The sequence below is a fragment of the Lissotriton helveticus genome, chromosome 1_1 (genome assembly GCF_964261635.1).
Source record: "Lissotriton helveticus chromosome 1_1, aLisHel1.1, whole genome shotgun sequence".
NCBI classification, from domain to species: domain Eukaryota; kingdom Metazoa; phylum Chordata; class Amphibia; order Caudata; family Salamandridae; genus Lissotriton; species Lissotriton helveticus.
Window position 1 is genome coordinate 288,219,373 of NC_136057.1, and position 288,358 is coordinate 288,507,730.

The 288,358-nt window shown below is 46.7% G+C and overlaps 1 protein-coding gene across 1 annotated transcript; it reads right to left on the reverse strand.

Annotated features, from left to right (window-relative positions):
• Positions 1-19,690: 19,690 nt before the first annotated feature.
• On the reverse strand, positions 19,691-225,129 carry LOC144769404 (estradiol 17 beta-dehydrogenase 5-like). Its single transcript, XM_078653488.1, has 9 exons — positions 225,001-225,129; positions 106,676-106,843; positions 91,928-92,044; positions 64,716-64,793; positions 63,017-63,139; positions 56,784-56,893; positions 31,125-31,290; positions 20,961-21,043; positions 19,691-20,471 (listed from the first exon to the last, which is right to left on the reverse strand). The coding sequence occupies exons 1-9, from the start codon at positions 225,085-225,087 to the stop codon at positions 20,429-20,431; spliced, it is 975 nt and encodes a 324-aa protein (XP_078509614.1). The 5' UTR covers positions 225,088-225,129; the 3' UTR covers positions 19,691-20,428.
• Between the last annotated feature and the right edge of the window lie 63,229 nt (positions 225,130-288,358).

Consider the following 288,358-nt stretch of genomic DNA (forward strand, 5'->3'; position numbering starts at 1 on the left):
TGTCTCTGACGTATAAAACGATAATGAATAATAGACCAGATAAACTTGGGAGCCTTAGGGCCACGTGGGAGTGAGAGGTGGGGGAAATGGATGAAGTAGACTGGGGAGTGGTCCTGATGCATCCTAGGGAGGTAGCAATTAAATCACGTCTCAGATTGGTCCAATTTAAGATACTTCATAGGTCCTATTTTGATAGAGTGCGCCGGCATAAGATGGGGAGGGGGCTTGATCCCTGCTGTCTACGCTGTGGGCACGACAGGGGGGACTACCTTCACACGCTCTGGTCCTGTCCGAACATTCAAATATACTGGGGGGAGGTCCTTTCAGAACTGGGAGAGGTGTTGGAAACGGCCATTCCGTTAGACCCAAAGTTGGTGCTCCTGGGCATGACCAGTGATGTAGACTTGGCCCGCCCGCTGCTGATTTTCCTGATGCTTGCCCTAGTGGTGGTCAAGAGAGACGTGGCCCGGAAGTGGGGGGCGCCTGTCATACCCCAGCTGGAGGAGTGGAGGAGGGGAATGGACTTATATATGGTAGCCGAAAGGGTCACGTACAAAGCAAGGGGGGGCCCAAAGAAGTTTGGTAGGGTATGGGGCAAATGGCGTCGTTACCATGGATTGGATGGAGGGCTTTAAAAGGACATGGAGGCCTGAGCTTATGATGGGTATGGATGGAGTGGAGCTACAGGTCCTACGGCTGCTACTGTTGAGAGCTTGGAAGATAACTCTAGACGTACTAATGGACATAAGAAACCGTGTCCTAGAACAAGGGATGGGAGGGAATGTGGGAGTGTGGCTTGATACTGACATGCTTATTGTTTGTTTTTTATGCTGAAAAATCAATAAAAATGTTTTTTTTTAAAAGACAGTACTAGTAGGACAACTCAATCAGTGAGGGGTGCTGCATCTATCTGTTTGTGTCTTACACAGTCAGCCAATTATTTAAATCAAACACTGGCTATGGGCGGACCTGCATCAGCAAGGAAACAGTGTGATGTAAAACAGTAATCTCACCTACAAAACATTAACAACATTGTATGTAAAGTAGAAATATAGATATAATATAACCCTAACAGAAATAAACTATGTAAAAAAAACACAAAACCTGACCCATCCCTCTCCCTAACCCCAACCAATGTCCGTAACGAGAAAGTCCAAACAAATGTCCAAAACCCAAAAGCCCAATTCCCACCCACCAAAACAAGAATTAAAAAAGGGGCAATAGACAGAGTCTCCTATGTCTGATGGGATTGTCTTTGGAGGACACGCACTGCCTCCTGTAGTAGGGTGACGCGGCGCTTTAGAGTGCGGCAGTTGCAGCCACAGTGGGGGGGGCACCAGAGATAGAAAGGCGGCGGCGGGCGGCCACCAGTCGGTGGTGCCGTACTGCTGGAGGGTGGTGGCTGGGGCCCGGGGCACTAGAGGAGGCTTCAGCTGCTGCCGTCTCCTCCTCCTCCTCTTCCAGGACCACCAGCCGCCAATATTCTAGTTGAATTGCCTCCAGCTTGCAGCGCCGTGCCTTGGCGGCCAACTCCTTTCAATCTGGTTTGGAAGGAGTAGCTGTATATCAAAAAGAAAAAACAAGACAATTGTAAAATATACTCTTAGAAAAACAGTAAGACAAGTTAATTATACACATAGTGACATGGTAGCACTATAAAGCACAGTACATAACATTTGTGGTATGTATCTATCCTCCCACTTGCTTGGGCTTTAACATTTGCAGGATTTTTTCAGGCATTCAACCAACCATGCATCAGAGTCTTTCCTATCAGCCACCTTTGCAATTTGCATGTTTGCATCACACCTATCCTTCTCTCTGTCAGTCATAAATATTAAATCTTGCCTGTCCTTCTTCCTTCCACCCGTCTTTCACTTTTTCGTTCAACACCAGGTGATCTGATCTGACTTTTAGTCTTCTCCATAAAACTTTCAAAGGGGAGTTGAGATCACAGATAGATGAGGCCATTGGTTACTCAATACTCCCGCCCCTAATGCATTTACTAATGCCAATTAAAGGGTGTCTTCACAGGGGCCAAAATGCACATTAGAGCCCGCCACCATATTGAACCCTTTTCCGCCCGGTCGACATGTTGACCATGCGGAAAATCGGCGGACGGTCTTTCTATCCGCCGCGGACCCCCCAGCCATTGTAATATGGCGGGTGGTCTCTTCTAAAGGGATGGCGGGTGGTTTGCCCCTGCCGGGCCGGCGGTGCCTACGCCGGCTCAGAGGGGGCAATCCGCCCGCCATCCTAATGGGGCCCTAAGTCTCAACAGTACAGTATACATACAGTACACCCTTGCAGTGAATGTAATGTCAATAGTTAAGGATTATCAGCCTGATTCATGTACGGGCCGTTTTGCGTGTCCCTAATAGCGATCAATAGCGACTCGCTATTGAGGAAACGCAAAACGGCATTCATGTACCTATCTGAGAAAAAATAGCGACTCGCATGCGGGCGCTAAAGCCGTTAGCGACCCACCAAAAACGCAGAATAATCGCTATTTCCGGCTACCTGCGAACGGGAATTGCGACTCGCAATCCCGATCGCACGAGATTGCGCTCGCAATCCCGATTGCACGGGATTGCGAGTCGCATTCTCGCGGGATCAGGAAAACGGGAAGACGCATTCCGAGCACCGTGATGACATCACAACCAGGAAGCAGCCAAATCCCACCCCCAAACACCACAGTGACGCCAACTGTCGACTGTCCACGACGGAAAGCTGCCACCAACTCGCCGTTTGCGCATCCCGACCCCGCCGAAATAGCGACCGCTATGGCAGAGGACCAGCAGGCAGGACCCAGCAACAGCGCTGGCCGAAAGCGCAAATTGAAATTTTCGGAACAGGAGCTGGAGAACCTCATAGAGGGTGTGGTGGCCAACCACGACCAGCTGTTTGGTGCAAACTCCCGGAGGGTCCCGGAGCAGGAGAAGAGGAGGATCTGGGTGGGGATTGCGGCAAGTGTGAACTCTGTGGGAGTTGCGGACAGGTCCCTTGAGGAATTAAAGAAGCGGTGGTACGACCTCCGAGGGCGTGCCAAGGAGAGGGTTGCGGAGCGCCTTGGTGAGGCATCAGGCACCGGAGGAGGTGGCCCGACTGTCCCACCCAACACCCCCCTGGAGGACCGGGTAGAGGACACGTTGGAGAGGGAGGCGTGTGTTGGCGTCACCCCTCTGGACTCCTCCCGCCCCACCCAAGACACCCAAGGTAAGTGGCATGCGACTGCGACCCTGTCCCTATGACCGCCCATGACCAAATAGGCTCACTCATTGGCCCTTAGTCATGCCGTGCATCAGGAAATGCCCTGAAGCATTGTGGGAGACGTAGTATGTCCACAATGTAGTACTACCACAATGCGGCCCGAAAGGTTCCAAAGTGCGCAAATACACAGCCACCCAGGGAATGACACCCAGCATGCATGTAACATCTGCACGTCTGTCAGTCACATGCACCTAATGAGTATCCACTTACCCTCACAGGTGCAGGAGATAGCAGCGACAGTGAGAGGCTGCTGATCGACGAGGAGGCCCAGGAGGAGGAATCCCTACCTGCCACCCAGCCACCAGCCCCTGCGCCAGCGCCATCACCAGCAGCCAGGCCACCCACCACACCTGCCGCATCCGCCTCAGGCCCACCGGCTGCCAAGTCTAGGCCACCCACCTTGCCTGCAGCATCCGCCTCAGGCCCACCGGCTGCCAAGTCTAGGCCACCCACCTTGCCTGCAGCATCCGCCTCAGGCCCACCGGCTGCCAAGTCTAGGCCACCCACCTTGCCTGCAGCATCCGCCTCAGGCCCACCGGCTGCCAAGGCCAGGCCACCCACCACACCTGCCGCATCCGCCTCAGGCCCACCGGCTGCCAAGGCCAGGCCACCCACCACACCTGCCGCATCCGCCTCAGGCCCACCAGCTGCCAAGGCCAGGCCACCCACCACACCTGCCGCACCTGCAACACCAGCTGCTGCAAGACCTGCAGCTCGTCCACCACCATCTGGGCCAGCCACATCGGCTACACAGCGGCCGACCACCAGGAGGGGCAATGGCCACTTCCACGCATGCATGAGTGTGGAGCGGCGCATGCTGCGTTTACACCAGCGCCAGTCGCAGCAGCAGGGAGCCATCCAGCTCCAGCTGCAGAAGATCGGCCGCAATGTTGCGGGAGTGGGCGACAGGGTGGACCACATGACGGCGGCCATTGACCGCATGACGACGGCAATGGAAGACAACACCGCTGCGCTGGTGAAGCACCGAAGTGTTGCTGGCAGGCGCCACCACCAGTTGCTGAGCCGGCTGACCACCAACAGCCGCTCCAATTATTCCTCGGCAAATGCCACCGCCCTGCTTGCGCGCCGCTCCTTAACCCAGCAGCACCAACTCGTCCAGTGCTGCGAAGATATCACCCGGGTGCTGGAGCACTTGACAACCGCGGTCACCGCACTGCACGCACCTGTGATTCCGGCAATTGTGGGGGGTGATGATGCTAGTGAGGGTACCTCTAGTGTCAGCAGCCACTCTGCCGCGCAGGCCCCCCCACCTAGGCGCAGCGCAAGGGCTGCCCCACCTCCAGCTGCCCAGGAAGAGGAAGAGGCTCCCAGGCGCCAGCAACTTGTGCGCCGGAGACGGCAATGACATTGTGACAGGGACACAGACGCAGGCTGAACTTAAGCCTGCAATGGAGCGTCCCATGCAGTATGCATGAATACTGCTTTTTGTATATAGTTATTACGAACACCCATTTATATTTTTTGTGATTCAAACAAATACATTTATTTTGGTGCACACATACGCCTTGTGTAATCATTACAGTTTGCATGCAATTGTGATATGTGGGGTGGGGGAAGGGGGTGGGCTAGAAATTGTTAGCTGTGATATGGTTGCGACGTCTGTGGCCTTCAGCTGGGTTCTCCCCGCGTGCATGGTGCGCATGTGCTGGTGGCCGGTCGTCCCCCTCAGATTCACTGCCTGAGATGTCAACAGGTATCCGGCGCTTGGTTGCAATGTTATGAAGCATTGCACAGACAGCCACAATGCGGCAGCACGCTGCAGGACTGTAATACATGGCCCCACCTGTCTTGTGCAGTATACGGAACCTGCTCTTGAGCAGGCCAAATGTCCTTTCAATACAGTTCCTTGTCCGGATGTGCGCAACATTGTAGCGGCGTTGCTGAGGTGTGGCAGGGTTGAGGTAAGGGGTCAGGAGGTATTCCCGTAGGGCGTAGCCACTGTCACCTGAATGAGAGGAGCAGATGTTGATTGCCTGTGCAGCGCAGTTACTTCATAGCAATGTGACATTGTCGACAAAGTGTACTTACCAAGTAGGTGTCCTTCCCCAAACTCTCCCCTGAGCAGTCGTGTGTGGAGTCCGCTGTGCCTGAAGATAAAGGAGTCATGGGTACTCCCTGGGTACTGGGCCACAATGTCAGTGATGATGGTCTTGGCATTGCAGACCATCTGTATGTTGAGGGAGTGGTAGGACTTCCTGTTGCGGTACATATACTCCGTGCCAGCTGGTGGGCAGATGGCGACGTGGGTACAGTCTATGCAGCCAAGGACATGGGGAAAATGGGCAACATTATAAAATTGTAGTTTTGTGAGGTCCAAATCCTGTTGGCTGGTGGGAAATGTGATGTGCTGGTGGAGCTGGGTGAGCATGGCGTCAACAAAAGTGTGGAGGCAGCGTGACATGGTGGGCTGGGAAATCCCCCCAGCAGCGGCTACTATGCCCTGGAAACTGCCGGATGCCAGGAGGTGCAGGCTGCACAATACCTGCACATGTGTGGGCACAGAATTGTTTCGCCTTGTTGGGTGCTGCATGATGGGGTCGAGTTCTTGTATCAGCCAGGTGATCATTTCCCCATTCAGCCTGTATTTGGCATAAATCTGTTCTCTGGTTTGCCCCAGCAAGGTGACCCGCTGCCGGTAAATCCGTGCCTGCCTCATGCGTCTCCTCCGTGCTGCTCGCTGTAGCCTTCGCCGCCTCACCACCATGTACATCCCAGGCATTGTGGAACGCCTATTGCTGCTGCTGAATGTCCTTATGTGTGATTGGTCAGGCCTGGACCTGTTGGTGATTGGCTAACAGTTTTTCAAAATTTGGTTAATCATGGCTTTTATGGTTACCACCTGCTTTGAGTTGTCCTTAAATTGCGCCGCGCTAATGTGCGATTTAGCGATTTTTCGCTAATGTATTTCTTTCATGAATGCCGATTGAGACAGTATTGCGTTTCGCTATTCAAATCGCAGATTCCGTGGTTGGTCGCTATTTCATTTTCGCTAATGCTCGACTTCCCGGAGTCTGCGACTTTTACAGCGTAATCGCTATTCCGCTCGCTATTATTTTTTAGCGATTTCGCTATTTCGTACATGAATGCCGATTCCATGTTTTGCACCCGCAATTGCGTTTTCGCTGCCATTGCGGGCGCTATTTCGCTTCATGAATCAGGCTGTAAGAATCTAACTTACAACCGCCCGCCACTGGTGCTGGCTCATCTCCTACTGCTCCATCCGCAACTGCCGCATCCTCACCAGCCGCGTTGCCTTCGCCGCTGGCTCCGGCACTGGTGGTTAGTAGTGCGCCTAGAAAACATTACACATTGTTTAGGTGTCATATACATCTCCCCCTATTCGTCAGTAGCAAGATAAAAATTTGGAACTTACATAGACTTGGTGGTATTTGGTGTGGACTTACACGAGTGAGCAAGCGAAAGGAAGGGTGTGCATGTGCACTGCTTCCATGACTGAGAGGTTGGGTGTGTTATGTTCTGGGTTGTCTACTTGTTGGGGTATCTTGGCGGAAGGGTTTGGAGAGCTAATAGGTATGACAAGACACTACTATAACTAGTCGGGCAGGGGATTGTGGTGGGTTCTGAAATTCTGATTGAGGTGTGTGAGGAAGGTCCAACCTCCCATCACCAACATACTATTTTCTTGTGCAAAGTTCTGAATGTTCAAAATCCCTACAACAGTAGTAGTATGTCCTATCCTATCAAATTATGGTTGGGCATTTGTTGGTGGGAATTGTCGAAAAGCCTCAAGATTAACAAAGACTCAAGATCAATAAGACTAGAAGTAGTACAAGAGTATGACCCAAAGGACTGGACTAAATGGCGAGAGCTACTGGTGAATCTGAGTTTTATTTAAAAACTTTTAAATAAAGAATGGCCAACTGGGCAAGCTTAGCTACTACAGTACAGACAGACTAATTGTAGTAGTAGTACAGAGAGTCATCACAGCAGATGCAGGGATAACAAGAATTTCGAAACAGTACAGAATGAAGGATAATTGTTGGTAAAAAATAGCATTAGGAAAAGGAAACAATAGTTCGGGCAAAATATGGTGCAGTAAAAGTTATGGAATAAGAATTATTATTAAAAACAAGAAGACTTACTAGGGCCAGCAGAAGAGCCCTCGTTGGTGTCCTCCTGTTGCTGGTGTTCTCCCGCCGACTGCGCACCTCTCTGCCTGCCCCTGGGTGCTGAACAGGAAAGATATAAGAAAGAGACAAACATTGATCAGTGGTGTGAAACAAATAAAATATTTTTAAAGAACGGTCAAAAAAACACATATGTAAACAACAATTGCAATAACTAAATTGACCGATCTCATCTGGTCAACAAGTAGTATCGGGGGATTCGCGGATTACTATTTATCAACACTAATCCAGTCTTCCTTTCTGATTCCAGAATACTAAGCCTAAGCACGACGTAGCATCTGACCTAGCCCACCTATTCCAGGTGTGCCAATTGTACATTAAGTATGCATTTCCACTTCTTTTAGTCCTCAACAATGCATATGGGCAAATGGAGGACACATGACATGACTACATTTTTATATACACCACATTTTTGGTTGATTGATTGATGCTGAGTGATGTTCTGCTAGTGCTAAGCCTATTACCACTCATTGCACAAACTACAAAAGATTCTACTAAAGACTGGGGTACTAGCAGCACGTGACGTAACAGAGGGGTATCATGCATACCACTAAAAAATTACAAACTCATGCAAAGTAACTACACCTAAGTATCAATTCGCCCCTATCTCTTAGTGACAGGACAAAGTAAGGACTAGAGTCACTATAGCATTACGTAACTTAATTTGTCTAAATTAAACTCTTACATGATCACGCTAAGCGAGCGCAAACGCAAAGTTGCAAACAAGTAAGATTAGTAGCGCAGAAGAGGACCTGTGTCATCATAATAACAATCAAAGAAGACTTTTAAACGTAATTTACCTGTAATGTAAGCAGCAGCATTCTAGCTGGTTGAAAAAAAGATATTCGCAATATATCACACAGAGCAGAAGAAAACACACAAAGTAGTAATAATTAAATAGTTACTCACCAAGACCCGGGACCTCCACTCCTAGCAGGTCCAGCAGGTCCTGCTCCAGGTCCAGGATATCAGACCACCGGTGCGTCAGTTGGTTCTGGGTGCGCCGGACCCCAGAGCAGCCAAAGACTGCGCGGCGCACCTTCCCCCACCGCTGCCGACGCTCCCGGAGCCCATACCCGGACCCACGCCTGCCACCTGCTGCCAGGGTTAAGGGGAGGTGGCGCTGCACAAAGAAAACGAGTGCAGACAACTCCACCTCCCCAAATAAGGCCCGTGCCTACACCCCTTGTGGACGCTGCCTTCGGCAAGGAAGGTGGTCGCGGCTCTGGCTCCTGCAGCAACCACTAGCCTTAGACATGGTTCTGGGCTAGAGAGTGAGACAGGGCGGGAAAGAAAAGGTAAAACAAATTAAAAAGTGAGTAAAAGAAATGAAAAGAGCAGGCAATAGAAAAAGAGTGAAAAAGTTGCTAAAAAACACACAAAAAGTAGACAAAAACCAAAAATATAGAAGCAGGAAAATAGTCAGAGAGATAATAAATAAAAAAGATTTTAAAAAAGTGTCTAGAAACAAAGGATTGGAAAGATAGAGGGAGGATTCAAAAGCAGGTCCCAGAACCATATCAATAGAGTGAAAAACAAGATGGCCGTGCCCATTGCGACCGCGTGCGCAAGTTTTTCGTGATATTTTCTCCCCGAGCATGCAAAAAGCATCGCGAACACGTAAGAGCGTTCCCAAACAGGAAATACGTATTGCGAACAGGCGCGAGCATGCATTGCGCAACCCGGAACAGGATATAAGCATCGCGGGCGGGCGGGGCAAGTGAAAACAAGATGGCCGCGCCCTTTGGTGACCGCATGGGCAAGTGGGCGAGATATTTTCAACGCGATTACGCAGAAAATATTGCGAACATTCGGGAAAAAATCTTCTGTGTCTTCGCCATATTTTTGCGGAGATTTTTTACATTTTCGCAAAAGTGAATTTCGCAAATTCCGCCCACTCCTAGAGCAGACTTCTTAGTTTTCAGTGTAGCCATTATGCTGCTGTGGAGTTCGTAATGACAAACTACCAGCACCATATACTCTTAATGGTAACACTGCACTTACAATGACTAAGAATGGACTTAGACAATGTAGGGGTATAGGGCTCATGCACATGTACCATCACCACTGGTATAGTGCACCCAGCTTGAGGGGTGGCTAATCTATGCCTGGGCAGTGGTTTTTAGGCATGGCACACAGGGATGTGTGCCATGTTGACTCTTCACTTTATTCAGCACCAAGACACGCAGGGCCATATTATCAAGAACGGCAATAACATTATCGGTGCTTTAGCGGCAATAAGGGGCTTGATATTATGCCATTGTGAATTCCCATATAAACCAAGGTTCACACCAGAACCTGGGCTTCTATGGGAATTTACAAGGGCACATTATCACGTTCCTTATCGCCGCTTTAGCGGCAGTGTCCTGTCGCTAAAGTGGCGATAATGTTATCGCCATTCTTGATAATATGGCCAGCAGCCTGCAAAGGCAGAGTGTGAGTGTCAGGGTACAGGACCTCTATGGGTGGCACAACAAGTGCTGCAGCCCTTAGAGGCCTTCTCTGGTCACAGTGCCCTGGGTACCTGTGGTACCATTTACCATGGGCTGACCTGTGGTCAGAGATGCAAATTAGGTTTAGGTTTCAATGCAGTTTTAGGGAAAGAACATAGGCCCTGGGTACCTGATTAGCAGGAGCCCAGGGCACATCCAGTCAAAGTACATCAACAATTCAGCAAAAAGTGGCGGCAGCCATGCAGAAAGTTGGTACTTTCTCACTCCTTGCTCTTCTGCTGGCCCGTTCTGCCAGCCTTTCTGCTTTTACTGTTTTTATCTGTCTGTGCCTCTATTATATGCCTTGGTGAATATTTGTGCCTTTTTGTCTGTCTGTGCCCTGTTAACTGTCTGTGTTTTTTTATCTGTCCGTGCTGTTTTCTTTTTGCTCTTTTCACTGTTTTGCTTTGTTGTCTGAGCCGTTTTCTGATTGTGGTTTTCACAGTATTGTCTCGCTGCCCTTTTTGTTCCCTTTCCTGCTGCAGCTGCCCTGGGGGCCCCTCCCCCGGGTGTTCCCACCTCCCAGCTGCTCTCCTGACCCCTACATAATGGCTTTATTTATAATCAAAAACAATGACTTTTTTTGATAATCATTTAAGTACCCTGGTTCCGAATGAGTAGAGTTCCTTTGTTTTTGGTTCCCTACATAATGGATGCGGCTCTGCTGGCGCACCAAAAACATGGCAACAACTGCCAGCTCTTGACGCCGAGCATCACCCAAGGCATGTTCTCCTGCTGACACTGCTGGCGCACCTTCACCCACCTCCGGACCCCTACAGCTACCACGACCCCACCGGACGCCAGCGCAACCAAACCCCTGAGCTGCATCCTCCTCAACAGACACTCCCTGCTCAGCCATGCAGTAGAAAGATAGGACCTCCTCAACACCCTCTTGCCCGACGTTGCCTTCCTCACAGAGACCTAGATCAACGCCAGCACCGCACCTGACATCGCAACCGCCATCCTCCAATGGATACAAGATCCAGAGGAAAGACCGCCCCAACCACCCTGGAGGTGGACTCACCATCCTCTACAAAAGCCCCCTCTGACTTCCAACTTTCATCTCGAACAACTCCTCTCCCCCCATGGAACATATCCACTTCCAGATCCAGGTCAACCTTAGAACGACTCCATGCGGAACCCTTGTCTACAGATCTCCAGGAACACGTACCTCGTTCACCAACATCATCGCAGACCACATTGCGCCCACACCCTCGCCTCCAAGGACTACATACTGCTCGGAGACCTGAATTTCCCCGACAACCACAGCAACACCAACTCCACTGCCCTCCTAGACAACCTTGCCAACAACGGACTGAAGCAACTCATCACCACCCACACCCACAAAGCAGGACACACCCTGAACCCCATCTTTACTGGAGAAAACAACATTTGCTTCAGCCACACCATGCAACCCCTGTGGACGGACACCATGGCGTCCACTTCTCCTACTCAAAACCCAGCACAAACAAGTCTATGTCACGCCACATGCGGGAACTGGAGCAAGATCACTGAAGAGCCCCTAACCTCCGCCCTCAGCAGCACTCCCACCCCCCAAACCTGACAACGCCAACTCTGCAGCCAACAAACTCCACAGATGGATCGCTGACTGCGCCAACACGCTCGCACCCCTTCAGAACTCCAACAGACAACACACCACGAATGCCACCTGGTTCACCACAGACCTCCGAGAATCCAAGCGCGTGTGCCGATGACTCGAGAAAGCATGGAGAACATCAGAACCCTGGAAGCATGCACGGCCTACAGGACCTCCATTCCAGAGCACCACCAACTCATCAGGTCCACGAAGAGGAACTTCATCCAGGACAGAATTCTCTCCAACTCCTGCAACTCCATGGAACTCTTCAACATCATACAAGAATACACCAGAGCCCCAAGCGAAACCTCTGAAGTCCCTCCCACTAGGACCTCTCTACGTCATCTTTGGCGAACAGAACAAAGGCATCGACCCAACACCTGCCACCTGCAATGCCACTCAGCCGAACATCCTCATCTGGACCCCCGTCACCACAGAAGACACTGCAAAGACCATGAGGAGCATATACTCTGGAGCACCCACTGACCCCTGCCCGCTGCACATCTTCCACAGGGCCGCCTCCACCATGGCACCAGAACGTCGACAGACAATCATCTGCTCCCTCAAAACAGCCACTTTCCCCCATAACTGTAAACATGCAGAAGTCAAACCCCTTCTCAAAAACACTCCGCAGACCCGATGGTCCTCAAGAGCTACAAACCCATCTCTCTCCTCCCCTTCACCGCCAAAGTCACAGAGAAGATCATTAACATCCAGCTCACAAACTTCATTGAATCCAATGTGATCCTTGACACATCTCAATCCGGCTTCCGCAGCAACCACAGCACCGAGACCGCCCTCCTAGCCGCCATGGCAACATCCGCAACACTCCTCGACCAAGGCCACACGGCAGCCCTCATTCTAATAGACCTCTTAGCAGCCTTCGACACCATCTCCCACCACACACTAGCCACCAAACTTCACGACGCCGGCATACAGGGAGCTGCCCTAGACTAGATCCTCTCCTTCCTCGTTGATCGAACACAAAGAATAAGACTCACGCCCTTCCTCTTCTAACCTATTGAGATCATATGCTGAGTACACCAAGGATCCTCCCCCATGCGGGAACTGGAGCAAGATCACTGAAGAGCCCCTAACCTCCGCCCTCAGCAGCACTCCCACCCCTAAACATGACAGCGCCAACTCTGCAGCCAACAAACTCCACAGATGGATCGCTGACTGCGCCAACACGCTCGCACCCCTTCAGAACTCCGACAGACAACACACCACGAATGCCACCTGGTTCATCACAGACCTCCGAGAATCCAAGCGCGTGTGCCGATGACTCGAGAAAGCATGGAGGAACAACAGAACCCTGGAAGCATGCACGGCCTACAGGACCGCCATTCCAGAACACCACCAACTCATCAGGTCCATGAATAGGAACTTCATCCAGGACAGAATTCTCTCCAACTCCATGGAACTCTTCTACATCATACAAGAATACACCAGAGCCCCAAGCGAAACCTCTGAAGTCCCTCCCACTAGGACCTCTCTCCGACATCTTTGGCGAACAGAACCAAGGCATCGACCCAACACCTGCAATGCCACTCAGCCGAACATCCTCACCTGGACCCCCGTCACCACAGAAGACACTGCAAAGACCAGGAGGAGCATATACTCTGGAGCACCCACTGACCCCTGCCCGCTGCATATCTTCCACAGGGCCGCCTCCACCATGGCACCAGAACTTCGACAGACAATCATCTGCTCCCTCAAAACAGCCACTTTCCCCCATAACTGTAAACATGCAGAAGTCAAACCCCTTCTCAAAAACACTCCGCAGACCCGATGGACCTCAAGAGCTACAAACCCATCTCTCTCCTCCCCTTCACCGCCAAAGTCACAGAGAAGATCATTAACATCCAGCTCACAAACTTCATTAAATTCAATGTGATCCTCGACACATCTCAATCCGGCTTCCGCAGCAACCACAGCACCGATACTGCCCTCCTAGCCGCCATGGCAACATCCGCAACACTCCTCGACCAAGGCCACACGGCAGCCCTCATTCTAATAGACCTCTCAGCAGCCTTCGGCACCATCTCCCACCACACACTAGCCACCAAACTTCACGACGCCGGCATACAGGGAGCTGCCCTAGACTAGATCCTCTCCTTCCTCGTTGATCGAACACAAAGAATAAGACTCACGCCCTTCCTCTTCTAACCTATTGAGATCATATGCTGAGTACACCAAGGATCCTCCCCCATGCGGGAACTGGAGCAAGATCACTGAAGAGCCCCTAACCTCCGCCCTCAGCAGCACTCCCACCCCCAAACATGACAGCGCCAACTCTGCAGCCAACAAACTCCACAGATGGATCGCTGACTGCGCCAACACGCTCGCACCCCTTCAGAACTCCGACATACAACACACCACGAATGCCACCTGGTTCATCACAGACCTCCGAGAATCCAAGCGCGTGTGCCGATGACTCGAGAAAGCATGGAGGAACAACAGAACCCTGGAAGCATACACAGTCTACAGGCCCGCCATTCCAGAACACCACCAACTCATCAGGTCCACGAAGAGGAACTTCATCCAGGGGGAATTCTCTCCAACTCCTGCAACTCCATGGAACTCTTCAACATCATACAAGAATACACCAGAGCCCCAAGCGAAACCTCTGAAGTCCCTCCCACTAGGACCTCTCTCCGACATCTTTGGCGAACAGAACCAAGGCATCGACCCAACACCTGCCACCTGCAATGCCACTCAGCCGAACATCCTCACCTGGAACCCCGTCACCACAGTAGACACTGCAAAGACCATGAGGAGCATATACTCTGGAGCACCCACTGACCCCTGCCCGCTGCACATCTTCCACAGGGCCGCCTCCACCATTGCACCAGAACTTCGACAGACAATCATCTGCTCCCTCAAAACAGCCACTTTCCCCCATAACTGTAAACATGCAGAAGTCAAACCCCTTCTCAAAAACACTCCGCAGACCCGATGGACCTCAAGAGCTACAAACCCATCTCTCTCCTCCCCTTCACCGCCAAAGTCACAGAACAGATCATTAACATCCAGCTCACAAACTTCATTGAATCCAATGCGATCCTCGACACATCTCAATCCGGCTTCCGCAGCAACCACAGCACCGAGACCGCCCTCCTAGCCACCATGGCAACATCCGCAACACTCCTCGAACAAAGCCACGCGGCAGCCCTCATTCTAATAGACCTCTCAGCAGCCTTCGACACCATCTCTCACCACACACTAGCCACCAAACTTCACGACGCCGGCATACAGGGAGCTGCCCTAGACTAGATCCTCTCCTTCCTCGTTGATCGAACACAAAGAATAAGACTCACGCCCTTCCTCTTCTAACCTAGAGAGATCACATACTGAGTACACCAAGGATCCTCCCACAGCCCCACACACTTCAACATTTATATGGCCCGTGCAGCCATCGTCAGCAAAACAGGGACTAATATCCTACACCATCCACACCCTGCTCATCCTCTCCCTCACCAAGGAACCAGACATCACCAGGTACAGTTTAAAGGAAGGAATGAAGGGCGTTACATCCTGGATGAGCAGCAGTTGCCTGAAGCTAATTTCGGAGACAACGGAAGTCCTTGTCCTTAGATCCACCCCTTCTGCATGGGACTGCACCTGGTGCCCCCCCACCATTGGTATCCCCCCACACCCATGGACCACGCAGGCAACCTCAGCATCATCCTTGATACCTCCCCCAGCATGAACCAGCAGAACAATTCCCCATGCTCCAAGTGCTTCAGCACCCTCCGCATACTCCGCAAGACCTTCAAATGGATCCTCCCGAATCCAGGAAGACCGTCACCCTTGCATTCATCATCAGCAGACTGGACTACAGGAACGCCCTGTACGCCGGAATCAACAAATCTCTACTCCACAAACTCCAGAATGTCCAGAACTCTGCAGGCAGACTCAAACTCAGAATCCCAAAATAAGACCACATCATCCAGCACCTATGAGACTGGCTCTCTGTCGAAAATAGAGCTAGCTTCAAGCTGCTCACTCACGCCTACAAAGCCCTCCACAAAACTGGACTCCAATACCTAAACAAAAGAATCTCTTTCTACGCCCCTAAGAGAAACCTTCGCTCCGCCGACCTAGCCTTGGCCGAAATCCCCTACATCCACAGAGCCAGAAATAGAGGCAGATACTCCTCCTACATCGGAGACAAAAAATGCACTATGCGATATGATGCTGTAACAACACGAATCATGCTACTATTCTCTATACAAATGCAAGTCACATGACAAGGAATTGCTATGCAGAGCAGATTGTAACATGGTGTACTTTCATTTAAGATGCCTGCTGTGGTTATATACCAGAGGCCTCCTCCATAATAACGCAGGTTAGGGATGTGTCTATGAGGGCCACTGAATGGTGAAAGACTGAGGATTATCTCTGCCATGAGCTACTATCAAGTCTTTGATCTTTTTTAGTTCATTAGAGAGTTGAAAATAGCCAAAGGAGTGACTCATGTGTGAAAGCCCAACACTAGACTACTAATGCCATGTAGTTTTTTACTTGAGAGCATTAGCACCACATAGGAGATGTCGCCTGAAATCTCTCCCCTTTTTTGTAACCAATTGAAATAAAATGAATATATTATGTCTATGTCTATGTGGGGGTATTTATAGAGTGCGCTGTTACTCCAAGGAGTGTTCTGGCGCTAAAAGCTGAAAGGGAAGCAGGGGGGAGGAAAAGGTTATTGGCAAGAGTAGAGCCAGGTTTTCAGTTTCCTTCAGAAGAGAGGTGTTGATTCAATGTTTCTTAAATGGAATGGCATTTTGTTCCAGAGGGCAGGTCCTACGTAAGAGAGAGCCTTGCCCCCTGTTCTCGACTGTCTAATTCAGGGGTTGTTAGCTGACAGCAGGTCGGAGGAACGGAGAGTTCTTCGTGGGGAAAAAATTTGATCTTGCTTTTGAGGTACTCTTCTTCAGTTCTATACAGGGCATTTTTTGGGTAACGAGCAAGGTCTTAAAGATTATTCTTTTCCTTACTGGAACCCAATGAAGTGGAAAAGCAACTGGTTGTCCATTATAAACCCTGATTTTTCACTATCGAGTTGTTGTTAGCTGTGAGGGCCGGTGCGTCTGCTGGCCAGAAGACTTGCAGCCGTGTCTCAGGACCCTTGCCCAAGAAGAGTAACTCTGTCTTCCCTGTGTTACATTTCAAGCTGATTGGCAGCCAGCCACCTGAAGACCGCTGAAATACAGGCACTGATTAACAGACCAGGACAGGGCTCGTTGTTCTTCCATGTAAACATCAGCTGCATGTCATCAGGTGAACAGCCTTTACAACGAACCTTTTACAACGCACTACCTTTACAACGCAACTTTTACAACGCAAACTATTACACCGCATTGCTCTGGGGGGCGCTCTAGGATAGGGAATAGGTTAATTTACTATCCAATAACCTTCCTTAGTGTCCACAGGGACTGGAGTTGGAATAGTAAATTAAACTATTCACTATCCAGCACCCCAAAGCACTATGCGTTGTAATGGACTGCGTTGTAATACTTACGTTGTAAAGGCATGCGATGTAAATGCATGCGTTGTAATGTCATACATCCGTGTCATCAGCATAAGACACAATTTTAGTCCCCAGATATTCCGCCAAAGTGGCTATGGGGGTGAGGTAGTTGTTAAACAGGGTCGGACTCAAGACCGAACCCTGCAGGACCACAATCTTCAACTAACGCGAGGCAGCAGAGTAGAGCTGGCACCAGACCTCCTGCCCCCTCCCTCAAGAAAGGATGCCAGCCATTTCCCTCAGGGAGTCCTCCAGGGAAATAGGGTAAAAAAAGTTCAAGGAACAAGTTATTGTGAGGGGCGGTAGGCATTGGTTAAGTGTTCCCTGATCATTGCTCACTTCTAAGACAGGGCCTGAAGTAACATCTCCCAACATAGGTAGAGGGAGGCTGGCCTGGATAGAAACTTTTTTTTTTTTTGGAAGAATGAGGCAAGCGTCTCACACCACTCCGCAGAGGGCGGTTTCTCATTGGAACCAACATGGGGAGTGGAGAAGGGCTTCACGATTTAAAAAAATTCACTTGAATGATTTCCTTCTATTAAGAGTTTGGCCTCAAAATAGGCTTTTTTAGCTAACTTAATTTCTTTATGGTAGCTTCCGGCACTGATTTATAGTCTGCTTCGGCTGCTGGACAGTAGTTCATCCTCTATACTTTCTCTTTAAGTTTACATGTTAATTTAGATTCTTTCAGCGACGATGTGAACCATGGGCTTGGCACTTTTGATCGCTGTTGTTTAGTACTACTTTCTGGAGCCAGAGCTAGGTAGGTAGACTCAATCCAGCCCTCAACCCGGTCCACATCCTCGCTAATCATGCCAGTTAAAGAGGGTCTAGTGGTATTAAGCATGTTACTCGGTGAGTCAGATTTAAGAGGAGAGGAGAGGAGGGGAGAGGAGTTTGCCTAACAGCTAGGACGGTTCGAGTCTCGGCAACGACGCTCAACATCCTGTGATTCTGGGCAAATCACTTAATCTCCCCGTGCCTAAAAAAAATATGAATGTGTCCTCATGTAACACAACTGGTGCTATGTAAAGTGCTCTGATACCCGATTCGGGTCAAGTTTGCGCCATATAAAACTTCGTAAAATAAAAAAACTTTACTGAGGGCCTTAACCGTGCGGGGAAAATTGTTCGCATTGAAAGGGACGTTACTGAGTTTTGGCCATCTCAACCTAAGCATAAGATGGTCAGACCAGACCAAAGGAGAGGGCAGGTCGACGTTAAGGGGAATCAACGTGAATATTTGGTCTAGTGTATGTTCGGCCACGTGTGTCGGGCCATGATAGTAGGCAGAACTCCATGAGTGTTACTGTCCTTCAGCTGATCACAGTCTATGTGTAAGTTGAAATCCCCCAGCAGGATACAATGTTTGTACCTAAGTGCAGATACAAACCCTGCAGACATGCCCGGGTTATGCAGTTTGTGTATTCCTTTCCTGCTTCCATTTTATATTCTGCCAGCCTGAACAACTGCTTGTGTAAATTAGGCATATCTGCCATTTGGAGACTTATTTCAGCTATCGTCCAGCACTTCATGCAGTTGTCATATTGTATCTTGGTCAGTACAGAAGAGGAAATCATGCTTTCATTAATTGGGAAACATAAGATGGCACACTGGTGGGTGCTTGATGGATTGGCTATGATTAGATGGATGCCTTCCCCCTAAGGTGTCATTATTTGTTATCAGAGAGCTGTGTCTTATGTTCTGGAAGCCCTTCTCTCTTTGATCTTCATCCTGCTCGTGTCCTGCAGAACGGAATTTTCTGCGTGCTCCTCTCTAGGATTGAGGCAATACATTCAGGGGGATATACATTTCTCTGATGGCTGATCAGCTTTATCCCTTCTATCCCTATGTGGATTCTTGATACTTTACGTTTAATCAGCCTTATAGTCAGGTCTTAAGGTTTTCTTGGCCTCCTACGCCAATACACCCACACCCTCTTTCTCTCAGAGGCTTTGCACTGTTCTGGCCAAGCATTAGTGTTTTTTCTGAATAAATCACCATTGATCAACATCTACTACTACTACTTGGTCTGGCTGCTTTCAGGTTATTGTGGAGGTTGTGAGATTGTGAAATATTTGTGTAGTTACTGTTAAGCATATTCACTGCCTTGAACCTACAATCACCCACTTGCCAGCAAACATCTTGGAAAATTTATGCTGGCCTCTTAGAAAAGATGTCAGGTTTTCTACTGCCAAACTTACTATGACAACCATGTATAATTTCTCATATTCAGCAGTGTGTCAATAGGTTATCCACTTCCATGGCACAATGGCCAAATTCAAAACAGTGCTTTATCGGCACCAAATGTGCTACTAAAGACTAACTGAGAATGTACTAAATATTATTTATCCCAAATACTGGAAAGATTACACAAGAGGGAGAGGGTGTGGTGTACCAGCCTGGGCTCCTGACTTCAGAGCGGGGGGCGCGGGGTACCAGGTTCGAGCCTGGGCATCGGCTCAACATCCTGTGATTCTGGGCAAATCCCTTAATCTTCCTGTGTCTACAATTCAGCACCTTGAGACCCTCATGGGTGATTTGTTGTGCTTTACAAATCCTAGATTTACATTTTCTAAAAAAAGACAATCAGTTTTTGTTTCACGTGGTTTATTTGTCACATCCTTTGTTTAATATAGTCAGTCAGATGCTACAGAAGATTTTGCGTGTTATATATTCTAGTGAAAGCCTTTATTAGAGTTAGCGGGTAGGGTACACTGTCACAAATGGGGCATAATACTCGGTGTGGCAAACTCAAGAGTCTCCTGCTCTATGTAAAGTTTGGGGAACAGCCATGTTTCACAGGCAGAGCCTACACTGGTGGAAAGTTTTGATTGATGGCTCGACGGACATTAGACAATAGGTCAAAGATTCATGGTTTTTACTCTTTGAGACATCCAGTAGAAGTCTGGAAGTCCTGAACAAGGCAACACATAAATGATACCCCATACACTGGGGAAAATGGGGGCAAAGCTACAGTGCCTTCTGAAGGCACAGAGATCTCAGTCTGCCTTACGATGTGATGTAGTCTGGTATGGGCATCAAGAGTACAACCCTCTGCCACCTGGAGAATGGTGTACAGCCTACCAACCTTTAAAATATTTCAGGATAGGTGAGTTAAGGAGACTTATTTAGTATCATTTTAGGGTTGCACACCAAACACAAGTGAATAGGGAGATGTAGTAAGTCAACAATATTCTAGGTAGGAGACTTCAGAGGGGGCACAATAAATAAATATGGGGATAATACTGAATCTGAATGGAATTCAAAAACATGATAGAAGGATTGGCAAATTTGTAAAATAGAATACTCTTCTTTCTATTCTGTTGTTAAAAATGGTTTTCTCTTCATTACTGGATGGCAGCATCCTAGTATTCATCACCAAACGGGAACTCTGGATGCTCTGAAATTCTAAAAATATACAAACACTCATTAAATATTGATTTATATAATTTCTATAACTCACACTTTCTGTTGCTTTATGACACCTTGATAAATGTTGTTTGCCAATCAGTTATTAATTGCCAGCGCTTGGAAGAAGATGACAAGTCCTACAAAAAGCAATAGATTCAACTAAAAATGTATTAAATAAACCAGCAAAAACTGTTCGCCTGCTGAATGTTAAATCTACCTTTACCACTTCCTTCCTCCACCCAACCTCACCAATCCTACCCTCAGTAATTAAAGAGGCCCTCTTGAAATGAAACCTTTTCATTCACAGCATTGGATGAGCATCTATCTATGAAAACACCAGTTTATTTAGTAACTTGTTCCACTGCCCAATCTATTTATAATATAGTATCAAGTATGTCTGCTAATATATTGCTTTACTTTACAAAGAGCCACTCCTTCCCCTCCTGTCTCAAACCCACCCGCCAAAGAAAACCTTAAATAGTGTACCTTTTCATGTCCAAGTAACGCAAGTCTTTGTTGAGAGCAGCAATGGCTTCCATGTCCTCAGGAGCCAACTGGAAGTCAAAGACCTGTTGGGAGAAATGATTTCATCTTCAGTGAGTACAACAGCACAGAACAATCAAACCCCACAACTTTTCAAAGTACGGATGAAAATCCACCTGATGTTTCAAAATATGAATGGAAATAAATATTCATACATTAAAATAATGTCACATGGTAGCTTTGTCCTATTATACCACAGCAAATGGAAGTGTACAAGGCATCACTTCTGGCAACCACCAAGAATCTTAAATGTGGAATTTATGGGTTGGGTTTTGTATAATGCTCTCATTTCATTGTAGGGCATCAAAAGATAAAGTGATGGATGGAATACTTGAATAAATCTCAGCCACTGACGATCTCTCGGGCTGCATCCCAGCCCATCATTTTTCACCATCATGCCACCTCAGTTTGGACTCAGTTATATGCAAATCAGCCTTACCCTGCTCGTCATGGAAACAGTCCAAATCAACTGCCAACCCAGGTCCTCCATGGACTGGAAACAAGCAATGGATGACCAGTTTCACCCTCATTATGGGCTCATCACTTGTTGTGTACCTTAGTAAGTCCCTCAAAGTGGGACAGGCATGCCAAGACATGGGTCCCGTGCACACAGTGTCACTGAAACCAAGCTGTACCTGGATGATGAGCCCATAAAAGGGCAAAAACAGCCCTAGGATGCTTGTGTTCTAGTTCAGGAGTCCAGGGGCTAGCATTTCAATGGCTTGCGGACTTCCTGTCAGGCCGATCCCAAAGGATTCAACTGGCTGACCAGGTGTCTGATTCTGGTGAGCCTGCGTGTGGTGTTCCTCAGGGTTCCGCGTGGCCCCCCCTTCTCTTCAATGCCTATCTCCAGCACTTGGTGGCCTCATTGACTGGTATGGAGTGCCAAGTCTTTAATTATACGGACAACACCCAAATTATCATCCAGATCAACAACTCTTCCACGGCCCATGTATGGATGCAGAATATTCTGAAGTACACGGTCAACTGGATGACAGCCAATTCTCTCAAAATCAACCCTGATAAAACTGAGATATTGGCATTACCACGGATATCAACCCTTGGGGTGACCTCTTCTGGCCAAAAGAGCTTGGTCCCCATCCCAAGCCACACCCAGTTGTAAAGAGTCTAGAGCCTTCGTAAGGAACTTGTCCTCCTCCCATTCAGGAAGAAACTAAAAACACTCCTTTTTACTGAAGCCTGGGGCACATCTTAGGCCAAGTTGGGATGCACACTCCGGCAGATGTGCTGAGGTTGGGCTCTCTCTCATAGCGCTTAGATACCAGTAGGTGATTATGCGCTCTAGAAATCCCAATTAACAATAACAATAATAATTTGTACATACTTGGTATACTGACGGGACTGCATTTATAGGGACCATACACTTGAGAATGGTCCCATGTTGGATATAGTTCCTATGATGAGTAGGATGTTATATAGACTTTAGTACCACTGAACAAGCCCTGAAGAATTCAGCTGTAATATTTCAGCATTGTCGAAACATGTGATGGCATGTAGTGGTCAACCTCTAAGACACCACCTGCAAATTCACCTACGTTAAACTGTCTCTACCTAAATGCTAGGTCCATTCCAAAACACTCTATAGAAATATGGGACATACTCAATCACCAGCTTACAGGCATATATTTCATTCCAGAAACCGGGCTTCACACGTCAGCCCTCCTTGTGTTCCTGTTGTACTTCCTGAAAACTACAAACTGGTCAGACTAACCAGAGAAGTTAGGCAGGGGGTGGAGTAGCAAATATTTTCAAAGGTATTCTTAATTACAGCTAATTGACACAATACTCTTGAAGTGGGCCGAAATAGCAATATTCAAAGTGGAACTACCCCATGGGAAGAAGTAGTATGGAGTTTTGATATATTGTTCCCTGGGCCCCAAGAAAGACTTCAGTTAATTTAACTGAATATTTAGCTCCCTATGTGCTATCTTCACCCAATTTCCTCCTAATCAGAGATTTTAATTATCATGCTGAAGTAGCATCTGACCCTGACGTCGATAACCTGTTGTCTAACCTTAAAATGCTCAACCTCCATTTGATAAAAACGGGCCCCACACATGTTGCTGGCCATACCTTTGACCTTTCCAATTCCCAGTGTATACATACTGACGAACCTGAACCTCTCCCTTGGGCAGATCACTATTTAATAAACTGTAATATCTTTGTTGAACATTCCCCTTCAATATCTGGAATAGGAAAAAAGGTTAAACCTAGATGCTATCTGCAGCCAGCGTTCAAGAAGTGTTTAAAACCACAGACATGAATAATACAGGAAACATTAATGCTGCTTGGGATATGTTTTCACGGTCCTTTGCAAGGCTCTTGATACAGTCGTCCCATATAAAACCTATAACACCCCTTGATAAAACGGCAGAACTAAAAATTGGCAAATCAAACTGTAAGAAACTAGAACAATTCACTGCTGCTGCTTGCTGCCTCTTTGCCCCTGGTCCGCCATGGCTTTGCTGATCGCAGAGGAGGGGTACAGCCCTTGCCCCTTCCAGCGCACTTCCGCTTCCGGCCAGCAATAATATTCAGATGCTGGGTCAGACACGCAGCGGATGAGTGCGGGTGAGTGCGAGGTGGAAGTCCTCGTTTAGCCTGGCCATTTTTTATATTTCGGCATTCGGCTTTTAAATTACTTGTACACTCTTAGCCTAAGCCTGTGACAATAATTTAACCTGTTTTAACCTGTTTCAAGAATCTTTTTAATAATACACTTATTGCGTGTGGGTGTTAACTTACAATACACTGCTATTGCTTGCTGCCTCTGTGCCCTTGGTCCACCACAGCTTTGCTGATTACAGTGGAGGGGTACAGTCCCTCCCCCGTCCAGCGCAATTCCGCTTTCAGCCAGCAATCATATACAGATGCTGAGCCTGATGTGCGCAGCAGGCGTGCCGCTGTCGTACCACTGGCGCGCCTAAGGCAAGCCCGTCTACATCTGTCCGTGCCTGGACCGTGCCCAGAGCCAGGACCCCTGACTCTTCTAACATAGGACTCCTTCAAAAGGGGATTTATTCAGCTAAGGAGCGTCAGGCTTTCCGACCAGCATTTAAGAATAACTGCTCTGAATACAACTCCCCCCCACACATGCCGAGGCCGAATCGGCTGCCTCATATTATACGAACTGGTTGTAGGACACCTTCAGGGAATTGGTTCCCACCAATCAGAGCTCTTTTAGGAAGGAACGCTGGCTCCTTGGTTCACAGAAGTCTTGAGGCTTGAAAAACAAGCATGTAGAAGGCAAGAAAGGATTTAGAGAAAAAACTACGATGACCAGATGAGACTGGTATACAAGAAGGCTTTAACCTCATTCAAAGATCTCATCAAGAAGGAAAAGAGTAGCTACTTCACCCAGGCAATCAATAGGGTCTCCAATTCGTTGAAAGAACTTTTCCAAGTTGTTCAGAGGCTTACGACCATCTCAAATAAAACCAATTCCACTGATAGTCAATCCTTTTGTGATACCCTCACTACCGCCTTCAAAGAGAAAGTAAAAGTTATTTTCCAGGACTTCGACAAGGGGCAACCCCATCTGCCAGGAGCCCTGACTGAGAATTCGTTAGATGACTGTTCTCTAACACATTTTACTGCTACTTCACCAGATCAAGTGACTTCCCTACTTTTGCAATCCAAATCAGGTTCCCCTTTTGACCCTTGCACAGTAAAGATACTGAAGATGGTCCCTGACATTATTGCAAGGAACCTATCTCAGATCTTTAATGTCATGTTCGCTACTATGACCTTCCCCTCGGGCTGGAAACAGGCTTCTATCCTTCCACTCCTACAAAAGCCAAATGTAATGGTTAAAGACATGGCCAACTATTGTCCTATCGCTCGCCTACCTCTGCCTGCTAAAATCTGCAAGAAGATGATGAATCTGGAATTATCCAAATGCATTTTTGACAATCAGCTCCTAGATACCTCCCAGTATGGCTTCCCTGGTCAAGGCAACGGAGGAGGTGAGGAAGGCAGTAGATGGCGGAAGTTCAGCAGTTATGATTTTACTTGACCTATCTGCGGCCTACGATACAGTTGATCATACCACTCTTATTGGCAGTCTAAAGTAAATAGGAGTTAAGGGGGTCGCGCTCGAGCTTCTCTCCTCCTTTCTCAGTGACAGATCTCAAACAGTAGCGCTAGTGAAATTTAACTCCCCACCCTACGCACTGCCTTGTGGAGTTCCACAGGGGTCTTCCCTTAGCCCCACTCTTTTTAACGTTTACGTAGCGAAATGGGCCCCACTCATAAGAAGTTTCAATTTGGATGTAACTTTGTATGCAGATGACACCTAGCTGATCATTTCAGCAGCCCATAATGACTTGTCAGGCCCCCTAAAATGCTGTAACTGTATCAAGGCAATCATTGGCTGGATGAGTGGGCATTGCCTTAAGCTTAATGCAGGGTAAACTGAGATTATGGTGTTCGGCAACCCCTCCCCAGCTTGGTCCACCAACTGGTGGCCTGATAATCAGCCCCAACATCCTCGTCCTGTCACTAAAGCAAAGAATTTGGGAATCATGCTTGATGACAACCTCAACATGAGCGTGCAAATATAATCTGTTACATCCGCAGCTTACTATATCATAAAAATGATAAGAATAATTCTTCCTTTCATTCCGGACAGCCATAGAAAACATTAATAACCCTTCTTGCACTTCCCAGGCTGTATTATTGTAATAGTCTTTATCTCACTGTCTTAGAAAAACATATGAGTCGACTACAAATAGTGCAGTATGCTGCAGCAAGACTCACTTTAATCTTCCCAAATTCCATTCCATTAAGCAGGGTCTTCGCAAGCTTTACTGGATTCCAATGCGCAGTCTGGATAAATTTAAAGCCCTCTGCTTGGCCCACAAAGGGCTGCATAACTCAGGCCCAGAACTTCTCAGGTCAGCTTTCAAGACTTACAAGCCCAACATAGAACTCAGATCAGCCAATGCCAATCTGTTAGTAGTTCCAACATTTAAGAAGGTGTAATGGGGTGGCAGAGGTATAGTCCTCAATACAAACAAACTCTGGCACAACCTCCCACCCCACCTCAGAGCGATTCCGTCATTAACATCATTCAGGAAGGAGAAAAAAACCTGGCTATTCAACATCTAAGTCACTACTCACCTGCCTCTTCTGCCGAGACACCTTTGGTAATAACGTGCTTTTAATATTTCCTAACATAACATAGAAAGTAGATGGAGGTATTTGAAAGATACCCTCTACAGAAACCAATACAAAAAAGCATTGGGGGCTTACCACTCGGAAATCAAATCAGCCAGAAATCTCCATACTATAGGCAGAATTGAACAGGCTGGAAACTCGGCAAAAGAGCTATTTAAAGTCGTTAAGGAGCATTCTAACCCCGCTTGCCTGCTGTACAGTTAATAGCCTCTCAAACACTCCTTGGCTTCACACTTTGAAACAAAAATTGACAACATCTATTGTAACTTTCACAGTGACACATTCGTGCCAACATATGTAGAATTTCATCATTCTTCAGGAAGTAACTCCCAGTCTATATTAGAAAGATTTGAATGGATTACCCACATTTAAGTATGGGATCTCTTAACTAAATCTGTATCTGGTTCTCCAGCAGATCTCTGTCTCCCTCACATCACAGCCTTGCTATCCAATTCTCTTGCACCAGTGGTTACTTCTGCATGCAGTCTATCTTTGCACTCAGCAACACTACCAAAGGAATGTAAATCGAATTTTTTCACACCTATTTTAAAATAAAAATATTGGCCAATCCCATGGACATGTCAAGCTACCGTCCTATTTCCCTGTTGCCCTCGATTAGCAAGCTGTTAGAATCTCATGTCAGCAGAGAACTTTCCTCATATTTAAAAATACACCATTTGCTTGAATCCTCTCAATCAGATTTTCACCTGGCTCATAGCACAGAAACCACTCTTGTAGCAGTAGTTGACTCGCTTACCGTTTCCTTGGATGCAGGCACACCTGCAATCTGATCCTTCTCGACCTGTCAACAGCATTTGATACTTTGTCTCATCCCATCCTGATCCACCATTTGTTTGAGTTGGGAATACACAGTACTGCACTGAATTGGCTAATATAATCCAAAAATTACGATTGGTCCTTTTTAATCCAAGACACTGTCCCTAGGAAGGGGTGTGCTTCATTGCTCGGCTCGGCCCTGAGCCCCATACTCTTTAATATCTATGTCTCTCCTCAGGCTCAGCTGGCGTTCAAATACTCTCATATGCTGATGACACACAACTGATCATTGCCCTTTGTCCCAGAGTTAGAGAACGTCACTACATGTATGAAAAACATTGCCAGGTGGATGTCCCTAAACTGCCTCCAGTTGAACGGGGAGACGACTGAGATTTTACTGTTTGGAAAGGCACAGTACCTCTGGACAACGGATTAGTGGCCCAAGGAACTCAGCCATGTGCCCCTCCCTAAAAATACAGTAAGAAACCTAGCCTTTTTGATAGATAACAAACTATTGATGAAAGAGCAAGTCACAGCCAGTTATGGCTCGTGTTTTGAGGTAATGCGCCTCCTTAAGAAAATATGTCAGTGGCTCTCGGTGTCCTAGTCCAGGCCCTTATAATCAGTCACCTGGACAATGGAAATGCACTACTTGCAGCATCCAATGAATTAAAACTACAGGTAGTGCAAAATACGGCTTCCCGGCTAGTAAATAAACAGCCACCGGGCACTCCGTCTGTTCCCCTGCTTAGAACCCTTCACTGGTTGCCTAGAAGGAAAAGAGCAATCTTTACACTACTCTGTCTGACCTTCAAAGTGAGGTCAGGTAAAGGACCATGACATCTGCAGGATAAACTAGTCCCCGACCTTCCTGAAAGAAACCTCAGATCAAGCAACCAGCTTCTTCTTCAAACACAACGTATTCGAACTTTAAAATACAATGGTCGCTCCTTTTCATACCTTGCCCCCACCACTGGAATCAGCTCCCTTTTCACATTAGGGATTGCACCGAGTTTTCAGGCTTCAAAAGACATTTGAAGACCTGGGGCCTCATTTATGAAAAGTGACGCATTGCTGCGTGAAAACAGCGATGCGTCACTTTTCACTGCGCTCTCCCTGCGACATGATTGATGCGCCATATTTATAATATGACGCATCATGTCGCAAGGAGTTACAGATACGTCAGTATTTCTGACGTATCTGTAGGCGTAAAAGTGACGCATTGCTGGAGTGTGTCACCAGAGTGACTCAACTCCAGCAATGCTTCCTTTCACTTGGGGAAAGCCCCATGTGAAAGGGCTTGCGTCAGTCTTACGCCTGCTGTGAGGCAGGCGCAAGATTTTGACGCAACAGCGTCCTAAAAGTGACGCCGTGAAATCTCATAGATTTCCCTGCGTCACTATTACGAGGCTTTTTGCGGGTGAACGCCCCCTCTGCATACATTATACCTGACGCAGGTATAATGTAGCGCAGGGGTTTACAAAGTGACGCATCTGCTTAGATGCGTCACTTTGTAAATAGTGCGCATCAGGAGGCATGTTTTACGCCGCCGATGCGTCACAAAAAGTGACGCATCGGAAGCGCAAAACTCACGCAAGGCCTCATAAATGAGGCCCCTGGCTCTTATCACGGCACAGGCCATCTGACCTGCTATCCAAGCGCAGAGATGCCCTTCCGGGGACAAGTTGTTGCACTATATTAAATTAACATAACAAAACATAACAAGTACAATGTATGCTGTACATGAAAATTAAGAACTGTAAATAAAAAAACAAAACTACTGATACCACGATCCCAAGAGTGATTTGCTGAGCGTTAGAAGATTGTACTGAAATTGTGGACTTTCCTATGGAGGACAAATTGGTGTGTTTTCCTCCTGAGCACCAGACTTTTACATTTCTGTTGTTTACTATTTTGAAATGATATCGAGGACACAGTGGTAGTGTGCACCCGTACTTCCCAGCCACCAATCTTGTTGTAACTTACTTCTCAAGGCTGGTAGGACTTTTTGGGCTCAACTTCCTGGACTGGTAAAACATCTGCTGAAGGCACTTCAGTTATGGACTGTACAAGTGGAGCCATGTAATGCACACAGCAATGTTCAGTTCTATTAATCCACTCCTGCAAAGCACCATAAATTGGAGAATCCTCGATCCTAGCCTGTAGGAACAACGAATTATCCCCTGCCATCTGGCACTCATGCTACAAAACTCTACGAAACCCTTCTGAGGATATTGACAATTAGAATGAGCATTGCATTTCAATATTTGCCAAACCCAACACACACCAATACAGGGATGTGCAAGTGCAAAAGGTATTCTCAACAAACCTGCTGGATTGAACCTCCACACATGCTTTATCGCTCGGTAATGAATTTAGCACACTAGCCACTCTATTCTCTATCTAGCATCCTGACCGCTACTGACTGTCAAGATATACCAAGTTAGCGGGTTCTTATTTTACCTCTTTAGAGAGTGGGGATTCCTTTTGGTCCAGCCCTACTTTCCTTTCTGGCACAATGAAGCCATATGGAGACCTGAAAATAACCCTCAATTTAAGGGAAACCATCATCAGTGTTTTCAAAATAAAACTCTTCTTTAACATAGGGTAAATGCTTTTCTGACCTTCCATAATTTGTTTTTAACCCAACCAGCATCTGCTCTCACAACAAATTGATTCACACAGTATCCACTCATGCGCTTACCACAGCGTCGCTGACCATGCTTGCTTCTTGAGCCTTGAGATTCACTAGTATATCACACTCTGGCAAACTGCCTCCTATCTGACCACTACCACACCGGGCATCCATGGCATTAAATAGGTTACAAACGACATTATGTAATAGACATTTATGCCAAATAACGCACAGCCTGTTTTCCCCTAAATCAGACACTGAATATCAGATTTCTCCATAAAAAGAATGTAATTGTAGTACTGCAGAGAAGTGCTGCAACAGTCCTGCTAGAGTATAGTTATCCTGCTAAAATTGCTGGCAATGTCACTTGCAAATGTAAGATCCCTTACATAGGGAGTTGGAGGTTGGTGCTGTAAAATTAAAAGCATGGCACCTATCTTGATATGTTCACATAATAATGTAGTCCCACCTCTTACTTTCAGAACTCTCTCCCAGGCTTCCTTTTTCTGGTCTCACCCACACGATGAAGAGTTCCAAGAGGCATTTGTTTCCCATTGCAGCACTGTCCATGGGTAAAGCCAGGGCTCAAAGAAGGTCAGACAGAACGAAGTAGCAACATATGTCAGGAGCTGACATTTTTAGTTGTCCCTCAAGAGGGATTGGTCATGTGACCCTTGACTTCCAAAGTCGAGCAGGGACAAACCATTATTCTTGGTTCTTTAAGCCGCTTCTCACTAATGATGACAACTTTCTATTCAAAGCACCCCTACTGTTAAGGAAGGGGGTTTCCTTGACTGGTCACCAGATGACTTACAAGCCCAACATAGAACTCAGATCAGCCAATGCCAATCTGTTAGTAGTTCCAACATTTAAGAAGGTGTAATGGGGTGGCAGAGGTATAGTCCTCAATACAAACAAACTCTGGCACAACCTCCCACCCCACCTCAGAGCGATTCCGTCATTAACATCATTCAGGAAGGAGAAAAAAACCTGGCTATTCAACATCTAAGTCACTACTCACCTGCCTCTTCTGCCGAGACACCTTTGGTAATAACGTGCTTTTAATATTTCCTAACATAACATAGAAAGTAGATGGAGGTATTTGAAAGATACCCTCTACAGAAACCAATACAAAAAAGCATTGGGGGCTTACATGAAATCGCCCCAGTATCCATTCACGTTCCTAGCCGCAGTCAAAGACTCAATTTAAACAAAATCACGTCACAGATGGACTTCTGCACTAAACATCAATTCTTACAAGAAAATCAACTCTCCTCCTCTGCCTTCAATTATGCCCTCAATGTAAATCCCACCTCTTTCCATCCACCCAATCCGGTCTATCCTCTGTCCTTCAACCGCCCTAGTTCGGCATCTGTCTCCTCCTTGGTCCTACATCCCCATCACTTTCAAGGAATTGTAATATCCAGTTCATGCAGTCAAGCAGCCCTGTAGATAGGTTTTGCACTCTCTAAATACACCCACGCACATCTACTCACCTGAATATTTTGTTTGATGCGCTCTGGAGTGAAGCTCTTAGCCAGAACTACAACACCATGTTGAAGAAAGTAACGCATGGCAACCTGGGCTGGATATTTCTTGTACTTCTGGCCAATCTTTAAAAGTACTGGGTCATCCAGGAGCACTGGAGACCTCTGGTCAATACTGCAACACAAGAGGAAATGATTGATTAAACACCACCAATCATATTTGCATTACAACAATCTGCAGTAAATGGTCTGGCTTGTATTAAATGTGGTGCAGTTTAGAGATCATCCAAAGACCAAGGGTCTGACGGTGTCAGTTTCTGAGGACAGTTTCTGAGAGCAAAGCCACAGTTGGCCCTGACATTAGCTACACCTGTGGGGGAGTAGGGATGGGCGTAGAGTAGCTACCAGCCCCACTGCATTAGAAGGCCAACACTGCAAGGATTAAGAACAGCATCTCACAAACGATGGGACAAAATTCTCAGGGTGTCAGGCTTGTGAGTGTTTTTATGCACTTATAAAACTGTGCATTAATAACGTTGTGTAAAAAATGAATCTACACTCAAATGTACACGTGAATACTTACCTGATACTAATGGTTTTTAAATGATTTTACTTTGGCATGTTAAAGTGTCTTTTCTTGGCTTATGCTAACTAGGTCCTCAGTTAGGCCACATCGCCATCTTGTTTAAAATGTATGCCTCACCCGGCATGCACACTGTTTATTATGTCTGCTGCACACATTCAAGCAAACTTGTTTGTTTATTTTGTTCTCACTGTTCTTGAAGAAAACCGTTCCTACCTGGGCTCAGTAATATTACAACCATTGAAGGTTTCTTTCGTTAGCTCACTGTACTGCATTAATTTACAAAATGTCGCTGTTGTTTTTGTAACTAGTTTGTTCTGCCATCTACAGATTACATTTGCATAGAAAGGCTGAAATAATATTCATGTAATGGATTGGCACTTAAATGATAAATCAATATGACATCTAATTAAACTGTGTTCTGTATTGTCCAAATTGTTACTCTTTTGTTCACAACATGATGAATTGTCAGCTTTATTTATGTTCTATGAGAAGATTTCCTATGTAAACAATGGATTTTGGAGAAATCTCAGAACTTTCCTGGGATGATTCTGATGCTACTAGTGATGCTGCCCCATTTTATACTGAATTTGCAGCTCATTTGGGATTTAGAATTTTCTGATTTTGCTTATTATTCTATATTGCCATTTTACCCTGAGCCATCATGGCAATTATCGCTTATGATTTCTGTATTCCACCCCTTAGATTTTTGTGATTAATATTTTCAAATTATTTTATTCTGCCCTGGAACTCATTTATTGAGTCTGTCCTCATTTAATTATTTGTATTTTTGATATGTTATACAGTGTCTTGCTTCGGAATATATTGCCTCATGAATTGAGGTTTAATATTGTCCTCAATCCATCCACCCATGGGCATGCTATTGCAGTGTTATCTTGGGCATAAGAATTCAGGGGCATATTATCAAGAATGGCGAAATTATCGCCGTTTTAGCAGCAGGAAACTGCAGCTAAAACGGCGATAATGGGCTTGATAAAATGCCCTTGTGAATTCCCATAGCAGCCCAGGGTAACACCAGAACCTGGGCTGCTATGGGAATTCACAAGGACATATTATCAAGCCCTACAAAAGAGGGAGATTTGCTATATCCGATCTGCACATCAAAACTTGTCTCTTTCCTATACAAGAACAACACCATATCACATAGACAAACTTTTGAGTGCAATCTTGATGTAAAATGCTTATCCTCCTTAAGCATTAGCCATAGACAGTCTGCCCACCAACACGAACTCGGTTGCAGGAATTTCAGGTCGGAGAAACTCTTGGGGCCTCATTTATGAAAAGTGACGCATCGCTGCATGAAAACAGCGATGCGTCACTTTTCACTGCGCTCTCCCTGCGACATGATTGATGCGTCATATTTATAATATGACGCATCATGTCGCAAGGAGTTACAGATACGTCAGTATTTCTGACGTATCTGTAGGCGCAAAAGTGACGCATTGCTGGAGTGTGTCATAAAAGTGACGCAACTCCAGCAATGCTTCCTTTCACATGGGAAAAGCCCCATGTGAAAGGGCTTGCGTCAGTCTTACGCCTGCCGTGAGGCAGGCGCAAGATTTTGACGCAACAGCGTCCTAAAAGTGACACAGTGAAATCTCATAGATTTCACTGCATCACTATTACGAGGCTTTTTGCGGGTGAACGCCCCCTCTGCATACATTATACCTGACGCAGGTATAATGTGGCACAGGGGTTTACAAAGGGACGCATCTGCTTAGATGCGTCACTTTGTAAATAGTGCGCATCAGGGGGCATGTTTTACGCCGCCGATGCGTCACAAAAAGTGACGCATCGGAAGCGCAAAACTCACGCAAGGCCTCATAAATGAGGCCCTTGATGCTTTATGATGGAACTAATCATGGCTCCAGAAATACAATAAATGAGGACTACTGCAACTCTTACTGGCCTGCAAATAGATTGAAATACATGTTGGGTGAAGTTTATTTTAAGGGATATTGAATTGCATAAACGTTGGTAGATACAGTGCTGATCAAATTGGATTTCGGCCTTGAGGAAGCCCGTGAGGGGTGAAACGCGCGTCGGCTGTGAAGCACTTTGTTTTAAAACAAATAAAACCTGAAATTTGTCTACACTACGTGATTCCTTTGGATTGAGAAGGAGTATCTGTTCAGAAATTCAAACTGAAGAATGGTGCTGAATGCACATGGATTATAGTGACTATATATGATGTGCACTGGTGTTTTCGTTTCATATTATCAAGCCCATTATCGCCGTTTTAGCGGCAATTTCCTGCCGCTAAAACGGCGATAATTTTATAGGTCTTTCTTGATAATATGCCCCTTAGTGATTCCGAGAGCCCACAGGAGTAATGATTGTGTTTCAGAATGAATGCTTTGGGGTTATTTCTCTGAAAAACAAAAACATGTAGAGAAACACTAATCGGGCGATTCACAAAGGTAAGTCACACGTGTAAGTAATTTACATGTGTAAATTTACTTTTACACTTTTGAGTAACTTTACTACTTTTGAGTATTCACAAAATCAGTGCGTAATATTACTGAAAAGTGTAGACTAAGACATCTGCACTCCCAAGGCCAAAACATTTATTTTATTTTACACGGGAATTTATTTTTTAATTTAGGCATAAATAAATATAATTGGAATTTTGTTTATTTCACTTGAATTAAATATTTAATTCAGAAGTTTGTTATTAGCACTGTAGCAGTATTAAAATGTCGTTTTTTTATTTAAAGAAATATTTACAATTATTTTCAATGAATAGTTATCACAAAAATATTCTTATAATTTGAGTTCTCAGCCTGATTGCAGAAACTCCTTATTGTAAATATACAGAAAATTACTTTTTTTATGTATTAATAGTTATTAAAAGTGATGTATATACTTTATTATCAGTAAAGCATTTATAGTTTTATAAATGTATGTTACATTCATCTTTAAAACCCAAAGTGTTCTTGTTAAAATAAAAAATATGTACAAATTCTATAAACCTTAAATTACGTATATTTATATTTTTTCATAATTTTAAATACTTTAAATGTAACATTATTTCCTATGGAGGTTTTTCCAAGTCCCTAAAATTAACATCAATCAAAGAACATTTATAAGTGAACAGCTGCTTCAACCAGAAGCATCCCAGTGCTAAAAGTGGAGATTGATCACTGAAACTGAGTAGATGTTGATATAACAGCATTTTTATTTAAGAGAAAGGTTTTCAGATCCCTCTTGAAGGTTGAAACTGAGGTGGCTCTGCGCAGCCTAACTGGTAGTGCATTCCATAGTTTCGATGTCAGAAATGCAAAATATCTTCCTCCCTGTCTGGTTCTATAATATTTTGAGACTTGCAAGAATAGATGACCTGAGTACTCAATATTTCTTATATGGGTGAAGTCTCTTTTTCTAGTAACTAACTCCATTATTTTCTGTGGTAAGCGAAACAATACCAGCGGTTGGCCATGTGGGATACTAGACTCTGACCTTCAGTACTTTACTACTTTTTAGGGTTCCTTCTTGGCTGCATAAAACTATCGAAGTTCAGTTTGTAAATAGCTATGGCTTATTCTTTTGTGGGTGTGGTGACGTCCCTCCCTAGACATACCGCAGTCGGGGCAGAGATATTCGAAAAAATAGGTACTGGAGGCAGAAGCTCATCATCAAGGTTGGTGAGTAGCATTTTGTAGTGTGTTTTGTAATATTACCAAGCGTATTACAAAATGCAGTTTGTGAATATACCACTAAAATGGGCTGGCTGTTGGACCGGCAGAGACAGGACCTACCCTACCCCAGAGGTTTGGCAGCTTGCCAGTATCCCTTTGCGACCCTATGATATCAAGTTGCAGTATAACCTCATTTTTCAAGCTGCAGTACATCCCCATATTTCAGCATCATACATTTCTACAGAAACAACATTTTCATATTATACATGGAGTATTAATTTGATTATCAGAGATAAAAGTTGAAACTTCGGTTTGCTAAACAAGCTTCTGAATGAATGCAAATCATGCTCTCTGAAGATGTTCATGCTGGACTAGGGTGAATGCTAGATCAACTTGCAATTGCATCTTTATTGCTCTTTCAACTTCTGAACTCTAGCAAGGTTATTTTGGGGGGCCCTACTCCTAGTGCCTATGGTAAAATTAGAAGAAACCAAATATCTTAATAAGTGTTTATTTGCCACCACTATCTCCACCCAGTATGTTCTTATGTGCAGGCAGTATCACAAATCCTCCAAAACAGATCTCTAATACCTGAGAAAATTTCAAGCAGGCATTTCGGCCACAGGTACCAATTAAATGGCTGTTTTGCTTACCACACATTCTTTTAGATTATCCCTGCTTCGGAATATCCATTTTGTATTAACTATTTCCTTATGTACAACTCCTTCTCAAAGAGTTTTAAAGTACCGGTGGGTTTTGTGTTTAGGAATAGCCACAGAGTGAATATGGAGTCAAGATCACCCCCTCCTTTATAGTCACACATTTTTCTACTTGAGTTATGTCCATCATTTCTGCTTGTTTTATTACCAGGTTCATCACCCAATGTCTGATCTGATTATAGTGGAATCTCTCGGCTTTCTGTACGTGGAATGCCTATTTGCAATCCTCAAACATTTTGATGTATTAAGCATATCTGAGAATCTGAGACAGTCAGACACTCTTCCTCTTTTCAGTTGTCGAATGGCCCTGCCAGAAGTGTTTGGATTATGGTGTGTATGCATGTATGGTGACAGGAAATTTGCAAGGTCTGTGAGTTTGGTCAAGTCATCTCAGACATAGCTCTTAGTGCTCCCTGGGGATCTACTGTAGGCATTTGGAGGTCTAACACGTTTGTGCTTCCAAATTAGATCTCAAATAGTTCTCACCACTACCACTCAAACCATTCACGACATACCGTGGCGGTCTTTCTCACAGACCACTCTGGCAGCACTCTAAGTTATGCTACTTTACTTTACTTCTCCATATGAACTGTACTATCATTTTTATATCATTTGTTTTAGAGTTACTTGGTGAATATTTCTATGACAAAGAGAAAAGAGTTCCCCTTATCAGGTCTTTTCTCATTAAGTGAAGGATCACAGGATAACTGGCGTCAAACAGTCAGAAAATCTTCGGCTAGATATGTTCTTTCCAGTGTTGCCCATATAAAGGGATTTAAATCATTCAAATTTCCTTGCACAGAAGGGCAAGTTGAATATCTCAGACTTAGAAGTGTTTATATTAAACCCGGCCACTTGCTCAAGTTCATGCAAATGAATGAGCAATTGTCTCACAGAATCATCTTGTGATGCTAAGAATAACAGGACATCATCTACACATTGTTATACTTTTGTACCCATCTAATGATTGCTGGAAATGGTTTGATGTTCATTGCAAAATCATGGAGGACGAGTGGACAACTGTGCCAGGTTTTGCTGCCTAATTTGAAGGTTCTTGACAGCCTACTTTTTACACTCACATGTACTGTGAGACTTTGTCACAACCTGAAGGTGGGGGATGGTGGGAGGTAGATAGACAGCCGCAGGGTCAGATTTCTAAGTCCCAAACTTAGGTGCCTATTAGGATGGCGGACAGACCTGCGTCCGTCCGCCACCAATACAAATTAAAAATTCCTTTTCACTGCGACCCATTCACAACCCATTGAACAATAGATGAAGGCAGTGTTTTCTGATCATGATCATTCGAAATAGATGAGTTCAGGGACACAGTGGTACTCCAAACCCTCTTTCATAAATGAATGATACACTCACAAAAGCACTAGAAACAAGAGCTAAACTATAAAATGTTTATCTCTAAAACCCAGGTCTAGCGCATAAAACATGAACGGTAGCATCACCGAATGAGAAAATAAATGCAGTAATGGATTACATGAATTTCGAAAACAATATGAACATTACTAACTAGGGAGCACGTGCATCAAGTAATTTTGTGGTCGCACATAGTGGGATTCGCAAACATTGGCCATTTGTGATCGCAAAATGGCCTCTTCTGATGCATGTACCTTTTCGGCAATTCACAATTTCGGTATTCGCAATTTTTTGCAATTCCCTAAATTGCGAATGCAAATAGAGAATCACAAATTGCGATTCCCTAATGCAGATGCAAGAAGCCTTTCCTAAATGTGAACTGTACATTTAGGAAACGCTAATTACCATCAACTTCAAGTTGATGGTAATATGTGCATACTTTGAAAACTGCAGAAAAATGCATTTTTCAAATTGCCATGTAGCGCACACATGCCCATAGGGCTTGTATGTGCTTTACATGTGCACACTTGCACTTTTCACGGGGTGCTTCAGGGTATCCTCAGGCCCCCATCCAGCCTTGTCTTTGTATTCGCTGTTTGTGATTACCAATTTGGTAATCGCAATTAGCGAATGCAATACCATTCGTTCCTATGGCCTTGAGACCCATAGGAATGAATGGAGTCACGTTACCTAATAGCAATTTGCTATTTGCCGAATCGCTATTAGGTAATGTTAAGGAATCACAATTTTTTTGCGATTCCTACATGCATAGCATTTTGCGATTCCCAAAAAAGTGAATCTGTAAAATTTGCTATTTGGGAATCTCAAAAATGCGGGCTTGATGTATGTGCCCGATGGTCCCTAACACGCTATTGCTAATTTTAATCCCTGTGCTAAATTTGCTTCTTCTTAAAATGTACAGCACACCTTCTATCTAGCAGAAATAGCTGTTTAGCTACTCTCTATCACAGCCCTTGCCTGGGAATGATAAGCAAAGCAATGCTGAAGCCCACTGCTCTGCACCGCTCCTGTAGCAGCCCCCAACCAAGGCTGGCTGTGGCTGCACACTGGTGTGACCACTGGCTGGATAGTTGTAGCACAAGAAACATTAATTCCATAAATCACACATTTAACTCCTAAATATAGTATAGGATAGTTGTAGCACAAGAAACATTAATTCTATAAATCACACATTTAACTCTTAAATGTGTGATTTATGGAATTAATGTTTCTTGTGCTACAACTATCCTATACTATATTTAGGAGTTAAATGTGTTATTTATGGAATTAATGTTTCTCGTGCTAACAGTTGACACAATGTGCTGGATTGGACACAGATTGTGATAATGGAGGGGGGTGGTTATTTGCTAGTTACCCTCTTGTACTTTTGAAATATAAAATGTCTCTTGTCTACGTGTACGTCAGTAAAGCATGAGCCTGTAAATAATTCATATCTCTATTATATAGAAAACTGTCCTGAAGAAGGTGACATATCGAACACTCACTGAAACTCAGCGTCGACCTTCTGTTTTCTGAATATGTATTGTACATTGTTTTTAAACTGTGGTGGTTAATCCCTCTTTTTACAATTGTCAAAATAAAAATACTATATTTTTTTAATATAACATTGTTCTTTTTGGGCTACCTTTCACAAACACTGCACCCTGCCCACAATGGGTACTTTGGGCCTACCTAAGGGGTGCCTGACTGTGTGTGCACGGGCCAAGTCGACATGACAGATACAAACTGCGCGCTGACTCTGCAATGGCAGGTCTGAGGTACCTTTTCCGGGCTACTCACGTGGGTGGCACAATCTGTGCTGCAGGCCCACGCATAGCATTTGGTTCCAAGGCCCTGGCACACTCAGTGCACTTTACTAGGGGCTGACAAGAAAACCAAACAGTCAATCACGGAAACACCAATCCATAACATACTTTACCACAGGAGCACTTGCACTTTACCACTGATCAGCAGTCAACACGGGAGGGCAGAAAGCAAAAACTCAGGGGAAACACGCCAAAAGATGCCAAGTCTAACACATGTCCCTCCATCTGAAAGTAGGGAGAACTACCCAACCTCCTGGGAGTTCTCTTCACTAAGGCGGAAGAACCTGGACAGACCATCTGCATTGACGTGTTCTGTGCCAGGACGGTGTTCCATCGTAAAATCCATTCCCTGTAGGGAGATGGACCACTTGAGCAGTCTTGGATTCTCACCCCTCATTTGCATTAAACACGTGATGGGCCTGTGGTCTGTCTGAGCTCAGAAGTGAGTCTCAAACAGGTAGAGCTTCAGCTTCTTCATTGCCCAGACCACAGCAAAAGCTTCCCTTTCTATGGCACTCCACCTCTGTTCCCTGGGCAGTAGTCTCCTGCTAAGGAAGACTACAGGCTGGTCTAGGCCCTCTTCGTTCAATGCTCTGAAGCATCAGTTTGCACAAAGAATTCCTTGGAGAAATCGGGTGCCTTGCTGTGCACATGGCGGCCTTCAGGGCATTAAATGCCTTCTGGCAAGACTCAGTCCAGCTCACCTTCTTGGGCTGCTTACGGGAAGTCCGCTTGGTTAAGGGGGCAATAATGGTGCCATAACCCTTAATGAATCTCTGGTAGTACCCAGTAAGCCCTAAAAAGGCCCTCAACTCTGTCTGGATCTTGGGGGGCTCCCAAGCCAGAATGGTGTCAATCTTGGGTTGTAGGGGCTCAACCTGGCCGCTCCCTACCTGGTGTCCCAAGTACACCACATAACCCTGCCCGATCTGGCACTTACTGGCTTGATCATGAGGCCTGCCCTCTGCAGCGCCTTCAACACTTCACCAAGGTGCTGCAAGTGTACTTCCCAGCTGGAACTGAACACTGCAATGTCATCCAGGTAGGTGGTACTGAAGTCCTCCTGCCCAGCCAACACCTGGTTGACCAACCTCTGAAAGGTGATAGGGGCATTCTTCAACTCAAAGGGCATCACCCGGAACTAGTAATGTCCTTCTGGGGTTGAAAATGCGAGCCTCTCCTTGACCCCATCGGTTAAGGCAATCTGACAGTATCCAGACGTTAAATCAAACGTGCGGAGGAACTTGGAAGCCCTCAACCGATCAATGAGCTCATCAGCTCTGGGGATGGGGTGTGCATCAGTCCTGGTGACGGGATTGAGCCCACAGTAGTCCACACAAACCAGCAGTTCTGGAGTGGCCCCCTGTGCAGCAGCCTTTGGGACCAAGACCACTGGGCTGGCCCACGGACTACTGGATGGCTCAACCACCCCTAACACCAACATCCCACTTGATGCTAGCCTTTAACCGGTCAGCCAATCTGTAAATGTTGTGCTTCACAGGGGGGCTGTCTCCGGTGTCCACGTCATGGGTACACCAGTGAGTAACACCTGGGGTCAGGGAGAACAGCGGGGAAAACTGTCCCAGCAACCGGTGACAGTCACTCTGCTGCCTGGCTGTAAGTGTCTGGGAGAGGATCACACCTTCCACTGACCCATCACTTTCCTTGGCCGACAGGAGGTCGGGGAGAGGCTCACTCTCCTCTTCCACCCCGTCATCTGTCGCCAAGGGCATGCTCACTTCGAACATCTCAAAGTGGGGTTTAAGGCGGTTCACTTGGAGGACCCGCAAAGGGTTCCTGGGAGTCTGCAAATCCACCAGGTAGGTTGTGCTCCACCACCTCAAATGGCCCGGTCCACTTGTCCTGTAAGGCACAAGGTTCGACTGGGGCCATTACCCACACTTTTTGTCCAGGTTGAAACTCGACCAGAGTGGCATTCTGGTCATACCACTTCTTCATTTCTTTCTGGCTGGCCTCGAGGTTCGCCTGAGCAAGTTTCCTGAAGTGGGTAGTTTGGTTACGGAAAGCCAGCATGTAACTAAACACATCCTGGGGAGTTTTCTTGGGAGCTGCCTACCAGCCCTCCTTCACCATACTCAGAAGTCCTCTCACAGGGTGACCATACAGAAGCTCAAAGGGACTGAACCCGAGAGACTTCTGGGGTACCTCCCTGTAGGCAGAGAGAAGGCAAGACAAGAGGACGTCCCACTTACGCCTTATGGGTTCTGTTAGACCCTTAATCATGCCCTTCAAGGTTTGATTGAACCTTTCTACCAGACCGTTACCTTGTGGGTGGTAAGGGGTGATGAACTTGTAAGTGACACCACACTCCTTCCACAGGGATGTCATATACTTCAATATGTAATTGGTCCCCCTGTCAGAAATCACCTCTCGGAGGAACCCCATGCGGCAAAAGATCCCCATTAATGGCCGGCCCACCACTGGCGCCGTAGTAGTCCAGAGAGGGATTGCCTCCGGGTGCCGGGTGGCATGGTCCACCAAGAATAGGATGTACCTGTTGCACAGGGCTGTCCTAGGATCCAGTTGCCCCACAATTCCACCCCTATCCTTTCAAAGGGTGTTCCAGCAACGGGGAATGGTTAGAGAGGAGCTTTTATTGCCCTCCCACTCTTACCACTTGCCTGGCAAGTTTGGCAAGACCAGCAATGTACATCTTACTGCCTTTGCATTTGGGGCCAGAAGAAGTGGGTGACAAGCCAGTCAAAGGTCTTGTCCTGCCCCAAATGTCCTCCCAAAGGCACGTCGTGAGCCAGACCCAGTAGGAAGGTCCTGAAGCGCTGGGGTACCACCAGCACATGGGCGAACCCAGGCTCAGCGACCTTAGGCTCGCTATACAGGAGATCATTCTCCCAGTAGATCCAATGTGATCCGAACTGGTCATCAGTCACCTGGTATACGGCCTGCTGCCGCTGACCCCCCAGAGAAGGGCACTCCTTCTGCTCCCTGCAGAACTCCTTCCTGGTGGGACCCCCTTCTTGCTGCCAATGGGTCAGCTCGGAGATGTTCCCCAGTTTGGCTACCTGTTCCCCTGTAGGCACCGGGGCGTCCCCCTCAAGGTCCGCCTCCTCCCGGGCCGTGGGAACTTCAGGGGCTGGTTTCCAGCGCCCCTTGTCCTTTCTCTTTGCAGGCACCTAGGCCACTGTTTCAGTCTTCGGGTCCTTCCGATCACCCTCTCTGGCCACCATGGACCGAGTGGACACGCATGCTCACTCTGGCAACCCATGCATCTCCAAATGGGACCTGAGCTCAACATCTTTCCACAAGGACTGCTCCAGGTCGTTACCGAGCAGACAATCTACAGGCATGGAAGGGCTCACAACCACCCTCAAGGGACCTGAGACCCCCCGCCAATTGAAGTGAACCTGTGCCACCAGACACTGGCGCTCTGAATTGTTGACTGCAATTACTTGGTAGAATGCCTCTGGGACTATCTGCTCCTCAGAGACCAGGTGACACCGGACTAAGGTCACACTGGCTCAGGTATCCCTGAAAGACTCTACTCTTCTCCCTTTGATGGTCCCTGGGACCTTCTCACTGTCCCCTAGTGAGACAAGAGTCATTTCTGCAAGTTCCCCACCCTCCTGTGGGTACTCCTCCTCCTCCCCAAGCGCTACACTAGCCAACACCTTATACTGCCCACCAGTGGGTGGCTGTGACCCCTGGAGCACCTGGGGTCCCCCTTCATGTGTCCCACCTAGTCACACGCAAAACATTTGAGGGGCCGTTCTTAGCAGGCTTTCCTGGCGAGATCCCTTGTTTCTTATCTCAGTGGGATGGGAACCTTAACCCTGGGTGTTAGTTTGGGCCCTTTAGAGAACTCCTGTGCTTTACCCTTGCCCCTCCACTTTTCTGCTGGGGACCCGGCCACCTTTGGCTGAGCCTCCCCCAAGCGCTTTCTTGTGGACCCTGGTACTCACCCAGCGGTCCGCCTCCATAGCAAGCTTCCTAGGGTCAGTCAGCTTACTATCAACTAGGTGCTGGCACAGATCTGCAAAACATAGACAGGACAAGTTCTCCCATGCAATCAAAGTGTAGAGCCCCTGACTATCAGTCACATTACTGCCCTTCACCCAGCCATCCAGAGACCTTCAAAACACATCCACACATTCCAACCAAGTGTTGGCATCAGACTTCTCACTGGACCTGAACTGATCCCTGTACTTTTCAGGAGTAAGACCATACTTAGGGGTCCATTATGATGACGGGCGGACTTAGTCCGCCTGCCATCACATCGGGACTCGGCACCGCCCGCCTTAAGGGCGGGGGTCCCGATCAGGGCATTAGGATGCGCCCGCCACACAGGCGGGCGCATCCTGTATGGGTGCAATTGCGGCGGGCGGAGCAGAAATCTCCGCCCGCTGCCATGTGTAAAGTGCACGTTTTGCGTTTCAAAGTGCAACATGATAGGCACCGCGCGGTGCCTGCCATGTTGCACTTTGAAATGCGGGGGGGTACCATAGGTACCCCCCATGTGCAACCCCCCAAGCCACGGACTCCCAGGGGGCCCGCAACGGGCCCCTGCAGGGAGTCTCCGCATGCCTTTCCGTGGCGGCATTGCCGCCACGGAAATGCATTGGTGAAAGCCAATTGTAATATGGCGGGCGGTGTCTAACAGACACCGCCACCATGTTACAGGTTTTCCGCCCCGGCCGCTAGGCGACCGGGGCGGAAAACAGGCGGGCGGTGTTTCGCACCGCCACGGTCCCCTCCGCCATCCTAATATGGCGGAGGGGAATTGTGCTGATGATGTCGGGCGGATTTCCTCCGCCAGGCTGGCGGTAGCCACCGCCAGCCTGGCGGAGGAAATCCGCCCGTCATCATAATGGACCCCTTAGTGAGGAGGGTGTTCTTCATGGAAAGGTGAGGTGATACCCCTTACCCAAAGCTATTAAAGTGTCCCACGGTCCTTCATGGAAGGGAGGCCACAATCCTGCTCCCCAATTCACCTCACGGACTCAATTCATGTGTATTGCTGCCTTGTACAATCACATACAGGCCCACATAGTTTGCGCCACAGCAATCATTACGCCTCCCGCCCTCACATCTCATGACATCCCAAACCCTATGAGCACCACTGCAAAACTCAACACCAGATGGCTATCACCTAAGGGCCGCTCTTTAAGCGTTGATGTTATCTGTTGTAGTTTTAGAGCGAAGCCAGCGTTGATCGCATCTGGTGCAGTTCTAGAACATAGCCAGCACTGGACAGACATGTGACACTGTGATTTATTTATTTAACAAATAGATGTATGCTGTAATACACGGCTAGTCCGATTGTGTCAAAGGACAATGGTTACAAAAGTAGTACATGTATAACAATGTGAATGAGCACAAGCTATGAGAACGTAATTCTGTGCACATTAAGTGATGATGGTGCTACTTCCTTTTGTTTATGTTTCCCTCCTTTTAGTTAGTCTCACATATGAGCAATGCTTATGCGTGACCTACCGGGTACTGTTGAAGCCTGGTTAGTCTAAAGAATTAGGTGAGTCCCCATTGATGTACCTCTGCTGCAACACTGAAGTGCCTCAAGTGCTATAGTTCACATTAGCTCACTGAGTGCACTTACTGTGTGTCACTGATTTAAATGTTTTTAGAGTCCTCAACACAACTGTGTTTACCGTTCACCACTAATGATAATGAGTCAGGTTCACCATAAGACTATACCTTTTTTTTATTATGTACCATATCAGCCTGAATGATGTCACATTTTGTCTCCCCATACAGGTAGATCCAGGTCTTTTACAGGTATACTAATAAGTAGATTGGTTGATGTGAGAATAATTCCATGTCACCATACTTCAAGTGTAGATAGTCTCACCTCTCTGGTCCTGATGAATCGCAGGTAGAATATGCTTAAAGCGAGAAACATGTTGACCTTCACTTACCAATAAGGAGACTCCAACCTAAGACATTACACTTGGGTGAGAGCCTTGTTGCCTGTTTTTACTTAGGATAGGAGACCCCCCGAATGAAGTTAGACTTTCTTGGTACTCTGAACCCTATTTTAAATCACTTCCCGCAAATTCTACATCTACACAGTTCTGGCCTCTCACCCCCACTTCACCATTGGTCTATTGGAAAAAGATCTATGATAAAGTGCCCCTACTATAGGGAGCCCGTTGCGTATTGCACGCCGATCTAAAGAGGAGCAAGCTCAGTTGATGAAGCATGACACCTGAACGGATGTGTGAGAGCATTACAATCCAATAAATGGATCCCCTACTACCAAACCCCCGCTGGTGCAGAGTTGGTTCCGACCTCCCTGACTCTTACACCTACTCATCCACTTTGTCACTGAGGAACAGCATAACCTTCTTCTTTGAATCTTGATTCTAGGGCATTTATGCTGGACCTCCCACTCTCATTAGAGAGTAAAAAGCCATCTTGTCCCTTGTTTTGTATACAGGTCCTAGGAGACAGCTGTGGTGGTGGATGCTGCCTGCTGTGTTGTCTGTGCAGGGGGGGTTCTCCTCATAGCAGTTGGGCTGCCCTGCTAGAGGAGGTGTGGTACGGAGGCTGTCCATGAGCTGTAGGAGGGCGTCGAAGTCAAAGCTGTGGTGGTCCTCTTTGTCATCAGAGAAGAGAGGTTCGGGCTGCTCCGTAGGAGGGGTTGATTCTCCCTCCGCAATGTGAATGGGAGATGCAGTTTAACATTGTGTTCACATGTATTGTGGCTGTTTGGGAGGTGCTGCCTATTTGATGGGGGTCACAGGACATTTCAACAGCATAATGTATGTGTGTTTGTACTTGTTCATTGCCAACTCACGTTTCCCTGCAATGCCAAATGTGATTGGCCAGTGTCTACAGCCAGTCTGCACCAGTTGTTGTGGTTTATACCACAATGTTGTCAGTGTTGATGTGCTTTGCATGTTATGTGTGTGTGTTGCATTTCAGGGGTGTCGCCCCTGCAGCTCTGATTTTGCTGCCCCTTCTCTATTTCATGCGATGTGTCTTTGACTTCTGTGCATATGCAGTGCTGAGATGTTACATACTTGGGTACATTGGTCTCTTGGTGGGAGTTGGGGGCTGGGGCATGGTTTGCCCACAGATGTGCTCAGCTCAATTGTACATGTGTACCATTGTGCCCATCTCCCCCATTCCCCCCAGTCCCTGGTCATTACTCACCCGGGTGCTGTTGTGTCTGGTCATATTGAGCAGTGTCCGGTCCCCCAACTCCTGCCCCCGTCTCCCCACTGATGACTGTGGCACCGGACTCTCACCTCCAGTCTGCATTGCTGCCTTTCTGGTGAGTTGGCAGGTTTCAGCTTGGTTTTGCACTTGACATCATTCCTCTTCCATTGTCCTCTTCAGCACTCCCACTGCATTCACCTTGTCCACGATGGACTGCCATAGTCCATTTTTGGTTGCCAACGACACAGTGGAGGTGACAAACAGTTGTTGATGGTGTTCTACCCTCCGTTATCAGGATCCTGTTTTCCTGCAGACTGAACCACTTCTTCCTACTCTTCTTGTCCTTGGCCTTCCCTGACCCTGTCCCAGGCAGGTCCTCCGGGTGCTTGTGGGGTTCTGGTTGTCTTCCATACTTACTCCGGCAACATCCATTGTGCTTCGCTGTTGTTTGGCATTTGTTTTTTTTTAATTTTTTCTACTTTTATGGTGATTTTTCCCACCTGAAGTTTGTGAATCGAAGGGCTGTTGCTGGTTTTCTCTGATTTTTGTATCGCGATTTGCCTCATTGCAACTTTTTTTGCATTCGTGCTCCACATTTTAGCGGCGTCACGTTGATTTTAACACTTTCAATTGACGTGCTATCTGGTGACTATCACACAGTTCTGGCGTGTTGTGAATACTTCGTTAACACTGCGTAATTTTCCGACGATGGACTGAGATGTTGATAGTTGTGTTAAGTTAATTTTGCGATGGTTATCACACATTCTTGAGAAAATGCCCCCTATATTCATTAATCAGCCGGGAAGATTGCTTTGATTTACAAGGAGTCCCAACACAACGGGGCAGAATTAGGCTTTCATCCATCCCTGATAAAATGCTTAGAGGAACTGTTATCTATTACATTTTTTCCCCTATTATCAGTAAGCTGGAATGCATACCATGCTGCACTCGGTACAGACATCCGCCTCCTCTCGTTTCAATATTTGTCCTCCGGCAGGAAAAAATCTAACTTAAAAAATGAATTGCTAATATTTTGACTTGAAAAACCACGCATTTTGTAGTACTTTAATTATGTTGGCTAGCTTCTGTCCACAGAAGACATTTTTAGAAGCTCCTTAATAAAGGAGTTGTATTGCCTCACTAATCAAACCGATGTCCCAACCAGACTTATCTCAAAGGAATGCAAAGATTCCCCTGCTCTGTTCAGAGGGAGAAGGCACAAAAACACTGTTATTAAGGCAAGTGATTTCAAACTATGCCAGAGCAGGAACTCAGGAACAGTGGGTTTATTTGAAAAGGATTGTGTGGAATCTGAGTATTTAAACAGTTGCCAGTTCATCTGACCTCTTTGGAATGCGCTGTATTTTCTTTAATGCTGATTTGTGCTCCAGTATGCCCCTCAAACCCTTGTAATATCAATAGCTTTCGAAGTGCACTGAAGACAGGGGAATATATTCATAGCTATATTTTTTATTGTATTTCTTTTTCTCGTGGTAATTAATTTAAGATATTACTTCGGCAGGCCATGATTATTCTTTAGTTACGATACTGCAAGGAATATGACGGATATTTTCATAAAACATGTTTATTTATTTCAAAGGATACCTCATTACCATAAATAGCAAGGATAGTGTGGGAAGTGTTGCATGCTCTGTTTTTTCTAACATTTATTAAGGAAACAGCTTCATGATTGCTGCATACAGAATGTTATAGCTCTGTTGACTTGCATCGAGGCTCCGGTCTTTCGGCCTGATTCATGAAGTAAAATTGCACCCGCAATCTCTGCGAAAATGCAATTGCGGGCGCAATTTACGTAATTGGCATTCAACAACAAAATTGCGAATTCGCTAACACATAATAGCGAATTCGCTATAAAATTCGCAGAATCCCGGTAGGCGAGCATTAGCGAATCGGAAAATGCGACAAACCATGGATTCTGCGAAATAAATAGCGAATTCGCAATATAATCTCAATCGGCATTCATGAAAAATCGCTAATAGCGAAAAACCCAAAAATCTCTGTTTGCGCGGCGCAAATTAAGGGACACCTCAAAGCAGGTGGTAACCATAAAAGTCATGAACTAATTACATTTGAAAAACCGTTGGCCAATCACCAACAGGTTCAGGCCTGACCAATCACACATAAGGACATTCAGCAGCAGCATTAGGAGTTCCACAATGCCAGGAATGTACATGGTGGTGAGGCGTCGAAGGCTACAGCGAGCAGCACGGAGGAGACGCAGGATCCAGGACAGGATTTTCCGCCAGCGGGTCACCTTGCTGGGCCAAACCAGGGAGCAGATATATGCTAAATACAGGCTGAATGGGGAAATGATAATCCAGCTGATACATGACCTTGACCCCCTGATGCAGCACCCAACAAGGCGAACCAATGCGGTGCCTACACATGTGCAGGTATTGTGTAGCCTGCACCTCCTGGCCTCCGGGAGTTTCCAGGGGATAGTAGCGGCTGCTGGGGGGATATCCCAGCCCACCATGTCACGCTGCCTCCACACTTTCGTTGACGCCATGCTCACCCAGCTACACCGTCACATCACATTTCCCACGAGCCAACAGGAATTGGACTTGACAAAGCTACAATTTTACAATGTAGCCCATTTTCCCAATGTACTCGGATGCATAGACTGTACCCACGTCGCCATCTGCCCACCAGCTGCCACGGAGTATATGTTCCGCAATCGTAAGTCGTACCACTCCCTCAACATACAGATGGTCTGCAATGCCAAGACTTACATCACTGACATTGTGGCCCAGTACCCAGGGAGTACCCATGACTCCTTCATATTCCGGCACAGCGGCCTCCACACACGACTGCTCAGGGGAGAGTTTGGGGAAGGACACCTACTTGGTAAGTACACTTTGTCGACAATGTCACATTGCTATGAAGTAGCAGCGCAGCACAGGCACTCACCCTCTTCTCCTCTCATTCAGGTGACAGTGGCAACGCCCTCCGTGATTACTTCCTCACCCCATACCTCAACCCTGCTACACCCCAGCAACGGCGCTACAATGTTGCACATATTCGGACAAGGAATTGTATAGAAAGGACATTTGGGCTGCTCAAGAGCAGGTTCCGCATACTGCACAAGACAGGTGGGACCATGTATTACAGTCCTGCAGTGTGCTGCCGCATTGTGGCTGTCTGCGCTATACTACATAACATTGCAACCAAGCGCCGGATACCTGTCGACATCTCTGGCAGTGAATCTGAAGGGGACGACCGGCCACCTGCACATGCGCACCATGCACGCGGGGAGAACCCAGCTGAAGGCCACAGACGTCGCAACCACATCACAGTGAACAGTTTCTAGGCCACCCTCTTCCCTCACCCCACAAATCACAATTGCATGCAAAATGTAATGATGACACAACGCTAATGTGTGCTGCAAAATAAATATATTTGTTTCATTCACAAAAAATGTCACCAGTACAACTATTTTCTACTAACAGTATTACTTCATACTGCAGTGTCAAAGGACAGGGCAGGCTTATAGTCAGCCTGTGCCTGTAATTGTCTAAATGAGTCAATTGCGCCTCACGCGCGTTCCGCCCAAGCGCCTCTGAGGCTCTTCCTCTTCCGGGGCACCTGTACCTGGCGTTGCCCTGGTGCTGCGCCTGAGTGGCGGGACTAGTGTGGCAGAGTGGCTGCTGATGCTGGATGCCCCCTCACTGCCATCATCACCCCCAACAGTGGCAGGTAGAGCAGGAGGGTGTAGTGCCGTAACCGCCGTGGTGAGGTGCTCCAGGACCCTGGTCAAATCCTCACAGCACTGTACGAGTTGGTGCTGATGTACTAGTGACCGCCGCGACAACTGTGAAGTGGCATTCGCTGCCACATAATTGGACCTGCTGTAGGAGGCCAGCCGGCTCATGAGCTGGTGGTGGCGCCGGAGTGCTGCACTGCGCTGCTTAGTCATCGCAGCGGTGTTGGCCTCCATGGCTGCAGTCATGTTGTCCATGCGGTCCCCCATACCTGCCATGGCCGCCGTCATGCGGTCCATGCGGTCTCCCACTCCGGCCACATTGCGCCCAATCTTGTGGAGCTGGAGCTGAATGGCACCTTGCTGCCGTGCCTGGCGCTGATGTATTCTCAACATGCGTCTTTCGACGCTCACACAAGCAAGACTCTGTCCATTGCCCCTCCTGCTGATTGCAGCAGTGGTGTGCTGGCGAGACCTCCCACGCCTGCTCTGCTGGCCTGTCACTGTGGCTGGCCGCTGTGTTGGTGCTGTCGCAGGCCCAGATGTTGTAGCACCAGCTGCTGCTGGTGTCACAGCAGGCGTTGCTGGTGCGGCAGGGACTGGAGGCACAGTAGTGGCGGGCCTGGCTGTGGCTGTCGGTGGTCCGCCAGATGCAGGGGGCACAATGGTGGGGGGCCTGGCTGTGACTGTCGGTGGTCCGCCAGATGCAGGGGGCACAATGGTGGGGGGCCTGGCTGTGACTGTCGGTGGTCCGCCAGATGCAGGGGGCACAATGGTGGGGGGCCTGGCTGCTGGTGTTGTAGCAGCGGCAGGGGCTGGTGCCTGGGTTTGTGGTGGAAAATCCTCCTCCTGGGCCTCCTCATCAATTTGCAGCCTTTCACTGTCGCTGCTTTCAGCGCCACCTGTGAGGGTAAGTGGACAATCATTAGTTGCATGTGTCTGTCAGACGTGCAGTTGTTACATGCATGCTGGGTGACATTCCCTGAATGGCTGTGGATTTGCGTACTTTGGGACCTGTCTGGCTGCATTGTGGTACTACTACATTGTGGCCACACTACATCTCCCACAATGCTTCAGGGCATTCCCAGATGTGCAACAATGGCATGACTAAGGGACATTATGGGAGCCTATTTGGTCAGGGACAGTCATAGGGGACAGGGTCGCAGTCGCATGCCACTTACCTTGGGTGTCTTGGGTGGGGCGGGAGGTGTCCAGACGTGTGACGCCAATGCACGCCTCCCTCTCAAGGGTGTTCTCCACCTGGTCCTCCAAGGGTGTGTTAGGAGGGACTGTAGGTCCGCCACCTCCAGTGCCCGATGACTCTCCAAGGCGCTCCGCCACCCTCTCCTTGGCACGACCTCGGAGGTCATACCATCTTTTCTTCAGCTCCTCAAGTGACCTATCGGCCACACCCACGGAGTTGACAGTGGAGGCTATTCCCTGCCAGATCCTCCTTTTTTCTTGCTCCGGGACCTTCCTGGAGTCTTTGCCAAAGAGTTTTTCGTGGTTGGCCACCACCCCTTCAATCAAATGTTCGAGCTCCTTCTCAGAAAATTTGAGCTTCCTCTTCCGCCCTGTGTTGTTGCTGGGGCCAGGAACAGGTTCCTCTGACATGGCAGCAGAGTAGTTGCAGTTTACAAATCACCAGAATAGCAGCAGCTCTCCCACTTGCTCCCTCCAGGTCTGCCTCACTGTGGTGAATGGGGGTGGGAACTACCTGCTTCCTGGTTGTGATGTCATCACTGTGCTCGAAATGCGACTTCCCGTTTTCCCGATCTCGCGAGTTTGCGAATCGCAATCCCGACGCGGGTAGCCGGAAATAGCCATTATTCTGCGATTATCGTTAATCGCAAACGGATTTTGCGCCCGCGTGCGAATCGCATTTTTTTATCGGTAATCTTCATGAATTCAGTTTTGCGCTTTCTCAATAGCGATTCGCAATTTATCGCTATTTGAGACTCGCAAATCCCGTTTTTCGTGAATCAGGCTGTTTGTGCTTTAAAGTACCTTAGAATGTGTCCATAAATGTTTACTAATGCAAGCATATATTTCTAAATCAGACTACATGAACTAGTGTATAGCAGTTTTATAGCTCTTCAATTCCTGGCTGCACACACCCAGGAAAATGGCTAAACACTTATATGGTCCCAAAGGCGAGACCTATTGGCTATGCCAATGCTTGTTTTCATTCTGCCTTTGATTTGCTGTTCTTATGAGTTTCACTTTCCCTTATAGTTCTCTGAAGTAGCCGTTAGGCAATGTGCAACATCTTTTTTTTTTTAAAAAGGCTAAATAAATAAATAAAGGAATGATAAGGTAACATGTTTAATGTTCCTAAATGGGACACATTAGCTCTTTCCTAAAGCACTACTTCATTAAGGTGCAGCCATGCTTGAATTCCGCTTGGGCCCTAAAAACAAACATAATGAAAGCAGCTTAACATAAGTTTTGATAGATATCTCACATGGCGTATCCGACAGTAAAAATTGTTGCAGTGTTATTTTTCTTTCTTGTTTTCTTTAGTTTTCTTTGGCACAACAACTGCACTGTTCCAGGCAACTAGTATTTGTTTCATTATCAAAATAACATTTGTTAGCTGTCAAGTATATAAGCAAGCGCGTTATTGTTGATTCGGACTGAAAATACCATCTGAACTTCCCTCAGAGTAAACAAACAGGAAGTAGCCCACAGCTTTCCTCAATGTTGACTCTAAGGAGAGAAACAGTTTCAATGCCCAATCTGTATGGGTTTGGGGGTGCCAACTATCTTGGCCAATGCAATAAGCTCAGCAGCAGTGCACAAACCTGTCTCTAAGGCAATAGCCCCTGAGTCCTCTAAGGCTTCTTTTCATGTCCGCTACCACCAACCAAGACTAAGCCATCATGAGATTGTAAACCATCCGTGATGGACCGAGCGTTTGAGCTAATCAAACACTCATCCCCAGTCAACTTATCTGGGTTTAATCCATCACCATTCTTTAGCTCATGGGAACAGTCCAGCCCGAACTGCCAAGCCATGTCTTCCCTGGACCGGAAACAAGCAACCTGGGACCGGTTTCGGATTCATAATCCTCATCAGCCAGGCTATCTTGAATCCAGTGGTAGAGTGAGCAAGGGACCCATGTCTGGGCATTCCCTGCCAACTTAGGGCGAACAAAGCAATACCAAAGGGGAGGAGTGGGGAGCGCCATCAAGCTCTACCAATCGTACTAGGCCCATCCCCAGCTCCCCGTGTATGGGGGAAAGCGGGACGTCCACCAAGAGAAAACATACCATGCCCGTAGGAGCAGGCAAGACAGAATAACTGTAGGGATTAAGCAGGAGTAGCCAGGGGTGGGCTCCCTGAGCTGCCCTCAACAACTGGAGACATGTGGGTTGTGACCGGGCTCCCCCAAGAAACAAAAGAAATGGAGGTGTGTTGCCTCAAAACTTAAAAATGGTCTCTCCCCGGAGCAGTAGGAGAGCCGTCATAAAATATGCTCCAAGCTGGAGAGGCCCATAATGCCCTACGGGGAATTCTCATTTAAATACTTTTCTTGCCTTGTGATGGTCCCAGCAGGAGTAGGGCTCCACTAACAATTTCAGAAAATGTAACGGGATTGTGGAAGTTACAGCAGCCAGCCAGAAGCCATGTTTGCAAACTGACCCTACGTTTGCGGGGTCAAGGAATTTGTGAACCTTTGGGACTCATATGCAATTTTACAAGCTCTCCCAAGACTAAAGCTTTTGTTCCATAGCTGGGTGTGCAGTGTGTTCTAAGTGCTGGTTATATTGTTTATTTAATGTGGTTTGGTGATGTACGAAGAGGATATATATGGTGCAGTAATCTCTAGGGGCTGGATTTATGGCTGTATTTTATGTGGCTGACATCCTATTAAACCCAAATGGTGCACAAACATGGACTTTCAGAAGGCAAGCAAAATTTTGCTTTTCATTTGTATAATTTCAATTTGAGAAGTTGAGTTGAGGTTAGTCTAGTAAGATCCTGTGTCTGTAGCTCAGGCACCCCATTGGGTGAAACATGGAGGCAGAGGCACATGTAAAATATTTGATATGCAAGTTGCAACAATAAAATAAAGAGCCTTGGAATTGAAGTAACAGAAACACAGTCCCATCTTTTTCAAAGGACACTGATGCCTGCTTGCGTACAGTGCTGGGGCCTTTTTACTACTATGGTATACTGATCCTGCCTGATGATGAACCAGCTGCTCCAGCCAAGTTGGCTATACTTCACATACACCTTGAGTACCAATAGAAACGAAGACTCATGGAGGGAGGAGGTGAACCTGTTCTCTGGTGATTAGTGACCCCAGTACTAAACGGAAGAGAAGTGATGGGATGGGGCAGCTTGCCAGCATTCACTAGGTTAAAGTTTTGGAAAGTACATAAATACATTTGGAAAGAAACACAACTCTGATTGTCAAATACACCTCTGATCTGTTTATTATAAAAACAAATCAAAATAAACATTTACTCTGATTGTGACTGTAAATCTACCACAGCTTTAAAGATCTTCAAGGCCAAGTGTAAATCCTAACTCAAGAATACATTTGCACCTGGGTAAATACCCCACTATGTAGATGTTATGTTCCTTCATCAATGATCATTTTGCAAATTTTGTGTGTGATAAAAGATATGTCTGACCAATATTCTTCACTATTATTTGATTCTCTCATTCTCTTTCCATTCTCTCACCTTTTTATCCCTGGGACTAGAAACCAGACCTGTGTGGAATTAAGTGTGCACAATAAATAAATAAATAAAAATGGGTCATTAATCCCATCACAAGTCTAGGGCACCTTCATGGGGTAAACAGACCATCTAGTCACACAGATAAAGGAAGATGACTACTTAGGAATGATTGCTGCAGTATTGTTTCAAGAGTAAGGGCCTGATTTTGAACTCAGCACACAGGTTACTCCTTCTAAATATCATAGTACATAAGGGATTTAGATATCGGCGGACAGGTTATCTGTCACCATTGTGACGAAATAACCTGTCCTCTAAGCTCCAAATCAGGCCCTAGGACTAGTTTACTGTTAACTAACTAAACAGTTTGACCCCCCCCCCCTCTGAGACCCCTTATAGAATAGCAGTCACACATTGCCAAAAGCCCTCTCACAGACTACTGGTCAATCAACAGAAGAAGCATTCACACATTCCTTAAATGGACCAGTCACTCACCACCACAAGCATTCTTACTTTCATACATACTTGTGGTCTTGGATTAATGATCTTTCCAGCTGCACCAATGATGCACCAGCCATCCCCTACCACAAGAACCCACAACCTACATTGACTAGTAGTCACTTCCTACTAATAACAGTCACACCACTCACATCATAGCAGTCTGATACTACAGCCACTCACTACCAAAGAGCACCCTCATGCTACCCACAGAGTGGGAGTCATCACACAACATGAAGCACTTTCACACTCCTCACAAACTACTAGCAATGCTGGAGATGCCTCTTTTTTGATTGGCGAGATTGTGTATGTTTGTGGTATTGTGAATGAGCAAGTGAGTGAATGTAAGAATGGTTGATTAAAAGGATTAATAAATGCACCGGTGCAAGGATAAGTGATGGATGACTAATGATTGAGCTCTAGGGAGAGGAATGATTGAGTGACTACAAAGTTGGAAGCATTCACTCTCAGTCACAAGCTAGAACTACTGGCTTTGGCAATGCTTATTTTAGAAATGGCAGATTGTTATGAAATCATAGTAGGCTAGTCATAGAGGGCATATCTTCACATTAATTATAGACTAACATGGGGGAGAGGGACAAAGAAGAAAAATGTCTGGTCTCCTGCTTTTAAGTAGGGAGGATGCTCCTTTGACCCAGTTAAATCACTGGGGATAGGCAAGACTAATGGATGGACCAAGTTATTTATAATTACCAAGTAGTTTGACTCTTGTGGATGGGTAACCACACAGGTGAAACAAGATATTTAGGAATTTTCTCATTTGATAAACAAAGACTGCCAAACTGTGTTCCCCTGTGTAAAGTACTGAGTTTGAGAAAAGGCTGCCAATGTAGAATTTAAAGAGTCAGTGTTTTGTAGAAGGTCATACAAAGTTTCAGCAAGATGTCTCAACTCAGACTGACTCTGGTCCCATATACAAGGATTATTTCATGGACAGGAGATGTAAAACATTCAGGAGTGCTAAGGAGCTTGGATTAGAGTGGTGGAGTGGTGTACTTTACATATGAATAGTGTGTCTAACATAGAAAGAGAAGCCTGGCTATCCATTGCACAGCACCATTGCACAGCACCCTCAGTTGCACAGATGGTGGCTCCTCTTATCTCATGTGGTTGGTTAAGCGTATATCCGGACTCATAATTATTATGGAGTTGGGAGAGTATATACACAATTGGATATTTACAATGTATGCTTACATCATGGTAAGACTGCAGTCACAAACTATCACAGCAACTGCTCACAGCACAATCCAGTCTGAGTGGAGTTACAATCTACCCCAGAGTACCAGGGAGAAGCTTGATCCTCTCTGCGTGGACCTGAACATGCGCTGATTAGTAGGTCGAGAGGGTAGGTGCACTCTACAACATGAGTTTGTCAACCCACTCTCCCACCCACCAGTCTCTTTATCAGTACTCTTCTAGCACTGTCCTACCAGTTCTTATCTCTACTTGATCCGAGGACACTGTACGCCACCAGCACGATATTCTTGGACTTGCAAAACTCCCGCATTTTCCTCTGGTTCAAATACGCATGGCACTCAACCTGCAAAAACAAAATAAGAAGAAACGAGTCTGCTGCCAAGTTATACATCCCAAGAAAAGAATGTACATCCTCACTAGAGGTTCCATTTTGGGCCACTACAGGATTAGCATGTAGAACAACAAGTTGATCAACCTAAGTACTGGCATGCCCATCCTTTTATATAGCATGCGACTGGTGACCACTCAAAGGATAACATGCAGTCTCACCCTAGAAATGGCTTGTAAAGCATCAGGAATATTAGTTTTCCAGCACAGGAGTACCATAGTGACCTAACACAAGCAGAAATCACAGACCTGTGGTAAAAAAAAAAGCTTACAAAGCCATTTCAGGGATTTAGTAGAAGCACACTACAAATAGTGTATAAACCAGGTGAAGGTACGGAGGTATCACCTTACATGGACAGATTGATTCAGCTGGGAGTCTGTGGCCCGGTGGTACCCGAAAGTTTGGGTGTTAAGAACTAAGAGGAACTTAATTAAATGGGAAAGTTAAACCTGGCTCTGGCAGCGGTTGGTCGGCCTCCTAGCTTGACTTTGCTTCCTTAGTCTCCTGCTCCATTGCTTCTTCCTGACTCTCTATGGTACTCAACAGACTGTCTCATATGCATCATATGACATAGACAGAACTTGCTTTGTCATTTTTTCAAAGAATAAGAGAGCATACTTAACTCCCATCTTACTCAGTCTAAATTTCACTTCCATGAAAGAGGCTCTTTGCTGCTGGACCACAGCAGTGAAATCTGGAAAGGTAATTATTATCTGGTGTGCAGCTTCCAGTCTGCCGTTTTCATACACCTGCAGCAGTATATAGTCCTGTCACAGTAATGCACTTGCTTTGCCACTGCTCGAGGAGGTGCCGAGGCGTAGGTGGCCTCGATGGGACTCAATGAGCCTCTTCCAGGGCAAAAACCTGTGTCAGTCCCTCAGGAGCCTCTCATTGTTTTGTTTTCTTTTTTTAGTTTTATATAGCGCGAACTAGACCCGAACCGAATGAGGTAGCTGAGCGCTTTACATAGCACCAGTTACTTTACATGAGGACACACTTTCATTTTTAGGCACGGGCAGATTAAGTGATTTGCCCAGAATCACAGGAGGTTTTTGGCGTCGTTACCGAGACTCGAACCCAGATCCCCAGGTTCGAGGTCGAGCGCCTTTGCCGTTAGGCCAAGCCCTCTCCCTGTTGGATTCATCGTTCAAGGTAGGTGATCATGCATCTTCCTTCATTACGGTCAGGTTATCCAATTATGCATACATTGTTTTGGCTCATGCTATGCTCCAGCACCGTAGAATTTTGTAGTCTATATTCCAGGTCACCAGTTGTCTCTTGAGTTCTTCAGTCATAGGTTTAAAAACAGCCACTGCTACTTGTGTTTGCCAATGCAATTAGACATCTTGTGCTGATCCTCCCTCAATAAGGTAATATCCAGAGCCACAGTGTCTATTTTCTTTTCAAGTGCATCTTTGGTTTCTAAAATCACTGAATAAATAGTATTTAACTTATTGTCTACTGTGGTCTGTCCTGTTTTGCTTGGTGGTGCAACCTCCAATTGCTAGCGTGTATGGCAGACAGGTGGAGATTGATCTGTGTGGGCACCACATGCCTCTTAGAGTGTCTCTTCATGTTTGCTCAAAAGGACCAGATCTGTCCCATAGTTTCTCGGGTCTCCTATGTGCCTTCAGATCTCCGTTAGCACAAGTACAGGTTTATCTTTCCCATTGTTCAATGTAGGAAGCTGGCTCTTTGTATAGTGGACCAAAACGAGGTACAGAGTCCAGGCAACCCTCATTGATTTAAAGAGGCAAAAATTATAACATTTAGGGTTCTACTACATGTCTGGTGGTCCAAGGACCCCCAGACTCATGGTGGCGCGGCAGTGGATGTCTTGGGACTGCCACATTACAACCCTACTGGTTACGCTGCCCTGAGACCATTGACTCCGCCGTTTCCTGGCAGTGGCGCAGAGGTCCAGAGACATCTATATGCTTGGCGGACCATCGCGGTCCCGCCAAGCATATTAGGACTTTCATTACCACCCCTGATTTCATTAAGGTCTTTCCTCTATGAAAACTGTGGCGATGAGAAAAGAAAGGGGGCCTTGCAGGTCCTCGTTGTGCCTCACGCCTTGTGGATGCACACAAGGGGGCACAACATGTGCCCCCCTGTGTGTAGGCACAGAAGTTGCAGATCGGCATGGACTTTTCAGTTCATGCTGTGCTGGAACTTCCTTTTATGGTCCCAGTGTGGTGCCGCCGTGGGAACAGCAAAGGAAATGCCTGCTAATAACTAAAAAACACATTATGGGGCGGGCGGTCCTCATGCAGGTTTTGGCAATGTGGCATCAGGGCGGTCCCTCTGCTGCACATCAAACTCGTAGATTATGACTTTTGGAGGATCAGTGGTGCGGCGGTGCAAACTGCTACACCACCGGTCCGCCCATCAGATTACGACTTTCGGTAGTCTGGCAGGTGGGCAGTGTCCTCAGGTATTCGCCATGTGCTGGATGTATGGGAATGTGAAGGTAGGCGTCTTTTGAGTCTAGGGCTGACAGAAAGTTTCCTTGCTGGATAAGTTGGAACACGTCTTGGAGAGTGACCATATGAAAATGCTCTGACAGGATGCAATGATTTAAGGGCCATAGATCTAAGCCTGGCCGTACAGATCCATCCATTTTGGGGATTAGGAAGAATAGGGAGTATGAACCTGACCCCTGATGTTGTAGAGGTACGGGTTCTATAGCTCCATTGAGCAAGAGAGCGTGACCTTCCTGTTTGAGTGGTGTTTGTCATTTTAGAGAGTCTGTGAGTGTGAGGTGGAATGTTTGGGGTTGTGGTACTGAGATTCTAACAATAACCACGTTGGATAATGTCCGAAACCCACTTGGCTGGTGCTATTGATTGCCATGCGGGCAGAAAATCCTGTAATCGTCACCTGATAGGTGTTGAGTATTCGAGGGGGAAGGAGAAGAAAGTAATTGTTTGGTGTTGGGTACAACACTGTGTGGGGAAGCACCTTTGCTTCTACCTTTGGCATTGTTCACTCTATAGTAACCTCTGAGATAGAAGTGGTGACCCTGGCCACGTTGGTACAAGGTAAGGGCATATGAGTAGGTGTTTTCTGAACCAGCTCGATAGGTGGAGCGGAAAAAGGGGCTACTAGGATTAGGTGTCTGAAGTGCACCCATAGACTTCGCAGTCTGTATCCTTTTAAAAAAAATTCTAGGGCCAGGTAAACCTGGAAACTGAAAAGATGTTCTATGTTTGAAGGGCATTTAATAGACTTTGTTGGACTGCTGGCTTCAAGCCAAATATGTGGAGCCAGGCATGGCCATGCAGCAAGATACTGGTATTGATCCCCATAGCAGCAGTATCTGCTGAATCTAAGGCACAACGAACAGGGGTGTTGGAGATGAACTTTTATTCAGATAAAAACTCCTGACTCCCTTTCCTGTGCTCCTCTGTGAGATACTAGAGGAGTTGGTAATACACCAATGGTTGGCGGATTGAGCTGCTGCCCTTTTACCAGAGCAGTCAGTGAGTTTGCCTTCCTAGTCAGGAGGTAGTGCATCACAGGCAGCTTGGGAAATAGCTCGTTTGCGAGCGTTGTTAACAAGTGAGTCAGTAGGAATCTATCCCCTGATGTGGATGGGGTCAGGTGGACAGGCTTTATATTTGTTATCCACCCGGGGAGTGCTGATTCCTGCTCTAGCAAGGTCTTTAAATATGTCTTCTATATAACGTAACATACCCTTAAGCATAGGGAGGAACTGGGGGGCCATATGTGTGAAAGAGAGCATTTCAAAAAGGAAGTCCTCTTGTGTAGCTCGACCTCATGAAAATTAGCTGCTCTACCAATGAGCTCCTGGTACTATGTGGAGTCTTCAGGAGGAGATGGAAGCTTGTACGGTGTCCGCTGGATATATACATCATAGGCCAGATGTAGGTAATTCATATTTACCAACTCTTAAATACCGAATTTTACCGATTCGGTATTTAAGAGTCGGTAAATATGAAGGGGGGAGATGTAGGTATTACAGATTCTGTAAATACCGAATCGTTAAGATTCGGTATTTACCGATTCTGTAATTACAGATTCGGTATTTCCCATTGATTCCTATGGGCTTTGAAGCCTATAGGAATCAATGGGAAATACCGATTCTGTAATTTCAGAATCGGTAAATACCGATTTTAGCAAGGGTGCAGGGGGTGTCACTTTGACACCCTCTAGCACCCCAAAGACGGGCATGTGAGCCATGTGGCACATAGACATGCCCTAAGGGCATATCTGTCTGTCACATGGCTAGGTGTGCATGCACACATGTGCATGCACACCTGAATTCGGTATTTTAACACCCAATTGGATTGGGTGGTAAAATACCGAATTTGTAGGGCCTTTGGGACTCTGGAGAGTCCCACCTACATCTGAAAGTTTCCGAATCGGTAAAAATACCGATTCGGTATTTTACCGATTCGGTAAATTTACCGATTCGGTAAATTTACCGAATCGGTAAAATATGCTCCCTACATACCAAAAACCCATTTACCGGTCGGTAACGGCCGAAATCGGCCGTTACCGGTCGGTAAATGGCTCCTACATCTGGCCCTAAATGCGGTCCAGGGTTCGGTTGGGAGTGGTGGTGTACCAAAAGTGTCATCCCCTACCCATGTTCACCTGTTTAAGAGTGTGGAGACCCTTTAGGTGTTATATCTAAGGTATCTCCATCATAGTGTGTTGGGGAAGGTGAATGTGGTGGTAAAGGCATGGTGGCCTTGTCAGCCGCCTTCTTCTGTTTAGCGGTGAACGGTGCATCAATAACCTCTTTGAGATGGAGTTGTCACTTCGATGGGGGTGAAGCCGAAACCGAAGGTCTGGCAAGAACGGGCCTTGTGTGGAGCTGGGTGTGTATCTGCTTTTGGCGAACATCCAGCATTTCTTGTAATTGAGGTGAATAGGTTCCACATGCTTGCCAGGATCAGATTTCGGAGTCGGTTTCGAAGGTTTTGGAGCCAAGGTGTGTTTCTGTTTCTGCACCAAAGGTCCGGTCGGAGCCGAAGATGGGACTGGTCAGCTCGGTACTGAAGATCAACTCAGCACTGAGATGGTGATGTCAATGGCTTTCGCTGGTGTTTCGGTGCCGAGCCTGAGGGCAGGGTGTCAGAATCAATCTTTGGGTGCAGACTATGGCCCGAAGGGAGTGGTGGTCAGAGGGCCTTTTCTTGGGTTGGGACCGATTGTCTCTTAGGTTGTTCAAAACAGGGCTGTGGGACAGGGGCTACCATACTAACAGACTGTTGAGCTGGTGAAATGTCCTGCATCTCTGTTTTGAGCTCCAAGTCAGAGCCGAACTGCACTCAAAGTAGAACGCCGCTTCCTCCCACATAGATGGTCCAGGGAGTGTTTCCTCCTCGACATCTTGATATCCAAAGGTGGCAGGAGTGTCTTCAATACTGCTCTGCTGCATTTCACATCGACGTGCCCGACGGTCTATAAGAACCTTTTTTGACCAGAGAGATCAAGAGACTTTTCAACCCTCTTCCCTCTGTTCTGGTGACATGCACGGGTTACAGACCAGAGGAAGACCAGCCTGGGGGCATTTTGTGTGGCAATTCAGGCAGAAACAGAAAGGCGTCCGTTCCATGACCAGCAGGGCGTCCTCTGGTGAACCTGGTGTAGATTGAAAATGGAGGACCTGAAGAGCTAGCCCTTGAGGGTCGCGGTTGAAGCATGTCGATTTGATGAGCTTCAACATTGTCTGTATCTCGATACGCAAGATGGAATACGTGATCGAAAACAATACCGATGAGGATGAGAGTGAGCACAAACTGAATAGAGTATTGCAAGGGTCTCGACCCAAAGCGCAGGCCCACACTTCCGAACTCAACAGTGGAAAGAAAACAGTCTAATAATGGAGTTCATACCCATGCGCATTATCACCAAGAGGAGAATGCACTCTACCTCGTGACTTAAAAGACTTCTTCGAAGAAAAACAACGTACACACATCCGGACCCAACACAAGATGGCAGAAGTATGCAAAGCATGTGTATCTACAGCGACACATGCCTTGAACACCTGTTTATATGTATAATTTAGTGCCTAATAATTGCCAATAGGAATCATTTTCTTACCTGGTTGCAGACAGGTTTGTATTTGAGCCCAGGTTTGTCAAGAATCAGCTCCAGTTGCCTGCGATTAAAGTTGGACACACCAATGGACTTCACAAGACCAGCATCCTTGCATGTCTCCAGGGCCTGTGTGGAGAAAAACACATGAGCCCCATTGGCCAAAATGATCTAATCTCACAGCTTTCACTAATCGCTGTTATTTATGATAGTAAGCCTAACCCACAAAAGAGCAGAAGAGCAGTGTAGATAGCAGCAAGGAGATGTCTCTCATCTCATTTAGCATCTGCCGTAGTACATACTGGCAATACATGAATGCGCCTGTGACCTATCCTTAATATAGACAGAGCACGGGCCTGCCGGTATTCAACTGGCACCACATTTATTTTTGTGGTTTGTAATGAATTACTGCCAGCCATTAGTTGGGCCAATCATTTTTTATGCGCCTAGGGGATGGTCATCAGGCGACTTGCTCTAACCTGATAGGCTATATTACATTATTGCTGGAGGTTGTACAGCTGCAGGAAATAATTGGCATACTTTATATTTTTGTTTTTGTTGTTGCCCAAATCAATATTGAAATCAAACAGGAAGGTAGTCCTTAAATACAACGTTTGAAAAGTAGTTAGCAACCTGTGCTTTAAAACTGGCTTTTTTCTTTGGGGTGATAAATGTGTAGGTAGTGGGTATCTGAAAGTGAGAGACATCATTTGTGTGGCATTTAAAGGATGTTTAGGAGGGGTAATGGAATGTGAGCATTTAATTGAGTCAATATGGATAATAAACATTCCTCGAAATTATTTGAATTGTCTATAGTCCAGTATTTATGAAGTCCCTTAAGGGACCAGCGAGTCAAAAATGTATTGAGTTTGGGCCATGAGCATATCTACAGTTATGTGTATAGGGTCTGATACATGAAAAAAATGAGACATATAATTGCTGATTAAAGAATTGTGAGTGAATGGTAGTTAATTTCTGACAATGCAAGAGAGCAAACTGCTGATGGAGACAAGAGCACAGACAGCTGGTACGAAATTAAACATAATTTAAGGGAAATAGCATTGTGTGGCATTGCATGCAAAATACTGTTGCCAGCCAAAATAAGAGAGTCACTCAGCACCATTTCTCTGTAAAATGGTTTTGTTATTTTAACAGAAACATTCTTTACCTGTGGCATACCCTGTATGTTCCCTGAATAAGACACAGCAGTATATCACAGTACCCTGTATGTACAGTTCAGAGTATACAGAGGGCATGGCCTGCTCTGCCTGGATACCCTGTGGCCATACACCATGAGCGCTAAACAAACAGACACTGAGGCAAAGACAGCAAGGACAGATACCGAGATAAGGAGACAAAGAGGAAGTGACATTGAAAGTTCGGAAAGGAAAATTAGGTCACATGGACAGTGAAGCGAGTATCAGGACAGAAACAGACAGACAAAGGGAAAAGGAGACACAGAAATTGCAATGGGATAAAGACATGGATGATGGAGCAAGGAAGCAAGAAGTTGAGGACATAGAGATAAGGACACTGGCACTTGAATGGAGATAGTGACACTGGGCCATGTCACCTATAGATGTACGTGTAGTTAAACTTTATTTAAACACACACACAATTACACAAAGCCAGCTAAAGAAATTCCAGAGACATGCACTTCCACTTGTGCACTCTTATTTAAACGTGTTTTTGTACAATGCCATACCTCCCATGTGGCACGCAGGTCAACATGGTGGAAAATAATTTTTCCATTTTCATCCATTGGCACTGGATTATCTCCAGGCTAAAAAGAAAGAAAGGGAAGAGAAGTTAAGAACATACATTTTTGTGCTGGGATTTCAAAGGGAGTTGAACTGTTATGTCGACGAAGGTGCAGGTACAAATTCTGAACAAAGCAAAAAAGGTTCTCATTAACAAGGACATTGGGCTGACATGGAGCATTCTAACAGTTCTACTAGTTATAGGTCCTGTGCCAATGTGGGACATAAACACATCCCATTAGCTGTCTGCCTTCTATTTTGATCTCAGAATTTAATAATATGAATCAATTGGATTCTGCCTGACAGTGTCTTTCACATCTTTAATCAGCCCAGAATTTCTTTGAAATTGCCATGCAAGGTATGGTATTGCACCTCTTGAGATTCATTGACATTCATTGACATTCATCTCTTGAGATTCGCTTTAACGAGCAGATGACGCTATCAGGAATCATTTGCTGAAAGCTGAGGCCTTCTTCAAAAGAAGCCTTTCCCCACTAAAAGCAGAATGAAAATAAAAGTATTTCTTGAAGTCTGAGCTAAATATGTATGTGAACATGGGGGACATGATGGAGGCCCCAAGTTGGAGTCACTCCTGAAGTTCCACCAACATGTGTGGTCATCCTTCCCTGGCAGCGCTCCCTTCCCGCCTCCCCCTGTTTGGTTGGGCACTGTGGAGGACCTCGGCAACATGAAGCCAGTGGCTCAGGAGCTGCCGGATCGCAAAGCAGACTTGAAACAGCTCCCAATCACCACAGCCCACTTCTGAAGATGGCCGCCCATGCAGACTGTTATGAAACGGGGACCAGTGTTGCCAGATGTTGAGACCCATTCCAAGCCCAAAGCTGCTCAAGTATAAGTCCAAATTGAGCCCAACCCAGACCAGTGTCAGACCAAAAAGGAATCATTTGCTGAAAGCTGAAGCCTTCAACAACAGAAGCCTTCGCCAACTAAAAGCAGAATGAAAATAAAAGTCTTTCTTGAAGTCTGATCTAAATATGTATGTGAACATGGGGGACAAGATGGAGGCCGCAAGTTGAAGTCACTCCCAAAGTTCCACCAACATGTGTGGTCATCCTTTCCTGGCAGCGCTCCCTTTCCGACTCCCCTTGTGTGGTTGGGGTCTGTGGAGGACCTCAGCGACACAAAGCCAGTGGCTCAGGAGCTGCCGGATCCCAAGGCGGACTTGAAAAAGCTCCTAATCGCCACAGCCCACTTCTCAAGATGGCGGCCCATACCAACTGTGATGAAACAGGGACCAGTGTTGCCAGATGTTGAGACCCATCACAAGCCCAAAGCTGCTCAAGTATAAGCCCAAACTGAGCCCAACGCAGACCAGTGTCAGTCCAAAAACCAGCCCAAGTTGCATCTCTCAAATTTTGCCGAAATGGTCATCAGAAACCATTTCAAGGATTAAAATCAATTCTGTTCATTATACAGATACTGGGAGGGGGTTAAGTGAGCACCAGTGTTAATAAACCTAATTTTCCAGACCAGTCCCCACTGTGACTTTTTAACTTGTAACAGGCATTGCCAAAGTTACAACCTACAACAATCAACAGCCCTATGTAATGGATACTAATCATGGCCTGCTCTTTTTACTGCCTTACAGATTTACACGAATAAAGGTACAACATGAGTGGCTGTCTAGCATTCCGAGTGTATATCTTGCTGGAGAGACCCGTGCTTTGTCTAGTCCCAGTTTTTAATCTTAGTAGCATAGAACGTTAATACTATTTCCACCTTAAAATAAGATTTCTCCACCTCAACTTCAAAAAACAGCCCCCGGACATCAAACTCACTCTCCCCTCAGCAACGACAGTCAGCCTACCATTTCCTCCTGGACACCGGTCAACACCGAAGACACCGCATTGACCATGAAAAATGACTCATTCGAAGCAGGCACATTCCCCGACAACTGGAAACGCACAGAAGTCTTGCCCCTCCTCAAGAAGCCCTCAGCAGATCCAACAGACCCCAAGAACTACCGACCCATCCCTCTCCTCCCTTTCGTGGCCTAAGCACCGAAACGTTTATCAACGTCCAACTAATGAAATTTATCAAAGAGAACTCCATACTCGACCCCTCCCAATCCGGATACCACAGCAACCACAGCACCGAGACCGCCTACTAGCAGCTACAGACGACATCCGCATGCTACTCGACCAAGGACACTGTCTCCCACTGCACTCTCACCACCAGACTCCACGACGCCGGCATATAGGGAACCACCCTCGACTGGCTCCCCTCCTTCTTCACCGGCAGAATCCAAAGAATCAGACTTCCTCCCTTCCTCTCTGAACCCACAGAGATCAACTGCATTGTACCCCAAGGATCATCGCTTGGGCTCAGCATAGTAACCTATGCCAACGATATTCAGCTCATCCTCTTCCTCACGAAGGCCCCCCTCACCACCAGACCCAACTTCCAGGAAGGAATTTAGGACCTCACATCCTGGATGAGCAGCAGCTGCCTAAAGCTCAACTCGTAGAAGACAAAAGTCCTTGACCTCGGACCCTCCCCTTCTGCATGGGACGAAACCTGGTGGCCCATCACCCTCGGCAGCCCCTCCACTCACACGGACCACACCATGAACCTTGGCATCACACTAGACTCCTCCTTCTCCAAAACCTGACAGATCAACGCTGTCACCTCCACCTGCTTCAACACCCTCTGTATCCTTCGCAAGACCTTCAAATGGATATCCCCCGAATCTAGACCGACCTTCACCCACGCAACCAGCCGATTGGAGTACGGAAATGCCATCTACGCCGAGATCAACAAATCTCTGCTCTGCAAGCCCCAGACCAAACAGAGCACAGCAGCCAGAACTAATCCTCTGCATCCCTTGACACAAACACATCACCCAACACCTGCAAGACCTCCACTGGCTCCCCTTCGAGAAAAGAGTAACCTTTAAGATACTCACCCACGCATAAAAATACCTCCTCAACACCGGACCCTAATATCTCAACGAAAGAATCACCTTCCATGTACCCTAGAAAAACCTTCGATCCGCCGGATTCACCCTTGCCGAAACACCGGGCATTCGCAGAGCCAGAACGGGTGGAAGAGCCTTCTCCTACGTCACGTCAAAGACCTGGAACGAGCTACCGATCAGCATCAGACGCGCCCCCACTCTGCACATCTTCAGGAAGACCCTCAAGACCTGGCTCTTCGACTGACCGGAGCTGCTCCCTCCCCCCACCCCCAGCGCCTTGAGAGTCTTAAGGGTGAGTAGTGCGCTTCACAAGTCCCTGATTGATTGATATCTCGTATGCAAAGCACATTATGTAACATACAGATGACAGATATTTATTTAATGTAGATGGGTAAGGTGGAATTCTGATTAACACAAAGATCCTTTCATTAATCACCGTTCATAAATTGTAGTCCTTTTAATAAAACACAGTGAGCTATGAAGGGCATGGGCCTGGAGGACTTGTTGTTATGGTGACACAGCACATGGAACACACTGTAACTTTCCCTTGCCCAAAAACAGATTGTGCTCCCTGTTAGTCCTGCCTGCCTCTAACACATGTAGCTGTTGAAACTTCTGGCATAGGCAGGACTGTTAATTGTGCGTCCAGGTGCGTTTCCACTTTCGCTGGTGAGAGTCACCTTGCAGAACTTCGAAAGTGATAAGGATCAGAGGTAAAGTGGCGTTTTCAAGCATCAAGGAGGTAATCTAATGTCCTATTGGTATGAAACAATCAATGGGCAGAAGTGCAGCAATCTGTGACGCATTTGCACTACATCATTAATTTTGAAGTGCCTGATAAAATACAAGTCAGTATTTAAGAAAGGCTCAGAAATCTAAAAATAACCCTTATTACGAAGTCACAACAAAGCCTGAAGGTACATCAAGGCTAAGTTGAGAAAACTGTCCAACATAAAAGCAAATCGACCCAGTTTAAAGGTTAAAAAACAAAATCCTGCCCACAGTGTACCTTCCTGGACATTGATTTAAGCTTCACATTTCTAATGGGGGGTGCTAATCTTATAATGTTAGCAAGTACTAGCCAGGAGCTTACATTAGGTTCCTCTAAGGCCTTCTGGCCACGTGTGCACTCTCGCTGCCCTGACAGCACACCCTGACTTACATCGCATGTGGTTATCCAGAAGGAAGGTATTTTTTGACACATTTTTCAAATTACTACATTGAAAAAAAAAATATGGGCATTTTGAAACTCTTCATGCTTGAGTGAACTTATTAATATTAAGTCATGTGATCAGCATTTGAATTGCGTTTTGAATGCTGATCACATGACTTAATATTAATAAGTTCACTCAAGCATGAAGAGTTTCAAAATGTCTCTATTCTTTTCAAGTTAGTAATTTGAATAGCGTTTTGAACGGTGTCATAACACTTCTGAAATCTGACCCTACTTTGCAGAGGTTTCTTGTTTCTCATTTACAAATTCATGGTGGTCTGTTGTTACGTAATACCACTCTGAGGGAGATATTCTCAAGAACGTGTGATAATCATCGCAAAATTAGCTTAACACAACTGTTCACATCGCAGTCTATCGCTGGAAAATTACGCTGTGTTAACGTTGTATTCTCAACACAGCGTTACCATGCGATAGGCACACGATAACGCCTCAAATGACCGCGTTAAAATCAATGCGATGCAGCAAAAATGCGAAACGTGAAGGCAAAAAAAGTTTAGATGAGGCCAATCGTGATAACCAGCGACAGACCTGCAGTTCCCCCGCCTCATGCAGGGAAGTGCACCAAAAAAGCATAACAAAAACAAAGTAAAAACAATAAACTGCGTAGCACCATGGATGCACCCGGACCGAGTGCAGAGGCCAACGCGAACCCCACAAGCCCCATAGGCCACCAGCAGGGAACCTCGGGTCGGGGAATGCCAAGGAGAAGAGGAAGAGGAAGACAGGGTACAGTCTGCATGAAAACCGGATCAGCGTCAGGGAGGTGACAGAACACTACTAACAAGTGTACGTCACCTCCACTGTGTCATTGGCAACACACACGGAAATATGGTGGCCACAGTCATCAGTGGGGAGATGGTGCGAGGAGTTGGCAGTCCAGACACAGCTCGATAGGACCTGATACAACATCAACAGGGTGAGTAACGACCAGCGACTGGGACACGGGGGGAGATGGGCGCAATGGCACACTGCACAATGATGTGTGGCACACTGCACAACCACAATGACCCTGGATCATGTCCCTGATCCCCGTGGCACACTGCAGCACACATACAAGCACCAAGTAGCCCCCCGTCCACACATCAACAATCCCACAACCAACACATGCACATGTGCGAAAGCCTGTAAAGATGAGCATTTGTGAGCCACACTGACAATGTAAGTGACACTACATGATGATCAGCCTGGTTGCAGTACAATCATCATGACATTGTTCACGGCATGACACTGAGGTGGCTAAGTGTGGACCACGTCCGGAAAGAAGCAGGACACACTCTAACACATCCCCGTGCACAAACAACCCCTGACGTCAACAATACATCTGCAGACAAACAATGCACACGAGTACAAAAATCGTTCAAGAACACGAATGAGCCAAGTCGCCAACATCTCAGCACCGTAAAAGCACAAAAGTCAAAGGCACACCGCCTCCAAGGGATGAGGTCACCAAAATCACAGCTGCAGGGGCGACTCTCCCACAAAGCAGCATACACACATAGCAAGAACATCACATCCACCTTGACGAAAATGTAGTACAAAGTGCAACACTTACACTGTAGAACAGAGGATACAACTGGGTCCACTTGTGCGTAGAAACTGGGCAATCACATCTGACATAGCAGGAAACTGGGAGAAAATGTAGATGTACAACCTCACATCCATCATGTAGTCTAAATGTCCACTGTCCCGCATCAAATAGTCAGCTTCTCCCAAACAGTTACAATGTACATAGTCATACAGTATGTATGTAAACATGACCAAAGTGCCAACATACACGTCAACACAATGTCTAAATGCATTTCTCATTGACATTGCAGAGGGACAAAGAACACCTCCAGCAGAGCACACCAGACAACATATCAGTGATGCTAAAGAGGACCCCCACACCTTCGACACCAGCGCCCTACAAAAGCTCATGGACATCTCAGGCAACCCACCTCCAGGAGCAGAGCAGCCCAGCTGCATCGAGGAGACCCCACCCCCTGCACAGACCACACAGCAGGAAGCACCCACATCCACGGCTTGCCAAAGCACCTCACTGAAGCACACATCGCATTCCAAGGCCAGGTAAGACTGCCAGAAGAAGGTGGCCGAAAAGGTGCGGGTGGGGTTCAACCTCATGGAAGCCGAACTCGATCAGATACGTGGGTGTCTAAGTCCCATCAGGGACGACTTACACTCCCCAACGGAGACCCACACTGCGATAGAGACACATGTATTTGCACATTTGCGGTACTGAACCACCCCGGGATAATCATTAACACCCACACGCTGGACTTGCGTACGCCGGGCCAGTCCACTCTTCTTACGTATTGAGTGGTGGAAGACAAAGCTATATGTCCAAGGTCTTACCGACTGCCTGCGGAAACATGTCTGCGTCTGCTGTACACAGCACAATGTAGTGTTGTTAGGCCCGGGGCCCTCATGCATACATTATGACCACACAGACACACTCCGATAGTTTGTGGAACTGGCTACGGGCACATGCGCCTGGCCCCTTTATTGCCAGGGTCACATGCCCAGTAATGCCTGTGCTGGATGTGTGTGGGGTGAGTGTAAGCCAGCCCTCACAGAGTGGTTGGTGCTGGCAACAACTTGAACAGTGAACACTATTAAAGCGTGAACAGAAAACACCAGCATTACAGAAACAACTGCGAGGTATCATGGTGGTAGCCAGAGGAAGTACAGAGGTCACCGAAAATGCAATCATACGCGTCCGTGAGGTGCAGTGCACTGAGGTTGGGGCAGTAAAGCTGAGCTGCTCATGTGACAATAGTGTCCAGGATTGTGTCACTTCAAGATATTCCTGCTGCAGCTGCAGTGGGGTCTGTCCTCTTCCTCATCATTGTCCCAGGTCTTCCACACTGCCCGAGGTGACATTGCTGCGTCCGCTGACCACAGCACAAAACTCCATCAGAAATAGTCCATGAGTTGTGGTGGACTGAGTTAGTGGCACCTGAAGAGCTGAGCAGGGTATCAAGCAGAGGATGGCATCAACGACAGGAGTGAGCAACTCAGATAGTTTGGCAGTAGGACTCTTTTGACCCTGGCAGTTGTTGGTTGGAGGTGGTCCTGGCGGTGGTAGTTTATGCATCCTGCGGTGATGCGATGTCCGGGCAGGCCCGGACTTGAATTGATGTGTGAGCCCTGGTGGACCGCAGTTGATGCCGGAGTCAGTGGTCCTGGATGCACTGCGGCCGGCACAGGCACACCGCCATGGGACAGTGAGTTGCAGTGCAGTGAGGTAGGGCCATGCGAGGTGAGCGGGTCCTCATCGATGTTGAAGGTGAATGTCACAGAGGGTTGCCGGGGACAATGGAAGGTGTCCTTACAGGGCATGTTGCAGAGGGCAGAAACCGCACAAAACCAGCAAATGGAGCAGTGGAATGCTACTCACTTTTTACCACCAAGTCAGTATCACCTACATGATGGTGAAGACGACCCCAGGCCATAGACTCAGATGCCACCAAAGTTAGCACCGGAGCTGAAAGGGGATGCAGTCTGCGATGAGGCCTGGACAATGATATAAATTCAGCCATGAATAAATCCAGACTCAGTTTGAAATGTGTGACCTACTATGCCGCAGTGTAGGCCGGAGCCAGCGCCCTGCAGGGGCTCACAGTCACGTGTCTTTGGCTTGCGAAACACCGAGTCAGTGGCACCAGAGCAGTTGTTGGTAGTGTTCGATCACCTCCGTAAAGACGATCATTTTTCGCTCCGGAATGAACCGCGTCTTCCACTTACTACTCTCCTGGCATGCAATGAAATGTACTTTGCCATTGAGAAATCAAGACTCAGTTCCAAATGTGTGACCTACTGGACCACAGTGTAGACCGAAGGCAGTTGTCAGCAAGGGACCACAGACAGGTGTGGTTGTAATGCTATGCAAAGAGTTGGGGGCAACACATCGAAGGGAGTATAGTGCCATCAAACCTCCCATGAACACATGAACTCGGCCATCAGGATATCAAGATTCAGTTTCAAATGTGTGACCTACTTGACCGCAGTGTAGGCCGGAGGCAACTGAAGAACTTTAATTTTCGTTCTCAGGGAATACTTACTAAAGAACTTGGCACAGAAGCTGTAATATGAAAAGACATCTTTATTAAACTTAACATAGTGAGGCCACGTCACACAGAAGCCGTAGCAACTGAATGAGGTAGTCTGAGGAATACAGAGGACAGAGGCCTTTTATATGTTTTAGGGTTACATGACTCAACACATAAGTAAGGGGCAGTCCTAGCTTTTGCAAGCATGCAAAAACAAATCCAACATTCCTTCCTTACAGTTTGACCATTCACATGTTTCCACGACAAAAGCAGGATCATGATGACAAGCCCATTTTTCAGTTTGTCCAGCCCTTAATCAATCATTGGTTAAACTTAACATTTTTCATCAGACAGGTCGATCGGACCCATAATAAAACCGGGCACATCCCCATCGTAAATAGGCCATAAAGAAAGGAGCAGAGACAGGTGTGAGTAAGATAAGACATAGTTGTATGCAATAAAGGTTTATGATGTCTTGTGCCTTGACGCTTAATCTTGATCAGCTACTGGGAAAAGAACTGGCCTAACAGGTTTGGCTTTAGGCAACGGAGTCAGCTTGCCCAGGTCACACAGGAGTCCGCAAAAGGTGTACGTGTCCATGGGCCCGGTAGGCCTTAGTCATCGGCCTATGTGAGGGCAACCAGAAAATGGCTGCCGTACACAAAATGGAACCCGAAGGTTCAGAACGGAATCCCTGATTTCATGGTGATCTCGCCACTCAAACATGACGAAACCTTACACTCGTCATTTTCGGTCTGATGTTACCAAAATCGTCATGATACGACGACTTTTATGACACGGGTGCAGAATTTCAGTACCACACAACGGTGGAGTATGTCAACGCGAAAGGAGTACTGCGAGCCTGTGTCGTGAAGGCCGTGATGGTCTGAGAAGGCTGCCAGGGTCGCCGACTCAGGCTTGGAGCTTGCACCGACATGTGGTGGGCCCTCTTTGACAAACGCTGGTGTCGGCAGCTGAGCAGCGAGGCTTGGGTGCGCTGGGGCGGTCATGACAAGTTCCCGGGACCAGCCGCCCGGGTGCAGCATGTGCGCAGGATCGCAAGCAAAACCGCTCATGGCGTCGGCCACGTGGCGGTGTGAGAGGCGTTGCCTTGGCAGACACATTGGTCATTCCGTAAGAGAACCATGCCCAGAGCAACGTGCTTTTTATTCATACCCCTACGCTGGCTTGGCATAAGCCGGGCCTGCCCACTCTGCACACGCTTACTGGGGGAACGTAACAAGCTACATTTCCGCAACCTTCCCCACTGGCTGAGGTAACATGGTTGCGTCCACTGTCCACTACACTCTAAACACCAGCAGTGTATGTCGATATGGATATGTCTGTGGTCTGCATACTGCAGTCTGTCCAGCACATTCACACCACACTTGGCATTGTGTACATTCTCATTCATGGGTCACTGGCCTCCTTCGCACAAGCCTGGTTCCTGCCTCTCCCTACATTCTGCTGTTGTGTGGCTGAGGTGCCATGCCGTTGATGGCTCATGAACATGGCTAGTCACTGTTACCACAGTAAGTTGTGTGCTGTCATGTCTGGTGGGTGGGCATGTTGTTTGGCATGTTGAATGTGAGTTTGTAACGTGTGCATTCCCGGAGTTGTGATTTGCATGATTGTGGAGTTGGGGTGTGTGGTGTGTTCATTTGGTACTTACCAACGAGCAGTGCATTTCCATAGGTGCCATCCTGGAGGCGCCGGTTGATGATGGACTGTAGGAAGATGTGGGAATCATGCACGCAGTCTGGGAAGTTGGCAACGACATTGGCGCTGAGTCCCCGGTGGTCCACTATTGCCTGCACATTGATGGAATGTGTGTGCTTTCTGTTGCGGTAATTGTGTATGATATGGATGTAACATTTGTTCATTCCACAGCAATTTTACACTTTTCCTAATTTCATATGCAAGAATATTATATAAAAAAACCTCCATTTTGAGGGTGAGCCAGAAGACTTTCCTGAGGACTCAGATGCTACTAGGGATGCTGTCTGTTTCTCTTTTGATTTTGTTGTCCTCTTGGGGCTTGGGGCTTCTCTGTAATGCCCCAATGTGGAAAGGCCTCATGGCATTGACTCTGTCCTGTATTTTCAATGAGTCTTTGTAATACATTCCTTGAATTATTATATAAATTATTCTATAAATCTAGAACTCAGTTTAACACAATTGACAGTATTTCCGATATTTCTGAGGTGCTGTGAGGTGCCTTATCTCGGGGTAAATATTGCCTTATGAAATTGAGGTCTAAATCTTCTCCGATCCATCGAATATGGGCATTCTGTTAGGGTATATATTGGGGTGTCAAAATTGTGGGGTCCTGTACAAATGTATGGTAGCAGAGGATGGTTGCAAGTTAAGAGAACTGCTCTTTTTTTCCATTGGATTTTCCATTGCTGATCTTCTTGGTCAATTTTGTGGGGTTCCTGACTTGCGATGCTGCTCTTGAGCAAATCAGATTGTAAGTATAAATGTGGCGGAATGGTTCTGATGACTGAAAGCAATTTGGTGTGGTATTGATGTGTTATGTTTTGTATTGTATGCTGGATTGCTATGCTGTGTGTGAGACTTTTGGTTATGTGATGTAGATTCTGTGATCAATTAGTAGTTTGAGCACTGTGATTTTGATTTACTATTCTTACTTGTAGTTTGCATCGAAGACGTTTTGGTTTTTATTTTTGTTTGGTTTGGTTATCAGATAAATTACAATTAGGGCTCCTGGTTTTATGGTATTTATTTTTTTGACATTTACGTCTGTATTTAACCATATGTATTTTTTGCTAATTGTATCTGTATTTATCCATATTTATTCTGGTTTTTGTGGAAAAATGAAGCTGAAATTAATATATTTCCACATTTATTTAACTGCTAAATATGCACTCATGCTTGAATGCCTACTAGGTTTCAATGTTGTAAACTCCCACAGAAGATAATTCGATGCACTCATAAGAAAATATGCATATTTCAGGATAAACTTTTTGCATATCTACTGCTGTACTAAAATTCCTTTCCTTTCTAGCCCCCTAACCTATTAATGCACACAGCTATTGGCCTGGCAAGTCATGTCAGCCAGCATTCAGAATTAATTAAAAGGCAATACAATTTCAGTTTTTATCCACATTTAAAAATAAATGCAGACAATAAAATAAATGTTTTCTTTCTGTATTTTTCTGTAAAAATCAGTAACAACGGAAAACAGGGAGCTTTAATTACAATTTAAGATCTTGGGATATTGTTGTTGGATTTGTCTCCATTAAGCTGTGTCTTTTACAAAGAGCCACACACACACATATAGGGAAACTTCTGAATTAAGAAGCTTTTCTTTCTAGGAGTTTTGAATTTCTAAGCTAAATTGGTGTCTCTTGCTCCTCAGTGCACAGAAGTAATTCCACTAGCCAGATGTGGATTGAGCTGGACAGGAGTCTGCTTTGGTGTGAATTTATCTTGACATGTGCAGTGAAGGTGCTAGACGTGCATCTGTCATCTGTAAAAACCTGTTTCATTCTAACCTGCTGATTTTCTCGTATTTAGGTTGAGGAAACAAGATTTATTTTGTATTATTTAGTGTGTGTTTATTGAGAAAGGTTGTGCAAGTGTTTTCTCTTTCATGGAGAAGTTTGCTATGATTTGTTAGACAGCCAAGGAGTTGCGCTGGGATTGCTGCAGTGTTACTGCAGTGTTGTGCTAGCCTTGTTAAATTGCTGTCAAAGCCATGCCGTTATTAGTCTACCTTTGCTATAGATGCACTGGGAATGGTTGTTGTTTGCTAGCTTGTTTAGCATAGTTTTGCCATCATTTTGAGTGAGAATAATGGGTGATGTGTGGAATAAGCCCAAAGCTCCTAACGTACATGCTACGGAGGGACAAAAATTACCAGCAGAAGGTTTGCCTGGATTCACGACTGGTATGAATTCACCTCTGGTGACAGGAACTTGCAGTTTCCTTTCGAAGGTACCTTTAACATTAAAAAGTTGGATTTCTTGAGACCGACCATGAATAAAAGGAAGCCGTTACCTAGACTAACACAAATTGAGGCATTTAACAAAAGGAATAGGATGACTACAAAGAAGGAGAAAAAGAAAATGAAGAAATAGGTGAAGAGTAAATCAAGACAAAGACTGGAAAGCAAGTGGGATCATCATGACACATCCTGGATGGAGGATATGAAAGAGGGAGTAAGGTTTTTCTCTGCAATATTCAAAAAGACGAAAGACAAAAAGAAAGCTGATGAGGAAGAAAGAGAGAAACAAAAACAAGAACAAGCCTCAGGTGAGGAGAATAGCATTGGAACTCATCTTTTGAAATCCAGACCTCATCCTTACACTGATAGAATCCAAAGACAGGGGCAGAGTTCTGTAGTGCCTGACATGTATGGATACTATAGAAGATGGTACAAGTGTACAAACAGGGACTGACTGTTATTGCAGTTGCGAGTGCATCAGCGGGTGCCTCAACTAAGAAGACATTGACTGTTTTGCCGAATACAACCAGAGATACTATGGTTATCTCTTCAGTTTCACATGACATGCCTTTTGCTTCTTTTCCTGCTGAGTCTCCCAGAGAAATATGAGTGAATGGCTTTTAAAGATTGAATTTGGAGACATTTTACAATGAATGGATGGGACGCAAATGATGTAAGGTGTGAGTATGAGAAATGAGATGTTGCAGATACAAGTTTGTCGAAGAGTGCTTGTGAATAATTCTGGAATAAATGCAAATATTGATTTATTGACTGCTTGCTATTTCTGTGGCTCTATAGATAGACTCAATGATAACTAGCAGATGAATAGGAAGAGCTAAGACTAGAACCATACTGCATTGATGAATGTAATATACACTCTCTTTCTGATTTTTGTACTGTAAAGTTATTACACTATGTATGTGTTTTGTATTAATGGTACATTATATGTATATAACGTCCTATGTGTAAGTAGAAATTTTTCGTAAAAGATTGATGGATTATCCATTAATGTATAATAATTTTTCCATGATATGACGATCCTGTCAATAAAAGAAGCGTGGTATATTTGCTAAGTTTTAGTGTTAGATTTTGACTCTCCACCATGCACAACACTGAGGGGTATATTCACAAGAATGTGTGATAACTATCGCAAGAGTACCATAACGCAACTTTCACCATCGCAGACTATCGTGGATAAAACAACTCCTTGACAACGTGGAAATAACAACAAGTCGGTATCATGCGATAGTTTGCCGACACCGGGGCCAAAGTACGCGATGCAACCACCTCAAAGGCGATAAAAACACTTACCCCAAAGAGAAAAATCCTGCAATGGGCCAAAGCGCGATGAGGAACCAGCGCTAAGCAGCACCAGGCCTGCATCACACACCTGGCAGGCGGGAAAAATCACCATCAAATGTAGAAAAAACACACAAACACAAACTGACCAACACACAAGCACCATGTAGGCAGCCGGAGCAGGAGTAGAGGACGAGCGCAACCCCACAAGAACCAGCCTGGGACCTCGGGGTCAGGGAAGGGCAAGGACAAGTGGAAGATGAAGTTCAGTCCGCAGGCGAACAGGATCATAGTCACGGAGGTGATGGAACACCATTATCAACTGTTCGTCACCTCCAACGTGTCATTGGGCACCAAAAATGGGAGGTGGTGGGACATTCTGGACAAGCTGAATGCCGTCGGAGAGCACAAGAGGACAATGGACGAGGTCAAGAGGCGATGGAATGACATCGAGCGGAGAACCAAGGAGAAACCCTCTGCCAACCAGAAGGCAGCAACGCAGACTGGAGGTGGGGGCCCAGTGCCACAGCTCGTGCTGGATGACATGGAGGAGCTGGTGTCGACAGTGATCAGTCTGGAGACTGTGGCCGGAGTCTGGGGATCGGACACTGCTCGACAGGACACAACACAACCGCAACAGGGTGCGTGACCACCAGGTACTGGGGGAATGGGTGGAGATGGCCACAATTGCACACATGCACAATCAATTTGAGTACAGTGCACACCCACAATGACACTGGGTCCTCGCCCAAATCTACTGACTGTCACAATGTACAATGTCATGCTGTCTGAATGTCAACATGTACCATGCGGCTACATACATGTGAACACATTATAATACACCATCTCACCTTCACATTGCAGAGGTCCCGTCAACACCTCCTGCAAAGCAGTCCCAGCCACTCTTCACTGATGATGAGGAGGACAACAGCGGCATCGACACCCAAACCATCCAAGACATCATTGACCTCATCCGCCACTCACCTCCAGGATCAGGGCATCCCAGCTGCATCGAGGAGACCCCACCCAATATCCCAAGCACCCAGCAGGAGGCATCCACAGCCCCAGCACTCTCCCAAGACCCCTGGGAACAACACATAGCCTTCCAATGCCGTGTGCTGGATGGCCAGAGGGAGACGGCTGAGCAGGTGCAGGTGGGGTTCGAACTCATGGCTGCCATACTGGATGCCATCTTTGGGTGTGTAGCCCACTCAATGGTATCCAACTAGCCCTGAATGACATTGCTAGAGTCATGACGCAGAGAGAAGAACACCTGTCTACTCAGTGTGACTCCAGCGATACCAGTTGTGAGCTGGCACACATGCGGGGGCTCATGGGGGACATGGTGCGGATGGAGGCTGAAACGATGGCAGCCACCGCTGCACATCAGCGGAATGTAGCTGGGATATACCATGCCCTACAGATCCTCATCATGGCATTGCTGCCACAAGGCGTGGCGATGATGAATGCTGCTGGGCCCACACCATCCACAGCTCCGCCCCCCAGTATGTCAGTGCCTCCCGGTGCGGCAGGCCTAACCAATCCGGCCCATGATGTGTCACTGACACACAGAGTGTCCGACAATCCACCTCTGACCCCTGATGTGTCACTGACACACAGTGTAGCCGACAATCCACCTCCCGCCCCTGATGTGTCACTGCCACACAGTGTGGCTGACAATCCACCTCCGGTCCCTGATGTGTCACTGCTACACAGTGCGGCTGACAATCCACCTCCGACCCCTAATGTGTCACTGCCACACAGTGTGGCCGACAATCCGTCTCGGGCCCCTCATGTGTCACTGCCACACAGTGCCTCAGCCGGTACTGCAACACCAACAGGTGGGGCAGAGCACTCATGCGGGGACGAGGATGTGGATGTACCTTTTAAAATTGTAACAGCACTTGCACTATTGAAAACTGAAAATTGTCACTGTACCTTAGTGCCCGTATCCCTGTTCCGCTGCGAAAAGTCCTGTTTGTTGCGGAGGGAGAGCAGGGTAACTCCGAGTCTTCGGAGTGCGCACAGCCGCCATCTTGGGACAGGTGGGGACGCGCTCTAGCTGCCACGACTTCCAGGGAAGAGCCTACTTAGGCAAGGCTCGGCTGGTCGTGCAGCATTAGAAGGAAGAACTAACGAAGCTGCTAGCGCAACCAAATACCACCGCCAGGTCTTAGACCACAATAATTGCTGCTGCTAAGCCAAGTTGCTGAGATTTATTTTAAATCGTGATTACTACATTTTAAAATTGTTGATGCTTTTAAAATTGTAACAGCACTTGCACTATTGAAAACTGAAAATTGTCACTGTACCTTAGTGCCCGTATTCCTGTTCCGCCGCGAAAAGTCCTGTTTGTTGCGGAGGGGGAGCAGGGTAACTCCGGGTCTTCGGAGTGAGCACAGCCGCCATCTTGGGATAGGTGGGGACGCGCTCTAGCTGCCGCGACATCCAGGGAAGAGTCTACTTAGGCAAGGCTCGGCTGGTCACGCAGCATTAGAAGGAAGAACCTAACGAAGCTGCTAGCGCAACCAAATACCACCGCCAGGTCTTAGACCACAATAATTGCTGCTGCTAAGCCAAGTTGCTGAGATTTATTTTAAATCGTGATTACTACATTTTAAAATTGTTGATGCTTTTAAAATTGTAACAGCACTTGCACTATTGAAAACTGAAAATTGTCACTGTACCTTAGTGCCCGTATCCCTGTTCCGCCGCGGGAAGTCCCGTTTGTTGTGGAGGGAGAGCAGGGTAACTCCGGGTCTTCGGAGTGAGCACAGCCACCATCTTGGGATAGGTGGGGACGCGCTCTAGCTGCCACGACTTCCGGGGAAGAGCCTACTTAGGCAAGGCTCAGCTGGTCGCGCAGCATTAGAAGGAAGAACCTAAAGAAGCTGCTAGCGCAACCAAATACCACCGCCAGGTCTTAGACCACAATAATTGCTGCAGCTAAGCCAAGTTGCCGAGATTTATTTTAAATCGTGATTACTATGTTTTAAAATTGTTGATGCTTTTAAAATTGTAACAGCACTTGCACTATTGAAAACTGAAAATTGTCACTGTACCTTAGTGACCGTATCCCTGTCTGCGCCCGTCCATGCCGGACCCGCGCCTAGTGCCCAAACCCCTGCCCGTTCTCCTACAATCAGTTTTTCCCGTAAAGCACTACTCAAGTTAGACCCAAATATTTGTGAACATCCGACTATTATGCTCAATCACGGCATCCTACATACTACTAACTGCTCTTCTTGCGGGTTTTTGCTTAAGAGTGCACCAATATGCTCTATAGATGGTTATCAATCTGTGAATATCCTTGAGAACAAATCTAATAATATGATCCCTTATTCATCAATTACTAGTAAATACACTAACATTACGGATAGTCACATTGATAACAATCACAAAACATTAAAAAACATCTTCATAAATGTAAGATCAATGTCAAAACATAAATACGAGTTAGGGGCACTAATAACAGACAATTCTGCCGACCTCATCTTCCTCACGGAAACATGGGCGTCTGACTCGTCAGGCCGGATTGGAATATAGCTGTTCCTAATGGTTACTCTGTGGCACATGCTGATAGAACAGGTTCAATGGGAGGTGGAATTGCAATAATTTACCGCTCCTACCTTAAAGTAAACGTCCTTCTACAATTAGGTCTGGACGCAGAAACTATGACTTTCAGTGTTAAGGATAGAAATCATATAACACTACCAGGCTTACTGGTCTACAGACCCCCGGGACCCAGAGCCCCGTTTATTAAAGCGCTCCATACCTTTCTGGAATCCACTTTTGATACAGCCACTTTTACGGTCCTGGGTGAATTTAATTTTCATCTAGAGAAGAATAATGACACTGAAGCGGCCACCCTAATCAACAATTTCCAAAGCTTTGGGATTGATCAGATAGTATCAAAATCAACGCATATAGCTGGTCATACGCTTGATGACATCTTCACAAATAATGACCATATCAGGATAACATCCGTTATGCCAGTTCAATGGTCTGATCACGCAGCCATCCTCTTCAACCTACAAACCAACCTCTCTATCACTCGCCGAAGGAATCATCTTCTCCCAGTCAAAACGCGTGCCTGGAAAAAGATTCAAGCTAATCAGCTTGTTAATATTCTATCCATAAAACCCCCTCTAACTGGAACCTATGACAGTAATAGCGGGGCCAACAACTTTAATGCATGGATTAGCCAAGCGATAGATGAGCAGGCCCCAGAGGAAACTAAGAAATCTAGAAGAGGCTCAGTCACCTCACCATGGTACACTCCTGAGGTCAAATTATTTAAACTTAACTGCCGTCGTTATGAGCGGATTTTGAGATCTGACTATACTCCCAAAATAGGAAGGAATACACCAGAGTCCTACTTGAATATAAGACAAAGATAGAACAGGCCAAATCGACTTTCTTTACCCAAAAAATCCAAGAGGCCTCAAATTCCTCTACGGAACTATTTAAAACTGTCTCATACCTAGCGAAGAGTCCCTGTGACACTATCTTTGTCCCGGACCAGAATTTTGTGGAAAATCTGGCCCTGTTCTTTCAGCGAACAGTACAGGCGGTCTATGACGATCTCCACAATCTATCCTCTATAACAGTGATAAACCACAGGGAAGACATAGTACCAGGCACTAACAAATTCTCGCAATTTTCATATCTAGATGAAACACAGGTAGCGAGCCTGCTAACCCAGATGAAATAGGGCTCACCTTTGGACCCTTGCCCTCCCTACATACTACATTTGGTACCTGAGACAATCAGCTCTACTCTGACCCCTCAGCTTAATAAGGTCATAGGCTCCGGCATCTTTCCTCACAGATGGAAAAAAGCATGCTTAAGGCCCATTCTTAAAAAAGTAGCCGTGGACCCTACCGAACCCAAGCACTATCGTCCGATATCGTGCCTTCCCATACCGGCCAAAATTCTTGAAAAGGCCATGAATCAGGAGCTTATGAAATTCATAGACCAAAACAACTTACTAGACACCTCTCAACATGGCTTTAGGTCATGTCATTTTACGGAATCCGCCTTAATTATGGCAACTGAGGATATCCGTAGGACTATGGATGATGGTGGAAGAGCTGCCCTGATTCTATTAGATTTAACGGCAGCATTCGATACCGTTAATCATGGGCTTCTACTGAATAGACTTCCAACACTAGGCATTACAGACACTGCCCTAACTTTACTCAAGTCTTTCCTAGATGCTCGATTACAGCAAATTTATTGGGGAGGTCTCCAATCTGGGGAGTTCTCTCTCCCATGCAGCGTACCCCAGGGGTCAGCACTCTCACCTACATTATTCAATCTGTATGTGATCCCTCTTGCAGTATTAATAAAATCACATGCTCTGCGTCTAGTGTCTTACGCCGATGACACACAATTAGTAGTGTCACTCTCTCAGACGGTAGAAGCCACAGCAGAGCGCTTTAGAAACTGTCTCCTATATGTTAAGACCTGGATGAGTGAGAACTTTTTAAAACTCAATACTGAAAAAACTGAAGTGATTGAGTTTGGTCAAAAACCTTCTATCTGGAGTCACCTGTGGTGGCCCCCAGAAGCTGGTACATGCCCAGTCCCGGCCAAAAAGGTTAGGAACCTTGGTTTCATGATTGACAAGGAACTAAACTGTACAGCACAAATCAGTCAGGTTACATCGACATGCTTCTTTACTATCAAGGTTCTCTGGAAAATCCTGCCTTACATTTCCTTCACTCTACGGAAAACCATGATGGGAGCTTTAGTAATGTCCTGTGTAGACTACTGCAATGCACTGTACCTAGGTACGGGAGAAAAACAGCTTGCAAAGCTTCAGTCAATTCAAAATGCGGCAGCCAGAGTCTCATTAGACCTCCCTAAGCGCCATCCGACATCTCAGGCCATACGGCAACTTCATTGGCTCCCTGTCAGGAGTCCAATTTAAAGCCCTCCACAAATCTCTCAATGGAAGAGGTTCAGAGGATTTCACTAATCTATTCCCTCGTTATGTGCCTTCTCGCACGTTAAGATCTAGTAGCCAAAATCTAATCCGCTTGCCCAGAATAAGGAGAGTTCGATGGGGTGGGAAATCCTTTTCCTACCAGGCAGCGAAACTGTGGAACACCATGCCCATCACACTACGATCCGACACGAACAGAACCAGTTTTAGGAAGGCGCTAAAAACCTGGCTCTTTTCTATGCTCTAATAGCTCTCTGACTCTTCTTCCGTTCTACAGCGCCAAGACGCCTCGGCATAAGTGCGCTATAAAAATAATTCAGTCAGTCTGTGATCAGAACGAGTTTGTAGCATTCATTGTCGCCACCTGGTCTGTTTCTGCTTGGTCCCGCGCCTTGCCTCATGACCTTCCTCTGACCCCCGATACACTCCGATGCACTCAACTTGGACAACACATGGACTGTCACATCCTGTTTGATGACCGATGACACAGCGACCAAAGAGCTAATGCTCCGAGGGGGGGTTTCATTGCTACCCGTCGCAGGCGTTCCCTGCTGGTGGTATACAGGTCACTGGTCTAGTTTTCAGCATGTCACAGCCACTCCCTGAGTGCAGGTTTGCACGCACGCCACACCCATCCGGCACAGGCATCACAGGCCCTGTGACCCAGCAAATATAAGGAGCCAACTACGTCACATACCCTTCTGCCAGTGGGGACTGGATGACAGACCCAGGGCCTTGAGGCTGGCACGGGCCTACCACCACGTAGCGCTGACTGGGGCTGAACAGGGTTTGTGGCACCTGAGGCCGGCATTAGCCTACCACCATGTGACGCTGACTGGGACTGAACAGGGTTTGGTGCACCCAAGGCTGGCATGGGCCTACCATCACGTGGCGCTGACTGGAGTTGGACAGGGTTTGTGGCACACACTGCATTGCGGCTGACACAGGCACCCCGCCACGGGACGGTGACTTTGGGTGCACTGAGTCATTGGCACCTTGAGCTGCTGAGCGGGTGTGCATCCTGCGATGATGCACTATTCCGGCGGTCCGGACTGCTCAGTATTTGTGTTCCTTGATGGACCACAGTGTAGGCCGTGCCAGAGGTGGAGTGTACCATGTCTGCGGGCCCCAAGCTTGTGGCTTGCAGTGGCACGTGGTGGGACCTGCAGTCTACATGCCAGTGGCGGAGGTGAGCAATGAGGCCTGGGTGTGCATGGGCAGGCATGCCCCGATGGGAGGCGGGAGGGGCTGGGATGCCTCTGCCTGGGTGTGGAGAGGCGGGCGAGCGATGTTGTCATGTGCAAGTGTGCTTATTGTGCCAGTCATGTTCTGGACTCTGTTTCAGATGTCGGCTCTGTCTCAGATGTGTGACCTGGTGTACTGCTATACGTACCCGCAAGTGGTTGGAGACACACCGGTGGCAGCAGGTGAGCACTGTGGCCTGAGACCGCAGGGTCGGCGCTCTCTCTCTCTCTCTCTCCTCCTCTCTTTTTCTCTCTCTCTCTCTTCCCCTCTCTTTTTCTCTCTCTCTCTCTCCCCCTCTCTTCTTTGCTCTCTCTCTTTACCCCTCTCTTCTTCTTCTCTCTCTCCCCCTCTCTTCTTCTCTCTCTCTCTCTCCCCCTCTCTTCTTCTCTCTCTCTCTCCATCTCTTCCTCTCTCTCTCTTCTTCTCTCTCTTCTTCTCTCTCTCTCTCTCTCTCTCTCCTCCTCTCTTCTTCTCTCTCTCACTCTCTCCCTCTCTTCTTCTCTCTCTCCTTTGCTCTCTCTCTGTCCTTTGATGTGAACAGGACACACCTTCTCATCATGTTTTTTGTCTTGCAGGCTGTGAGCTACGGTGGTGTTGAGGAGAGCCGCCATGTGTCTTCATTTAATTTCTGTTCTGATTTCAATAAAGTTTCATTGTTTGCTTCGAACGTGAATGTGTGAGGCTCATTTCTGTGGTGACACATGCATGTCACCAGTTGTGATTGTACGACATCAGGTGGATTATTTTGTACATGTTTCGGTGTAGCTGATGTGGCATGTCTTTTGGATGGTGGTGCCAGGGAGGGGTGGTCCTGGGGTGGTGTTGGTAGGTGTTGTGCCCTCTTGGGTGTCCGTGCTGCCTGTTCAGTTGCTCCATGGCATCTGTTTGTCTTCGGGTGTGGCTGTGGGCTGTGCTCCCTTTTGTGGTGCAGACTGTGGTCCGACTTTACACCAGGTCAGAGCAGGTGTAAATTTCCTGCTGCTAACGCAACTTATCGCGTGTTTTGCATTTTTTTCACGGTTCTGTCTGGTTGTTGTGAATGTTGTGGTGTGGTGTTGTCGAGGCTTTTGGCACTGGAACGCCTGCTCTGCATCTCATTAGCGATATTTGCGGGGGTTCTCAGTTGCAATGTTTTTTGCGGCTGCTATCGCGGGGAAACTGGTGCTGGGGGCTGTTAGCACCAGCTTGTGAATGGGGTGGTAAATTTATCACGACTTTGGCTGCGCAAAAGTGCATTTAATTCAGCGATAGATCCTTGTGAATATGCCCCTTAGTGTCTCAGTGGAACCGCTTGTAATTTTTAGGGTTGGTTTTATAGGCAATCTACGAACCAGTGGGTTGGAGTTAGAGGAGGGCCACTGGTATTTTGATGGTTGATACCTAATTATGCCCTTCAAACCATTTTTTACGTATACTCCACAGGAGGTCAATTATTTCAAATTGCTCATCAAAGTTCATTAATCCAAATACACTCTGTTGTTAATTTATTTTTTCTTTTATTGCAGTTCGCTATTATTCATCTTCATCATCTATTCAAGTGAGTCCATACCAAATTCCCAAAATTATAGCCAACATGTGTTTCGAGTAGGCCTTACCGGTAAATTCCGTTCCGCTCGCGGAATTTGCGGAATTTGGGTAATTTTGCGTTATGCGGAGAATGAGAAATAGCCAAAAGTTCTGTGATCCACGGCTTTGCGGAATTATTTGCTTGTTTGCACTTTCAGAATGCGTGTTCGTTCACAAACAGGAAAAAGGCATTGTGAACAGGCGGAATAAGCGTGTTCGCGGAATTTCTGCATGCTCACATAGATTTTTTACTGTTTCGCGGAGCTTTGCCTAGCGCGACTATGCAAATTCTACCCACCCGTAATTTCGAGGACCACCCTTTCCTCAAAACCTATTCCTCAAATGCGTCCCTAGTTCTGTTAATTTTTAAAATTTGAATTTATTTCAATATTCTTGGAATTGGTAATCTTCACATTTCTAATACCAGATAACATATCTCCTCACAACATAATCCAATAGTCATTCTTCCCCAGAAAAAACCTTCATCACTAATGGAGAATAAGTCTCCCACGCAATGATATCAGGACTAATGAGTTTCCCTATGTTGTGTGAAAAGGTTATTCAGGAGGAACAAATGAATTAATTTTGATGAGGGATAATCAACCTCCTGTGTAAGATACATATGAGATCTATTTGTCCAACAGGTCTGCAGGTGTGAACCATCTGTGAAACTCAAAATTGGTTTTGCATTCTAAAATTAGATTAGTGCTTAAAAGTAGCCGAATGAGGGTAGTATTGTAATAGAGGCTTAACACCACCTTGTGAATAAGGCCCTTTTTCACACAGCACTTAGCGTGAAAGGGGCGGGCAATGGGTGTTGAGGTGGGCATTATGCCGTAACTCCCATTGCTGTTCGCCATATTTAAAAGGGTCGTGTAAATAGGAGGCAGGGCCAAAAATAAGACCATGAGAAAACCTGCTCTTAAACTGGTGAATCGAAGAGAAATTATTTATTTGCAGAATGCAGCACACATAGAAACAGCAAATTACCACTCGTGATTGTTCAGGTGCACAAAGGTGTCCCTTCCAGCACATAAACAATCATTTAAAAATGACGAGTTGTAACTTCTATGTGTGCTGCACAATGCAGCACACATAGAGTTTCAAATCGCAATTAATGATTGTTTATGTGCTGGAAAGGACACCTTCCTGAACATGAACTATCATTCCCCTCTACGAAGGCACCCTTGCCCTTGCGTTGCTGCTAGGCAGTTAAATTTAGCACCGGTGCTAGGGGAAATGCAGTGGTACACCGCATACTTGTTAATACGGCACATGTCCGCGTTTTCAGAATGGCGGAGCACAGTGTTAGAAATTTTGGCTTAACACTGCGCTCCGCCATTCTCTTGTAAATGTTCCCCGTAGTTAAACAACCATCCATCTGCCCATTCTTCCCACACTTACCGCTGACAAGACTGAAATTCTTTACCCCCTCACACCTGCACCCTTTTGGGAACTTACTTTTGGGTCGCATGAGTTAGGCCCCATGCTCCACCTGTGGACACATTAAAGAACCGGGTATTAAAATTGACAGATTTTTAACACTTTCAGAATAGATCAAATCTAATCAGTACTGAAGTCCTGGGTTTTTTTCAGCTACATTTTTTAAAGCACATTCTTTATCATGTTACGTTTTCCCCGAGGTTGAAGTTACTAAATACATTAGTTTCCTCTCATTGGAACTGTTGTAGTTCAATTCATAACTCCGAGGCTGCCAGTCCAAAATTTTGTTGCTAGGGTTGCCTTAGGACTTTGCTCTAGAGACCACTCCTCTTCTGCTCTAGTCTCTTTGCATCGGCTTCTGGTGAAACCTGTAACAACGAGTCAGAAGCGAAGCATAGGTTCTTACATTTATTCTAACAGCCCTACACCAGTGTGCTGTTCACAGGTTAGCATTAGAGTGATGTGAGCTTAGAATTTGAAATGTTGGGGAACCAATAGGAAGGGGTGGTGACAGGGATTCCTCTCACGCAGGAGAGTATGAGTACTGATACTGTCAGGCGCTAACCTTAGCGCATGACCTTAACAGTAAATACAACACATCTTCCTCTCTTGAATGTTTAACAACAAAACAGTCACTCACAAACAAAATCATCAAAACGCCTAGGTTTGTTGATGGTTCTACCACACCATCATCTGAGACTGTGATTGTCGGACACAACCTCAGTATCAGAATGTGGATCTCTAATGGTTCTGCCAAACCTTCCCCTGAGGCCGTGATTGTCAGACACATTGTCAGACACATCTTCCGTATCAGAATGTGAATCTCCTAATTCGCTGAGATGGAGCATTGTAGCGTGAGTACTGACTTCATCATAATGGTCCGGTGTGCGACAATCAGCGGACTCAGAGGTGGGTGGAGGACCACTATCTTGAGCATCTTCATTTCTTGAACACATTCTATTATCAAAAAACATGGAACTGTGTCCCCTTTCGGGTTCATCATCATCAACCCACAAATCTTTATTAGCACTCTTGGGCTGACAATGACTTGATACCTCTCTATTAGCACAATTGGGGTGACATTTACTTGATTCTTCCTACAGAATGGCATTTGACCAAGCTGTTCATATGCCAAACTTTTCCATCGCTGAGTTTGGCTGCATTGTTGTAAAGTTTGCTGATGCAAAGGGGAGCAGTGAATCTGCTATCTCCCTTCCTGACTTTCCTTTCTAGGCGAACTTTGACCAGATCACCAATCCTGAAAGAATGTTCTCTGACCCCATGTCTGGTGTCGCACCAATCTTTGTAGCACTTTTGTGCCTTCTCAATGTTGTTTTTGATGGTTTCTGGCGACCACTTTATCAGTTTGGATGCGGGCATCCAACCTAAGTCTGCTTCTCATGAGGACCAAAGGTCATTCATTGGTGCTGGCACATGGCGAGATCCTGTATGCCCAAATCAGCTTGAATATTTCCTCTTCCCGTTGAGGTTGGCATTCCTGGATAATTGTATGTTCCCTTTAATCACCCAATTGAAACGCTCGACAAGGCCATTACCTTCTAGATGGTAGAGTGAGTTGGTGTGGTGAGTGATACAGTTTCTCTTCAAGAATTACTTGAATGCATCTGACAAGAATTGGGGGCCATAATCAGAAAGTAAGTATTTGGGTAACCCCTCGCTCAAGAATAGTTTGTCTAAAAATGAAATGACCAAAGAACTGTCTGCACTGGGAAAAATGTTTATGACAGGCCATTTGGAGAAGTGATCCATGACCACCAGCATGTACTTGATCACCCCATTGTGGCCCTCAATGGGCCCAGTTATGTACAAACCTATTCTCTCCCATGGCATTCCGGGAGGGTTGAAGGGAGAAAGAGGAACTCTTGAGTTTTTTAGGCTCTTGTCTGAGTCATTGCAACTCGCGCAGTCTCTGATCATGACTTCTACGTGCTTGTCGATTCCAGGCCACCAATAACTGTTTCTGACCCTTTGCTTGGTTTTTGAAACACCTAGGTGACCTAGGTGACCTATATGGCATAGACTGAGGATTTTACCTATGAGAGTGAAAGGGGAGATTGCTTTACCAATTCTGTCCCTTTTGGGTGTAAAGAGTGTGCCTCTCCTCTTTTGTAGTATTGATGTTTGAATGATTATTTATACAATCAAGATACCCAATTTGGGTATATGTTGTTTTTTTTAGACTTCTAATGAATAAAATAAATATTTATCAGTCTGTCCATCTAGCCATTCTCTATTCTATCCATTTTCCAATGTGTTAACTACCTCCCTATCCTTCTATTGGGCCAACCAGTGATCTGTTGATTGATCAGGCTATTGCTACATTTGTACTATTCGCTGATATATTCATCCATGTGCCACTAAACTGCCCATATGTCCAATAATTTATCTGTTTACCACTCTGCCTATCCATCCATCCATGCATATTTTATATAATTTGCTGTTTACTGATGAGTACGTTTCAGGCTCTGTCTGTCAATCAATGACTATAACTAGACAAGTAATCTTAATTCTTTTGTGCTAATACCCAATAATGGCAGATGTGTATCTGGATACATACGCCATTTCTGAGATTAAAATCTGCATCCATGGACTGAAAGATTTGGGACATGGTCCATCATCAGGGCATGGATTCTTACAGGAATCCTGGTGCCACCCTACCCCTCCACATGAAAAAAGAAGCATGGTCTTAACAAGAATTCAAATTCACCCAACAAGACCTGTAGTGCTCCCACCATTTGGGGTGGAATCTAAAGCACCATTCAAAAGGGCTGTACGTACCTGCATACAGGGGACAATTCTGATTGGATAAAGTATAGCCAGTCTGACTGACAGAAAAAACTTTGTGCTGCACTTCAATCTGTCAGGATTTATGCCTGAGTTTCAGCCATCTGACTGGCTGCATGGAAGACAACCAATGGCTGAAGCGCCACCACAACCTCCAAGATTCACTTTGTGGTCCGCAAAGCATAGGGAGGCACGTTGTACCGTAGAGCATCTCTTCAAGCCAGGGCTAATAAAGTCTAACTATTTTTATTTTATTTCAAGTGCAGAAAGTACTTTATTCTGTCCACCAGGTAGAATGCTGTAAAGTCAAAGGGCAATATTATCAAGAACGGCGATAACATTATCGCCGCTTTAGCAGCAGGAAACTGCTGCTAAAGCGGCGATAAGGGGCTTGATAATATGCCCTTGTGAATTCCCATAGAAGCCCAGGTTCTGGTGTGAAGGACATCATACCTGGGCTTCTATGGGAATTCACAAGGGCATATTATCAAGCTCCTTATCAGTTTCATGCCGCTAAAGCGGCAATAATGTTATCACCTGTCTTCATAATATGGCCCTAAGTCTGCCTGTTTGAGCATTTTCTCACATTTTACCAGCCACTATTCTACACCACTTAACCGCATGCAGCTAGCAGTGACTGTTGCTAATAAAGGTTTACCTTAAAGCTGACTGGCCAGTGGATGATAAACAGATCCATGTAGTTCAGTTGGAGGGCCTTCAGAGATTTTTCTAGACCTATCCGGACCAGTTCTGGAGAATGAAAGGTTGACCACAGCTGTACCAATAAAACCAAAAAGAAATTAAAGTATTTCACTTCAAAACTAACAAAATATCTGTGAATACAAACAAACATATTGTAACATTTCTCAGACCGCACACTCTCACAGGCCCCAGATATATTTAGATTAATTAAGTGAATCACCTGAAATAAATAGGTGTATGAGTAGTCACAATAGATAAAAATAAATCATGGTAAATACAGCAATTTATCCAGCACCAAACCTATTAAAATTGATTGTAAATAATGGGCATCCCTACTTGGTAGAAGGAATTCTTAAATCAGATAATGGTTTGTTGAAACAGACAACTGACAGATAGATACATTGTGAATCCACAGTGTTACTAGTACAAATGTAGTGCATGTTTTCCTTCATTAGGAACTCCCCTTAAATGGTCCTCCCTCCACATGAAACAAAATTATGCATACTGCTTGAGGGGGAATCTCATATTTTTGCTTTCCTTGATCTTGATGGCTTCAATACAAAAGATCATTGAGGCTCAAACATAACCTTGCATTAGGTTACCTGTTAAAGTCTTGGTATGGTTTGCATTATTTTGTTTGATCAAGATTGTCAATCAAATATCTTATAAGGCAGCAATGTTGTGTGGTACGATCCAGGGCTCCATATTGGCTTAACTCCTATTTAATCTGTAATCTGATACTTTGAGCTTGGAGTTCTTGAGGATCAGCTGTATATCCTCCAGTCTGGGTCAATATTAATCATCATCAAAACATCATCTATTCACGACTGTCTCTATGAAGTCCAATCTTCATGTCAGAGAGGTAGATGAAAATATAATAAGCCCTTGACAATATAGTTCCACCTTATGTTTCATAAACAGAGAAAGCCATTCTTTCAAACTCTAAACAATGAATTCAAGGTATATGGTTTCTCTTCGTCACCCTCACAATCAGCAAGTTTGGATTCACACCAGAGCCGATACTTTCTTCTATCGAAGACATTAACAAAAACACCAAATCAGCCAATTTTTATTTTCATGCCCTCAAAGATTTAGCACAACTTTCCATACTTGCATATATGAAAAGTACTGTGCAATTCATCTATCTACTAGAATGTTGCGCAATCTTCATTTGCTCTTATCAAGGCAGTCCTCTATTCAAGTGCTCGACTTCTATCAGTATCTACTTAAATTTCCAGCACATCACACTAATTTGTTTTTAATATATACTAACTTTCCACCAAACCTTGGATTAAAAACGGATTGGTTTTCATGTTTACCTGCCTGCTTATCTAACAGATCTGTTAATATTCTCACATTGTTGAAAAAAAACTCTCAGGAAAAAACTCCTTATTTCTGGAAACATCTGAAATTAAGACCTGCTGTGTACTGACCCAAATACTCTCAGGGGCTACAACAAACCTCTTGAGCTGCCTGCCATCAAACCTAATGTATGAACCTAAGGTTCTGTCATTCAGGAACAAAACTTACCTTTTCTGTTAATACCTGAATGATAATGTCTGCAAAAGAACCCAAACTCCACTGCATATAGGTCAAAGCTTCTACATTTGACCAGTGTTGCTGTTGAAAATCACTGGAAGCAAAAACCTAGGTCTAGATCATTGCTTGGGTAATCTCAGGAGCGTAAACTTCCCCGGGGTCATCCAATGAAAAAGTGTATATCTTCTCTTGAAAGACCCAACAGTCCAACAGTTTCAAAATTATATGCAGTCTGTTCTGTAGTAGGTGATGTTGTACTTTTCCCTCACAAAACAACTGAGAAAGAATGAGATGAAAAAACCAGGGGTCCCTAAAGCTAATATTAATGTCATGTGCCAGCATATTCTTTCTATATTTTCTTCCTGTCTTAGCTATACAGTCTGTTTGTAACTATCTCCAATTTACATGGTCGAACATACAACATGCATACTTACTCCTTGATACAAGGATTTTTACACGCTTCTTTTGACATAAGATAGGTGATGCCCCTACTATTGCCACAGGGTAGCAGAATTACCTACCAATTTGCCTTTTAAAGTGAATGCATTGAGGGATGTGTAAGTGGGGAGCTAGAATGTGAACTAATGGCATCCCATCAGTTAAAGTTAGGTGTGTGCAGCTATAGTGTTAGACTGCATGTTTGTGAAACCTCACAGTCTTCTTGAAGTTGACCAAGATTAAGGAAATAAAACAAGGAAAAAACAATGGTGTAGGATGGTATGGGAACTTTTTCAGGATTTTCAGTACACTCAGGGGTTACTGAGCTCACGCTGTAAGAATGAGAGCTGTTAACCCTTGTGTCCGCTGCCTTTTCCTTACTGTTGAACACAAAACTGAGTACCAAGCATACCACTTTAGTACACGACGGTCTAGGTAGCAAAGACAAGAGATCTAAATAATTGTCTAGCGAATGCTTTTACTTACCCAAAAAAATAAGTTAATTTTCACACAATGCAACACAGTATTTAAAAGTCAGAGGGCAAACATAAGGAATACACTAATTAGGTAGCAATCCATCTGTGAAGGAACTACTTTGAATTAGTGGATGCTGTTCCCAATAGTTAGATAGTGAACAGTACAGTTAGTGCAAGCTCACTGCCCTCACAGGAACGTGCTGGGTGCAAATGTTTTAGACCCATCTGGGTCTCAGCTCATCCACCCAAAAGAAACATGACGTAGTTAGAGGTAACATGTGAATTGTCCCAAAGTCCCAGTTATCCAGTAATGTTGCTCCAATGCCCTTTACCTCAGTTTTAAAGTGGGGATGGTCTGGCCCACTTGAGCTGGCTGTCAGCAGAGACTGCATGGTTATTGGTCATGTGCTGTCCAGCACATTATTTAGACATGGTCATTTTGAACTTGCACCACCTTGCTAATGCTCTTGCTATCTAAGGTCTCCATGTCTTGTGTGCTGGTGCCTGCTTTCAGCAGAGGAGGGAAGGTGGAGAACACACACATGTGGAAGAGGCTGTGCTCTGCTGGCACTGCTCATACTTGGCTGGATCTTCTCTTTGGGTACTTCTTTGGGCCCCACACCCAAATAAAGTAAGAAACCCATCCTAGGTTGCAGCTTTGACCCACCGGATGGCCAAGTAACTGTCCAAGTATTTGCTGGCTGCCTTACATAATCTGAATGTAGAGTCAAACTTCTCAAGGCGCTTTGGCTTCCTTTTTTTTTAATACTTTAAATTTACGTTACAGTTACAGTAGTGCACTGGGATCAGATGCATAAAAAAGTTAAGAGCAGTGTGACAAGTACGCGTAGGCACAAATATACATTTCCCATGATAAAATCAACAATGTAGTGGTGTACAGATGCCTCCCCAGAAAGAGCTCCTCAAACTCCGACATCCCAACACACAATCCATTACAATCACATATTTAAATGAAGGGTAAAACAAGCTCAAGGTCGAACATGTCGTAGCTGTAGCGAGATGACTAATAGTTCGCCAAGGGGTGGATTGTGTCAAACGCAGTGTGTGAATTTAGCGAACTCCGTCACGTACTATTCCATAATATGCTTGGTGGAGGGGGTCAGTTGCCAGGCTTGTAGATACACCCTGAAGGGGTCCCATATACCTTTGGGTCTAGAGGATGGGGGAGCGTCGTAGCATAAATGTCACTGTTTGTAGAGCAAGATGCCGTACTCTTTAGCCACCCTTTCACCAAGGGAGTCGCCACCTCCTGCTTGACGGCCAAGAGCAAACTAATAGCAACAAATCTGCGTGTAGCCTGTGTAAATTGTGTAACTTATCCCAGTAATGCAATCTCGGGCTACGAGATCATCGGAACCTTAACCATCTCACTTACTTTCCCATGAATGGCCACCCAATATCTTTGTACGTTCGTACAAGTCCAAGCCAGGTGGGCGAAATCGGCATTTGGGGTGTTACACCTGGTGCAGTGATGCGTCCTGTTAGGGTCTATTCTGTGGAGTCTGGCTGGGGTAAAGTACATTCGAAGTAGAAACTTAAAGTAAAGTAATTTGTGCCTGCTGTTGAGGGACACCATATTGGTGACCGCACAGCAGCTGCCCCATTGTTCGTCCGAAATCGGGCCACCCAAATACTCCTCCCAGGCTTTGCATATTTTATCCTCTTTGACCGGTACAATAGCAGCACATGCCTAATAGAGCTGAGATAAAATGTGTACACCTCTTTCACTGTCAATCACCTTAGTAAGTGGGGGTAAGGACGGGGGCTCTAAAGGTAAGTCAGGATAGGTAGCCCGCAGGGCAGAGCAGATACAAGAAAGGACAAATCTGTCAATAAAGGTGGCGTCAGGAAAGAGGGCCTCATCCTCCAGTTTGAAAGCATGCCCATTGGGGAATAGGTCGCCCAGTTTCACAATGCCGAATTTGAGGCATGTCTTTTGCATTAATTTTTCGCCAGTAATAGGGATCGTTTTAGGATTTGGGCTGGGAGAGCCGAAGAGTAGAGCAGTGGAGTGTGTGTGATGCGACTCAATTGGTCCCAAGCCAAACTGGTGGTCGAGGCAGGTTGGATATCCGTGGGGTCTCCCAGGAAACCCTCCGGTAAAATTGCCACCAGAGTGTCTGGTAGGATTAAGTCAGATTCCGGCCGGAGGTAGGGATTTCTGGCGTCGGGTAGTACTATGCCTGTGCAAAACTACACTGTGTAGTCAAGTAATATAATCTAAGATCGGGCACCCCGAACCCGCCTCTGTCGCAGGGGAGAGTCATCACTCTCAAGCTAACTCTGGGCTGACCGCCAACCCATACCAACTTTATCAAATGGTGACTGTAGAGTTAAAAAGAATTTTTTAGTGAGTGGGATAGCGATGTTTTGGAATAAGTATAAAAATTGAGGCAGCACGATCATTTTAATTAGCGAGACCCGACGTGCCATGGACAGGGGGAGTTGAAGCCATTTCTCAACCTGCATCTCCAATCGAGCAACAGCCGTCCCATAGTTACGTCGAATGATCTGCTCGGTATTAAGGTGTATATGAATGCCTAGATACTTGACCGAGTTGGTGTTCCATTCCAGGGGGAACTCCAGGTCCCATCTGACTGTGCCAGTAGTGAGCAGGAAAAGTATAGATTTGCGCCAGTAGATTCCCAATCCGGAATATACACCAAAACGCAATATCTCTCAAATGAGGGGTTCTAAGTTAAGCTGGGGATTGCGAACATACAAAACTGTGTCATCTGCATACAGTGAGACTAACAGAGGGCCCGTACGAAATTGCAATCCCCTGTGCAAATGTTTTTCCTGAAAGTGCCTTAACCGCATGCGTGCGGGCGGAATTCCGCTCGTACGCTGAGATTTTTAAAAGCGCACTTTACGTGACAAGCTGGGCTCGTCATCAGCGTGCGAGGAAGCTACCTCATGACGAGCCCAGCTCGTCATCAGCGTGGAAGGAGTTAAAGGGGGTCCATGGCTAATATTGATGGCATCAAGTCCCGGAGCGGAGGAGCTCTTCAATGCAGATATTGCCACATCTATGCTTTCCTCCATTATGGGAAGAGCCAGGAAGTCATGCATAAACTTATCAAGGAACACCAATGCAACCTCAGATAGATAACTCTCTTGATCCGTGGTGTCAGTTCCCAGTTTAGTGGTGTATAAAGCCTTGAAATAGGAAATGAATTCCCCCTGGATGTCCAATGGGTCAGTGAGGTGTTGCCCTAGCGTGGACCTCAATTCAGGTATGCATGCCTTGCCATAAGGGGGTCTGACCATTTGGGCCAGCAATTGGCCCGGTCTCTCGCCCTCACCGTATACTCTAGCGTTGTGGTACTTTCCCATATAGAGTATCTCCCTCTCAGCGTTATCTCTGAAGTCTGCCAGGAGGGAGAGCCTGCGTTCATATAGGCCAGGCCAGGTGTCGGAAACTGCGTAGCGTCCAGTGATCCCAATTCCCGCTCTATCCGGGCTAACGTGGCGCGCAGTTCTTGCAGCATTCCAGCATTCTTGGATATGCACACCCCTCTCATGTAGGCTTTAAAACCCTCCCACAACATTGCTGCAGTGTCTACTGAGCCAGTGTTAAGGGTGAAGTAATCTTCTATTGCCTTCCGCAGACCCTCCCGGGCACGTAAACCTCAAGCGCACGGCTGAGGAACCTCCACTGTCTTTAAAAACCCTCGGGCGCGGTATCTTCAAGGTCAATAATACTGGGGAGTGGTCGGAGTATGTTCGCTGGTGCATCGTAACTGCTTGGCACCAATAGACTAAATCAGGGGACGCTAACCAATAGTCCAGTCCAGTCCACGTATTGTGACAGCTGGTGAGCTTCCTACCAATGTCAATGAGGGGGAAGTGTTCACAGAGTGATCTTAGTGCCTTTCTCGCACGTGGTTTGGGGTCTGGAGCACTGGATATGGTGTCACACAATAAATCCTGGACAATGTTAAAATCGCCCCCTACCAAAATGGGAACTGGGCCTAGCTGCGCCAGCTTGGAGAGCAGGGAGTAATACAAATCTGGGGAATCAACATTGGAACCATAGATACAGACTAAGGCTAATTTACGACCCAACAGGGAGCCCAGCACAATGACGTATCTGCCTTAGCTGTCATGTGTAACAGAATTCAAATGGAAAGGAAGCCGCTTGTGGATGAGTATAGCTGTGCCCCTAGCGTAATTGCTGTAATGAGCAAAATATCTACGTGCGCCCCAGCCAACGGCAAATCAGGCCTGATCTGAGGGGGCTAGGGTCGTCACTTGCAAGAAAGCCACGTCCACCCTATGACGTAACAGATACTGCGTTACCTGCCTTTTTTTCCTGGTGTTATTCAGGCCGTGCACAATCCAGGTAGCCAGAACAACATCTGAGGGGCCAGCGTTATGTCCTATCTGTGTCATGGGGGAATCTGAAGTGGTATTGAAAGAAAGGGGACCTCACGCACTCTTCACAAATCAGAAATCCATACAAGCAAAAAAGTCCCAGTGCAACTAAGATGTGTCCCTCCCATACCCCCTCCCCCTCCCACCCTCCCTGCCCAACCAGAGAGCAAAAACCATTATTAACGAATAACAGTGCAAAAACGAGATTTCCTCTGTAGTACTGAAAAGGAAACATAGGTAATACTAGCGGAATTCACACAACCATGTGAAGGTGAACGCCATGTGGGGTAGTGGCAACGCCCCAAACAATGACGTGGCAGTTGACATATAGTATTAACAAATGAGCTCACGAAGTCCCTGCAATTCTTAAAACGTCACATGGAGCAACACCAGAAAACCAAATCAGCCATGACCAGCACCTGAAAAAAGTTCCAAGCTGGCATCTGAACCAGTCTGGGAGGGGGGCAATCTGTCCTCTTCGGTAGGGCGCTTGTTATTGAGTTTGTATTTGTGACAGAACTTCTGTACCTCCGTGGGGTTTTCAAACACACGCGATCGTGCATTCACCTTCACGCGCAATCAGGCAGGGTATAGCATGCCTTGCTTCTTGCACCATGATGGGGAAGTCTGGGTAGAAGGATAGTTTGAATCCCTGCCACAATGTCTCGTCCTGTTCCCTAGCCAGCCGGAGAGCAGTGTCACGGTCCCTGAAGTTCATGACCTATGCTATTATGGGTCTAGGCGGGCACCCAGGGTGGGGACACGGCCCCAGTGACCTATGAGCATGTTCAACCACAAAGCCAGCAGTAAAAGCCCCTCTCCCAAACAGGTCTATCAGGATCGTTTCCACCAGCGTGTCCATGCGACCAGCGGCTGTAGATTCCGGGACACCTAGGATGTGGACGTTGTTACAACGGCTGCGCGCCTCCAAGTCCTCATTCTTGACCGCAACTTCCTTGAGGATGCGTTCCATTCGATCGAGTCTTTTCAAGGATTGCGCTGTCCCATCTTCCAAGTCAGAAGTGCGAGATTCCACTACGTCCAGCCTCCGGTCGTGTGCTTGTATCTTGGACCCCAGTTCCGGCATATGTTTGTCCAGGGTATCGGACCATACATCCAAGGCTCGGAATCCAGCTCTCATTTATTGCAGCAACAAACTCAGTTGAGGAGCGTCTCCTTCTGGAGCGGGAGTTTTCTGGCCACCTTCAGCCATGAAGTCAGCAGGGTCTTGGGTTGCGTCAGAGACCTTTTCTAAGGGGAGAAGGCGCTGCTTAGGATCCTTGCGGCCCATTCCGCAGTTTCCACCACCAAGTGCCACGCAGACCCACTATCGGCGCATAATCCGGTCGAGGACGCAGCGGGATCATGAACTGGTGCAGTTAAAAATCAAGGAGGGCCAGAAATGTACTGTTCTGAAAGCCTTCGAGAACCGGTCAAGGGCCTGGATGTGCACCGACGCGCAGTGACTGAGGCAGAGGGGCTACAGGTAGGGAGGTCTCTCAGAGACCGAACCACAGTGTACTGAGAACGCTAAGCAGGTTGGTGTCTCAGTCTCAATGTCGCGTGAGAGGAGGAGGGTTTCACGTGTTTAGCTCCCCTCGCTAAGATGCACGCAGGTGAGTTGGGTCAGTTCAGATTAGTCCAGTAGATTGCCGGTTTGTAAGCAGGCGGACAGGTAGTTGTGCAGTGTAGCAGGATTGTCCATGCCACAGTTGAAGGTGGCATCAGGTGTGCGGGCCCCGATCGGGGGAACCCGCGGCCTCATGCGCCGTGATGTGGTGATCAAAATGGCGGAGCAACAAGGCCAGGCAGCTGAGTAGGAGGGGGGGAGCCAAGCGGACAACAGCCGAGCAGGAGCACAATCAAGAGGAAGAGGGGGGGGGGCGTCAGGCGCTGGAGTGGGATTGCGCCCAGTATAGAAGCTATGGGGGCGCAGGTCCGGTCCCCACGCTCCGCCGTAGCCCCGCCCTGTAAATGCTCTGCGCCCAAGAGGCCGGGAGGCCAAACGGACCTCCTGCCGTACACTGGCGCCTGGCAGGTCGAGGTGTGTCACTCACTGCCGCAGCACGCCGCCCGCCGATTCACCTCACCCCGGCTGCGTCTTCAGGCTCGCGGCCGATTCCCCCGAAATCGCTCAGTGTCGGGCCGTCATTTTGGATCTCGCCCTCTCCTTGTAAGAACTTCTCAATTCTCTGCCGATCACCCTCAATCCTTGCCGGCTGGGGGCCTATCTGGATCCAGACTCTTTCCGATGTATTTTGGTGCCTGTCCCCAGGAAATGCAGCCACTGGAAGCCGGGAAATCGTGCGCGAGCCACGACGTTCTACGGAGCCTCAAAGCCGAGGGACCATCTCGGTCTCCGGCTTGGCCACGCCCCGCGCTTTGGCTTCCTTTGGTCCACCTGTAGCTATGGCAGGGGCTACCTAGTTATTGATGGTGAGTTATCCTGCTGAGGAGGTGAGGCAGAGAACATACACATGAGCAGAGGGCTGTGCTCTGTTGGCTCTGATCGTGGTTGGTTCGATCTCTTTTGGTCTTTCCTTGAGCCCAAACACAAAACCAGTAGCCAAATAAAGTAAAGTGCCCAGCTCAGTTTGCAGCTGTGATCTACCGGAAAGCCAAGTAACCATTGTCTGTGTTATATGATCCAGATGTAGAGCCAAACATCTCACAATGCTTTGGCTTCTTTTGGTCCAATAAAATGACTCTAGGTATCACAAAATCACCCACACTTAATTCCCTATGTGGTAACCCAAGAACCAGGATTTCTGTGAGCACCAAGACATCACAGGTGTTTCTTGGCATGCCTTAAAGGCAGAAGGGTATCAATGTCTCACCACATGGCCTGGCCATCCAGATACTAGCAGTCAATCAACTCCTTCCTTCACATCAGACTCAGGGCAGCTGTTTCTGTGGCTGGTTTCAGAGGGTCCAAGTTCCTGTTCCCCTACCTGGCAAAGACAGCCAGTCAGAATCCCCAACCTTGGTGCACAGTAGAGTTTCTCAGTCTCCACTTCTGTTCTGCCATTATAATCCATACCTGCTATCACTGTCAGTCCTCCAAAGCTTGCTTAGCAATTGGTAACCAGCAATGTTGTCTTATGTTCACAAAATTCACAACTTGACAACATTTTAAAAATTATTAACTTCATACAACTTAGAGGGGGGATTTTAAATTCAGCATACCACTAATCAATAGTCAATACCTTTAAAAAACTCAATCAGTTTTCATGGCTGATTCTGGACTGAGTCCGTTTATCGTTCGGCTGCAATCAACTATTCTGTCCTGATGACTCAGCCCTCTCATCCCTGTTTTATAAACTTTACGTGGAGCTACTAGTAGTAGATCAGCTACAGGCAAAAGGCATCCCACTTCACCAACGTACCAAAACACCCAATGTTATTCAAGGTTATTGTCAAAAAATGAACCTGGTCACTTGAGGGATTGCTTAGGATCGACTGAGGTCTGGATTTGTGTTGGCTAGGTACAAGCACCTATTTTCAGCGGCTTATTCAGGGATATCTCTAGCCCTCATTGGTTAAAGAAACCAAAATCATCACAAAAGAAACTCGATTTGCGGAAAAAATATCTAATTCTTAGTTTTGTGGACCATGTTATGGTCACAATGACTGAGCCGGCAATCTGCTCCTAGATGAGCGGAACAGACAAATGTTTTTTCAATCTCTCACCCAACACTCTACCCTTAGTAGACATGTCCTTGTAGAGTAAAGGCCTCTACTTTGTCATCACAGAAACAGCCTATCTTTTCTCCATAAACACAAAATTGCTGCTATGGGAGTGGCATTCATTCGGTCATGCTGGGACCTGTAGGATGACGCTTTTAGTGGAAAGCGTTAAACTGTTAATCCCTGAATCCTTAAAGCTGATGACCAGCAAGAAATGACTGGCTGAAAACCGCCCTAGTGAAATGACCTAGCCTATCTCTGCAATTGTTATCTCGCAGTAGTCTCTTTCAGTCTGGTTCTGCCAGTGCTGCAGGGCCTGTACTCTCTCAAGCTTAACCCCTTCCATGCTGATGACAGCCCCCGGCCGTCATGCATCACGGTGGGCGTGTGCTGATGACGGCTGGGGGCCGTCTTGAACCCGCCCACTGTTTAAAAGTGCCGCACAGGGGCAGAATCGCAGCCGCGCCCAAGGGGTTAAACCCTGCACCACAGAACTTCAGTAATGGCTGTTGAAATCTCCATGTGACCTTCAAGTTGCAGGTTCGAGTCCCAGCAATGTCAACTTAACTATTCATCCATCCAAGATCTGTGCCAAGCTGGAGTATCAATTTCAATTGAGTAATACATAGTTTTTATTATAATATTGAATGTAAAAGAGCTTTGGGGTCACTGGGTGCGTAATAACAGATTATTGCTATTAGAAGTTTAGCAGTGCTCAATAAGTGAGCAGTAAGTTGGAATAAAGCAGCAATCTCAGCTTAACATCCTCCAGTGAAGAGGAGGAAGTGGAAGGGACATAACACCATTATATGTTAGGGACTGTTACATGATTGGACTATGGTTACCATGGAGAATGCTCCCCTATGGTTCATAGGATGTGTAGTCTGTAATGTTTTTACAGTTTTTTTGTTTAATGATCTTAACTGCTGTGCAAATAAAGTGAAGAAAGACATGCATAATCCTCGCCTTCTAGTCCTTAATAGAATTTAAACTTTCCTTCTCGTTAGCTAGGATATTTTTCATTCTCCCATCTAGAACCGGTAGCCACAGCGGAGGATACTCCTTCTCCCACCTCGCCGCCAAGTCATGGAGGGCCTTCCACCTCTGAATGAACGTCTTCCTCACTGACAGACGTTAGGAAGAAGCTGAAGACCTGGCCCTGACTAACGTAGCACCTCAGCACCTGGATACCCACATGGCTGATAAGCTATGATTTTTAAGTACCACTTGATCAATTGATTGATTGATTGATTGAATATTTTTCATGATAGCTGCCAAGTTTTTTACTCTACTCAGTTTGTGCTCCTCAAGTGGTTCAGTAAATTTAGTCTACTAAGAGAATATATCATTATTGGTTTCCCTTCTGTAACTCCAATATTCCTCACACAGTGGGTGTGGTCCATTACTGAGCCCCCAACCCCTCCCCTCCACCTCCAGTTTTGCCCAGACGCAGTATGGTTACATTGCCATCCCTATAAGCTTCTTTCTCCCTAAAGTGACTCTACAAATGACAAGCGAGTCCACATTCCCTGGTGCCATAATACAGACGTTTTAAATTGAGATGGGTCCTAATAACCAATATTCTCATTTTGCCCCACTCCCAGTCTATACTGTGTATGTTTGTGTACGTCATATGTGGAGCACCTGCAATTGCAGCTTAGTATGCATATTAATATATAGTGTTCTTTCACTCTCATTATAGCTCCAGCTTTCTTTCCAGCTTTATGATAATTCCATTGTTGGGGTAAATACAAGGAATTACGTGCCTACATATCCTTCCTATAAACGTATTCCTCTTGCGTAATTAATACTTTTGTTCCCTTGCAGTTTCCATTTGGTACAAGTTATTCCAAGTAATTCTTCATTTGGATCCCCCTCAGACTACGGTAAATTCACATCTGATGTGTATTCCTAATTGATAGCTGGCCATACCACAGGTGTTACTGAATCATACACCGTCCTCTCTGAATTCCAGGCTGAGTGTTCACCTAAATTATTCACTCTTCTGATGATGACCTCAGGACTTATTTCACAGGTAAGCCTGGGTGGAGTTTGTGATGTTCAGAGCTATGCAGAACTCTGTGACGTGCAAAAAAACCTCAAACGCACTACACGAAGCTCCGCAAGCGGCGGCGTGCGTTAGATAAATGCTGTTCGTGTTGAGCATTGAGCAGGGAGTCCCCCAGGGCTCGGCACTCATCCCCACGTTATTCAATCTCTATGTACAGCCACTGGCTGCGGTCGCTATGCAATGGGAACTCTCAATGGTCTCATATGCTGACGACATGCAGCTAGTGGTGGCTCTGGCGGACGATTCCGCTTTGAGCGCCACCAGGTTTAGGAAAGGCCTAATGGCCGTGGCTAACTGGATGACCTCTAACTACTTGCAGTTAAATGCGAGTAAGACGGAGGTTCTATTAGTGGGGAAGAATGCCGCCGCCTGGGGTGAAAAATGGTGGCCTAATACGTTAGGGAAATTTCCCGACCCAAAATCAGAAGTAAAAAATCTCGGGGTTTGGATAGATTCCTCCCTCATCCTCCGCACTCATACTAAGAAAATGGCAGCTACATGCTTTGGGATCCTACGGGGTCTTAGACCTATTCTAAAATTCTTTGACCCTCCTACCCGTCAGCTTATAGTGCAATCGACTATTCTCTCCCGCCTGGATTATGCAAGCTCCTTGTTGCTAGGGGCCAACCAGGCAGAGTTTAGAAGAATGCAGCGGGTGCAAAATGCGGTAGCAAGAACTTTGGTAGGCCTCCCTCGCTCACATCCGGTTGCTGACACCTTAAGTAAACTCCATTGGCTTCCTGTAGCAAAGCGGATCCAATTTAAAGCTCTCTGTCTTACATTTAAGATTTTAAAGCTCGCTACTCCACCTATGCTTTGTTCGCTATTGACCCCGTGTGTCCCCCGACGTTCTCTGCGTTCGGAAGGTCAGCACCTTGTAGTGGTTCCTCGGGTGAAACGCTCCCGGATGGGCGGTCGCTCTTTCCGATATCTGGCGGCTAAAATATGGAACGCCTTGCCGTCCCAGGTGCGTGGATTAGAGGATCTCCTGGCTTTCAGGAAAGCCATCAAGACCTACCTTTTTCTTTCAAACTAGGCCTCCGGAGTGTTGTGTTATGGCCTGCTGTGCTTTGTAGAGGCAGCTGCCTCCCTTGTCAGTGACAGCGTCGGGACGCCCCTTGGCTGGGGCAGCTGAGCGCTATGTAAAAATATGTAACATAACATAACATAACATTTTCAGTGCCAGATGTTTGTCCGCATAGTGCAATTATCACGAACGGCACCATGCACAGCGCTGATTCCTTTCTGCCGCTCGAGTAGATTTTTACTCGAATGGCAGCTTTCTCATCGCGAACGGACAGTTTCTCAACGTGAGCTGTTGCGAGCCTGCGCAAACACTCGCAATGAGAAATCTGACCACTCACTTTGAGAAATCTTGCTGGGACGTTAATTTTCCACGCTTGCAATCGCCAACTTGATGTTGACGATTGCGAACAAGAAAAAATCTCACCGGGAGGTGGATTTTCGTTGCTTGCCAACTTGACCTTGCGAAGAGGAGTTTTCCGGAACTCCGCGAGCACCACTTAACGCGGATTTTGGACAACTCCGCGAGCAGAGCAGAGGACATTACCCAGACTTATTCACAGGTCAAAACTCTGTTGACAGTAATACAACTAAACTCACATGACCCTATTTGTGTCCTGGAACTGTCCCGACTTTAGAATCTTTTGTTTCCATTTGTTTACGCACTTGTCACATTAGTGTGTTTGTTGCACTTTGTGATCACTTCTTGCTTAGTATTTCATGATCATTAACATATGAATAAATACTATCTACAATTATAACTGATTACATTTATTGATTACAATTCTCTGACCATGTATCTTTTTAGATGCTGTGGATGACTTCACTTCCACCAAACATTGTTAATTAGTATTTTTTAATTATTCAACTATGAGCCTTGTTCTTTATATCTCAGTTGATTGACCATGGTCTAGTTTTGGAATACCGAGTATCTCTTGTTGGTTTTTAAAACTGATCTCAATCTAACACAGATTTTGACAACTAGAAGAAATCATCAGATTCTTGCACAATTGATTGGTTGACAAGACAGACAAATATTTCCACTTAAGACGCTGGGGAATGATGTTTTTACCTTTCCCGTGGAGAATATCTCTTCTCTCTTCACCGTGCCATCTGCAATTTTCTCTCGGATAGCCTCGCCAACTTCTACTTCATTTTGATACAAAAAGGCTGCGTCAATGTGGCGGTAGCCAACCTCTATAGCCACCTTTACACCCTCCTTAGCTTGACTTTTAGGGACCTACAACATCAATCGACAAAGATGGAACAATTGATACTGAAATGTTGCATGCAGATCAACCAAAGGACAAGGTGCAGAACGGCGGGTATACTTTCGGGCTTTAGTGCTGGCGGTGCCAGATGGGCCAATCCTTGGTGGTGCTCCCTCAATGACCTCAATAGATTTCATTACTATCACCCTTCATCAGTGCCCCTCATCTCTCCTCAGCCACTCACTTACAGTCAATTTCTTAATAGTGCCACTCCTCCCAATGTAGTATCAGAGTGCTTTACATCATACACATATTATACGCAGAAAATTACTCATGCAAGTACGTAAATCAATGAATAAGATCACATATCATCCATACTGGTGAGAAATGTATGCTTAGTGTGAAGAAACATAAACTCGGGATTTAAAACGTAATGCAGTGGTTGGGTTTGTCTAAACTAATAAATACATATTGCAATGCAAAGGCACCCTTTTAGCAAACTCAGAATAATAGAAGATTGGGCAAAACAATAAGGTTCTAAAATGATGCTTTCAGTTTGCATGCAGCTTTTAGAGGCTGGTTCATAAGCCACGGTATTAGGGTTGTAACTTGTGAACTGCAAGTAACCAAGTAACCAAGTAACCAAAGGATCTCCGTGAGTAGTAACACACTGAGCTATCTACATAAAATACAAATCTGAGATATGCATCTTACACAGTGTGCTTCTCAGCAGGCACATTAAACCTCTGTGCTACTTTATGAGCAAAAGCTATGACTACATAAACACAGATCCCTCCAGCAAGTACATTAATCACCTGAGTTTCATGACATTAGTATTATCCTCTGAAAATTCCTAGGCACACAGAGGTCTCTTCAGCACGTGCCTTTAATTCCATAAGGTATTTTAAAATGGGCTGTCATCTGTGTCGCTGCAGGAACCCTCACAGACAACTTGAATTCCCAATTGTTTTCTGTTGACAGGAGCTCAGGACACTGCAGGAACCATCCAGTGTCAGACTTTCTTTGGCTGCGAAGAGATTCCCCAATTTTTGCAGATCTCCCTGGGTATTTTCTGTGTGCTGAAGACATTTACGTAGAGTGAAGCAGGCTGTTATTTCTACTTGCCCACATACACTAGCCAGATGCAACCAAGTCTAAAGTACTTCTTAGGTCTGGCTTGCAACGCAGCTGTCCACATTGCCTGTTGTTACCCATGCATTACGGTACAGGGCTTTGGCTCCTGCAAGGGAAATGTTCCTCTCTCACCTCATGCTATTGGCTGCTTTGCTTGCATTGGAATGCTTGAGCGTCTATTTTACACTTAAGTACCACACATTAAAATTCTTCTTCTTTATTTCATAGAAGCATTTCGAGTATAAAGCACTTTATTGTTTTGTTTTCACTGCTGGAGCCATTTTAACGTTTAAGTTGGGACTCAAAATACAGGCCTGATCAATTGATTTTGTCAATGCTTGCTTTTCCTTGTAAGTTTTCTGAAGAGATGCTTCAGACCGTATTTCTTTCCACTAAGGATCTTAGGGGCATATTATCAAGGAACGGTGTTAAAATTATCACCGTTTTATCGGCAGGAAACTGCCGATAAAACGGAGATAATGGGCTTGATAATCCGCCCTTGTTAATTCCCATAGAAGCCCATGTTAACACAAGAACTTGGGCTTCTATGGGAATTAACAAGGGCGTATTATCAAGCCCATTATTGCCGTTTTAGCGGCAGTTTCCTGTGGATAAAACTGAGATAATTTTAACACCGGTCCTTGATAATATGCCCCTCTGTGTCTCCAGCAACTTTGAAAGGAGAGGGCACCTGGTTCAGTCCCCAGTGCCAACAGCAGCTCAGTTCAGTATCATGTGACTCTGGGCAATAGCTCATGTAATCTCCTCGATGGCCCTCAGCACCTTGAAACCTTCAGGGTTGTTATGTTCACACTTTACCAATATGGATTTATTATTTAACTTGTGGAGTGTATGTCTCGAGTACCCCAGTCTGTAGAGCACAATGGAGGTCCACAAAGCAAGTCAGAGAGCTTTGTCAAGGTGAGCAGAGAGGAGACAATGTCAGAGAAGGCAGCTAAGATTACACAGCGTGGCTCGCCATATATTTGTGCATAGGGAGTAAGGTATGTAAGGCATGACTGAGGGTGAATGTGCAGTACAGTGTTGGGGTGCGCAGTGAGTGGATGAGGCCTGCAGCTTCTAACTGTGCATGCAAAATATGGGTGTAGGCACAAAGAGCATGAGTAGAATTGTTGAACCTGGACCTTTTTGCATGGTTGCCCCAGATTTTTGCCATCTATTGCTGAAATAATTTTTGTTGGTATTAGCCCTAAAACATTGTAAAATGTGCCTACACCTAGTTATAGGTTGTACTATCTACCCAATTATAACTGTATTTAACTATCCTTCCAGTAACCGGGGGGAGGGGGAGCTTTTTCTTGCTTGAGGGCTTATGACGACCTTGTCAGGCCACTGGTACCCGCATTGTGTTATAACAGCAGCACTGCGTCGTCCTGGTCTAGACTGTGTGCAGAAGCGGTTCTACCTCCTCTTGGTGCACAGAGATAGTGTAACAGAATCAGTAAACCCCTCACCTGACATACAAGGGTTGTGTGGAAGCAGGAGTAATGTGGCACTGCTTGCAGCAGCCCCTGCACCACAAAGATGGCATCTGTATCGAATGTGGAGACGTGATCCTGTTACACCCACACCATCCGCTTTCGGTCTGAGCTTTACATTACAAATATTTGTGTCGTGCCAGAACACGTCTTCTGAGCGCTTCACACACCTGTGATGGTGAAAACAAGAGTGGCTCAGCAGGAGAGGAAGGAGCATGAGAACACGGGTTCAGAGATTTTGGGACTCTAGCTGAGGAGATTAAGGAAGTCTTGGGCAGCTGCGAAGCCATTGGATAGCCAGAGACCAGCCAACAGTGGCTGGGGACGAGATGTCGCTTAAGACACGCGGTTTTTGGAGAGTTCCTGGAAGGCCCATGGAAGAGGCTAGTATGGTTTCAAAATCGAATCCTGAGGCATCCTAGTTGTATCTAGTAGCATCCTAGTAGCAGGATGCTACTAGGTTGTCACAGTTGTGGGATTAAATGTTATGACTTTGAAAATTCCAAGTGTGGCACAGACTTGTTTACAGACGTTTAAAGTGATGCATCATCAATGTCATTCTTTATTTTTTAAGGGGGGGAGGTGAAAGGCTGGTAGCTTTGGCAGGTTTCTTTGTTTTAAAGTTTAAAGGAAAGCTCATGGAGAAGAACAAGATGGAAGACTGCTTGTCCTTCCTTAGTTTTGTCAGTACGAAGATGGGATGGTTGCCTTAGTGATTAACTTGAATAAATTATATGAAAGAAGAGATTTTCCGCTCTCGTTATTAAGATTGGAGGCATTGAACTGCCCCACAAAGATATTAAAAGGGCCAAAATGGTCATGTTTTCAGAGACGGTGAGGATCCAAGTTAACAATTTCATCAGTTCGGAAACGCCATTTGTGAGTGAGGAGACTATTGTCGAAGTTCCAAGAAATGCCAGTTGCAGGCATTCATCACTCTGGGTAGCTTCTACAATGGTCTCGAGACTCATGGGCAGTGGTCAGGATCTTTCCGATACAAAACAAACATATTCTTCAGTGTCTTCGGCATCCTCCTCTTTCGCTTTGGTGGCCGCCCTGGGGTGCCTCGAGAGGTAGTCCGCTGGATTGGACAAACCCGTTTGTACTCCACACGGTAGTCGTATCCCTGCAGTTGAAGTATCCACTTTTCAATCGTCTGCGGAGGTTTGGACGCTGATCCTTGTAACAGGGGAATCAGGGGCTTGTGGTCTGTGGACACTGTGAATGGATGGCCAAACACGTAGACGTGGAAATGCCGACAGGCCCAGTGGATGACGATCGCTTCTCGTTCAATTTGCAAGTATCTCTGTTCTGTGTCCGTCAGGGACCGACTCACATACGCTATTGGGGCCCACTCTCCTTTCCCTTGTAATTGAGTGAGTAACGCTCCAAGCCCATGTGGGCTGGCGTCTACAGCGACGTTGATAGATCGGGCCGGGTCGAAGTAGGACAGTGTCGTGTCTGCTGACAGAGCTGACTTAGTGTCTTTGAAGGCTTGCTCCTCCTCGGGGCCCCACTGCCATGTGGTAGAGGCTTTGGTTAGTTCCCTGAGGGGTTTCGTGAGATTTGACAAGTCTGGGACAAAACGTCCACAAAAGTTCACCATTCCCAGGAAGCTTCCTATTTCTGAGTTGTTAGTTGGCGCCGGAGCTTCTTGTACATCTCGTACCTTGTCAGGGTCTGGGGCCACTCTTTGGTCCGAGAATGTGTAGCCAAAGAAGCTAATCTTGTTCTTTAGTAACTGGCACTTTTCACGATGTAGAGTCAGTCCGGATTCTTTAATCCTCTGCAGAACCCCACGAAGTCTCCGATGGTGGTCTTCGATCGATGACGCATAGATGAGTAGGTCATCACTTACGTTCAAGACTCCTGGGAGCCCGCAGAGGACTTCGCGGATGGTGTTTTGAAACACCCCCGCATTGCTCGAGATTCCGAAATTGAGGCGTCGGTATCTCCTGAGACCGACGTGCGTAGAGAAGGTGGTGATGTATCTGGAGTCCGGGTGTAGTGGTAGTCGGTGATAGCCGGACCCGAGGTCCATCTTCGAGAACCATCTTGCGCCGTTCATTTCTCCCAATATGTCATCAATGGTGGGGGTTAGGTGGCGTTCCCTCTTCACCGCGGTGTTTGGGAGGCGCATGTCCACACAGATGCGGACCTGCCCCGGTTGTTTCGGCTTCCGTGCCACTATGATCAGGGACACCCATGGTGTGGGCCCACTGACCTTTTCGCTAATACCTTGCCTCTCCAGCGCCTCTAGCTCTTCTTCCACCTTCTGTTTGAGGTAAAACGCAATGCGCCTGTGCCTCAGTGCCACCGGTTGGACTGACGGGTCGATCTGGAGGAAGACCTCTTTTTTCTGCGAACTCCTCCATGATGGCCTCTAGTTCTTCCTCTTGAACTGCCATGGCAAACAATATTAGCTTTAGTTCTTCTGCTGATTGACCGCTTATCAGCATACCACTTCCTTCTTTGGTCACGTATACCGTGGTGGGGGGCTTGAGGTCCTTGTATTGCAGTTCAGTCTTGAAACATCCCAGGAGTGGGATGGGTGTCTTCTAGCCGTATGCAAATGCTCTGATCCTGGCCTCATGTAATGGCGGGCGTGGACTTAGTTGATTATATACATTGACAGCCATCAGTTCGATCGATGCCCCGTGTCAATTGTGGCTCTCACCTGCTGGTGGTGGATCTTAATCCTGCATCTTGGGAGTCGTCGTCTCTTCTTTCATGGCTGATCAACTGCGAATACATAGTGAACGGGGTAGTCTCCCGTGTCATCATCCATGTCCTTGCTGTCTCGCTCTTCAGCTACTGCCTGGGCTGCCTCCTTCCTTGGTTTCGCCGACCGGCATAACGCCGCGAAGTGGTTCATCCACCCACATTCACTGCACTTTTTTCCTCCCACTGGGCAGTCTTGCATGCGTAGCCACACTCCCTCTTCCTATCTTGCTGTCATCTCCTGGTGTTTTGGCGCACTATGGGCCTCACCACATTCGCCTCTTCCACCACGTTGACTTGTTCCGTCTTGATTGGTTGGTGGAGGGCCGCTTCCATATGGGACGCTCGGGCTTGCGACAACTCTTTTGACCACCCCAGGGTGAGGATGTTGTTATGTTATGTTATGATTTCTTGTATATTATTATTATTATAGGGGCTTATAGAGCGCCTGGTGACGTCTCTCGACGTGTCCCCGCGCTATGGAGAAGAGTGTTGCTTAGATGGAGTGAAGCATCAGACAGTTTAGGTGGTGAAGAGATATGTTTTTAGATGTTTCCTAAAGGATGTTTCACTTTTTTCCTGTCTGATATTCATAGGAAGGGTATTCCACTCCTTAGCTGCGAGAATGCGGAAAGATCTGCCTCCAAGTCTGGCTTTTTTTGGGCGCATTATCTTGAGCAGACCTGTTCCCTTCGAGCGAAGGGATCTGGAAGGTTCATAGGGTAAGGCTAAGTCTGACAAATAGGAGGGGGCTCTAAGGTGAATGATTCTGTGGCACCAGAGAAGGGCCTTGAATATTATTCGTTTTTTTATGGGTAGCCAATGCAGAGCATCCAAGGAAGGTTTAGAAGGAGCTCTTCGCGGGAGTCGTAGCACAAGGCGTGCTGCTGAATTTTGTAGGACCTGTAACTTCCTAATGTTTTTTTCTGAGGTGCCCAATAGAAGCACATTCCCATAATCAATACGGGATGTGATGAGAGCCTGCGTCATCGTGCGCCTGGAACTCAGAGGAAGAAGATCCAGGGTGCGACGGAGCGTCTTCATCACTCCGAAGCATTTCCCAACTGTTTTTTGGACATGACTGTCAAAAGAAAGTTTGGTGTCAATCCAGACACCCAAGTTCTTAGCCTCCTGACTGGGGATGGGTAATGATCCCAGACATGGGGGCCACCAATCCTTGGTCCAGTTGGTGTTGTTCCCACCTATGACGAGTACCTCTGTTTTTGTTCCGTTTAATTTGAGGCAATGCTCGTTCATCCATGTAGCCAACTTGCACATACATGAGTTGAAGTTATCTGCCTCAGAGGAGGGGGATTGAGACAAGGAGATCAAGAGTTGAGTGTCGTCGGCGTAAGAGACAAGCTCTACGCCGAACGATTGGACCACCTCTGCCAAAGGAGACATATATAAGTTGAACAGGGTGGGACTCAGGGCCGAGCCCTGAGGGACCCCCTGTTCTAAGATCAGACTGTCAGAGAGATAGATCCCTCTTTGGACCTGAAAGCTTCTCTTGGTTAAAAAAGCCTTCAGCCAGCCTAGAGCCTCTTTAGTGACTCCCGCTCTGTTTAGACACTGTAGCAGTATAGAATGAGCTACAGTGTCAAACGCGGCACTGAGGTCCAGCATGATCAAGGCCATAGTTTTGCCTTTGTCGGCTCCCTCCCGCAGAGTTTCAGTGGCTCTTAAAAGTGCAGTCTCTGTGGAGAAGCCTGTTCTGAAACCCGATTGAGATGGGTGAAAGGTTTTTTGGGTTTCGAGATGGGCCATTAGTTGGGCGTTGACCACTTTCTCGGCCAGTTTGGCAAGGTAGGGGAGTAAGGAAATTGGGCGGAGGTTCTCCAGTATGTCTTGGCTTAGGTTCGGTTTTTTCTTAATGGGAAACACTATAGCTTGTTTCCAGTCAGCAGGAAGGGTGGCTGTGGAGAAAGATGTTTCCAACATAAATCTAAAGTGCGGCTCCAGGACCGGGAGACTAGCATTTAGTATTTTCGGGGGTGCGGGGTCGCGGGGTGATCCAGATTTAATCCCCTTACAGATTTTATTCAAGATTTCAGTAGGAGGTACAAAGAAGGCACACAAGTGGATAGTAGTGCTGATGTAATCTTCGTTCTCAGAGAAATCATTGCCAGATTTTATATTGCCAGAGAAATTAGCGTATATGTTAGTGATTTTGTCAGAAAAGTATTTTGCAATTTTATTACAGGTATCCACTGAGTCTTTCTGAGAGGTGGGGTTGGACTCGACTGTGGAGATCTCTTTATAGATTCGAAAGAGCTCTTTAGATGAATTCTCAGCTTCCGAAATGCGTGTGTTATAGTAGGAGGCTTTAGACGTGCGCACCAATTTGTAATAGTTTTTTTGGGCTGTTTTATATCTGATTTTTGTTTCGGGACAAAAATTTACACGCCAATCTCTCTCGAGTTTTTTGCATGCTGTTTTAGCGATCTGGAGCTCTTGACTATACCAAGGAGCAGTTTTTTTGGTTCTAGTGGCATTGGTAATAGTGCGATTAGGGGCGGTCGTATCCAGTGCTTTAGCAATATTGTTTTGTAACTGAGCATATACCGTCTCACTATCATATCCTTTAGGGGGGCCGGCAGTCTGGATTAAGCGAGAGAAGGAATCTATGGAAAAATTTTTCCAACTTCTACGCTTGAAGCGTTGAGAGCTTTGGTTATAAAGCTCCGCCTTTTCTTGTTGGATGACTATCGGCACTATGTGGTGATCAGACCAGGGGATTGGCAGAGGATCTAGGGTCTCAATTCCCTTCCAATTTCCAAAAACAGGATCTAATAAATGTCCATGTTGATGTGTAGGGGCAGTGTTTTTTAACTCTAGTTCTAAGGTACGTAGCTCAGATATGATGTCCGCCGCCTCTTTATTAAGCGAATCGTCAAAATGGACGTTAAGGTCACCGAGTACTAGGATACGTGTTTTTTTAATCGCCAGATGAGTTATGGCTTCAACCAGAGTAGGGGTGAAGTTATACAATTGTCCAGGGGGCCGATACACCAGGATGCCAGAAAAGGAATGATTCGGACCAGTGGTGATTGTAAAAGTGGCCGCCTCACTGTGATCAACCAAGATGGAAGATAGGGTGCATTCTAAAGGAGTCTTGGTGGCTATCGCGATGCCTCCCCCTCTACCATCTTTCCTGTCCAATCTGGTGAGAGTAAAGCCAGGAGGAAGAGCTTGTACGATATCGGGCTCAGAATGTTCATCCAACCATGTTTCAGTCAAAAACAGGATTTGAATATGGTCTTCCTCGAGCAGATGGAAAATTTCTAAGCTGTGTTTGCGAAGAGATCTGCAATTAAGCAGAGCTGCCTTAAGTTTATTAGTGTTACTGGGCAAGGTCTGATTGGTGACAGGGGCAAAAGTGCAGGTGGGGCAGTTTGCTAGTGATAGGGGGTGTATCGAGTGTTTATTACATGTCGGAGAGGTTGGACAGATATCCAGCAAGTCTTGTCTGCCATACCTTATAATTGTCGGTAAGGTTGAGCCGGGGGTTGTGGCCCCGCGCCCCGTCCTGTCGCGGACGGGCGCAGACGGGCTTGACTTTGGCTCGACTTCGGCGCGCTTCCGGCGCGCCCGCTGCACGCGTCCGCTGCGCGGTCGCTGGCCCATACACATTTATAAGCCGTAGGGGCCACTAGAGCGCTGACCTGTCCGCCAGAGCCCGGAAGTGCTAGGCTCCTCCTCACCCTCTGCAAACAAACGCCCACAATGGACGCGGCGGAACGGGGCGGGAGTCGGTAATCAGGTAAGCAAAACAAAAGATTTTGTACACACCGATGTATTATAAAAATTAGCTATCAGTTGCCAGAATAAAATTAGCACTATGGATCAGCACTAACAGTAAGACAACGTTAAAAACACTCAGCGCAAGCGGATGGAGCCTGCCACTGCCACCGGCAAGACTCCTCTCCACAGCGCGAGTGAAAGAAACAGCGGGTTAAATACACAGCCGCCTACAGCGCCACTAGAGCGCTGACCTGTCCGCCAGAGCCCGGAAGTGCTAGGCTCCTCCTCACCCATCGCAAACAAACGCCCACAATGGACGCGGCGGAACGGGGCGGGAGTCGGTAATCAGGTAAGCAAAACAAAAGATTTTGTACACACCGATGTATTATAAAAATTAGCTATCAGTTGCCAGAATAAAATTAGCACTATGGATCAGCACTAACAGTAAGACAACGTTAAAAACACTCAGCGCAAGCGGATGGAGCCTGCCACTGCCACCGGCAAGACTCCTCTCCACAGCGCGAGTGAAAGAAACAGCGGGTTAAATACACAGCCGCCTACAGCGCCACTAGAGCGCTGACCTGTCCGCCAGAGCCCGGAAGTGCTAGGCTCCTCCTCACCCTCCGCAAACAAACGCCCACAATGGACGCGGCGGAACGGGGCGGGAGTCGGTAATCAGGTAAGCAAAACAAAAGATTTTGTACACACCGATGTATTATAAAAATTAGCTATCAGTTGCCAGAATAAAATTAGCACTATGGATCAGCACTAACAGTAAGACAACGTTAAAAACACTCAGCGCAAGCGGATGGAGCCTGCCACTGCCACCGGCAAGACTCCTCTCCACCATAGCGCATGACTGGGGCATCTCAGCGCTTACCAAGGGGATTCCAAAAAGGGGAGCAGAGAAATGATTTTGTAAAAAACAAGTTTAAAACAGAAAAGTTTTTAATTGTTTCCTGAAAGACATATAGGAGGTGGATTCTCGCAGGGCCACAGGTAGCGAGTTCCAGTATTTAGGGGCAATATAAGAGAAAGCTCTGCCACCTGTGCGAGTTAACCGAATACGTGGGACCTTCAAGAGAGCTAAAGAACTTGATCTTAAATTGCATTCAATTTAATGGATGTCCGCCAGGGGCTTACCATCCTCCTGAAGAATGTTCACTCTCAGTTTGAATGAATAGCATCCTTGTATTATCTGACCTCGGATCTCCTCCTGTTCGTCGCGGAATCCGCACGTGCTGGCCAGCTCTTTCAATCGCCCGTGGAACGCGTCTAGTGATTCCTCCGCTTCTTGCTTGGCCTGACGAAAAATGAATCTTTCGTAGTCCCTGTTCGCCATCGCATTTAAGGCGTTGAGAAGCGTGACATACCTCCTGGGCGTGGCTTCTACCAGGGTTTTGTAGATGCAGTGGATATCTTTGCCTCCAAGGTGGAGGAGCAGGGCCCTGCGCCTTTCCCGGGCTATGCCAGCCCCTTCAAAGTAGATCTGTAGGCGGTCAGTCCAGTCTTTCCATCGCAGGGCAAGGGATGAGGGTGCTCCATCCACCACAAAGGCTCAATGGCAGGAATCGACGTCATCTTGGCGCAGACGCAGTCACACCTCGTGGCACGTGCACTGCTTACCTCCGAGAAACACCAGCAGCTGCCTGGCCGAGGGTGATGATGACGCCATCAGGGTCCTCTCCCAAGGCTGGTATGATCTAGGCCTCACCGATGTGTCCTCCTCTGTCCAGATGCTGGGGCACACTCCAGTGAGGTCTCCACCGCGTGTGCAGGGGCCTCTGCCTCAGAAAAGCACATTCAGGAGCTGCAGGGCCTGCCTTGACTGCCACAGCCTCGCTTGAGGGCACACAGCAGGTCAGGAACACTCGGGCTGCTCACCGTGGGCCCAGGGCCGAGATCAAAGGCCCATTGATTGCCCTTAATCAGTCACTGAAGGTGCTAAATGCTCAGCACTACATGGGGTCATTTCTGCCCCTCGTCGCCAGTGTAGTGGGGAGGGGCCGCTTGAGCGCATGCTGTAAGCGATGCGGCCGCCATAAACACTCGGGACACCTGTTACTGCGTAGTCCTCATCGATTGCCTTGAGACACACCACTTTATTTATAGCTGGCGCGTGACGACACGCGCCAGCGCTAGTGTAACTTCTCCGACGCGGGTAGACTGCACCGCTACCTCGCGTTGGAGATCTGAAAACACTACAGATACAACATCAGGCTGCAGCGGCTTTTTTGCGGTGTTCAGTACTCCATACATTTACCGGAACCAACGAGACTTCCGAAGTCCCTTCCCTGGGCCCTGAAGTCCTGGTTTATTTAAATAGGATAGGTGGTTGCTGCCCGTGGCTCTGTGCTACAGCCACAAACTTTCCTCTGAGGCACTGGGGTGTTATTTTTCCATAAAAAATGTTTCATTTCAGTGAATTTTGTGACATTGTTTGTGAAACTCCATGAACGGGAGGGCCGCTGGGCTTTGCAACTTCGCACGACAGTAACCTGTATATATACTATGTATAGGTATAGTTAAGCCACGTTGGGGACACTAAATCTCGTCTCCAAACAAATGCACCACCCTTCCATACCAAAAAAGTTCACAATCATTGTATCATCTAATGCCTAAAGTTGGGAAGAAATACATATATTTCCACACTCATAGTAAGTGTCCTGCTCCTACACAACATGTAATAAACATTGGAAACATATGCTTCACTAAACAAGCACCAGTCAAGGGCTATTAAAATCCCACGGGTTCCCATATGCACCTGGACGGCAGAGTGTGCGGGTCACCGTCTCTGGTGCCCCCGAGGTGAAGGTCGGAGACACGTCGCCCACGCTGACTGAGAGTGTGTTACTTACTGTTGTGGATCCGAGGGGCAGCGATTTACGCATAAAGAAGGAGGAGTGTAGGTGGCCTGTGATTAGGGCTCCTGGGTGCGCACGCTGTACACTGTGGATGCCCGCCGTCAGTTTAATGAGATATGCTATATAGCTTTACTTTCTAACCTCGCACCCGGGGCGGATTGACTGAGTACTACATAAAAAGTAAGAACTAAGGGCCTCATTTATGAGAAATGACGCATCGCTATGTGAAAGCAGCGATGCGTCACTTCTCAGTTGCACACTCCTTGCGACATACCTGATGCGTCATATTTAATGTATGACACATCATGTCGCAAGGAGTTACAGATACGTCAGCATTTCTGACGTATCTGTAAGCGCAAAAGTGACGCATTGCTGAAGTGTGTCACAAAAGTGACGCAACTCCAGTAATGCGTCCTTTCACATGGGGCAAGCCCCATGTGAAAGGGCCTGCTTCAGTCCTATGCCTGCTGTGAGGCAGGCGCAAGATTTTGACGCAATGGCATCCTAGAAGTGACACAGTGAACTCTCATAGATGTCACTGCGTCACTTCTACGAGGATTTTTGCGGGGGAACGCCCCCCCTGCATACATTATACCTGACACAGGTATAATGTAGTGCAGTGGTTTACAAAGGGACGCATCTGCTTAGATGCGTCACATTGTAATTAGTGCGCAACAGGAGGCATGTTTTACGCCGCCGATGCGTCACAAAAAGTGACGCATTGGAAGCACAAAACTGACGCAAGGCCTCATAAATGAGGCCCTAAATATATACTGCAGTAAACAACAGAAGCCCGGCCTTAAACAGCCTCAGGAAAAGCGGCTTATAGAAAACAAAATAAATAATGTAACTGGTGCTCTGTAAAGCGCTCCAATACCTTCAGGTCCGGATTGCGCTATAGAAAGCTACTAAAATAAAGTGCCGGCCCCGCGGGGAGCACTAGCTGCAGGACGCGGTCATGTGACTGCGCGCCCCTGCCCTCTCCTTCAGGAGATGCGAGGCACAGGGTTGCCGGGGATAGCCATTGTTCTGACGCTGCTTGTTTAACCAGCGTGTGGGTTTAAGACCACTGTCTGCCTTTCAAGCTGTTCAACTTGCGACTGACAAAACATAGTGCCTTCCGAATAATGAAGAAGAAAATGTAACGCCGCAAGTAAAGGATCCAGTCCTGATGGGCGGTCCCAAAAGGAGACAGGGCGGTAACAAGGAGGGACTAAGAAACCTCCTTTTTAATCGGAAGCCAGAATTTACCATGGATGATGACGCCAGTCAATGAAAAAGATGGGCGGGGCTTCCACCCTACTTCTAAAACATACCCTACTACAATATGCCTCGCAGAGCGAGTGGCGCATGCACGCTGCAACACCAGGCGAAACCTAAAAAAGGGTTGCATAGTCATGTTGCTCACTACAAACTCAGGCTTGTCCATCGTGTCGCACATAACAGATGATAAAGGTATATCAATGTTGTCAAAATTCTCCAAAAATTTGAACTTCTTCCACATTCGTAACATTTATGGCCAAATTCATGAAGAATAGGCTATCCAATGATAATAATTGCTTCCGATGGAACCAGGAGTGGTTCTTTTATTAGGGCGTGGGGGTGTTGCCCTGCCATATTTGTGTTCAACCCCAGCCCCGTATTAAATATAAGCATATGTAAAATAAAAATACATTTAAATGCCTATGACATCAGCTTTTTTCAGCTGTGCCACAGCCCAGTCGCTTACAGTTTGTTAGAAACGGGTAGCGCGGTGCAGAGCGGGTGGGCCAAACTCCGGAGGAAATGTGTAAAGCATGCGCGCAGCACACACAGGCGACACACAAGGCACACTACAAAAAGAGACTTCACACCAGGTTGCATGAAAATAACTTGTGTATTATAAAAACACATTAGAATACAGAACACAAGTGCATATCTTCCCTGCCAGCCGGCACCGGATAACCATTCGCACGGGACTATTTACAAGGCAGGTACAATCGGGCCGCTGCCAGAACCATCACAAGGTATAATCAGTAAATGTAAAGTCCATCAGCAATAATAAAGGTAATCATTCAATACCTACTGGTAGAATAATGAACCTAGCAATGCTTCCTGATGGGCCCACCCCTAAAATGTATACCACATTAGCCCTTGGCATAAACCTGTAGCCATAGAGTCAACCTCATCAGGGTGAAGGCATAGCCTTAGGCATAAGAGCGGCAGGTATAAAACACGAGTAGCACATTATGCATAAAAGCATTAGCATGAACACAATAGCGCAGGCCTAGCCTCTGCACATCATAACCTGACGTTAGGCATGAAAACACATTTGACAGAAATCATGCGCATAAATCACCACTGCTGTAAGCCTGGAATGGAAACATCAGGTTAGACACAGTATACAGAACACCAACGCTGTGGCCTTAGGGGAAAATAAATCTTAAGCATTATGCATGAACGTGTGCGCTTAGAGGCTTCATCCTTAACATCAAAGCATTAGGCATAAAAGGTAAACATCATGGCATTATCATAGGCACAAGAACACCTTATATACCAGACCAGCCTAAGCCTCCTTACCATGTAGGCGTCATCATGAGCAACACATTAGCAATCAGTGCCAGCACTAGGGAAAGGCATTGGCATGCAGCATCTCACATGAGGCTTACAGGCATGAAACACAATTAGCATGGGGGCAATACTGTCACTAGGCATTGATCACAATGTGCATAGATCAGCCTCACTGCCTTGGACATCAACAAAAACCTTAGCAGCAATGCAATAAGCATAAAGGCGTTAGCATTGACACATCAGCATAAATGCACTAGGATCACCACATTAGCGTAAGTCACATTAGGCGGGAGCATAAAACATTAACAGCCATGCAGTCATTGAGGGAAAGCGGCACACATTATAAGTGCCATCAACCTTGCAGGTTAGGCTTTGGCGCCACAGCGCCTGGCGAAAATGGAGCCCCTCTTCCGGGATTCTAAGATTAAAGATGCCCCCTGTTGTGCAACCGCCCTCTCTTCTGCAGCGCAGCTGTGTTGAGTACCTGGAGAATTGGCCCACTGTGTCCTGGGAGCCCCCCTGTGGGGATAATAACTTCAGAACGCCCCCCAAAAGAACACTGGGACGTTGGAGTCCCTCTTCTGAACTCTTCAATTAAGAGTGCCCCACAATATTGCAGCTGCCCGCTGTCAACCAAGCAGGCAGGGGGGAATCCCACATATCAGAATTCCCTCGTAGCGCTTTAGAATCCCAGTGCTGCAGACGTCAGCTCCTTTTCTCCTGGGCACAGTTGTAGCGCCTTGGCAGCAAGCAGACCACAGTCAATGCAAATATGGAACTCAGGCAGCACCCCAATGCAGCATAAACGCAGGGGAATTGAAATATAGCGCTTTGACAGCACATCGCTACAGGCGTCAGATCCTTTTCCCCTGGTGCTTGCGGGACACTAGGTTCCACTAGAAGCTTCAATGACAGAAGATAGTGTACCTCTTCTGGTAATCAGGAAAACAGTGCCCACCAGGTGCTAGAGCGCAGGCAGAGCAGCACAGTCACTTCAAATATGGCGCTCGCCAGGCGCTAGGTGACTCACAGTTCCCGGGGTCCCATCTGTGGGAGTAGCGCCCACGCTCTTCACCTCCTTGGAGTGCAGGCGCTAGGGCAGCAGAGCAGGCAGGCCAGGCGGGGCAAGATCAGCATACAGTGGGCCCTCATCAGTACAGGACAGCAGCTCCTAGAAGCAGTCATCTCCCATAAAGTGGCACTCCTCCTGACATAGCAGTCTTCACTCCAGCAAAGGCTCTCACTGGCCCTGTGGACAGCAGAGGCGTACAGATGGGCTCAGAGGCCAGCACACAGGCTCTTCTGGTGGTACCTCCTGGCAGAGTGTCCCCTCTCAATCAAGTCCACGCTCAGTCTGAGCACATGGCATCTCTACTGCTCTACATATACATCCCTCCTCCCACCTACCAGAAAGGGCTGGAAGTTTCTAGAAGGTCCCTGGCAGTTCCAGCCTCAACTGTCACTGTGGAGGAAGTGTAGAGCACCTTGTCGCTTCAAACACTAGACCGTCAACCCACCTCAGACGGAAATGGAGTCCATTTTAAAAGTGACATTTTACAAAGGTGCATTTCTACAATGGTGGACATAAAGGTGTGTACACCATTGCACAATATTTATTATTTTCAGTTCAGACACACCATGTCAGTAAGAAGGCTAGGGGGAAAAGTGAAAATGTTAGGATAATAAGGGCCAAGTCCAACACAGTTCCTAAATCTTTAGTGGGAAGGAGAGTGCCTGGGTGGGTGGAGCTTCAAATTAACCGACAGCAGTAGGCTCTAGAAATGAACACTCGCCTCACCTGTGTCCCGACCGGTGTCCACACTCTGTGCGCATGTCGGGTTGGCCACCTGTTTTTCTGTGGCCAACGCGACATGCCCATCAGAGCCGTCTCTCCACCAGCGCAATTAGGGAGCTGGGGGAATCACAGGCGGAGCCCCTGGTAGCCCCTGGCAACCTAATGAGCGCTGAATGCCCCTGCCCAAGCCAATCCTGTTGCTGTTCTCATTGAGCAGCGTCTGGATTGGCTCTGGTTCAGTGCCCCTGAATGAGGTAGCGTGGGGGAGGCATAACCAATCAGTACATGGCTTTATCAGGAAGCCATGCGGTGATTGGCCATTGTTCTCTTCGCTCTTCGTGGCATTGTCATCAGTAATCGTATACAAAGGAAGGGTTTGGCTTGTTCACAGTAAGGCCAAGCCTATAATAACAAAAACAACTGTATTTGCCAGTACTGAGACGTATTAGTTGTTTGTGATACTCAGAAGAACAGAAATAAAACACGTTCTTCGAATTAATTATTTCTTGATTTAATCTATTTATTTTTGATGCAAGCTTGTTTTCAATTATTTAAGCTGCAATTTTTAGTTATTTAAACATTCAAAATTGAATACACAGGAGAAAGAAAGGAAACAATCCTCTTTGTGTTATTTACATACATTTAGGGTGCAACATTGGGTGTGAATTCATAACATTCAGTCATACTCAAGCATACTTTGTGCAGACAATGTGGTGGGAATAAGGGGGTGGAAGGAAAAAAGTTAAATTGGTGATACAATGAAAAATTCAGATTTAAGTATATCAATGGTTAGTAGCATTTAAATATATTTACAAATAGATCATTGACTACTTTGAACTGGCCATCTGAACTGTATACTATTTGTACAATCTATTCTCATTTTTTATATGCAGATTGGCCTAATACGATGTGGTCGACGCGTTTCGAGTTCCTTGGGGGGGGGAACTCTCCTCAGGACCTCTATTTCGGTTCTGTAAGACATAATGGGTGAACTTGACATAGTGTTGTCTAAGTGGACTGGTGTCCTTAGATTCAACAGAACAGGGGCGGTGCGCTCTTACCTAAAATGGTCACTTCCTTTGTCGTGAATTGACACCAAACATGCTGTGAAAGAAATAGCACAGGATGGAATGAGTAACTCTGGACAGATGTGGCTAAAAGTGTATGTACAGGTTTGGTTCTGGGATGGACTTTGTTCTTACTTGGATGTTCTGGTGTCCAACCTCGAAATAATGTGTTGTTTGGATGCTTGGCTTGTTCGCTCGGGGGGATCTGCGCGTCTGGAATGCAAAGATGTGCAATTCACTGTTTGCTGGTGTCTGTTTATATATCTGTGGAACTTACACGGTTCAACTTGATAGGTGTGCCAGAGAGTCTTACCTTCCTTTACTAGAAGATGCTCTCTTCCTGGTTATTCAGGGCGTGGGACGGCTGCGAGTAATCTGGAATAAACAATAATAGCGTGCATTGGTGTCAAGCGGTAACTTTGAAACCGTTTTTTCTTTTTTGTTGAACGCGGTGGCCTGGCTCGATGTTAGCGGGGAGGGGTTGACTCTGCATGTTGGTGGCTGCTAATCCTGTCGGATTTCGCTAATCTAGCTTGCTCTTTGTAGTACACGTTGCGCCTTTGTTGAGTTAGATTTACCTTATATTCTGGCTCGGCCGGTTCATCGATCCGCTTTCTCCCAGGACTTCCGCATTGAATGACGTTCTGACCTTCGCTGTTGATCTCGTGGTATTTGGGTGTGGAGGAATTCTGGGATTTGTAGTTTGGCATTTTTGTAAGTCGGGTTGTTTTTCAACTGCTATGCTATGGACAGGATCGTCCCTGCAGGCTGGATCTGTGGTGGTTTGTTTAGTTCTCTGGTGAGTCCGTCGGAGGCAAACTGTTTAGCACGTTGACTGCAGAATTCTTAAAGATGGAAAATTTCTGAGAGTTCATTCAATCCGTCTGAGGCCGAGTTGAATTTTATGATTAACATCGCTTCTCGTTTGGACAATTTCGCTTCTAGATCTCCTCCCCTCGCATCCTGATCGACCTTTGAAATAATGGTCCATTGTAGTTCTTGTTCTGAGTGTGTGTGTGCATGCCAGTGGTTCACGAGAGGAGCTGATTGCACATTTTTTCTAATCCTCGATTTGTGCTGGGATATTTGATGTCTTGCTTCCTGACTTGTTTTTCCGATGTAGATTTGCCGGCAGGGGCACCAAATTGCATAAATCACATTCTTGGATTTGCAATTCGTGAAGCTTTCGTGCTTCCAAAAGATACCTTTGTGGGTGAATACATCCCCTTCTACAGTAGAATTGCAGCAGAGGCAAGTGCCGCACTTGTGATGGCCTTTGAGTGGAGGCAAGTTCACATAGTCTCGTAATGTTGTATTCCGCTCTTTTGGTAGAGCTGCCCGTACCACTTGATTTGCGATACTTTTGTCTCTTTTGAAGGCAAAGAGAGGGATTTCCTTCAGTTTTGTGTCCAAGTCTTGCACTAAGTGCCAGCTGTTCTTTATTTGTTTTTTTAGCCAATTTGACGAAGGACAGTATGTGGAAACACAGACTATTCGGTCTACAGATTCCTTTTGTTTAGAGTGCAAGAGTGCCTCTCGAGGGGTCCACCATGCTCTTTTGATTGCTCTTTTCAGCATCTTTTTGGGGTACCCTCTGTCTATCAAATTGTCCTGTAGTTTACTGCCGTGGAAGAAAAATTCATCTTTGAACGAGCAGTTGCGTCTAATTCTTAGAAATTGCCCTATTGGTAGATTGTCCTTTAAGCTGCGAGGATGATTGCTAGTGTAGTGGAGTGATTTATTCTTGTCTGTTTTTTTCTTATACAATGTTGTATTTAAACTTCCTTCTGAGGGGTATATTTCCACATCCAAAAATGGTAATTTTGTATTAGAGACACAGATGCTAAACTTTATGTCTTCTGTTCTGTTGTTCAGCCATTCGTGGAATCCATCTAACTGATCTTTCGGGCCTTTCCAAATCAGGAAGACGTCGTCAATATATCGGAACCAGCATCCGATATATTGGAGAAAGGGGTTGTTGTGGTATACGAATTTCTCTTCGTATTGAGACATATATAGCACAGCTAATTCTGGGGCAAAGGGACACCCCATGGCTACGCCCTTTATCTGGTAGTAGAAATCTTCTTTGAATTTAAAGTAGTTTCTTTTTAAAGCCATGCCGGCTAATTCTAGAATGAAACTCATGGGTATTTTCATCGGTCTGGGTCGTTTGTCTTGATATAATTCTAGTACTGCTAGTCCTTCGTCTTGGGGGATTTGGGTGTACAGTGATGTTACATCCATGCTGACCATCAGGTCAGTCTCTTCATTGAATTCCAGTACTGATATTTTGTTAATGAAGTCAGTTGTATCTTTTATATAGGATTTGACTTCAGCCATCCATGGTTTTAGAAAAAAGTCTACAAATTTCGATACAGGCTCGAATAGAGATTCGCATCCTGAGACTATGGGTCGTCCAGGCGGATTGCGTTCATTTTTATGAACTTTTGGTAGGACATAAAAAATCGCTATTCTTGGGTGTTTGTTTTGTAGATAGGCATACTCTTTCTTTCCAAGGAACCCATTTTCAAAACCAACTTGTAAAATTTGAAACAATTCACCTTGCAGTTCCTTTGTAGGATCTTTTTGGATTTTCTTGTAACAATATTCATCATTGAGTTGTCTGGTCACTTCTGTGGTGTATTCTTTGGTGCCCCAGATCACTATGGAGCCACCTTTATCTGCTTGCTTTATGACTACTGAGTGGTCATTTTTTAACGTCACAAGCGCTTCTTTTTGCAATTTGGTCATATTATACTTAATATAGCCTTGTTTTTTCTTTTCTTGTGAGTTTATCGCGGATAAAATTGTCTTTTCAAAAGTGACCACTTCCTTTGGTATCTTGTTAGTTGGTGGGCAGAAAGTTGAAGGTTTTTTAAGACCTGTAGTTTCCATATTTTCTACTGGTTGTTGACCTGAGAAAAAAGTTGTTAGTCTAATCTTGCGACAGAAATTGATGAATTCTGTTTTCAATAATACAAAGTTTGTAGGTCTTGTGGGCACAAAAGAGAGTCCTTTCTCTAATGCACTTAATTCTGTTGTTGTTAGAATTTTAGATGATAGATTATGTATCGATGTTGCATTTAATTTCTGTATGTCCGTGTTCTTGTTGATATCTCCCATGGGGGGTCGTTGAATCGTGTTTTCCCACGTGTTTTTGGTTGGCCTCTCCCTAAAAAAGGTTGTTGTTGTGCTTGTGGATTTGACTGGAAATTTTGTTGGAAATTCCCTCGTCTATTGAATCCAGACCTGTTAGTACTATTATCTGTATCGCTGCCACTTGATGCCGATGATGTGTCTGAGAAGGTAATAAAGTTTTGTCTTGATCTACCTTGATGATCTGTCAGGTAGCGTCTTGATTCAGTTCTTGAATAAAAATCCTGTTGTAGATAGGGATATGCTTTTTCTAAAGAAAAACTTTTTTTGTCCTTTTCAAATTTGGTTTCTTTCTGATTTATGGTGTAATCTTTAAATTCTAGGATGTCTTTATCAACTTTGTCTAATAAAGCTTTTGAATCTGTGATGAGTTGGTTTGTTTTAATTTCTGATTCCAATTTCTCTATTTCCAAGAGTTGATCCTTAGAAAGTCGTTGTGCTGTCTCCACAGTCAGGACCATGAGGTCTCTGCTGCACTTGGTTTCTATGAAACTGTATCCTTTTTTATAGGTTGGATCCTCCGTGAAAATCACTGGCACATTGCGTATTATCAGTCCATTGGGAATTGTCCCTGCACGTAGATGTTGTATTAAGTAATGTCCGTGTAAATCTGTGCGTATTTGTTTCTTTTTCAATCTGATCAGTTTTTCAGACTCGTTGTTGATTTTAGCGGTAGAGCTGAGCGCCGCTGAACTGAAGAGTGGGGGGGTTGCTGATTAATTTCTGTATGTGGTCTTCGCTGTAGGCGAAAGTTTCATTCTCTGACATTATATAATAATGTCAGTGACTCTCCCGCCCTGTGTGATTATTATGATGTAGGCAAGAAAAGAAGTTGGAAAAAATAGAAAGAAAAAGATTTTTGTGAAAAGTGCAACCGTGTTCTCTCATTCAACTTTTATCTATCCTGTGGGTGTTTAGATACACAGTACCTCAGGGCGTGGGATCCTGGAATATAAACCACAGTTTATCTGGTGAAACCCCTGGAAGGTTGGGGGTAGTGATTTCAAGAGTGATCAGACGATCTGTCTCGTCCTACGTACCTCGCGGGACTGCTCCCGCTAGAAATATCGTATACAAAGGAAGGGTTTTGCTTGTTCACAGTAAGGCCAAGCCTATAATAACAAAAACAACTGTATTTGCCAGTACTGAGACGTATTAGTTGTTTGTGATACTCAGAAGAACAGAAATAAAACACGTTCTTCGAATGAATTATTTCTTGATTTAATCTATTTATTTTTGATGCAAGCTTGTTTTCAATTATTTAAGCTGCAATTTTTAGTTATTTAAACATTCAAAATTGAATACACAGGAGAAAGAAAGGAAACAATCCTCTTTGTGTTATTTACATACATTTAGGGTGCAACATTGGGTGTGAATTCATAACATTCAGTCATACTCAAGCATACTTTGTGCAGACAATGTGGTGGGAATAAGGGGGTGGAAGGAAAAAAGTTAAATTGGTGATACAATGAAAAATTCAGATTTAAGTATATCAATGGTTAGTAGCATTTAAATATATTTACAAATAGATCATTGACTACTTTGAACTGGCCATCTGAACTGTATACTATTTGTACAATCTATTCTCATTTTTTATATGCAGATTGGCCTAATACGATGTGGTCGACGCGTTTCGAGTTCCTTGGGGGGGGAACTCTCCTCAGGACCTCTATTTCGGTTCTGTAAGACATAATGGGTGAACTTGACTTAGTGTTGTCTAAGTGGACTGGTGTCCTTAGATTCAACAGAACAGGGGCGGTGCGCTCTTACCTAAAATGGTCACTTCCTTTGTCGTGAATTGACACCAAACATGCTGTGAAAGAAATAGCACAGGATGGAATGAGTAACTCTGGACAGATGTGGCTAAAAGTGTATGTACAGGTTTGGTTCTGGGATGGACTTTGTTCTTACTTGGATGTTCTGGTGTCCAACCTCGAAATAATGTGTTGTTTGGATGCTTGGCTTGTTCGCTCGGGGGGATCTGCGTGTCTGGAATGCAAAGATGTGCAATTCACTGTTTGCTGGTGTCTGTTTATATATCTGTGGAACTTACACGGTTCAACTTGATAGGTGTGCCAGAGAGTCTTACCTTCCTTTACTAGAAGATGCTCTCTTCCTGGTTATTCAGGGCGTGGGACGGCTGCGAGTAATCTGGAATAAACAATAATAGCGTGCATTGGTGTCAAGCGGTAACTTTGAAACCGTTTTTTCTTTTTTGTTGAACGCGGTGGCCTGGCTCGATGTTAGCGGGGAGGGGTTGACTCTGCATGTTGGTGGCTGCTAATCCTGTCGGATTTCGCTAATCTAGCTTGCTCTTTGTAGTACACGTTGCGCCTTTGTTGAGTTAGATTTACCTTATATTCTGGCTCGGCCGGTTCATCGATCCGCTTTCTCCCAGGACTTCCGCATTGAATGACGTTCTGACCTTCGCTGTTGATCTCGTGGTATTTGGGTGTGGAGGAATTCTGGGATTTGTAGTTTGGCATTTTTGTAAGTCGGGTTGTTTTTCAACTGCTATGCTATGGACAGGATCGTCCCTGCAGGCTGGTTTGTTTAGTTCTCTGGTGAGTCCGTCGGAGGCAAACTGTTTAGCACGTTGACTGCAGATTTCTTAAAGATGGAAAATTTCTGAGAGTTCATTCAATCCGTCTAAGGCCGAGTTGAATTTTATGATTAACATCGCTTCTCGTTTGGACAATTTCGCTTCTAGATCTCCTCCCCTCGCATCCTGATCGACCTTTGAAATAATGGTCCATTGTAGTTCTTGTTCTGAGTGTGTGTGTGCGTGCCAGTGGTTCACGAGAGGAGCTGATTGCACATTTTTTCTAATCCTCGATTTGTGCTGGGATATTCGATGTCTTGCTTCCTGACTTGTTTTTCCGATGTAGATTTGCCGGCAGGGGCACCAAATTGCATAAATCACATTCTTGGATTTGCAATTCGTGAAGCTTTCGTGCTTCCAAAAGATACCTTTGTGGGTGAATACATCCCCTTCTACAGTAGAATTGCAGCAGAGGCAAGTGCCGCACTTGTGATGGCCTTTGAGTGGAGGCAAGTTCACATAGTCTCGTAATGTTGTATTCCGCTCTTTTGGTAGAGCTGCCCGTACCACTTGATTTGCGATACTTTTGTCTCTTTTGAAGGCAAAGAGAGGGATTTCCTTCAGTTTTGTGTCCAAGTCTTGCACTAAGTGCCAGCTGTTCTTTATTTGTTTTTTTAGCCAATTTGACGAAGGACAGTATGTGGAAACACAGACTATTCGGTCTACAGATTCCTTTTGTTTAGAGTGCAAGAGTGCCTCTCGAGGGGTCCACCATGATCTTTTGATTGCTCTTTTCAGCATCTTTTTGGGGTACCCTCTGTCTATCAAATTGTCCTGTAGTTTACTGGCGTGGAAGAAAAATTCATCTTTGAACGAGCAGTTGCGTCTAATTCTTAGAAATTGCCCTATTGGTAGATTGTCCTTTAAGCTGCGAGGATGATTGCTAGTGTAGTGGAGTGATTTATTCTTGTCTGTTTTTTTCTTATACAATGTTGTATTTAAACTTCCTTCTGAGGGGTATATTTCCACATCCAAAAATGGTAATTTTGTATTAGAGACACAGATGCTAAACTTTATGTCTTCTGTTCTGTTGTTCAGCCATTCGTGGAATCCATCTAATTGATCTTTCGGGCCTTTCCAAATCAGGAAGACGTCGTCAATATATCGGAACCAGCATCCGATATATTGGAGAAAGGGGTTGTTGTGGTATACGAATTTCTCTTCGTATTGAGACATATATAGCACAGCTAATTCTGGGGCAAAGGGACACCCCATGGCTACGCCCTTTATCTGGTAGTAGAAATCTTCTTTGAATTTAAAGTAGTTTCTTTTTAAAGCCATGCCGGCTAATTCTAGAATGAAACTCGTGGGTATTTTCATCGGTCTGGGTCGTTTGTCTAGATATAATTCTAGTACTGCTAGTCCTTCGTCTTGGGGGATTTGGGTGTACAGTGATGTTACATCCATGCTGACCATCAGGTCAGTCTCTTCATTGAATTCCAGTACTGATATTTTGTTAATGAAGTCAGTTGTATCTTTTATATAGGATTTGACTTCAGCCATCCATGGTTTTAGAAAAAAGTCTACAAATTTCGATACAGGCTCGAATAGAGATTCGCATCCTGAGACTATGGGTCGTCCAGGCGGATTGTGTTCATTTTTATGAACTTTTGGTAGGACATAAAAAATCGCTATTCTTGGGTGTTTGTTTTGTAGATAGGCATACTCTTTCTTTCCAAGGAACCCATTTTCAAAACCAACTTGTAAAATTTGAAACAATTCACCTTGCAGTTCCTTTGTAGGATCTTTTTGGATTTTCTTGTAACAATATTCATCATTGAGTTGTCTGGTCACTTCTGTGGTGTATTCTTTGGTGCCCCAGATCACTATGGAGCCACCTTTATCTGCTTGCTTTATGACTACTGAGTGGTCATTTTTTAACGTCACAAGCGCTTCTTTTTGCAATTTGGTCATATTATACTTAATATAGCCTTGTTTTTTCTTTTCTTGTGAGTTTATCGCGGATAAAATTGTCTTTTCAAAAGTGACCACTTCCTTTGGTATCTTGTTAGTTGGTGGGCAGAAAGTTGAAGGTTTTTTAAGACCTGTAGTTTCCATATTTTCTACTGGTTGTTGACCTGAGAAAAAAGTTGTTAGTCTAATCTTGCGACAGAAATTGATGAATTCTGTTTTCAATAATACAAAGTTTGTAGGTCTTGTGGGCACAAAAGAGAGTCCTTTCTCTAATGCACTTAATTCTGTTGTTGTTAGAATTTTAGATGATAGATTATGTATCGATGTTGCATTTAATTTCTGTATGTCCGTGTTCTTGTTGATATCTCCCATGGGGGGTCGTTGAATCGTGTTTTCCCACGTGTTTTTGGTTGGCCTCTCCCTAAAAAAGGTTGTTGTTGTGCTTGTGGATTTGACTGGAAATTTTGTTGGAAATTCCCTCGTCTATTGAATCCAGACCTGTTAGTACTATTATCTGTATCGCTGCCACTTGATGCCGATGATGTGTCTGAGAAGGTAATAAAGTTTTGTCTTGATCTACCTTGATGATCTGTCAGGTAGCGTCTTGATTCAGTTCTTGAATAAAAATCCTGTTGTAGATAGGGATATGCTTTTTCTAAAGAAAAACTTTTTTTGTCCTTTTCAAATTTGGTTTCTTTCTGATTTATGGTGTAATCTTTAAATTCTAGGATGTCTTTATCAACTTTGTCTAATAAAGCTTTTGAATCTGTGATGAGTTGGTTTGTTTTAATTTCTGATTCCAATTTCTCTATTTCCAAGAGTTGATCCTTAGAAAGTCGTTGTGCTGTCTCCACAGTCAGGACCATGAGGTCTCTGCTGCACTTGGTTTCTATGAAACTGTATCCTTTTTTATAGGTTGGATCCTCCGTGAAAATCACTGGCACATTGCGTATTATCAGTCCATTGGGAATTGTCCCTGCACGTAGATGTTGTATTAAGTAATGTCCGTGTAAATCTGTGCGTATTTGTTTCTTTTTCAATCTGATCAGTTTTTCAGACTCGTTGTTGATTTTAGCGGTAGAGCTGAGCGCCGCTGAACTGAAGAGTGGGGGGTTGCTGATTAATTTCTGTATGTGGTCTTCGCTGTAGGCGAAAGTTTCATTCTCTGACATTATATAATAATGTCAGTGACTCTCCCGCCCTGTGTGATTATTATGATGTAAGTTGGAAAAAATAGAAAGAAAAAGATTTTTGTGAAAAGTGCAACCGTGTTCTCTCATTCAACTTTTATCTATCCTGTGGGTGTTTAGATACACAGTACCTCAGGGCGTGGGATCCTGGAAGATAAACCACAGTTTATCTGGTGAAACCCCTGGAAGGTTGGGGGTAGTGATTTCAAGAGTGATCAGACGATCTGTCTCGTCCTACGTACCTCGCGGGACTGCTCCCGCTAGAAATATCGTATACAAAGGAAGGGTTTGGCTTGTTCACAGTAAGGCCAAGCCTATAATAACAAAAACAACTGTATTTGCCAGTACTGAGACGTATTAGTTGTTTGTGATACTCAGAAGAACAGAAATAAAACACGTTCTTCGAATGAATTATTTCTTGATTTAATCTATTTATTTTTGATGCAAGCTTGTTTTCAATTATTTAAGCTGCAATTTTTAGTTATTTAAACATTCAAAATTGAATACACAGGAGAAAGAAAGGAAACAATCCTCTTTGTGTTATTTACATACATTTAGGGTGCAACATTGGGTGTGAATTCATAACATTCAGTCATACTCAAGCATACTTTGTGCAGACAATGTGGTGGGAATAAGGGGGTGGAAGGAAAAAAGTTAAATTGGTGATACAATGAAAAATTCAGATTTAAGTATATCAATGGTTAGTAGCATTTAAATATATTTACAAATAGATCATTGACTACTTTGAACTGGCCATCTGAACTGTATACTATTTGTACAATCTATTCTCATTTTTTATATGCAGATTGGCCTAATACGATGTGGTCGACGCGTTTCGAGTTCCTTGGGGGGGGAACTCTCCTCAGGACCTCTATTTCGGTTCTGTAAGACATAATGGGTGAACTTGACTTAGTGTTGTCTAAGTGGACTGGTGTCCTTAGATTCAACAGAACAGGGGCGGTGCGCTCTTACCTAAAATGGTCACTTCCTTTGTCGTGAATTGACACCAAACATGCTGTGAAAGAAATAGCACAGGATGGAATGAGTAACTCTGGACAGATGTGGCTAAAAGTGTATGTACAGGTTTGGTTCTGGGATGGACTTTGTTCTTACTTGGATGTTCTGGTGTCCAACCTCGAAATAATGTGTTGTTTGGATGCTTGGCTTGTTCGCTCGGGGGGATCTGCGCGTCTGGAATGCAAAGATGTGCAATTCACTGTTTGCTGGTGTCTGTTTATATATCTGTGGAACTTACACGGTTCAACTTGATAGGTGTGCCAGAGAGTCTTACCTTCCTTTACTAGAAGATGCTCTCTTCCTGGTTATTCAGGGCGTGGGACGGCTGCGAGTAATCTGGAATAAACAATAATAGCGTGCATTGGTGTCAAGCGGTAACTTTGAAACCGTTTTTTCTTTTTTGTTGAACGCGGTGGCCTGGCTCGATGTTAGCGGGGAGGGGTTGACTCTGCATGTTGGTGGCTGCTAATCCTGTCGGATTTCGCTAATCTAGCTTGCTCTTTGTAGTACACGTTGCGCCTTTGTTGAGTTAGATTTACCTTATATTCTGGCTCGGCCGGTTCATCGATCCGCTCTCTCCCAGGACTTCCGCATTGAATGACGTTCTGACCTTCGCTGTTGATCTCGTGGTATTTGGGTGTGGAGGAATTCTGGGATTTGTAGTTTGGCATTTTTGTAAGTCGGGTTGTTTTTCAACTGCTATGCTATGGACAGGATCGTCCCTGCAGGCTGGTTTGTTTAGTTCTCTGGTGAGTCCGTCGGAGGCAAACTGTTTAGCACGTTGACTGCAGATTTCTTAAAGATGGAAAATTTCTGAGAGTTCATTCAATCCGTCTAAGGCCGAGTTGAATTTTATGATTAACATCGCTTCTCGTTTGGACAATTTCGCTTCTAGATCTCCTCCCCTCGCATCCTGATCGACCTTTGAAATAATGGTCCATTGTAGTTCTTGTTCTGAGTGTGTGTGTGCGTGCCAGTGGTTCACGAGAGGAGCTGATTGCACATTTTTTCTAATCCTCGATTTGTGCTGGGATATTCGATGTCTTGCTTCCTGACTTGTTTTTCCGATGTAGATTTGCCGGCAGGGGCACCAAATTGCATAAATCACATTCTTGGATTTGCAATTCGTGAAGCTTTCGTGCTTCCAAAAGATACCTTTGTGGGTGAATACATCCCCTTCTACAGTAGAATTGCAGCAGAGGCAAGTGCCGCACTTGTGATGGCCTTTGAGTGGAGGCAAGTTCACATAGTCTCGTAATGTTGTATTCCGCTCTTTTGGTAGAGCTGCCCGTACCACTTGATTTGCGATACTTTTGTCTCTTTTGAAGGCAAAGAGAGGGATTTCCTTCAGTTTTGTGTCCAAGTCTTGCACTAAGTACCAGCTGTTCTTTATTTGTTTTTTTAGCCAATTTGACGAAGGACAGTATGTGGAAACACAGACTATTCGGTCTACAGATTCCTTTTGTTTAGAGTGCAAGAGTGCCTCTCGAGGGGTCCACCATGCTCTTTTGATTGCTCTTTTCAGCATCTTTTTGGGGTACCCTCTGTCTATCAAATTGTCCTGTAGTTTACTGGCGTGGAAGAAAAATTCATCTTTGAACGAGCAGTTGCGTCTAATTCTTAGAAATTGCCCTATTGGTAGATTGTCCTTTAAGCTGCGAGGATGATTGCTAGTGTAGTGGAGTGATTTATTCTTGTCTGTTTTTTTCTTATACAATGTTGTATTTAAACTTCCTTCTGAGGGGTATATTTCCACATCCAAAAATGGTAATTTTGTATTAGAGACACAGATGCTAAACTTTATGTCTTCTGTTCTGTTGTTCAGCCATTCGTGGAATCCATCTAATTGATCTTTCGGGCCTTTCCAAATCAGGAAGACGTCGTCAATATATCGGAACCAGCATCCGATATATTGGAGCAAGGGGTTGTTGTGGTATACGAATTTCTCTTCGTATTGAGACATATATAGCACAGCTAATTCTGGGGCAAAGGGACACCCCATGGCTACGCCCTTTATCTGGTTGTAGAAATCTTCTTTGAATTTAAAGTAGTTTCTTTTTAAAGCCATGCCGGCTAATTCTAGAATGAAACTCGTGGGTATTTTCATCGGTCTGGGTCGTTTGTCTAGATATAATTCTAGTACTGCTAGTCCTTCGTCTTGGGGGATTTGGGTGTACAGTGATGTTACATCCATGCTGACCATCAGGTCAGTCTCTTCATTGAATTCCAGTACTGATATTTTGTTAATGAAGTCAGTTGTATCTTTTATATAGGATTTGACTTCAGCCATCCATGGTTTTAGAAAAAAAGTCTACAAATTGTCATCAGTAATGGCATTGCACATGAGGGAGCGCTGCAGATGAGACCTCTCGTCAATTGGAAATGCCCGACTCCTATCCCGACCCGGACCTGGCTGAAATTACGAGCAAACTTTGAGTCAGAGAAGCAGCGGGCCACAGTGTAATATAAAATGTAGAATCTTTTTTGTTTCTCGTTATGTTTTCTATTTATGTGTTTCTATGGTATGCCACCGTAACCAGTGTCCGACTATGCGTCTGTTAGCTAAGCTGCTAGTGTTTAAAGGTGCTAATTATGGTGTCAATAAACATAAATTACAAGCAGAGTAACCAGGTTCAAATCTCGGCGTCAGCTCAATCTCCTTTGATCCTTGGCAATTCACCGAATCCAAATCTAAATCTCCCTGTGCCTAAAAATAATGCATGTGCCTTTGTTCAACGTAACTGGTGCTCATGTAAAGCACTCAAATGCCTTCTTACACCCTTGCATGAAAAGTGGCTTTTTTTCTTACTACTAGGCAGTAGGGCATGCAGTGCTGGCCATGACTCAGACACTCTGCAGAAACTATTCAAATTGCAATGAATATGTGGCGTTTCCCTTGATGTAGTGTGATTGAACGTATTTTTTTTTTTACGGCACAAACAGTAAAAAAGTGTGCTTGTACACCATTGTGAAAAGCAGCAATCTTGCCTCACAATAAATCAAGGGGTAGGGAACACTCCTGGGGCAGATTTACAAGTAAGTGACGCATCTGTAGAGATGCGTCACTTTTCTGTGCCACCCTGAGTAACCCTTGCGTCACTATTGATGCACCGTATTTACAATATGGTGCACCATGGGGCTAAGATTGACAGATGCATCAGAAATTCTGACGCATCTGTTGACGCAAAAGTCACGCATTGCTGGAGTCATATCGCAAGCGCAAAGCAACTCCAGCAATGCAGGGGAGGCCTATCCTCATTGTGCTGCGTCACTCCTTACGCCTTATTCAAGCAGGCGTAAGAATTTGATGCAGTGGCGTCCTAGAAGTGGCGCAGTGAAATCTTGTAGATTTCACTGTGTCACTTCTACGAGTCTTTTTTGCGTTGGTACGCCCACACTGCATACATTATACCTGACGCAGGTATGATGTGATGCAGGGCTTTACAACATGGCGCATGTCCCCAGATGCAACACGTTGTAAATGGGCCGCATTTTTAAACTGCTGCTGCATCACTAAAAGTGAAGCAAATGCGGCGCAAAAATGACGCAAGGGGCTTGTAAATCTGCCCCCAAGTGTTTTCAAGCCTCTGCAGTTATGGGGCATGGTCAACTCTGTTTTATTTTAGTTATCGCTATACATTTGCTACATAACTGGGGTGAGTGCAAGGCCTTATCCTAAGGGAAATGGGAACATGCCAATGTGAAAAAAGCCTCAGGCCCCACGAATTTGGACTTTATTTATGGAAAGGGAGTCTGCTTTATCAACACCGACTTGGCCGCGTGTGGTACTTTTTTGTGAGGCCTATGGAGGAGCCAACGTTGATCTCCCCCAATTCCCTAAATCTAAGTTGTAAACAGTGCACTCTGCTGTTAAAATGAAAATAACTTTGACTGTCTCTTACATGTGCAACTCGGTTTTGTCACTTAAACTGAGAACTAATTTAGCCCCATTAAAGAAATGCATAGTAAATCACCACAGACCTCCAGAAAAATGTTGTGCCCCCTCTCAGCCCCACTACTCTCAGACTTCACCAATCGCCACTATATTGCACATCATCGGGAGAGCCACTGCAACCACCAAAACAGTTGTGGTTTCCCTAGATGCTGAAAAAGCATTCAATAGAGTCTCCTGGATGTTTCTCGGTCAGTCCTTTTTGCCATACAATCTAAGTGAAACCTTGACAAAAATGGTCATGGCTCTTTTAGTGGTTCCTCCGCCAAACTGAGATGCATTGGTCTGCTGTCCCCTGCCTTTAAGCTAGAAAGATGTACTAGACAGGGCTGCCCCCTTTCTCCTTCCCAATTTAGCCTGAGCCTGAAGCCCTTATTCCACAAGTTTTAAACTAATACTTCCATTGCTGGAGTTTCCTTTAATAATACCACAATAAATATAGACGCTTATGGCGAGGATATTTTATTAACAACTGAAAATGCATCCCAATCTATTTCTTCCTTAATACTGACAATAGACGAACACGCCTGAGTTGCAAATTATAAACTAAATATGGAGAAGTCTGAAATCCTGGGCCTGAACAACATCTGCACCAGCGATCTCTTCAAAGCTACAGAACCGTCCTGGAAACCACATTTTATAAAATATCTGGGACTAGAATTTAACTCAGATTTATTAAAAGCACTCCAATATATTCAAGGCCTAACTTTGAAAAAATTGAGAACTTACTAGAGGGTTGGAATCCCAAATTCCTTACTAGGTGGGTCCGCACCTAGACCATCAAGATGATGGTCACCCGGATAGTCAACTACCTCGTAAATATGTTACCTTTGGTATTATCCGTAGAATTCCACTGAAAACTTGATAGGCTGATAAGCAAGTTTATTTTGCAAAACAAACGCCCTGGAGTATGCATAAAAAAAATGCTTGCCTGTACAGCTAGGAGGTGTTAACCTAAAAGACTGCAAAAACAACCAAACTGTCTTCTGAGCAAGACAAGTCTCTCTTTGGTTCTCCTAACCACTGTATCTTACTCCCACATGGCTACTAATTGAAAAGGAAATTCTAGGAGATCTCCACCCCATTACACGGTTAACTAGCAAAACAACCCCCCTCCCCCCATGCCGGCCAAATATACCTTCAACAATCGCAAAAGAGCTCTGCTGAAGACTGACAGGCTTCTTCAGACCTTGATCGCCCACTCTAATGCTCTTACTTTGGAACAACCCTAAAATCAAAATACATGGGGAACCCATATTTTCGGGATTTTGGGCATCTAAAGTTCTTCAATTTCTAGAACACCTTGGCACCCAGCAAGAACTTCTTTCGTTTAGAGAATTACGACAACAATACAATCTGCTAGACATAGATCTTTGCAACTTTCTTAAGCTAAAAGTCAGTTTATCTATGATCAAGTAGCTTGAAAGAGATCCCTTGTTCCTTAGGACTATTTTGCCCTTCAATAAAGTTGGCCACCAATTCTCTAAATTCTATCACCTATTATAACCAAAGTCTATATACTTGACCCCGAAAAGTCAAAAGAAATGGGAGGCAAATGAGATCATCTCTCCAGATTATTGGCATCTAATCTGGAAATTAGTTGTATCCCATAAAATTACCCCCTCCTCTCCCAAACAAAATTCTGGCTCCTACATAGGACATTCTGTCTCCAAAAGCTGTCCCTTAAAGAGAATCCACCATATTGGAAGTGCAACAAAGCTACTGGGGACCTCCCCCACTTACTTTTTCACTGCATCACAGACTCCCCATTCTGGGATTGCATATTTGACTTCAGCCATACTCTCCTCGGAATTCATCTGAGCAGGAACTATCTTTCCCTAACACAGGGATTTCTAGACCCACAAATAAAAACACAAAACGGCAACCTTCTGGTAGACATCCTATTAACTGCGGCCTGTAAGCCTGTGCTTGCTCACTGGAAAGAAAAGGCTCCTACCTCGTTTCGATCATGGCTAAACTGGGTTACTTCCCTAAGGGGGCAGACGGAATTACTCTTCAAAACCCTCCCTGGAGATCACGTAACAGCTCAATATGGAAATCACTTGACAGCTATTTTGCTATTACCAATCCTCCATAAACCTACTACTTGACCACAAGGCCGTCTCTTTCACTTATCCTCCTCCACTCAGTTACCCTCCTAAGGGGAGTATATATATAACTATAGGTCATATTGATATGCAATATATATGTCTTATGTGATATATTTGAAAATGTTAAAAGTATGTATTTTGAAGGAGCTATAATGGCTTGTTTGGTTGTTATTTCATTTGCTCTTATGTTTAGTATGATTTGATTTGTTTGGTTTTGATTTGATTTAATTTATTTTGATTGGATTTGATTTGCACAAGTGAATTGTTTATCGATATTGTATGCTTCGCCATCTATCAGCCATTTCATTTCTGTTTTTTTCTGTTTGTAGAAAAACACCAATAAAATTCTTTGACATAAACCAAAACATTACTAATAGTAGCCAAGACAATTATTAATGGACAATGGCTAGAATTATGGTTCAGATGCTAATGAGTTATATTACAAATAATGTAAAGCTTCCACAATCACCAAGGTTCTCTAGCTGCTCAAGAAGATAAACACCAGATGAAGAGAGAGTAAAGGGGGCAACTCAAGACTTGAAGGGAAATATGTAGAGGAATAAACATGCCTTTTAGAGTTGTAAGTCAGGATATTTGAAGATGTAGCAAGTATGGAAGAGAATGACATGGTTTCGCAGATTGACCAATTTCACCGGCCAGTGGTATGCTTTTAAAACTTCAGAAAAGACAAGTCAAGAAGTTGGCGTATGCAGAGCGAAGTAACCTGGGATGCCAATACCTTTGAGCTCAGCTGGTTGTAAATGCTAGTGAATGAACGATATGTACCAATCTAGGCAACAAAAACAGTAAACATAGGAAGGGACTGAGCTACAACATTAGTTTTTGGTAAAAAATGTACAATTTTATTCAAAGTTATCAAGACACATATAATTTCATGTTACAAAATCAATATCATTAATGGCAAATATAACACAATAAAGTAAAAATTCAGAGCATCATTTAAAAAGAAACATCTAAATGTGTATATGGATATACATAAGATAGACACAAAGTAAAAAGAGAATGTGGCAAATTATATCTCTACGCGCGTTTCGGCGGACCAGCGCCTTCTTCTGGAGCAGCCACGATAATTTTAAAAAATTGGAGTATAATATGAATGGATGAATCTGGTTCTTATGCAAAAAATTATTTCCTCTCTCGATTTCTGAAGATAGTACTATTTTGATTTGGGTCCAGGGATGGATTTCCAAATGCAGTCTATGTTGTCAGATGATTTCAAGTCTTAGTCTTTTTGGTTGTATATTTCCTGAGAGGTGTAAAAAAGTTTCATTTAAACCCGCCGACCGGAAGCAGCGTAGGAATCAAAGGAATACTCATTTGCTTGATATAGCGATAGTACAATCCTCCTGATGTGGGGATCTTGTTAAAAATAATTTCCTTTTTGATTAGGTTCCAATGGGGTTGATTAAATAAGGTTAAAATAACTCCCTGTCCAATTGATATTAACAGGGCTCCTGGTTTCCGGCGGCGGGATGCGGGGTTTCTGTAATCCTGTCACTATCGTTCGTGACAGGATTACAGAAACCCCGCATCCCGCCGCCGGAAACCAGGAGCCCTGTTAATATCAATTGGACAGGGAGTTATTTTAACCTTATTTAATCAACCCCATTGGAACCTAATCAAAAAGGAAATTATTTTTAACAAGATCCCCACATCAGGAGGATTGTACTATCGCTATATCAAGCAAACGAGTATTCCTTTGATTCCTACGCTGCTTCCGGTCGGCGGGTTTAAATGAAACTTTTTTACACCTCTCAGGAAATATACAACCAAAAAGACTAAGACTTGAAATCATCTGACAACATAGACTGCATTTGGAAATCCATCCCTGGACCCAAATCAAAATAGTACTATCTTCAGAAATCGAGAGAGGAAATAATTTTTTGCATAAGAACCAGATTCATCCATTCATATTATACTCCAATTTTTAAAAATTATCGTGTCTGCTCCAGAAGAAGGCGCTGGTCCGCCGAAACGCGCGTAGAGATATAATTTGCCACATTCTCTTTTTACTTTGTGTCTATCTTATGTATATCCATATACACATTTGGATGTTTCTTTTTAAATGATGCTCTGAATTTTTACTTTATTGTGTTATTTTTGCCATTAATGATATTGATTTTGTAACATGAAATTATATGTGTCTTGATAACTTTGAATAAAATTGTACATTTTTTACCAAAAACTAATGTTGTAGCTCAGTCCCTTCCTATGTTTACTGTTTTTGTTGCCTAGATTGGTACATATCGTTCATTTGTTTTTCCCTGGTCTAGGAACTGCATTTCCGTGTATTCAGGGGGTCCTTGTTAAATATATGCTTGTAAATGCTAGTGAATCACTCAAAAGTGCACTATGTACAATGCAGAGGTCTTGAAATAGATCCATTGCTCGATCAGCAGCTAGTAAAGTTTCTAAAGAAGAGAAGAGGGCTCGCTCAAGGATGTTAAAAGAGCCCCAGATAAATATATATTTTTACTTAGGGCAATTACCGTGCCAATAATCAACCACCAGTACTTTGGCCGTCCTTCACCTAAATTCAATAAATTTGTTTTCCAAGAGTGATTGTCAAAATGTTTAAGGAGTATTGTAACCTGGAACCTATAGCAGCTGATGAAGTCTGATCGGACTTCACAAGGATCATATCGTTGGTGTACATTGGCATTGGAGGGGTTGCTTTGCCCAGTGTGTAGGGAACCCTTTAGATTATCCAAGTACTGCCACATACAGATTGTGGGGATGAGCTTACAGCCTTACTGTAAGGCATTGCTTTTAACTATTTTACCTGAATGAGTGCCACTGGGAATAATAGTAGCCTTCACTTAGAAGTTTGAAAGGGAAGTCTGTATTAATGAGAGCAAACCTGGACTACTCACCATAGGCTGCAGCTCATTCCAATGCTATTCCAACTCACCATATCACATGGTGTTGGATCATCGATCAATCACCAGTACGGCAGTTTCTTCTAATTGCCTTGTTTTCAGTGATCGAAATTCCACAATCTAGATTCAGAAGCAAATAGATGTGTTATGTTAGGTTATTTGTTGCTTGACATAGTGCAGGACTCATCCCCGTAGGGACAGCTCGGCGCTTGGAAGATAGATAGCTGACATAGAGGTAGTAGTTTAGAACAACCAGGTGTGAAGATGTTTCTTGAATTCCGCAAAGCTAGGGTACGTGGTATGGTCAGTGGTAGTTTGTTTCAATGGAGCGGGCTCAGGTGGAAAAAGGCATGGCCTCCATATTTAGCCGTACAATTCGGTCGGAGGTGTAGAAAATATTGGTTGCTAGATCGCAAGTTTCTGCTAGGGATATAAGGAGCAATCCTGTTTTGCAGGTATTTTGGGCAACATCCTGATAGAGATTTGTAAGTTATTCCCAGCAGTTTGAAAAGAGCTCTCTTTCGAATCGGGAGCCAGTGTAAGGCTCTGATTGTGGGGGTAGATGGAGTCCTTGGTGGCAGATTGTTAACTAGAGTACAACAACATGGGTAGGAGAGTGATTAACCTACAGTTAGCTGAAGGATCACTAACACAATTACAAGAAGGTGATGAGTTTGGATACATAATTTTAGAAGGAGGGTCCAAGAAATTTAAGAAAGGTAAAGACTAGGAGAATATTATCAACCCCGTGTCCTCAGTCATGTTATCTGACACAGTTAGGATCTCAGTAACCGTGGGATCAAAAAAAATCCAAGATCTAGTAGGGGTGGCAAAAGGTAAACATTGTGAATGGTTCACTAAAGATATGGATGGCAGAAAGCCTTTGTAGTTCTATACAAATCAGATGACCCGACTGTGTGCACAATGGGCACATATGTTTTACATGGAAGAATGCAGGCAAAGAAGGGATGGTAAGTTTTTTTACAACAAATTCCAAAGGGTAAGGAGTTGGTATTCCCTCAAAATATCTCCGAAGCTCAGGCAGGGACCCAATGGCATACAGGACTTTTTGGTTTGGGATCAGGTCTGCCATGGAGCGTAACAGATAGGAATGAGTGTATAGACCTTATGCAAATGGGTAGATCAAAGTCTGAATATATTCGGCTTAGTAGAACTAATCTAAAGAATAATGTAGGATAGAGAATAAATTAATTTACTGTAGAATTATTCATGGTGCTCATCAGTTGGTTGAAGGAAACTTGAAGCATGGAATCATTGTCCATTTAAATCTAAACTTGTCCGAGCTGCATGACCAATTAAAAGCACAGATGATAGATAGGTATTTATATAATGGCATGGAGGTCCAATCGTCAGGTAAAAGAGGTATGAGATAGGTACATTTTTGCCCTCGCTGATTAACTAGACTTCAGAATACCATAACCTGCAATCACCTTGATACATTTGAGTGAGACCAATCTAATAGAGTAAGAAGTTTGGGACTCATAATGCATATAGAAAAGGACGTATTGGCTATTCTTAATAGTTGGATTACATCGAAGAATTATAGTGGCACTCTTATCCTATAAGTGACCTTCATCGTAAATAATAGCGACTCACTGTTACCTTATAAGTGGCCTGTACTGCAAATTATAGTGGCATGCTATCTTTCAGGTGGCCTGAATTGGGAATTAGTTTGGGCTTCTTGATCCTATAGGTGACCTGCATGTGAAATTATAGTGGCAAGCTGTTTAATTTAATTTAATTTAATAACGATTTCTAAAGCGCCTGGTGACCCAAGGGCATCCCCGCGCTATAAGGTTAGTGATCCTGTTGAGGGGGAGGGAGAGAGGAGAGATACTTATAGAGGGAACTCTATTTAGGGAATAGGTGTGTCTTTAATTTCTTGCGAAATGCCAGGTAGTTAGGTTCAAGTCTGAGGGAGCGGGGAAGCGCGTTCCATCCAGCAGCTGCTTGAACGGAAAATTGTCGTCCTCCTGTGCGAGTCCTTTTGAATCTAGGAATGTTGGCTAGGTTCTCATTCTGGGATCGTAGGGATCTGGTTGCTGTGTAGGGGGTGATCATTTTACTGAGGATCGCCGGGCCAGATCCGTTGATCAGCTTATGTGTCGTGCACATCGCTTTGAATTGCACCCTTTGGCGCACAGGGAGCCAGTGCAAAGCTTTGAGGGCCGGCTTGGCGGACATTCTGGAGGGGAGGTTGGTGAGCAGACGTGCCGCGGCGTTCTGTGTCCGCTGGAGCTTCGTTAGGGTGGCCTCAGGGGCTCCCAGGTAGACCAAATTACTGTAGTCCAGGCGAGACAGTACTAGTCCCTGGATGAGCAGTTTCCTGGAAGCAGGTGGCAGTAAGGGGAGAATCTTGCGGGTCGTGCGCATGAGCCCGAAGCAGGTGCCCGAAATTTTAGCTGCTTGTGTCTTCATAGACAGCTCTGGTTCGAGCCACACACCGAGTGTCTTAATTTCACGCTTCGGGGGGGGGGGATTTCCCCGAACACGTCGGGCCAGAGTGCTGGGGGGATGGCCGTCCATTGTTTCCCTAGGAGCATCACCTCCGTCTTTGACCCATTAAGTTTTAATGATGAATTATTCATCCAGTTGTGAATTTCTGTAAGACAATTGGTCAGGTTTTCTGGGTGGTCGATGAGTTGGGACAGGGAGACGACCAGCTGAGTGTCGTCAGCATAGCTTACCATTTTTATGTTAAATGGTGTCGCCACGTCCTCAAGGGGGGCCATATATGCATTAAAAAGCGTCGGGCTCAGGGAGGAGCCCTGAGGGACACCGTTTGTGAGTGGAAGGGTGGATGAGTGGTGATTGTCGTCCCACACTTGGAACGTGCGCCCTGTGAGAAAGGATTCAATCCAACTGAGTGCCGTCCTGGTAAGTCCTGCATTCGCCAGTCTATGAAGAAGGACACGGTGGTTGACTGTGTCGAAAGCTGCGCTTAGATCCAGGAGGATCACTGCCACTGATCCTCCTGAATCCAGTATGCGCCTTGCTTCTTCAATGACGGCAAGGAGTGCGGTGTCTGTGCCATGGCCCGGGCGGAATCCAGTTTGGGATTGCCTGAGTACGTTGTTGGTCTCAAAAAACTGAGATAATTGTATGTTTACCAATTTCTCTGCTACTTTGCTGATACCAGGGAGGAGAGATATTGGTCGGTAGTTAGACATGTCTGCTGGATCTAGCTGGGTTTTTTTTTTAAGTGCCTTCACCACAGCACTCTTCCAGCTGTCGGGGACAGATCCGTGGGCGAGCGAGCTGTTAATAAGTTCCGTGACCGTGGGCACGATGACTGAGGCTACTGTTTTGAGGAACCTGATCGGTGCTGGGTCCCGAGGTGATCCGCTTTTCATTTTCGTCAAGGTTCGTTCTACCTCTAGGCAAGTTACTGGCCGAAATGTCGGCAGTGTGGGGCGCAGATTGCTTTCGGCCTGGTCGAGGGATAGACGGCTTTCCATGTGACTAAGGGGGCCGGGGGGTGGGAGGGAGGCCAGGATACGGGTGATTTTGTCATTAAAGTAATTAGCTAGTTCATTACTTCGGTCAACTTTGGGGGTGGTGGGGGGGGAGTGTTGGGGACTTTGAGCAGCTCCTTTACAATTAAGAAGGATTCCCTGGCTGAGTTGGATGATTCTTGTATCCGCGTGTCGTAGTGTGAGGCTTTGGCTTGTCTGATGGCCTCTTTATAGAGTCTGACTGTGATCTGGTAAGCTTCTTTGTTGGCATGCTGCCAGTTTCTCCTCCAAAGCCGTTCGGCTTTTTTGCAGTTTTTGCGAAGTAATCGGAGGTCCTCGGTATACCACGGGGCCGAACCAGGTTTGCCGTTTTTGTCCTCCCTCGTTCTAAGTGGGAGCACTGAGTCCAGGGAGGAGGTGATCCACTCTCTGAATTTTTTGTCGGCGATAGCCGGGTCTTCCGCGTATGCAGGGGTGGTCCTTTCTAGGGTTTTGGCCCATTCTTCAGTGGGGAGTCTGGACCAGGTCCTGTCCCTGCTGTAGGTGGGCGGTTTTTGGGGTTTCCTGAAAGTTCCAGGTAGTTGGAAGGAAACTAAGAAGTGGTCTGTCCAGGGAAGGGGAAGAGCCTCTTTTGCTTGCATCGAGGGAGAACTAGTGAACACCGGGTCCAATAGATGACCCTTGATGTGGGTGGCTCCGGAGTTGAGGAGGCAAATGTCCAGTGCCGCCAGATCTAAAATCAGATCTTTAGCTACCGAGTCTATCGGGTCTTCGAGATGAATGTTCAGGTCACCTACTATCATAAAGTTTGATAGGGAGTGGGCCAGGGTTGTAACTGAGTCCAGGAGGGAACTGGCAAAGGGACCTGGGAGACCGGGGGGACGGTACACAAGTATTCCCGTTAATGAATTGGTTGGGTTTAGCTTGATAGTAAAGTGAAGACTTTCTGAGTCGGTAATCTGCGCATCACTGGTTTTACAGTGGAGATAGTCCCGGTGGATAATGGCGACACCACCACCTCTGCCTAAGGGGCGGGGTAGGGACTGAATGAGATAGCCCGGTGGAGTTGCTAGTGCCATGTCTGATTGTGAGTGTGGGGCAAGCCACGTTTCCGTGAGAAAAAGGATATCTATCTCCAGGTCTTCTATGAGATGGTTAATCTGTGTCGCGTGTTTAGGAAGTGAGCGACAGTTTAGTGAAGCGAGTTTGAGGGAGGCGGGTGTGTGAGATTTTGTAGGGAGTGTGAGCTGGGCTGGCTTACATAAAGAGCAGCGAGTGAAAGGTCCATTTAGATCATGGATGTAATCACATGAAGAGGTTGGGGGTCTAAGGCTTAATAGCTCTCTGCGTGAGTAGCTTACCTTTGGTTTGGCTGTTTTAAGCAGGGGTTCTGGCCCTGGGCCCGGCCGTGCGCGGACGGGCGCAGACGGGCTTGCCTTAGGCGCGCCTTCGGCACGCAAACGGCGCTCCCGCTGCGCTCGTCCGCTGCGCTGGTATGGCCGGCACATTTGTAGTGCTTGAGGGTGGGCGTGGCCTCGCAGTGGGCGTGGCTACCACCTTGGGCGTTTTGGGCGTTTCCCTGTCTCAGCGTGGGTCGCTGTCTCAGGGAAGAGCAAGGAGGGCTGTATCAGCACGAGGGGATTAGCGCTATGAGCAGGTGAGCACTCGAGGTTGTAATTCACACACAAGTGCACAAGATAACAAATTTTAAAAGTTTAAACAGTTTTTTTAAAAGTTAAAGGTCACAATCCTCCGGCTTTCCGCCTCAGAGGGGTCACACGAAATAATAACAAGCAGACCGCTTGTCTTCAGCGTATTTGTAGTGCTTGAGGGTGGGCGTGGCCTCGCAGTGGGCGTGGCTACCACCTTGGGCGTTTTGGGCGTTTCCCTGTCTCAGCGCAGGTCGCTGTCTCAGGGAAGAGCAAGGAGGGCTGTATCAGCACGAGGGGATTAGCGCTATGAGCAGGTGAGCACTCGAGGTTGTAATTCACACACAAGTGCACAAGATAACAAATTTTAAAAGTTTAAACAGTTTTTTTAAAAGTTAAAGGTCACAATCCTCCGGCTTTCCGCCTCAGAGGGGTCACACGAAATAATAACAAGCAGACCGCTTGTCTTCAGCGTATTTGTAGTGCTTGAGGGTGGGCGTGGCCTCGCAGTGGGCGTGGCTACCATCTTGGGCGTTTTGGGCGTTTCCCTGTCTCAGCGCGGGTCGCTGTCTCAGGGAAGAGCAAGGAGGGCTGTATCAGCGCGAGGGGATTAGCGCTATGAGCAGGTGAGCACTCGAGGTTGTAATTCACACACAAGTGCACAAGATAACAAATTTTAAAAGTTTAAACAGTTTTTTTAAAAGTTAAAGGTCACAATCCTCCGGCTTTCCGCCTCAGAGGGGTCACACGAAATAATAACAAGCAGACCGCTTGTCTTCAGCGTATTTGTAGTGCTTGAGGGTGGGCGTGGCCTCGCAGTGGGCGTGGCTACCACCTTGGGCGTTTTGGGCGTTTCCCTGTCTCAGCGCGGGTCGCTCTCTCAGGGAAGAGCAAGGAGGGCTGTATCAGCGCGAGGGAATTAGCGCTATGAGCAGGTGAGCACTCGAGGTTGTAATTCACACACAAGTGCACAAGATAACAAATTTTAAAAGTTTAAACAGTTTTTTTTAAAAGTTAAAGGTCACAATCCTCCGGCTTTCCGCCTCAGAGGGGTCACACGAAATAATAACTTGCAAAGTGTGATATGAAACACAGAAATTTGTCCATTAACACGCCAAGCAATGAGGTCCAGAAAAAGTTAAATCACATCTGTGAAATATTAGGGCCTTGGCCACAAACACTTCTCATTGCTCAGATGCTTTTGGTGCACTTTTTGCACTTGCGAATATAGCAAATTTGACGAAGGTGACAACTATCACAGATTAGTTTGTAAAAAACAGATCAAATTATGAGGGACGGCAGAAATAATACCATTGGGGGAGGGTATTTCTAGTGGCAGAAACATTGGCAGAGGAAACATTAGGCTTGAATTATATGTAAGATCATCTTGAATTAATGGTGACACCAAAGCGGGTAATCTTAGTTCATGGGGGGGTCTGACTCTCTTCTGGAGTAGTCTGGTTACATGAAATATGGTAGGCATTAGGGATGGAAATTATGGTTGAAACAGTTCAGGTGGGGTGAAAGAAGACTTTGGAACACGTTGGGTGGTAGGTCTTGGATGAAGAAAGTTCAATAGGTTGTTTGGAAGATAGGGTGGCTTGTAGGTCTTAGAGTAGAGCTTGTGAGAGTTGGTTTGCCCAGGTTGCAGGAGCAATCGGAGCAGACGGTAGAGGGTAAACAGCCTCTTTGACTGTTCTGGGACAGTGAGTGGAGACAAAGAGGTCCGCATTGATGCAGACATGCCTGCTACATGACTAGTAAGTAGTAGGATGAATACATCATCAGAGTGCTGCTGAAAAAAGAGCCTCACTAATGCAGCAGTTAGGAAAATCCTGCCTATATTTAGCCCTGATGAGCCTCAGAGAGACACTGGATTTAATCCTTTTATTTAACCCTCACTACTTGTGGGGTCCTACTCATGCAGGAACTTGTCTGCCCACACATTGGCTCTTGCTCTCACAGCCTTGTAAGTCCTTTTCACTTGTGTGCCTTCACCGGAAGAAGGGTGCCCTCTTGGGTGCTCTCTTGATCAGCTCTCCTCACGCCTTAGGCATTCTAACACCCATATGACACCCCCCTACTTGAATGAAGACATCTCCTTGGAGACTCATTCACATTTCTTCAATCAGTCTGGATAGCTTCTAGTGGCTATGCCTCAACCGGCCTCTCATTGTATATATATATTTAAATGTAAGCGCCAGAGCTGCTTACATTTAAATATAGCATTCTTCCGCCCACCTCCGCTTAACACCGCAGTTGTTTTACTGCTGCCTCCCCTGCCCTGCCTCCCACTTGGTTGCATGTTAATAATTGTCGACATTATCTATCAGAATTATCTGTCAGCACTGCTAGCATTTCACCAGCACTGTGCTGGTTTCGTTTTTTAGGTCTCCCCTACGCAGCGCGCATGCGCTGCATAGGAAAGAGTCCTCTTGAAATCAATTCGGCTTTGCAGGCAAAAATGTGCGCTCGTTGCATTGCTTTCAATGCAACGCATGCACAATTGGCGATTCCTTTGCGGGAGCGAGCAGCACCATATGGTAGCAATTATTGCGCTAGCTCTCGCAAGGGAAACGCTGCCTGCTCTCGACTGCACTCCTCCCCCCACACACTAATTATGCCAGGCACGCGCGCTTGTTTATCTTGTAGTGCAGGGGTTTTATTCCCCTTAGAGAGGAAATGCATAACTTTTTGATCTTGCTAATTACCCCTAAAATCCAATGCAAGCCTACAAATCGGAGCTGATACTCAACCAGGTAAATAATTTTTCGCGTTCCTACTATAGCTTCATATAGTGGTATTAGTTGGCATCCGAATGCTCTACAAGTCGACATGCTTAGGTAAACCTATTTGCAAATTTTTTTTTTTTTTAAATGGTCTCCATCCTAAACTATTGACAGAATCCTATGGTGTTCTAGAAGACTCTCTGAAAGTGTCTGGCAGCATTCCTAGCTGTTCCTGCTTTTAGTAGTATGACAATTAGGGCGTCAGTGAATGAGACTGTCGGCGATTCCCTCTTTTCTCTGCTTTTAGAAATAATTGTGCATGACCAAGTGTTTATTCGGTGCCTCCCTGTAAACTTACCGAGAGAGACCTTGTTTTAAATAGTTGTTTCAAGTGTTGCGTCACGTGGACTCTGATTTTGAGCCTGGTCAGCCGGTCGCGTATTTATGGTACTTTTGTGTGTATGTATATGTGCTCGCTCACATGTTTTTGTGTGTGCGCGCACATGTGTGTGTGTCAAGTCAGACATTTGAGAGCAGCAAGGGTGACTCTTGAAACGCAAAAAACTATGCGCAGACAATGGGTCAGAGGTAATTGAAGCTATCTAAGAAACTGTACATTTATCGGGATACAATCCAGGAATCTAAGGTATTCGTGGTGAAAAATTGTGTTCCCATCAGATACCCATCCTGTTCCGCCCTACATCATTTGGGATCCTTCACCCGAAGGAAGTGGAAACATGTCCACTATGGATTAGGTAGATTGTAGCCTAATCTTCTCGGAGGATACTTAGATATGATGAAGGGAAAGTGGTAACAGGGGGTAAGTGACTAGCAGTGCAAAGGAAAAAATGTGCCGAGTGCAAAGAAACTAAGTGAATGGTTTAATATTGGGTTGCAGGAATGGAAAAAACTTTTAATAGGATCCTACCCACACCCAAAGGATAAAAACAGTGCAAAGTAGTGTAACAAATGACTACTTAGATGTTAACGAGGTCGACATGTTTCTGCAGTGTAATAGGGTCATGCGATCCCTGTCTGCTTCTTCAGGACCTTTATAATAAATGCTACTGCTGGTGTGCTAGACAAAAATTATTTTTAAATAAAAATTCATATCACCTGAGATCGCCCATGGAGATGATCCAGTTGGTCATGTGATCATATGGAACAAAGGCACACAAATAAATATATACAGTTAGTGACGAAAGTTTCAAAGGAAAGCACAAGTGTCTATATAAAAATATGTCAAATAGTATTGATCAACAGTTGCTTAATGGTCAACTTAGTTGCTACAGAGCAATATGAATATATGGCCAGGATAACACTGTACCCACTCACCCACTGTTTGGGGAATGAACTCACCACCTCACCCGGCTACAGCTCAGGTAGAAATGGAGCACCGCTCTATTGAGAAAAACAGAAGAAATACTATAGAGAGAGGAAGAACCGAAGAGGCAATAACTAGACACCCCTATCTCGGCAGGGTCATACATTCCTGTATGATAAACTGTGATCTTTTACAGCCATCATCTGCGCCTAATCGGCGCTGCTTACAAAATGCAACAGTTGAAAAGTGAATTAGCATATGTAGGAGTTGTTACATACATATCTCTCTAAGACTCGTTGCCATACATGTACTCTCGTTGTACGTTATATTGATACTTTAGAAACACTCGCGCTGAGCTGACAGGCTATGCAAGAGGATTAACCCCACAATGAATGTCAATATGGTTACCGACTTAGTAGGGAGACTCGCTAGTTCACGGACAAATGTTAGTTGCCTCCGTGCCAGGTGCTCCTGCTCTATACATAACTCACATGGCCGAGATCAAAAGTCCCCGCCAGCTGCGCGCTGCTTACGCATTAAAGAAAAGACAAACGGAAAAGCAAAAAGGTGCCGAACACAGTCCCCTTCTCGTAAGCTTACCTGTCCGTCGGTACTCCTGACATCCGTCTAGGCTGTCAAGTGGGAGGTACCTGAACGGACAGGAAGCAGGGTTTTGAACTGTGTTCACGCGCTACAGTATAGGTCAGGTGACCACTAGTAGCGATAGATTTCTGGGAAATGGAGTCTATCGTCAAAGACACAGAGAAAAGACTAGGCAAGTATTTTACCCATTAACCAGTTTGATATTAGACAATCGGACTTACCCAAAACATCTAATCCGATTGATTATGAAACGAAAAACGAATAAATGTAATCAAATGCAATATTTGTAACATTTGCTTTAGCTAAAATATGCCTGAGTCCTGTGATTAGGCGTGGTGCATACCGTGCAGGACTCTTGGGCAAAGTAGTTTCAAATGTGTGGAAATTTAGCGCGATGTTTGCAGGTGAACTACTGGATGATTGACAACGGTCTCTCTTGATTGTCAACCTAGCATATGATCTGCGCTGACTATTTTTAATCAGACTTCGCTTACATAGTTTATTGGAAACCGATTTTTTAGGGATGCTGATTAGTAGGGAGACCCGCTAGTTCACGGTCAATCCGCTGTCATTACACTCGAGTAGGTCATTATGGGACTCTTTATTTTGCAAGACTACTCGTGACTATGGTGGGGATGATCAACATTGATGTTATACTGAGCATTGGTAATCATTGTTGTAACAGAAGTATTATCCAGACCAACATTCTTAATGGACGTTGCTAAGTTAGAGGCCACTATGCAGCTCAACTAAAGCGGTCCAATTTATGTACCCATACTCATCAGGGGCAATCTACAATGCTAGGTCTTAATACTATCTATTGTGGAGGCAATCACCACCATGGAGGGGTTATAGCGACATCCAAGGGATGTCTTCATTCAATCCCATTTTGTCAGTTTTTAGTCTATACACCCATTTTTGTTCTCTTCTGTGTAAAAAGATACTGACATTGGAGATATGTTTGGGTATGACTGGTTGTTCCAACACCGTCCAGCGTAAATCAGTTGGAGAGTGTTGGGCTGATAAAAAATGATTGGTTAGTCTCGTGGCCTGCTTGTTACAACGTATAGAGCTCTTATGCTCCGATATTCTTATCTTTATTTTTCTCGTGGTCATGCCCACATACCTTTTTTCACAGGGGCAAGTGATGAGGTAGATTAGGTTTGAACTATTACAGTTCGTAAACCTACGTTGTTCCCATGGTCGTTCTGTTCCAATATTAATCATGGTAGATTTAGAAGTTTGGGGGCACGCCGCACATTGTCCACACGGATGGTGGCCGGTCACTGCAGGCATATCCCAAAGGGTGCCTACTACTCTCGGAATGTCCGTCTTTGGTCTAGTGTGGACCAGTTTATCTTTTAAATTTTGACCCCTCTTAAAAGCAAAAAGGGGAACTGGCAATGTGTCCTTACCGGTGTTGAGGATCCCCCAGTGTTTTTTAATGATTTTGGAAATCTGGTTGGATGATGTGCCAAACGTAGTCACACATGTCATCCGTGTTGGTTTCTCTTTGGGAGGTAGTATATCGAGTAGGCTGGCTCTGTTATTATTCGCCGCTCGTTTTTTAGACTGATATACCAATTTCTTGGGGTAGTCCTTCTCCAATAGATCTCGTGCCAAGTTCTTTGCGTGTGTTTCAAAAGACAATTTAGTCGTGCAGTTTCTTTGTATACGCAGAAATTGCCCATAGGGCAAGTTATCCCTTAGGGATTTGGGATGGCAGCTATGATAATTGAGCAATGAGTTCCGAGCCATCGGTTTACGATAAAGCTCCGAAGTCAAGCCTTGGGGTGTACCATGAATCAGTAAGTCCAAAAAGGCCAATTTACCGACGTCATGTTCCATGGTGAATTTTAGGAACTGATTTCGTTGGTTCAACCACTCATGGAACTCCTTGAGTTGGGATACATTTCCACGCCATACAACGAAAATATCATCGATATAGCGTTTCCATGCTCGCAGACACTTAAGATGGGGGTTAGTGTCTGCGAGCACGTGCTCCTGTTCGAATTGGTGCACGTAGAGATTTGCGAGGCTAGGGGCAAAAACGCTGCCCATGCTGGTCCCGCTAATCTGTAAATATAGTGAATCTTCAAAGGCGAAAAAATTCTCTGTCATGGCCAGTGTCGCTAGCGTCATGATGAACCTGACTGGAGTTATAGAGTTCAGCTCTCTTGCAAATAGTAACTCCTCAATCACTTGTAATGTCTCGGTTTGTGGTATTGATGTATATAGACTTTCGACGTCGAATGACACCAGGATGTCGGTCTGGATGTCATAATCGATTTCGGGTAAAAGTCTGAGGACATCTTTTGTGTCCTTCAAAAACGTTGGCATTTCTTGTACCATCGGTTGTAGAAAGACATCGACAAAAGTCGACAGGGGCTCCAGCAGTGATCCTATCCCAGATATTATGGGACGCCCAGGTGGTGGGCGTTGAGCCTTATGTATTTTAGGTAGTTGATAAAAATAGGGAATGACAGGTTTGGCTGTACAAGGGTATTGTCCTTCTTTTGGAGTGAGCCATCCCTCAGCGAGAGCTTCCTCGACTACATGTCCGATGATGTTTGTTAATCTTGCAGTAGGATCTTCTTTAAGTTTTTTATAAGATTTACCGTCATTAAGTTGCCTTAAGCACTCATTGCGATAGGTTTCGACATCTAGAATGACAACTGCTCCCCCTTTATCAGCAGGTTTCACTACGACAAAGGGGTTCTCCGTCAATTCTTCAATGGCATCTCGCTCCTTTCTGGATAGGTTAGAGAAGTTCTTTTGTCTGGTAGCAAAGAGTTCCTGAATGTCATGATTTACAGCTTCCTCAAAAGTAAGGACCTTCGGAGGCAAACCCATCGTAGTGGGATTGAAAGTAGAGGTTTTTTTAACCCTGTGTTGACACTGGGACTGGTTTGAGTCATTTCAATTGTTTTGTTCGCGAAAAGATAGTGGAGTCTTATCTTTCTGTAAAGTTTGCTTATTTCGATTTGCGCCTGAAAAGGATCAGTTCGATTCGTTGAGACGAAACCAAGGCCTTTATTTAGTACCTGTTCTTGAGTCTCAGTCAGTGGTTGTGAACTGAGATTAATGACTAAACTAGTCCCGACGTGGTTGCTGGTTGATCCTGTGGGATCTTCTTCCCACTCCTCAGGTCCATGGTCTGGGGTGGTAGATTCCAGCGAACCTGTCCCTGCCTGGGAGTTCTTTGACGACCCCGGCTCCTCCTGCCCCCTCCTAAAAAAGACTGTTGGTTATAGTCCCCATAGAATTGCGGTGGGCCATATTGGTTCATCATTGCTGGAAAAGGGGGTGGGCCCCATGGTGAGGGCTGCCACCAAGGTGGAATAGGTGGTTGAGAAAAAGACTGATTGTACCCTCTCCATCCTCTCCTATTGCCTCCCCTTCCCCGCTGTCTAAATGATGACTGGCTGGTGTTCGATCCATCCGAGTCACTGGAGGCTCCATCGGAACTAGTACTCCCATAATTAGATCCTCCCTTTCGGCCATCCTTTTGATTGGAAATAAAGAAATTATCGCTGGTGTATGGATAAACCTTCTCCATTGTGAATTTAGGCAGGTCCTTTTTGAATTTCTCAAGTTTGGTGAAAAGTATTGAGTCTCTAAACTCTTTACTGGATTTATTACCATCCTCTTGTTGTTTCGTAAATAGTTTACTTGATGAAATAGTTGTTTTTATTTGTCCCTCCAGGACCTGGATCTCCACCAAGATTGTATCCACTGTCTTTTTCGCCGTTCTTATTATAAGCACTAACCAGTCGCGTGTGCACTTCCACGCTATAAGTGACCAGTCATGCAGGAATTCCTTATCATCTAAAAAGAGGCGAGGGATATTTCCTACAATCAGGCCGCTGGGGGCACAATTGCTTCTTAGATAGTCTGCCATAACTATTCCGTGTACACTGACTCTGGCCAGATTCTTTTTGAGAATCAGTACTTTTGCCCAACCCTCCTCAGGAATGGTGGAGGTGGTTGGTAACATGTCCAGCATGCTGGGATTCTCCAAGAGCAGTGTCTGGATCTCGGTTTCATCAAATGCTAGGCCTAGATTCGTGGCCATGATGTACTACCTATATGTGTCTAGTATTTTACTACAATGGCTCCTCTACTCAATCAAAATACTTCTCCTGTGACCCGATTGAGTCGCGGAAAACGAATGACTCACCCGCAATCGAAAGACTGCTCTAGAATACGCTAAACACAAACAGGGGTAATGTGAGGGAAAATTTTGGTGGTGAAAAATTGTGTTCCCATCAGATACCCATCCTGTTCCGCCCTACATCCTTTGCACTGCTAGTCACTTACCCCCTGTTACCACTTTCCCTTCATCATATCTCAGTATCCTCCGAGAAGATTAGGCTACAATCTACCTAATCCATAGTGGACATGTTTCCACTTCCTTCGGGTGAAGGATCCCAAATGATGTAGGGCGGAACAGGATGGGTATCTGATGGGAACACAATTTTTCACCACGAATACATTAGATTCCTGGATTGTATCCCGATAAATGTACAGTTTCTTAGATAGCTTCAATTACCTCTGACCCATTGTCTGCGCATAGTTTTTTGTATTACATGCAGGGATCGCAGCAATGCCAGGTCAATAAAAAGTTTCCCTCACATTACCCCTGTTTGTGTTTAACGGACTCTTGAAACGCACACGTCTAGTGCTCCTGCTTTTGTGGCGTGAGCTGCCTGAGCCTGGATAGTCTCATTCCTTGATTACTTTTCTACCTGCTGTTTCACTAAAGGTTAGCACTTCTGCTTATTGCAACCCTGCCAGGGAACACACGCCACGCGCCCCTTAAGTGCTCTGTCCCGATATTGATTCCTGAGGCTTCAGTGGGTAGCCGGCGTGTTTGATGCTGTATTGTAAGCAGGGCCTGTAAATGATCTCTGCAGTGCTAATCTGCGGGATTTAGTAATGTGTGACAGAGGCGACAGACCCGGATTCATGCATGTGCCTTCAGTGCTGCTCCTCGTAATCTGAGCCCAGTATGCCCTCGAGTTTGAGGTCAAGGTCGATTGTACCAGTGTGCGCTTATTTGTGAAATACTGTTCTACAATACAGCACTTCTTGCAGGTGAGCTGTAATCATTCGAGAGTCAGCAGAGTCAGTCAGGTGTGTGTTTGTGCCCACATACCACAGTAGTTTATATGTCTGCGGTGGTGATGTGCAAAAACTGTTAATTGGTCATCTGTGCCCTTTGGGTGGGGGGGGGGGCGGTCGGGGATATTCACTTTGTGAATACCTACTTATGTTCAATCTATAACTTGCATATTGCCTTTAACTGTGATATGAACCTGCATCCATTTCTGACTTAAGAATAAATAAAACCAATGCAATACCAGAATGTGGACACATTAATTGAAAGTGACATGCCTAGTCGAACAACAGCTACATGAACATGTTGCAGAGCCCTCCTGATTTCTTCAGTATTTATATAGGATAGCAGCTAACAGTCCAGTCCTGGCGTTGTGTTCATATTGTTGCGGACCAGTTCAATGATTTGCCTTCAGTCTCTATATTCAATTGCTAGCATTCGTCATGCACATCTGATGGGCACACAGTTTGAGTATGATTCATTTACATGAATTTTAAACGTACTTTGCATCACTTATTCACACTGCATGTGCTGTATAATATTCGTGATGTATGCACATTAATATTGCATTACTGTAAACTATTATGCACACATACATAGTTCTATGTTGAGAAACATTCCGTCACAGGCTAGTAGACTGCTGCTTTTAATCCAGCGTGTATGCTTCTAATTCTGTAATAATCAAGTTATCATTCTTCACACTTACTTTATTCAGTCTTAACTTTTCCACTTGGTTTATTTGCACCTCTGAAAGGACTCCTGTTGTGTTTCAAATACCCTGAGAATCCAACCTTTGAGAAATGTCTCTCCACAATAGATCAAGCATTTTTCAAATAATAGTGGATCAACCTTGATTCCATCTATTTTCACTGCACTTTCAGTCATGCCACTTATTTTTAGGTCTCCATGAGCCAGCGTACGCGCTGCTCTGCGAGACATTTAGTGTGTGGGCTTTTAACAGTCCTACCACACGCTTTTGGCTGGCATAGAGCGTGCTGTTACCCGAACAATGACGAGCAGAGGCGCCATATCTTTCCTCTCTCGTCATGGTGCGCACACACCACTCGCCAGCCTGCATGTTTTTTTTTTATCTCCTTTTTTGCGTGTGCGCACACACAACTCCCGGTGGCAGCCGCACGTCTTGCTCGCGATCACTTTCGCGCGCACCATTTGCTTGTTTTTGCTTTTAGTGAAGCACCTGTATTTAGAGATGTTAGAGGGGAACCAATCGCTTTCTCCTAGCCTGCAAATCTGCATCCTGCTGCAGTACATAGCCTCACCCCTTTTCAAGTGGCTAAGTGATTGCATTTATCACATAAAAGACTTGTGACCTTTCTTTCTTAAATCTAGTGGCTGCAGCGCAATACCTTCGTCTCTAAACATTAGGGATGTTTGCATGCATTGCACGTGACACTGCAGACACTGATCTAATAAATGCTTCTGTTGACCATATTTGTGCTCTCCCCTATTTCACCCTTTGATGAGAAAAGGATAGGCTGCTATTTAGGCTAGTCTAGGAAGCAGAAGTGCCTGTGAGCTGGGACAAGGCGACGGTGTAGTGCACCACTGGCTGCTAGATTGCAGCTTGTCTAACGAGACTCTTGTATTAGGGAGAAGGTCTCACTAAAAGGGCACACTGGTTAATATTTTGGTCCGAAGTGTTTACTTTGTGGTGTACTGACCTATTGAATCGGCTTGCCATGCAGCCTCAGCAATTGTGCATGTCTCTAGCATCTTAAACAGTTAGACTTATGTCCCCAAAATTAAGGTGCTGAGTTTTGTGGTAGCTTCGCTAATTACTTATTCAGCCTTAGGCTCTCATCGCATAAGATTGTGATCCAACTAAGGGGGTGTTGTGTTGCACTTCTAACGAGATATCAGCGTTCACAAGGATGGATAATGTTATCGTCGGGACAGTGTAGGACAAACTTTTCGTGCCATCGAGAATTGTGCAAGATTCAGTAGAATTCGGTTGCCTTTGCTGAATCATGTGAAGTGCTGATTTTAAAATCTCATGTACACCATTGACTCTTTGAAGAAAGAAAGTACCATTTCTGAATTCTTGCTCTCTGTAAAGGCACTTTATTTTGATTTTACTCTGGTGAAAAGTTTCTGCGTACTCTGTCACGGTAGCTCATTCTACCAGCGATCATGGCATTTACGTTCTCATTAGATTTACCTAGTGATTAATTTCTGCACAGGATATGCTGCCTCGTTAAAATACAGTTGAAAGTTCCAGCTGAACATTATCCAATGCCATGTGAACTAACTGGCCACGATTTCTTCCCAGTACGGTTATGCACGCATGCAACTGTACTGGATGAAAGTGCCTGCCTCGGAAGCCATCTCGGTTACAGTTCATTGAAAACCTGCAGCTGCTTTTCTGAGACCAACATGAATGGATGTTTTGTTTGCCTGGGATAAATTGTTAATCAGTTGGTTGCTTGCCAGAATGGTAAGTGCTAAGCCGGTTGAGACCTGCTCATCCAAGCATTTAGGGCTTCCTAATTAAGGTGAAAGCATCAAGGTTGGAGTCGCAGATAATTTGGCGGTTCATATCTACAAACTTCGGGGCATATTACCAAGCAATAGCGATAATTATCGCTATTGCTTGGTTAGAGACAAAATTTTACCGCTGAGCTGCGGCGATTTTTACCGCAGATAAACCTTGGTATTACCAAGGTTTATCGCAAATGCGATAAAAAACGCCCGCAATGCATGAATATCGCTGAAAAGTCAGCGATATTCATGCATTACCGAGCTAATGCACTAAGCCATGTTATCCACCTCCCATTGGATAACATGGCTAAGAACTGCTCAGGGCAGGTGTTAGCTTTTGGAGATATTCGCGCTTAGCGCGAATATCTCCAAAAGTTGGTAATAGGAGATAGTGATGTTAGCGACTGTTTCCAGTCGCTAACATCTTGGCACGCCCACTTTGCATGTCATTAGTGATAAATATCACTGACATGCAAAGTGGGGCCCAAGATGGTCGCTATATCCTACTAGCTGTCGCTAACTGGTGTTAGCGACAGCTAGGTAATAGGGAGATAATTTTATCTCCGCTTTCTTGGCTTTTAAAGCCAAAAAAGCGGAGATAAACCCCCTTGATAATATGCCCCTTCGTTGCTTATATTTTGTGGCTGCATTGAATCCCATGAACGTAGGGTGTGTTGATGGCATGCGCTCCTGTTTGTCTATTATCATTTTTTTCCCTATTAGTCTGTGTGATCTAGATTTTCTCCTAGATAAGTTTTGCAGACTTCACAAATTCCCATTTTATGCCCTTGAAGTTACTATGTTTGGGGACTTCACACAATATTACCAAAAGGAGAGATGTACCTTGAAAAAACTGTTTTCATTTTCAATGCTTACCGTGATCACTTTTTTGGGTGGGCATTATTCAAGACATTTTAGTTTACACAATGATATATTCAATGGTTGTACTTACTGGGACTTTCAGCCAATTCTCTCCATCCATTGGTTTGTTATTCACAATTTCTGCCCACTACAGCATGGGACAGTGGGTCATCCCAATTCGCCCAGTGGCTAACTGGACTGTGCAATGGACTTCTTCTCTTCCACTAGAAGCAAATCTGCACTTCGGTGCGTGGACCAGAAAAGCAATGTCGGCTTTTTAAGACTCCATTTTGCTTTTATCCATTTTTTAAAAATACGTTAGTAAGGGCCTAGCAGTGCCTAGAAAATGTTTTTGCTAAATCCATGACAAACGCATTGACAAAGACAAGGCTGGCAGTCAACACCAGACATTGATTATTAGGTCTTGCCTACTCAGCGCGCATTTGCTGCTTAGGGGACCTTTAGCCGCCGTTCTGCTCTTTTTCAAAGCACATACTCGTGCTTGTGGCGGCATACACCTTGCGGGAGCACGCAGGGGTGCGCCACAAGCATGAGTGTGTGCTTCAAAAAAGAGCAGACTGCTCTTCAAAGCACGCGTGCTTCTGTCCTAGCCCACACGTCCCGGCCACTCACTCGCTCCGCCCACTTTTCTGCGAGGTGGCAGCTTGGAATGTCAGTCTGTGACAATCCAGTGTGCGCCTATGGACACACAATCAGAAGCGTTGGAGAAATGAATGGACTGTGCCTTGGCTGTATAAGCAAGAGAAAAACTCATTTGAAAAGCGCCTTTCGCCTTACCTGTTATTTTTGAATTTTTTAATAAAATGTCACATTTCTCATTCCGATTGAGATGGTGTTTAACTTGATTCTTTTAACATTGTGACAACACAAAAGGATGCCTCGTACATAAGCCATGATATAATCACTTACTTGGCAAGATCAGTCTTGAAAAGTAACAATGTTCAAATATTTTTAAAATGAGAAAACAGCAAAGCTAAAAAACGCAGACTTTTCACAGAACTATCCTGGCTGGACTGGACTCTGCACTCAAATGCTGGCTGGCTACTGTCAAACTGGAGCTCGTCAAATTTGAAAAGATGTAAGCTTTTGGAAATGAAAGATGAATTACCTGTGTTTGCACTATCAGTGTCTTCTGAGGAGCTGGAGTCTTACAAGATGGCGCTTACCCATGTTCATCCCAAAACGAGGAGTAGGTAACCTTGCATATTGCTCTCATGTAGTACACGCATTTTATATTCAGCTTTTACGAGACTGAAAAAAACAAGCATTGGCATAGCCAATAGGTCTTGCCTTGGGACCTTATAAGTGTTTAGTTATCCAGCACAATATCCTTGGTGCAACAACATCAACGGTTGCATGGCTAAACACTTATAAGGTCCCAAAAGCGAGACCTATTGGCTATGCCAATGCTTGGTATTGCGGATCTCCTGGCTCCACTTTCTCTGCTCTCCCTCCCCCCTCCCAATCAGTCACGGCTACAGAGCCAGGCCTCAGGGCAGGGGGCACTGCTGTCTGGTTCTGCCCTGCTCCTTGCAGCTGTCGTGGCCGTGGACTGGCTCAGGTTTCTACAGAGAATGGCAAGGTCTTTGTGTTATAACTAAATTCTGGCAATATCAGCGAGGTGGGTAGCGCTGGTTTGGCTTTCCTTGCCATCTCTCTCCCCTCGCTCCTCCACCCCACTCCACTCTCTATGCTGTCCTTCTCCCCTCCCTTCCAAACATTCATGAGGCTCTCTCAGGCAGTTCCACATAATTGATTCCCAAAGCTTGTTAATTATTTCCTGCCTCGGCTCAGGAGTTTTTTGGTAGGCATTCTGCATTTGTGTTGAAACAGGAATGAATTGCTTTTTCGTTTTTTAAGTACAAATGAAAAAACTTCGTAAAAATGCATTCCATGTACCGACATGAAATGCATTTTTTCAAAGCATTTTCATTAGTACCTAAAAAGCAAAACAGCAGAACATAAACCACCATTTGACAGATACGCATGAAAGGCTCATAACAAGCAGGCCCGGTGCAATCTTTCACTCCTGACCAGCTGTATCCACACCATTAAACCCGCTGAGCAAGCAGCCCTCCTAGACTCTGAGACAGAGCTGCCTCGTATTTTTGTTCCCCATCGAGCGCACACCACTCGTTCACTTTCTTGTGTTTTGGCAGCTACGGACTATTTATTAAAACTCCTCTTAGAACGAGTCAGCCGGAGAATACGGGGGCATATTACCAACAATTAGCGATAATTATCGCTATGTTGGCTTAGCGGGAATATTTTTATCACCGTGCTGCGGCGATTTTTATCACTTAGGAACCTTACTATTATCAAGGTTTATCTCCTAAGCGATAAAAATCGACCGAAATGCATGAATAACGCTGAAAAGTCAGCGGTATTCATGCATTACCGAGCTAATGCTCTTAGCCATGTTATCCACCTACCATTGGATAACATGGCTAAGAACTGCTCAGGGGCTTAGCGGGAATATCTCCAAAAGTTGGTAATAGGAGATAGCTCTGTTAGCGACTGTTTCCAGGCGCTAACATCTTGGCACGCCCACTTTGCATGTCATTAGTGATAAATTTCACTGACATGCAAAGCGCGGCCCAAGATAGTCGCTATCTCCTACTAGCTGTCGCTAACTGGTGTTAGCGACAGCTAGGTAATAGGGAGATAATTTTATCTCGGCTTTCTTGAATTTTAAAGCCAAAAAAGCGGAGATAAACCCCCTTGATAATATGCCCCACGGTGTTTCTATGTCACATCAAAAGGGGAAATTAATTAATTATTGGGAGGTTGGGCTCCTGAGGTGTAGCATTGCGGCTGATCAGTCAAGACGGGCTCTTTCCCGTTTTAGAGAACCAACAGACCTTCCCCATCATGCAGGGACACAGGGAGAAACAAGGAGAGCGAGCAGTTGTGTACTCTTGATGAAGATTTCAATGAAGGAGTGCAGGAGCCAAACACTGTGGATCCGAGGAGGTGTATTGAGTGATGCCCAAACGCAAATGAAACCCAACGAGGAGCTGTAGGAGAACACCACAGTAATGAGGATAACCCAGAAACAGAGATACACATTTCCCCCTGAAGAAGTGCTATTTCTAGCACGAAATGCATTGGGGCTTTAAACTAAACTGAGACGAATAATGCTATGGATTGTTACAAATTGGAATGTATTCATTTTCTTAATCTAAATAACATATGAAGCTAATATGTCTTAAGGATACCTTTTTGGATTTACTTGAAGTACTCTACTAAATAAATCTTCAAATAACAATTGGAGGACTGTTATATTGATGTTATAACTTTGCCATGCACTATTTGTGCACGAAGAGTGCTCTGGATCAGTTCTTACCTCCTGTAAGAATTTCGCGATATCGTTCTTTCCCGTTTTAGTCACGTAAGACAAAGTTGATGTGCATGATTTAGACTAGAGCCTAGCGCTGAAGCACTGCTTTTGAAAGTTTTGACAGACAACAGAGCAAGAGGTTGTGATGTGCCTCTGAGCCTAACAGGTGTAGCAAAGGGAATGATTTAATTGCAACAAAATGATTCTGATAAAAACGTCCAATTGGTTTAACACAATATGCATTCTTTCAGTTACACACATACACACACGCGCACACGTCTGAGGTAATATTTTATTTTGCTTGATTAATTAAAATCTTTGCAAATACATGACAGAAAGATTCCCATTGTGCTCAGATAAATACATATAAAAACTAGTAAAACACATAATATAAAAGGGTCAACAATTGCATATTGCTAATGTATACAATCAGCTGTTTAAAAAAAAGATTCTCATAAACTTTTACATCTCATTTAATACTAACTGCAATGTCTACCACAACTTCTCAAGTTGGATGGCACAGCTTAACCAGATCCATTGTCCAAGTTAGAGGCTTGATGATTAAAGTACAAGTGCAGCTGATACAAGAGAGAGAATTAATATACTTAAGGTGCATTTTAGCATGTTTCGGATAACAACAGTATTTTAAGTCTCTTAGTTACCAGCTCAAAAAAGTTTGTTAGCCGACAGTTAAGCTGAACATCAGTAGGATTGAAGCAACGCTTCACTGCCTGCATACAGGATCGAATGTCGTAATGCCTGAAGAAGGGACGTAGCAAGGTGCATCTTATATCCTTTAAATTGGGACAGTTGCAGATTACGTGAGTGATGTCTTCCTTCCCACTTCCAAATAGACAACAATTCAGAGTGCCTCCTTTCTTTTCCCATGGTGGAAGATGGGGTTTGATCGCAATTACCCCCAAGCGTAGCCTTAGAAAGTTTTCCTTCCTGCTTATCTCAAATTCCGGCACTCAATTAGACTTGGGGTTTTTGCCTTACATAGTCACTGAGCACTATCCAGCCATGTGCCTTTTTAGTAAGAATTGCTTTGTCTTCTAGAACAGATAGCATGGATGTTGTTTTTCTCACCGCTTTTTTGAAGGAAAGATGATCCGTTGGAACAGCCCAAAGTTCTGTCAAGCCCAGTAACTCGATAGAGTCAAACAGAGCGATTTGGCCCTCAGGACCTGTAAAAAGGGATCAAGCGTGAGGTCGGGAAGCAGTATCTTCAGTGACTTCAGTGGTAAATACGTTGTGATCCCCTTTCTTCGCATGGACTCTAGCTGAGGTTTGAATACGCTATTATGATCCATTAGTATTCCCAGGTATTTGTAACTTTGTACTTGATCCAAACGTTGGCCATCAAGGAACCAGCTATTAGTCTTCTTTTTGTGGTAGTTGACTGCCATCATTTTGGTCTTCTTGAGTTTTACTTTGAGGGAGTACCAGTTGGAAAAGCTGCTTGTTGTGTTTAGTAGGTGCTGAAGGCCAATTGGTGTCTGACTGATTAAAACCAGGTCATCAGTGTATAGCAAGTTTGAAATTAGCTTGTTTTCCAGTTTTGGAGCGTGGGATACACAGCTGTCCAGCTCCCCAGGCAGGTCGGACAAAAAGAGGTTAAAAAGGATCGGGGAAAGGATGCACCCCTGCGTGAGGCCTTTTGAGGTCATGATTCGTTTTGAGATATGGGACCCTGTCCCTAGTTTGACCCTGATCTAAGGGCCCGATTCACAGAACTAACTTAAGACAAAATCCTAAACTTACTACTTTTGGTATTCACAGAAGTTAGGATTTTGTCCTAAGTTTGTCTTAAGACAGACTTAAGACAGACTTAAGACAGACTTCAGTTAGGATTTTGTCTTAAGTATGTCTTAAGTCTGTCTTAAGACAACATCCTAACTTCTGTGAATACCAAAAGTAGTAAGTTTAGGATTTTGTCTTAAGTTAGTTCTGTGAATCGGGCCCTATGTGTCTGCATGCAGCTGCTTTAGCTGATCCAGAAGTGTGTTTGATATACACCAATTTTCCAGTTTTCCCCAAAGTTTGTAACGATCGACATGGTCGAAAGCGACTGTGTAATCAATAAAACTCAGGAAGAGGGGTATTTTTGATGCTTTTGCTGCATCCATTAACAACGTAAGAGCCAGTATATTGGTTGTAGTACCTTGGCCACTGCAGAACCCAGTTTGATTAATGGGGATGATGGATTTATCTGAAGTCCAAGATGTTAGCTCGTCCAAGATTGTTCCGGCATAGTATTTGGCTTCTACGTCAAGAAAGGCAATCAGTCAATAGTTATTTGGATCATTTATTTTGCCGTGTTTAAAAAAAGGGCTAATAATAGATCTTTTCCAAGATTCTGGAATGGTGACTGTGGTGTTTAAGCCCTTGAAAACTGGTAGTAGGGCCTTGCTCCAGAAGACGGTGTTGTGTTTATACAGTACCGGTGGGATCCCGTTGGGGCTGGGTACTAACCATATCTCTACCCTTGGTTATTAGGCCTTTTATCTGGTTTTCCGTGGGAGCATATCCTTCCTCTTCAGTGGGGTCTGTAGAGTCTAAATCGCCAGCCGACAGAATCCCCTGTTGCTTGTGGATGTTAGTGCTGTTGACCAAGTGAACTTTGGTTGTGCAGTTTTGTGTCGCTTTTCCCTTGTTGGGGGATTCGATATCCCGTACCGCGATGCCCGCTACCTTGTTTGGTACCCCTCCCTTGTTGTAAAAATGGGCGGAGAGGTAGTCTACCCAGTCGGCCTCTGTTATATTGGAACTAATTCCTGGGTGGTTCGATCGCTCTAACTTGTGAATTGTTTGCCAGAACTTTGCGTTGTTGTGTTGCTTAGCATCATGCAATAATTTAGCCCACATTTTGTCATTCTTTTATCTTATTTTTCTCCACTTCCTCCTTCTCAATAGTGCCTTCGTTTGTCGCAGGGTAGACTGCAGCTCCAGGTTCCCTGGTATTTTTCGCAGTTCTCGAAGGGTTTGGTTCGTGATGCGTTTGAGGCTCTTAGTTTCTGGACTAGAATTTGCTTTTGTTAATTCTTCTTCTAAGGGTCTTGATTTGATCCCGGTCCTGGTCGCAAAATTGCCACTGAAGGTTTTAATGTAGTTTTCCTATGCTGTTACAATTGTGGTACCCGTTTCTTTTTCTCTCTCAAATAAGATTTTAGAAATAAGATGTTAGCAGTGGCTGATAGAGCTTCAATGTTGTTGACATTGCACCTTAAACGCTTTAGATTAGAGAGTTCTTCATTTGCAGCCGGGTTCCAAGTATCTAGTACAGCAGCAGACCTCGCATTCAGCAACACTTCCTGCGGGAGGTGATCACTTTGGACATTGTCACCTATTTTAAAGGTTGCTTTTTGATCGAACATGGCTAGTGTTACAAACTTGTAATCTAAATAGGAGGATGTTTTTGAGGAATGAAAAGTGGCAACTGGTGGATTATCCTCCAAGAAGCGGCCATTCAGTGCTCTTGGGTGTAAGTGTTCTAATTCTTGTAGCAGATATTTGTCCCATCTTGAAGGTTTGCTAATGTTTGCTTGGCCCTGGTTCAGTATCCCCCAAAGTGATGTAAGTTCATGCACAGGGCATTCATCTTGGCTTGACCCAAAAAGATTTAGATTAAAATCGCCGGCATCGATTATGTGGTCGGTGTCTTGCTCATCTATAATCTGTTTTATTTCATTTGACAGCTCCTTTACTGCTTTCTGTTTTCGTTTGGGGTGCAGGTAGGTGTTAATTATTATAACTTCTTGCATCATATAGTTGAATTTAAGCTTTAACTGTATTGCATAAACTGCGTTGGGTGATGTAATTTTCGCCTCTAAAGGCTTTATTGAGCACATTGTGGTTGTTGACGCCAACATCATTAGTCCCCCTGAGCTGCGACCATAAGTTAGAGCCCTTTGTTGGTGGGACGAAATAGGAGGAATATCCTTGGAGTTCCTTGGCGTTTTCTTCCCAGGTTTCCTGGAGAAGTATTAAATGAAATGTTTTCAAGTAATTGACTACTTCGTGATCGACCAATTTGGCTGCCAGGCCATTAATGTTCCAAATGCAGAGTTTAATTTGACCTTGCACAAGTAGAGCTGTCTGTGGGGTATCACACTCTTGTCAGTTTGGACAATCTGTTAATATTGTCCGTGTTATTTGCGACCAAGCTTCTGGTCCCGGTTTCAAAATTGGAATTAATGGCCCCGTGCTTGTGCTTAAATTAAAATCCTCTATACTAGCAGAGAGTTTGCCAGGGGTTCTGCTTCTTGCCCCTCTTAATACTGAAGTGGTATTTTTGCCTGAGTTGATAATTCGGGCTTTTAAGAACGGAGTTGGATAACGAGGTTTCAATTTGACTGCCATTTTTATACCCCAGTGTTTGAGCTTGCTTTCCTCCTCCAGGCCCAGGCGGTTATTATTTGGACTGAATTCTATGGAAAGTAGGTCCGATTAATTTATATTCCCAAGGCTCGGGATGGAGTTTAAGAGTCATAAAATGTTCCCTCTGTTTAATATGTCATCTCTTCCCCGTGATTCATATTCAGGAATGAGAGTGATGCTGACCAATTCTTCGGTTGTACTTTCCTTAATTCTGTAAGTAGGGGTTTCGACCTGTAAGTGAGGCCTTTGTTTCAGAAGATGGTTCTGGTCTACTCCTTGATCGATAGAATTATGAAAGATTGACGTGAGGGCAGATAGAAACTTGTTTTTGCTGGGTGAGCAGCTTTGTTTTACAGGGCCCCAACTGTTTTTGTTAATACTGTTTTTTTGTCAAGAGAAATTCGTTGGGTGGTGTCCCCTGGGTTTGACCCTCCCTGATATATTTCGGAGTCACTCGTTTTTTTTGCTATTAATGGTGACTCCTGCCTCTCAATCATTGTTGGGATGTTCCTTCTTACTGGGACCTTGCTGTTAGTATTACCTCCTGCCTCTCATTCACTTTTGGGAAGTCCCTTCTTGCTGGACTCGGTGGTGGCCCCAAGGTAACAACCGCAGTTGTAGAGGGCTCTACGGAGGAGTGATCCAACCTGCCAGATGGGATGGGACCGAAAGTGGACCCGGTTTCTTCAAAATCAGAGTTTGTTTTAACTGCGATGACAGATAGTTTACTTAGTGTATATAAAGCATCAGATAGTGGCTTCTTATTGCGACCCTTCCTTTTTTGTTTGTTATAAGCTTTTCGAGGTGTAGGGTTTTTATTTCAAGGAGCCGTTTTTATTGGGGTCATTGTTGGTGTCGCGTCATTATCTGCAACAGTGTTGGAAGAGCTAGTTGCTGTTGGTTCGATTTTTTGAGTTTCAGGTGAGGCGGTCCCTACCTTGCGCCGGCCATCTCTAGATGTATGGGGTAATGGAGTACTGCCTTTTATTTCTGATAGAAGATTCCCTAGCATAGTTGGTAGTGTTATTAGCTTGTCAGTTATTGGTGCACAAGTGCATTCAAAATTAATGGTTTGGCTTCCAGCGCTTCTTGTCCCCGCTTAATTAGGTTATTGAGTTCTGATAGTTTTTTGTCGATCCCCGACGTAAAATCGGCCAGTGTTTGGAGGGCCGTAAGCTGTAGGTCCATTTAGTGCGATTGGTATTGTAAAGCTGTAGTAGAGTATTGCATTGAGTTTAGAATTGCCGCCCAAATCTATTCAATGGGCGTAGTATTACTGTGATTGCTTCTTTCCTGCATTTGTGTATTAATTGGTTACAGAAGATGTGTTATTTTGAGCAGGTTTTAGATTATATGAAGCGACAAGCTCCTCCCATTTCTGTGAGGCCAGGAAGGACAAGTCCGGGCTTGATATATGTGAGTCTTCATAGAGAGATATTGTGTGGCGATATGATGGTTTACTGGCCGAGAAGCTGTGGGAGACCGCCGGATAGTCTGGTGCACCCGGTACCCCTGGCTTTAATTCTTGCCACTGGCATGGGTAATTGATTTTTTGTAGGTTCTAATGGTTTACTGGCCAAGAAGCTGTGGGAGACCGCCGGATAATCTGGTGCACCTGATACGCCTGACTTTAATTCTTGCTGCTGGTGTGGGGAATTGATCTTTGGAGGCAGCAAGAGAGCCATTCCTAGACGATCTGTGAGCTGGTTCTGGGCCGTGCCCCCTAGTGTGTCAATTCCAACTTTTGCCCCTATTTCCTCTTCAATGACATTTTCAGCTGTCCTAGTGTCAACACTGCTTCTGGTGGATTCTGATCGTCTGTCGTAAATGTATTCCTTTGGACGATTTTGACTTGATTTTCCACTTGGTTATTGAACTGGTGAATTGAGGGTTGGGATTGGGGTTCAAATGGTGCAGTGAGTGACATAGGAAGAGCCTGATTGGCTGACTGATTAGTTGGCTGGTTAGTTGGCTGGTGGATTGGTCCAAACTTCTCTGGCTGTAATGGCGGTTGCAGCCCTTTTACATTGCTGTACCCGGGTCTTTCAAAAACGCACATTTTGTGTAGATTTTAGGTTCGAATGTGCAGGGCTTTTTCCTTTGAGAGGCCCCATCAATGTTTATGAGGGCACAGTCCCCTTGTCTTCCTTGTGTTCCTTGTGACTGTGTCGGGTTAACTGGTTGATGAAAAGTTAATTCTCCTGTTCTTGGCTTTGTGCTGACGTCATCGCCAGTAGTGGAAGAGTTTGTGCCAAAGCTGGTGTAGGTGGACCCCGTGACTGGGATACTTTCTGTGCTTTCCGTGCTTTATTTGGTGAATACTAACCCCATTCGTGGGCCACTTGACTCTTCTATACTCGCATCTGCTTTACCTTGTTTTTATTTGGACTTGGGCTTTGACTTTAAAGGAGTCTTCCTTACTCGGCCCAATCTCATGACTGGCTCTGGAGACCGTATCTGTAGACCGTATCAGGTGTAACTCGTAATATGTACAAAATTGAGTGTACTGAACAGGTGGGAGTTCCGGATGGATGCTGAGCCGAAGGAGGAGAGAGTGTCTGCCGATGTCCCAGTTACAGGAGGTTCCAGACCTGGATGTGACAGATGCGCTCCTCACACACTTTCTTGCACCTGGGGGGTGCCTGCCGCTGGGGTGGGGGACCGGCTGCTGAGGCACTCCTCTCCTCCCTTTTCCCTTCTCACTGCTCTCTAGGCGATCCCAAGTGCCCCATATAGCAGTCCAGCAGGCCAGCAAGGAGAACCTTAGCCTTGCCTTCGTCTCAACGCACTCCCCTGATGTCGCACAGTGGGCTGTACTCCACTGCACTCCAGACCGGGGGAGACAAGAGGTTGATTAGAGAGAGGGACAGATAAAAAGAAGTAACCACGCAACTTCAGTTCAACAAAAGACTGGATTCAGATAGTTTCAAGCCACATTTATGCGATCTGACAGACCCAACATGCTTCATTCACAGATGGTGCTGGTGCTTTGTACCAAATCAGACAGTGCACTTCGACCTTGGTAATCCCAGCTCACGCAGTTGACAAATAGTGTGAGCTGGGCAAATGACTTTGTTTTACGAGGTCCTTTGTAGTTTATCCAAAATAGGGTTTGCTTAGAAACGTGCCAATCCCCAATATAAAGTGCTGTATGGAAAAAATAGACTGGGTATTTTAGTAAGTCAAGTCAAGTCAAAAACTTTATTCGGAGGCATGTAAATCATGTCCATAAAAGTACATACATATAATACATGTTAATAAAAAAAATACACATTAATAGAAAGTACACTTTACAATCGCAATCCGCAAAAAAAAATACAGTATGATACATATAATGCATCAAATAACACACTTTAAAAAGTTTCCAATAAATAAATTATTTTAAAAATGTGTTATTATATTAAAAAGTCATGCTTTTTCTAGAGCTAATTGCCTTAAGTAAATAACTAGCCGTATAAAAACAGATGTCAGGGTGATGCAGATTAAAAAGTAATTTAATTGCCGCTTTGATGGTTCTTACTCCAAATTTAATAAATAAAGGTTTTAAAAAGAATTTACGATATTCACTATAGAGGTTACATATAAGTAAAAAGTGCTCTATGCTTTGTTCTGAAATGTTGTCGCACCGACATGGACCTATAGGGCGCATCTTAGTCTCAGGAAATGCAACCAATAGGTGGACCGTACCCATCCTCATCCTGGTAAGAACAAACCGATCTTGCCCTTTAGTTACCTGGGAGAGGTAAGGGTGTAGGCCCACAAATTCGTTCAATTGGTTATAACGTATACAGGTGGAAAGTTTAAGATCATCCGTGGCTCGTCTTTCTGCACAGTGATTTAAAAAGATTGATTTCAAACTCTTTTTAGAAAGATCCGAAGCAGAACAGTGATCTAATATAACGTTTAACCCAAACACATTAGAAAAGGATTCAATTGTGTATTTAATCCATGGGATTTTAAGAAAGTAGTCTAGACGTAGGCAATCCTCAATAATAGCCCTATTAAATGAGGTTTCGTCTTTCATCCAGACCGAACGCCATAGTAACAGAGGTCTCAACAATAATAGATCATTTAAATGATGTAGTCCTAATTCTTTGTGGACCAAACTATTGGCAGTGGATGTCGGGAGGCACAATAATTTTTTCAGAAATGTATTCTCTTCCACCTGTAGAGATTCTACCCTGGATACCCCCCATACCCCTGCTCCATAGAGAGCAGCCGAAAGACACCTAGCTTCAAAGATCTTAAGCATTTCTTTGGGCCTTCTACTACCTAATTTACTTGCAAAAACAAATATTCCATTGGCGCTCCTGGTCATTTTGTCGCGCACCACCTTATGCTCGACATCCCAGCGACCATTTTTGGAAAAGGTGACCCCCAGGTAGCAGAAGTTTTCCACATACTGCAACACTTGGCCATCAATAAGATACCTATAGGGTTTTTTAGTTTTAACATTTCTAGCTCCACACTCCATCACATAGGTCTTGCTCTTGTTAATGACCAGCTTTCTTTTTTCAATAAAGGCCACAAAGTTGTCCATCAAAAGCTGTAGACCCCGAGGAGTCCTAGAAAGCAACACAGCGTCGTCCGCATAGAGTAACACGGGGATGGTACTTGTGTTTACTCTGGGGGCGTCCGCTGGCGCCTTCTTAAGGATCGAGTCTACTTCGTTAATAAACAGGGTGAAGAGCAGGGGAGCCATAACACACCCTTGTCTGATACCTCTCTTGACCCTGAATTTGTCTGTGCATTCGCCCGATGTCCCATACCGAACACTCGAGCTAAGCCTCTCATACAAACGGGCCAGAAAATATATAATTTCCCTAGGTGCTCCCATTTCTAGCAAGGTGGTCCATAGTATGGCGTGATCCACCAGATCAAAAGCGCTGCTCAGATCAGCAAAACAAAGATAGAGTGAACCATTTTTTGCTCTGGTGTATTTCCCTATCAGGAGTTCCAGATTTAAACATTGTTCAATGCAACCTCTTCCTTTCCTGAACCCATATTGGCAGTCTGTCATTATCTGATTAGACTCTGCCCACTCTTCTAATCGGACGAGGAGTACACGGCTCATAATCTTGACGGACGAATCCAACAATGAAATTGGCCGGTAGTTTTTAACATTTCCTCGGTCCCCTTTCTTATGAATGGGAACTATTATTGATTCAGACCAGGTACACGGGATAGTATAGTGAACAGCAGCATTAAAAACTTTGACTAGTACTGGCCCCCAAGTCTCAGGTGCGGATTTATACACGTCAACTGGGACACCGTCGGGTCCCTGGGCCTTACCGCCCTTACTAGCCCTGATACTACTTAGAACCTCCTGTAAGGTAATATCTAGGCTAAGTACTGGCCAAGAGCAACTTATCGGCAACATTACCGTGTTAGGATTAAAAATGCCGGAAAAATGCTGCACCCATGATTCCTTACCTACGTTTGAGGTTAACACGGGGAGTTTATCATCTTTTAAAAAAGGACTGTTTACTACTGACCAAAAGAGAGTACAATTTTTCGATACAGCCGCTAAATCAAATCTCTCCCAAGCTTCCTCTCGTAGTTCAGCTTTCCTTTGCTTAAGAGCTAAGTTATAGTCAGATCTAAGCTTAGCTACAGCCGTTTTGTCTCTAGGTTTGGTGGATAATGCCACTTTTAATGTCTTCAGGGCCACAGTACATGCATTATTAAACCATCCCCTAGCTTTATTGTTAATATTCCCAGCAGCCCTAGTAAACTTACCACTAATGAAAACATTGATTTTGGTGAAATGAATGATACAGGCCTCCATATTTGGCTTCTCATCAATAATTGATGTAATATCATTTAAGCAGCATGAGATAATGCAATTAGAAGTTACTTCAGCTTTATCCCCAGCCCACCTTATTCTAAAACCGTTCGGTCTATGTACATCAATGTTTGTGATAGGGCTGCTATCTGGAATTATACAAGCCTTCCAAAACCTAGTTTCAATAACAAGACAGTTATGATCACTAACCATATAGTCTACAACCTTGACATCAGAGCTAAAATGGGCTAGTTCGGAAGACATACAAATAAAATCTATTACAGTGTTCGCCCCCCTCCCTACAAAAGTTGGCAAGCTATCACCCTTCCCATCCTGCTCAATCTCTAGGACCTCCATATCATAGGCGAGTAGGAAGGAGTTCAAAGTTTCTCCATATGTATTGTGTGGGAAATGTGTAGCTGGCTCTCCAACACGGTTCAAGGTGCCACACAACATTTGATTAGAGAGAGGGCAAACAGAAATGTTAAAATCTCCAACATATATGAACTCAAAAACTGTATTAGAAGCTTTCATCAATTGTTTGATTGCGATGTCTAATTCTAAAATAACCATATGTCTGCGATCCCAAATGCCCCATATAGCAGTCCAGCAGGCCAGCAAGGAGAACCTTAGCCTTGCCTTCGTCTCAACGCACTCCCCTGATGTCGCACAGTGGGCTGTACTCCACTGCACTCCAGACCGGGGGAGACAAGAGGTTGATTAGAGAGAGGGACAGATAAAAAGAAGTAACCACGCAACTTCAGTTCAACAAAAGACTGGATTCAGATAGTTTCAAGCCACATTTATGCGATCTGACAGACCCAACATGCTTCATTCACAGATGGTGCTGGTGCTTTGTACCAAATCAGACAGTGCACTTCGACCTTGGTAATCCCAGCTCACGCAGTTGACAAATAGTGTGAGCTGGGCAAATGACTTTGTTTTACGAGGTCCTTTGTAGTTTATCCAAAATAGGGTTTGCTTAGAAACGTGCCAATCCCCAATATAAAGTGCTGTATGGAAAAAATAGACTGGGTATTTTAGTAAAGCACACACTGTTACGTGTATTGCTACTCTGTGACATGTACATTGGTAATGGCACCAGGAGGAAGAAAAGCTCAAGCTACCACCGCTATCGTTGTAATCACACTGAAATAGTATTTGAATTTCACTCCATGTCTTTATTTCACACAAGTGTTTTTCAAAGGCATATTGTGTTTGTATTGAACATAGAAAAAGGAGGGGTGTATAGATGGTTCAGGTTTGTCTGCTGAATACAGGAAATTAGAAGTGTCTGCTCTAAGAGAAGTGTTGCACTTTGTTTACGAAATACTTGAGTATTTTGTCACACCTGGATAAATAAATAATGTTCCTGCTCGAAGACAGATAAATGGTTGAGGACACCAGTAAGCCACCAGTGAGCCCAGGAGAGTCTAGGAAGCCGGACTGCCCCCACCCCTGTTGGCACCTGGCCCAACCGCTTATCTGAAACAAAGTGGCTCCGAATGTTAGTACCCCACAGACCCTTTCATTCTTTGGCCTGGGACGCAGGGGTCAGTGACACCGCTGGCCCCTCCAACGGCCACACTCTCTCCAGCTGTTTTGCTATGCCTGCAGCTAGGTCTAGCAAGAGCCTGCTTGGGTGTCAGGACGCTAGTAGCAGTAAACCAGAAAAGCCACTAACCTCAAGGATCGGCCAGCAGGGACGATGGCGTGAAGAAGGCCCCCCGAATCCTCTGAGGACAACCTCACACAGGGGCACTCAATAACCACTATGCAAGGAACTCTCCCGGGGATACAGGGGAAACAAAGGGATAAAACAATAACCAATCCAGTAGGGAAGAGCGTCTTATATGCGCACCGTAGGCAGAGCTGCCTGGCTGATTGTTTCCTTCCCTCTTGGATAACTGCAGTGGGTAAAACAACAAGGAAAAACACATAAGATGGGGGACGGTCAATGTATCCCCCACCCTGCTACTCTCCGCCAAGGGTTCTGTACTCACATAAAATGATAGCAGGGTTTCTGGAATGTCCGACTCTGATATCCAGAATACCAGGAGGTTTAATGCTGTTAACCTTACAGAAATTGAAACTGGCAGGCTTCCTGAATAAGGAGCTGAAGGAATCCACCTGCACGATTTAAAAAAATGAACTCCCACGCTGTTAGAAATCACAGCGGACAGAGGCAGACTTCTGAATGAAGGTGCAAAAGGATTTCCTCCACTGATCCGTTTAGTGCCCCAAACGCTGTTTCAATCACAGCGCACAACAACGAACCAAGAAGAAAGAGTTTAAAGGCAAGACCTCCTCTCTGTTATGTCGGGGCCCTTGGCCCACATGGTAGTAAAGACTACGACACGGACACCAGATGGATAGTGGGTTAGTGAGCCACGAGCACGAGCGCTCGGCTCTTTTTATTAACTATGTCACGTGATGTCATGACATCAGTGGTGGGTGGGTGTTAAGTGTAGGCTTACATTTTTAACCCCTGGACTGTGTCTTCTAGGACACAACATTCCTCCCAAAATTTTATAGAAATTAAGGAAAGACAACAGTCTGAATCTGTGGGAGGAAGTACATAAATATACACTAATTACAAATTTACATTTAGTCTCTTCAGCTACTTGCTTGATGACGACGGTGGAAGTTGCTGCTAAAACTTTAGTTCTTATTGGCTTGACGTCTTGGTTCTCGGTGGGCGTGCTCTACTGGACTTGCTCCCTGGAGGGGTGTTGGTTAGTCCACTGAGATCTTGCTTTTGAGGGTGATGCCAAACAGGATGACCAGATGTTAGACTTGAAGGATGTTGTCTTCTACTGGTCCGTCAGTTTCTTCACTGTAGGCAGCTTGGCTTCACAGGACGCCCCTCTCTCGGGTGTTCTCCTGCCACGAGATGTCCTGGAGGCCCTTTTCATCAGGTTTCCACTGGGCCGGGTATTATTCCACAGCGTTGCTCCAACTCCACAGTCTGAGTTTGAATGGAGGAGACGATGAGGGTACTACCTCACAAAGTCCTTAGCTCCACCTGAAGGGTAGTTGTTGACTCCTGCTTTTGCGCACAAGTTCCTCTTCTTCCTGGGACGTGCAGGTTAGACGGCGATGGATTCATCTCTCGTGTCGGGACCCTCTGCCACCGGTGTCCCTGAGGCCTTTGCCCCTTGGATCTCCACGGGCTGGTGTGGATTGGTCAGTTCTCCTTATTCAGGCCATCTGAGCTTACTCCGCATCCAGGTTTCCGCTCGATCCCAAAGGTGGGTGTTGCCAATGGTCCGGCCTGTGCTCTCCTACCTTCCACGGGTCATCGGGGTCTTGTGAATAGGTGGCTGTTCTGTTCTTGGTGCTAACAGTGTTCTCCTGGACGTGTGGGTCACTGTACACGATGTGCGCGCTGCCGGTGAGGCTCTTTAGCTCCTTTGATGTGGTGATCTTGCGTCACTCTTTCATTGCACATCATTGTGCATGGCACTTGCAAGTTTGTGCTTCACTTCATACCGTCGTGGTACATCTTCAGTGTCGCTTTGTTCCTTGCTCTTCTTTATCTTCGTGCTTTGGGTACTTGTGTTACGCTTGTTGGTTCCTTTTTCTTCTTCTGGTGCAATTTCCCCCAGTGTCCACTAGATAGCAGTGTAGGATTTAGATGCCCTGCAGCAGCAGCTTACTTCTTTCTTGGAGATTCCTTCTTTCCTTTCGTTGTTGCTTGGAGTCCCGGGCTTGCAGGACCTGCTGTTGCCATGAAGTGTGCAGGACAGGAGGGGGCTGGAGTCTCTGCTGACCAGAGGTAAGAGCATCTTTTTTCCTTTTATTTTCACTTGGAGACAACTGATCTCCTTTCAACTGATACAACAGCACCGGTATTAAGGGCAGGGGATAGCGATTCTTGATGGTGACTTTGTTGATCGCTCTGTAATCGATGCATATCCGTAACTCATCGCAATCCTTCTTCGTTATAAAGAAGAGAGGAGATGAGGCTGGTGAATTAGAATGTCTAATGAATCCAGAAGCTAGGTTCTCCTCAAGATAATTCTTTAGATAATGGGTCTCAGGCTCGGTAAGGGCATACACCCTACTGCAAGGGATGTCCCCTCCAGGCACGTGGCCAATACGACAATCGTACGTACGATGAGGTGGTAAGTGCGTCGCTTCTTTTTTGTCAAAGACAGGTTTGTATTCCTTATAGACTTCTGGTAAGGTAGTAGAGCAGCAATACCCATATTCTTCACAACTCTCTGCTAAGAGTCCGGCTTGTGTGCCGGCGAACACGATGGGCAGTGAGGGCTTCTTGTTGCACTGGTCCATGCAATACTCGGATGTCAAGGAAACGGTGTGATCCGCCCATCGGACAACAGGATCATGAAGCGTCAGCCAGGGCATACCCAGAATAAGACGGAAGTGTGGTGCGTCGATGAGGTCGAAGTGGATAGTTTAAAAGTGGTTCTTTCCTACCCGCATCGTAAGAGGAAAGGTATGGTACCTCACCGGTCCTGACGTCAGTGCCTTTCCATCAACTGCTCCTACTACCTCAGGGGTTTCTTTGCTTTCGCATGGTACTCCAATGTTCCAGGCATATTGTTGATCAATGAAATTACCGGCGCCTCCGGAATCTAGAAGGGCGGACACCTCTATGGAATTCTTGTCGGTGATCCACAGAGTCACACACACATTCATGTGTGCCACAGAAGGTTGGATTGTACTGGTAAGAGCTAAATAGATCGTTTTTGTTTCAGAACCCAAGACAGAGATCCCCTTCGGGCTTGGGCTTTTTAGTTTTCCGTCGTTTGCAGAGATGTAGTGGCGTGTATCCGGGACGTGGTCGGTCTTTCTGGTGGCTTAGATCTAGCTCGACACTCCGGAATAAAGTTCCCGCTTTTCCCACAATACAAGCAGAGCTTTTGTCGTCGCCGTTTTTCTCTTTCTTCAAAGGTTAAAGTGCCCCTGAGTCCTCCTATTTGCATGGGTTCCGGTCCTTCGGGATTCTTTCGGTGGTCCTCGGGGGCTGGTTTGGGTTTGGGCATAGAAAAGCAAGCATCACTCCGACTTCTATCACCCCGTCTCTCCTGCAAACAGTGATCCAGCTGGACAGCTAGATCAATCAACTCCTCACAGGTATGTGGCAGCAGAACTACCTGCGACAACACATCTTTTAACTCTCCTCTAAGTCCCTAATAGAACAAAGTAGTCCGTTTCTCTTGAGGCCAGTCCGTTTCCACCAAGAGGCAATTAAAAGTGGTGATGTACGTTAACAGATCCTGTGACCCCTGTCGGAGGGTAAGGAGTTCCCGGTCCAAATACATAAAATGTGACTTTCGTTCAAATAACTTCCGCATCTCCAAACAGAAGTTCTGGAAGTTGTGTAACACTTGATCATTACGTTCCATTAAGGGAATAGTCCAGCTGGCGGAATTCCCTCCCATATATGACATCATAAAGGAGGTCTTTGCCGCGTCGTCCTGAAATACAGTAGGATTACATAGGAAGTGCAGTCGAGACTGGTTAAGAAAGGTCTCACTGTACACGATGTTGTAGTGTGTGTCACCTCTTCTTCTTGCAAGTGTGTAGAGTTATCACACCTCTCCTCACCTTTTCCAGATGTTGTTCTTGATGGCGTCGTGCCACATGACTTCTTACTTCATTTCCTTTTCACGACACAGTGCGGTCACCTTTCTGTCTTTGTCTTCCTGACCAGGCTTCTTCAAGCAGCGTGCACTCCGCCTGTTTCCCTCTGATCTTGTCCTGGCTTTAGGACACTGTCTTCTCTCCCTTCTTCGGCGACTGGACCGGTTGTTACGATCTTTTCTCTTGCCTCCTATTACTTCCAGTTATTGTTGCGTCCGTCTCTCCGGGTCTTCTGATCTCTCAGTTCCCGGACGTCTTCTGGCAGGACATATTCATCCTGACTTCTTGGCAGAATACCTTCGCTGCGCCATTATGGCGGGTCAGCATTCCGGCAACCTGTTGGCAGGTCAGTTTTCTTCTTTTTCCTTCTCGGGCGACCATCTGGGTAATCGGCTTTTGTTTGGGCGCCCCTCTGGCTTGTCGGATCATCCTTTTCTTCTTGGGCGATCTTCTTTGCTACCAGATGAGGGGGACAGCTTCCTCTTCATGAGTCTTCTCGCTATCCGCGATCATTGGGATCGTTATTTGTTTCTGTTGCAGTGCTTTTGCATTGGCGCAGTTTCGCCTGCGCTCTTCGTGTGCTCTGCTGTTTCCGGAGGGTTACTTCACCGCTCCATGGACCTTCTCTGGTGGGTGCACTTCTCGTGCACGCTGCCGGTGAGGCTCTTTAGCTCCTTTGATGTGGTGATCTTGCGTCACTCTTTCATTGCACATCATTGTGCATGGCACTTGCAAGTTTGTGCTTCACTTCATACCGTCGTGGTACATCTTCAGTGTCGCTTTGTTCCTTGCTCTTCTTTATCTTCGTGCTTTGGGTACTTGTCTTACGCCTGTTGGTTCCTTTTTCTTCTTCTGGTGCAATTTCCCCCAGTGTCCACTAGATAGCAGTGTAGGATTTAGATGCCCTGCAGCAGCAGCTTACTTCTTTCTTGGAGATTCCTTCTTTCCTTTCGTTGTTGCTTGGAGTCCCGGGCTTGCAGGACCTGCTGTTGCCATGAAGTGTGCAGGACAGGAGGGGGCTGGAGTCTCTGCTGACCAGAGGTAAGAGCATCTTTTTTCCTTTTATTTTCACTTGGAGACAACTGATCTCCTTTCAACTGATACAACAGCACCGGTATTAAGGGCAGGGGATAGCGATTCTTGATGGTGACTTTGTTGATCGCTCTGTAATCGATGCATATCCGTAACTCATCGCAATCCTTCTTCGTTATAAAGAAGAGAGGAGATGAGGCTGGTGAATTAGAATGTCTAATGAATCCAGAAGCTAGGTTCTCCTCAAGATAATTCTTTAGATAATGGGTCTCAGGCTCGGTAAGGGCATACACCCTACTGCAAGGGATGTCCCCTCCAGGCACGTGGCCAATACGACAATCGTACGTACGATGAGGTGGTAAGTGCGTCGCTTCTTTTTTGTCAAAGACAGGTTTGTATTCCTTATAGACTTCTGGTAAGGTAGTAGAGCAGCAATACCCATATTCTTCACAACTCTCTGCTAAGAGTCCGGCTTGTGTGCCGGCGAACACGATGGGCAGTGAGGGCTTCTTGTTGCACTGGTCCATGCAATACTCGGATGTCAAGGAAACGGTGTGATCCGCCCATCGGACAACAGGATCATGAAGCGTCAGCCAGGGCATACCCAGAATAAGACGGAAGTGTGGTGCGTCGATGAGGTCGAAGTGGATAGTTTAAAAGTGGTTCTTTCCTACACGCATCGTAAGAGGAAAGGTATGGTACCTCACCGGTCCTGACGTCAGTGCCTTTCCATCAACTGCTCCTACTACCTCAGGGGTTTCTTTGCTTTCGCATGGTACTCCAATGTTCCAGGCATATTGTTGATCAATGAAATTACCGGCGCCTCCGGAATCTAGAAGGGCGGACACCTCTATGGAATTCTTGTCGGTGATCCACAGAGTCACACACACATTCATGTGTGCCACAGAAGGTTGGATTGTATTGGTAAGAGCTAAATAGATCGTTTTTGTTTCAGAACCCAAGACAGAGATCCCCTTCGGGCTTGGGCTTTTTAGTTTTCCATTGTTTGCAGAGATGTAGTGGCGTGTATCCGGGACGTGGTCGGTCTTTCTGGTGGCTTAGATCTAGCTCGACACTCCCGGATAAAGTTCCCGCTTTTCCCACAATACAAGCAGAGCTTTTGTCGTCGCCGTTTTTCTCTTTCTTCAAAGGTTAAAGTGCCCCTGAGTCCTCCTATTTGCATGGGTTCCGGTCCTTCGGGATTCTTTCGGTGTTCCTCGGGGGCTGGTTTGGGTTTGGGCATAGAAAAGCAAGCATCACTCCGACTTCTATCACCCCGTCTCTCCTGCAAACGGTGATCCAGCTGGACAGCTAGATCAATCAACTCCTCACAGGTCTGTGGCAGCAGAACTACCTGCGACAACACATCTTTTAACTCTCCTCTAAGTCCCTAATAGAACAAAGTAGTCCGTTTCTCTTGAGGCCAGTCCGTTTCCACCAAGAGGCAATTAAAAGTGGTGATGTACGTTAACAGATCCTGTGGCCCCTGTCGGAGGGTAAGGAGTTCCCGGTCCAAATACATAAAATGTGACTTTCGTTCAAATAACTTCCGCATCTCCAAACAGAAGTTCTGGAAGTTGTGTAACACTTGATCATTACGTTCCATTAAGGGAATAGTCCAGCTGGCGGAATTCCCTCCCATATATGACATCATAAAGGAGGTTTTTGCCGCGTCGTCCTGAAATACAGTAGGATTACTTAGGAAGTGCAGTCGAGACTGGTTAAGAAAGGTCTCACTGTACACGATGTTGTAGTGTGTGTCACCTCTTCTTCTTGCAAGTGTGTAGAGTTATCACACCTCTCCTCACCTTTTCCAGATGTTATTCTTGATGGCGTCGTGCCACATGACTTCTTACTTCATTTCCTTTTCACGACACAGTGCGGTCACCTTTCTGTCTTTGTCTTCCTGACCAGGCTTCTTCAAGCAGCGTGCACTCCGCCTGTTTCCCTCTGATCTTGTCCTGGCTTTAGGACACTGTCTTCTCTCCCTTCTTCGGCGACTGGACCGGTCGTTACGATCTTTTCTCTTGCCTCCTATTACTTCCAGTTATTGTTGCGTCCGTCTCTCCGGGTCTTCTGATCTCTCAGTTCACGGACGTCTTCTGGCAGGACATATTCATCCTGACTTCTTGGCAGAATACCTTCGCTGCGCCATTATGGCAGGTCAGCATTCCGGCAACCTGTTGGCAGGTCAGTTTTCTTCTTTTTCCTTCTCGGGCGACCATCTGGGTGATCGGCTTTTGTTTGGGCGCCCCTCTGGCTTGTCGGATCATCCTTTTCTTCTTGGGCGATCTTCTTTGCTACCAGATGAGGGGGACAGCTTCCTCTTCGTGAGTCTTCTCGCTATCCGCGATCATTGGGATCGTTATTTGTTTCTGTTGCAGTGCTTTTGCATTGGCGCAGTTTCGCCTGTGCTCTTCGTGTGCTCTGCTGTTTCCGGAGGGTTACTTCACCGCTCCATGGACCTTCTCTGGTGGGTGCACTTCTCGTGCGCGCTGCCGGTGAGGCTCTTTAGCTCCTTTGATGTGGTGATCTTGCGTCACTCTTTCATTGCACATCATTGTGCATGGCACTTGCAAGTTTGTGCTTCACTTCATACCGTCGTGGTACATCTTCAGTGTCGCTTTGTTCCTTGCTCTTCTTTATCTTCGTGCTTTGGGTACTTGTCTTACGCCTGTTGGTTCCTTTTGCTTCTTCTGGTGCAATTTCCCCCAGTGTCCACTAGATAGCAGTGTAGGATTTAGATGCCCTGCAGCAGCAGCTTACTTCTTTCTTGGAGATTCCTTCTTTCCTTTCGTTGTTGCTTGGAGTCCCGGGCTTGCAGGACCTGCTGTTGCCATGAAGTGTGCAGGACAGGAAGGGGCTGGAGTCTCTGCCGACCAGGGGTAAGAGCATCTTTTTTCCTTTTATTTTCACTTGGAGACAGTAGGCACAACTTGGGAGCTGCGCCGATTGAGGGTGGAGCCTTTCAGTGTCCCCTTTTTGCTATGGTGAAGGTGCTGGTCGTTTGTAGGCTTTACGGTGCTCTGCTTGGGCTCAGGAGGTGGGGCCCATTACTTTTCACCGGCGGTGGCCATACTCTGTTTTCAGTTTGCCCTCTCTGCCTGCCAGCCCCACGTGGGCAGGGAGGGGGATGGGGGCCAGGTGTGTGCGTGCGGTGCTGCAGGCACTTTCCTCCCCGGGCCAGGCGGGTGAAGCGAGTTGCTTGTCTGGGAAGGGGGTAACAGGGGAGTGGTTAGCTACTCCACTCCCCGTCACTGCTTCCGCTGTCACTTCACATGCGGCCGGCAGTGCATCCGGTCCTTCGGACGTCTCTACACGCCCGGCCTCGGCGGGAGGGCTCTGCTTCACTACTTTCACTGTCCCCGCCCGCGGCAGCTCCTCTTCACACACGCTGCACGGGTCGGGGAGAGGGGACGCTTACAGCAGGCCGCAGGTGGGCTCCGCGAGTCATGCTTTATGACGGGCCTCTGTTTGTGTAATAGCGGGTGGGCTCCGCTTTACTTTTCTTTGGAATTCTCTCACCCTCGCCGCGGCCGCCTCTCATCACACATGCGGCGCGGCGGGGAACAGCAGTCGCTGCAGGCAGGCCGCGGGTGGGCTCCGCTGGCGCTGCTTTATTTAAAGTTTATTGGGTGCACACTCACGCCCGGCGAAGCGTGCTGGTCATGCGGGTGAGCACCGCGTCATTTATGCATGCCCGGCAGGGCGTCGCTACAGTTGCGGGTGGGCTCCACAGGCCTTATTAAACTTGGGGCCGCTGCTCGCTCCCGGGCTCACCTTCGGCCAGCGGGCCTTCCTTAGCTGCGGCCGTGGCGAGTGGGCTCCGCCCGGCCAGCACTCCTCTCCGGTGGTGGTCAGTCACGGCCGTTGCGGGTGGGCACCGCACGGTCCGCTTTCCTTGTATGCCTCCCTCAGCACGGCAGCAGTCGGCGGGGCCAGATAGGTGCGGGGTCTGCTCTCGATCACCTCCTCCTCAAAGACTAGGCCGGGGCACGGCACACGCCCCATGGGCCTCTCGGCGGCCGGTGCTGCTTCCTCGTAATGGGTGCCCATAGGCAGGCTGCATACACCCCCCTTTTTTCTTAGCAGTGGCACGCCGGGGGTTCTGCTACTCCTCGTCGCCACTGTTATGTCGGGGCCCTAGGCCCACATGGTAGTAAAGACTACGACACGGACACCAGATGGATAGTGGGTTAGTGAGCCACGAGCGCTTGGCTCTTTTTATTAACTGTGTCACGTGATGTCGTGACATCAGTGGTGGGTGGGTGTTAAGTGTAGGCTTACATTTTTAACCCCTAGACTGTGTCTACTAGGACACAACACTCTCCTGAATCCCGGAGACCGTCTATGCCTGTCGTGACTGAACACAGAACTTTAGGAGGGGGAGTAGAATGAACTCCCACGCTGCAGTCATAAAACTATGCCTAAATACCTGAGAGGGTGAACGCGCCCCGAGGAAAGATCAAGGAAACACGAAGAATGACCATGCAGGTCTTCTCACACAGTAAAGTCTTCGGAATCTTTGGTCCGGGCTCGGCAATTTCTGGAAATAGGAAGAAACCAGCTTAGAGTTCATAGGAGGAAATCAGCGCTCGACCTCCAGCGGGGAATACCATCCGCTAGCGATGTCCCCTGGGAACACGAAGGAAAAGGTACGTTTGTCAAGCCCCGTGTTCACTATGGGGAGGGACATTATAGGCGGTCCGGCCCTGCATCTCAGCTCTTTGCCCCTTGGCCTTCTGGGCCTTGTAGTTCTGGGTGTGTAGCAGACTTCCCGTAAGCCTTTCTCTGGCTAGGATTGCGACAGAACCCCCTCTCGAGGACCGCCGTCTCGGCGGTTGTCCTGGTTTACCGGGGTACCTGGTATGGAATTGTTGCAACAACCTCGGGCAATGCAGGTTGTTTACGGGTTCCCAGGTTCTCTCCTTCACTCCATACCCTTTCCAGTCCACTAGGTATTGTACACGTCCCCTCACTAGTCTGGAATCTAGCAGTTCTCGAACCTCATATTCCTCCTGCCCATCTATTTCAATGGGCAATGGTGCAGAGGGCAGTCTCATATTGATGGGACAGGGTCGGAGCAAGGACACATGAAAAACAGGGTGTATGTTCCAGGACTGGGATAGGGACAATCTTACTGCAACAGAGTTAATGATCTGCTCAATGCCATAGGGCCTAATATACTTTGGAGCTAGTTTCCCCACCCCTTTTAGATGTAAATTCTTTGTTGCTAACCATACCTTGTCTCCCACCTGATAAGCAGGTTCAGGGGTTCTTCGTTTATCAGCATACCTTTTGTGTGTAATCTGTGATGCCGCTAGTTGACATTTAGCTTCCATGAGTTCTGCTCTTAAGTGTGTGTGGTGTTTTGTATAGTGGGGTGTTTTGAAACCACAGGCCATTCAAAGGGGAGCATGTTTGGATGGAACAGACAGAAGAAAGGGGAACACCCTAATGTGGAATGTTCCGCATTGTTGTAGGAAAACTCTGCCACCCAGATCAAGTGGTACCAGTCTACGGTGTTTTGGAGGGAAAAACAACGTAGGTATTGCTCAAGTGTTTGATTTAGTCTTTCCGTCCGTCTGGGGATGGTAACTGGTTGATAATCGAGCTTCTACTCCCATGATGATACAGAGTGCCTTCGAAAATCGAGAGGTGAATTGGGTGCCCCAGTCTGTTATGAGCACTCTGGATAATCCGTGTGCTTTAACCACATGCTGGAGGAAGGTCACTGCCAGTTCGGCCGAAGTAGGCAGCCGTTTCAGAGGAATGTAGTGTCCCATTTTTGTTAAGTGATCTATCACCACTAGGATGGTGGTGTACCCTTTGCATGGTGGCATCTCGACAATGAAATCCATCGACACTGTATGCCAAGGGAGAGGAGGTATAGGAATAGGGCACAACAATCCGGCAGGTTTGGAATGGCTAGTCTTGCTCTGAGCACATAAGGCACAATTTTTTATGTAGTCTTTGGTGTCGCATCGGAGTAATGGCCACCAAAAGGATCTCTCGATGCATGCTGTACTTTTGTGTTCTCCTAGATGTCCTCCTAGTGTTGTATCATGAGCCCAAGCCAAGACTTGTAGCTGGTGGGCCTTCAGGGGAACATACAAGCCATGGTGATGGTATAAGAGATCATCATTTGTGGTTTGGTGTTCGGGGTCTTCATCTATCCAGGCCTGTTCATCCACATGAGCCAAAGACACGTCAGGTCTTCTATGAACTCTTTTGACGTGATCAGTGCTAAGGTTTTTTGTTGGTAAGCATTTTCAGGGAGGTTTGTCAGCCACATCCTGTTCAGCTTCCAAGGGTTCTTCCATTCGGAAAAGGGCATCTGCTTTACCGTTTTGGGGTCCTGGTTTGTATTTGATAATAAAATCAAATTCTGAGAAAAACAGAGACCAGCGCAGCTGACGTGGAGTGAGAGCTCTGGCGGATTTCAGGAATAATAGATTTTGATGGTCCGTGTATATCTCGACTGTGTGACTGGCTCCCAGTAGATAATGCCTCCATTCCTCACAAGCTCTTTTGATAGCCAATAGTTCCTTGTCTGTGATGGAATAGTTTACCTTACAAGGTGTGAGCTTCTTGGAGTAATATGCTATCGGATGGATTTGTCCTGTGTCGGGATGTCTTTGTGATAATACGCCTCCAAAGGCGAATTGTGATGCATCCGTCTCGACAATGAACGGCAGACTTGAGTTTGAGTGTCGCAAAATAGGCGCTTGGGTAAATCTTTTCTTCAATTCTTTGAAAGAATGATCCGCATCTTGACCTCAAATAAAAGGGGTGTTGTTTCTCAATAGCCGTGAAATAGGGTGTATTATCCTGGAGAAATCCTTAATGAAACGTCTGTAGTAGTTTGCAAATCCAAGGAAGCTCTGTACGGCCTTGACGTGCTGCGGTGCTTTCCACTTCGTGATCGCTTCAACTTTACCCAAGTCCATTTGAAATCCCTGTGCATTAATGATGTATCCCAGGAAGGCAACCTCCTGTACATGGAACAGGCACTTCTCCAGGTTTGCGTACAGCGAGTGTTGTTGGAGTCGGTCTAGAACAGTCTTCACATGGTAGATGGGCTCTTGGGTGTTCGACAAATAGATGAGGATGTCGTCAATGTAAACGATGCAGAAGGTGTCCAACAATCCCCTGAGAACCTCATCCATGAAAAACTGGAACGCTGCAGGGGCGTTACACAGCCCGAAGGGCATCACCTGGTACTCGTAGAGCCCAAATTTGGTCCTAAAGGCTGTCTTCCACTCATCACCGGTTTGCACCCTTACCAAATGGTAAGCCCCACGGAGATCCAATTTTGTGAAGATACGTGCTCCTTTCAACTGATACAACAGCACCGGTATTAAGGGCAGGGGATAGCGATTCTTGATGGTGACTTTGTTGATCGCTCTGTAATCGATGCATATCCGTAACTCATCGCAATCCTTCTTCGTTATAAAGAAGAGAGGAGATGAGGCTGGTGAATTAGAATGTCTAATGAATCCAGAAGCTAGGTTCTCCTCAAGATAATTCTTTAGATAATGGGTCTCAGGCTCGGTAAGGGCATACACCCTACTGCAAGGGATGTCCGCTCAAGGCACGCGGCCAATACGGCAATCGTACGTACGATGAGGTGGTAAGTGCGTCGCTTCTTTTTTGTCAAAGACAGGTTTGTATTCCTTATAGACTTCTGGTAAGGTAGTAGAGCAGCAATTCCCATATTCTTCACAACTCTCTGCTAAGAGTCCGGCTTGTGTGCCGGCGAACACGATGGGCAGTGAGGGCTTCTTGTTGCACTGGTCCATGCAATACTCGGATGTCAAGGAAACGGTGTGATCCGCCCATCGGACAACAGGATCATGAAGCGTCAGCCAGGGCATACCCAGAATAAGACGGAAGTGTGGTGCGTCGATGAGGTCGAAGTGGATAGTTTAAAAGTGGTTCTTTCCTACCCGCATCGTAAGAGGAAAGGTATGGTACCTCACCGGTCCTGACGTCAGTGCCTTTCCATCAACTGCTCCTACTACCTCAGGGGTTTCTTTGCTTTCGCATGGTACTCCAATGTTCCAGGCATATTGCTGATCAATGAAATTACCGGTGGCTCCGGAATCTAGAAGGGCGGACACCTCTATGGAATTCTTGTCGGTGATCCACAGAGTCACACACACATTCATGTGTGCCACAGAAGGTTGGATTGTATTGGTAAGAGCTAAATAGATTGTTTTTGTTTCAGAACCCAAGACAGAGATCCCCTTCGGGCTTGGGCTTTTTAGTTTTCCGTCGTTTGCAGCGATGTAGTGGCGTGTATCCGGGACGTGGTCGGTCTTTCTGGTGGCTTAGATCTAGCTCGACACTCCCGGATAAAGTGCCCGCTTTTCCCACAATACAAGCAGAGCTTTTGTTGTCGCCGTTTTTCTCTTTCTTCAAAGGTTAAAGTGCCCCTGAGTCCTCCTATTTGCATGGGTTCCGGTCCTTCGGGATTCTTTCGGTGTTCCTCGGAGGCTGGTTTGGGTTTGGGCAAGGAAAAGCAAGCATCACTCCGACTTCTATCACCCCGTCTCTCCTGCAAACGGTGATCCAGCTGGACAGCTAGAGCAATCAACTCCTCACAGGTCTGTGGCAGCAGAACTACCTGCGACAACACATCTTTTAACTCTCCTCTAAGTCCCTAATAGAACAAAGTAGTCCGTTTCTCTTGAGGCCAGTCCGTTTCCACCAAGAGGCAATTAAAAGTGGTTATGTACGTTATCAGATCCTGTGACCCCTGTCGGAGGGTAAGGAGTTCCCGGTCCAATTACATAAAATGTGACTTTCGTTCAAATAACTTCCGCATCTCCAAACAGAAGTTCTGGAAGTTGTGTAACACTTGATCATTACGTTCCATTAAGGGAATAGTCCAGCTGGCGGAATTCCCTCCCATATATGACATCATAAAGGTTTTTGCCGCGTCGTCCTGAAATACAGTAGGATTACATAGGAAGTGCAGTCGAGACTGGTTAAGAAAGGTCTCAAACTTCTTGGGTTCCCCATAAAAACGTTCGGGTGGTGCTAAGGGTATGTCATGGTTTTGTATGACATGGACAGTGGGGGTGGATACCTCAGGAGGTGCGTTGCTGCTGGCACCGTAAAGAATCCCTGGCCCTGTGCCCCTCCCCCCAAGACTGGTGTTGAGGTGGGAACCAGAGGGGGAAGCGTCCACTCTTTGAAATACGACTCTTTCCTGGCGCCTTTTCTAGTGATACCTGCTGCCTCCCTACGCAAGGTACCTGTAATGATGGTGGGCGCTAGGCCCACATTGCTAAATGAATGTGACACGGACACCAGATTAGTAGTGGGTGAACTGGCCCAGAGCACATGGCTCGGCCCCTTTTATTAGCTGTGTCACCTGACCCGGTGACATCAGTGGTGGGTGGGTGTTCAGTGTGGAGGCATACAAGCACTAGACTGCTGACCGTGATTCTGGATCACTACATCCCTCCCAAACTTCGGGGAAAATGAAAATAACCGAAAGTCCAACCTGTGGGAGAAAAAAAGTACAATTCGCAAACCCCACGACAAAGTTCAACCTGTGGGATAGAAAATGTACATACAAATGTAACACTGGACTCTGTAATCTGAAGTGAGTCTCTTTGGTGTGTTGCAGGTCGCAGATGGTGTAGTTACTGCATTCAGGACTCATGAGTCATTGTGGCATGGTTTGCCGTTCTTCGGCGGGTCCTATCTTCTGTCTGCGCCGCCTGGACGTTGTTCTCTGTCTTGCCTTTGCTTGGCACCACTGGTGACAGTTGGTAGTTAGATAGAAGGATGACGTGATCCGAGCATTGTTTGTCTTCTCGGTTCTCCTCTTCAGTCCTGGTCCTTGGTAATGTCTCTGAGCAGGCTTCAAAGTATTTCTGGGCAGATGAAAGGAGTAGGTGCATACATCCCTCTCACTAGGATGCCCCTCTTCGCCGGTATTCCTCTCTCACAAGATGTCCGGGAGGACCTGTAAAAAGTTCAATCGGGTCGGGGACAATCGATATTTGCCCGGCGGTATTGCCTCTGTGACCCTCTAGTTATTTAAATCAATGAAGAGGCAGGCGCTGGAGACTGGAAAGCAGGAAACAAGGTTTTTTATTCTCTCCGGAGGAGAACACAACGAAACGGACAGAAGGTATCGTTCTGAGGTGCTCTAACTGTATTTCTGAGGCCTGGCCTCTTATATCCACATTTATGACTTTATTGCAGATTACACATACATGTTTAAAGCTTTGATGTACGGAAAAGACATTCTCGGAACTCCCCTTTGGGCCCGTTCCCACACACATTTACAGTTAAAGTCCCCACCCTAGTCACAACAGGTGATGAGCATCGCGCAGCTGGATAATCCGCCGATTCACGGAATGTGGGGAGTCTGATCGGATCTCATGGGGTGGGGGGCTTTGATCAACCCGGGGATTCTTTGATGGGGGAAGCTTTCTATTGTACGGGGAGGGGCAAGGATGGTATCGGCAGAGCTGGGTGTCGGCTTGGGAACGGGGAGGACAAAACGGGCACACGGGGAAAAAGGGGTTTGCATCTAAGGGCCGGAGATCATGAAAGGAAAGCAGGGAGGCGTCGCGCTGGGATTCTTTGATGGGGGAAGCTTTCTATTGTACGGGGAGGGGCAAGGATGGTATCGGCAGAGCTGGGTGTCGGCTTGGGAACGGGGAGGACAAAACGGGCACACGGGGAAAAAGGGGTTTGCATCTAAGGGCCGGAGATCATGAAAGGAAAGCAGGGAGGCGTCGCGCTGGGAACAGGATGAGGGCCTGGGGCAGAGCAGCGCCGGAGAGGGGTTTATGACTCAAGGCAGGTGCAAGCAGGGGGTGGTCAGCGTGCGGGCTTAGCGAAGGCAAAGGGCTATGTCAGGGGCCAGCGGCATGCAAAAGGGTTTGTTCTGATCGGGGCATCTTAAAATGGCGGGCGCGCACGACAAAAGTGTGGCATCAGGGAAGAGGCAAGATGGCGCAGATAATGTTCACCAAAACGCACTAATTTTCCACAGTCCTCCCTTTAACATATTCAAGACATCTTGCTGGTTCATTTTCTATTCGGTTCTACTGTGGTGAGCATGAGAAAGAAAACGGTAGGAACCCTAGATGGAAAAGAGTTGTAAACAATACATTTTGAGGTTTCTAGTTTTTTTTTTTTAGGAGGTGCACCTATTTGATAAAGCAGGAAAGTCATAGGAATGAAATACAAAAACGGCGAGCAGCAAGTACATATCATAACGTGAACTGGCAGGTTAATACATGTTTCAGATTCGGATTGGAGCAGGATCAATACAATGGCGGCTGGGAGAGAAATGAGGCGTAGCAAAACGGTGGTTGAGGATGTCGAATGTTCGAAGTTTTATGAGTTCTCATTGTTCTTTGTGGTCTTTCGTTGGCGCTGTTGAGCACCGGCGGTGGAGCTACAAGTCCAGCTCTGTTCTAAGTTCTGCGTTGCAGGGCACGACCCTTTCCTCGCGTTTCTGGTCGGAAAGGTCCTTTTCGCCCTGTGTCCTTTGAGGTGATTGTCAGAAAGTTCTGATGGAAGAAGAGCGTTCAAAACAGTCCATAGGGTAGGTCAGAGGAAAAAGGGGGATGGAGCAAGGCCAAATTGGGAACAAACTAGGGGAACGAGAGACTTCAAATGGGCGGGCGTGCGACGGAATTCAGAGAGCGGGGACTTGTCGAAAGGCACTGGACGTCGAGCAGGGGCATCAGGTCGACCCTTTCTTTTCATGCTGTCGAAAACAGTGCCTCGTCCTGCAGCTCCTTTCAGTCGTGGTCTCGCCTTGGCTAATGTCGCAGGTGTCCCTTAGTCTGCAGTCGGGCCTCGTGCTCCCACATCCGGTCCTTCTCTCCTCCAACAGCAGTACCCTTAAACAAGTTTGAAAAGACAGTCTTTAGAAAATTTGCAGATGAAGGTAATCAAAAAGTCTATTTCTCTCCCAGCTCCAGGCAAAGAATGAAAATGTCCGTTATATTTAACGTTCACAACTGGCATATGAATGACCGGTGGCGGACCTGTTGGATTTACTATGACTTTCCTTCATAATCATTTATTACAGGCATGACAGTTCATCTGATGGTAACCCACCTTCGGGAGACAAATCTGGCAAAGATATGCCGTTCTCTAGAGTTTCACATTTACAAAAGGGTACAGTGAGTCGTCAACATGGTACTACACAGGTATTTTGCTGAGAGACGAACAGGGCTAAACATTTCCTTTCTATCGGTGCATCCTGTTTTTCAACTACTGCGGGGTTCATTTTGATGATTTCTTTACCTTGGTCTAGTCTGTTAACCTTGTAAAACATCATTCTGGGTCCTACGTAACCTTTTACAGCCCGGTTACTTAACTAGGAAGGACAGGGGTTTTATGGGAAACAACCAGGGACATAGACAGGGGAGGTAACGGGGGTGATCGTTTTTCTGGTTTGGGTATTGCGACGATTCGGGGAGGGGAGGGTCGCGTATTCTGAGGTCCTTGTTTTATACTATAGGAGCCGTTGACATGTAGTTCCCTTATTTCGGGCCAGATTAGGGAACCTCTGTCGTCTTACCTGTCCTTTCCCTTACGGCCCAACCTGGGTTCATTGACTTCTAGCGGAAAAGGAGAGGTAATGACGCGGCCTCAGGGTGATTGTATTAAAGACAAGCGTTTGTGCAAATACTGACGGTATTTGAAGCCAATTAGGTGGTGTGCTAGGGGTGGCAATCTGCCAATTTCGGGGCTAACCACTCGGAAGAGTGGTAGTGCAAAAATAGAGAGAGAGAGAGAGAGAGAGAGAGAGAGAGAGAGAGAGAGAGAGAGAGAGAGAGAGAGAGAGAGAGAGAGAGAGAGAGAGAGAGAGAGAGAGAGAGAGAGAGAGAGAGAGAGAGAGAGAGAGAGAGAGAGAGAGAGAGAGAGAGAGAGAGAGAGAGAGTGCAACGGCAGGCTAAATAGTACACGTGCAACAGAGAGGGCGGCAGTGCATTCAAGAAAGGCTATTTAGTGCATTACACAGTAAAGGGTATTCACGAGTCCGCGTTAGAATCTTGTAATCATGCAGTTTGAGCATTAGACAGGGTAGAGGGGACGTGCTTTGAGAAAAGGAAAGAAGAAAAAAGGAGGTACCATTTTGTCGCACTTTCTCGCATTCTCGGTCCTTTGACCAGTTGGGTCAACGCCTCAGTCACACACACACATTCCCTCACAGTTTCGCATCATACGTGACATGGGTTCATTCGTCCGGTCTGGTTTAAGGGTGATCACTTTTTATCAGGTTGTGCTAATTTTTCGGGTTTGTTCGATACGTGAGTAGTTTGCAGGCGTGCTTAGACACCACCCTGCGGCGCTAGTCCGTTTCGTGTATTTAGACATGGCAAGGTCTCAGATCTTCGCCACACCTTGGCTGTAATCTCTGATGTAACCTGCAGAGGAAGGAAAAAAGGGGGGGGGGTGGGGGAGACAGCATTCGCGCGCATTCAAATACATGGTTTCATAAGTCCTTTACTTACCTCTTACTCGTCTTTCCTCCTTGGGGCAGGGTCCCCGGGGATATGGTTTTCGGAGTCGAGGGGGGGTAGTGTGTTCATGTAGGGCGTGTGCGGGGAAACATAAAAAGGAAACCAGAGGTGCCTAGTGCGAGGTATCTAGTCAAAGGATATATCTCACTATCGGGATCCTTAAACCTCTTTCAACGCCGTGGCGTTCTAAAGTTCTTCGGTTCTTGGGTCCCTGCTACTTTGGAACGTTGTACTTTACAATATTTACATTATTTCATTTCACCCTCCTTTTACATTCCCTCGTTTACACCATTCGTTTTACCCATCCTTGGAAGTCACGGTCTTCCTCTACGCGAGAGTTCATGAGTCAGTCGCGTACTTTTAAGGCGGAGTGTCGTGTTGTCGATCCGATCCGTCCTCCAGGGCTGGGCAACCATCTTCCTTTAACCTTAAAGAGAGAGCAGAGTAGGGTGCACAGAAAAAGAACTTTCCTACCCATCCCATATTGTTTTAAAATAAAGCATGCAATACCCGTCCATAGTTTCAAAAAGACTTTATTTTGCAAATTCATTTCAGCATATGGATTAGGAGGGTGTGGTCGTATTTGGCCGGTCGTGGCAATGGCTAAAGTGCGTACAGTGGGGGGTGTTGTTTGCAACAATAAAAACATCGGAAAGTTTTACTCATTCATTTGTAAGAGACTAAAACGTCTATTAATTGGCTGGGGGTTCGGGGGCATATATTTCATAATTCAGAAGCATAATCACAATAGTTGTAATCAGATTTCCTATATGCATACCGTACGTGTGCGTCGTAAATGGGGTTTACATCGGTTATAAAAATATAATACAGTGTACATTTGTAATCAACATTTGTAATGGGGATTCTTTCATACTGTTCGTTGAGTGAGCTCTCCTTGTCTTTTCTAGCCAAGTGTACAAAGGATCACAAAAATCTCAGAACATCAAGTTTATATTAGTTCGAAGGAACACCACGAGGTGTTCGTAAGTTCCGATTGATACCAGCGCCATTTTGGGCGGGGCCGGCACAGTCCGGAAGCAGCATCAGGGGGAAATGTTTCCATTACTGGCAGTTTGGACCAGAGTCCTTTTCGGCAGTTCTAGAATTCACGCTAACAGAAGGTGTGGCAATGTCATGTTTGTTTCGTTGGCGATCGAAGCAGCCGTCCCTTACCGGAAACCTGCAAAGGCCGAAGGTTCCGCCGGGGACCTTTGTATGATCTTCAAGGCTGCGGAGATGCTGTCGGAGATGGGGGCTCGTGCTCCATGGGACAAATGTTCGAGTTGTATGGCTGGCCAAAGTTACTCTAGTGGCCGGGGCCCGCCTTCCAGCGGATCCAGACGCCATTTTGAGGCCCTACAGGGGCCACTCTCGTCGAGTTTGCAAGAATGGAAGAGACCCTTCGGAGTGAAAGGAAGAGGTCCCTGTTTTGTGAGAGCGGGACGTTCAGCTGGGGTGCAGCTGTGATGCCCCCACCTGGGGGGCGAGGGAGACTCGTTCACATCGTCTCCTTCTCCCGGTGCACTCCATGCCGCTCCTTTTCATCGCCCCGCATGAAGGCCTCTCCACATCCGGTGCTCCCCAAGTGCCACCATTGTACGTTCGGTGCTGCGCAAATACTGGGGTGCCACCATTGTACGTTCGGTGCTGCGCAAGTACTGGGGTGCCACCATGGTGTGTCCGGTGCTGTGGAAGTATGGGCACCATCGCCTGACTGGGGGTGTTCGGCGTCGGGCTGGGGGCTGGGAAACCTCCTACCGGTGGAGGTGGGAGAGGCTCGTCCGCGTCGCCTCTCCCTCCCAGCCCAACTTGGACAAATTGTTGTGGAGGTACGTGCAGGACATCCCGCCGTCCAGGACTGCTGCGGCTGTGACGGAAGAGAAAAGGAAGAGGTGCCTCGCTCTCCTCTTGACATGTGGCGGGACTACCTTAGTCTTTCCAGGCCCGTTGCGGCCGGCCAAGGAGACATGTGGCGGGACTACCTGCAAATGCCCAGGCTGCGGGCTCCTGCCTCTCCTCCGGCTCCCCCATACGTTAAGATTTCCTGACCAAGAGTTGGCGGCGGGGCTCGCCTTATATGGGTTGTCGTTGGTTGGGCGTAGCCGTAACCCTGCCCTACTTTGGAAGGTTCCAGAATGGGGGGGGGGGGCGAATGTTCTGTTTGACTTTCATTTTCTACAGTTTATCGTTATTATTCCTTGTTTGTTGTGTTAAATTAAAAGTTCAAGTTTTTTAATGGTCTACGGATTTTGTTTTACCATTTCTTTCTTTCCAGGTTGCTTTGATGCTAAGTTTCTGCTAACAGAGGTCGAGTAACACGGAAACACGTGTAGAGGGATGACGCAGATTTGTACATTACATACACACGAACTCAGACGGGGGACAGTACAAGTACGACATACAAAGACCCAAGACAAATATAAAAACAGTTATTGGTCATAATTATCTCTTTCCGTCTGTGAATTTTAAACGAGGCTGGGTTCCCGTCTTGACATTGCCCGACCTAGGAGAACTTGATCATGCCGCTGAGATTTTCCTGGCGAAATCTGTGCCATCGGGCATAATCAAACGCGGTGGTTCTGTCTGGTCTGTCTATGTAAGTCGGGTTCTTCTCTGTCTCGCGCCTTTTCTCGTGCTGTCGGTCTGTCGTTCTTGTCGGCCCTTTGCCTTTACTCACGCTCAGTAGAGTCGGGCATTGGGCTTTCCAGTGTCCGACATACCTACAAAAAGCGCATTGGTCTGACCCTAAGTCTGGTCGTCCTTTGCATAGTGTCGGGGGATAAGTTGTGGGTAGCGGTGTCCTGGGGTTGTCCTGTCGGTATATTTCCCTACTAGGTTTATCCTCGTCTTTTCTCTGTCGTTTCGTAGCCTCTCTGCGCCACATACCGAGACTGTCGAGCATAATTGGCGTCGTCTTATTATTTCGAAGGGCTATTTCTAACGTTTCTATTTTATCAAGGTCAAAGGATCCTGCCAGTGGCCACTGTTTGTCTTGGCTATCTTCGGTATACCTGTGCCATAATTTATTATAAGCTATGGTGACTAACCCATAGTTTATGAACATGTCCTTATTAGGGGTGCCTTCTAGTGGAGCTATATGGTCCACCTCTAACACCCGGTCCGGGCTAAACAGGCTATTTATCAGTGGGGAGAAGACAGACATGACGGCTCGTAACGAGGGACTAAAAAGTCAGCACTGCCTATCTTATCACTAGGTGCAAAGACTAGACAGAATATTTCTATTCTACGTTGTTTGCAGGCAGTGAATACCTCATGGATCACAATAACCAAAGACCAATAAATAACAATGGGGAGAATGAGTAGGTCCGCAAAGATCTGCGTTACCTACCTTTTTCACTATCTGCAAAAAGGGTGGTCTCTTCCCTGTTTGCAGACAGGGAATCTCCAGGAAACAATGATTTTGCGAACAACAGTTCAGTTTCAAGCAATTATAGGGTGGGGGAGAAAAAATAAGCACGGCTGCTACCCTACCTATCCTCCACTGCTTGCAAAGAGAGAGACCTTTGTTTCTCCGTTTGCAGACAGTGAATCCCTCATAGATCAAGATAACAAAAGACCGATAAATAACAATGGGGAGAATGAGTAGGTCCGCAAAGATCTGCGTTACCTACCCTTTTCACTATCTGCAAAAAGGGTGGTCTCTTCCCTGTTTGCAGACAGGGAATCTCCAGGAAACAATAGTTTGTGGACAACAGTTCAGTTTCAAGCAATTATTGAGTGGGGGAGAAAAAGAACAAGCACGGCTGCTACCCTACTTATCCTCCACTGCTTGCAAAGGGAGAGGGAGCCTGTTGTTTCTCCGTTTGCAGACAGTGAATCTCTAAATAAAAATAAACAAAGCAATACTAGTATTTTTGAACAATCAAGCAATCAAAACAAATTCTTTCGCAACTTGTCGTGGCAACACGACCTTACCCGGACCATGTGGACAGTTTCTTGTCTTCCGAATCCAGCGCCCGATCGTCCTCTTTTTCTCGTATTTCTCACGGCACTCCTGATGGTTCCCAGTCAGGACCGTAGATCACTCGAGAGAGGTCTGTTCGGAACTAGTGAAGTTCGGATGATCGGCTGCCAGACGAGGGTCTATTGGGCAAGAGCTCTCCCGATCGTTGCAGTCGTTCACTCTGTCGTCGGGACCTCTCCCACTGGATCCACGAGTCGCTGATGGGCCCCACGCTTGGGACGCCAATTGTAAAAAGTTCAATCGGGTCGGGGACAATCGATATTTGCCCGGCGGTATTGCCTCTGTGACCCTCTAGTTATTTAAATCAATGAAGAGGCAGGCGCTGGAGACTGGAAAGCAGGAAACAAGGTTTTTTATTCTCTCCGGAGGAGAACACAACGAAACGGACAGAAGGTATCGTTCTGAGGTGCTCTAACTGTATTTCTGAGGCCTGGCCTCTTATATCCACATTTATGACTTTATTGCAGATTACACATACATGTTTAAAGCTTTGATGTACGGAAAAGACATTCTCGGAACTCCCCTTTGGGCCCGTTCCCACACACATTTACAGTTAAAGTCCCCACCCTAGTCACAACAGGTGATGAGCATCGCGCAGCTGGATAATCCGCCGATTCACGGAATGTGGGGAGTCTGATCGGATCTCATGGGGTGGGGGGCTTTGATCAACCCGGGGATTCTTTGATGGGGGAAGCTTTCTATTGTACGGGGAGGGGCAAGGATGGTATCGGCAGAGCTGGGTGTCGGCTTGGGAACGGGGAGGACAAAACGGGCACACGGGGAAAAAGGGGTTTGCATCTAAGGGCCGGAGATCATGAAAGGAAAGCAGGGAGGCGTCGCGCTGGGATTCTTTGATGGGGGAAGCTTTCTATTGTACGGGGAGGGGCAAGGATGGTATCGGCAGAGCTGGGTGTCGGCTTGGGAACGGGGAGGACAAAACGGGCACACGGGGAAAAAGGGGTTTGCATCTAAGGGCCGGAGATCATGAAAGGAAAGCAGGGAGGCGTCGCGCTGGGAACAGGATGAGGGCCTGGGGCAGAGCAGCGCCGGAGAGGGGTTTATGACTCAAGGCAGGTGCAAGCAGGGGGTGGTCAGCGTGCGGGCTTAGCGAAGGCAAAGGGCTATGTCAGGGGCCAGCGGCATGCAAAAGGGTTTGTTCTGATCGGGGCATCTTAAAATGGCGGGCGCGCACGACAAAAGTGTGGCATCAGGGAAGAGGCAAGATGGCGCAGATAATGTTCACCAAAACGCACTAATTTTCCACAGACCTCTTTGCCAGGCTTCCACTGGACTGGTGTTGTCGGTCATGTTGCTCCACCATAGCCTTCGGGCCGTGAGCGGGGCGCTCCACGATCTTCACCGTTGTGTCCGAGTTCCACCTGAAGGTTACGCTGTTGACTCTTTTCTTGCACGCAAAGCTTTCCTCTCAGTGGGTCGTGCCGACGCACCGTTGTGGATCCGTCTCTCTTGAGGGACTTGCTACCACCAGAGTCCCTTGAGGCCTTTGATTCTTGGGCTGCCACGGGTTGATGTGGAGTGGTCAGTTCCTCAGCCGGATGTGTGAGCACTCTCGCCATTCAATCTTCCGCTCAACCCCAAAGGTAGAATTGTTGTCAACAGTCCAAACTTGCTCTCTTCTACGATCGCCACATGGATGGATGGCTTGTAGGTGGATATCTTTGACTTGTGCCGCCGGTGTTCATGCCAGGCCTTGTTTTCTGTTGCACTCCGGTGTTCTGATGCATGTCACCATCTTCTTCTGATGGGTGTGTGAGTTGACTGGTCACACCTCTTCACTTCTTGTGATCTTCTAGTAGCACCGTGGCACTCACTACCCTTCTTCTCCTCCATTCCTTTCACGACGTGGTTGGTCCCTTTTCTTTTCTTCAACCACCCAGGCCATCTCCGTGTGGGGTGCACTCCACACGAATCTCCCTGGTTGCGTCCTACCCCATGGACACACTTTTCTCTTCTTCCGATGGCCAAACCAGGCATCGCACCTTTCTTCCTGTCGCTCCTTCTTTACTTCGGGTCGGTGTCATCAGACCTCTTCGGGGTCCCGTCCATGGACCTCTTCTTGATCTATTCAGTTGCTATGCCTTTGATCTTCTGGCACGTCTTCGCAGTCGTGATCTTCTGACTGTCAGCTTCTCCTTTTCTTTTCCCGGGCGACCATCTGACTGGTCATCTTCTCCTTCTCTTTCCGGGCGACCATCTGACTGGTCATCTTCTCCTTCTCTTTCCGGGCGACCAACTGCCTGGTCATCTCCTTTTCTTTCCGGGCGACCAACTGACTGGTCATCTTCTCCTTTTCTTTCCGGGCGACCAACTGACTGGTCATCTTCTCCTTTTCTTTCCGGGTGACCACCTGCCTGGTCATCTTCTCCTTTTCTTTCCGGGTGACCAACTGCCTGGTCATCTCCTTTTCTTTCCGGGTGACCAACTGCCTGGTCATCTTCTCCTTTTCTTTTCCAGGTGACCAACTGCCTGGTCATCTCCTTTTCTTTCTGGGTGACCAACTGCCTGGTCATCTTCTCCTTTTCTTTTCCGGGCGACCAGTTGGCTGGTCCGCATCTGGTGGTGACTTTTTGGCAAGTCATCTTCGCTGTGACCTACTGACAGGTCTCCGAGGACGCGATCCCTGCGTCACTCAGTCGTGGAGTTACTTCACTCCTTGCGCAGTCCTGCGCAGTGCTGCGTTTCTTGTCGTGTGGAGTTCCTTCACTCCTTGCGCGTTCCTGCGCTGTGCTGTTCGGTCCTAAGGTGTGGAGTTCCTTCACTCCTTGCGCAGTCCTGCGCAATGCTTTGCTTCTGGCGCGGTCCTGCTGCTCGTGGCGTGTTCTTGTGGTGGCCTTGTGTTGTGGTCAGTCAATTCGCAGTGACTGTGGTGGTTGCCGTCCTCAGCTTGCGTTGCTGCGGGCTTGTCTTGGGTTAGGCTCTGTAGTTCGTTGGCTCACGGCTTGTTCGTTTGGGTGGAGCTCTTCTGACTTCTGGTGATGGCGGCAGTACCACTGGCAGATGTGGATGTTGCTTATCCACTTGCTGTTACGCTGTTTCTCCTGCAGTTGCGGTGAATTGCACTCTCCTGCATGTACTGGGCGTGCGGCATGGCTTGCTTGTGTCAGTACCTGGTTCGTGGTGCCTAACACGTGCCCCTGTGGTGCATCTATCTACACCTGACGCTTCCCTGCGCCCTCTATACACAGTGCCTTGTGTGCATGCCTTCCTGCCTCCTCGGGTTGTATTGTTCCTCATTTGTCCCCTTGGTGTACCTCCTTGCTCTCAGGGCAGTTTCCCTGTCGTCGTCCTTTGGGTGTTGTGTAAACTTGCAGCCACAGTCTTCTCTGTCTTGGGCGCATTGATGCACTTTGGCCACTAGATGGCAGGGTTGCATTGTCTCTAGTGCTCATTCACGGAAACTTCCACATGGTGCGTGTGAGCTGGCTGCTCTGCTCCCGATCATTCTTGCAGGATTGTTGGGGTTCATGTCCTGACTTTCCCCTGAGGCCTCACTGCCCATTCATCTTCCCGGGACAGACGTAGGCGGCTGGAGGCTATCGGACAAACTCTGTCTCCTCTCTGGTGAGTAGTGCCCCTTTCTTGGTTTCTCCCTCTGCGTGTGTGCTGTTGTGCCTGGGCTTTATCTCCTGACTTCGTGGCGCTGGCTGCCCACAGACTTCCTGGCTTCCTGGAGAAATGAGTTAAGCCTGGAAAGGGACATACCTTCACTATGCAGGGTCGGCACCCGCTCTGCAGATAGTGTCGGCGTTGGTCTCTGGGCTGCGCAGGGTGTGTGAGCAGCGGCGTCCTGCTCGTCCTCGTTGCTGTAGGCGGCACGCAGACTCCTTTGGTTCCCCTCCCCACCCAGCAGCTCCATTCAGTCCGAGCGCTGCACGGGTTGGGGCTGTAGATGCGGGGTGAGCTCTTGCTGGCTCCGGGCACTTTGTACCTTAATGGCATGCGGGTGGACTCCGACTTCTTTGCTTAGGGTCCGGCAGCCTTCCTTACGTTGCAGGCTCCTTCCCCCACCGCCGCGGCACTGGCAGCTTTAGTCAGACGCTGCGCGGTGGGGCAGAGGTGGCTGCATGCAGGCCGCGGGTGGGCTCCGCGAGTCGTGCTTCATCAAAGGCCACCACCACTCACGCTTTGGGGGCACTGATAATGTTTATAGCACGGCGGGTGGGCACCGCTTGTATACCGTCATGAGGGAGGGGGGGTCGCCTCACTCTCGCGCGGCCCCCCAGGCAGTTCCTTTATGCCCAGGCTCACCTCCGGCCGACGGGCCTCGTCCCGGTGGGGGTCACGCTGTTGCGGCCAGCGCAGGTGGGCTCTGCTCGGCTCCGCTTACTCTCTCGTCATGCCGTGAGGCTCACGCTGGGCATGGAGGTGCGGGTGAGCTCCCGGTCACCTCCTCCTGGACATCTAGGCCCCGGGGCACGGCACACGCCCCTCAGGCCTCTCGGCGGCCGGCGCCACTTCCCCAGAGGGGTGCCCTCCACATGGGCAGTTCCCTTCTTCTTTCCGGGGTTTTTCTTTTAGCTGCGGGCACGCATGGCATCGCGTTACCGCCTCGTCGCCAATGTAATGATGGTGGACGCTAGGCCCACATTGCTAAATGAATGTGACACGGACACCAGATTAGTAATGGGTGAACTGGCCCAGAGCACATGGCTCGGCCCCTTTTATTAGCTGTGTCACCTGACCCGGTGACATCAGTGGTGGGTGGGTGTTCAGTGTGCAGGCATACAAGCACTAGACTGCTGACCGTGATTCTGGATCACTACAGTACCCATCTCTTTTTTCAGCTCCTGGTTCTCTAGGGGAGAGGTATGTACCTCCTGCTGCAGAGCCGTGAGGCTTTCTAGCAGCGAGGTCAAAACCGCATTAGTGTCCATCGTCCAGGCTGGATTTACTACTTGGGCTTGACAATCTGTCAGGACGCTAGTAGCAGTAAACCAGAAAAGCCACTAACCTCAAGGATCGGCCAGCAGGGACGATGGCGTGAAGAAGGCCCCCCGAATCCTCTGGGGACAACCTCACACAGGGGCACTCAACCACTATGCAAGGAACTCTCCCGGGGATACAGGGGAAACAAAGGGATAAAACAATAACCTCTCCAGTAGGGAAGAGCGTCTTATATGCGCCCCGTAGGCAGAGCTTGCTGGCTGTTTGCTTCCTTCCCTCTTGGATAACTGCAGTGGGTAAAACAACAAGGAAAAACACATTAGATGGGGCACAGTCAACGTATCCCCCACCCTGCTACTCTTCCCCAAGGGTTCTGTACTCACATAAAATGATAGGAGGGTTTCTGGAATGTCCGATTCTGATATCTAGAATGCCAGGAGTTTTAATGCTGTTAACCTTACAGCAATTGAAACTGTAAGGCTTCCTGAATAAGGAGCTGAAAGAATCCACCTGCATGAGACTTAAAAAAATGAACTCCCATGCTGTTAGAAATCACAGCGTCGACAGAGGCAGACTTCTGAATGAAGGCGCATAAGGATTTCCTCCACTAATCTGTTTAGTGCCCCACACGCTGTTTCAATCACAGCGCACAACAACGAACCAAGAAGAAAGAGTTTAAAGGCAAGACCTCCTCTCCTGAGTCCCAGAGACGGTCTATGCCTGTCGTGAGTGAACACAGTACTGTAGGAGGGGGAGTAGAATGAACGCCCACGCTGCAGTCATAAAACTATGCCTAAATACCTGAGAGGGCGAACGCGCCCCGAGGAAAGATTAAGGAAACATGAAGAATGACCGTGCAGCTCTTCTCGCACAGCATGGTCTTCGGAATCTATGGTCCGAGCTAGGCAATTTCGGGAAACGGGAAGAAACCAGCTTAGAGATCATAGGAGGAAATCAGCGCTCGACCTCCACCGGGTAATACCATCCGCTAGCGTTGTTCCCTGGGAACACAAAGGAAAAGGTAAGTTTGTCAAGCCCTGTGTTCACTATAGGGAGGGGCTTTATAGGCGGTTCCGGCCCTGCATCTCACCTCTTTGCCCCTCTGCCTTCTGGGCCTTGTAGTTCTGGGTGTGTAGCAGACTTCCTGTAAGCCTCTCTCTCGCTAGGATTGCGACATCAGGTTCCCAGCTGGCCTTACTTGGTCCTATCACACTTGAGATCAGGTTCCCGGCAGCTTAAATCACACCGTCGTCCCTACAACTTCCCTGAGAAATGCTGCAAGAAAGTGTTAACAAACAACAAAGTGGGAGCCATGGTGTGCGAGGCAGCAGTAAACAAGCATTTGCAATGCACTAGGTCTCACATTTCTGAGAGTTTGAGCTATTGGCATTGTAAATGGCAATGCCTTTTATTTACGTGTTGGTTTTTGAAACATAAATAAAAGGCATTGTCATTTATATTGTCAATAGCTTAAACTCTACTTCATTGCAAATGCTTGTTTTTTTTAGGACTCATGACATGGAGCCTTATGGTAACCCTATGCTTGAAGCATGCCGTACTTACTAAGGACAGTAAGAAGAAAGGGAAAATAGCTAAAGGCATAGTAAACAGAGTAATAATTTATTTGTTTTGGTCAGAGATGAGGTTTACATGAAACAATTTATTTTTTGTTGGTCTGGTCTCATCAGAAAGAGAGAGAGAGTGTGTGGGAGAGATTGTGTGTGTGAGAGTGTGTTTGCATGAGTAAGAGTGTGGAGAAGTGTGGCTCAGTGGTTAGAGCTTAGATTTGTGATGGTCCTGCACTCTGATTTGTGTATAGATTAACCGTAGGTACTTGCTTGTAACAACTTCGGTGGTGCTGAGTGTGTAAACTCTCTCTGAGCATAGAGTTGAGATACAATTGACGATGTGTGTTTCTTGATCACAAGATTCACTCCACATTCGCACTCAATTATCCTTGTCTTCGTGTAATCAATAAAGTTCCTTGAAAGTTAAATCACTTTGTGTTTATTTCTTTGTCATTTCAATCATGATCATTTCTTCGTAAGTTTACATTTGTGTAATTTTCACTGTATTATGCCCGATGCATTTCGAGCTGAGCTCTTCCTCAGGGGACTTTAAATCTACAAACAATATTGTATATATTCTTAATTACTGAAACATAAGCATGTACTTTCACATGTAATCATTCTACCTCCCCATCATATTGGTATGTAACATTAGTGTATAACATTGTGTCACCATAATTGTGTGCACCTTATATCCCTATGTGCAATACTCCTATATAAGTTTAGAACGACTAACCTTCAATCTCCTCTGAGTCAGTGTATTACTAGAATGCATAATGGAACATCACGCATGTATCTGTAAATCATAAAACGCTCATAAGTATCAGTTCATCTAAAATTGTGTGAAGTATTGTAAACATTAAACTAAATATATGCATATCACAGCCTCATTCCGTCGTGTCTTACCGGTGTACGAGTATTTCTCTCTCTTCGTTTCTCTCGCAAGTATCGGCGTGTGGCGCTCTAGCTATTCTAACTCTATGGTATATTTTTATGAACGCTATCGCGTGTGCCGGTCACGTGGTAGTTCAGCGTAAACACTGAAAACAGACTGGTGTTTATATGGAAGTTCATACACTCGGAGTGGTGCGATATTTAATCAATGTGATGTGTGACATAGTAAAATATCTGAAAGTCGAAGTGCGTGCACATAACGTGTAATATGAGAATATAAGTTATAAAAATATAATGGAAATGGTGAATGTGTATAATACATGTTCTCAACAATAGTGTGTATAAACAGTAATATGTATAAGAAGAAATATGTATAAAAAGAAATATGTATAAAAAGGGGAGGGGGAAGCATCTGATGTCGGTGGCAAACATAGCCCAGGAACTATATGTCTTGGACATGTATAGTAACTGTTTTATGTTTGCCTCTTTGGATTCTGTTCCAGGACATGCTGTCTCTGCTTCTTCTATTAGTGAATATATTCTGTTGGTGTCTGCTTCATTAAAAGCCAGTGTCGATGCTCTTTGTTCCGTAGTGTGAGATATGTCTTCAAATTGCATTTTTGCGGTGCAAGGACCAGTTGCTCAGTGCTTGTAATACAGATTAGATTTGTGATGGTCCTGCACTCTGATTTGTGTATAGATTAACCGTAGGTACTTGCTTGTAACAACTTCGGTGGTGCTGAGTGTGTAAACTCTCTCTGAGCATAGAGTTGAGATACAATTGACGATGTGTGTTTCTTGATCACAAGATTCACTCCACATTCGCACTCAATTATCCTTGTCTTCGTGTAATCAATAAAGTTCATTGAGCGGCAGACCCTGATGCAGAGGTCTAGCCCGGGACCAGGGTTCAATTCCTCCGGGTCTTGGGCTCAAAATTCCACGGACCTGATAATTCTCGCCTCGGTGCCTATTCCAATCATGGAGTCCCACTCTGCAACTCTGGGCAATAGCTTGCTTAATCTCCACAACGGCCCCCACCACAAGGCTAAGGATGCCTGGCCTCCACCTTGGGGGTGCCCAGGAGTGGACACCTCTCAGGGAAAGCCAGGATGGGTTCCACCGTGGTATTCGTACAAGTGCCTTGAGACCCTTGCGGGTGAGTAGTGCGCTATACAAGTATCAATTTACAATTTGTGTGCATGTTTGACAGGCATTGGGCTTCAGAGGCTCTGAAACAATACGCACAGTTATTGTGCCAAAAATGAAACAGTAGTAAACCTCACAAAAAACCAGATCGGGTGTTTGGAAGGAAGGTCAGGAATAAAGGAAGCTGGTCCCTAAGTGGTCTCTAGAGGCACTTATTTCAAATACCTCGGCGTCTGGCTGCAGGAAAGTCTATCTTTTTGTTTGCATCTCAACTCATTAAAGCCAAAGACTGCCTCTTTATTTGCAGTCTTTTAATCCTTACACAGCAAATTGCAAAGCCCAACCTTGGCACCTCTGCTCGCAGTGATAAAAGCCAAGTTTATTTCAACAATCAGCTTTGGCACAGTGGCTTTCCTGGGTAAGTTTGGGCCTTTATTAATTCTGCACAAAGCAGGGTATTCCGCATTCTTTTTGCTTCCCACAAAGCACTGCCTGTTGGACTTGGCCCTTTTTGCAGGGTCATCCCTGAACTTTTTGCCTTCCTCCTGTATTTTATTCTGACCTGTTGTTGGTGGTTTTATGACTCTGGGCACTTTGCCACTGCTGATCAGTGCTAAAGTGCATACCCTCTCTCTCTAAATTATTGTAATGGATTAGTGATTCCATGATTGGTTATTTGATTTACTTGTCAGACTCTAGTACAGTGCACCATGTGTGCCCAGGGCCTGTAAATCAAATGCTGCTGGTGGGCTTTTAGCACTGGTTGCGCCACCCACAGAAGCAGCTTGTAAATATGGCTCAGGCCTGCTATTGCCGAGCCTGTGTGCAGCCTGGGTATACCATGTCGACTTGGCAAGTGCACATACTTGCCAGTCCCTAAACCTTTACTTTTCTACCTGTTAGTCACCCCTAAGGTAGGCCAAGCTACCCCCGGGGGCAGTGTGCATTGTATGTAAAACGTAGGACATGCCCTAATGTGTGTGGCATGTCCTGATAATAAATTACAGCCAATTTAGTTTTTCACTGTTGCAGGGCTACCTGTTCCCATAGGCCAGAATGGGCAGTTTGATTATAACATCGTATAATCCTAACTGCCCCAGGGAACATGGTAGAAAAAACGAATTTAGTATGCCTGAACGCAGAATTAAAAATATATCTCTTAGTGAAGTTGGTTTTAATATTCTATGTTTGAAAATACCACTTTTAGAAAGTAGGTATTTTCTTGCCTAACCATCCAGAATGCACCCAGACATGGTTTGGACTAGGTACAGACACTCTCTGCCTTCAGAGACAAAGGATTTGTGAGTATAAAAAGGGGGACCCAGACCCCAGAACTTTAGATCACTGTTGGGAATCAAGACGACCCTTTGCCCAGGAGAAGAACCAAGGAAGCTGAAGGAGGAGACTGACCCTGTGCTGTGCTGTTTGGGTTGGCCTGCAGTGGTTACTTTATTGCCAAGGAAATGCGAAAAGGAACTTAGTGTGTACTTTTGCAATCTTGAAGAAGAATCTCCAAGGGCTTGAACTATCTTTGCCTCCTGCCTAAAGTCTCAGGGATACTAGACTTCACCACCAGATCCCCTGAATTCCCTTGCTGAGGAATACTGCCTGCAGAGAGGTGCCTACTGTTGCTTGGGCCCTCTGAGAAGACTGTGAGTCGCTAGGAGCTGGAAGCGCGACACAACGAGGAGAAGCGTGTTGCCGCTGCAGCAGTTGCCGTCACATCGCCGAAGAAACATGCAGCCGCCGCAGCTGTTCACCATCACATCATCGACAAAGCGTGTCCCATCCCTGTAGAAGCGTGTCGCCGCCACAGAAGTGTGGCTCACTGATTAGAGCGGCAGACCCTGAGGCAGAGGTCTGGCCCGGGACCAGGGTTCAATCCCCGTCGCGGCAGGGTCTTGGGCTCAATGTCCTCGGACCCGATAATTCTCGCCTCGTGCCTACTCTAATCATGGGTTCCACTCTGCAACTCTGGGCAATAGCTTGCTTAATCTCCACACCGGCCCTAACAATGCCCAGGAGTGGACACCTCACAGGAACAGGCCAGGAAGGGTTCCACAGCGGTATTCGTACAGCGCTTAAAGACCCCTGGGTGATAGGCGCTATACAAGTGCAAATTACATTTACATTTACATTTACAGAGGTTGCCGTCGCATCACCGGAGAAGCGTGTCGCAGGGCCTGTTGCGGCTCAGAAATTACCGTGTTTGCCGCACAGCCGACGGGCATGCACGCATCACATCCAACAGTGCTGCATAGCATCAAGGCGCCATTTTGTCACATCGCACTGGAACGTCACATCGAGGCGCCACCTTGTCACATCACACCGGATCACAGTAAGAAACCGATGCATCACCTCTTTTCCTGTAAGGGACCGATGCATCACCTCCTCTGCGCTGCAGTAAGGAACCGACAAATCACCTCTCCTTAAGGAAGGAACTGACGCATCACCTTCCCTGCAACCCTTTTGTTTGTATTGCATGACACATCCAAGGTGCTTTGAGAGCAAAGTGTTGCATTTACCATCTACATTGAACTAAGCTATTTCTACTATTTTAAAGTCTATTTTTGATTACAGTAGTGTGGATTTTTGTCATATGGTCTTGTGTTAAGTCTAGTCAAGATTACTTATTTTTAGGTCTCGCCTTTGCAGCGCACATGCGATGCCTAGGAAGAGGCCTCTTTTAATTGATTTGGTTTTCAGGCCAAAAACGTGCACACATTGCATTTCTTTCAATGGCAACTCGTGCACGTTTGGTGATTCTACCCCTCTACTACCTATCTACCCCTCTACTACCCCTCTTCTACCCCTCTACCCCTCTACCACTCTTCTATCCCTCTACCACCCTTCTACCCCTCTTCTGCCCCTCTACCCCTCTTCTATCCCTCTAGCACCCCTCTACCCCTCTGCTACAGCTCTACTCTCTACCACTCTACTACCCCTCTTCTCCCCCTCTACCACCCTTCTACCCCTCTACCCCTCTTCTACCCCTCTACCACCCTTCTACCCTCTACCCCTCTTCTACCCTCCTACCCTCCTACCCCTCTACTACCCCTCTACCCTTCTACCCCTCTACCCCTCTTCTACCCCTCTTCCATCCTTCTACCCCTCTATTACCCATCTACCCCTCAACTACCTCTCTACCCCTCTACTAACCCTCTACCCCTCTACTACCTCTCTACCCCGTTACTAACCCTCTACCCCTCTACTACCCCTCCACCACTGCTCTACCCCTCTTCTACCCCTCTACCCCTCTACCACCCTTCTACCCCACTACCCTCTACTACCCCTCTACTACCCCTCCACTACTCCTCTTCCCCTCTTCTACCCCTTTACCCTTCTACCCCACTACCCCTCAACTACCCCTCTACCCCTCTTCTACCCCACTACCCCTCTACCTCTGTACTACCCCTCTGCCCCTCTTCCACCCCTCTACCCCTCTTCTACCTTCCTACCCCTTTAATACCTTCCTACCCCTTCTACCCCACTATCCCTCTACTACATCTCTATCCCTCTACTTCCCCTCTACCCCTCATCTACCCCTCTACCCTTTTATCCCTCTTCTACCCCTCTATTAACCCTCTACCCTTCTACCCCTCTACTACCCCTCTACCCTTCTACCCCTCTACTGCCCCTTTACCCTTCTATCCCTATTCTACCCTTCTACTACCCCTCTTCTACCCAATTACCCCTCTTCTACCCCTCTACTACCCCGCTTCTACCCCTCTACTACCCCTCTACTACCTCTTTACTAGCCCTCTTCCCCTCTTTTACCCCTCTATTCTTCTACCCCTCTACTACCCCTCTTCAACCCCTCTACCCCTCTTCTACCCCTCTACTACCCCTCTACCCCTCTTCTACTCATCTTCTACCCCTCTAACCCTCTTCTACCCCTCTACTACCCCTCTACCCCTCTTCTACCCATCTTCTACACCTTTTCTACCCCTCTACTATCCCTCTACTATATCTCTTCTACCCCTCTTCTACTCCTCTACTACCCCTCTACTACCCCTTTACTACCCCTCTTCCCCTCTTCTACCCCACTACCCTTCTATCCCTCTACTACCCCTCTACCCTACTGCCCCTCTACTACCCCTCTTCTACCCCTCTACACTTATACTACCCCTCTACCCTTCTACTACCCCTCTACCCCTCTTCTCCCCTTTTACAACTCAATCAATCAATCAATCAATCAATCAATCAATCAAGCATGTATATAGCGCACTACTCACCCGGAGGGTCTCAAGGCGCTAGGGGAGGGGAGGGGGTCCGCTACTGCTCGACCAGCCAGGTCTTGAGCTGCTTCCTGAAGGCAAGGTGGTCCTGGGTCCGGCGGAGGTGGGTCGGGAGGGAGTTCCAAGTCTTGGCGGCCAGGTAGGAGAAGGACCTTCCTCCTGTGGTGGCTCTTCGGATGCGGGGGACGGCGGCGAGGGCGTGGCCGGTCGATCGAAGCTGGCGTGTGGGAGTGTAGAAGTTGAGGCGGCTGTTGAGGTATCCTGGGCCTTGGTTGTGTAGGGCTTTGTGTGCATGGGTGAGGAGCCGGAAGGTGATTCTCTTGTTGACTGGGAGCCAGTGCCGATCTCTCAGGTGTGCGGAGATGTGGCTGCGACGGGGGATGTCCAGGATGAGTCGTGCTGAGGCGTTCTGAATCCACTGGAGTCTCTTCTGGAGTTTGGATGTGGTTCCGGCGTAGAGGGAGTTGCCGTAGTCCAGACGGCTTGTGACGAGGGCCTGGGTGACCGTCTTCCTGGTCTCGGTGGGGATCCACCGGAAGATCTTACGTAGCATGCGCAGGATGTTGAAGCACGACGAGGATACGGCGTTGACTTGTCTGGTCATGGAGAGGGAGGAGTCCAGGATGAAGCCCAGGTTGCGTGCGTGGTCTGTTGGTTTGGGTGCGCTGCCCAGGGCGGGGGGCCACCAGGAGTCATCCCAGGCGGAGGGTGAAGATCCCAGGATGAGGACTTCCGTCTTGTCCGAGTTCAGTTTCAGGCGGCTGTTCATCATCCACTTGGCTACGTCAGTCATCCCTTCGTGTAGGTTGGCTCTGGCGGTGGCGGGGTCGTTGGTGAGGGAGAGGATCAGCTGGGTGTCGTCGGCGTAGGAGATGATGTTGAGGTTGTGTTGGCGTGCCATGGCTGCGAGGGGGCTCATGTAGACGTTGAAGAGGGTTGGGCTGAGCGAGGAGCCTTGAGGAACGCCGCAGATGACTTCGGTGGCTTCTGATCTGAACGGGGGGAGGCGGACTCTCTGTGTCCTTCCGGCGAGGAACGAGATGATCCATTCCAGTGCCTTCTCCTGGATTCCGACGTTGCTGAGGCGCTGCGCTAGGGTACGGTGGCAGACAGTGTCGAAGGCCGCGGAGAGGTCTAGAAGGATGAGGGCCGCTGTTTCTCCGTTGTCGAGCAGGGCTCGGATGTCATCGGTGGCTGCAATCAGGGCGGTCTCGGTACTGTGGTTGGCCCGGAAGCCAGACTGCGAGAGGTCGAGGGATCCGTTCGTCTCGAGGAAGGCAGCCAGCTGCTTGTTGACGGTCTTCTCGATGACTTTTGCGGGAAACGGGAGCAGCGAGATGGGGCGGTAGTTCTTGAGGTCGGTGGGGTCGGCTGATGGCTTCTTTAGTAGGGCGCTGAGTTTGGCGTGCTTCCAGCTCTCCGGGAAGGTAGCGGTGTCGAAGGAGGTGTTGATGATGTCCCGCAGGTGGGGTGCGATGGCAGCGTCGGCCTTGTTGAAGACGTGGTGAGGGCAGGGGTCGGTCGGAGATCCGGAGTGGATGGAGTTCATCGTGCGGACGGTGTCTTCGGTGCTGATCGGGGTCCAGGCGCGGAGGGTGGTGGTGGGGGGCGGTGGTTCAGTCGTGGCGTGCGTCGGTTGAGTGCTGAAGCTGTTGTGTATGTCCGCGATCTTGTTGTGGAAGTAGGAGGCGAGGGAGTTGCAGAGGTCTTGCGAAGGGGTGATGCGTTGTTTCCGGCGTTGGGGTTGGAGAGCTCTTTAACGATGTTGAATAGTTCCTTGCTGTTGTGGGCGTTGTTGTCCAGTCGTTCCTTGAATGCAGTTTTCTTGGTGGCGTGGATCAGTTGGTGGTGTTTTCGGGTGGCGAGCTTGAGGGCAGTCATGTTGTTCGGTGTTGGGTCTCTGCGCCAGGCTTTCTCGAGGGCTCGGCAGTTCTTCTTGGAGCTCTTGAGTTCGTCAGTGAACCATGGGGCTTTCTTGCTGCCGGGTCTGCTAGGCGGGGGGACGAGGTCGTCTGAACAGTTGCTGATCCACTTTGTGAGGTTGGTGGCCGCCTGGCTTGGGTTCGTTGTGCTGGTGGGAGGGTTCATGCTCAGGGAAGTTGCGAGTTGGTCGGCTGTGATCTTGTTCCAGCTTCTGCGTGCAACTTGTTGCTGGTGGTGGTGGATCGTGGTCCTTCTGAAGCTGATGTGGACGCAGCTGTGGTCCGTCCAGTGGAGTCCGATGGCGTGGCTGAAGGTGGTGTCCTTGCTGGATGAGAACACGGGGTCGAGTGTGTGACCGGCGTAGTGGGTGGGGGTGGTCACCAGCTGCTTGAGACCGAGGTTGGCGAGGTTGTCCAGCAGGGTGGTGGTGTTGCGGTCGTTGTTGTTCTCCAGGTGGAAGTTGAGGTCCCCGAGGAGGATGTAGTCAGCGTAGAGGAGGGCGTGCGGGCTGATGAAGTCAGCGATGTCTTCGCTGAATTGTGTGCGTGGTCCCGGGGGTCTGTAGATGAGGGTGCCTCTGAGGGTGGTCTTGGGGTTGATGTGAATCTGGAAGTGCAGGTGTTCGGTGGGAGCGAGGGTGTCGTCGGGGTTGGTCGTGATGCGGATGGTGCTCGTGTGGATGATGATGATGCCTCCCCCTGTCTGGTTGACGCGGTCCCTCCGGGTGATCTTGTAGCCGTCCGGGATGGCGATGGCGATGTCGGGCGCTGAGGAGGCGTTCATCCAGGTTTCCGTGAGGAAGGCGACGTCTGGGGCTGTGGTGTCGAGCAGGTTCCAGAGCTCGACGGCGTGTCTGTGGACGGAGCGGGTGTTGAGCAGGATGCACTTCAGGTGGTTGCTGTTGGTGCTTGGCTTGGTCGGTGCTGGTGTGGTGCAGGTCCGGATGCAGGTGAACTTGCAGGAGTGGCAGCAGAAGGGTCCGTGGATGCGTCCCAGGGTGGCTCGATAGCAGCCCGGGAATCGTCCGGCGTTGAGTGCGTAGAGTTCGGTGGCGTCGTAGGTACGGCGGGTGGGCTGGTGACAGTGGGGTACAGGGGTCCTGGCACTGGGCGTGGTCCAGGCGCGGACGGGCACAGACGGGCTTACCTTTGGCGCGCCTTCGGCGCACAATCGGCGCGCCCGCTGCGCGAGCGCACGGTCGCCATTAATGGCGAAGTGCAGGGAGGGAGGAGCAGCTGGGAGGCGGGAGCGGGGAGGGTACAGAAGGAAAGGGGGCGTGTCCACACTCCCGGCGGCGGGAAGCGGGGCGGGTGGGCGCACTGCAGGGGAAACTGCACAGGGGGGGAAAACAGGACAAAAAGGAACGAAAATAGGAATACAAGCAATTTACAATACAATTTACCTTATAATACAATTACAATAAAACAGAACAGCAGGGAAATGCGGGCGAGCAACGAGCGACGGCGGGGGGCGTGGCCAGGAGGAAGGAAGGCTCAGCGAGGCTGAGAGCAGTGGCAGGCGGGGGCACACGCGACAGCTGGTGGCTGTGCGGCGCGGGGGTGTCCTAAGATTAGGTCACACTCACCCGTGCCGCACGGTCGCCAAATGGCCAAGTGCAGGGAGGGAGGAGCAGCTGGGAGGCGGGAGCGGAGAGGGTACCGAAGGAAAGGGGGCGTGTCCACAATCCCGGCGGCGGGAAGCGGGGCGGGTGGGCGCACTGCAGGGGAAACTGCACAGGGGGGAAAACAGGACTAAAAGGAACGAAAATAGGAATACAAGCAATTTACAATGCAATTTACCTTATAAAACAATTACAATAAAACAGAACAGCAGGGAAATGCGGGCGAGCAACGAGCGACGGCAGGGGGCGTGGCCAGGAGGAAGGAAGGCTCAGCGAGGCTGAGAGCAGTGGCAGGCGGGGGGCACACGCGACAGCTGGTGGCCGTGCGGCACGGGGGTGTCCTAAGATTAGGTCACACTCACCCGTGCCGCACGGTCGCCATTTATGGCCAAGTGCAGGGAGGGAGGAGCAGCTGGGAGGCGGGAGCGGGGAGGGTACAGAAGGAAAGGGGGCGTGTCCACACTCCCGGCGGCGGGAAGCGGGGCGGGTGGGCGCACTGCAGGGGAAACTGCACAGGGGGGGAAAACAGGACAAAAAGGAACGAAAATAGGAATACAAGCAATTTACAATACAATATACCTTATAATACAATTACAATAAAACAGAACAGCAGGGAAATGCGGGCGAGCAACGAGCGACGGCGGGGGGCGTGGCCAGGAGGAAGGAAGGCTCAGCGAGGCTGAGAGCAGTGGCAGGCGGGGGGCACACGCGACAGCTGGTGGCCGTGCGGCGCGGGGGTGTCCTAAGATTAGGTCTACCCCTCTACCCCTCTTCTACCCCTCTTCGACCCCTCTTCCATCCTTCTACCCCTCTACTACCTCCCTACCCCTCTACTAACCCTCTACCCCTCTACTACCCCTCTACCCCTCTTCCAACCCTCTACCACCATTCTACCCTTTGACCCTACTACCCCTCTACACCTCTGCTACCACTCTACCCCTCTTCCCCTCTTCTACTCCTCTACTACCCCTCTACCCTTCAACCCCACTACCCCTCTACTACCCCTCTACCCCTCTTCTACCCCTCTACCCCTCTACCCCTCTTTTACCCTTCTACCCCTCTACTACACCTCTACCCCTCAACCACCCCTCTACTACCCTTCTACCACCCTTCTACCTCACTACCCTCTACTACCCTTCTACTCCACTGCTACCCCTCTACTACCCCTCTTCCCCTCTTCTACCCCTCTACTACCCTTCTACCCCACTACCCCTCTTCTACCCCTCTACCCCTTTTCCCTTCTACCCCACTACCCCTCTACTACCCCTCTACTTATCCTCTACCCCTCTTCTACCCCTCCACCCCTCTACTACCCCTCTACCCTTCTACCCCCTTCTACCCATCTATTGCCCCTCTACCCTTGTACCGCTCTTCTACCCCTCTACTACCCCTCTTCTACCCATCTACTCCTCTTCTACCCCTCTACCACCCCTCTTCTACCTTTCTCCCACCCTCTACTACCCCTCTTCTACCCCTCTGCTACCACTCTACTACCCCTTTACCACCCCTCTTCTACCCCTCTAACCTTCTACCACACTTCTATCCCTCTCCTACCCCTCTTCTACCCCTCTACCCCTCTTCTACCCCTCTACTACCCCTCAACTACCCCTCTTTGACCCCTCCCCTACTTCCCTACTATCCCTCTACTGCCCCTTTCCTACCCCTCTTCCCCCTATACCCTTCTATCCCTCTACTACCCCTGAACCCCACAGCCCCTCTCATACACTTCTTCTACCACTCTACCACCCTACTACCCCACTACCCCTCTTCTACCCCTCTACAACTCCTCTTCTACCCCTCTACCCCTCTTCCACCCCTCTTTTACCCTTTTACCCCCTTTTACCCCTCTACTACCCATCTACCACCCTTCTATTTCCCCTCTTTTACCCCTCTACTACCCCTCTTTTACCCCTCTTCTCTCTCTTTCTCTCTTTTAACTTGAGCTGCTGGTGGGGAGAAGGCGCTGCTCTGCCTCCAGAGCCCTGTTCTCCGAACTCAGAATTAACTGAAGTTAATAAAATAAAATAAAAGTTTGTTTATCCAGGGTCATGTGCATCCAGTAGCAGTTGCCAACTGCTACAATTAATGTAAACTTCATATATAATCTTGATTGGGTAGAAGTTTAAAAAGGGGATGTTTTAACACCAATCAGAAGCTTTTCTAAGGCGAGTAATTATTTGAAGCTGTGGCCCGTTAAGGCCTGTTTGAAGCTTTTCTGAAGTCCTTCGTCTGACGCAATGATTGTTTCCAGACTGTTGGGTTTGTGGACTCCTAGGTCTAAATTTAGCCAGACATCCACATGCAGCCTCCAATCCTGGAGTCTTCCCAATAAACATTAATTGGCATTTTGTGGAAGTGTGCATTTTGTTTTGTTAAGGACTACTACCCCTCTTCTACCCCTCTACTACCCCTCTACTACCCTTCTTCCCCTCTTCTACCCCTCTACCCTTCTACCCCTCTGCTACCCCTCTTCTACCCCTCTACCCCTCTACCACCTCTCTACTACCCCTCTTCTACCCTCTGCCCCTCTTCTACCTCTCTTCTACCCCTCTACTACTCCTCTACTACCCCTCTACTACCCCTTTATTACCCCTCTTTCCCTCCTCCACCCCTCTACCCTTCTATCCCTCTACTGCCCCTCTACCACCCCTCTACCCCTTCTACCACTCTACTACCCCTCTTCTACCCTTCTACTACCCCTCTTCCTCTCGACTATCCCTCTACCCCTTTTCTACCCCTGTACATCCCCTCTTCTACCCTTTTACCGCTCTTCTACCCCTCGACCCCTTGACTACCCCTCAACCACCCTTCTATTACCCCTCTTCTAACCCTCTACTACCCCTCTTCTACCCCTCTTCTACACCTCTACCTCTCTTCTACCCCTCTTTGACCCCTCTTCCATCCTTCTACCCCTCTACCCCTCTACTACCTCTCTAACTCTCGACTAACTCGACCCCTCTACTACCCCTCTACACCTCTACTATCCCTCTACCCCTCTTCTACCCCTCTACCACCATTCTACCCTTTGACCCTACTACCCCTTTAACCCCTCTGCTACCTCTCTACCCCTCTTTGACACCTCTACTACCCCTCTAACCTCCTACCCAACTACCTCTCGATTACCCCTCTACCTCTCTTTTACCCTTTTACCCCTCTACTACCCCTCTACCCCTCGACTACCCCTCTACCACCCGTCTACCCCCCTACTACCCTTCTACCCCACTACCTTCTACTACCCCTCTACTCCTCTGCTACCCCTCTACTACCCCTCTTCCCCTCTTCTACCCCTCTACCACTCTACTACCCCTGTACCCTTCTACCCCACTACCCTTCTACAACCCCACTACCCCTTTTCTTCCCCTCTACCCCTCTTTTAACCATCTACACCTCTAGTACCCTTCTTCTACCCCACTACCCCTCTACTACCCCTCTACCCCTCTTCCACCCCTCTACCCCTCTTCTACCTTTCTACCCCTCTACTACCCCTCTACCCTTCTACTCCACTACCCCTCTGCTTCTCCTCTACCCTTCTACCTCTCTTCGACCCCTCTACCCTTCTATCCCTCTTCTACCTCTTTACCGCCCCTCTACCCCTCTACCCATCTACCCCTCTTCTACCAAAGCAGAGCGGCATGCTTCACCCGGAGCATCATTGGGGCAGTCGTTGACTCCGCTTGCACGAATGGGGGCAGTAAGGGAAATCTACGCAGACAGCCTGGGTACCGGAATACCCAAGTTTCTGTCACCGCACCGAGTCTAGGGGGAGTAGTGGCGTTCTTGTGGCCACTAGACAGCAAGGCGCCCATCTACAGATCTCATCCATGCCTACTCGGGGTCGCCCCGGTGTCCTGGTCACGCCATTCCGCAGTAAACACGTCTTCTGATGCACACTTATCCCAGTTACTCATTTAAAACTTTTTCACCAATCAGTATAAAAGCACTGATGTTTGACGTTTTTTTTTGTGTGTTCTTTGTTCTAAGTGAAACTCTGCATTTCTTGTGCAGTCAATTAAATTATCATAGCTACGCTTTCCTTAGTAAGGACCCAACCAGTTGAATTCCGGGAAGCCCAAACCATCAGTATTACAAATCTGCGCGTGAGGGTAGGATGAGCCGTGCAGCTCAAAAAGAGTTGTTGTTTTTACATAGTTTGTATTTAATAGAATTAGGAAGCAGGAGAACAGTCTCACAGTTGAGAAAGGGATTCACATACACTGGAGACCGCTTTTGAATTGGCTTTAAAACCATTCAAAATGGCTGCAGCGTCTACGTGGGATGCGGGGACTAAGTGGCAGCCGGAGCCTGATAGTACTGCTTGTCCTTTAAAAAAAACCAACAAAAAACAAGCATTGGCCTAGCCAATAGGTCTCGGCTTTGGGACCTTTTAAGTGTTTAGTTATGCAGCACAATATCCTTGGTGCAACAACATCAACTGTTGCATGGCTAAGCACTTATAAGGTCCCAAAGGCGAAACCTATTGGCTATGCCAATGCTTGTTCTTAACTGGTGTGGTGTCTATTTGCAGTGTTTTCACTGTATTACTGCATCTGTTCACAAATGCTTTACACAATGCCTTTGAGATAAGCATGTCTGCTCGTGCCAAACTACCAAGCGGGTGAGCAGCGATTTTTTTTTTAGAAGTGTAGCTCCTGCCAACTGGAGACCCCGAGTTCTAACACCGCCCTAGCCAATTGCGACTGGAATTTGGTCTGCTAAACCAAGTGTTAGTTACTTAAGTACATGTCACTACTAAGGCTGTCTGACCAGTCGACACTGCATGCTGAGATATGGGAAGATATTCAAACTGCAAAACCAAAAACAAATAGCTGGCTGCAGGCTTTCTATCTGGCAGTGAATACCCTTGAGGCAAAAGAACTATGGGAATCAACACTCCCACATGCCCTCTTTAAAATATCTCTAAACAAGCAAATAAAAAAGATCGCATGGAATAAGTACAAGAGAGATTTTAGTAAAAGAAGCAATTCGTGGACTGTCATTTACTCTTATAAGACACCCCTCCCGCAATCATACTTAATTGCGTTGTGGAGATTCCTTTATTAAAGCAAGTTGCTTTATGTGCATTTCGTAAAGGGGCAAACTACCGGTTGCCTGCCAAAATGGTCAAGGAAAGTTGTGTGTTCTAAATGCAGGCTTTCACAACTACACACAGAAAGTCTGACTCATATCGTATCAGCTTGCCCCAAGCTGTTGACTAAAACATAAGGCTTTCTTGCACAACCCTTTTAATCAAAACGGCATTACAACCTGCCACCACGCCCTACTCTCTTGTTTAAAAGGTTAATGTCCCCGACTGGTTGAGGCTTTCAAAAATGTATCATAAAAGCCGATAGGCTGTTGTCAGATAAAAGTTCAGATGCCGCAGTGTGAAGGAAGTACGACAAATCGCTCCACACCAACACCGTTCAATGTTTCCAATGTTCACTGTTGCACTCTTCAGCGGCTTTGCACATTGACTTTAGCACTTTATTCTAGATATAATGGAAGTGGCATTTGAGGACAGGCTTTGAAACAGCAAGGGCCGAGGGAACATGAGGGGACATTATTGAGGAAATATCCTGCTTTAGCGCTTCTTAATAATATCTTTTTCTCTTTACTGTGAAATTTGCACAAACAGGAAAAGTGGACAGGTCATTAGATAAAAGGCTAATTGCAGATAGTTCAGTATGAGGGGGGCTGTGCAAATGTTCATTTTTATTTTGCTTGATGTCTTTTTTCCTCCTGTTTAAGCACATTTTATTTTGTTACGCCTGCACTTTATATTTGGTATAGCAAAAGCAGTGTAAGACAATAGGCAATAACGTGAAACAAGACAATATGGGGCGATAATGCTGCCCGAAATGAGTTTTACCCTTTTCTCTTTTATGTTCCCGTTGCACTTTTAGCACATCTTACGCTGTCACATTAACACGAAGGGGCAGATTTATGAGGCCCTTGCGCTTCCTTGCGCCGCAATTGCGTCACGTAATGTGACGCAATGGCGGCGCAAACAATGCACCCTATTTACAACGTGGCGCATCTAGGAGATGCGTCACGTTGGAAACCCCTGCGCCATAAGGAGTCGTTCCTGCGCAGGGGGGGGGCGTTCCTGCGCAGGAACGCCTCCTAAAAGCGGCTGAGTGAAATCTATGAGATTTCACTCAGTCACTTTCTACGTCAATTACTTACGCCTGCTTGAAGCAGGCGTAAGGGTGACGCACCATGCATTGTAGGAGTCTTGTCGCACTTGCGACATGACTCCTGCAATGCGCCGCCCGTACGCCGAGAGATGCGTCACGCATCTTCACTGCCTTGCACCATGGTGCGCCGCATTGTAAATGCAGCGCACCATGGGTGGCGGAGCAGTGGCGCACTGTGGCGCACATTAACTGGCGCGTCCCTGGGGATGCGCCAGTTAACATAAATCTGCCCCTAAATATCTAGTTTAATGAACAGGTCATTGTCAGATAAAATGTTAATTGCAGATGCTACAGTATGAGGGGAGTTGAGTGTTTTTTTAATCTAGATGTCTTCTTTCATTTGTAGCAAATTTGATCATGTCACACCTGCCCTTTATATCTGGTACTATGACCTGGGCAGTGCAAAATAAAAGTCAACAGTGTAGAACAAGAGAAGATGGGGCATTACTCATCCGCTGTTCCTCCATGGGGGCGGGGAGCATTGCCCTCCCACAGGGGTGGGCAGAAAGCTTTAAAAATAAAATGGCAATAAAATGATTTTGATACCATTTTATTTTTCTCTTTCTGCCAGCAAAATGAGTGAGAGGGCAGGGTGGGGCCAGTGCGTCACTGCTGCCAATGATTGGCAGCAATGAGGAGTGGCCACCTAAGTTTGCATTGCATATGTTAGTTTGGCCGGCTACCTTGCTACCACCAAACTGACATGAGTAATTCAAACCTCTCCAAGCAAACAGTTGAAGTGTAGACATAGACCTACAGTGCCTTTAGGAGAGTAGAGCATGCCTGCTCCAGCCAATCAAGACGCTTCACTCATGCTGCTTAACAGCATGAGAACAGCGTCTTGATTAGATGGGAGAGTTGGCTGTGGACTTCACGCTCTGGGGACATGCTGCAGAACAAAGAGGTATGAACTGGTAATGTGCCTTCAAGGGATTTATTTTAATACTTGGTTCTCACTGATTTTTACTATTTACTAGTGCAAGTTCATGTAACTTTCTTGCAGGTTAATTTATTTTATATATATTTAAACTGTTTATGTATACACAACTTATAAACAATTCTGGATTTTCAATTGAAATATGAAGATATCAAATCTTATCAAAAGACTATCACAAAAATATATCAAAACACACGGGTGTATGTTAAATAAGCAGATTTTATCTTAAACAATAATAGTAGATGGTACTGGTTCATTTAACACACAATGAAACAAGAAGGTGTTGAGCAGTACAGATGTTGTTTTTTGTCCTTCACAGTTATAATTGTATACACTTTTTCAAATAGAATTCTGGCAAATCAGCTGATTAATGCAGAAGAATACAGCCTATGTTGACATTATACAGAAAATAAGTGCAATTGTCAACGTTTCGGTCTTTATGCTGTCATCAGTAAGACCATCTTCAGGAGGATGTATGACGTTACAACGCATACTTTTACAACGCCTACCTTTACATCGCAAGTTTTACAACGCATACCATTACAACAACGCATAGTGCTTTTAGGCGCTGGATAGTGAATTGTTTAATTTACTATTCCAACTCCAGTCCCAGTGGATAGTAGGGAAGGTGTTGGATAGTACATTAAACCCATTCCCTATCCTAGAGCGCCCCCCAGCGCTATGCGTTGTAATGGTTTGCGTTGTAAAAGTTGCGTCGTAATGGTAGTGCGTTGTAAAAGTTTCGTTATAAAGGATGTTTCCCTCTTCAGGACTATGCAAGATAAAATGATTGAACCTAGGGAATCAGTGTAATGATCTCTGTCACTGTTGTATCCACAAATATATATAGTGGACAGAAATTGCAGTAGTGGAATTAATGAATGCTGAGTTCAGTGTACACAGTTTCATAGAGTGGAATGTGTGGTAGCATTCAGTGAGGCCTTTCTCAGGGTCCTCTATTACAGCAGCATGGGGGCCTAGTGAGAGGGAGGCACTGGCTGTGTACAGCCAGAAACCCAATGCACCTGCAGTGTATGCCATCCAGCCAGTGAGCTGCAAGCATTCTTCCTTGTATTTTGGACTTATTTACATATTTGCCCAAATAAAATACATACAAATTACTCACATAATAGGTGACACTGTCTATAAAGAGTAGGGCTACCGGGTGTCTCCGTGTCATCACGTTAAAACTTCCAATCCTGACCGGCCGACATCCTGTGATTCTGGGCAAAACACTTATGGGCATATTTACAATGTCTCTGCAACTTTTACACCACCGGGGTGTCACTTTTGTGACGCGCTGGATGCGCAGTGTGCCAGCCCATATTTATAAGGCCATGCAAATCCACCCTGTGTGGCTTATTATGGCCATGTAAATATTGAGTAAGAGTAAGGCTGCGTGGAAGGGGCATACATGGTTAGTGTTGTGGAATCCCATGCAACACCCATGGTTTAGACACTGACCCAGATAACGTAAATCGGGGGCACTGTCTAAACCACCTTCCCAAGGCAGGTGTAACGCGGGAAAATGTTTACATTTCTCCTCGATTTTACTCTTTCCACGTGTAAGCACACATAGAATGAGGAAAACACCTCCTTTGATTGTTTTTGTGTAGGAAGGTGTCTCTTCCTGCACAAAAACAATCATGTCAACAACTGACACCCTTACACCATGGTGCAGGGATGCCTCCATTGATGCACGTCTGCAGTTTGTGTGCCAACAGTAAAGACAGAAATGTGCTGTATCTTGTAGATACAGCGCATTCCTGCCTTTTTCATTTGATGTAGGGCAGCGCAGCTGGAAGGTTTGCGGTGCTGCATTATGCCAACATATTGTAAATATGCCCCTTAATCTCCCTGTACCTGTTAAAAAAAATGTACGTGGTCCTGTCAATTGTAACTTGTGCTCAGTTAATGTACGGCCTTCATTGGTGTTATATTTAAAAATGACATATGTTTGCACTAAAGAGGTCAAAACAAAGCCTTAACATACAGAAAGACAAATAGATACCCATGTACAGGCTGATTTGTACAAAGTGAAACCAGAAAACCCAGATAAATCATGGCTTCCCTACAAAAACTGTGAGTGAACTTCTTTTTCGTCATTATGCCGAACAAAAACACACTCAAATATACGCGTTCAGAATCCCAATTGTACTCAACTATCAATTTTAATAAGTACTTCTCAGAGCAGTGCTATAATGTGCTCTAATAATGTCAAAGCTTTCACATGTTAAAGAAGTACACTTTTTTGACTTTAGAAGAGACTAGATGAGATTTTGCATGATTTATATAGCAAATATTGTCAGGGCTCGCTCGTGCATGGGCTCTAGGATCCGAGTCAGACCCTTGGCTCTCCTCCGGCTCAGCTCTCCCTGCTACTTTGTTGACTCGCCCACCTTTAAGGGAAAATACGCTCCCCCAATTATTTCAAAATCTCCCACTTTCCTGTTCTAAAATGTTGGCATGTATGCAGTTTGCAAAGTGCCAATGGCTAGAGTCCAGAAATGGCTGATACCATCACAGGGCACGAGACAACTTGTCAGCTATGCTGGGGAGATGCATGAATAGAAAGGAAGTGCACAAGCAGAGAGAGGGGTTGACTTACGTCTTCCGGTGCGTATGTTCCGAAGCCGAGGACCGGTATCCGGTTTCCGTCGTTCATTGTGATGAAGGAGTCTTTGTTGAGCTCCATGGCTTCTCTGGTGCTCTCTCTGGAGTTAACAAGTGTGAAGCTCGCCGCTTCCTGCAGTGTGAGAGCTCAGACCGAGGAAGGAATGCTGTTTGTTCTCACAAGTATCCCAAGAGCAGGGCAGTGGGATGGCCTTGTAGCACATCACAAGCTACATTGACGTAAGAGATGACAGGCTCCAATGAAATAAAAGAAACTCCAGAATGAGGATGGCATGTAAGAAACTGGCTCTACATATACTGCACCAAAGTGAGGTACAGTGGGTATAGAGTCCAAGGTTCTCCAGAGGTAGGCAGAGGTTAAAGTTAGATAAAACCTTACTCTCTAAAGTGGTAGCTTGGTGGAGCAGTAAGGCAGTATCAGAGGACAGTGTTAAGCATTCGATGTACCCACTCAGTCAGCAAATGAATTCACACACTCAAGAACTGAACTCTAGACCAAATGTTTTTGTATAAAAAATATACTGTTGTTTATTTTTAGACCCAAGCAAGCCTGGCACAGGTAAGCATTAAATTACTTTTCAGATATGAGATGCTGTTGTTAAATACTTTCAAAATGCAGTAGGTCTTTGTACCAATTCGAGTTTACAGGGGTTGCAATGCAATGCACAAATTTAGTAGACTCAGTACATATGAATCAATAGGCTTTTTAAGTAAGATGCAGTTAATTACTTTTCGGATTACTTTTTCTAACACCGTGCTGGATCCTAGATTCAGCACTGGGACATTTCCTGAAAACAGTTGGGAAAATGCGTTTTAGTTAGATGTACGATTTTTAAAGAATATTCTTGTATTTCAAAAGTTGACACAAAAACGTTTTCACAAAGAATCACCAATGTTATCCTATGGAAGGAAATTCAATTCACAGGTAAGTTACTTCTACGTTACTTTTCTTACTCAGTGCTGGATACCTAGATTCAGCAAAGGGACCTATCGTGCAAACAGTTGGGAAAATTCGGTTAGGTTATTTGTGCGATTTTTAAAGAATATTCTTAGTTTTCAAAAGTTGACACTTGGAAACGTTTTGGGAGAAAAAGTGTCAATGTTATCCTATGAGGACCAATGGGTTATCGGTTTTGAGGTAAGTATTTGGTCTTTGGATTCAAGCAGGGTTCTGAAGTTAGACTCAGGGGTCTTCCAGGGTCAGTAATGCACTGTTGTTGCACACTCAGCGGCACTATGGCGGCCGGGTGTAGAGTGTTGAGGCCCAGTGTTATCCTAAGGAGGATAGGGGGACTCCGGGTTCTGTGGGAGCAAAGCTACTAGGGATTAGCTCAGGGAAGTTGGGGACCGAAGTAGCCCCAATGGTGCACGCTCAGCAGCACTAGGACGGCCGGGTGCAGGGGGATGGTTTGAGGTCGGGTGCCCTGTTGATTTCAGTGGAGAGTCTCCAGGACAAAGAAACACTGCAGGCTCGGGGATGAGGATCTTTCCAGGAGCGACCACCACTTCGAGGGGTAATTTGGGATGTTGAGGGTTGGTTAGGCATTGCTAGGTTGGGCACACAAGCCTGTGGGGCTACGGGGGCAAGGGTGCCATTGGAAGTCGGATTTTCTTACCCCTCTGCTCGCAGTAGGTGTGTTCTGTGGATGGAGGCTGCAAGCGTCGTCTGGAGGCTTGAGGCAGGTCAGTGGTCACCGGATCTCGGGTCAGGATCACCAGGGGGACCTCCTAGTGGTGTTTTTCCACTCGAGCTCGGGCCGGGTTCGGCAGGTGCAGAGTGGACTGGGTTTGCGGTTTTCTGGCTGGCACAAGAAGCTGCAGTTTAAACACGACCAGTGTTCAGGGGAAAAACAGTCTTGAAAGTGAAGGCAGGCAGGTTCTCCGGGGTTTGTTAGGTCGTCTGACTGCTGGACACGGCAGGGTTTCACAGGAGCAGTTTCGAGGGGAGACAGGCCTGTAGGGCTGGGGCCAAGTCAGTGGGCGTCGGCCTCTTGTTAGCTCTGCATGGCTTCTCGTCCTTCTTCCCTTCTTCTGTTCTTGTTGTTGCAGGATCTGAGGAAGGAACGTTCAGGGTGCCCCTAAATACTAAATCTAGGGGCGTTACAGGTAGGTAAAGTTCAGGGACCAATGGGTCCCTTCCCTGGGGTTGTATAAACCCCCCTTTCTGCCACTCTCCAGTGGGAGGGGGCAGGAGCATGTCCATGGTTGGCTGGGACCCCATCCTCAAGATGGCAGGATCTAAAGGTTGTGCTTCATCTCGCCTCCCCCACCTTAGGGGTGGAGTTGGCATAAGTGGGCACACCTCTTTTCCTCTTGTTTTTCCCACCGGTTCTCCCGACCAAAGTGGCGGGTAGAACCAGTGAGGGCCGGTTGCTAAAAGCAGCAAATGGTCTGGAGAGGTTCACAAAGGCAGTATGCCTTTAAAGCGTCCCCTTCGGGAACCCTGCCCATCATGGGGGGATGTGCATTGTTTCAGTCCCCCGAGAGCAGCAAGCTCTCGACCAACGCGTCCAGAAACATGTCTGGTGGTGGGAGCCTAATCAACCACTCACTCAGGTCACTAGGAGTTGGTCGTGTTTCAGGGGGCATCTCTAAGATGCCCTCTGTTGTGCATTTTATATTAAATCTCACACTGGCATCAGTGTGGGTTTAATGTGCTGAGAAGTTTGATACTAAACTTCCCAGTCTACAGTGTAGCCATTATAGTGCTGTGGAGTACATAATGACAAACTCCCAGCACCATATACTCTTAATGGCAGCACTGCACTTACAGTGTCCAGGAATGGACTTGGGCACTGTAGGGGTACAGGGCTCATGCACCTGTACCCTCACCACTGGCATAGGGCACCCAGCTAGAGGGGTGACTGATGTATGCCAGGGCAGTGGTTTGTGGGCATGGCACACAGGGATGTGTGCCATGTCGACTCTTCACTTTGTTCTGCACCAAGACACAGAGCCTGCAAGGGCAGTGTGTGAGTGTCAGGGTACAGGGCCTCTAAGGGTGGCACAATAAGTGCTACAGCCCTTAGAGGCCTTCTCTGGTCACAGTGCTCTGGGTACCTATGGTACCATTTACCAGGGGCTGACATGTGGCCAGAGATGTCAATTGGGGTAAAGAACGCAGGCCCTGGGAACCTGATTGGCAGGGACCCCGGGCACACCACGAAAACGTGCATCAGTAGTCCGGCAAAATGTGAGAGATTTACTGCAACAGAAACCCACTTTCCTACACAAGCCCACCCCAGCCCAAAGGCCATGAAATTCCGCCAAAGCTGGGAGAGTCTTCCTAGTCTTTCAGGTGAGGAAGAGTAGAGCAAGTGGTTTGAAAGTTGCAGGGCCTACTCTGTCTTACATCCTTCTGTCCAGGTCAGTCCCTTTGGGGAGCTGGCCTACCTCAACAGTTTCGGGACCTAATTCCCAATGCCCCTTTCCTCGCTCCTTAGTGTCTTCACCCAATCTTTTTAGTTTGGGTTAAGAGGTGCCCACCTCTGCAAATTCTAACTTAGCCAGGGCAAAGCCCAGCTTACCCACAGAGGTCACCCACAGCTTGAGCAACCCCAACATGACCAATAGGGTCAGGGGGCCTAGCTTGCTATTTGGCAGGGGGCTAGGCCACCATGCCAAGAATAGTGCTGCCATGAAGGCTAACACCCAGCAGAGGCTGCTGACAGCTGTCAGTGCCCAGAACCACAAATTTAGCTCCTGACTGGTAAGTGAAGGGGCTATCGAACAGGCTTCTTTGGGTTCTGGCTGCCTGTCTGCTGTTTTAGGGTGGGGCAGGGGGGTCACTACACTTGGTAGTGAACACTCTTCCTCCACCCTCTGTTCTGCCAGCTGAGGAGCCACCAACCCAGGATGGACAGTTGCCTGTCTAGTCAGGTCTCTTTGGTGGCTGGGGGAACTTTACCAGTGCCACTTTTGAATTTCTACCTCACTAGGATAGAATCTCCCTGGCACATTGGATCTCTGGCGAACAGTTGCCCACCTTTCCTACCCTGTTTCTTCTTTTTCTTTTGGGGCTTAGCTCCACTAACTGAAGGTTGAGCCCCTCCAGGTTTCTTGGGTGAGCTCTGGCATTGGACCAGTATCTCTCATTAGCTTAGACCATCCTCTAAAAAGTCATTCCCCAGGAGACGTTCCAGGGGGAGGTCTTTACTGACTACCACCTTTCTCCATCTAAGAGACCCAGCTATTGCTAGGGGCACTACAGCCACAGGCCTAACAGTGACACCCCCTGGGACAGCCCTTACTCTTCTTGCTTCCCCTGGGACATCCTGTTGTGGGAGTACCAACCTGTCATGCACCACAGTGTGACTGGCACAGGTGTCTCTCAGGGCAGTGGCTGGGATTCTATTCACCAGTAGGTGGTGGAAGTGTCTACTCCACTCTGGAATCTCCAGCTCACCTCTTGGGCCCATTTTCCAGTTGAAGGCTAGGAAGACTTCCTCATCTGAGGACCCCTCCTCCAAAGCTACACTGGCAACCCCTGGAGCTACACTAGTCACACCTGGAGCTGGACTAGGGATTCTGTTTTTAGGACAGCTAGGGTCCTTGGTGTGGTGTCCTGCCTTTTGACAGTTGTGACACCATATTCTGTTGAGATCCAAATTCTTACCTTGGTACCCTGTTTTGGTTTGTGAGGTGTCTTTGGGCCCCCCCTCCTGGACAGATGTTTGGGGGGGCTACCTGGGAGTCCTTACTTTTATCTTTATGTAGGTCACTATCTTTCGTCTGGGGAGGCTTTGTAACCGCTTTCTTTTGATCACGCCCCGTGGATGTCCTAGTAGTCTGCCTTCTTTCCCAATTCTTGGGAAGATAGTGGACCTAGGTCTACCAGGTACTGATGCAACTTCTCATCAATGCAATTACTTAATATGTGTTCCTTCATAAACCGGTTGCAAATTCCATTAAAGTCATGCACATTGTTTAAAGTTAACCAGCCACCTAGTGTTTTTACTGAGTAATCTGCAAAATCAATCCAGGATTGGTTTTGGGTTTTGTGAGCCCCCCTGAGTCTAATTTTATACTTCTTAGTTGTGATCCCAAATCCCTCAATCAAAGTTCTCTTCATGAGGTCATAAGACCCAGAGTCTGTCTCTGCAGTTACCAAAGAACAGTTTCCAAAGGAGTGCCCACAGAAAGTCTTCTTCACCCTTCCGGCTTCACAAGCCCTCTCAAAATGTGTGAACTACTTGGTGATATCATCACGCTCCTCATATTTAGGGACAATCCCTTTGGGAATTTTAAGAACATAAGATTCCTCTCAATCCCTATTATTTTGATTGCTGCCACGATTCATGGCAGCAATCCAGAAACATGTCTGGTGGTGGGAGCCTAATCAACCACTCACTCAGGTCACTAGGAGTTGGTCGTGTTTCAGGGGGCATCTCTAAGATGCCCTCTGTTGTGCATTTTATATTAAATCTCACACTGGCATCAGTGTGGGTTTAATGTGCTGAGAAGTTTGATACTAAACTTCCCAGTCTACAGTGTAGCCATTATAGTGCTGTGGAGTTCATAATGACAAACTCCCAGCACCATATACTCTTAATGGCAGCACTGCACTTACAGTGTCCAGGAATGGACTTGGGCACTGTAGGGGTACAGGGCTCATGCACCTGTACCCTCACCACTGGCATAGGGCACCCAGCTAGAGGGGTGACTGATGTATGCCAGGGCAGTGGTTTGTGGGCATGGCACACAGGGATGTGTGCCATGTCGACTCTTCACTTTGTTCTGCACCAAGACACGGAGCCTGCAAGGGCAGTGTGTGAGTGTCAGGGTACAGGGCCTCTAAGGGTGGCACAATAAGTGCTACAGCCCTTAGAGGCCTTCTCTGGTCACAGTGCTCTGGGTACCTGTGGTACCATTTACCAGGGGCTGACATGTGGCCAGAGATGTCAATTGGGGTAAAGAACGCAGGCCCTGGGAACCTGATTGGCAGGGACCCCGGGCACACCACGAAAACGTGCATCAGTAGTCCGGCAAAAAGTGGGAGATTTACTGCAACAGAAACCCACTTTCCTACACAAGCCCACCCCAGCCCAAAGGCCATGAAATTCCGCCAAAGCTGGGAGAGTCTTCCTAGTCTTTCAGGTGAGGAAGAGTAGAGCAAGTGGTTTGAAAGTTGCAGGGCCTACTCTGTCTTACATCCTTCTGTCCAGGTCAGTCCCTTTGGGGAGCTGGCCTACCTCAACAGTTTTGGGACCTAATTCCCAATGCCCCTTTCCTCGCTCCTTAGTGTCTTCACCCAATCTTTTTAGTTTGGGTTAAGAGGTGCCCACCTCTGCAAATTCTAACTTAGCCAGGGCAAAGCCCAGCTTACCCACAGAGGTCACCCACAGCTTGAGCAACCCCAACATGACCAATAGGGTCAGGGGGCCTAGCTTGCTATTTGGCAGGGGGCTAGGCCACCATGCCAAGAATAGTGCTGCCATGAAGGCTAACACCCAGCAGAGGCTGCTGACAGCTGTCAGTGCCCAGAACCACAAATTTAGCTCCTGACTGGTAAGTGAAGGGGCTATCGAACAGGCTTCTTTGGGTTCTGGCTGCCTGTCTGCTGTTTTAGGGTGGGGGAGGGGGGTCACTACACTTGGTAGTGAACACTCTTCCTCCACCCTCTGTTCTGCCAGCTGAGGAGCCACCAACCCAGGATGGACAGTTGCCTGTCTAGTCAGGTCTCTTTGGTGGCTGGGGGAACTTTCCCAGTGCCACTTTTGAATTTCTCCCTCACTAGGATAGAATCTCCCTGGCACATTGGATCTCTGGCGAACAGTTGCCCACCTTTCCTACCCTGTTTCTTCTTTTTCTTTTGGGGCTTAGCTCCACTAACTGAAGCTTGAGCCCCTCCATGTTTCTTTGGTGAGCTCTGGCATTGGACCAGTATCTCTCATTAGCTTAGACCATCCTCTAAGTGGTCATTCCCCAGGAGACGTTCCAGGTGGAGGTCTTTACTGACTACCACCTTTCTCCATCTAAGAGACCCAGCTATTGCTAGGGGCACTACAGCCACAGGCCTAACAGTGACACCCCCTGGGACAGCCCTTACTCTTCTTGCTTCCCCTGGGACATCCTGTTGTGGGAGTACCAACCTGTCATGCACCACAGTGTGACTGGCACAGGTGTCTCTCAGGGCAGTGGCTGGGATTCTATTCACCAGTAGGTGGTAGAAGTGTCTACTCCAATCTGGAATCTCCAGCTCACCTCTTGGGCCCATTTTCCAGTTGAAGGCTAGGAAGACTTCCTCATCTGATGACCCCTCCTCCAAAGCTACACTGGCAACCCCTGGAGCTACACTAGTCACACCTGGAGCTGGACTAGGGATTCTGTTTTTAGGACAGCTAAGGTCCTTGGTGTGGTGTCCTGCCTTTTGACAGTTGTGATACCATATTCTGTTGAGATCCAAATTCTTACCTTGGTACCCTGTTTTGGTTTGTGAGGTGTCTTTGGGCCCCCCTCCTGGACAGGTTTTTGGGGGGGATACCTGGGAGTCCTTACTTTTATCTTTATGTCGGTCACTATCTTTCCTCTGGGGAGGCTTTGTAACCCCTTTCTTTTGATCACGCCCCGTGGATGTCCTAGTTTCCCATGTTTTGACCCAGTAGTCTGCCTTCTTTCCCAATTCTTGGGAAGATAGTGGACCTAGGTCTACCAGGTACTGATGCAACTTCTCATCAATGCAATTACTTAATATGTGTTCCTTCATAAACCGGTTGCAAATTCCATTAAAGTCATGCACATTGTTTAAAGTTAACCAGCCACCTAGTGTTTTTACTGAGTAATCTGCAAAATCAATCCAGGATTGGTTTTGGGTTTTGTGAGCCCCCCTGAGTCTAATTTTATACTTCTTAGTTGTGATCCCAAATCCCTCAATCAAAGTTCTCTTCATGAGGTCATAAGACCCAGAGTCTGTCTCTGCAGTTACCAAAGAACAGTTTCCAAAGGAGTGCCCACAGAAAGTCTTCTTCACCCTTCCGGCTTCACAAGCCCTCTCAAAATGTGTGAACTACTTGGTGATATCATCACGCTCCTCATATTTAGGGACAATCCCTTTGGGAATTTTAAGAACATAAGATTCCTCTCAATCCCTATTATTTTGATTGCTGCCACGATTCATGGCAGCAATCCAGAAACATGTCTGGTGGTGGGAGCCTAATCAACCACTCACTCAGGTCACTAGGAGTTGGTCGTGTTTCAGGGGGCATCTCTAAGATGCCCTCTGTTGTGCATTTTATATTAAATCTCACACTGGCATCAGTGTGGGTTTAATGTGCTGAGAAGTTTGATACTAAACTTCCCAGTCTACAGTGTAGCCATTATAGTGCTGTGGAGTTCATAATGACAAACTCCCAGCACCATATACTCTTAATGGCAGCACTGCACTTACAGTGTCCAGGAATGGACTTGGGCACTGTAGGGGTACAGGGCTCATGCACCTGTACCCTCACCACTGGCATAGGGCACCCAGCTAGAGGGGTGACTGATGTATGCCAGGGCAGTGGTTTGTGGGCATGGCACACAGGGATGTGTGCCATGTCGACTCTTCACTTTGTTCTGCACCAAGACACGGAGCCTGCAAGGGCAGTGTGTGAGTGTCAGGGTACAGGGCCTCTAAGGGTGGCACAATAAGTGCTACAGCCCTTAGAGGCCTTCTCTGGTCACAGTGCTCTGGGCACCTGTGGTACCATTTACCAGGGGCTGACATGTGGCCAGAGATGTCAATTGGGGTAAAGAACGCAGGCCCTGGGAACCTGATTGACAGGGACCCGGGCACACCACGAAAACGTGCATCAGTAGTCCGGCAAAAAGTGGGAGATTTAATGCAACAGAAACCCACTTTCCTACACAAGCCCACCCCAGCCCAAAGGCCATGAAATTCCGCCAAAGCTGGGAGAGTCTTCCTAGTCTTTCAGGTGAGGAAGAGTAGAGCAAGTGGTTTGAAAGTTGCAGGGCCTACTCTGTCTTACATCCTTCTGTCCAGGTCAGTCCCTTTGGGGAGCTGGCCTACCTCAACAGTTTCGGGACCTAATTCCCAATGCCCCTTTCCTCGCTCCTTAGTGTCTTCACCCAATCTTTTTAGTTTGGGTTAAGAGGTGCCCACCTCTGCAAATTCTAACTTAGCCAGGGCAAAGCCCAGCTTACCCACAGAGTCACCCACAGCTTGAGCAACCCCAACATGACCAATAGGGTCAGGGGGCCTAGCTTGCTATTTGGCAGGGGGCTAGGCCACCATGCCAAGAATAGTGCTGCCATGAAGGCTAACACCCAGCAGAGGCTGCTGACAGCTGTCAGTGCCCAGAACCACAAATTTAGCTCCTGACTGGTAAGTGAAGGGGCTATCGAACATGCTTCTTTGGGTTCTGGCTGCCTGTCTGCTGTTTTAGGGTGGGGGAGGGGGGTCACTACACTTGGTAGTGAACACTCTTCCTCCACCCTCTGTTCTGCCAGCTGAGGAGCCACCAACCCAGGATGGACAGTTGCCTGTCTAGTCAGGTCTCTTTGGTGGCTGGGGGAACTTTACCAGTGCCACTTTTGAATTTCTCCCTCACTAGGATAGAATCTCCCTGGCACATTGGATCTCTGGCGAACAGTTGCCCACCTTTCCTACCCTGTTTCTTCTTTTTCTTTTGGGGCTTAGCTCCACTAACTGAAGCTTGAGCCCCTCCATGTTTCTTTGGTGAGCTCTGGCATTGGACCAGAATCTCTCATTAGCTTAGACCATCCTCTAAGTGGTCATTCCCCAGGAGACGTTCCAGGGGGAGGTCTTTACTGACTACCACCTTTCTCCATCTAAGAGACCCAGCTATTGCTAGGGGCACTACAGCCACAGGCCTAACAGTGACACCCCCTGGGACAGCCCTTACTCTTCTTGCTTCCCCTGGGACATCCTGTTGTGGGAGTACCAACCTGTCATGCACCACAGTGTGACTGGCACAGGTGTCTCTCAGGGCAGTGGCTGGGATTCTATTCACCAGTAGGTGGTGGAAGTGTCTACTCCACTCTGGAATCTCCAGCTCACCTCTTGGGCCCATTTTCCAGTTGAAGGCTAGGAAGACTTCCTCATGTGATGACCCCTCCTCCAAAGCTACGCTGGCAACCCCTGGAGCTACACTAGTCACACCTGGAGCTGGACTAGGGATTCTGTTTTTAGGACAGCTAAGGTCCTTGGTGTGGTGTCCTGCCTTTTGACAGTTGTGACACCATATTCTGTTGAGATCCAAATTCTTACCTTGGTACCCTGTTTTGGTTTGTGAGGTGTCTTTGGGCCCCCCTCCTGGACAGGTTTTTGGGGGGGCTACCTGGGAGTCCTTACTTTTATCTTTATGTAGGTCACTATCTTTCCTCTGGGGAGGCTTTGTAACCCCTTTCTTTTGATCACGCCCCGTGGATGTCCTAGTTTCCCATGTTTTGACCCAGTAGTCTGCCTTCTTTCCCAATTCTTGGGAAGATAGTGGACCTAGGTCTACCAGGTACTGATGCAACTTCTCATCAATGCAATTACTAAATATGTGTTCCTTCATAAACCGGTTGCAAATTCCATTAAAGTCATGCACATTGTTTAAAGTTAACCAGCCACCTAGTGTTTTTACTGAGTAATCTGCAAAATCAATCCAGGATTGGTTTTGGGTTTTGTGAGCCCCCCTGAGTCTAATTTTATACTTCTTAGTTGTGATCCCAAATCCCTCAATCAAAGTTCTCTTCATGAGGTCATAAGACCCAGAGTCTGTCTCTGCAGTTACCAAAGAACAGTTTCCAAAGGAGTGCCCACAGAAAGTCTTCTTCACCCTTCCGGCTTCACAAGCCCTCTCAAAATGTGTGAACTACTTGGTGATATCATCACGCTCCTCATATTTAGGGACAATCCCTTTGGGAATTTTAAGATCATAAGATTCCTCTCAATCCCTATTATTTTGATTGCTGCCACGATTCATGGCAGCAATCCAGAAACATGTCTGGTGGTGGGAGCCTAATCAACCACTCACTCAGGTCACTAGGAGTTGGTCGTGTTTCAGGGGGCATCTCTAAGATGCCCTCTGTTGTGCATTTTATATTAAATCTCACACTGGCATCAGTGTGGGTTTAATGTGCTGAGAAGTTTGATACTAAACTTCCCAGTCTACAGTGTAGCCATTATAGTGCTGTGGAGTTCATAATGACAAACTCCCAGCACCATATACTCTTAATGGCAGCACTGCACTTACAGTGTCCAGGAATGGACTTGGGCACTGTAGGGGTACAGGGCTCATGCACCTGTACCCTCACCACTGGCATAGGGCACCCAGCTAGAGGGGTGACTGATGTATGCCAGGGCAGTGGTTTGTGGGCATGGCACACAGGGATGTGTGCCATGTCGACTCTTCACTTTGTTCTGCACCAAGACACGGAGCCTGCAAGGGCAGTGTGTGAGTGTCAGGGTACAGGGCCTCTAAGGGTGGCACAATAAGTGCTACAGCCCTTAGAGGCCTTCTCTGGTCACAGTGCTCTGGGTACCTGTGGTACCATTTACCAGGGGCTGACATGTGGCCAGAGATGTCAATTGGGGTAAAGAACGCAGGCCATGGGAACCTGATTGGCAGGGACCCCGGGCACACCACGAAAACGTGCATCAGTAGTCCGGCAAAAAGTGGGAGATTTACTGCAACAGAAACCCACTTTCCTACACAAGCCCACCCCAGCCCAAAGGCCATGAAATTCCGCCAAAGCTGGGAGAGTCTTCCTAGTCTTTCAGGTGAGGAAGAGTAGAGCAAGTGGTTTGAAAGTTGCAGGGCCTACTCTGTCTTACATCCTTCTGTCCAGGTCAGTCCCTTTGGGGAGCTGGCCTACCTCAACAGTTTTGGGACCTAATTCCCAATGCCCCTTTCCTCGCTCCTTAGTGTCTTCACCCAATCTTTTTAGTTTGGGTTAAGAGGTGCCCACCTCTGCAAATTCTAACTTAGCCAGGGCAAAGCCCAGCTTACCCACAGAGGTCACCCACAGCTTGAGCAACCCCAACATGACCAATAGGGTCAGGGGGCCTAGCTTGCTATTTGGCAGGGGGCTAGGCCACCATGCCAAGAATAGTGCTGCCATGAAGGCTAACACCCAGCAGAGGCTGCTGACAGCTGTCAGTGCCCAGAACCACAAATTTAGCTCCTGACTGGTAAGTGAAGGGGCTATCGAACAGGCTTCTTTGGGTTCTGGCTGCCTGTCTGCTGTTTTAGGGTGGGGGAGGGGGGTCACTACACTTGGTAGTGAACACTCTTCCTCCACCCTCTGTTCTGCCAGCTGAGGAGCCACCAACCCAGGATGGACAGTTGCCTGTCTAGTCAGGTCTCTTTGGTGGCTGGGGGAACTTTCCCAGTGCCACTTTTGAATTTCTCCCTCACTAGGATAGAATCTCCCTGGCACATTGGATCTCTGGCGAACAGTTGCCCACCTTTCCTACCCTGTTTCTTCTTTTTCTTTTGGGGCTTAGCTCCACTAACTGAAGCTTGAGCCCCTCCATGTTTCTTTGGTGAGCTCTGGCATTGGACCAGTATCTCTCATTAGCTTAGACCATCCTCTAAGTGGTCATTCCCCAGGAGACGTTCCAGGTGGAGGTCTTTACTGACTACCACCTTTCTCCATCTAAGAGACCCAGCTATTGCTAGGGGCACTACAGCCACAGGCCTAACAGTGACACCCCCTGGGACAGCCCTTACTCTTCTTGCTTCCCCTGGGACATCCTGTTGTGGGAGTACCAACCTGTCATGCACCACAGTGTGACTGGCACAGGTGTCTCTCAGGGCAGTGGCTGGGATTCTATTCACCAGTAGGTGGTAGAAGTGTCTACTCCAATCTGGAATCTCCAGCTCACCTCTTGGGCCCATTTTCCAGTTGAAGGCTAGGAAGACTTCCTCATCTGATGACCCCTCCTCCAAAGCTACACTGGCAACCCCTGGAGCTACACTAGTCACACCTGGAGCTGGACTAGGGATTCTGTTTTTAGGACAGCTAAGGTCCTTGGTGTGGTGTCCTGCCTTTTGACAGTTGTGATACCATATTCTGTTGAGATCCAAATTCTTACCTTGGTACCCTGTTTTGGTTTGTGAGGTGTCTTTGGGCCCCCCTCCTGGACAGGTTTTTGGGGGGGATACCTGGGAGTCCTTACTTTTATCTTTATGTCGGTCACTATCTTTCCTCTGGGGAGGCTTTGTAACCCCTTTCTTTTGATCACGCCCCGTGGATGTCCTAGTTTCCCATGTTTTGACCCAGTAGTCTGCCTTCTTTCCCAATTCTTGGGAAGATAGTGGACCTAGGTCTACCAGGTACTGATGCAACTTCTCATCAATGCAATTACTTAATATGTGTTCCTTCATAAACCGGTTGCAAATTCCATTAAAGTCATGCACATTGTTTAAAGTTAACCAGCCACCTAGTGTTTTTACTGAGTAATCTGCAAAATCAATCCAGGATTGGTTTTGGGTTTTGTGAGCCCCCCTGAGTCTAATTTTATACTTCTTAGTTGTGATCCCAAATCCCTCAATCAAAGTTCTCTTCATGAGGTCATAAGACCCAGAGTCTGTCTCTGCAGTTACCAAAGAACAGTTTCCAAAGGAGTGCCCACAGAAAGTCTTCTTCACCCTTCCGGCTTCACAAGCCCTCTCAAAATGTGTGAACTACTTGGTGATATCATCACGCTCCTCATATTTAGGGACAATCCCTTTGGGAATTTTAAGATCATAAGATTCCTCTCAATCCCTATTATTTTGATTGCTGCCACGATTCATGGCAGCAATCCAGAAACATGTCTGGTGGTGGGAGCCTAATCAACCACTCACTCAGGTCACTAGGAGTTGGTCGTGTTTCAGGGGGCATCTCTAAGATGCCCTCTGTTGTGCATTTTATATTAAATCTCACACTGGCATCAGTGTGGGTTTAATGTGCTGAGAAGTTTGATACTAAACTTCCCAGTCTACAGTGTAGCCATTATAGTGCTGTGGAGTTCATAATGACAAACTCCCAGCACCATATACTCTTAATGGCAGCACTGCACTTACAGTGTCCAGGAATGGACTTGGGCACTGTAGGGGTACAGGGCTCATGCCCCTGTACCCTCACCACTGGCATAGGGCACCCAGCTAGAGGGGTGACTGATGTATGCCAGGGCAGTGGTTTGTGGGCATGGCACACAGGGATGTGTGCCATGTCGACTCTTCACTTTGTTCTGCACCAAGACACGGAGCCTGCAAGGGCAGTGTGTGAGTGTCAGGGTACAGGGCCTCTAAGGGTGGCACAATAAGTGCTACAGCCCTTAGAGGCCTTCTCTGGTCACAGTGCTCTGGGTACCTGTGGTACCATTTACCAGGGGCTGACATGTGGCCAGAGATGTCAATTGGGGTAAAAAACGCAGGCCCTGGGAACCTGATTGGCAGGGACCCCGGGCACACCACGAAAACGTGCATCAGTAGTCCGGCAAAAAGTGGGAGATTTACTGCAACAGAAACCCACTTTCCTACACAAGCCCACCCCAGCCCAAAGGCCATGAAATTCCGCCAAAGCTGGGAGAGTCTTCCTAGTCTTTCAGGTGAGGAAGAGTAGAGCAAGTGGTTTGAAAGTTGCAGGGCCTACTCTGTCTTACATCCTTCTGTCCAGGTCAGTCCCTTTGGGGAGCTGGCCTACCTCAACAGTTTCGGGACCTAATTCCCAATGCCCCTTTCCTTGCTCCTTAGTGTCTTCACCCAATCTTTTTAGTTTGGGTTAAGAAGTGCCCACCTCTGCAAATTCTAACTTAGCCAGGGCAAAGCCCAGCTTACCCACAGAGGTCACCCACAGCTTGAGCAACCCCAACATGACCAATAGGGTCAGGGGGCCTAGCTTGCTATTTGGCAGGGGGCTAGGCCACCATGCCAAGAATAGTGCTGCCATGAAGGCTAACACCCAGCAGAGGCTGCTGACAGCTGTCAGTGCCCAGAACCACAAATTTAGCTCCTGACTGGTAAGTGAAGGGGCTATCGAACAGGCTTCTTTGGGTTCTGGCTGCCTGTCTGCTGTTTTAGGGTGGGGGAGGGGGGTCACTACACTTGGTAGTGAACACTCTTCCTCCACCCTCTGTTCTGCCAGCTGAGGAGCCACCAACCCAGGATGGACAGTTGTCTGTCTAGTCAGGTCTCTTTGGTGGCTGGGGGAACTTTACCAGTGCCACTTTTGAATTTCTCCCTCACTAGGATAGAATCTCCCTGGCACATTGGATCTCTGGCGAACAGTTGCCCACCTTTCCTACCCTGTTTCTTCTTTTTCTTTTGGGGCTTAGCTCCACTAACTGAAGCTTGAGCCCTCCATGTTTCTTTGGTGAGCTCTGGCATTGGACCAGTATCTCTCATTAGCTTAGACCATCCTCTAAGTGGTCATTCCCCAGGAGACGTTCCATGGGGAGGTCTTTACTGACTACCACCTTTCTCCATCTAAGAGACCCAGCTATTGCTAGGGGCACTACAGCCACAGGCCTAACAGTGACACCCCCTGGGACAGCCCTTACTCTTCTTGCTTCCCGTGGGACATCCTGTTGTGGGAGTACCAGCCTGTCATGCACCACAGTGTGACTGGCACAGGTGTCTCTCAGGGCAGTGGCTGGGATTCTATTCACCAGTAGGTGGTGGAAGTGTCTACTCCACTCTGGAATCTCCAGCTCACCTCTTGGGCCCATTTTCCAGTTGAAGGCTAGGAAGACTTCCTCATCTGAGGACCCCTCCTCCAAAGCTACACTGGCAACCCCTGGAGCTACACTAGTCACACCTGGAGCTGGACTAGGGATTCTGTTTTTAGGACAGCTAGGGTCCTTGGTGTGGTGTCCTGCCTTTTGACAGTTGTGACACCATATTCTGTTGAGCTCCAAATTCTTACCTTGGTACCCTGTTTTGGTTTGTGAGGTGTCTTTGGGCCCCCCTCCTGGACAGGTTTTTGGGGGGGCTACCTGGGAGTCCTTACTTTTATCTTTATGTAGGTCACTATCTTTCCTCTGGGGAGGCTTTGTAACCCCTTTCTTTTGATCACGCCCCGTGGATGTCCTAGTTTCCCATGTTTTGACCCAGTAGTCTGCCTTCTTTCCCAATTCTTGGGAAGATAGTGGACCTAGGTCTACCAGGTACTGATGCAACTTCTCATCAATGCAATTACTTAATATGTGTTCCTTCATAAACCGGTTGCAAATTCCATTAAAGTCATGCACATTGTTTAAAGTTAACCAGCCACCTAGTGTTTTTACTGAGTAATCTGCTAAATCAATCCAGGATTGGTTTTGGGTTTTGTGAGCCCCCCTGAGTCTAATTTTATACTTCTTAGTTGTGATCCCAAATCCCTCAATCAAAGTTCTCTTCATGAGGTCATAAGACCCAGAGTCTGTCTCTGCAGTTACCAAAGAACAGTTTCCAAAGGAGTGCCCACAGAAAGTCTTCTTCACCCTTCCGGCTTCACAAGCCCTCTCAAAATGTGTGAACTACTTGGTGATATCATCACGCTCCTCATATTTAGGGACAATCCCTTTGGGAATTTTAAGATCATAAGAGTCCTCTCAATCCCTATTATTTTGATTGCTGCCACGATTCATGGGTGCTAAACCCATCTCCTTTCTTTCTTTTTCCAGAGCCAGGAGACTGGACTCTAGATCCAATCTGTTGGCCAGCCTTGCTAAAAGGCTGTCCTCCTCATTGAAGCTGTCCTCAATGCCCTCTCTGGAACCTTAACCACCTTTGGCTAGTAAGTCAACCATATAGGGACGCTCCTCCTTTATCTTCAGGGACCCCCATAAACTGCAGATTATTTCTTCTTTGGCTTTTTTCCTTGTCTTCTAACTTCCATTGTATATCTACAAGTCTGGCCTCATGTGATGCAGTCTGCTGTTGGGTTGCCATCATCTCAGTCTCGATATTAACCATCCTTGTCTTGAGATCTATTAAGCGCTCCGAGATCTCTGTTTCACACTTTGGCTATTTTGCTCACAGATCCCTGAATTTTCCGAATAGCAGCCTGAGAGCGTCTATTATCCTGCTTAGATTCATCCTGGTGCGCCATGACCGATTGCAGTATTGCATCCAGGGTTGCTGTGGTTGCTGCCACATTGGGAGGTGATCCGTGATTATTCCCCACCAGATGACTGGTGGCTGAATAATCCCAGTTTAAATCTTCAGTTCCTCCTTTCATTCGGGCTTTAACTGTCAGAGATTTGGCTAGCCTCCGTAGTGTAGTCCCTCCCGTTGGTGTCCTGCGGGCCTTCGCTATGTTGCTCCACTTCACTTCCACTGCCACTACTACTAACTGATCCCGACAATGACCCCATCAGTGACTCTCCATCTTCTGAGAGTGATTAGTAGCAGTCTGTCGTCCCAATGTCTGTTTCCTTCCCTTGGTGAATTTTCCGGGCGAAGTGCTTAGACCGGAAATGGGCTGGATCGTCTGTTATTTTTGTGGTTGCCTCTGGTTTCTTTTTTAATGTAGAAAGCCTCAGGTTTTGTTCTTTAGTAGTGGGTAGGGCTGGTCTTTCATTACTTTTATCAGGGTGTATCAGATTTATCTGGCTGGGCTTCCTAGAGTCCTCCTTGCCCCCCTTGCCCTGCTTGTCCTTTGCCAGCTCCTGCTGAGGTGTCTGACCGCCTCCCATTTGGGCTGCCCCCTCATCGTTCTCACCGACTGCGCCATTAACCTCCTCGGACTGCTCACCCCAGGCTCCTACAGTCTCCAAGCAGTACTCTGCCACAGCATTCTTCGCACCTGGAGTACCCACGTCACCCCCTGCAGGCTTCACCAGCTCAGCTGTATCCGCTAGCTGATCAACACGTTCAGATACAAAGTCCTGGCTAGTGGGGCCATTCTCCACCACATCAACCACATCCAGCCCTACCTGCATCCTATCGACTGCATTTTCTCTCTCCTTTTCTTTTTTGTCAGGCTCTTCTTATGTCATTTGTTTCTCCCGGTTCTTCGTTAGCATCTCCATGATGCTTAGACCGGCCGAAGGTTGCTGGGGCTGGGGCATTCCTCTTCCCGGGAGATCCTTCTGGGTCGTAGTCTGCCCACATTGCCCGAGCGGCCGCGGCGATCCTCCTGCCGCACCAGTACCATCCTCCCGTCCTCGGAAGGATTTCGTCGATAGATTGCTCGCTTTGGCCAGGGGGGAGCTATCGTCCATCGAGCCCTTTGCTCCAGCTTTTGTCTATAGTTTCTCTTAAGACAGACTTAAGACAGACTTAAGACAGACTTAAGACAAAAGCCTAACTTCTGTGAATACCAAAAGTAGTAAGTTCATTCTGTGAATGACAAAAGTAGTAAGTGCATTCTGTGAATACCAAAACAGTAGTAAGTTTAGGATTGAGTAGTAAGTTCATTCTGTGAATGCCAAAAGTAGTAAGTGCATTCTGTGAATACCAAAATAGTAGTAAGTTTAGGATTGAGTCTTAAGTTCATTCTGAGAATTCGGCCCTGTATGCGTATCCCACATTGTTTGTATCTTTATGTTTCTATAATTACAGGTACACAATAACCTCAAAACGAAACATAGTGGCCACACAATACCCACTTGAAATACTGCACAAATGGTGTAAGTATATTTGTTGAGTCCTGACGAATGCCCCATAGACCCGGATGGGCATGGAGGGGCAGAAACATGTTGACCTTTTTGTGAGAATGGTATAACATGATCTAGTAACACGATCTACGAGTATACCCATATTTTTTAACCAACAAGCCTCATCGAATTTCTATTAAATCTCACCCTGGATGCAAGCTTGTTTTTTATATTTTGTTGATATTTTGTGGGCACTGATTTATCTCTAAACACTACTGCGCTGCCAGAGGTAGCCTCAGGCTTGAGGCAGGCATACAGCACATTTATTAAACCCTAGGATGATGCCTTAACGCGAGTGTGGGGCGGACAAACAAGATACACGGCATAACGACTTTACCACCGTGTTTATGAGGGTTTTTTAAGACCGAAGGAACGCAGTTACAAGTGTCCATTCTATTTTTGATTTTTTTTAATACTTATAAGGGGAACTGAATGGACAGATATTCCTCCTCCCTAACTATTGATTATCATCATTAGTGAAATAGCATGTCAAGGCCAGAAGCTTCAAATCCTCTGCCGCCTTTGATATGCAACATCCGCTTCTCCCCAGACCTACCCCTTGCCCTGGAGCCCATTTGGCACCAGAGGACGTGGGAAATTAGTTAGTCAGAAGAAACTCTAAGGTGGGTCACATGAAGTGAACAGTCAAAGAAGGGTTTCACCATCTTGGGTTTCATAAACTGGAACTCTGGGTCAGTTTACGGCCACTCTTCACAGGATTTTATCACCCCAGGTGTAAATAGCCCATTGGTTACTAACCTACACTCCCCTAAAGGCCCCTAAAGTCTGTATTTAGGGGTCCTCCTGACACCAGGAAATCAGAATAGTCTACCTTGGAACTGAAGAAGGACTAAGAAGATCCGAAATTGCAAGAATTGTGGATCAGCTCCGAAATTGGCACCAAGCCCTGCCTGGCTGCTGCCATTCAGAAGCTGTGCAACCTCAAGGAAGATGTGGAGGGCTGCCAGAGCTTCAACAACCAAGCAACATTTCCCTTGGGTTGGAGCAGCCACTCTCCTGCAGCTGCATGCACAAACTGCACTAGTCTGGTACTCCGTTTTGCTGATCATCGGGTCCACCGAGGAGCATCTCTGCAGGAGAAGGTCACCATGGTTCTAGGGTATCAACCCTGTCTCTCCAGTGAGTGTCCAGATGGTAGGCCCTACAGGAGCCTATCAGCACAAATAGCCTGGTTACCGGAGCACTTGCAACAACCAAGGCGTGCAATGCCAAAGCCGACCTGCCGGTGAAGGACTTCAGGATCAAGCAGGCCTGCACTGAATATGGCCCTGCTGTTCTGTTTTCTTTCCCTCTTCAGGTTACCCAAGCAAAGTGTGAGCCTCCAAAACAAGTGACCTGCCGTACTAAACACCTTTGCACACGAGCCCCAAAGCCCAAGTGAACAGATGGCACTCCATTGCCCCTGAGACCCTCAAGCACCGAGACCCCCTTTGGGTTCTACTGGACTAGTTCCCATGTGTCAGATTGCACTCTTTATTCCACAGGTATTTTGCCATTGACTTTAACGTGTAGTGCTCGAGACTACCAACGAAACCAGCACCTCTGCACCCGGACTCACCAGAGCAAGTAAAACTGAACTGCTGGTGGTTTCTTGGACCTTGGCCTCTAGGCACCATAGTCCCTGCGTTGGTGTGCTGCATGGCCAAGAGGCCCCATTACGCACTGCCTGCGGTCTCTACCCAGGCCCCTTTCTTCTCCTTGGTCTGGTGGGTGGCTCTAGGGGGTGTGCCACAGGCCATGCATTGCAGGTGTAGGAATCTCTGTAAGTGTAAGACCTGCACTTCTGTTTAATCAAAAGTGATCTAATACTTAATCTAATTTAAATTAATTCTGGATAAAAATTTTAGGAACAATGAATCTCGGTGGTCTCAATGACCAATATGAACTACTGTGTTTCTTGTAACCCACGACTAATGTAACTATGTTGATTGATATAATCAGGCAAGACATTAAGAGTCAGATCTTGATCCTTCATTTTCTGGTGATAATGAAAACAGTGTCTTATGTATATGACTTTTTAATCCATTTGATGACAGCTCATCATATTTATACAAATACTGAGGGCCCGATTCACAGAACTAACTTAAGACAAAATACTAAACTTACTACTTTTGGTATTCAAAGAAGTTAGGATTTTGTCTTAAGACAGACTTAAGACAGAATACTAACTTAAGTCTGTCTTAAGTCTGTCTTAAGTAGGCATGGGCGGATTTTGCGAATTGGCAATCCGCGAAATTGCGTATTTACGGATTCGCAATCCGCAAAATCCGCGAACTCTCGCGAATTTGCGGATTTTTTTTTTTTTGTGTGTTCGCAAGGATTTCTGCCAGTTCGCGAGGATTTTGTACCAGTTCGCAAACGCGAACTTACTTTTCGGGTAGCAACGGTCGCGAACATGTTGTTTCTACATCTGGTTCATCACAGCACCCTCTGTTTCACCACTGCCACCCTCTGTTTCACCACTGCCACCCTCTGTTTCACCACTGCCACCTTCTGGCTCACCCATGCCACCCTCCGGCTCACCCATGCCACCCTCTAGTTCATCACTGTAGATTATGGGTGGAAAAGCACACCTGCCCTGCCTCAACTGACATAAATGAATTAGGGGCTGATTAATGTGTTACTGAATTTGAACTTCCTGGCTGCAACCTGCTTCCTTATCTGTAATTGCTTTCTCTGAGCCTGCTGTGAGGGTCAGAGCAGGGTCATAGAATAGTTGGAAGTAGGCAACTGGACTTTGAAGGGGCCCCTCAGGAAGCACTACAGGGAATGGTTACTAATGATAAGATTGATCTTTTGCACCTGCTGAGTGCTTTCAGTTTTGCAAAAATCCAAATATCCAGCAGCATCCACAAAAAGTAATCCTTCCAGGCAGTACAGGGAATGGTTACTAATGATAAGATTGAACTTTTGCACTTGCTGAGTGCTTCCAGGTCAAGATCCAAATCAAAGTCACCAGCACATGAAGAAAGCACTGAGAGGAGCCTGCTGGACAGGAACAGGAAGTTGGAGACTGTGGGGCACTTCCTTCCTCCCCCCCCAAAATGGACTCCTTGCAAAAAAAAGTGCAGGCAAATGTCAACCTGAGGAGTTATTCTGATAAAAATCATAATTTTCAAGGTTTATGCTGCCTGCTGGTGGATTTCTTGTGCGAAATTGCAAATTTTGCAAACTCGTAATTGCGAGATTGTCGCTGCCCGCCGCATCTACGTTTTCGCAAGTGTTTACTCCCGCGAAATTGTATAGTATTCTAGTTGGCAAGTGCGACCAAGCAAAAAAATCCGCTTCTCACGGATTTTCGGTAAGTTCGCGAGGGTTCGCGGATTGCGAATTTACCGAAAATCCGCAAAATCCGCGAGCGGAACGGATTTTACGCCCATGCTTAGTCTTAAGTCTGTCTTAAGACAAAATCCTAACTTCTGTGAATACCAAAAGTAGTAAGTTTAGGATTTTGTCTTAAGTTAGTTCTGTGAATCGGGCCCTCAGAGTTTGACATTATTTGTAACTCAAGCGTGGTTATTTGTTCACAGTTAAAGTTTTCATGTTACTACAAGATTATAATTCACTGATGAGTTTTGTAAAGGATTGGCACATCGGATTCAATCTCTTTCTTTCTCCATCTCTTTGACCACACAATCAGCAATTATTGATAACCACAGTGATTATATTTTCATGGTAAACGTAGCCGGGAAAGGATTCGCTAATGAATCAATGCAGTACGGACATTCTTATCTGATTCTGTTTACACTTTTTTCAGTAATACACGTTTGACACCATTTGTTCGGAACACGCAGGCCTGTTACCTCCCCTTTTTATTTTTTTATTTTTTTTATTTATTTATTTATTTATTTTTAATTTTTTATTGTTATCAGAGCATTTTTGAGCGAGCGCAATTTCACGGTGTTACGTTTTGACGCGCAGTGACACTGTTTAGTCAATAAAGTTTTTTCAATACACGTCCCTTTAAATCAGAGACTGTGGGTAGACTGGAAGTCTGCAAGTATCATATGTTGGAAGTCAGGAGTACGAATCCGAGGTACGCTCACCTTCTCACGAGCGCGTTTTACCCATCTAACACTTTAGCTATTAATTTTCTTAGCTAAGGAAAGCTATCTCTCTTTTCATTCTGCAGCACTGTTTTAACAGCTACGCACAGCACATACGGTCACTGAAGCCACTTGGAGATTTACTCGGGTAAGACATTTGGCTTGTTTAATTACGGAGCACATCTAGCAATGGATGATGGCTCCCGTTTACGTGGTAACACGTGTTTGCATATATTCCCATTTTTTCAGAGTTTCACTCCAGAGGCAGCCTGCCCTGGTATCACGAAGATGCCTGCTTGAAACCCTAGTGCTTGTTGTCAACGTTTTTTCCGGTTACGGCGGTAATTCTGAATCCCATTTCAGAATAACAAGGGTAAGCTTCAGGGTTCTTTTTCTGAATGGGCGCTACTGCACACAGAGCTTCATATTCTAGTGACTACTATTTTACCCATATTTATTGTCACCTCTAGCTCGACCACGGAGATTGTCCTCCTAGTGTCAGATAGATTTCCGCCTCAGTTTTCTATGGTTTCGTATCGAGTGAGTACACTCATCCTCCTTTAGCTTTCTACAGTCTGACAGTATATCACTTAGGTGGTTTATCTTCACACATTACCTTTGTGCGCACGTGGGTTTTAGTCAATAGTACACTTCGGAGTGAGTGTGACTGTTTTAAGATTATTGGCAATGATACATCTATCATTCTGTGTGGAGGACCTGTGAGGTTGGGGAGGATAGTAGGGATGGGAAGGTGTGTGGGGGCTATGTGGGTCGAGAGTGCGAGATTATAGGAGTGCAAGAGGGAGTGTATGTCGTATGCCGAAAGTGGGTTGAAACTTCGCAGAGGACAGGTGGCAGAATTACGGGAGGGAATGGAGGTCCAGTAAGGAGGATTCTGTTTGTGTGAAAGTGGAGGGTGGGTGGTAGGCTTGTTGGGTGAACGTGTTCTGGGGGTGTGGGGTGCCTGGTTTGTTCAGATCAACTCTTTGAAAGTATGAAGTTCATCTTTAATTTGGGGAAGAATGGACATAATCTTGTCCAAAGTGTTGTTTGGAACGGTAGTGGTGGTAGACCGAGGTATAAGTTGGGGAGGTTTGGCTCGGTTAGTTGTGAAATCGGAGGAAGGCAAGGGAGGGGAAGGGGGGTGATGAGTAGAGTGTTGTGCTCATCCTTGACATGGATGTAAGGGAAGTGGGAATGGTTAGTGGTGGGAGAAGAGGTGTGGCAGGTGTGTCCAGGAGTGTAGTATGCTCTGGTGTAGTAATTGGTGGAAACATATCAGAGGATGTAGCGTGTGTGATTAGAGGGGTTGTAATTACAGCTAAGTGGGTAGTGGGTGCATTAGGTAGGGGAAGACAGGTGGGAGTGAAATGTTTTAAAGGCGAGTTAGAGGGGGTGGGACGATCATTGAGTGGTTGTGGTGTGGAGACCTTTTATACACCACCTGGTGATCACAGGGGTGTTGAGTGGAATGGAGGGGATCAGAGTTCAAGGTGACCACGTGGAATAGGGAAGGAGCAGGGAAAGGTGCAGGTGAAGAGAGAGTTAAGGTGGGAGAGTTGTTAGAAGGGGAGTGGTCTCTGAATGGAACCAGTGGGGGAACAACTTCTATAGAGGGTGCGTGAGTGGTTTTATTACTGGGTAGAGGGAGGAAGAAGGTGTTGTTGTGGGGTAGGGGGAGGTAACGTGTAGATCGTGGGTAAACGTGGGTGCAGTTGGTTCAAATATTCGAACTCCAATTTGCTCAGAAAACCCAGGTCTAGAGCTTCAGAAGTAAGGTTCAAGATTTCATTGGCCAAATCCTTTGAGGGATCAATTCTTAGTTGGACATAGCTGATCCCATCCTGCAGTTGTCTTTGAATTTCTAAATTATAAGCTGTACTATCCTGGACCACAATGGCTCCGCCTTTGTCTGCTGATTTTATCACAATGTCTTTGTTGACTGGTAAGGGCTGCCTTCTCTGGTTTACTGATATTCTGGACATTGTGTTTGTACGTTTCAAGTGATTTGAAAACATCTTTAGCAACCATATTCTCATAGGCCAATATGGTGTTAGACATGGCATAGGTAGGTGGGAAGAATGTTGATGGAACCCTCAGGCCAGTGAGCGATTTTTCAAGACAGGTATCGATATTCTTGACGAAATATCTGAAGCGGATTTTACGGAAAAAGACATAAAGTTCAGTTTTGATGTTGAAAACATTAGGCTGATTAGTGGGTACAATTGTTAGCCCTTTAGATAACACTTTTTCTTTATCCTCCCTTAAGTCATGATGAAATATTCACCACTGGGTTGTTGTTCGGGCTCTGCGTTGTAGTATTTGCTACCGGGCCTACTATCTGTAGACCTTCCGGTGGGTTGAGATTTCCCCATGGCTCTCTGGTTGGAAGTGCACCAGATTGGGTCCTGCACCCCGTCCTCCCTGGTAGTTCGATTGTTGGCCCCTTGGTGGGCCCCTCTGCCAGTTTGTCCCTCTTCCTCTTGGTGGTCTCCATTGACCCTCGCCTAAAAAAGGTGGATAGCTCTGGGGTGGGTACCAGTTATCACTATATCCGTAGCTTGTGCCTGGGGTCTGTTGGTCTGTATCGCTGTCTGTACTTACTGACGAATCCAAGAAGGTAGTGTAGTTTCTTCTACCCCTGAAATCACCTCTGCCTCTTCCAGTGTATCTCCCTTGGGTGTCCTGCTTATAGTAGTCCTCGTTGATGTACGGGTACATATTCTTTTTATCATAAAAGCGTATATCCTTGGCTAGTTTGTCTAGCTTCTTATTCTGGGCTGTAGTTTTGAAATCCTTCAAGCTCTTTTCTAAATTCTCAAGCGCCTCTTTGGCGATCGATAGTGCGGTATCTTCTGCAATTTCATGTCTTAGCGTTGCGATCTCCCTGGTCAATGATTGAATTTGTTCTTCCGCTGTCTCCACTCCGAACACCATCCAGTGGCGTGACGCGTTGTTTGCCACAAAGCTGAACCCCTCTTTGAATTTTGGGACATCTATGAAGATTGCTGGCTCATTCTTGATCTGAAATCCCGTGGGTATAATGTTTGCGTGTAGGTACTTTGTAAGCAAATGGCCGTGTAGTCGTGTGCGGATGAGTTTTTTCTCCAACCGCTCAAGTTTATTGATTTTGCCGTTCAAGGTGAAGTCTATGTTGGGTTTATCAGATGGAAGGAAGTTCCTCCTGGAACCCCTCTGCAAATACATTGACTTTTTCCTCAGGCCTATTGCAGAGAATACAATGGCATAGCTAAGGGACACAATGCAAACTATAGCACTGATCGACGAACGTCCATACAATCCCGCTGAACAAATGCTAGTAACATGCGATGTGGTCTCCCTTTATACAAGTATCCCGCAGGATCCTGCACTGGAGGTCATAACTAACTCTTTTGACAGACGCCCGGCACCTGTGGAGGTGCCCACAAAGTTCATCATCGACCTGCTTACAATAGCAATGAAGAAGAATATCTTTTTCTTTCAAGGCCACTACTACTTTCAGACTAAGGGTGTGGCGATGGGGGCAGCCTTCGCCCTGGATCTGGCAATTATTTATATGCACCACTTCGAACAATACTTCATTTTTTCAAATAACCCACATCAACAGAGGATAGACCTACGGAGAAGATACATAGATGATATCTTCATGATATGGACTGGTAATGAAACTGAACTGGATATCTTCTACAATTGGCTGAACCAGTGTGACACTGACATCTAATTTAGAAAGCAGTCAGACCCTAACGAAATCCCTTTTCTGGACATCAAGATCTGTCATGACAACAATGAACTGTACACTACTCTTTACCGTAAACCCACGGAACGTAATTCGCTGTTAAGGTAAAGTAGTCATCACCCCAGCGCACTACGAGACAATCTCCCGGTAGGCCAGTTTCTGCATATTAAGAGGAATTGTTCCAAAAAAGCAGACTACCTGAAAGAATTGGATTTCCTAAGTGCCATACTCACGGCTAGGGGTTACCCGAGAAGAATGATCAGGAGGGCACAGAAGATGGCGTGGTTTAGTCTGCAGGATGATCTACTCACCCCAAGAGATAGACCGGATCCTGCTATGCAAAGACTAATTTGTGTGACCACTTTTTCAACAAAAAGCAATGCTATAAAAAAAGTGATCAACAAACATTGGGCCTTGGTGGCTGATGACATCAAACAACCAGAGCCACCCATGCATGCTTTTCGAAAAGCCAAAAGCATTAAAGATAATGTAGTTCACTCATTCTTAGCTACAGAGAAGAATCCAACGGTTCAGTCCATGTGGAATCTGCCACCTATAAAAGGCCACCACAGATGCGGTCAGTGTAAGGCGTGTGCAACAACGATACAGACAAAAACCTTCCCACATAATGAGCATACACTGGACCTACAGGGATTCACCAACTGTAATTCCATAAATGTGATCTATGGAATTCTTTGCCCATGTGACCTACTACACGTGGGCCAAACCCAACAGAAGGTCAAGGTGAGGATACTACAGCATCAAAGCAGGATATGTTGCCAGGTGCAGGGAACGCCCCTTGTCGAACACTTTGTCAAACACTTTGTCAATCAACCTCACTCTCCAGACCAAATGAGATGACTTGTTCTTGAAAAAGCTGAGCTAGGTCCAAGAGGAGGGGACATCGGCTCCATTCTGAATGCAAGAGAATCGAAATGGATGATAACATTTTATTCTATTACCAATGGCCTCAATGAACAAAACACCAGTAATGCCTAACTGGCTTGCTATAGAAATTCAATATCTGTTTCAACATGATGTGACCTACCCATATGTCGGATGTATCTCTTCACTAAGTATAAGTTTCTCCTGTCCATGTCTATTTCTGAGCTATGAAATCCCTGGTTTCTAATATATGGACATTGATATGTATGATCCTGACTTTGTATTATGGGTATGGTTTCCGTTTGGTATAAGACAAACAGATGACATGTCATTTTTGCAATGTTGTTTCATGCATACAGTGATTACTTATGCCTAACACCGCAGGTTTTTTATGGACAATGATATATATGATTTTGACTATGAAAATAGAGGTGGTCTCCTTTTGTTTCCTGACAAATAGATGATATGTCACTATTGCAATGTCTGTCCTCTGAATTATGCTATTACCCATGCCTCAAGTATGTTATTACCTATGCCTCAATTTTTGCACCACTAGCACCGAAAGATGTTTGTTTCTTGATGAGGATATGCACCCCTTATTTATAGACTGTATAGAAGCCAGAGCATGGTATGCCAATTTCCCACCACTGTGGCATTTCCTACTATCATTGCTCTTAGGCCGAAGTGTAATTAACTCCACGCACTGTTTTAACAGACTGTCGTCATACAGGAGGTTTCTTGAATGATCAATATACAAGGGTTTTATTCCTATCCTCTTTCGCCCATTTTGTCAGGTTTACTTTTATTTATCAACACAAATGACGCCTTATTCCAAATTGACGGCACCCATGTTAGTCTTCTCTTTTTGACCACTCCTGACACGTCACGCATGATGCGAGCATGCCCGCCAGAAGAGTAGCTCTCCGAATACATTATCCAGCGGTGCGTCCAGCACAGGCTGTTCTGTAAGACGCTTCCGCAGCCGCCGAGCAGGTAAGCCAGCAATCCCGCTGGTTCGCTTTGATGGGACTTCACTTCTCCCACTTCAGACACACGATGGCGCCCTGTCCTTAGGCACCTTTCTCTCGCATTTATTGTTCAGTATTTAACCGTTGCCTAGTCAGGTGTTTAAGGTTCCTTTAACCGCAATCCCGGTTTTGGAAGAAACGTGTTTCAGTCATAGGGTGACCAACCGTCCGTAAATTTCACGGACAGTCCGTCATTTCGGCCGTCTGTCCATTGTCCGTGAAAGATTTTTTAACGGACGCCATTTGTCCGTAATTTGAACCGGGCACAGCTTCCACCCACCTCCCTCTTTTGCTCTGTTGCTGTTGAGGTCGGGTGTAACAGACTCCGATGCTGTTCCAAAGCTCAGATGTCCCGCAGCATTGGAGAGGAACAGCAGGATGGCAACCCTCACACCTTCAGCCCTTGATGAGCTATTAGGAGGTGCTTGAAGGTGATTGAGAGGGAGGGGCTGCAGCTTCAGGGGCATCTATTCAGATGCAAACAGCCCTGAATGCGTCATGTCTCAGTACTTTAGAGGGGCTCAAACATTCCCTTTCTGACCAAACATGCAGTCTATAATGTAATAAAATAAAGAAATGGCACAATCGCACCCACACTGATTAACAAAGTATGGCGGACAATCAGTTAAATCAGTTCTTTTGAATTATCTCCTGTAAGTACTGTACACCACAGTGGGGGATGGCAAAACTAAAGTTTTGGAAAGAGCCTGTCTTCTAGTTGTCTAGTCCAGGAGGGGGTGAGGAGCCCTACCCCACCCTGGAAGAGACCAAGATGATACTAGAATACTGCATGCCCACTCCTGTGCCCACCCTAGTGGATCCTGTTCCCTCTCCTGTGATGGCTCATGTTCCCCCTCCTGTGATGGCTCCTGCCGCCCCCAGTGATGGCTCCTGCCGCCCCCAGTGATGGCTCCTGCCCCCCCATGTGGTGGCTCCTGCCCCTCCATGTGATGGCTCCTGTCCCCCCCTGTGGTGGATCCTGTCTCTGCCCTGCGTGGCTTCTATCCCAGTTCTGGAATGGCTCCTGCAGCAAGGGTGAAGTTCTCGATGGGCCTCTTCTCAAAAAGGCTCAGCTCAAAATTAATATGAAAAGGTGGGCGAGTGAGTAAGTGAAGGGATGGGTGGATGGCTGGCTGGCTGAATTAGATAAAGGGTGAATGGATGAATGAAAGATTGAATAAATGGATAATGAGAGAGGATAGATGGATTGATGAGTGCGTGGAAGGATGGCAGAGAGAAAAGGTAAATAGCTGGATGTTTGGGTGGAAGGGTAGCTGGATGGGTAAAAGGGTGGATGGATGAGTGAAAGGATGGAAGAGTGAAAAGGTGGATGATAAGTGAGTGGGTGGATGGATGAGTGAAATGATGGATGGATTGATAAGTGCAAGGGTGAATGGATTGACGGATGAGTGAAAGGGTGGATGTAAGGATGGATGAGTGAGTGAAAGGGAGGGTAGATGGACAAAAGGATGATTAGATGAGTGAAGGAGTGAAAGGATAAATGGATGAGAGAAAGGATGGATGAGCGATAGGGTCAATGGATGTATTCATGAGTGGATGAGTAGATGGATGGGTGGGTGGATGATGGAAGGAAGGATTGCTAAGTGAAAGGGTCGAAGGAGAGAGAAAGGGAGGATGGATGGATGACTGAAAGGGTGGATGGGTAGAAGGATGAGTGACTGGGTGGATGGATGAGTAAGTGAAAGGTTGGCTGAATGGGTAAAAGTGTAAATGGTTGGATGGATGAGTGAACGGATGGATGGGAAGAAGATTGGATGGGTGAGTGTACAGATGGATAGGGTGGATGGATGGATAATGGATGGATGAGTGAAATGATAGATGGAAGGATACATGATGGCTAGGTTTACAAATGGTTGAATATGTTTGGATATGACTGGGCTTATATACTATTGCGCGACCTCTGATGTGTCTGTAAAACGTATCCAATTGTCCTGAAGTTTTGTCCTGAATTTTGACCCCCTGTCCTGAATTTGTGTCCTGAATTTTGACCCTTTGTCCTGAATTTTTACACTCACCGTCCTGTATTTGCACCAATGCCAGTTGGTCACCCTATTCAGTCACCCGACTTTCACCAACGGAGTGGATCTCTTTCAATTGAAGGCGCATTTTCACCCGACTTTCACCAACGGAGTGAATCTCTTTTAATTGACGGCACATTTTCACCCGACTTTCACCAACGGAGTGAATCTCTTTTAATTGACGGCACATTTCCACTCGCCCGCACTTCGAGTCTACCAGAGATACCCAGCACGTTCACCCGACTTTACCCAACGGTGCTCATCTCCTTTTTTTAAATGTCGGTGCATTTTCACTCGCCCGCACCTCGAGTCAACTAGAGAGATCCAGCATAGTACACTGACACACTTTTTTAGCGTTAACATCACTACGTTTCACATGTGGCAGTTTTACTTAATTCGTTTGCGACACAGTCACCCTAGAGCCATCCGCCTGCTCACTCCGTTTTCAAGTTATTCCCGCCTCATTTTCACCCCAAATACACGCAACTACTGCTACATCCCGAATACCATCTGGGAATCATGCTTGAATAGGTCTTTTTATCTGGTTCTTGTTTATGCTCCTCTTTAGATTAATTCCGCTCGATTTATTCCGGATTGTACTACTATTACACTGATTCCTCGAGATTTAGTTGTCCAATTGAGAAGGACCTCTTTAACAAGAATGCACCAGTGCGCTCTCCTGTCGCACACTCAGTAAGTGCATTTTGCTCCTTTTAATAGGGAGATTAATTTCTGCTCTTTGCCAATTACCTTGGCTAACGGTCACCTTTATTACAGAGGTGACGCCTCACTTCTACGTTTTTACAGTACCTTGGCGAGCCTTGGAGCCCCTTTTCCTCTCAACGATTGGACTGTGAGTGATATCCTCTCCCCGCCGCAGCACTTATGGTAATATTAATTAATCCTGCCCAATTTACTGGGACTTCTTTCCAAGTCTTCCTTCTTAAGTCAGGTACTGATACACCTTCCTTTTCCCTTAGGTGCCCTCAGTCCCTTTCACGTCACTCTAGTCCTGATGAAGACCCCACTAGTAAGGTGCAAGACACCTACGGATAAGTGGTTGAAACGTTGACTTTAGAATACCTGCCAACAACCGTTCAACAGTGATAAAATAACGGTGACTTTTATGTGTTATATTGCAATATGTATATGATGTTTAGACTTTGGCTATCCGGTATATAATGATTATATACCTGAATTGTTTGTGATATGATGTCACCACCACCAAACCTTCCTCCCCATCACTGACTACCTTACACTTCCCCCTCTTTCTCTTTGGGCACCGCTCATGTGATTTTTTACTCTGTGATGCTGTTTTCCCTTAAATTCTTATTTATGTGAATAGCTTTTCACCAATGTGATTATTTAACATTGGTTGTAAATCTACTACTCTTTCGCCTTCATTTTTATGAAACTGTTAAATATTTTCTTGATTTGTTTTTTTCCCCCTGTTTGTGCAAATATTTCAATACATTGGGACCACTTTAGTGCATAGGCTTGATTGATGAGCAGTTCTCACTTGGTGGGGGCCGGGGACACTAAGAGCTGTGGGGCTCCAGGGGTCGCAGTACATGGGGTGCAAGGGTTGCATGACATGATGGGGTCAGCATTATATAGGTGAGGACTTGCCTGGGAGCTGGACAGGTACAGGTATTTTGGCTGAAAACCGGGTAGGAGACTCAGCTGGGGCTTTTGTGGTCAGAATGTACAGTAGGTTCCTGGGGTGGCATCGCAGTAACTGAGGGCAAGAAGGTGCAACAGACGGTGAGCTGGTCCAGGGAAGCGACAGGCACTGCTTTTGGGAACTAAACAGGGGGAGGGTCTTTGGCGCAGCAAGATACAGTGTGTACGAGGTGGTCTCCTGGGTCATAGAGGGCGATAATTTATAAAGAGAATTGTGTGTGATGCAGTTCCACTATAGGGGCGAGTGGACTCGCGTGACAAGAGCGGGATAGAAGGGAAGCTATAAGGCAACAACTACAGGATTGGAGAGAGCTGCTCGAAGGGTATGCGTTGAGGAGTTACTGGGGAAACTGAGGGCAGACGCCCGGCCGTTGCGAGTTTGCGGTACCGCAGAGGGTGGTTTTAGGTGGGGTGAACAGTTGAGGGGGAGACATCAGGCCGAGTGCAAGGGAGCACGCAGAGGTTTGTGGGGGATTAAGTTTGCCAGGGGTAAAGTGGTGTGCCAACAGGAACATGTGAGGTAGGGTGTGTGTGTGGGGACAGTTGAGAACGTATGGGAGAGGGAGCTAGCAAGCATGGTAGCGCAAGAAACAGGAGATGTGATGATACAGTCACTGTGGGACAGCAGGCAAGGGGGCATTGTCTGTGGTGACAGGCTGTTGGGCCTGTCATGTTGGGGTCGGAAAAATGGGCACGCCGTTTCCGAGAAGAGCAGCGTTTGTGCTTGAGGCATAGTGGAGGATGGGGAGGTGTGTTCGGGCATGGGCGATTGGGGGATTTGATTTGTTTATGTTGGGTACAGCATTCCGGAAAAGTGGAGCGAGTGTCAACGGAGCTGGGAAAGGCAATGATGAGGCAAGAGCAGTGGTGATTGGTGGCAAGAAAAGGAAGACCTGTGGCTGGGGGAACTTGTTTTCCAAAAGTGGACGGTAGACCAACAGTTCTGTAGGCCCGTTTAGGCTTGTACGGGGCGGGCTGAAGGGGTGGGGCTACCTTAAGGAGACGCTCGATTCCTACCCAATGGGGCTGGGACAGAGGCGATGTCAGGAGGGCCCCTGGGGGGGAGGGAGGAGGTTGAAGGATGGGGAGATGGGAGTATAGAAAGGTGTTTCTGTGATGATATAGGCAATGGGACAAGGTTTTTTTTATCCTGGGGTTTGGTAAGGATAGTGAAGGAGGGAATGTGGACATAATTCTTACAGGAATAATCATTATTTTTCTACTGCAGGAAGTGGGAGTTGCCTGCGATCCAGGGCCATCGCCTGGACAGGTGGACATTCTACCGAACATTGGGCGGCAAAGGAGGGGAAATGGCAGGTGTACGTACGTTACCGGGCAGGGAGCACAGTCAACGGAATGTGTTATGATGGGGGAAAACAGCGAAATGGAATCGGGGGAACGTTGCTGCTAGTAAAGGTGACAATGTTTCATACGAAATGGGAAATTGCCAGATACGAGGATACATGTGGGAGAGAAAGTACTCAAGAATATGTCTGATCTGGCATTACACAAAGATGCATGGCAGGGTATATGGTTCAATGAAATGGGACTTGAAACAGATGGTTACGTCAAAGCATTGGGCCTTGCAATGGATGGTCTATGGAGGATGTCGAACATGCTTACGAGGAAATGGCCTGCAGGTAATGCTGTTGTTTAAAGAGAAACAGGTGGTTTTGGTTTGGGATAGGGGTACTTTTCACTGATGTGGATTGTCCTGGATATATACTTGTTTACACGGGACACAAGTTTTTAAGAGTCGTCCACCAATAGTGCCTTGCACAGTAGGACTCTGGGGGCTGTTGTACATACTTACAGGGAATGGCCCGCAGGTAATGAGACGGTTTTGAAGGGAAACAGGTGGTCTTGTTTAGAGATGGGGCACTTTCACGGATGGGGATGGTCCCGGAAATTTTACTTGTTGACACTGGACACATCACATGTTTTAAGGGTGGATGGACGTCCACCTGGTTCCGCAGTGTGGGGGGGAGGCTTTAGGCGCATGGGAACTGGAGAGCTGAGTAGTCCTGCTTAGAATGGGTGCACCTTTCATGGTCAGGGCTGTCCCAGAATTAGTAATTTTATACAGGATGCAAGCTTAAGTAGTGGATGGTCGTCCACAGGGTACTGCAGGGTAGGCTGACGGGAGGCAATAGGTGCACAAGAACTGGAGGGGGGGGGGCAAGGAACCACCCTACAGGGGTTCCCTGGTTGGCAGTACTTTGGAGGGCTGGTGGGTCACATACGGGCAGATCCACCCCTCGGGGTTAGAGAGAATGGTACACAGGTGACTGATAGCGGGACACCGGAGGCAATGACCAATGGAGGAAATTCAACAGAGGATGCTTGGAGGGTGAGAATGGGGAGAGGAAGGAGGTCACCGAGTGAATGGGGGAAGAGTCAAACAGGTGAGATGGTTTTGAGAATGGATGAAAGGAGAATGAGTCGGTAAGGGATGGGAAAAGTACATTTATTGCATTTATGTACTGTTTAATAAAGTTTAAATGATTGCAACCTTGTCGTAATAAATGGCCTTTTACACTTCAAGTAACAGTGTGGAGTGTAGTTCTTGCGAAATGCTGTCCCCAGGGGGAAGTGAAGGTCGCAGACCAGTCTTCCCCCGGGGTATTCGTGCAATGGCCGGAAGAACAAGGTGCGGGTAAGATTATAGGAGTGAATAAAGGGGCGGGAGTTGGGAGGGTATATAAGCTGTAAGGAGAGGAAGATCCAGCCTCTTCCTGACACCTGAGCACCACTGGGGGGAAAATAGAAAAGTTTGTCCACCCACCCACCCTACAGGTCTTAAGCAAAGGGTTGGGGTGTTTTTGGGTCTGTGCGTGGCAGTTTCGGGCAGGTTGCAGAGCAGAGTCGGTAAGGTACTTTGGAGGGATTGTGAGTCACATACAGGTGGATCCACCTCTCGGGGGGGGGAGAACGGTACACAGGTGACTGATAGCGGACACCAGATGCAATGACCAATGAAGGAAATTCAACAGAGCATGCTAGGAGGGTGAGAATGGGGAAAGGAAGGAGGTCACAGAGGGAATGGGGGAAGAGTCAAACAGGTGAGATGGTTTTGAGAATGGATGTAAGGAGAATGAGTCGGTATGGGATGGGGAAAGTAGATTTATTGCATTTATGTACTGTTTAATAAAGTCTAAATGATTGCAACCTTGTCCTAATAAAATGGCCTTTTACGCATCAAGTGACAGTGTGGAGAGTAGTTCTTGCGCGACCAGGACATGAAGTACAAGAAACTAAGGAGATGACATAGCCATAGCCGTCCCGGAAGGCTACAAGATCACCCGCAAGTACCGCCCCAACAGAGCGGGAGGAGGAATCGCCATCGTCCACAAGAACACTCTCAGAGTCTCGACCAACACCGACGTCACCCTCAGCACCGCCGAACACCTGCACTTCCAGATCTACACCGACCCCAACACCACCCTCAGAGGAACCCTCATCTACAGACCGCCCGGACCCCGACCACAGTTCAGCGACTCTGTTGCTGACTTCGTCAGCACACACGCCCTCGCCTCCACGGGGACCTGAACTTCCACCTCGAGAACAATGACGACACCAACTCCACCACCCTGATCAACAACCTAACCAACCTCGGACTCAGACAACTCGTCACAACACCCACCCACTCCGCCGGTCACACGCTTGACCCCATCTTCTCCGCAAGCCCCCATGTCTCCTTCAACCATACCACCAAACTCCACTGGACCGACCACCGCTGCATCCACTTCACCTTCAAGAAACCCACCACGCACCACCGCACCCAACAGATTCCTCACCGCTGCTGGAGCAGCAAAGTCACCGAAGACCAGCTAACCACCACCCTCGCCCAGAGCCCACACGCCGACCATACCGACCCCGACACTGCTGCCCGCAACCTCAGACAGTGGATCAACGACTGCCCCCAACACCCTCGCTCGATCAAGAAACCCTCCTACAATCATACCAACAAGAAACCAGATGGTTCACTGAAGTCCTCCGGGCCGCCAAGCAAACCTGCCGAAAGCTGGAGAAGATCTGGCTCCGTGAACGAACACCGGACAGCCACGCCGCCCACAAGAATGCCACCCGCAGACAGCATCACCTCATCATATCTGCCAAAAGGGCCTCCTTCAAAGACCGCCTAGACAACAACGTGCACAACAGCAAAGAGCTCTGCAACATCGTGAAGGACAACCCCAGCTCCAACACCAACGACGTCCCACCCTCGCAAGACCTGTGCGACTCACTGGCCACCTTCTTCCACCACAAGATCACAGACATCAGGACAGTTTCAATGCCATGACCGCCCCGACAACCACTGAGACCTCCGCCCCCACGACCACCATCCGCACCAACCGCCTGCTCTACTGGACCAACATCAACGACGATGACACCATCAAAATCATAAACAACATCCAATCCGGATCTCAGTCAGATCCATGCCCACACCACATCTTCAAAAAAGCCAGCACATCCATTGCACCCCATCTACGGAAAATCATCAACACCTCCTTCGAGACAGCAACCTTCCCGGAGAGCTGGAAGCACGCCGAGATCAACGCCTTACTCAAGAAACCCAAGGCGGACCCCAAGGACCTCAAGAACTTCCGGCCCATCTCCCTGCTCCCGTTCCCGGCAAAGGTCATCGAGAAGAACGTCAAGGAACAACTGACCCGCTACCTCGAGGAGATCAACATCCTGGACCTTTCCCAGTCCGGGTTCCGCAGCAACCACAGGACCGAGACTGCCCTTATCGCCGCCAACGATGACATCAAGTCCCTGCTGGACAACGGAGAAACAGCGGCCCTCATCCTCCTGGACCTGTCAGCCGCCTTCGACACGGTCTGTCACCACACACTACAAACACGCCTCCACAACGCTGGGATCCAAGAGAAGGCCCTGTACTGGACCACCTCCTTCCTCTCCGGCAGAACACAGAGTGTCTGCCTTCCCTCCTCCGCTCCGAAGCCTCCGAGATCACCTGCAGTGTACCCCAGGGGTCATCCCTCAGCCCAACTCTGTTTAGCATCTACATGGCACCGCTTGCCCACGTCGCCCATCGGCATGACCTCAACATCCTCTCCTACACCGATGACATCCAGCTGATACTCTCCCTTACCAAAGACCCCCACACCGCCAAAACTAACCTTCACGAAGGAATGAAGGCCATTGCTGAATGGATGAGGAACAGCCTACTGAGGCTGAATTCGGACAAGACAGAGGTCCTCATTCTCGGATCCAACCCTTCGGCCTGGGACGACTACTGGTGGCCGATCCTACTGGGAACCGCTCCAACACCCACTGACCACGCACGCAACCTAGGGGTTATCCTTGACTCCACCCTCACCAGGACTAAACAGGTCAACGCCATATCCTCCTCCTGCTTCAACACCCTCTGCGTGCTCCGTAGGATCTATAAGTGGATCCCCACTGAAACGAGAAGAACAGTCACCCGGGCCCTTGTCAGCAGTAGGTTGGACTTTGGAAATGCCCTCTACGCAGGAGCCTTGGACAAACTCATGAGATGGCTCCAATGCATCCAGAACGCCTCTGCACGCCAGATCCTCGACATCCCTCGCCGCAGCCACATCACACCCCACCTGGGAGACGTGCACTGGCTCCCGGTCAACAAGAGGATAACCTTCAAGCTCCTCACCCACGCACACAAGGCACTCCACAACACCAGACCAAAGTACCTCAACAGACGACTCAGCTTCTACACCCCCACCCGCCAGCTCCGCTCCGCCGACCTCGCCCTCGCTACAGTCCCCCGCTTCCGAAGAGTGACCTCATGCGGCAGATCATTCTCCCACCTCGCCCCAAAGACCTGGAACACCCTCCCCATCCACCTACGGCAGAACCAAGACCTGCTGATCTTCAGAAATCTCCTCAAGACCTGGCTTTTCGAACAGTAGCAGAATTCCGCACCCAAGAGCCTTGAGACCCTTACGGGTGAGTAGTGCGCTTTACAAATGATATGATTGATTGATTGTGTTGAAGTCATCAGAGAATTGTGCTCGGTTCCTTAACACGTTTGAGGGGAAATGCAGACAGTATGGAGTAGAATCTCTCAAATGAAAGGGGGTTTGTAGATTATTCTGCGTGCATTGGTTAGAAATCTCTGACAGGTAGAACCAGTCTTGCAATGTGAAGTGAACAATGAAAAACTTTGAACCTCAATGTGAAAGAAATGTCAATTATAAAGGGTGCGTCTGGAGGCTCTGATAGTGCACAGAAACAAATGCATGGCAATGACGGTGGCTCGGCTGGCCGAAAGGACAAACAGAAACACCACCATGGGATGCAGGAAAGTGAGACACTTTCAGATCTGAATGGACGTAGAAGGGATCCTCAGCTGACTGGGACAGGGTACACAACCCACAACCCCTCCCAGTTCTTTTTGAAAGCAGCTATGAAGCAGAAGTGGAAAACACTTATAGACGCATTCAATTGAACTGGTCGAAACCTGCTCTGCTCACTCAGTAATATCTAGTATGGTGTTGAAAGATTTCCAGGTCTGCCTTTAGCTCACAATCCAGCTCTTTCTGACATGAGGCATTATTATAGTACATAAAAGGGTGACTATATTTAGTTCCCTTTTGTCAGCTTGACATTGGCCCACGAGCACCTCAGGTTGCTAGCTGTATATAAGTGAATCTAAAGAAAATAACATAAGCATGACATCAAATACCCTATATAATAACACACACAGCTCTCAATCAATCAATCAATCAGGGAATTTGTAAAGCGCACTGCTTACCCGCTAAGGTCTCAAGGCGCTGGGTGGGAGGGTGGGGGACGGAGCGGCAGCTAGTGGTTGAAGAGCCAGGTCTTGAGCAGTCTTCTGAATGCCGGGATGTCTGCGGTCTGTCGTAAGAGGAGGGGGAGGGCGTTCCAGGACCTGGTGGCGTGGTGGGAGAAGGATCTGCTCCCGGAAGTGGTTCTGTGGATGCACGGGACGGTGGCCAGGGATAGGTCGGCGGAGCGGAGTTTCCTGTTGGGTACGTAGAAAGAGAGTCGGTCGTTGAGGTAGGCTGGGCCGGTGTTGTGGAGTGCCTTGTGTGCGTGGATCATGAGTTTGAATGTGATTCTTTTGTCGACGGGGAGCCAGTACAGGTCTGTCAGGTGCGGGGCGATGTGGTCACGGCGTGGGACATTGAGGATCAGGCGTGCGGAGGCGTTCTGGATTCTTTGGAGTCTGTTGATGAGTTTGGACGGGGTTCCGGCGTAGAGGGCGTTTCCGTAGTCGAGTCGGCTGCTGACGAGGGCGTGGATGACAGTTTTCCGTGTGTCCGTTGGGATCCATCTGTAGATCTTGCGGAGCATGCAGAGTGTGGAAGCAGGAGGAGGAGACTGCGTTGACTTGGTTGGTCATGCTGAGCTTGGAGTCGAGGATGATCCCTAGGTTGAGTGCGTGGTTGGTTGGTGCTGGGGGGTTCCCAGTGATGCTGGCCACCAGGAGTCGACCCACGCTGAGGGATTGGGCCAGAAGATGAGGACCTCCGTCTTGTCCGTGTTCAGTTTGAGTCGGCTTGCCTCCATCCATTTGTCGACGGCCTTCATGCCCTGGTGTAGGTTGGATTTGGCGGTGAGGGGGTCTTTGGTGAGGGTTAAGGCATAAGAACTCTGGATGAGGAGGCGGCGGCGGAGGCGGAGATCAGGAGCAGCAGGCAGCAGAGGCGAGGAGAGGTGGCAAGGCTGGCACTGGTGTCGGTGGCGCTGCAGCGGAGGGGGGAGCGACCTACCAGAAGGTCAAGGGTTGTTCTCTCTACCGCGCAGCGCCCACCATTTAAGGGTAGGTGGAGATGGAGGACCAGCTAGGAGGCGGGAGGTGGGAAAGAGGGCAGCGAATGGGCAGGGTGGGCGGGGCCGCTGGGGAGGAAGCGACGGGAAAGGAAACGGGAAAAGCGGGAAAAGAAAAGGGCAGGAACGGCAGAGGAAGAGCGAGGCCAGGAAAATCAGGCAGGCCCGCTCAAAAGAGGCAGCAGGGGGACCAGCAGGGCAGGAAAGGCTGGCAGGCACACGGGGAACACGGGGGAAGAAGGGGCACAGGCATATGGGGTACAAGGCAGAGAGGGTTAAGGCGCAAGCACTCTGGATGAGGAGGCGGCGGCGGAGGCGGCGATCAGGAGCAGCAGGAAGCAGAGGTGAGGAGAGGTGGCAAGGCTGGCACTGGCGTTGGTGGCGCTGCAGCGGAGGGGGGAGCGACCTACCAGAAGGTCAAGGGTCGCTCTAAAACATACCTTAAAGAATTAGGCGTTTAAGCTTTGCATGGAACTGCACTCTGAAGTTGGGATTGCAGAATTCATTTCTAGGATACCTGGAGCAGTCCAGGAGGAGGACGGAGGGGGACGGGAGGGGAGGTAGCAAACCGTATACAAAGACAAAGAACATTTGTGGCACAGTCCAGGGCAATTTTCAGGGTGGGTATTTAAGGTTCAATGGACAGAGGGATCTACAGGGGCTACTTCCTGTCTCATCTGTACTGTGACAAAGACCCTTGCTGGTCTTGAACCTCCATGATAGCACAGGGCTCCTTTCCTTCCCCTGCCAAAAGGGGGTGGAGAGGTGCTGCGGGATGGTGAAATCCAAGAGTCGCACAGGCTCCCTGTTCCCACCATGAAGGAAGCGCAGAAGAATAAAGTGGAGAGAAGAGGCAAGAGCATACTTCTCCCCAGTGGCACAGAAGATTGGAGGTCGTTGGAGATCTGGTGAGGCACAGGCTGGAGCCAGACAATCGCTAGAGTATATTCCTGTTGCTATCCATACCAGGGCCACATAGAGCATCTGATTAGCTGGGGCTCCCAATAGTGTAGGACAGTGGGTCCCACCCTTCCCTTCCTGCTTGGGGGTGCTATGACTGAAGGTGCATGAAGTTACTGTTTGGAGCCCATGGAGGGATGGAAGTTTCAGTGTAAAGATAGTAGGTGTGCAGCCTGCAGGGTCCCTATGGCATTGCAGATTTACCGGAGGTAGATGCAATTGAATGTATTGAGTCTCAGAGAGAAGCAGTGATGCCAGACAGATGGTTGGTAGTCAAGGACATTCCGGGCAAGCAGTAATAAAGTCTGATTGTAGTAAGGGGGGATGCCTCAGTTCAGAATGATCCCCATTGTTCCTTTTCCAATATCATCAGAGAGTAGTCATTTCCGCTTTAGATGCAATTGGTTAGAGTGTGGCCTTGCAGTCTGTAATTTGTCTGCATTGGCTGTCTGTAAGGTGACTGGCTGAAGTATTGGTGAGCTCGTGCTGGAAGCTATGGCCGTCAAAGATGCTTGTTAAGGGAGTACGCAGAGCATTTAGAGATGGCATGCAGGAGGAGCTCTCCTTTTTCACTTCAGAGTCTTCTCCATGCTACTTTTACCAGTTGAGGGCATTCTGGCAGGGTAGAGTTTGGGTCCAGGTTGCCTCCAGTGATGAAAAAAATTATTGGAAGTTAAGAGCACAATGAACAGGTCTCCTTCCTTGTTGTGCTCTACTTTCAAACATCCTTATATGTTTTATTTCCATGCATTAGTAATACATTTCAGTCCAGGGGCTGGAGGGAGATGCTTCATTTTAGGTGCTAAGTGTTCTTTGTGCTTCACCAGTTTATTTGGAACCCTGATTATTGCCTGAGTCTGAAATGTACTCTTTTGTTCTCGGACTGGCTGGAGATCCTGCCATCATTACTAAAGAGTACTAATCAGTGAAATCCATTGCAGAATGGTGGGGCCAGCACAGCTCAAGTTTGTTAGCATTCTGCAGTAAGAATAAAGGCTTTGGCAATATTATTTATGCAGGCCTTGTCTTTGGGTCTCATGGTCTTGTGCTCAGCAGAGGTGGGAGGTTCTGAATGTTCTACCCTCATGGTGTTCAAAAGGTGCTGGGTTAGGTTTCTAGTGGATCAGGTGTCTGGTGGCCAATGACATATATTATTGATATGCTCATGTCGGCCAGGCTGGGATCACCTGGGCAGTGAATCAGATGGAAAACTCAAATAGACTGCTTGATGGACAACATTTTAATTATGCAGGATTTTGTGGAGATTACATGTTGGCTAGTCATCCTGATTATATTTTAGATTGGTATAAGTGAGTGGGCGCAGGGGTCTGTAGCTGCACGTTTCATGTCCAAGGGGTTACACTTTTGGTAACTGCAAGGTGGACATGTCTCATTCAGTCCTTAGAAGAGGTGCATCTTGGTGTCTTGAGTGTTCGCCCTTTTTAGGTTTTGCCTTAGCCATGCGTACGAAGTACGCATGCGCTAGCAAAACCTCTTGATTTCTATCTGGGGTGATGACCCGCCTCTGCCTATCATTGGCTAGCTCCATAAATGGAGGCTAGCCATTGGGAGGCAGAGGCTGTCAATCGCGTTTTCTCTAGAAAACGCGATTCGGGGGCGTTTCTGGTGCTTTTTTTAAGCCCCGCCCCTTTGTCCCGGGCCGCGCTGCGATTGGCTGCCGGCCCGGGACACCCCCGTGACGTCATTCCCGGGCCGCGCTGTGATTGGCTGCCGGCCCGCGACACCCCCGTGACGTCAGCCAATCACAGCGCGGCCCGGGACCTGACTTGTTTTCTTTGTTTTTCAGGTCCAATATGGCCCGTGGCGTCTCCGTGCAGCTGTGTGCACCGTTGTGCAGGAAGTGGTTCCGACGGGTATGTATGCTGCTGTTTTGCTGTTAGAGGTAAGGCATTTTGTTTATTTTGCTAATCCTATGTTTATTTCTTTGTTTTTCAGGTCCAATATGGCCCGTGGCGTCTCCGTGCAGCTGTGTGCACCGTTGTGCAGGAAGTGGTTCCAACGGGTATGTATGCTGCTGTTTTGCTGTTAGAGGTAAGGCATTTTGTTTATTTTGCTAATCCTATGTTTATTTCTTTGTTTTTCAGGTCCAATATGGCCCGTGGCGTCTCCGTGCAGCTGTGTGCACCGTTGTGCAGGAAGTGGTTCCGACGGGTATGTATGCTGCTGTTTTGCTGTTAGAGGTAAGGCATTTTGTTTATTTTGCTAATCCTATGTTTATTTCTTTGTTTTTCAGGTCCAATATGGCCCGTGGCGTCTCCGTGCAGCTGTGTGCACCGTTGTGCAGGAAGTGGTTCCGACGGGTATGTATGCTGCTGTTTTGCTGTTAGAGGTAAGGCATTTTGTTTATTTTGCTAATCCTATGTTTATTTCTTTGTTTTTCAGGTCCAATATGGCCCGTGGCGTCTCCGTGCAGCTGTGTGCACCGTTGTGCAGGAAGTGGTTCCGACGGGTATGTATGCTGCTGTTTTGCTGTTAGAGGTAAGCCATTTTGTTTATTTTGCTAATCCTATGTTTATTTCTTTGTTTTTCAGGTCCAATATGGCCCGTGGCGTCTCCGTGCAGCTGTGTGCACCGTTGTGCAGGAAGTGGTTCCGACGGGTATGTATGCTGCTGTTTTGCTGTTAGAGGTAAGGCATTTTGTTTATTTTGCTAATCTTATGTTTATTTCTTTGTTTTTCAGGTCCAATATGGCCCGTGGCGTCTCCGTGCAGCTGTGTGCACCGTTGTGCAGGAAGTGGTTCCGACGGGTATGTATGCTGCTGTTTTGCTGTTAGAGGTAAGCCATTTTGTTTATTTTGCTAATCCTATGTTTATTTCTTTGTTTTTCAGGTCCAATATGGCCCGTGGCGTCTCCGTGCAGCTGTGTGCACCGTTGTGCAGGAAGTGGTTCCGACGGGTATGTATGCTGCTGTTTTGCTGTTAGAGGTAAGCCATTTTGTTTATTTTGCTAATCCTATGTTTATTTCTTTGTTTTTCAGGTCCAATATGGCCCGTGGCGTCTCCGTGCAGCTGTGTGCACCGTTGTGCAGGAAGTGGTTCCGACGGGTATGTATGCTGCTGTTTTGCTGTTAGAGGTAAGCCATTTTGTTTATTTTGCTAATCCTATGTTTATTTCTTTGTTTTTCAGGTCCAATATGGCCCGTGGCGTCTCCGTGCAGCTGTGTGCACCGTTGTGCAGGAAGTGGTTCCGACGGGTATGTATGCTGCTGTTTTGCTGTTAGAGGTAAGCCATTTTGTTTATTTTGCTAATCCTATGTTTATTTCTTTGTTTTTCAGGTCCAATATGGCCCGTGGCGTCTCCGTGCAGCTGTGTGCACCGTTGTGCAGGAAGTGGTTCCGACGGGTATGTATGCTGCTGTTTTGCTGTTAGAGGTAAGCCATTTTGTTTATTTTGCTAATCCTATGTTTATTTCTTTGTTTTTCAGGTCCAATATGGCCCGTGGCGTCTCCGTGCAGCTGTGTGCACCGTTGTGCAGGAAGTGGTTCCGACGGGTATGTATGCTGCTGTTTTGCTGTTAGAGGTAAGCCATTTTGTTTATTTTGCTGATCCTATGTTTATTTCTTTGTTTTTCAGGTCCAATATGGCCCGTGGCGTCTCCGTGCAGCTGTGTGCACCGTTGTGCAGGAAGTGGTTCCGACGGGTATGTATGCTGCTGTTTTGCTGTTAGAGGTAAGCCATTTTGTTTATTTTGCTAATCCTATGTTTATTTCTTTGTTTTTCAGGTCCAATATGGCCAGTGGCGTCTCCGTGCAGCTGTGTGCACCGTTGTGCAGGAAGTGGTTCCGACGGGTATGTATGCTGCTGTTTTGCTGTTAGAGGTAAGCCATTTCGTTTATTTTGCTAATCTTATATTTATTTCTTTGTTTTTCAGGTCCAATATGGCCCGTGGTGTCTCCGTGCAGCTGTGTGCACCGTTGTGCAGGAAGTGGTTCCGACGGGTATGTATGCTGCTGTTTTGCTGTTAGAGGTAAGCCATTTTGTTTATTTTGCTAATCTTATGTTTATTTCTTTGTTTTTCAGGTCCAATATGGCCCGTGGCGTCTCCGTGCAGCTGTGTGCACAGTTGTGCACGAACTGGTCCCGATATGCTGCTCTTTTGCTGTTTGACGTAATATATCGTTTTGATTTTGCTAATCTTAGGTATTTTTCTCTCTTTTCTAGGTACAATATGGCCCGTGGCGTCTCCGTGCAGCTGTGTGCACTGCTGTGCACGAAGTGGTTCAGACAGGTATGTATGCTGCTGCTTTGCTGTTAGAGGTAAGGCATTTTGTTTATTTTGCTAATCTTATGTTTATTTCTTTGTTTTTCAGGTCCAATATGGCCCGTGGCGTCTCCGTGCAGCTGTGTGCTCCTCTGTGCACGAAGTGGTTCAGACAGGTATGTATGCTGCTGCTTTGCTGTTAGAGGTAAGGCATTTTGTTTATTTTGCTAATCTTATGTTTATTTCTATCACTCACTGCTGCACTCTCTCCTCAGCCTCTTACTGCACCATCCCTTCACTCTCTCCTCAGCTCCACTAGACCGTCTCTTCACTGTTGCACTCTCCTCAGTCTCTCACTGCACCATCCTTTCACTGCTGCACTCTCTCCTCAGCCTCTCCCTGCACCATCCTTTCACTGCTGCACTCTCTCCTCAGTCTCTCACTGCACCATCCTTTCACTGCTGCACTCTCTCCTCAGCCTCTCCCTGCACCGTCCTTTCACTGATGCACTCTCTCCTCAGCCTCTCCCTCCACTGATGCACTCTCTGCTCAGCCCCCCATTGCATCGTCGCCTTAATTGCTGCACTCTCTGCTCAGCCCTGCCCCCCATCCAGGCTGCAGCCCTCACTCCTCCACTGCACCATCACTCACTGCTGCACTCTACTCAGCCTCTCCCTGCACCGTCCCTTCACTGATGCACTCTGTTCAGCCCCCCATTGCATCGTCCCTTCACTGCTGCACTTTCCTCAGCCTCTCACTGCACCATCCCTTCACTCCACTGGCGCACTCTCTGCTCAGCCCCCCAATGCATTGCCCCTTCATTGCTGCACTCTCTGCTCAGCCCTGCCCCCCATCCAGGCTGCAGCCCTCACTCCTCCACTGCACCATCACTCACTGCTGCACTCTACTCAGCCTCTCCCTGCACCGTCCCTTCACTGATGCACTCTGTTCAGCCCCCCATTGCATCGTCCCTTCACTGCTGCACTTTCCTCAGCCTCTCACTGCACCATCCCTTCACTGCTGCAGTCTCCTCAACCTCTCACTGCACCATCCCTTCACTGCAGCACTCTCTCCTCAGCCTCTTCCTGCGCCATCGCTTCACTGCTGCACTCTCTGCTCAGCCCCCCATCCAGGCTGCAGCCCTCACTCCTCCACTGCACCATCACTCACTGCTGCACTCTCTCTCAGCCTCTCACGGTACCATCCCTTCACTGCTGCACTCTCTTCAGTCTCTCACTGCACCATCCCTTCACTGCTGCACTCTCTCCTCAGCCTCTCCCTGCACCGTCCCTTCACTGCTGCACTCTCTCCTCAGCCTCTCCCTGCACCGTCCCTTCACTGATGCACTCTCTCCACAGCCTCACCCTGCACTGTCCCTTCACTGATGCACTTTCTCTACAGCCTCTCCCTGCACCGTCCCTTTATTGCTGCACTCTCTGCTCAGCCTCCCATTGCATCGTCCCTTCACTGCTGCACTCCCTTCAGCCTCTCCCTGCACCGTCCCTTCACTGGTGCACTCTCCTCAGCCTCTCACTGCATTGGCCCTTCACTGCTACGCTCTCTCCTCAGTCCCACTGTACAGTCCCTTCACTGCTGCACTCTCTGCTCAGCCCCCCACTGCATCGTCCTTTTAATGCTGCACTCTCCTCAGCCTCTCCCTGCACCGTCCCTTCACTGCTGCACTCTCTGCTCAGCCTCTCCCTGCACTGTCCCTTCACTGCTGCACTCTCCTCAGCCTCTTCTTGCACCGTCCCTTCACTGATGCACTCTCTGCTCAGCCCCCATTGCATCGTCCCTTCACTGCTGCACTCTCCTCAGCCTCTCCCTGCACCATCCCTTCACTGACGCACTCTCTGCTCAGCCCCCCATTACATCATCCCTTCATTGCTGCACTCTCTGCTCAGCCCCCCCATCCAGGCTGCAGCCCTCACTCCTCCACTGCACCATCACTCACTGCAGCACTCTCTCCTCAGCCTCTTACGGTACCGTCCCGTCACTGTTGCACTCTGCACCCTCCCTTCACTGCTGCACTCTCTGCTCAGCCTCTCCCTGCACCGTCCATTCACTGATACACTCTCTGCTCAGCCTCCCATTGCATCGTCCCTTCACTGCTGCACTCTCCTCAGCCTCTCCCTGTACTGTCCCTTCACTCATGCACTCTGCTCAGCCCCCCCATTGCATCGTCCCTTCACTGCTGCACTCTCCTCAGCCTCTCCCTTCACCGTCCCTTCACTGGTGCACTCTCCTCAGTCTCTCACTGCACCATCCCTTCACTCTCTCCTCAGCTCCACTATACCGTCTCTTCACTGTTGCACTCTCCTCAGTCTCACTGCACCATCCTTTCACTGCTACACTCTCTCCTCAGCCTCTCCCTGCACCATCCCTTCACTGATGCACTCTCTCCTCAGCCTCTCCCTGCACCGGCCCTTCACGGATGCACTCTCTCCTCAGCCTCTCCCTGCACCGTCCCTTTATTGCTGCACTCTCTCCTTAGCCTCTCCTTGCACCGTCCCTTCACTGCTGCACTCTCCTCAGCCTCTCCTTGCACCGTCCCTTCACTGATGCACTCTCTGCTCAGCCCCCCATTGCATCGTCCCTTCACTGCTGCACTCTCCTCAGCCTCTCCCTGCACCATCCCTCCACTGGCGCACTCTCTGCTCAGCCCCCCATTGCATTGTCCCTTCATTGCTGCACTCTCTGCTCAGCCCAGCCCTCACTCCTCCACTGCACCATCACTCACTGCTGCACGCTCTCCTCAGCCTCTTACGGTACCGTCCCTTCACTCTCTCCTCAGCTCCACTATACCGTCCCTTCAAACTCTCTCTCTCACTACCTCACTCTCACTACCGCACTCTCTCTTTCACTAACTCACTATCTCTCTCACTACCTCACTATCTTTCACACTACTACACTATCTCTCATTCACTCTCTCTCTACCTCAATCTCTACCTCACTACTCAACTCTCTCTTTCTCACAGCATCACAATATCACTACCACAGTAACTATCTCTCTAACACACTACTTCACAACTTCACTCTCTCTATCTCACTACCTCACCCTCTCTACATCACTACCTCACTCTATCTATTACTATCTCACTATCTCACTGCCTCACTATATCATGACACTCTCAAAAATTCACTACAACACTCTCTCACTACCTCACAACTTCACTCTCTCTCTCTCTCTAACTCACTGCTTCACTCTCTCTCTAACTCACTACCTCACACTCTCTCTATATACTACCTCACTCTATTTCTATCTCACTATCTCTCTCTCACTATATCACGACACTCTCTCTAAAGTTCACTACATCACTCTCTCACTACCACACAACTTCACTCTCTCTCTAACTCACTACTTCACTCTCTCTCTATCTCACTACCGCACTCTCTCTCTCTCTCTCTCAAATACACTAACTCACTTTCACTCTCTCATACACTACCTCACTCTCTCTCTAGCTCACTACTTCACAACATCTCTCTGTTTCTATCTCAATACAGCACAACAACTCTCACCCTCACTACCTCATTCTTTCACTACCTCACTCTCTCTCACTACCTCACTCTATATCTACTTCACTCTCCCACAAAACAAAAATAACTACATCACTACTCAAATTATATCTATAACACTATCTCACTCTCTCTCTCACTAACTCTCTTCATAACATCACTCTATCTATTTCCATATCACTCTCACTACCTAACTATAACACAAGTCACTCACTCAAAAAATAACTACAACACTCTCTCGCTGACTCACTCTCTATCTCACTAGCTCACAAGTTCACTCTCTCTCTCTCCAACTCACTACGTCACTCTCTATCTCACTAACTCACTCTCTCTCTTTCTATCTCACTAAGTCACTTTCACTCTCTCTTAAACTACCTCAGTCCTTCTCTATCTCACTATGTCACAACATCACTCATTGTTTCTATCTCACTACCACCAAAATCACTCTCCATCACTAACTCACTCTTTCACTACCTCACTCTCTCTGTCTCACTCTATCTACCTCACTCTCTCTCTCGCTACCTCACTCTCTCTATTTCTATCTCACTAAGTCACTTTCACTCTCTTTCACTACCTCACTCTCTGTCTCTGTTTTCGTTCAGAGGTAAGCCATTTTTTTTTTGCTAATCTTATGTTTATTCTCTCTTTTCTAGGTTCAACATGGCCCGTGGCGATTCCCTTCAGCGATGTGCACCGCTGTGCACGGAGTTGTTCAGACAGGTATGTATGTTGATTTTAGTTTATGTTAGAGGTAAGGCATATTTTTATTTTTACACTGCACTGTCCTTTTACTGCTGCACTCTCTCCTCAGCCTCTCCCTGCGCCATCGCTTCACTGCTGCACTCTCTGCTCAGCCCCCCCCCCATCCAGGCTGCAGCCCTCACTCCTCCACTGCACCATCACTCACTGCTGCACTCTCTCCTCAGCCTCTCCCGGTACCATCGATTCACTGATGCACTCTCCTCAGCCTCTTACTGCACCATCCCTTCACTCTCTCCTCAGCTCCACTATACCGTGTCTTCCCTGTTGCACTCTCCTCAGTCTCTCACTGCACCATCCTTTCACTGCTGCACTCTCTCCTCAGCCTCTCCCTGCACCATCCTTTCACTGATGCACTCTCTCCTCAGCCTCTCCCTGCACTGTCCCTTCACTGATGCACTCTCCTCAGCCTCTCCCTGCACCGTCCCTTCACTGATGCACTCTCTGCTCAGCTCCCTATTGCATCGTCCCTTCACTGCTGCACTCTCCTCAGCCTCTCCCTGCACCGTCCCTTCACTGATGCACTCTGTTCAGCCCCCCATTGCCTCGTCCCTTCACTGCTGCACTTTCCTCAGCCTCTCACTGCACCATCGCTTCACTGCAGCACTCTCTCCTCAGCCTCTCCCTGCGCCGTCCCTTCACTGCTGCACTCTCCTCAGCCTCTCCCTGCACCGTCCCTTCACTGATGCACTCTCTGTTCAGCCCCCCATTGCCTCGTCTCTTCACTGCTGCACTTTCCTCAGCCTCTCACGGCACCATCGCTTCACTGCAGCACTCTCTCCTCAGCCTCTCCCTGCGCCGTCGCTTCACTCTCTGCTCAGCCCCCCATCCAGGCTGCAGCCCTCACTCCTCCACTGCACCATCACTCGCTGCTGCACTCTCTCTCAGCCTCTCACGGTACTGTCCCTTCACTGCTGCACTCTCCTCAGCCTCTCACTGCACCATCCCTTCACTGCTGCACTCTCTTCAGTCTCTCACTGCACCATCCCTTCACTGCTGCACTCTCTCCTCAGCCTCTCCCTGCACAGTCCCTTCACTGATGCACTCTCTCCACAGCCCCTCCCTGCACCGTCCATTCACTGATGCACTCTCTGCTCAGCCTCCCATTGCATCGTCCCTTCACTGCTGCACTCTCTTCAGCCTTTCCCTGCACCGTCCCTTCCCTGGTGCACTCTCCTCAGCCTCTCACTGCACCATGCCTTCACTGCTGCACTCTCTCCTCAGCCTCTCCCTGCACCGTCCCTTCACTGATGCACTCTCTCCACAGCCCCTCCCTGCACCGTCCATTCACTGATGCACTCTCCTCAGCCTCTCACTGCACCATCCCTTCACTGCTGCACTCTCTTCAGTCTCTCACTGCACCATCCCTTCACTGCTGCACTCTCTCCTCAGCCTCTCCCTGCACCATCCCTTTACTGATGCACTCTCTCCACAGCCCCTCCCGGTACCGTCCATTCACTGATGCACTCTCTGCTCAGCCTCCAATTGCACCCATCCTTCTATCCGCCCTTCACCCATCCACCCACTCATCCATTTACTCATCCACTCATGAATTCATCCATTAACAGCTCATCCACACTTAGTCTGTTCTACCCTCCTCACTCACTCATACATCCTTACATCCACGCTTTCACTCATCCATCTATTTATTCATTCATCCTTTCACTTATCAATACATCAATGCATACATAATTTCTCTCATCCATCCACTGACTGATGCATCAGCCTCCCTTTTATTGATCCATCCACCATTTCAATAATACATCCACCTGTTTTTACACATCCATCTACACTTCCACCAATAAAATAATTAATTTACTCTCATCCAACATTCCACTCATGCATCCATCCATCCATCTTTTCTCTCATTATCCATTCACCCTTCACTCATTATCCATCCACCCTTTCACCCATCTATCCATCCTTTCACTCATCCATCCACCCTTACGCATACATCCACCGTTTCACACATACATCTATTTATTTACGCTTTCTCTCATCCATCCTTCCATTCATTCACTCATCTATCCATCCTTTCCCTCATCATTCCATTCACCCCTTCACTCATCCATTCATACTTTCACTAATCCATCCAGCTATGGCTTCCTTGTATAACACATTTTGTCTGCAAAATGTCTGTAATATACATTAAAAATAAATTAAAAAATAGATACATTTTTAAAGACAATCTTGGAAATAGTTTAAGTGATGAGCGCAAAAATCTGTAGAACAGAGCTGGCTCTTTCACACCACACCTCCCCTTCACTCCCACCCCCTTTGAAAGGCTGGGGCCCTGGGCCAGAGTCCACTTTGCAGATGCCTTAAAAGTTCTCTGAAAAAGTAGAGCTAACTCTCCCAGGAGGGGGTTAATTCACAGCGCTGAAATGCTTCAGCTGCAGTGGGAGGCAAGGGGTCTCCTCTACTAAAACTGAAAGCGTGTCTAACTTTTTGTAAGGCGAAACCGTTGCATTGTAAATGCTTGTTCCTATTGTGTTGGGTATTTTTGTCAGTCATCTGCATGCCTTCTTGCTTTATGTCACCTCACCTTATTCCAATTGCAAAAACATTAGTGATTCAGGCTCTGATTTTGTCCAGACTTGATTACAGAAATGCTCTATATTTAGCTTCCCCAAGAGGAGGTGATCTTAAAACTGCAGGTAGTGCAGAATTGTGTGGTGAGGATGCTTACTGACACCCCTAACCAATGTTCAGCTAGATCTTCACTACACGCTCTCCACTGGCTCCCAGTACTGGAGAGAAAATGCTTTAAGGCTCTCTGTATAGCCCATAAGGCACTGAATGAAGGAAAGCCTATGATTACAAATGCCATGATCCGCCCCTATAGGGCTAATAGGAAACTCCGCTCTAATGAACTCCACCATGCGATGGTTCCTAGGATTAAGAAGACGAGAAGTGGTGGACGGCTTTTCTCGCTAAATGCCGCCAAACTCTGGAAAGACCTCCCGCTACACCTATGAAGGGAACCGATCCATCTAAAGTCCGGAAAACAACTGAAGACCTGTCTTTTCCCCTAAAAGTTTGGCGCCCAAAGCAACGTTTCACAGCGCTGGGATGCCTCCAGGTAGCCATGCGCTATACAAGTGCCAATACAATACAATCTTATAAGATTTAGAAGTAAGCCCAGACACCCACAGTCATGAGAAATGCAGCACAAAACTGATGAGGTTACACTGAGGTCAACAGGGTAAAGTTCTATTTAGTCATTGGCACTAGAAGCATCGTGTCAGCTCCATCGCTACAGGATGAACACAGTGTTGTGCCTTTGAGATGGGGGTATTCCCACCATGAAAAGCATTCATAAGCACTCTAATATTATTAACCACTTTACTTAGAATGTCATTTTATACTAATCTGAAACCAAATAGGAGTGACTCTAAAAAGGGGTCAGGGAACAGACAGGTTCATTTTAGACCGACTTTTGCACAGCACCAGCAATGGCACCTAATCAGCAGGTGGCCAGAGATGGGGTAAGAATCCTCTCCTTTAACGCTAATGGTCTGAATAATAAAACTAAAGCCCAGGCTGTGGAAGAATGGCTAAAAGGCTACTCCCCAAATATTGTCCTCTTGCTGGAGACCCACTATGTAGTTAATAGAAAACTTATATTCAATATGTTACAGCAGTGTGCAGGCAGTTGCTACCTTTCCTCGACAGGCATCGTGCAAAGAGGGGTAGAATTGTTTTTCTGCAAATTCATCCCCTTTCAGGTCACATATTCACAGATTGATTAAGATGGTAGCTGGGGACTAGTTATTTGCATAGTTAACAACACTAGGATGACTATAGCGACGATCTACAACCCAATAGAGGATAATCCCGCTCCCCTGACGGATCTTTATTGAGCATTGCTGCTAATACCTGGCCAGATTATTCTGGGTGGGGTTTTTTTTTATATACAGAATACAGGTTTAGATTCTTTGTCAGGGGTGAGGAAGCAAAAATAATTACGGGTAGAAGCATTAAAAGAATGTATGATAAATTTAAATTTGATAGATTCTTGGTGGTCACGATATCCAGAGAAAAAAGAGTATTAATTTTATTCAGCAAACTATAACTCGGCTGCTAGATTGGATTATTTCTTGATATCAAGGGAACTAACACAGGCTAATTGTGTATGCATACAAAACAGTTTCTCAGACCATGCATTGCTAAAATTAGAATTAGTTGGTATTGGCAGAAATCAAATATTTCAAAATGGACATTTAATAGAATTATTTTGGAGGACGAACACTGGTGCAAGAAAATCCATTGGGATATAGAGTTTTTTTTCCAGATCAATAGGGATAGAGCCTCGCTGGAGAATGTCTGGGAGGCTTTTAAAGCAATAATTTGTGGGGGTAAATCATCTAAGCGGATCGCCATGAGAAAAGTACATAATATTGAGAGCAAAACCACCTCGAGGCCAAGGTTAAGTATACAACTGAGCTATACTTGAGGGATAAAAATAAAAGGAATACATTGGCATTGGGAGAGGCTCGTCAGCAGATGCCCGAATATTATTCTAAAGTTTATACTGCTTACTCTGCCTATTTGCAGAGGGTATATGAAGAGAGCGAGTTTACAGGCAAGCAAAAGTTAAACAAGAATAGAATTCTTGCACTAAGCAATAAGCTCACTAAGAGTCGCATTACAGACCAAAACCTAATGCAAAGCGAGTTTGTTAGACACTATGAGTCTATTTATTCTGTTAGACACAAAGTGGATATTACGAAATTAGATTCTTTCTTTAGTGGATTTTCCAAATTTAACTATAGATCAAGTCTCTAGCGTAATGGCTGATGTCTCTAGACAATAAATAGAAGGAGTGGTTCAAGCAATGGCATGTGGGGAAGACAGTATTCCGAATGAGTTTTTCAAAAAGTTTAGTGCAAGTCTGAATAAGAAACTTGTGCTATAGGCCAATCATATTTTATGTGGTGGGGGAATACCATTGTCTTTTAGAAGAGCTGTTGTTGTTAGCTTTTAAAAAAAGATAATGATAGGGATAAAATTAGCAATTGTACATGGTCTATAAACCACAAGGATCAATGTGGCTTTGTTACAGGATAACAACTTTCTTTTAATATCACTTTCCTAATCGAAGCTCTGGATTACTTTAAACAAAATAATATACTGTCTCAGATCATGCTTTTAGATGCTGAAAAGGCCTTCTACCTTGCTTGTCGGGAAAGCCTTTTCTACTCACTTGCTAAATTTGGTTTTCCCCCTGAACTGATTGCAGTTATTTCAAAATTCTATGAGGGGGCCACAAATCAAATATTAGTGAATGTCAAGAAGGTAGGTGCTTGTAGAGTAGTTAGGGGGACAAGACAAGGTTCCCCCCCTTGCTCTTTGCCTGTTTTATAGAACCTCTAGCAATAGCCATCCGTTCCTTAAGTAGACCAACATCTCCAATGTCTGGTATGACTAATATTAAAATATACACAGACAATATTGCTTTTTTATAAACCTGAAAGAGTAGCGGAAGTGTACATATTTTTTACGTGTTTCGTGAATTTCAATCTATTGGGGGCTACAAAATGAATACATCCAAGACAGAGATCCCACTTGTCATCAGATCAATAAGTTTAATAGCTCCTTGTTGGAAGCAGCTAATTTTAAGCAGATGCAATTCTATACTAAATGGCTGCTGTTTGGTACATCGGATTTCTCGCAGAAAATTAATCCCCAGATTTCTTCGAATTGCTTTAGATGTAATTTAGAGGGAGGTGGGAATTGGGCCCATATTATATGTGGGTGCCCGAAATTAGAAGGATTCTGGGAGAACATTAACAAATACTGTCAGGACATATTGAAGGTCCACAGATTTTAGACACTCAGACAATGGTTTTAGGATACTCAGCGGATTTAACAGCAACTATCCTAAAAAATCCCCAGATATTCATCTTGGTCCTGGCCACTCAGTCTCTGATTCTGCAGCGGTGGAGATCGGTGGATATTGCAAACTTTACACAGTTATTAAGTAAATTAGGCAGGATTAAGGAGCACAAAAGAAAGTATGCTTTAAGAGCAGACTCCTATAAAAAGTTTAAGGCTCTGTGGGAGAATTTGTGTTAAAAGCAGCCTTGGGATGCTGCAATTTGGAAACGGGTATGTGTTAAAAACAATGTAAAATCAGACTGTATAACTAAGAATGTGAATCACTGCACTGTACTATTGTGTTTTTTACTGGGTTTAGTTTTAAACTTTATTTTACCATGAAGGTGTGTTGCTTCTGCTATACATATATTCCCTCTTTTTAATGTCTGGTGTATGTGCAATCTATGAACTACCTCCAAATAAAAACAAAACAAAATTTAAAGTGATCAAATACCCCACATCTAGTTCGCTGCATCACCAGGACTACGTCATTTTTCTCATATTTGAACCATTATCACACCTCATTGAGGTCAAGCACTTGCTGGGCAGCAGCTGGAGAGCCTTTGAAAATTAGGATCTAGGTGCTCCGGGCATGCAAAAGGTAACTTTCTAACAATTACTTATTCTAAGTATTTATTAAGAATATGACCTCGCGAATCAATTACACATTTAATAAATATGGAAATTAGTCGTTGAAAGGCTATTTTAGCCAGTTATTGTCAATAGATAAAGAACAAAGGGGCATATTACCAAGCAATAGCGATAATTATCGCTATTGCTTGGTTAGAGACAAAAATTTACCGCTGAGCTGCGGCGATTTTTATCGCAGATAAACCTTGGTATTACCAAGGTTTATCGCAAATGCGATAAAAACCGGCCGCAATGCATGAATATCGCTGAAAAGTCAGCGATATTCATGCATTACCGAGCTAATGCTCTTAGCCATGTTATCCACCTCCCATTGGATAAAATGGCTAAGAACTGCTCAGGGCAGGTGTTAGCTTTTGGAGATATTCGCGCTTAGCCGTTTTAGGTATCAAGGATGAGTAGCATTTGGGGCAGTAGAATGATTTTAAGTTTAATAGATTGGTAGGGTTAGTGTGAGGGTTTTAGAATTATGGTAAGGGCAGTATTAATGGGTAGCAAGGGTTTTTTAAGGTTTCAGGAAATGGTAGCATTAATTGGTAGTACAATGTTTTTTGGGTTAATGGAAGAGTGCATACAGAGTGGTAAGGGCCTTTTACTTATCAGGGAAGGGTAACAATAAAGGGTAGTTAGAGGGTTTAGAGTTCAGGGAAAGGAATCTTTAGGAGGGACAAAGGGGCTATTAGGGTACAGTTAGATACAATAATGAATGCATGTAATAAAACTGACTTTTAGAATTTACATTTTGGGGATTGTCATAGGTAATCATGAAGGACACAACATTATTGGCCTCAGTCCCCTGGTATTCTAAATATCTTTCTGACAATAAATGGTCCATTCACAAACAGGAAAGAAAATGTAAGGAAAGCAGAACTTCAGAGGACCTCTTAATATTGAAGCCCTCTGCACAACACACAGACAGGCCATTACATCAGCCAAAGCAAAGTACTACACCATCACCATTAATAAAGCCACTAACAGACGTAGAACACTGTTCAATGTAATCAAGTACTACATGGAGCCCCTGCCTGAACCACATTTTCCTCACTCCTCAAAAATGTGCAATGCCATCAACCTATTCTGCAGTGGAAAAATACAGAAGCTCCAACATGACATAGATGATAGCAAGCCTGCTTCATCTCTCACACCCACTCCTTCCAGTAAAATCTTGCTATGGTCAACCTTCAAAACCTTGTCTCTCTCAGACCTGGCGGACATACTAAACTGCCTCAGCACCACTTCCTATGAAGATGATGTCTTACCATTGTTGTAATAAATTAGCTTATTGGCAGCGGGAGGTGGAAGCACCACTCAGGTAACAACCATAATCCTTGTCATGGAGAAGCACATAAGCCACTAAATTAACCTGAGCTTAACCCTCTGGTCTTTCCACAAAAAAAGTCGGACTTAACTTAGAGGCACTGTGTAAAGTATTTATGCAGCAATCAAACAATGATAAAGGGAAAATACCACACATGAAAAATGTTCAACCAATTTAGAAATTTAGAATACCAGAGACATTTTGAATAAATAAAATAACACCAAAACTAATTAAATCCAATGAGTAGAACAGGAGTTATGAATTTCTAAAATTATTAGTAAAATCTAGCTCCTAAAAGATCAATATGCCAACCAGGTATCTGGTTGTGCAAGACAGTGTCAAAGTAAAAAATAATGGGCCAACTGTGCTGGAGTGTGTCGGATACAAGAGGTGGATAGGGCCTGGCCTCAGCTTACATTCAGACCTAGAAATATTTCTGAAGAAAAGTTGTCGATGCCCAGGAGCTACTGTATGAAGCCATTGATGATGACAAAAAAAGCTTCAAGTGGGAAAAGTTTGATTTTCAGCCCAAAGAGGTCATTGTCATCGCTGGGTAGTCATCGAGCCCGGTGTCGATTTTTACTTTCCAACTTATGCAATTGTTTGCAAATCGAAAATCTTCAGAGGGACAAAGCTGAAGACTGTGGCTACAGAGGGCTTCAGGAGGAGAGATACCTTCTCCTAGAGGGCTGGCTGCACATGATTTGCGGGAATGGAGATGAACTTAGCAGGAGCTACTGACCAGCGATCCATCTTGGGCAGATCAGGTAGCAGGTGCCTTGGTCTTCTGTTGGATCTCCAGGAAGTTTTTGTAGAAAAATATTCTAAGTCCCAGCTTTTGAAGAAATATCACCACCACTATTACTAGTACAGAAACAGCTCTGATCAAGGCCACAGATGAAATAAGAACAATTCTGGATTAGGGTGGGTCAGCTGTTTTGATCTTGCTGGACCTATCAGCGGCCTTTGACACGGTCGATCATAACATCTTGATCGACCGTGTCAATTCCATGGGCATCCAGGATAAAGCAGGATATCTGCTACTTTCCTTTCTCTCCGATCGCTCCCAAATGGTAACGTTGGGCAATTATTACTCTGCCTAAATGACCTTACCATGTGGTGTCCCGCAAGGCTCATCCCTGAGTCCATTGCTATGCCAACATTTGTGTGATGGACCTAGCAAGAATCATCAAGCTATATGGGATGAGCCTAACATCTTATGCTGACGATACCCAATTGGTGTTAGCGATAAAAAACAATGAAGAGAGAGTAGCAGCCAACTTCCAACTAGGTATGCTTGCCATCAGTAAATGGATGGCAGAAAACTGCCTTAAGCTTAACTCCGATAAAACGGAGGTTATGATTTTTGGCAAACTCCATCTGATCTGATCCAGCTCCTGGTGGCCTGCTGACTTAGGTTCCACTCCTAATCCAGTTGCTAAGGTGAAAAATCTTGGAGTTATTCTGGATGGAAAGCTTACGCTTGCTGCTCATGCAAATACCATCGCATCTGCTTCCTTTTATAAAATTAAAACCATCAAAAAGATCTTACCTTACTTACCTCCCTGTTCAGGCAGAACATTGATCACTGCCCTTGTAATGTCCTCACTGGACTATTGCAATGGGTTGTTTATGAACACCCAACAGAAAGTGATTCGTAAGTTGCAATTGGTGCAGAATGAAGCTGCCAGAATGCTCTCAGCCACACCCAAATTCATGCCTATTGCCCATGTAATAAAAAGTTACCATTGGCTTACTGTGAAGAACAGAATAAAGTTCAAGGCCTTGTGCATTGCTTATAAAGCAACCCGCAACCAAGGACCTCGCTTTCTTTTAAATGCATTTTCATTTCATATCCCCAATAGACCTCTACGGTCCGCTAATGCCTTCCTGATGTCCGTGCCTAGAACCAGAACGGTTTCCTGGGGTGACAGACGTTTCGTGGTGTCTACCGCAAAACTATGGAACTCATTGGATTTGGAGATACGATCGTCCCAATCCTTGATGATTTTTCGCAGAAAAATCGAAACATGGTTATTTAATCAATAGCTCCCCGTCGCACGCCCTCTAGAGTCTTAGTTTACTGTTACTAGAGCCGAGACGCCATCGGGCATTTGTGCGCTTTACAAGTTTCATAAATAAATAAATAAATAAGGGTCCAGGAACTGGGAAGCACCACTTTGGGGGGGGGTGGTTATGACTCACTAGCAGTGGCCAGCAGCAGGGTTCAAGGCCTCAGGAGCTCCTTATGTCCCTGCAGCTCACACAGGAGGGCACCCAAATATGCCTGGCAGGAACTTATGGTGGTCCTGGCTTCATGGAGATGGTCCGGCTCTCCGTCAAGTGGCAGCACAGTCCTCTGGTAGCAGAAGAGTGGTCCTCTGGTGGCTGGGCAGTCATTCTGAAGTCTTCTACACGTCCAGGAGTGAACTGAAGAGATGCTATGAGGGTCCAAAATTAGTACCTGGTGCTAGTTTTCATGTATGGGGGAACACCCCATCCTACCGCTACAACGGGTTCTGGAAAGTTCTTCCCTTAACCTGCCAAGTATCCAAGGAATCTGAGGTGACACAGGGCTAGTGTCAGGTTCCTTTCTGTGTCCTGAAGGCAAACCCATTGAAGCTTATGTGGAGAAGACAGCAGCCCCACCCTTCAGCTATCTGGCCAACACCTAGTCTCCTTTATTTTGTTATTTTATGTTATCTGGATTTGTAGAGCACAACTTGTCATCCAATAGGGTATCCAGGTGCTGGAGTAGGTGTGTATGTGGGGATATGTGGTGAGGGTGACCGAGAGGAAGTGGGAGGTTTATTGAAGCGCAAGGTCTTGAGCTGCTTGCAGAATTCATGAAGCGAGGAGGAGGCCCTGATTAGGAAAGGGATGGTATTCCATGTTTTGGGTGTGATGTGGGAGATGTGCAGATACGGGGTGTGTGTATAAGGAAGAGGGAGGCAGAGGACAGGAGTCTGCTGGGTTGGTGGAAGTGCAGACGGCTGTTGTGGTATGCAGGTTCTATGTTGTGCAGTGTCCTTTATGTGTGTATAAGGCATTTGAATTGTTACTGTGTCACTGTCTGGCCAGAATACAGTAACCCCAACATCAGAGCCATCAAAATGTGCACCAATATACTGGCAGAAGGCACAAATAGTTAAGGCAAGAAAATGCCAATTCTCTAAAAGTAGCATTTTCAGAATTGTGACTTAGAATCTGACTTTACCACTAAAGAGTTTTTTAAATCATAAAGAAATAAACTAGAACCTGATAACTTTGCCAACTGCCTACCCATCACTTACCTACCATTCATCATCAAGATCTTTGAAAAGCAGCTTATGTTCAACTCCAAGATCACATCAATGCTAAACATCTTCTACATGACTACCAGTCTAGCTTCAGATCAAGTTTCAACATGGAGACTGCCACCTTACACCTCTAGGTCATAAAAGATCCCTATCACATGTGGCATTATCTTAAGCCTTTACTTGGCGCCACTTGGATCACAGATAACAACATCAAGATTCACCAATACGCCAAAAGTGCAGAAGTCTAGTTAAAGGTCTCCTCTGCTTCAGATATCCAGTGCCTCAAACACTGCTTGCAAACTATCCAGATCTAGATGTCTAGCACTTAACTAAAACTCAACTGAACCAATAAAGAATTTTTGTTAGTTGCAAGAGCAACAAATAAGAAACAATGCACACCAGGCTCTTTGATATTAACCCGGGCAGGGACCTCTGCTCTGCCTGCAGAGTGTGCGGAGAGGTAAGTTATGCTTGATGAAACAGATAAAAAGACTTATTGCAGACCGATTGCTGTTTAGTAAGGAAATCAAAACCTGGCTTTTTTCTCAGCTTTAAACTTGTCAGCATTGTGTTTAATTACTTTTCTCAGTGCCAAGACACCTCAGCAGTAGTGCGCTCTACAAATACTTTCAGTCAGTCAGTCAGTCAGTCACTGCTATATTTATCTACCATAAGGCAATTAACCTAGGTGTTTTATGCAAATAAAAATGAGGTTGCAAATCTTTCCGCTAAGGAGGAATTTGCGATTGTCACACCTCTTGTGCTCACTCTGAAGGTTTCAAAAACCCAAGACATGAGCGACATGTTGGCAATTGTTTTCAAAAATAAAAACCTGACCATACAAAACAGCTTCCACATCCCTAGTGAACCCTACATCTGTGATTATGAAGAAAAAGAACAGCCAAGACTAGGAGAGTTTTATCTGGTTGAAGAATCAGTCCTCTACTGAATAAATGCCACTCAGACCTACCTAGTGGAGAAGTGTGGCTCAATGGTTAGAGCAGGCAGACCTTGATGCAGAGCTCTGGCCAGGGACCAGGGTTCGATTCCTGCCTCGGCGGGTCTCCAGCTCATTAATTCCCCTGACTGGATATTCTCGCCTCAGTGCCTATTCTGATCATGGGTCCCAGGCTGCAACTCTGGGCAATAGCTTGCTTAGTCTCCACAACGGCCCCAAAAGCACTGGGATGCCTGGCTGCACCTGGGGGGTGCCCAGGAGTGGACATTTCCCAGGAAGGGTTCCTAAGCGGTATACAGACAGCGCCGGGACACCTCCGGTGGAGGTAGCTGTGCGCTTTATAAATTCCGACATTTACATTTACATTTTAATGACCCTTGCCACAGTCAATCCTGAAAATTAGTGGCTCTGACAATCATACCTACTCTCAGTAATTTACTCAACAACTCCATCCGGTCTGTGCCCCTGCCTATACCTAGAACCTAGCTATGGTGTCCCCCGTCATTAAGAAGCCCAATGCAGCTCCCACAATCCTGTAAATGACAGGCCGATTACTCTGATTCCTGCCCCAACTATGATGCTCAAAATGCTCATCAATCATCAGCTATCCCCTTTCCTTGAAGCCAAAAATATTTAAGAACCATTGCAGGTTGGTTTTTGTCCACTCACTGCATGGAGTCCATATTTCACACAGCCTCAGAAAACATTAGACAGACCCTAGATGCTGGGATCATGGTTTGCTCTCATCTTATTTGATTTATCTGCAGCCTTAGACACAATAGCCCATACTATTCTTATCCATCACTTTACAGGGATTGCTGTTGATGTTTCTACTCTTGGAGTGCCACGAAGGTCATCCCTGAGCCACACACTCTTAAACAATTACATATGACTGTTATCAAACCTATTCTGTAGTTATGACATTGATGTGTTGTCATTCACTGTTGAAACACAATTAATTGTGTTGTTGATGGGTAGCAACCCCCATAGCCAACAAAGGTTCCAGGAATGTCTGCCCTCCTACACTAACTGGAAGAACAAAAAATAATTAAAATTAAATTCTGAAAAGCCAGAAAGGATGATTCTGGGTAACAATAATCAAGCCTGGAAGTGTATAGGTGTGGCCATCATAACTAAGGTCCCCACCCTCACCAGTAGAAATGGTTAGAAATTTGATGCTCAACTCTCCTTTAAACATCAGATCCACACAGTTACATCCACATATTTTGGACTACTGAAAATGCTTCACAAAATGTTTATAGTTTTACCTCTTTAGGCAAAGAAAATGTAATCCTCACACTTATTACCTCCAGGCTGGATTACTCTAACTCATTGTACTTCTTCTTTCTAGATAAACTTATCAGGAAACTCCTACTGGTCCAAAATACAGCAGTAAGATTACTCCTCAAAACTCTTAGGAATTATTGGTTAGCATCCAAACTAAAAGACGTGCACTTCCTTACGAAAGTCAAGAGGATCCAATTTTAAACCCTGATGCATCTCAATACATCGTCCTGGTACCTCTAGTCTTCAGAAACTGTTCAAGATTTATGTCCCTCCAAGACATTTGAGATCTACAAACTCCTCCTACATCCTTCTGTCCAAATTCTGTCGAACTAGGAGGACAGGTAGGTCTTCAGCAGTTCTAGGAGCTAAACTATTGAATAAGCTACTGCAAAAATTTGGGATAACACCTGATAGTCCCCATTTCTTGAAAGATCTCTAAGCATGGTTCTTTAAAAAACTGAGACCTTGCATGCCCAGTTCTCCATTTCCTGTTCTGTTGCCAATTCTACTTTTATTTGCACCTTCTTGCTTTCTCGGGTTGATCTTCAATTCATTCGTTTTGCTATATAAATGGAACCTACATTGAATTACATTTGATGGAGTCAACATTTAAAAAGTCAACTTTAATCCAGACACCCAAGAAGGTTACCCTCTCTGCCCACATCA

What these genes read in the sequence shown, in the direction of transcription:
- LOC144769404 (XM_078653488.1), bottom strand. Translation starts at nt 225,087, where the DNA reads ATGGAGCTCAACAAAGACTCCTTCATCACAATGAACGACGGAAACCGG. An exon ending in GAACATACGCACCGGAAGAC is followed by an intron (nt 106,844 to 225,000) that starts GTAAGTCAACCC and finishes TTGATGTTGTAG; the next exon opens with GTCCCTAAAAGTCAAGCTAA. An exon ending in CGTTACTTGGACATGAAAAG is followed by an intron (nt 20,472 to 20,960) that starts GTACACTATTTA and finishes GTATATTTTTAG; the next exon opens with AATTTCAGAGCATCCAGAGT.